Consider the following 288,358-nt stretch of genomic DNA (forward strand, 5'->3'; position numbering starts at 1 on the left):
CCACCTCTGAACCAATATTTACTCTTCTGAGAGATCAGGGATCTAGTCTCATCTCTGTATCCTTCATATGCCATACAGAGCCTGGCGCAGAACAGATGGCAGTGTTTGCTGAGTGAATGAATGCATATGTGTGACATCGCAATAAACCCGCATCATTTGGTGGAATCAATGTGTTGTGATCAGTGTACAGTGTCAGTTCCACTTATATCCACCTTCCTTTCACAGCCTTGGAAGAATTACCTCATGGTTTACACATCTACCCAGCAAACGAGCTAGAAAGCTGGGAGTCGTCTGCAGGCTTAGCGAAGCCATTATAGGACCAGTTGGAGTTGGGTTTTTTGTTGTTGTTTTTGTTTTTCGGAGGGAGAGGAGGCGGGAGGAGGCGAAGGGAGACGACAGTGTTCTGGCGACATGGAAGTGGAGGAACGCAAGAGGGCGAGAGCAAGGGAGGAAGTGAGTGGTGAAGGAAGGGAAGGGGATGCGGACAGTCTGTAGGAAGGCAGGAAAGCGAGCAGGTAGGCATGAAGGCGAAGAGCCAGAAGCCAGCTGGCACCAGCGCGAGGAGTGACAGCCGCCGCCGGCAGGGGGCGGGAGCCGGGAGGAGGGAGGCTCCGGCAATGCTGGCGGAACCATCCTCCCTCCGGGATCCTCACCACCCCTCCTCCAGGCCGCGCGGAGCACCCCGCCCTGCTGGTGGCCAGAGGCCGACACCCGGGGCTCGGCCCTCTCTGGGCCCCCTAGGTCTCCAGCCCAGGGCTTAGACTGGTTTTTCCAACAATTCTCTGGCCCCCAAAGCCCCTTCCGCGCCCGCCCAGGTCGAGTTAGCAAAGACTCGGAACAGAATAAACCGCTGTGAGGATGATGAGTCAGCTCGGGCGGGATGGCGGCTGCCAATGAAACCCCAGCCAGTGAGACTGGGCAACATCCAGAAGTAGGGGCCCCGCGAAACGAAGCTGCCCATTTCGGGTGCGAGGCTTTTGAGGCCGTATCAGTAATACGTCTTGACCGTGTGCCCACTGAAAGGGCGGCTGTGGCACCTGGATTGAGTAGTCTTCGTCTCTTAGCCTCAGGTTTTGAATACGAACACTCGCTTTCTCCGAGTGTATCATGTTCGGCATAAAAAGTGGTCAGTCAGTAGTAACTGTCGTGCTAGTGCTGTGCCCTCCACCCTAGGCCACTCACGCCTTGTGAGACTGTCCCAATGGCGGGGATATGGGGCACAGTGGGGAGACCCTCATCGGTCATCACAGGGAGCCCGAAGGTGGCTCAGGCCCTCAAAGAGTCTGGCAAGGGGGCTCGGCAGGAGACAAGTTCCTCCTTTATTTCTGCCACCCCCAGTTGGGGAAGAAAAGATGCCTGCTCTGGAACCAAGGATTGGGTGGCGATGTACAGGCTGCACCCACTCTAAGCAAGTCAACGGATTTAATATGCTTGTTATTCACCCATTCTTTATCTTTATTAGACAGGTTGCTAACTAAACGGAAGGATTCACACTAAGATTCCAATACGAGGCTGTCCTAGAGACGTGAGTGTGGGAAGACGAGACCCGGGGAGAGGAAGAAGGGCGGCAGGGGGCGCCGAGATGGACAAGTCTAGCTTCACGCGGCCACCCACTCGCCCCATCCTCGCTACCGGAGCGGTGCGCGGCATATGCGCATGCGCTCTCCGCCCCCGCCAGGCCGTCCGGCGGGGTCGAGCAGTCCTCTGTGGAGGTGCTGTCCGCGCATGCGTGTCACTCTCCCCTTATGTTCCCCGTGAGGCCGCGGGGTCCTCTGTGGACCTGGCCGTGCGATTGAGGGGAGAACCGTGGCCTGGCCCATAGAGGTGGCTGTTAGGAGTTGTGGACAAAGCGGCGTGTGACAGCGACAGATCACAGAGAGAGGAAGAGGATAAATGCGGACGCCCGGGGCGGTTTAGGCAGGGGCAGAGTCCTAGGAGGTAGACGGGCTTCCTTCTCCTGGATTGTGGTTTGCAGTCCCCTCGGGAGGCAGAAAACCAGAAGACAAAAGAGAGTGGGTGTGTTAGAATCGGAGGAAACCCCTCTGGATCCAGTCTTCACATCTTCATTCCCTAGAAGGGGCCCAATCTTAGGTCCCGTGGCCCCCAGCTTATCACCCCCGAAGAAAAGCTAAATTTGGACAGAAACCGCTCCGCACCCCACCCTCAGTCTTCCGGTCAGTTCCAGGGGCTCACCCCACACTCTGGGAGACTCTGAGTCAAAAAGAACGTCCCTGGGGACAGGATGGGGTTGAAAGAACTGCTGTGGATCGGTCTCCGGGGCTGGGAGAACCTCTGCTTCCTCATCAGCCATTGAGGTTGAGGAAGGCCCCCCCCCCAAGACGCGCTAGCCAGTGTCCAGGAGAGTGACTTCAGACCACCTATCAGGCAGTGAAAGAGGTGCAAAGCGGCCCAGTGGGAGACTGGGTTAATGACTCTGACCCCTGACCCCAGACCCCTGTAAGGAAAGGGAGGGAAACTGGCTGCTCCAGCTGTAGGTGTGAAGTCATAGAGGCTTCTTTGGCCTTAAAGCCTGATGAGGATCCCTAGGCCCAATCATATTATTTTACACTTATATGTGATATGTCAGGCTCTGGTGTGAGCGCACTTACTCTGTTACTTCTCACAACAACCCTGTGACGTGGAGATTACAATCATCCCCAGTTTACAGATAAAGAAAGGAAGTGCTAAGAAATTAAACCACTTTCCAAAGTCACATAACTAGTAAGGAACAAAGCGGTACTTCAAATTCAAGGCAGTTTGGCTCCAGGGTCTGCACTCTTAAGAGCATGAGCTATAGGCTCTGGGTAAGAGACCAGGTAAGAGAGACCCAGTAAAAGGTCAAGATTGGAACTCATTTCCTGAGCACTGTGTTTCTCTCACACTATTTCAGTCTTCCCAACAACCCTGTGAAGAAGGAATTGCTTGCTCACTGAGGAAACTGAGACAGAGACAGATTCTGTATCTTGCCCCAGGTTACACAGATAGCTGTTGGACCAAACTGATGAAGCAACTTGACTCATGTTAACAAGTTAACCAAGACAAATGATGAGACTGTAATTTAGTTCTATCTCCCAATCTTGGGGTCTTTTTACTATATGCATTTTAACAAATATTTATTTCTTCATTCAGCAAATGTTTGTTGTGCTGGTCATTCTTGGAGGCACTTAGGATTCAGTAGTGAACAAAACAGACGTAGTCCCTATCCTCTGAGCCTCAGAGGGAGGGTAAAGGTGGAGAGTGTCAAAGATCAACAAAGCTGCAGCACTATTTATAATAGCCAAGACATGGAAACAGCCTAAATGTCCATCAACAGATGACTGGATAAAGAAGATGTGGTATATTTATACGATGGAATACTATTCAGCCATAAAAACCGACAACATAACGCCATTTCCAGCAACATGGATGTTCCTGGAGAATGTCATTCTAAGTGAAGTAATCCAGAAAGAGAAAGAAAAATACCATATGAGATCACTCACATGTGGAATCTAAAAACAAAAATACAAAACAGAAACAGACTCAGACATAGAATACAAACTTGTGGTTGCCAAGGGGGAGAGAGGTGGGAATGGATAGACTGGGAGTTCAAAATTTGTAAATACTGACAGTCATATGTAGAATAGGTAAACAAGATTATACTGTATAGCACAGGGAAATATATACAAGATCTTGTGGTAGCTCAGAGCGAAAAAAATGTGACAAAGAATATATGTATGTTCATGTATAACTGAAAAATTGTGCTCTACACTGGAATTTGACACAACATTGTAAAATGACTATAACTCAATAAAAGTTAAAAAATGTTAAAAAAGGTGGCACTTTCTAGTTAAAAAAATAAATTCTGTTTTCTAATAAAAAAAATCAACAAAGCTGGACATTAGTTAGATCAATGAAAACAGACTTTGTTCAGTAACTCCTGACAGTTGGGAAAGAGCTGAGCTCTGTTCCAACTTGTGCAGAGGGCTTCTTAAAGGGACAGTGAGCGAGGAAGGATGAGGAGCAGGCAGGGGCTCAAGTAGAGTCAGGGAAGTGAAAAATTACAAAAAGCAGTAAGAGGATTGATCAGTGTAAAAGCAATTATGTTACCCCAAAACTGGGCTTGCCTCTTTGTGGGCCTTGAGCCAAAAGACACAAACAAGCCAAAGATCAGGAGAAGGAAGGATTTATTACTTGCAGCAAGTAAGGAAAACACTGAAGATCTTTCCCAAAACAGTGTCTCCCCAGAACCAAATTGGGGAAGTTTTAAACTAAGGGTATATGCATATTCACGAAGAGGCTTGGACAGTATATGCATATTCATGAAGGGCCTTGAGCAGAGGAGAATCCAACATAGAATTGGGGCAAAGCTCAAGAGTCCAAGCTTTAGTTGAAGTCATGAGGGTCAGAAAAGATCAACATCTTTATCCCTTAGGTTCCAGTTGATCTGGTTGAGTGCTCGAAGAGGCTTTAAATTCTGCCAAACGGCTCAAGAAAGCTCTTCAGGCTAATGTTTATTGCTGAAACAGAATTGGGAGTCTTTAAAACTGATTCATTATCTTTGCTATTATTACTTCTCTTGCCTGGTAACAGTCGTTTTGTTCTTTTTTTATGAATTATTTTTTAACGGAGGTACTGGGGATTAAATCAGGACCTCATGCATGCTAAGCATGTGCTCTGCCACTGAGCTATACCCTCCCTGAGTCATTTTATTCTTTTGTTCCCTTAAGATCATTATTACTGAGACCTGTTTAAGGGCAAGCATTGTGGCCAGGCTTAGATCATAAAAGTCCTTTTCCTCCAGGGACTCCCCCGCTACCCTATTAGCTTACAATTAGGCCAGCTGTATCTGGTAGCCAACAATTATCGAAGTTAGGATTATTCTGCCCTCTCACAGTTATTGGGATACCCAGGCCCTATCCTTCCAGATGATTACATGTCAAAGGAATAGCCCTTAGGTCCTTAAGAAAGACATTTCTGAGTCCTAGGAGATATATCTGTATCCGTATTTATCTATATCTCTCTCTATATACTTATTATGCACACACACACACACCTCAAAGGGACAGATGAATTCACAATTGTAAGCCCTTTTTAGTAAATGCTCTAAGAAAAGGAGGTCAGGGGCCTATCATCAGGTGTTGGCTAGAACAAATGGTAGATTCTTTTGACAGCCCTGAGGTTTTTCAGACAGGAATTCAGAAGGGGGCTGGGTCATCCCAGTCACCCAGCTTTAGGCTGTTAGAAGCCAGGCTACAGTTTGGTCAAGTCTCTTAGTGCAGGGGTGGAGCTGCTATTTGAAATAGAGTGTTCCCTATGGAGAGTTTTTGCAGTTCTTAAGGGAGGTGGAGTCAACAACAATCATGTAAATAAGACTTTCAGGGATAGTGATGATATTGAAGGCCTGGGAGACTAGGAGACTGACTATATTGACTATATACATTGTTGACTATATTAGTGAACTGAAAACCAAGATATACAAAGGTCTGGGAGTCTGGGAAGGAAAGCAGTTGGGGCAGTGGGTAAGGAGTGGAGAGCAAGTGAAAAGCCCTGAGACAGGGCTGGAATGAAGGCCAGTGTTCCTCAAGTGCAGATAAGACGCAGTCAAAGCAATGAATGAGAGCAGGGGAGGGGGGTACAATTGAAGTCTGAGGTCTTGGGGACAATCAGGGGCCAAATCACAAGTACTTATTATGTGCCAGAGGTACCGGCCCATAAAGTCGTGCAAGTTTTCACTGTGCAGGAGGACACGTTGTGCTGAGGTGGTGAGGATGGGAGTCTTAAAGCCAACCATTCCTCTGTTCACCCAGCTGTGCAGTGCATACTGCTGCAGAGCTGCGCTGGCCAGGAGCCAGGGGGACCTTTTCCTTTCTTCTTTATTTTTTAAATTTTTTGAAGTGTAGTTGATTTACAATGTTAGTTTCAGGTGTACAGCAAAGTGATTCAGTCATACATATACATACATATATATTTTTTCTTTTCAGATTCTTTTCTATTATGTTATTATAACAAACTGAATACAGTTCCCTGTGCCATACAGTAAGTCCTTGTTGTTTATTTTATCTATAGTAACATGTGTCTGTTAACCCCTAACCTCTAATTTATCCCTCCCCGCCCCTTCTCCTTTGGTAACCATAGTTTGTTTTCTATGTCCGTAAGTCTGTGTTTGGTTTATAAATAGAATTTATATCTTTTTTTTTTTAGATTCCACATATAAGTGACATCATATGATATTTCTCTTTCTCTGACTACTTCATTTAATGTGATCATTTCTAGGTCCATCCATGTTGCTGCAAATGGCATTATTTCATTCTTCCTTATGTCTGAATAGTATTCCATTGTATATATATACCACAACTTCTTTATCCAGTCATCTGTTGATGGACATTTAGGTTGTTTCCATATCCTGGCTATTGTAAATAGTACTGCTATGAACGTTGGGGTGCATATGTCTTTTCAAATTATAGTTTTCTCCAGATATATGCGATGGGGACCTTTTTCTAATAATTACAAGCTAGCCACCCTGTGAGCCACAGGGGCTGCCTCTGCCCAGAAGGGCACCTTTGTCTAAATTGAATGAAAGTGCTAGACAGGTGAGCTGTGGCTTGTGTGCCAGGCCCTGAGCTAGTGAGTTGCCAGAACACAGATCAGTCCTGAGGTTGTTGACAAAGCTGAGCAGCCATCTTTAAAAAGAACACCAGGGACAATGAATTTGTCATCTTATCATAGGGCCCATAGTGGCCACACAGTGGGTGTGCTCAACCCCTCCATGGAGAAACTACAGGGACAATGGAACAAGGGAGAGGACTATTCCCGGTACATACTGATGAACCAGACTTCGCCTAGGTGAATGAACCCCTCTTCCCCCTCCTCCTGCACCCCCTCCTCTCTCCACCATCAGGCTCTTCCTGGGTCTCTCTCTCATTCCTTTTGATTCCTTCAACAGAACACTTATTGGCATTCATTACTCAGTGCAGTCCATGCAAAAATGTCCTTGGTGACATTTCCAAAATCAGGTGGAGGAAACAGACAATTTTTTAAATGTATTGTTATGGATTTATACATCTCTATCTTACAAAAAGGACTTGAAGCAGCTGTCAATTCCAGGATTTATCATTTCCTGACACTATACAAGGGTGGACAATAGAACTAAGGCAAGATGATGATAAGAATCCTTTTTATTTATTTTGCTTTAAAATGTTTATATTATATCTTTCTGTTGTAGAGTTATTATCTTCTTTTTAAGTGTGAAGAAGAGTAGAGAAGGATATAAAACACCCCCAGTTTTATCAAACCTTCACATTTTGTTATAGTTACTTCAGATTTTTTTTTTAAAGAGAACGTTAACGATACAGTTGAATCCCCCATGGCAATTCCTCAGGTGCACCCCCTTCCTCCTGCAGTGACCACTGTCCTAAATTTGGAGTTTTTCATGCCCATGCATGTTTTGTTCTTCAACTTTATATGAATGTATCCAGAATTTCATATTACTTTGCAAACATGATACAGTCTCGTTTTGCATGAGTGGTATTGATACTGTATGGCCCCTGTGCTGGTATTGCTGCTCAAGATAGCCTCTCCAGCACCAAAAGGACTTTGGGGTCCATTATTTCCTGTGCTCCTCACACAAGCCTCTTAAGAAGGCAGAGCAAGTGTTATGATCCCCTATTTGACTCAAGAGGAAGCGAAGATCCAGAGAGTGAGGGTACAAGACCACAAAGGGGCAGAGGCCCAGGCTTACCCAGCTCAGTGTGGTTTCTACTTCTCAGTTGTCCTGTGAGTCATATCATCAAGACAGTAAGTGTGAATGACTGGAGACAGTGGGAGGGCGAGGAGAGGAGCGTGGAGATGAGGGTAGGAAGGAAGGGAAAAATGAAAGGGCAGAGCCAGCAGAGGGAATTGTATGGCTTGAATTTACCAGTGACTCTCAACCTTGACCGCTTTGGAGGATTGCCTGGGGTGCTTCGAGAAACACTGCTGCCTGGGACCCACCCCCAGAGATTCTAATGTAACCGGCTTGCTGGGGTGTCTTGAGCAGCAGGATGTGGAAAAGCTCCCCAGCTGATTTTAAATGTATAGCTTAGGTGAGGACCATTGACTAAGCAAAGCAATTTGTCAGGCAGTGAATTGGTTGAGGGGGTGGTACTCAAAGGCTGGCTTGTTAACATTAATAAGATCTTAGACTTCAAAGCCTGGCTTGATAATACAATGTAAATAAGGTATTGAGATCTTAGCCCTAGATTCTATAGACAGAAATGGGCTAAAATGAAAGAGGTGATAATCCAGTTTCCTCAGTGCTGTTCATGCTAGTCTTAGACTATTTTGTTCAGTTATCAAGGCTTTAACTTGAAGGGGAGACCAGCAATTTTCAGAATGAATACCAGTAGCCCCCCACAGAGTAATAGAACTCGTCATTCTCTAAGTACCTCCTTTGTGCAGGATCTGTGCTGGAGGAAAGTAAGATATGGAAAAATCACAATCTTTGCCCTCCAGAAGCTCAGAGTAACTGGCAACCCAGACAAATATACGACAATTAACACACTGTGCTGAGTGCTAGAAATAAGTCCAAAGTGCCAGGGAATGGAGAGCAGAGAACACCTAACTCTACCTCAGGGAGACTAGAGGAGGGGCTCAGAATGGGCTTCACAGGAGTGCTGCATGAGCTGGGTCTTGAAGGATGAGTAAGAGTTGATTAAGGGTATCGTTGGGCCTGGGGATTAGGAAGAAGGCTCAGGCATAAGTGTGGCTGCAGAAGGGCAAATACTTTGGTATAGTAGAAGCACAGGGCATAAATACATGGTTGGGGAGAACCAAGTGATGAGGCTGGAAAGGTAGGTGGCCTGTGTGCTATGTCCAGGGTTCCGTGATTTACCCTGTAGGCAGCAGGGAATCATCCAAGGGCGGAGTGTGCAGAGAACAGCGAGGTCCATATGGAGGAGAGGGTATCTAAGTTAGGTCTTGGAAGATGAGTAGAAATTCAAAAGGCAGGGATGTGGCATGGAGAAGGCTTCCCAAGCGGTGGGGGGTGGGGGGTGGGGGGTGGGAGGGGGAATACTGTGAGCAAAGGTGAGGAGGCAGGAATGAGCCTGACGTGTGTCACTTGCAGTGAGGGAACCAATAATCTGGTAGGAATGATCAAAATCATCTAGGGCGCTGTTTAAATATCTCAGTGCGTGGGCTACACTAACCCCCCTTCCCTAGAGATTAGATTTGAATGCTCTGGGGGGTGGGGCCCAGGCCTCAGTAGTTTTTAAAAAGTCTCCCAGGTGATCTTGATATGCAGCTGGGCTTGAAAGCTACAGATGTAGGGAAGCTGTGAAGAACATGGATGGAAAGGTAGGCTAGGGCCAGATAGTAGTGATGATAAATTAGCTAACATTTATTGAATGTTAACTATATGCCAGACACTCTGTTAACCCATTTTATCCTCACAACCCTATGAGGATAGGTACTATTATCCTGTGTTGCAGATGAGGAAACAGACATTTGACCAAAGTCTTATACCAAAGTAAGTGACAGGGAATCTGGCTTCAAAGTATATCCCAGAAGGACTTGTATTCCAGGCCAAAGAGCTTGGAGTTTCTTCTGTAACCATCTTTATTAGTTTAGTGTTTATCTGTCCAGAATATCTTTATGCATATGTAAGCAAGGATGAATACATAGTCCTCCCTTTCTTACACAAAAGGTAGCATACTAGATACACTGTTTTGCATCTTGCTTTATTAATGATACATCCTAGACTAGAGAGCTTCCTCATTCTTTTTTAACAGCTCCTAAGCATTTGTTTGTGTGTATGTACCATAATTTATTTATTCTTGGGTTGTCTTTAGTTTCTAACTATATCAAAGTGCTGTAATGAATACTCTTCCACATGCATTGTTTTGCATACTTCCAGAAATGGAACTTCTGGGTCAAAGGGTATATATGCATTTATAATTTCAGTGAATACTGCCCAGTTGTGCTCCATAGGTCTTGTACTATTTTGTATTCCTACCTGCAGTGTATGACAGTATGTAAGCACTTTTTTTTTTATGAAACAAGTTTTACTAACCATTTCAAAGATCAATAAAATTGAAAAATTCCTAGCAGGACTGATGAAGAGAAAAAAAAGTGAGAATTCCAACGACTAACATCAGGAATAAAAATTAGAATATCGTTACATATCCTACAGATAGATGAAGGGTAATAAGTAAACACAATAGACAACTTGAACAATTTGATCTCTTACATAAAATGGGCAAGTTCCCTGAAAATAAAGTTATATTAGAAGAAATAGGAACTCTTCATTGCTCCGCAACTGTTAAAGAAATTGTATTCAACAACATTCCCCCACAAAAAGCTCCAGGCGCAGATGGCTTCACCAGTGAGTACTATCTAACATCTAAAGAGGAGATAATATCAATTCTACATGCTTAATTAAAGAAAATAGAGGATGAGGGATATTTCTCACCTCAGTTTATGCCAGCTTACTGTCACCGAAACTTGATTGCCTATATCCTCTCGTGTTCATTTGGTGAGTTGTATTTTTCAAGGAATTGGCCCATTTTAATCTAAGTTGTGAAATTTATTTGCATAAAGTTGTTCATAACTTTGTTTTAATACTTGCAGTGTCTGTAAGATCTGTAGAGATGTCCTTTTTATTCCCGATATTCGTTGTTAGTATCTTGTCTCTTTACTCTTGATTAGTTTTTCTAGGTGTTTATCAATTTTTAAAATAAGTTTTGTAACAACCAACTCTTGGTTATTAATATTTTTATACATTTGTGTTCTTATGTTTGTTTTCTGTACTTTCTTTTTTCTATTTATAATTATTATAAAATATTAGCTATATTTCCTGTGCAATGCAATATATCCTTGTAGCTTATTTATTTTAGGAGTTTCTACCTTTTTTTCCAACTTTTTTATTGATTTATAATCATTTTACAATGTTGTGTCAAATTCCAGTGTAAAGCACAATTTTTCAGTTATACATGAACATATATATATATTCATTGTCACTTTTTTTTCTCTGTGAGCTACCATAAGATCTTGTGTATATTTCCCTGTGCTATACAGTATAATCTTGTTTACCTATTCTACAATTTTGAAATCCCATCTATCCCTTCCCACCCTCCGCCCCCTTGGCAACCACAAGTTTGTATTCTATGTCTATGAGTCTGTTTCTGTTTTGCATTTATGCTTTGTTTATTTGTTTTTGTTTTTGTTTTTGTTTTTTTAGATTCTACATATGACAGATCTCATATGGTATTTTTCTTTCTTTTTCTGGCTTACTTCACTTAGAATGACATTCTCCAGGAGCATCCATGTCGCTGCAAATGGCGTTATGTTGTCGGTTTTTATGGCTGAGTAGTATTCCATTGTATAAATATACCACTTCTTCTTTATCCAGTCATCCGTTGATGGACATTTAGGCTGTTTCCATGTCTTGGCTATTATAAATAGTGCTTCTATAAACATTGGTGTGCAGGTGTCATCCTGAAGTAGGGTTCCTTCTGGATATATGCCCAGGAGCGGGATTCCTGGGTCAAACGGTAAGTCTATTCCTAGTCTTTTGAGGAATCTCCATGCTGTTTTCCACAGTGGCTGCATCAAACTGCATTCCCACCAGCAGTGTAGGAGGGTTCCCTTTTCTCCACAGCCTCTCCAGCATATGTCATTTGTGGATTTTTGAATGATGACCATTCTGACTGGTGTGAGGTGATACCTCATTGTAGTTTTGATTTGCATTTCTCTGGTAATTAGTGATATTGAGCATTTTTCCATGTGCTTATTGATCATTTGTATGTCTTCCTTGGAGAATTGCTTGTTCAGGTCTTTTGCCCATCTTTGGGTTGTGTTGTTTGGTTGTTTCTTATTAAGTTGTGTGAGCTGCTTATATATTCTGGAGATCAAGCCTTTGTCGGTTTCATCTGCAAAAATTTTCTCCCATTCCGTAGGTTGTCTTTTTGTTTTATTTAGGGTTTCCTTTGCTGTGCAGAAGCTTGTAAGTTTCATTAGGTTCCATTTGTATATTCTTGCTTTAATTTCTATTGCTTGAGTAGACTGTTCTAGGAGAACATTTTTGAGATGTATGTCAGATAATGTTTTGCCTATATTTTCTTCTAGGAGTTTCTACCTCTTAATCCCCTACCTCTATCTTCCCCCTCTCCTCTTCCTTCTCCCCACTGGTTACCACTAGTTTGTTCTCTATATCTGTGAGTCCATTTCTTTGTTGTTATATTCATTAATTTGGTTTATTTTTTAGATTACACATACAAGTGATAACATACAGTGTCTATCTTTCTCTGTCTGACTTATTTCACTTAACATAATACCTTCCAAATTCATCCAAATTGTTCCAAATGGTAAAATTTCATTCTTTTTCATGGCCGAGTAGTATCCTATTGTATGTATATACCACATCTTCTTTATCTACTTATCTGTTGATGGACATTTAGGTTGCTTCCATGTCTTGGCAATCGTAAATAATGCTGCTATGAACATTGGGGTGCATATGTCTTTTTTAATTAGTGTTTTCTTTTTTTTCAAATTATATATTGTATAGTAGTTCTATTTTTAGTTTTTTTGAGAAGCCTCAATTCTGTTTTCCATAATGGTTGCACCAATTTACATTCCCACCAACAGTATATGAGGGTTCCCTTTTCTCCACATTCACACCAACATTTGTTATTTGTGGTCTTTTTGGTGATAGCCATTCTGACAGGTGTGAAGTGATATCTCATTGTGCTTTTAATTTGCTTTTCTCTGATGATTAATGATTTTGAGCATCTTTTCATCTGCCTGTTGGCCATCTATCTGTATGTCTTCTTTGGAAAAATGTCCACTCAAGTCTTCTGCCCATTTTTTAATTGGATTGTTCGTTTTTTAAGTTCTTCTTAAATAAACTTTAACTAATCCCTCTTTGTTTTTGGATGCACCCTTACAGCCAGAGGTACCTGGTACTGTTAATTTTGGAGTCTTTTGGGGATTCCACTTTCAGTAGTATGCTGATTTATACCCTCCCAACCACTAGCATATGATTTAGCTTTCTATGGTCTGCTATATCTATTATCACTCATTTATATGCTTCCCACATACCAAAATACATTCCAGAATTTTCCTCTCCAATTCTTTTTGTCCTTAGCGTTGATGTCTTTCTTTTGTCAGGATGTTTTAAAGAATTACTTAATTTTAGAATAGGTGATATGCATCTACTTCAAAAATGAAGATTAGAAGGTGTGCAGTGGAAAATCCCTGCCAATTACTGCCCATCTACCTGGTGTCCACCATCCCTCAACATGAATCATTATTACTCATTTATTAATAATCTTCTAATGTTTTCATTCTCTCCTCCCTCCCCCAACTCCCCCTTTCTCATAGGGATTTTAAAAATTTTATTAATGAAAATTTTCAAAGATACACAAAAATAAAGAATCATTTTGAAAGGGCAGGAACAGTCTGAGTCCTATAAACTATCAAAACAGCCACACTCAAAATACTGGGAATAGAATCCAATGTGAGGAGGAGGAACATAGAGTTAAAGAAAAAGAAGGTCCAGATAAAAGTGATGGAGAACAGAAACCCCAGTATCTTGGAGAGCAAGTTCCCACAGTTTTGAGCTCTTCACAAAAACAGAAGAGGGAGCTATAGAGCCATGAAGTTAGAAAAGTGATCCTGAACCATGCTTCCCTTCTAAACATTCAAGAAAATTGATTTCATATAAAAGAAGAGAGGTCAAATCCCATATAAAGTTATTATAAGAAAAAAGAAAGAGCGGGGAGGGTATATCTCAGTGATAGAGTGCATGCTTAGCATGCACAAAATCCTGGGTTCATTCCCCAGTACCTCCACTAAAAAAAAAAGAGGGTAAGAAGCAGAATAACATTCTTATGGACAATGAGAGAATGTCAGAAAGACATGCCTACGAACCCTCCATCCTAGTATTTCCAAATGAGCAAAGAGATTAAGAAATAAGGGCAGCTCAGTGGTAGAGTATGTGCTTAGCAATGCAGAAGTCCTGGGTTCAACCCAGTACCTCCAATAAAATAAATAAATAAATAAACCTAATTACCTTCCCCCCTCTCAAAAATAAAAAAGTAGTAATAATAAAAATTTTTAAAATACGGTATTTTATAAGAGAAAGAGATTAAGAAATGATACGAGATATGAAGAAACAGTGTAAATCAGAATGAGAAAAATTCAGAAATGAAGTAATAGAATTGAAGAATTAGAGAGAGAACAAAAAAATCATTTCAGCAATGAATACTAAACTGGAAGGAACATAAGAACAAATAAACACAACAGATAATGGGTTAAGAAAAATAGATGAAAAGGAGGAAAGCTTTTTTTTTCAACTGAAGTATAGTCAGTTACAATGTGTCAGTCTCTGGTGTGCAGCATAATGTCCCAGTCATTCATGCATATACATACATATATTCATTTTCTTTTCTTTTTTTCCTCCTTTTTCAGTTTTATTAGGTAGAAGTATTACAGTTTGACTGCACATACACATTATTGCATGTAAATACATGTATACAGTATACTGCACATTTTTTTAGTTTACATATATGTACTAATTATTGTTCCTAAGAACAGATTAGATCTTTAGCTTTTTAAACTTACATACTTATCAAAGGACATATATTTGTTTTCATATTCTTTTTTATTAAAGGTTATTACAAGATATTGAGTATAGTTTCTTGTGCTGTATAAAACAAATCTATTTTTTAATCTATTTTAATATATAGTAGTTAATGTTTGCAAATCTCAAACTCCCAAATTTATTCCTCCCCACTCCTTTCTCCTTTGGTAACCATAAATTTGTTTTCTATGTCTGTGAGTCTCTTTCAGTTTTGTAAAGAAGTTCATTTGTATCATTTTTTGATTCCACATATAAGTCATATCATATGATCTTTGTCTTTCTCTGATTTACTTCATTTGGTATGATAATCTCTAGGTCCACCCATGTTGCTGCAAATGGCATTATTTCATTCTTTTTATGGCCAAGTAGTATTCCATTGTATATATATGCCATAGCTTCTTTATCCAGTCCTCTGTCAATGGACATTGAGGTTGCTTCCATGTCTTGGCTATATACAGTGCTGCTATGAATATTGGGGTGCATGCATTTTTTTTAAAAAAAGGAGGAAAGGTTTTGAGATCCAAAACGAAAATGAAAATACATTTGGTTTCAACTGGGCCAGGTAAAGAACCGCAGAAAAGAAACTCCCATCCTTACAACAAGAAAGAAGTTGGCCAGAGAGCAAATTAACAACAGCATGAACTCATCAGATCACAAGACAGATGGCCATCCTGAAATCTGGACAGAAACTAGTGTCTGCAGGGAGACACAGGACCAGAGCATTTGCTCACCTGGGGCAGAAGCCACCAGATGCTATATGAGCTAAGAGGAACGTTAAACTAGAAATTTTGAGAGATTGTCAGAGGCTGGAGCGCAGGCTAGGGAAAGAATGTGAAGCTGCTGGGGGCTGCAGTGCAGACTTTGACTCTGGGAACCCCACCAAGCTCTCACAGGAAGGATAAGGGAGAATATGGAGAAGGTTCCTTCCCTGTCCCCATGGTGGAGGAGGGAGACAGCAGCCACAAGGCCAGACCACCTAGACTGTCTCCCTTATCTACAGGCGGCAGAGTAAGTCTTCTCAGCTGGCTGAGGGACCGTGTTCCCGGTGTGCGATCTCTCAGTTCTTTGGGGATCCATGTCCTAGGGTGTGGGGTCCAGGAACTGTTTGAGGCTCTGCTTCCCAGTATGTGAAGAGTTTGAGTACTTCCGTCTGTGCTTCCAGAGTATGAGCCCTCCAAATTATTTGGGGGTTACTGACCCATGGTCTGGGGTTCTGAGGTGTGTGGGAGTCTGTGTCATAGGATGAGGTCACTGAGATGTTTGTGTTCCTCTATCTCCAGCTGTAAATTCCTTGGGATATTTGGGGGTCTGCAAGTCAGAGTGTGAGGCCTCTAGGCTGTACCTCAGGCTGTGAAGCACCTGAACCCTTTGGCATTTTACTTCTCAACGTGTGACCTCTGAGCTGATTTATTTTTGACCATGGCGTGAGTTCTGTGAAGTCTTTGTGGGTCCATCTCCATGGTTGTGAGGTGGTTGATATTTTGAGGGTTGGTGTCCCTGACTATAAACATCTCTGAATTTTTGAGGTTCTTTGAATTTGAGGCCACATTGCTGTTCCAAGGCGTGTTTAGCCATGCACCAAGTTTCTGAGCTGATTTAGCAACTATGTCCAAAATGTGAGGTCAATGAGCTTTTTAGTGTCTCTTGACAGGATGTTAGATATATGAGTAATTTGGGGAGTCTGTCTTCCAAGTTGTGAAATCTCAAAGGCTGACGCGGGCATTTTATCATCAGGTGATACTAGCTGCTTGGGGGTTCTGTGTCCCAGGGTATGAGGTGTCTGAGCTGCGTGAGGGCCTTTGTCTACATCATGATATATTTATAGCTTAAGATGTGGAGTTTCTGTACCATGGTATGTGTTATCTGAGTTACTTGGGTCTTTGTTCCACGGAGTGAAATTGCTGAGCTCTTCTGTGGCCTGTGTCCCATGGTGTGAGGTCTCTGAGATTTTTGGTGACCTGTGTCCCAAGTATGAGGTCTCTAAGCTGTTGGATGCCCTGTTTTCTAGGTTGTGAATTCTTCAAGCTGATTTGTCTCCTTTCGGATACCTGGGTTTGAGGCCTCTGAGTGCTTTGTGCTTTTGCTGTCCAGGGTGTGGGGAACTCTCAACCTTTGTGGGACTCTCCCTGGTGGTAAGGTTTTGATATTTTGTGGGTCTGTGTCCCTGAGTATAGGGACTCTGGAATTTTAAGGTTTTCGTTTCTGGTTACTGTTTGGAGGTATGTTTCAGGCCTCTGAGCTGATTGAGTAACTACATCCAGAGCGTGAGGTCACTCAGCTGTCTGGTCTGTTCAAGAGGATAGCGCGCAAGCAGGCTATGGGTCTATATCCTTGTGTGGTATCTACAGTTGTTTGGGGGATTTTATCATAGAATGGGATGTCTCTCCTCTGTTTGGGATCTGTTTCCGCGATGTGCTGTCTCTGAACTCTTTGTAGCGCTGTGTCTCTGGGTATTAAGTTCTCTGTGATGCTTCTGTGGAGAGGGGCCAAGTAGTGAGGCTCTTTGAGCCGATTTAAGTTTTCTGTCCTGGGATCTGATGTTTGCATTCTTTCAAGGTTTCTGTGTAAGGTCTCAAATCTGCTTAGGATTCTGCATCCCTGGTATGAGAGGTGGAGGCCTTTGGAGGTCTGTGTCCACTATACAAGGCCTTTGAGCTTTTGGTGGAGCTGTGTTTCAGGGTGTGTATTGTATAAGATGTTTGGGATCTGCTGTGGGATACCCCTGAGCTCTTTGAAGATTTGTGTCTGATGTGTGAGGTGTTTGAGGTGACTGGGGTCTCTGAGGCTTGGGTGGGTTTGTATCAGTGTTGGAGGTCTCAGAACTTTTGGGGGGGTATGTGTCTAATGTATGAGGTACCTAAGTTGTTTGCAGGTGTGTTCCAGAGGGTGAGGTCTGTGCTATTGGAGGTCTGTGTCCCAGGTTATAAAATCCCTGTATTTTGGAGGGAGGGGTCTGTGTCCCAGGTTGTGAGGTCTCTGATCTTTTGGAGGATGTATGTCCAGTCTGTGAGGTGCCTGGGGGCTTGGAGGGTTATGAATTTGGGAGATTCTGTCCACGTGGTAAGTTTCTGAGATTTTCACAGATCTTTGTCAGGATTTGAAGTCAGAATTGAGGTGAATGTTTCCATGGTGAGTTGTCTCTGATATGCTGAAGTGTCTGTATCCATGGGTGCAAAGTCGTTAAGATGTTTCAGTGTCTGTTTTTCAGGGTGCGATGATTATTATAGTTGGGGTACTAGTGGGGATGAGCTGAAACAATAGGAAGAGGTTGTCTGAGAGTACGATGCATGAACTTCTATGGTACTTGTTCCAGTCTGGGTGACAATGTCAAGGTTATTACTGTGGGAGTGAGTGGCTGAGAAGATCACTGGAGGAGTGGAGGTCAAGGAAGTGAGAGACCAGATCTCTGCGTGGAGGTGTCAGGATCATTTAAGTGGAAATGAAATCACCAGGCAAGAGAGGGAGAGTCCTCTAGAAGCTAAAATTCGAGAGAAATGAGAATTGGGAGATGACTCCGACAAGTTGGGACTCTCATAACTTGAAAACCAATGGACTTCAGGGCAAAGGGAGGGAGAATTGTTTGAAAGTATTCTCTGTACAACAAGGGTTTTAAAAAATAACTCACATTGAAGAAGGAATGGCAGACTCTCATCACTTTGCAAACCCCTCATGAAACAGTGGATCCAGCCAATGGCTGTCCTAGGGCCACCAGGTCACAAGAGAGAGACCCACACATGCATGCCTCTTGATGAAAGAACTCACACCACCACCTATGAAGGGTTCTTGCCCCCAAACTGAACGTTTTGCAGATCAACCTCTAGATCCAACTACCGGTTTATAGATATCTAGGCGCCAGAGGAACATGTTGAACTAGACCAGTCCAGGGTTCCTTCAGGTCTCTGCAGGAATGTCACCTCCTTGGTTAAGTCTGCCCTGACCATCTCATATAAAATAGCCAGCCCTCCTGATCTCAACCACCTGCCACTCCCTCTCCTTTTGCTCTGATTTGCACTCAGTATCATCATCTGACTTTCTTATTTTTATTACTTGTTTATTATTGGTCTCTGTCCTGTGAGAAAGTGACATTCATGTAGGCAAGGGGCTTTGTCTGGTGGCTGTGTTGTGTGTTCCCAGCAGCTAGAACATGACTGGGTACAGGGTTAAGCAATGCACTAACATCTGTGGAGTAAATGCATGAATGCATGGATCTGGCAGAGCCTCAGAATGGTAGTCCCAGCCCAGCTCAGCCCTCATGATAATTCTTCCACCTTCTTTTTGTCCATCAGAAAGCCCTTCCTCTCAAACCCTCAGGACGTTAAGGCAGACATGGGACTCAATGGCTCTTCTTGAAAGGCTACTGTACTATTGTACCTTTTGTCACAAAACAGACTCCCTCAATCCTAAACACAATAAATATGACTTCTGCTTCTCCTTTCCCAGAGTGGGGCAGGGGAAATGGGGAATAAAATCCTATCAACATTCACTAGGTAAGTTCCTAGTAGACAGAGTTACTTGAGCCGCAATAAGTCTGTTTAGGAATTTCCTTTTTCTCTACTGGAGAACAGTGTATATCAGGTTGAGAAATTGAGACAAATTGATGGAAGCATATTAGCTAGAGCTGCAGTGCCTAATATGGTAGCCACTAGCTACATGTGTCTGTTGACATATGAACTGATTAAAATGAAAGTATCTGACACGTGCTACAACATGGATGAACCTTGGGGACATTATGCTAGGTGAAATAAGCCACTCACAAAAAAGAAAACACTGTAGGATTCCACTTATATGAAATGCCTAGAGTGGTCACATTCATAGAGACAGAAAGTGGAATGGTGGTTGCCAGGGGCTGGGGGAGCAGGTAACGAGGAGTGACTGTTTTAACCGGTACAGGGTTTTAGTTTTTCAAGAGGAAAGAAGTTCTGGAGATGGATGGTAGTGATGGCTGCACAACAGTGTGAATGTACTTAATACTATTGAACTGGATACTTGAAAATGGTAAATTTTATGTCCTTCTGTGTATTTTACCACAATACCAAATTGAAATTAAGTGAAAATTCAGTTCCTCAGTTACATTTGCCACATTTCAGTGCTCAATAGCTATATGTGGCTAGTGGCTACTGTATTGGACAGTGTAAAAATAGAACACTTCCATTATTCAGAATGTCTTATTGGACAGTGCTGGTCTAGTATAATGGCAGAAAGCACTGGAAGAACTAAAGTCCAAAAGAGGTTGAAGAGATAAAAATGGTTGTCTCTGGGGCTTTGATATGGGGTCAGCAGGGGCAGGCAGAAACCTTGCTTTGCACCAAAAGCTCTCAGGACTGTGGGACTTATTCCCATGCTCGTGAATTATGGTGATAAAAATGTCTGAAGGTCAAACAGTACAAACTTTCACTTATAAGATGACTAAGTTCTGGAGGTCTAATGTACAGCATGATGACTACAGTTAATGATACGGTATTTTACACTTGAAAGTTGCTATGGGAGGGGTAATAGCTCAGTGGTAGAGCTCATGCTTAGCATGCATGAGGTCCTGGATTCAATCACCAGTACTGCCATTAAAAATAAATAAATAAATCTAATTACCTCCCCACATGCCAAAAAAATTTTTTAAAAAAAGAAATTTGCTATGAGAGTAGAGTTTTTATGTTCTCCCCATAACAACAACAAAATGATAATCATGTGAGCTAAAGGAAGCATTAACTAACCTTACTGTGATGAGCATTTCACAATATGTAAGTGTATCAAATCATCATATTGTTCGCCTTAAATTTACACAGTGTTATATGCCAATTATAATCTCAGTAAAGCTGAGAAAAAATGTCTGAAGGAGAACCCCCTCTCCCAGACCCCTCTCCTACAAAGAGTTAGAGTCCCTTCTCCCTTCCTTTTTTCTTTTCTTTTTTTTTTATTGAGGTGAAATTCACATAGCGTAACATGAACTATTATAAAGTGAGCAATCCAGTGGCAATTAGTATATTCGCAATGTTGTGCAGCCACCACCTCTGTCTAGTTCCAAAAGGTTTTCATCACCCCCATAAGGAAACCTTATGAGGCTTCTCCCAGGGAAGGAGAGGAGGAAGGAAAGAAGGAAAGAAGGAGGAGAGGTAGTTCTCCCAAGGGTCCAGGAGTGCCCCACCCTTCCTATCCACACCACCCCCATTCCAATCCTGCTTTTCCCAGCCCTTAAGGCTTAACTGTATGCCGGCCCCACCCCCAGCGAAATCACCCAACTGCCAGAACCCCCACACCTGCCTCGTGTACCTACCGCTCTTCCCATCACCTGCACCTGCCACGCACAGGCGAGCTTCTCGCCTCCCACCTCTCCCCTTCCTCCTTCTCCCCTGTGCTACCAGATTGAGTCACAGTGGAGTGTGTGCCTGGAAAACCTGAGCCCCAAGCGTTTATGCCCTTACTAGCTCCTTGTCACTGGCCAAGCTTAGTGGGCTTTTATAGATCAGTACCTTTACACTGCCTCTGCTTGGAACACTCATCCCCCAGATCAATGCACAGCCAGCTCCTTCCGATCAATGTTCACATGTCACCGCAGAGAGGCCTCCCCTGATCACCACTGGTAAGTGACCCCCCATCTCACCTCCCTGCTTCACTTTTCTTCAGGGCATTTGTCAGCCCGACATAATGTACTGATTTATTTGTTTGCTGTCCCTGACAGAATGACAGCTTCCGGGGTGGGGGTGGAGGGCGGGGTGAAAGGAGTTTATGTCTGTTGTGTCCACCACAGTGTTCCTGGCGCCTAGGACCGTGTAGGTGCTCAAAAAGCTCTGTACTCAATGAGTTCTAGACTATCAGTCAAGTTAGCCCTGGACTAAAAGCTGTTCAGGTCCTGCCTAAAACAACAACAACAAAAAACTTAAAAGCAAACCTCAGTTGGGGGAGGGTATAGCTCAGTGGTAGAGTGCATGCCTAGCACGCATGAGGTCCTGGATTCATTTCCCAGTACTTCTGTTTAAAAAAAACAAACAAACCTAAATTACCTCCTCCATTAAACAAACAAACAAACAAAAAGCAAGCCTCAAAAGGACCAAATTGATGAACTGTGTCCTATAACAAAGCCCCCTCCCAGCCCCCAATTTTTCAAGTAACCAAAAAAAGCACTCAACGAGGTAAAAATTACTATGTCTGGCATCAAATGAAACAAAGAAACAGGAAAATCCAGCCCATAATGAGGAGGAAAATAATCCACAGAGAATGACCCGGATGATAGAAACAATAGACAAAGGACATTAAAACAGATATTACAAATAAAATCCATATGTTCCAGAAGGTGGAAGCAAGCATGAGCATGACTGAAATACTGCACTGAGGAAGCCCCTGCCCCCCCAGCCCCAAACGCAGAGCCAAGATCCAGTCCTTGTTGGAGAGAATATGGTTGTGGTTCATTGAATGATGAAACTTGCTAGAAATCTGCTTTCTGGAACTTGCCAGAAATCCACCCTCTAGGATGCCAAAGAAAGCTGTTCATGGGGGAGGTGTGCGTCAGAGACCCTCTGCTACAAAACTACCTGAGGGAGGCTGCCAGGGGAAGTTGCTGGCCACTAGGCACTGCTGGTTGCCAGGCATTGCACGAACTGGATCATGGATATGCTGTGTGACCGCTTCAGAAGCCAGAGACAAATTGCTACTAAGCTGTCTGATGGAGGATTCCAGGGAGAAGCTGCTGGCTACTGGGAGCTACTGGTCACCAGGCACAGCAGGGGCCAGGAACTGGAGAAGGCATGAGGGCTTCAGGACCCCGGTGCTGGAGAGAGCTGTGTATGCTGTAGGATCCTGCTGAGTGGGCACCCCAGAACTAGGAAGCAAAACCATTTTCCTCCTTGCAATGTCTCTCCAGTGCCCTCTACTGGCCAAGCTTCAGAGCCAGCTGGCAAAAGAAAAAATATTTAAATGAGCCAGATCCATTTGCACAAAGCCAAGCATAAAGAATTAATTTGCAAATATTAACTATTATATATAAAATAGATTAAAAACAAATTTCTTCTGTATGGCACAAGGAACTATATTCAGTATCTTGTAGTAACCTATAATGAAAATGAATATATGTATGTATATGTATGCCTGAAACATGCTGTACACCAGGAATTTACCCATTGTAACTGACTATACTTCAATTAAAAAAACAGAATGAATTTGAAATCAAGAGGCAAAAATCAGTAAGTGGTACAGTCCACCTCTTTGACTCCTCAGCATCCACGGGCCCCCTTCTACACACATTTGAATTCTTGTACAACAAAGCAATTTTATTTGGACCTAACAAGATAGAGCTACTCTTCTCATAAGAGAGGAAGTGGTCACTCTTTACCCCAAATGAGGACACGTGCAGTACCAAGAGTCATTGTATCCATTGCCATCTAGGTTAGTTAGTCCTCCAGTTTAGTCCCAGTCCCACTGATATTCTGTTATCTAAAGGCTAAATTGTAAAATGAACTTCCAACAACTATTTGTATGTAAAATAAAAATGATAGGGGTGGGGAAGGTATAGCTCAGTGGTAGAGCACTGCTTAGCATGCACGAGTTCCTGGGTTCAGCCCCCAGTACCTCTGTTAAAAATAAAATAAAATAGTTTCTCCAGATTTAAAATAAATTCATTTAAATGATATAAAATAAAAATGGGATGGAGAGAGAAGAAGAAAACAGCTGGCATACACAAATAAACACATAACTATAACAAGCAAAAAGAAAATAGGCCAAGCTACAACAACACTCATTTCTGTATTTGATCATGAGGCTGTAATTGCCATCTTTGTCTTCCTTCTTCCATTATCCATCCTGTATTTCCCCTGTCTTCCTCCAGAGCCTCAGATGTTTTTTCACCTGACAGAGTGACCCAAATTTTTACTCCTGAAGGGTCTGAGTCCTTCATCATCCTGCCAGTTTTTGGTTGCTGTAGTTATCTATTTTTTAATTTAATTTATTAAAAAAAATTTGGGGGGGGATTAGGTTTATTTATTTATATTTATTCTTTTTTAACGGAAGTACTGGGGATTGAACCCAGGACCTTGTGCATACTAAGCATGTGCTCTACCACCGAGGCATACTCTCCTCCTACCCATAGTTCTCTATTAACTTTTACTATTTGGCATAGAAATACTAAGAGGCACCCTAGATAATCCTCTGAGTTGCAGATATAGTCCTCCTTGCCTTCGTTGTACAGCAGCTACCCAATTTCCCCATGGAAATGTAGATAAATCATTCCAGCCAGTAAATTAACTCTACCTTCCCCCATTTTTTTTTTTTGGCCTGTAGCTTCATTGACATAGAGCCCAAAATGTCTCACCTTCCAATTCAGAGGAACCATTGTTGTGTCCCCTGGTAGAAGCCTCTCCCACTGGCAGAGAAGACTCATCAGAATTTAGGGCACAATGTCCCCAGTTTCATTAGGGTCTTCCCACATGTACCCATTCCATCTTACAGGATCCTGTTCCTTCCCTATCAGTGCCCTCAGTTTAATTGCAGACAATATGAAGGCTAGGAGTTCAACTTGCATTGTAATTCAGCCTGTTGCAGGATGATATTCTGGGTTTGATATTTCTGCCTGAGAAGACTGATGTCCCAGCTCAAAAATAGGTAGTGAGAGAGTGAGTTCTCCTTTTTATTGTATTCAAGACTTCTATGGATTGTCTGAGGCCCACTCACATCAGGGAGGGCAATCTGCTTTACTCAGTCTACCAATTCAAAAAAATTTTTAAATTGAAGCTTGGTGCAGCCATTATGGAAAACAGTATGGAGATTCCTCAAAAAACTAAAAATAGACTTACCATATGAACCAACAATCCCACTCCTGGGTATATATTCAGAGGGAACTCTAATTTGAAAAGACACCTGCACCCCAATGTTCATAGCAGCACAATATACAATAGCCAAGACATGGAAGCAACCTAAATGTCCATTGACAGATGACTGGATAAAGAAGTTTGGTATATTTACACAGTGGAATATTACTCAGCCATAAAAATAATACCGATTCCAATGTTAATCTCACCCAGAAACACTCTCAAAGGCACACTCAGAATATTATTTAACCAAATATCTGGGCACTCCATGGCCCAGTCAAGTTGACACGTAAGAATCAGAGGGACTTAGATTTCCAAACTAGCAGAGCTCCAAGTTAACAAGATGGGAAGCAAAAATTCTGTGAGTGGATTAGGTATAATAGTTAGAAGGGGGAGGGTATAGCTCAGTGGTAGAGTGCATGCTTAGCATGTATGAGGTCCTAGGTTCAACCCCCAGTACCTCCATTAAAAATACATTAATTAATGAACTTAATTATCACCCCCTCCAAAAAAAAAAAAGAAAAACCAGGAAGAGAGAGGTACTAGAGGAGCCACTCCTAGTTCTACTTGATTTCAGGACCCATTTATACTGGCTATGGAGGGGGAGACAGCACCATATCATGGTCTCTGATTCAAAGCATATAGTGAGTCCTATAAAAACAGAATCCCATCCTTTTAGGGTGTTGGTTCCCAACCAGCATCATAATTGAGTCTTCAAAGCCATTCCACCTCTCATTTAGGCCAGCTGCTTCCAGATGATGTGGCACGTGGTGAGCCTAGTTAATTCCATAGGCATGAACACATTGCTACACGTCCTTTGCTGTGAAATGAATTTCTGGATCAGATGCAGTGCTTTGTAGAAAAGTCCACAGATGGTGGTGCTGGCACAAACATTCTGGGCAGGGAAGGGAAGACCATATCCAGAAAATGTATTCCTGTGAAGATGAATCTCTGTCCCTCTCCATGATGAAAGAGGTCCAATATAATCAACCTGCCACCAGGTGGCTGACTGGTCCCCACAGGGAATAGTGCCACCTTGGGGATTCAGCTTTGGTCTCCATTGATGGCAGATCAGTCACTCAGCAGTAGCATTAACCACATCATCCTCAGTGACAGGAAGACCATGTTGTTGAGCCCGGACATAGTTTCCATCACTGCTGTTTTTTTCATGGGCTTCTATGGACTGAATTGCAACCCTCAAAATTCATATGTTGAAACCCTTACCCCCAGTGTGATGGTATTTGGAGATGGGGCCTTTGGAGGGAAATTAGGTCATGAGGGTGTAAACCTCATGGTGGGATTAGTGCCTTTATAAGAAGAAATATGAGACAGCCCTCTCTCTCCACATATGAAGACACAGCCAGAAGGTGGCTGCCTGCAAGTCAAGAAGAGGGATCTCTAAACAAACTTATGCCTACCAAGGGGGAAGGGGGTGGGAAGGGATAAATTAGTAGTTCAAGATTTGCAGATACTAATATATATAAGATAGATAAACAACAAGTTCATATTGTATAGCACAGGGAACTATATTCAATATCTTATAGTAACTTATGGTGTAAATAATATGAAAATGAATATATGTATGTTCATGTATGACTGAGGCATTGTGCTGTACACCAGAAACTGACACACAACATTGTAAACTGATTATACTTCAATAAAAAAATATACATATATACAAAAAAAGAAGAAGAGGGATCTCACCAGGAACCAAAATCAGTCTATACCCAGACAGTGAAACTGTCTAGCCTCCAGAACTGTGAGAAATACCTTTCCAATGTTTAAGCTACTCCGTCTGCAGTATTTTGTTATGGCAGTCTGAGCAGACTAATGCATGGACCCATTGCTTCTTTTACCAAACACTGCACTGGCTGGTGAAAGAGGCTGGTTGATGCCCACAGAGCACATCATTTTGTCCACCTGATTATTAGGAGTCTCATCTGCAGTGTGTGCCTTTTGGTGGGCATTCATATGGGACACAAATATCTTCCCTGTCTGTGCCCATTCAGAGGTCCATCCACCTCTCTCTTACCCAGACTTCCTTGTCACTAATATTCCAGTCCTGTTCATTCCAAATCCCTGACCACACATCAGCATAGAGCCATACGTTTGGCCATCTCCCACTCCAGACGCAGTGGACAATGAATATACTGCTCTGTGTTCTGCTCACTGGAGAGCATTTTCCTTCACTACTGTCATTCAGGGTCACCCCAAGTAGAGCTGTAATGTACATCGGTCCATTTTCAGATGGCACCAGCATATCAGGCAGACACATATCTAAGCCAGGCTTGAGACTTTTCATCCTCAGTCAACTGGTTATAAGGAACACCCCATGACACCATAGACATTGATGGAAGGGGACGGGTGCAATACTACAGGGGCTGATGTCAGAAGAGTCTGAGCCACTTGGTCATGAAACTTACTTGGACCTTCTGGACCTGCCCGACTTGGTCTCTTCTCTACCATTTTCATTTGATAATGGATTGCTTCTACTACATGGCTATGTAGGTCAGACAAGACACCCACATGGGAATCTCAGGCTGCATGGTTACCTGGTATCTCATGGTTAGGTGTTCAGTCCCTGCCAAGGCCCAGGAGTAAGCCAGCAGCTGTTTCTCAAAAGAAGAATGGTTATCTGCAAAGGAGGGCTCAAATTTGCTCTAAAATCCTGGAGGCTTACGCTGTGATTCTCTCATTGGTGATTGCCAGAAACTTCATACTGCTTTCTTTTTTGTCATAGACACTCCAAGTGTCATTGGATCTGCTGGATCATAAGGTCCAAGTTGAAGAGCAGCTTGGTCCTGCAGTCTGAGCTACAGAGCTTTAGCTCATTCTGATCCCATTCAAAACTAGAAACCTTGCAACCTGCTGCCTACCTCCTTTCAATTGAAGAATGATGGCTAATGGATCCTGAGTACTTACTTTCTCTTCCCCATGGCCAGATGTGGTAGTGATTGTACTCCCCATGTTATAGTTGAAGAAATGAGACTGTAAAGGTTAAATTACTTGTTTGAGTTATATGGCTAGGCAGTGGCAGCACCAGGATTGTAGTCCAGGTATCTGTGACTCACAGCCTTATTCTTAACCCCTGAGCATCACTCCATAGATCATCATAACCAGGCTTTCAGCTCAGCACTCAGCCAGGTCCTAAAAGCCCATCACCGTGAGGCACTTCTCCATGACTTTCCATTCTTCCAACACAGATGCTTTGCTTAAGCCAAATCCATATTCCTTCCAACTCCCATTCTTGTGAGTTTCTCAACAGTCTTGTTGTCTTTGTACGACAGAGCTGAGCCTGGCTCACAGTCAGTGTTAAATAAATGTTCGTTGAATAAAGTAATGACTTGTTTATACCCCCACCTCAGAAAAAAAAAAAACTGGAAACCTTGTGGGCAACTCTGTAGATGGGTTCAAAGTAGCCCACTCAAATGTGGCTTCCAAAACCCAAAGAAGCCGAAGAACCTGTCTTAGTCTGTTTGGGCTACTAGAACATAACACCACAGATTGGGTGGCTTAATAAACATTTATTTCTCGCAGTTCTGGAGGCTGGAAGTCTAAGATCACAGTGCTGGCAGATTCAGTGTCTAGTAATGGACCACTTCCTCAGGTCCTTCTGGGGAAAGCTTGGAGGAAGATTTACAGTATGTTCTTGAGGCAATGGCACAGGCTGCTTTCTCAAGGGGACCTGCTGCCACCTACCCCGGCACCTTTAATCAAGGGGCTCTGGTTCTGTGAATTGACTTCTGGAAACAGAGAGGCTGACTCTCCACTGTGGTGACTTGAATCAGATTTTTGGCTACTAGATCTAGGACTTTTCCTATCATGTAGATTGAGCAATATTCTAGTAAGCATTCCTCTATTTTATTCCTAGGGACATCACGATCAATTTGCCTGTACATCCATGCTACCCTTTATGGTAGATGTGCCCACCTTTTCTTTGGCAGTTAAGTCCTGCCACTTGGCCTCTGCTTCTCTGGGATTCCATTATTGCCATTGAAACCAAGGAGCCTGCCTTAGCCTGTTCAGGCTGCTATAAAAGAATATCATAGCCTGGGTGGCTTATGAACAACAGAAATTTACTTCTCATAGTTCTAGAGTCTGGGAAGTCCAAGATCAAGGCACTGGCAGATTCAGTGTTTGGGAAGGGCCTGCTTCCCGGTTCATAGATGGTTATCTTCTTCCTATGTCCTCACATGGTGGCAATGGCTAGAGATCTCTCTGGAACCTCTTTTAGAAGGGCACTAATCCCATTCATTTGGGCTCCACCCTCATGACCTAATCACCTCCTAAAGGCCTCATCTCCAGATACCATCACATTGGCAGTTAGGTTTCAACATATGAATTGGGGGCCCATTCAGTGTATAGCATTCTGCCCTGGCCCCCCCAAATTCATGTCCTTCTCATATGTGAAATATATTTGTTCCATCCCAACAGCCTACAAATTTTTAACTCATTCCATCATCAACTCTAAAGTCTAAAATCCAAAATCTTATCAAAATATCATCTAAATCGGATATGGGTGAGACTCAAGCTACAATTCATCCTGAGGCAAACTGCTCTCCAGCTGTGAACCCAGGTTATGTATTTCTAAAATACAGTGTTAGGACAGGCATAGCGTAGACATTCCCATTTCAAAAGGGAGAAATAGGAAAGAAGGAAGGAGTGACAAGTGCCTGAGCAAGTCCAAAACTCAAGGGACAAATTCCATTAGACCTTAGGGCTTGAGAATAGTCCTCTTTGGCCAGGTGCTCTTTTCTCCAGGCCCACTGGGGCAGATGTATTGCCTTTCAGATACACTGGAGTGAAACACACTGTGGTGGGTTTGCTGGGCAGGGGTTGGGCCCCCAGGTGGTTCTCTGGAGGGCTTCATGGCTCTTGCGTCTGGAGTCCTGAGCCTGCAGCTCTCCCAGGAGGTCCAGTCCTTTGAAATCTAGGTGGAAGCATATGTCCCCTTGGTTCTTTTGGATGCAGCCCCTACCACCCCGGGCTGCTGGAGCTACACCTGCAGCAGCTGGGGAGCCCAGTGCCAAGTGCAATAGTAGAACCTACCACCATGTGAGGTGGTGCCGGGCAGTGTGCCAGTGGCCCCTCCTTTGAAATTAGTCTGGCCCCAGGACCCTTGCACTCTGGGCCTGTGATCAGAGGAGCAGCCCTGATGATCCCTGGATTGACTCCAGGGTTATTCTTCCCCTACAGTCATTCCTGGCCTATGGAAGAGAGCAACCACCAAGCTTTCCAAGGATGCAGATGTTTTTCTCATTAACGGATTTCTCCACGTCTTGGTGAAGGTAGTGTCTTCTGAGCCTTTTCATGGAACAGAGTTGGGGGTCGTGTGCAAGTCACATGATAAATCCTATCCAACATTCCTGTCACCCTAAGCCTTTGGATTCCCTCCTTCATATCATGGCAGGGCACCTCTGGCATCTCAATCTCATTAACTGTAGGCCACAACTGAATCTCAGTTTCAGTCAACCAACCAACTAAACTCTTAGAGCCACCTCCAGCTTCTTGTGCTGCCAAATTACATCTAGAATCTCTCGTAAGTGTACCCATATCAATGAATTCTTTTTTTTTAAATGGAAGTACTGGGATTGAACTCAGGACCTTTTGCATGCTAAACACATGCTTTACCACTGAGCTATACTGTCCCTCCATATCAATGAATTCTGCTCAACCTAGTGTTATAGTCTGCCCTTCTTCATCTAATACCCTTAGAATCCTCTTCTGCATATATTCCCCAGGTTTCTGCCTATATATTAGCAAAGTCTTATGATTATTTTGGTACATCAGCTATTTCCTCCTTGATCATAGTGTGTACTTGTTCCCCTGGACTATGCTGAGAGTTGACCTTAGTTACAGGTCTATCAGCAGTAGGGGCTAGTTGTGGCGGGTCTTGAGGAGAATGAGCATCCCTTTTCAAGGCATCTGGACCAGGTGAGTTTATCACAGCGTTTTCAAGGCAAGAAAGGCTAGTCTCAGACACTGAAGGGCAAGCTACTGCCATTAGTAAGGAAGGCTCAGAGTGACTTGGTAGTTCAAGATTGTCAGTTTCGTCTGGGACCAAATAGATGTCCCCATTTCAAGTTTCAGGGTCCCATTCTTTACCAGTCAATACCATAACTTTCACATGAGAAACTCGTCAAGACTGTGAATTCAACCGTCATTGTAATTCAACAACTTAAACAATTAAATGTTGTGTTTGATGTTCAGCAAGATTAGCCCTGTCACTAGGCATCACGAAAGCTCTCTGATTCTTCAATTGTGACTTGAGCTGAGAAATTAATAGACCTAAGCTTGTTATTTTCTCTTCGTAAGTGTTCAGGTGCATTCTAAATAATCCATCGCACATCACAGCCTTCATAGTCATGATCATGGCCATAACAGTCAAGGGCAGTGGCCGTTTCGGCTTCCAAGGCATGTGCTTCAGCTGGCACTTCATTACAATCAGCCGTAGGTTGATTAATTGAATGCCATGGATTACTAGCATCCACCTCATTGGCAAGGAGTTCAGCACTATGCGTAAGCCCAGAGGCGTGAACTAACCAATTCCAAAGTCCCATCTCTGCAGATCTATTTCCTGGCACCACTCCTGGTAACAATTCTGTATCAGTCCAAGTCCTATCTGGAGAGAGGAATAACACAGTAATTTGAACAGAGAAAGTTAATATAAGGAATCACCAATAATAGGGGATTGGAATAATGAGGGATTGGCTAGTGAGATGACGGGAATTCTAAAGAATATAGGAATGGCAGATATAAGAAGTACTTACTATCTCTAGGCTGAAATAGAATGCCCCCAGGGCTGAGATCCAGATCTTATTGGAGAGGCACAACTGTAGTTCACTGAATGGCAGAGAAGTCATTGTGGTGCTGCATTGGTGGAAATTCTCAGAAATGTGCCTGCTGGTGGGGCAAGAGAAAGCTGTTCACTGAGTGCTTCTGGCCTCTGTGCACCACCGGAGCCAGGCGCTGGGGAAGCTGTGAGTGCTTCAGAGGTCCAGGGGCATGCTGCTTGCTGCCAAACTGCCTGATGGTGAGTGCTGGGGTGAGGGGAAAACTGCTGGCCACGGAGTACTGCTGGCCACCACGCACTGTAGAAATCAGGTCCTGGAAGAGTTGTGAGCCCTGCAGGAGTTTGATGCTAGAAAAAGCCATGCAGGAAGAGCCTGCCAAGCGAGCACACGGGAATCAGGAAGGAAACCTCTTTTTCTCCTGCAAGATCTCTCCAGCACCCTCTACTGAGAAAGTTTCAGTGCCAGCTGGCAAAGGAAAAATAGTTAAAATATGCTTCATTGTCACAGGCAGAAAGGGTGAATTTGGAGTAGAGAGGCAATAAGTTGATAACCAGCACATCATGGATCAAAGAAGAAAGCCTGAGAAAAATTAGAAAGTATTTTGAACAGAATTAAAAGGAAAATATAGTGTATCAAAATTTATGGAGTGCAGCGGAAGGCAGTGCTTAGAAAGAAATTTATAGCATTAAATGCTTAGAAAAGAAGAATAGTCTCAAGGGGAGGGTATAGCTCAGTGGTTGGGTGTATGCTTAGCATGCACGAAGTCCTGGGTTCGATCCTCAGCACCTCCGTTAAAATAAATAAATAAATAAATAAATAAATAAATAAATAAATACCTAATTACCCCCTTCTCCCCCCAAAAAAAACCAAAAAAAAGAGAATAGTTTCAAATCAATGACCTCAACTTATACCTTAAGAAATTATGATAAAAAGAGGAAATTAAACCCAAAGTAAGCAAAAGAAAGAAAATAATAAAGAGCAGAAATCACTGAAGTAGAAAACAGAAAAACAATAGAGAAAATCAAAGAAACCAAGAGCTGGCTCTTTGGGAAGATCAATAAAACTGATAAACCTCTAGCCAGACTGATGAGGGGAAAAGGAGAGAAGACCCAAATGACTAATATTAGGAATGAGATTTTGTATAACACTACAGGTCCTACAGAAACTAAGATAATAAAAGGATATTACAAAGAGTATTATACTCATAAATTTGACAATTTAGATAAAAGAGACATATTCCTTAAAAGACACAAGCTACTGAACTCACTCCAGAAAAAGACAATCTGAATAGGAATATGTATTTAAAGAAATTTATTTTGTAGTTTAAAACTTTTCTACAAAGAAAATCAAATGCCCAGATGGCTTCATTAGTGAATTTGACCAAACAGTTAAGGAAGAAATAATAGCAGTTTTATACAAACTCTTCCAGGAGATAGAAGAGGAGTGTATTAATTAAATGTATATTTTATGTATTAATTAAAGAAGACTGTATTAATTAAATGTATATAATTAAATAAATTAAATGTATAAATTAATGTAAAGTATTACAAAGGAGATAGAAGAGGGAATGTATTTTCTATTGCTGCATAACAAACTTAGTGCTTTAAATCGATATCCATTTATTATCTCAGTTTCTGTATGTCTGAAGTACAGTATAACATGACTCAATTCTTTGTTCAGGGTGTAACAAGACTGAAATCAAAGTGTTGGCCAGGCTAAGCTCTTGTCTGGAGGCTCTGGGGGAAAATATGCTTCCAAGCTCATTTTTGTTGTTGGCAAAATTCAGTGTTTGCAGTTGTGGGAATGAGGAGTCCATTTCCTTGCTGGTTATCAGCTGGGGCTGCTTTAATTTCCCAGAGTCTAACCACATTCTTTGCCATGTGGCCCCCATCTGTCTTCAGGCTAGCAACAGTGTGTCAACTGCTTCTTGTCCTTCTGATTTTGGACCTTAATTACATCTACAAGATCCCTTCACAGCAGTACCTAGATCCATGTTTAATTAAATAACGAAGAAAAAGTATGTATACACCAGGGTCTGGGGATCTTGGGGGCCATCTTAGAATTCTGCTTAGCACCAGGAGGGTACATTTCCTATGAGTTCAGTGTTACCCTGATCCTTATATTAAAACCAGAAAAAAGAAATCCCAGCAAGTTATTTTGTGGATATTGACAAACTAATTCTAAAATGTATAATGGAGAGGCAAAAGATCCAGAGTAGCCAAGACAATATTGAAGAAGAACAGAGTTGGAAGACTGATGCTACCCGATTTCAAGACTTACTATAAAACTACAGTACTTAAGACAATGTGATATTGGCAAAAGAATAGATAAATAGATCAGTGGAATAGAAGAGAGAGTTCAGAAATAGACCTACATAAATATAGTCAACTGATCTTTGACAAAGGAGTAAAAGTAATACAATGGAGCAAAGGTAGTCTTTTCAACAGACTGCTGAAACCTGTCAGGATGGCTATTATTAAAAAAAAGAAGAAGACAGCAAGTGTTGGCAAGGATAGGGAGAAATTAGAATCCTTGCACAGTGTTGGTGGGACTCCAAAATGGTGGACTACTATAGAAAGACAGTATGGCAGGTCCTCAAAAATTAAAAATACAACTATCATAGGAGCCAGCAATCCCACTTTCTAGTTATTTATCCAAAAGAATTGAAATCGGTATCTCAAAGAGGTATGAGCACTACATGTTCATTGCAGCATTATTCACAATGGCTGAGATGTGTATACAACCTAAATGTCCTTTGACAGATGAATGGATAAAGGATATACATACAATGGAATACTTTTCAGCCTTTAAAAGGAGGAAAATTCTGCAGTATGCAACAACATGGCTGAACTTTGAGAACATTATGCTAAGTGACATAAGCCAGTCACAGAAGGACAAATGCTGCATGAATCTACTCATATGAGGTATCTAAGGTAGTCAAATTCATAGAATCAAAGAATGGAATGGTGGTTATCAAGGGCTGGGGTGAGAGGGAAATGGCGAGTTACTAATCAATGGGCATAAAGTTTTAGTCAAATTAGACAAATAATGTCTAGAGAGCTGCTGTACAACATTTTACCTATATAGTTAACAATAATGATTTGTACACTTAAAAATATGTTAACAGGGTAGATCTCATGTTAAGAGTTCCTACCCACACACCTACAGTCAATCTTTGACAAAGGAGGCAAGAATATACAATGGAGAAAAGACAGCCCCTTTGGCAAGTGGTGTTGGGAAAGCTGGACAGCTGCATACCAATCAGTGAAATTCGAACTCTCCCTCTCACCATACACAAAAATAAACTTAAAATGGCTTAAAGACTTAAATATAAGACAAGACACTATTAACCTCCTAGAAGAGAACATGGGCAAACCATTCTCTGACAAATTGTAGCAATGTTTCCTTGGGTCAGTCTCCCAAGGTAATAGAAATAAAAGTGAAAATAAACAAGTAGGACCTCATCAAACTTAGAAGCTTTTACACAGCAAAGGAAACCACAGACAAAACAAAAGGACAACCTATAAACTGGGAGAAAATATTTGCAAAAGATGTGACTGACAAGGGCTTAATTTCCAAAATATACAAACAGTTCATACAACTCAATAACAAAACAACAAAAACCAACCCAATCGAAAAATGGGCAGAAGACTTAAATAGACATTTCTCCAAAGAAGACATACAGATGGCCAATAGGCACATTAAAAGATGCTTAACATTGCTTTTTATTAGAGAAATGCAAATCAAAACTACAATGAGGTATAACCTCACACCTGTTAGAATGGCCATCATTAAAAAGTCCATAAACAATAAATGCTGGAGAGGGTGTACAGAAAAGGGAACCTTCCTACACTGCTGGTAGGAATGTAAACTGGTGGGGGTCATTATGAAGGACAGTATGGAGGTTCCTTAAAAAACTGAAAATAGACTTACCAGATGATCCAGCAATCCCACTCTTGGGTATATATCTGGAGAAAACTCTAATTTGAAGAGATACATGCACCTAATGTTCATAGCAGCACTATTTACAATAGCCAAGACATGGAAGCAACCTAAGTGTCCATTGACAGATGACTAGATAAAGAAGATGTGGTGTATATATATATATATATGTATATATATATATACACACACACACACAATGGAATACTGCCCAGCCATAAAAAATGAAATAATGCCATTTGAAGTAACAATAGATAAACCTAGAGATGATCATACTGAGTGAAGTAAGTCAGACAGAGAGACAAATATCACATGATATCACTTATATGTGGAATCCAAAACATGATACAAATAAACTTATTTACAAAACAGAAACAGACTCACAGGCATAAAAACAAACCTATTGTTACCAAAGGGGAAATTTGGGGAGGAAGGATAAATTAGGATTTTGGGATTAGCAGATATAAACTACTACATGCAAAATAGATAAACAACAAGGTTGTATTATATAGCACAGGGAACTATATTCAATAGCTTGTAATAACCTGTATTGGAAAGGATATGAAAAAGAATATATATATATAAAACTGAATCACTTTGCTGCACACCAGAAACTTAACACAACATTGTAAATCAACTCTACTTGTATTTTAAAAATTTAAAAAAATTAAAAAGAACAATTCATAAACAGAAAAATGGATAAACTGAACTGAAATAAATAGATGAACTGGCTTAACACACACACACACACACACACACACACACACACAAAAGAGTTCTTATCACAATAAAATAAATGGTGCTAAACAACTGGACATCCACATGCCAAAAGAGAAATCTAGACTCAGATCTCACACCCTTTGCAAAAATTAACTCAGACTCAAGTGTAAAATGCAAAACTAAAACTCCTAGAAGACACCATAGGAGAAAAATCTAGATGACCTTGGGTTTGGCAATGACTTTTTAGATACAACACCAAATGCATGATCCATGTAATAAATAATTGATAAGTTGGACTTCATTAAAATTAAAAATTTCTGCTCTGTGAAAGACAGTCAGGAGACTGAAAAAACCAGTCACAAACTGGGAGAAAATATTTGAAAAAGACATTATCTGGTAAAGGACTATTATCCAAAGTATACAAAGAATTCATAAAACTCAACAGTAAGAAAATGAACAACCCAGTTTAAAAAATGGGCTGAGCTGCAGGCTACCAGAAATGAAGCTAGGATCTTCCATGTCCAGGCCACTGGATGCTGGAGGCAGTCAGGTCATGGACTGTATGCTCCTGGCTGCCTAGAGCTTCAGACTGCACGAGGCCAGGGGTCCTGAGGACTCTGAGACAGTGCAATCCGGAACCCTTGAGGAACCTGAGCCAGAGCTGGAAGCTGAGGCCTCTGAAGGGGCTGAGCTGGAGCTGGAGCCCCAGATGGATCCAGAACCAGCGCCAGAAGCAGAACCAGAGCCTGAACTGGAGCCAGAAGCCACCTTTGGGGTGGAGGATGAGTCTGAAGATTCCTGAAGGCCACAGCGCTGACAAGCCACTCCACGCCCTAGCAGGTTAGGATCTGGGATTCTTCCTTGGCGGAGTCAGATGCCACCAAGGCTCAGCATCACTGAAAGTGAATAAACTGTGGAGGGTCAAAAAAAACGGGCCAAAAACTTTAACAGACATCTCTACAAAGAAGATATACAGATGACAAACAAGCATATGAAAAGATGCTCCACATCTTATGGCATTAAGGAAATGCAAATGAAAACAATAATGAGATGCCACTACATACCTATCAGAATGGCCAAAATCCAGAATGCTGACAACACCAAATGCTGACAAGGATGTGGAGCAACAGGAACTGTCATTCATTGCTGGTGGGAATGCAAAATGGTACAAACACTTTGGAAGACAGTTTTGGCAGTTTTGTACAAAACTAAATATATTCTTACCATACCATTCAGCAATAGCACTCCTTAGTATTTACCCAAAGGAGTTGAAAACATATCCACACAAAAACCTGCACTTCGATGTCTACAGCAGCTTTGTTCATAATTGTCAAAACTTGGACACAGCCATGATTGTCCTTCAGTGGGTGAATGGATAAATAAAGTCTGGTACATCCAGACAATGGAATATTATTCAGTGCTAAATAAAAATGAGCTATCAAGCCATGAAAAGTCATGAAAGAAACTTAAATGCATATGACTAAGTGAAAGAAGCTGATCTCAAAAGGCTACATACTGTATGGTTCCAACTATATGACATTCTGGACAAGGCAATATTATGGAGAAAGTAAAAAGATCAGTGGTTGCAAGGGCTTAAGCGGAAGAAGAGAGGGATAAATAGACAGAGCACAGAGGATTTTCAGAGCAGTGAAAATACACTGTATGATACTGTAATGGATACCTGTCATTACACATTTGTACAACACCAAAAGTGAACCCTAATGTAAACTATGGACTTTGAGTGATTGTGATGTGCTAATGTAGGTTCATCAATTGTAACAAATGTACCACTCTGGTGCAAGATGTTGTTAATGCGGGAGGCTATGCATGAGTAGGGCCAGGGAGTGTATGGGAAATCTCTGAACCTTACACTCAATTTTGCTATGAATCTAAAACTGCTCTAAAAAATAAAGCCCACTACAAAAATAAAACTATTATAAGAAAACTACAGGTCAAATATCCCTCATAAACATAGATACACAAATGAATGGATAAAGAAGATGTGGGAGATATCTATCTATCTATCTGTCTGTCTATCTGTCTGTCTATCTATCTATCTATCTGTCTGTCTATACACATAAACAATGTAATACAACTCAGACTTAAGAAAAGAATGAAATCTTGCCATTTGTGACAACATGGATGAGGGTATTATGCTAAGTGAAATAAGTTGATGAGGGCATTATGCTAAGTGAAATACAGAAGTTGAATTATAATGTTGTGCACATGAACCTTACACAATGTTGTAAACCAAACCTCAAAAAAAAAGAGGAATAGGCAGTTGTGGGGATTCTTTCACAATGCATACAGATATCAAATCGTCATGTTGTACACTTTGGATATATTATAATTTTATTTGTCAACTATACCTCAATAAAGCTGAAAAAACCCCTATAAATACATGAATTTTTAACAAAATTTGAGCAAACCAAATCCAACACAACATATGAAAAGGATAATACATAACGACCAAGTGGGATTTAATCCCAGGAATACAAGGTTGATTTAACTCTTAAAAACCAATCAGTGTAATACATTGTATTAATGAACTAATAAAGGAAAACCATATGATCATCTCGATTAATGTCACTAAAGCATATGACAAAATCCAATATCCATTTCTGATAAAATTAAAAAGAAGCAAAAACAGGCTCTTAGAAATGTAGGAATTTGGGGGCTTCTTCAACCTGATAAAGTGTACCTACAAAAAAGTACAGCTAATTTCATTCTTAAAGGTAAAAGACATAGTGTTTTCACCCTAAGATCAGGAAAAAGGTAAGGATGCCTACTCCTACCATTTCTATTTAACATTCCGCTGGAGGGTCTAGCCAGGGTGATAAGGCAAGAAAAAGAAATAAAAATCAGACTGATTGGAAAAGAAGTAAAACTGTCTTTACTTGAACACAAAATGATTATCTATGTAGAAAATCCTATGGAATCTACAAAAGAGCTACCAGAACTAATAAGTAAGTTTAGCCAGATTGCAGGATACATGTTTAATAGAAAAGAAAATTGTATTTCTATACATTATCAATAGTCAGAAATTGAAATTAAAAATATAATATGATAAACAATCCAATCCAAAAATGGGCAGAAGACCTAAACAAGCAATTCTCCAATGAAGACATACAAATGGCCAATAGATACATGAAAAAATGCTCAATATCACTAATTTCAGAGAAATGCAAATGAAAACTACAGTGAGGTATCACCTCACACCAGTCAGAATGGCCATTATTAAAAAGTCCACAAACGATAAAATGCTGGATAGGGTGTGGAGGAAAGGGAACCTTCTTATACTGTTGGTGGGAATGTAGTTTGGCGCAGCCATTATGGACAACAGTATGGAGATTCCTTGGAAACTAAAAATAGACTTATCATATGAAACAGCAATCCCACTCCTGGGCATATATCTGGAGGGAACTCTAATTCCAAAAGACACATGCACCCCAATGTTCATAGCAGCCCTATTTACAATAGCCAAGACATAGAAACAACCCAAATGTCCATCAACAGATGACTGGATAAAAAAGATGTGGTACATATATACAATGGAACACTACTCAGCCATAAAAAAGAGTAAAATAATGCCATTTGCAGCAATATGGATGGACTTGGAGATCGTCCTTCTAAGTGAAGTGGGCCAGAAAGAGAAAGAAAAATGCCATATGACATCATTTATATGTGGAATCTATGATATGAAAATATGATACAAATAAACTTATTTACAAAATGGAAATAGACTCACAGACATAGAAAACAAACATGGTTATCAAGGAGGAAGGTTGTGGGAAGGGATAAATTGGGACTTCGAGCTCTACAGATACTAACTACTATATATAAAATAAACAAGTTTCTACTGTATAGTACAGAGGATATTTTCAATATCTTGTAGTAACCTGTAATGAAAAAGAATACAAAGAGGAATGTATGTATGTTTATGTATGACTGAAACATTATTCTGTACACCATAAATTGTCACACATTGTAAACCAACTATATACTTCAATAAAAAATGGAAAAAATATAGTATTATAGAAAGAAATTTAGGAAAATGCTTAGGGAAATTTTAGCAAAAGACTTGCAAATCCTTTCTACTGAAAAGCACTAAATATTTCTGAGAGAAATTCAGGAGCCCTACATATATGGAGAGATATACCATGTTTATGGATTGGAATATTGTTGCAATGTCAGTTCTCAAATTAATCTATAGATGCAATGAAATCCCAATCAAAATACCAGGAGGATTTTTTGGGGGGGGGGTGTATGAAAATTGACAAGATTATAAAATTCATATAGAATGCAAATGACTTACAATAGCCAAAGCAATATTATAAGAGAAGAACAAAGTTGGAGGGCCTAATGCTACCTGATTTCAAGGCTTATTATAAAGCTTCAGTAATCAAAATGGCATGATATTAGAATCAAGATAGACAAATACATCAATGGAACAGAACAGAGTCAAGAAAGGGTGACAAGTTACTAACCCCAAGAGGCTTAAAGGGCATAATTAAGATGGACTATAACAAATATAACTAGTCACCTATTGACTGAAATCATCTCCATCTGTTTCCTGCAATACATTTGTGCACATTTGCACATCAGCAAATATGTATCTAGCGTTAAAAGAGGTTGGTATGGGTCAGATCCTGAAGGTGGCAGGGGATGTGACTTTTTTTTTCATAACTGCATATGCAGTGTCTAGTGTTTGGTATCTGGTAGGTAACAAATTAATATTTCTTGAACTGATAAACCCCATGAGAGTCACACATAGGTGCATGATCTCTGAAATGCAGAATCACAGGTGCAGACTCTTGTAGATATAGCCACCTGTTAATACAGGCTGATGTTTACCCAGTGCTTCCTGTGGGCCAGGCACTGTCTTGAGCTTCAGACAAGCATTGCTTCATTTTATGCTCCACCAAGTAGAAATGATTTGTGTTCTGCAGATGAGGAAACCGAGGAACAGAGAGGGTCAGTACTTTGTTCAAGGTTACATGGCCAGTAAGTGGCAGAGCCAGGATTTGCACCCAGGCCAGTCTGAGCCCACTACCAAAAGACCCAGGACACACAGAGACACTTTTTGGCTACAAGAAACCCAGTTCCAAACACAGAAGCAATCCCATGTGGGCATGTGCTCACGCCTCTCTCTCTCTCTCTCTCTCTCTCACACACACACACACACCCTTGTCCCAGAACATAGACACCCTTAGTATTGGCCAGTTTTTCACATCAGGCATTGACTGACATTCACACAATCACCAAGCCCAAGGCACCAGATCTCGGCCAGCCATGGTCACAGTCACACTCCTACTCTGGAATCACAGACGCACAGTAACGCGCCCCTGCCCACACCCATTCGGTTACACACAGTCACGTACACAGTCATATCCAGTCATACAATCACACAAACTCCCCGACACAGAACTAATGCCCCATCCCCCAAGTTCTCCAGTCACACTAACACAGAATCACCGAGGCTGATTTTCCAGGAGAGGCGGTCCCAGGGAGGGACCTCGGAGCTGCCCCGGGAGAAGTCCCGCGCGGTTGCTGGGCAGAGCGCGCCTAGGCGCCACGTAGCGCTCTGCCAGTGGCTGGAGGTCCAGGCAGCCCCGCCTTCTCTGCCCCGGCGGAAGAGCCAGTGGGTCACCGAGGGCTCGCCCGGGACGTGGGATTTTCAGTACCAGAACTGGCGAAGTCCAGGGCACAGTTGGAGGAGTTGGACGGGTCCTCACTGCGGTAGGCGTGCTGGGCTGGGCAGGATGCTTCTAGTTTCCAAGGATTGCGTCTAGGAGGGGAGGGGGCAGGGCATGCCCACTGAAACTAGGCTATTAATTTTTAATTGCAGAAATACATGGCCACGGTGAAAAACAGACAACGAAAACACCACCACCACCACCACTACAGTAATACAGACAAAATCTCAAGCATCATTTTGAGGCTCTCGCTCACCTCAGGTCTCCAGTCCCCTATCCCCTTAACAATGCCTTGTGCCCACCGACCCATCCCCCCAGTTCCCTCATGCATGCATAAGCCTATTAAGGACTCTTTCCAGAGTCTTGGCAGGTAACTTGTGCCCTACCTGGAAGGAGGCAGCAGCAGCCTCTTGCAGGCTTTCCCGGCCCCTACTCTGGCCCTTCTCACCCACTCTCCCCGAGACAACTTGCCATCACTCACCTCCCTAGAGCCACACTGGTCTTCCTTCCAGATGCCATGTGTATCAGAGCCTTTACACTCCCTCAGCCTGGAACACTCTTCCTTTTTCTTTGTTATTGAATTATAATTGACATACAGTATTAGTTTCAGATGTACAACATAGTGATTTGATATTTTTATACATTACAAAATGATCACAATGATAAGTCTGTTACCACCTGTCACTATACAAAGTTATTACAGTATTATTGACTATAGTTCCTATGCTGTACATTATGTCCCTGTGACTTATTTTATAACCGGAAATTTGTAGCTCGTAATCCCCTTCACCTATTTCGCCTAACCCCTAGTCCCCTCCCCTCTGGCAACCACCAGTTTGCTCTCTGTATCTATAAGTCTGCTTCTGTTTCATTTTGTTTGTTCATTTGTTTTGTTTTTGAGATTCTACATATAAGTGATATCATATGGTATTTGTCTTTCTCTGTCTGATTTATTCCTCTTAGCATAATACCCTCTAGGTCCATCCACGTTGTTGCAAATGACCAAATTTCATTATTTTTAATGGCCAAGTAGTATTCCATTATGTATAAATACCACTCATCTGTTTATGGACACTTAGGTTGCTTTCATATTTTGGCAAATGTAAATAATGTTGCTATGAACACTGGGGTACATATCTTTTTAAAAAAAATTTTAGGGGGAGGTAATTTGGTTTATTTATTTATTTATAATGGAGGTACTAAGGATTGAACCCAGGACCTCATGCATGCTAAGCATGCACTCTACCACTGAGCCTCCCCCTCATATATCTTTTTGAATTAGTGTTTTCATTTTCTTTGGATAAATACCCAGAAGTGGAATTGCTGGATCATATGGTAGTTCTATTTTTAGTTTTTTGAGGAACCTCTGTACTGTTTGGAACACTCTTCCTTGAGCCCCTCCAATGGCTTATACCCTCACTTCTTCCAAGCAGGCCTTCCAAGCTCAAATGTCACCTCCTCGGAGAGGCCTTCCTCTGGCCACGATGGCTAAAATACACTCACCCTCAACTCTCTATCCTTTTACTTTGCTTTATTTTTCTTCAGAGAAGAAAATATATCATTCACTCTCTGACATATTTGTTTATTGTCTGCCTTCCCTGTTAGAATATCAGCTTCAAGATGGCAGGGATTTATATCTGACTGTTCACTGATGCATCCCCAGCTGGCACACAGTAGGTGTTCAATAAATGTTTGTTGAATGAATGAGTGAACAAAGCAGGGGGGTATAAGGAGTAGTGGTGACTGTGGGACCTGGAGGAGACATGTCCACCCCAAACCATTCATAGCAACCACACACACACATGCACACACCGTGTTGTGTCTACAAGTCAAAAAGTTTGGGCTGCCAGTTTCCACTGAACTTGTGAATATTAAAAAAAAAAACATTGACTGAAGTAGGAATCATATTATTGGCACTTTTCTATGTATGTTTTAAGATTCTTCATAGTGGCAGTACCCTTGCAGCCAAAGGCCAGGAGCGTGAACCCGCCCTGAGTCAATCATGTTGGCAGTGAGGGAGAACACACAGCGTGGGGGTCTGTGGGGCATCTCAGTACAGGAAAAGATATATCATAGGATTTGGGCTCGTGTTAGGTGATTTGGGGATGGTTTAAGGAAGTGACGTTTTGCTCTAGATTGAATATTATCCAGAATTGGGGGTAATTTTATGATTGGGTATGCCAATACATCTCTATAGAGAGGACAGACTAGAGAGAGACTTAAGCTGTAATTGGTTAAAAAAAAAACAGCAGCCACTCAGATTAATCAGGATAGGGGATGTTTGGTTTATTTTTGTGGTTTGAGGGACAATGTTTACGTATTGTCTGTGTTCAGATACGATTATGGAGTGGTTTCAATTTTGTCTTTATCACGGTCACAGAGTGGCCTTGTCTAATGTTAACATTCTGTGTTTATGTTCAACGGAACACCAAGGCCCAACTGTGAATGCCAGGCCAGCTCCCGGAAGTCGGGGGCTGCTTTCCTTTTTCTTGGTAGATTTCACAAAATTACGCATTAGAAAAGTAGTGCCAATTTCTCAGCAGCGTAGGACAGTGCCTGTTTCTTCACATTCTCTCCCACTTGTGTTAACACACACACAGACACATGCATGTGTATATAGTTCAATTTGAAAAGTGGTTTTTATTGGGCTTTTATTGGATCTTTGATTATTACAGAGGTAATAATAATTATCACAGAGGTAAGCAATTATGTATGCTTATTGCTCATTTGTATTTCTTCTTTTGTGAATTGCCTTTTAGTGTCCTTGGATGTTTTTCTGTTGGGGAGTTTGTCTCTTAGTGATTTGTAAATTAAAAAAATTATACATATAGGTAAATATGTATATTAAGGATTAACCCGTTGCCTGTTAGAGATGTACTTTTTTCCATAGATTGCCATTGCTTTTTAATTCTGCTCATGATGTTGCCGACGTTTTAGTAGTCAAATATATTGGTCTTTCCCATTATGATGTCTTTTGTAGTTTTTAGTTAACACTAATGATTTTCCGTATTCCAGATCAGTTGTTATCCACCCAAAAAAATAAGTTGATGTTTTTTATGCTTGAATCTTCCACTTGGATTTCATTTAGTGTGAAGTGTGGAGCAAACTTCAGATTTTTTTCCCCTTCTGATACTTAGGCAAGTTTCCCAAACTTAACAGTGACAAAGCTATTCCTCCCCTAACTGGCTCTTCATTTTGTCTACAGTAGACCACAGCACCCCGATATTCATGGCTGAGGCCATTCTGTCAACTCTGCCCATTTTAACTCCCACCTCGTTTAGCATGTCAGATTGTTCCCCAAAGTCTCAAGGTCAGCTATACTTGTATTTTTATGCAAATGAACAAAGTAAGTCTCTTCATTTATTTGCCTCTTTTTATGCTTCTTATAAATAAGAGTTTTGCAACTTTCTTCTTCACATGGCTCCCAAACACTGCTTCTTAAATTTATTCTTTGGTATTTTATGTTATTATTGTGAAAGGAATCTATTTCCTCTTATGTTTTCGAACTGATCATTGCTTGTATTTGAGGAAATGTTTAATGCTGCTACCCCTGCCTGTCAAGTCTCGTGTACCCATCGCCCCCTGTTCTTTCCCAACACCCACCTCCTTCCCTTCACTGAGTTTTTGGAAAACAGACTTTCTCTGTGTTGTCAGTACATGGTAAGTGCTCAATAGAAGTGTGATGGGTAATAATTGTTTCTCCAGCCGAGACATACATGTTTCATAAGTGTAGAGCCAAATATCTCAGTTTATCTGGGTTCATTTGCACCTGTGGCCCTTTTTACTCTTAAATTGGCCTGTTTGGATGACAAATTATATGATCATGCTAATTTTATGAGAAGGGGACTACTTTAATAAGGAGATAACCAGTGGTAATTGTAACACACAGATCGGTAGAGAGAATTATTAGGGGGCAAAAAGAGACATGTTTGGGGGGAAGGGTATAGCTCAAGTGGTAGAGTACATGCTTAGCATACAGGAGGTCCTGGGGATTGAACCAGGACCTCCTCTAAAAATAAATGAATAAACCTAATTACCTCCTTCCCCCAAAAACCTAAATAACTAACTCTTCAAAAAAAAAAAAAAGACATGTTTAATCATATCATGCAAGCAGCTGTTAATTAGCCTTCATGTGAAATTAGGTCTATTACTGATTCCCCTGATGCCTGCCTCAAATGCACTGTGAAATTTAATAAACCGTCCATCTCAAAGAATTATGAAATATCTCAGGTATATAAAAATTATTAAGTATTATATAGTACTATAAGGAACACTTATGTATCCAGCACCACTCCAGCTTAAATAAAACATTAATGTAGTTGATGCCCTCTGGGCAATGTACCTCTTGTCCCCCATAGCTTATCCTGAATATCATGCAGTACTTTGTCACACTCATGCAAGGGTTTTCAAACTTCCTACATGTGGATGTGGTTTTTCATGCTCTTGGTACCTATGTATATAGTACTGTTTTCCAATTTTTAAATAGGCAGTTCTCGTACTTTTTGTTTACCTTTGAGACTGTGCATGTTGATATATGCAATGGATACATTTTTACTGCTATATAGGATTTCATTATGACTTTATCAGACTATGCCTGTTGGGCAGTAACTGTTTACATGAATATTTTGTTCATTATAACCAGGCCTCTTGCTAGACTCACTTGTAAGTTATGATGACTTGATTCTCTTGGTTTAGCAAATAGTTTTCCAATGGCTGTACCTTGTTTCCTGCTTTATTGAAAGGGTTAGAACTGGCAGAACAGTGTTAATAATGGTAACTGACCATCCTGTGCTTGCAGTGTGATGTTAGCTGTTGGTCTGACGCTACCTTATAGGTAGTACCTTTACCTTTAAAAGTTGCCAGGAATAGTTACTGAGTGGTAGTAAATGCCTTACATCTATTGACAAAGTTTTTCTCTTTTGACATTGAGGTGGAGCGTCACACCATACGCATATCCCATACTGTCACATTTTTGATGGTATGCCATTAAATTAGTTTCATTTATTTCCTTCAGAAGGATTATTCCATCTGTACTTCCAACTTCCACATCCAGTTCCCTATGCTTGCATCCCTTTCAAATTTAAATGTCAGAGCTTTATTCTACTTAGACTTTTCAAAGAACCAGTTAAGCCTTTTTGATCAATTCTACTCTATTTCTGGTTATTTACTCATTTTAAAGCCCCACTGGACTCCCTACCTCACCTCAGGCCACCATCCTTTGCTTCAGCCATGCCCTATCGACTGGACTCCTGCTGCCTTGGCCTAGATTATCCTCCCCTACTTAATCTAAACTCCCATACAGCCTAATGATTCAGAATCACTGACAAAAGAAAGCCTTCCCTGATCTCCCAGGCTAGATTAGGTACTTCTGCTCTTGGCATCCAGAGACCCCCTTCCTACGTCTGGCTACAGAACTAACCAGTCCCCTCCCCTTGACTAGAAACTCAATAGCAGGGAAAGGGTTGTTCATTTGTCTTCTCAGTGGTCAGGAGGGCCAGGAGCAGACAAATGTGAACGTTGAAATAAAGCGTCTAGTAGCCATTTACATCAGGACCAAGGGATCAGCTTAAGGACACACACACCACAGCTTTCCTAGATCCACACTCTGGGAATTGGTCAAGGGGAAAGTCTTTTAAGTAGAGCCTCAGAGAATGAGAAAAACCATACAAAGCAAGTACCAATTGAGGTTATTTTTCTAACTGAATTTTTATTACTTTTTTCTTTTCCTCAAAGTCCTTAGAGATCAACTTCAAGTGCTGGATGGAGTAAGAACCACAAGAGACTGCTGGGTGACCTGTGAACAGACTGGTAGACAAACAGATGACAAAACAGAAACAATAAGGATGGGAAGACTGTTTTGGAGAGCTAGTCAAATTACTTGCTTACTAATATTTGTTTATTTCTAAAGTAAAACATTGATAAACGAAATGAAAATTTTAAACTGAGCTCCAGACTTGAGACTGTTGTAAAGGCTCACCAAATAGATCCTTCGGTTGGTTGGGTTGAGTCAATTCTCAGAATGTTTCTTACAACCTGTTTGTTTGTTCCCCTAGAGCAAGGTGATGCTTTGTCCTTGACTGTAATCTCTACACCACCACAACCCCCAAGTGCAGATCTCATTCTGAAAAAGATTCCCCTGGTTCCTGGTGGCTGCTGCTCTCTGGACTGTGGGGAAACCGACTCTGAAGGAGGAGGATGTACCAGTGTGGTGGCAGAGATGGTTTTCTGGAGAGCTATCTGGATCTTTTGTCCAGACACCTAGCATGTGCTCAAGAGTTATTTGTTTTTAAATTTGAAAAAAACTCCATTGTGAAAAGTGAGTTATGAAGAGTGCTCTTTATTTGAAACCTCCACAACACAGACGCCAATCTTGTCTCGCATTGAATCATTAGCTGTGCACATCAACACATTCCAAGCACAAATTAAGAAATGCAAACAGAACAAAAAAATATATATATATATAATTTTTCCCCTATCCAAAGGTTTCAAGTCTCAATGCAGCAAATCCTTCTGAACACAGAATCTGAGGAGCACACTGTTCAAACAGTTGGGACAAACAGGTCCCTGCAAAGGCTATTGCCTTTTTAACACATGGGGTAGGGATCATGGACGGCATGGAACGGGGAGAGGAGATGAGGAAAAGGGAGGGGGGAGAGAGAATGAGCACGAAAGGGGGAAAGGGTATGCGCTGGGGCAGCTGGGGCAGCTGGGGCAGCTGGGACACACACATGGTGAGTTGGTGGATTTCATTTATTGGTTTTTGACATTTTCTTTCTGGTTCTTTTTTGTTTTCATTTCCCCCCTTTCCAGGTCCAACAATGGTAGAAAAACCCCACAGTGGTGGGCGGGGCCTTATTAGGCCAGCCCAAAGCCTTCAGAGCACTCCTGGATGGCCAGTAGTAGCATGTGGCGGAGCTTCTCAAAGCTCTCATAGGCAGGCAAGTCCAGTTGATTAAAACTAGGGAAAGAAGAAAGATCAGTTTAGGACAGAAAACGATAAATCCCTGTGTCCCCATGGTGCCAACCTGACTTTTGCTTGCGAACTCCCAATCCTGTCCTAGCCCTGTCTGCCCTCCTCTAATCTGGCCCCAATACTGGCCACCAAGCACCTAAAACATAAACCTGACCCTGTAACTCCCTCCTTAAATACCACAGCCCAACATGAAAGCTCCAAACAGGCACTCAGGGTCACTGGTCACCTCTGCTGAGTTCTTCAGCATTCTGATCCCTGCAACTCCTCACTCTAGCCATGCTGAGCCCTTGGAATACACCTTGCTTGCACGTAGTAGTGCTCACCTGCAATGTCTCCCCAGCCTCACTGTGAATCTGGGCCAGCTTCTCATCTCAAATATCACCTTCTCCACAAAACCACCAAACTGTGAGCTACCCCAGGTCCAGGGTAGGTGGGGCCAGAAGTGACAAATATGCAAGTTCCATCCAAATGCTGAAAAGGAGAACAAACCCTTCCTCTTACCATGTGTGAGCTGAAGGCAGGCGGTCTGTGGACCTGTCATCTCGATGAATCTGAAACTTCTGAATGCCATTCATGCCTTCAAGGGCAGCAAAACCTTGCAGGGGCACCTTGGAAGTACCCGTGACAAACTGGAGGAACTTGGCACGGTCAGCTTGATCGAAAGAACGCAATGCTCTCCAGAACCACTGGATCTGCAGGAAAGGACATAAGAAGCCAGCATGAGGCAGAGAGCTCCTGGAAGGAAGGGGGATGGGATTTGCACTGTTAGGCAAGTCCCTTCTGTGAGACAGGTTTTAGTTCTTCCACTCATAAGATGAGCAAGAACATTACCTGAAAACAGTCCAGAAGAGTTAAGAGTTAGGTACAGATAAGCTGTTATTCAAATCACCCTTCTCCTAAGAGTACTGGTTTATTTGGTGTCATAGAAACTAGCACTGCTTACGGATTCAGGGAGGGATACCAGCAGCAGCTCACCTGAATAGAGTTGGACTGGTACTTGTGGTATTCAGTGTTGGATTTCAAATCATCAATGTCAATTGTGGGCAGTCCTGATATAAGCAGCTCTAACTCCTGCTCAGTGAAGATGGAAATGAGGCGCTTTGGAATGATCTCATAGAAGCCCTCTAAGAAAGCCGCCAGCTGTTTGCGGATGGCTCCTGGGGAGAGAAACAACAAGCCACGTGGCATCCAAACTTATGCAGCTGTTACAGGTCAGAGATCCCCAGTCTGGCTGGATGTGGACTGATCTGCTTACTTCACCTACCACTCTGTTCCTAGGCCCCTGTATGAGGGTAGATGAAGGGAAATATATGTTTGTCAGGTTTCTTAACTCCTTTTATGCAAGGCATTTGTGGCTGGCACAGTGGAAAAGAAGCAATGTCTGTGAAATGAGTGAAGCCTGACCTCTTTCCATATTGAGCAACTAGGGGGTCTACGGGACTATTTCCCCTACCTGTCATTCTCATCTGGCACACCAGGTGTACATACTCCTTCTTATTCTCCTCTGTTACCAAGATGTTGGCTCCATTGGGTTTGAGGTCACGAACTTCACAGACTCCAAACTCTTGGACCTAGAATATCCAAAATACCAATAACATGACTCAGATTTGGTCTAGGATGGGACTTACTTACATAAATACCTGGTAACACATCCTAAACTCTTTGCTGTGTCCTGGGCAGAGAAATGAAGCAAGGTCATAAAAAACAGTGACTTTTCTCATGAACTTATAACTCACTAATAGGGAAAGGGCAAGAGTTTGGCCCTAAAACACATAAAGGCCAAAAGGAAGGAAATTTGTCAGCGGTAAAAGCAAAAAGGGCATGGCTAAAATACATTAACAAAACAAAACATATTCTTTATGGGAAACAATCTGGGAGAAAAGTAACCTTAAAAAATTGCTTTTCTTTTATCTCTATTTGTACAATTTTTCTATAGTGAACTACCTTTGGGAATAAAGAATAATGTACTAGAGTACTTTTTTAATATAAGGGAAACTAGGGAAAAGCCTGGATTGTTTTACAAATTCTGCTTTTTTTTTGTTTGTGCTGTCTCATACAAATATCCACTGCTCTCTGTTGGATGGGGAATGGGGCATAAGACTTTAAGACATCAAGACGCTTCTTTAGAAGCATGAAAGGTTATCCAATGCCAGTTGGAGGACAAGCCCACATTGAGTTTCCTAGACTAGCAGGGGATGTGCTGTGGTCAGGATTTCCTGACCTACCTCAGTGCTGAAGGTGAGGTCATAGCCTAGCGTGGAGACATCATTTTCCAGCAGATAAACCAGGCCCTGATAGAAGTGGTAATCTTCGCTCTCCATATCCGTATACCTAGATAAACACAATTAGAATCATGAGCTGAGATGGAGGAGAGGCAGTCTAGGGGTGGGACACAAGAAAAGGACCAATTTTTCAGGACTGAGGACAGTCCCAGGACTGTCCCACATCCTCACCTGACAGACTTGCCCAAGATGTGTTTGTAGAAGGACCGAGTAAAGTAGCATTCCAGGAGGCGGTTGTCATATACAGCTTTGGCCACAATGCGTCCAACAAACTTGAAGTAGCTGAGGTGGTTGGGGTTGCAGTGGGAAGATGGATTGATGGTGTAGGTGACCCGATCACCGGGTGAGGTACGGAACAAGGCATACATGGGGTTAAACATCTCTCGAGAGATGATCATATACCACTCCCGCAGGAGCCCTCCAGCATCCTGCCCTTCTTCTCCTTCAAAGACTATATACCTGCATAAGAGAGCAGAAACAGAGATGTGTGGAAAGCCTAGGACAAATCCAGTTATTTGTGCAGCATGACCCAAGTGAGTGACTGAAGCAGTGGCTGAGGGGGGTGCAGGGTCAAAGAACAGTGGTAAATGCAGTGCCAGGAGAGCTCAGAGGAGAGGTGTGGATCTGGGACAAAAAAGGGTATCACTGATGGAAGAGCTGTTTTGAAATATCAGTTAAGGCTCACTGATATTCCAGAAAATGCTAACAGGAAAGGTATCCTACTAAGGCCTCCCTTAGGGAAAGGAGGGAGAGGAGTGATCAAATGGTATCAAAGAGAGCTGAGCTCAGAGTCTGATGTCTTTAAGGATTTGGTGGTGGGGGAGCAGGGCTCAGTTGGTTTTGGAAGACTCTCTGACTTCCTGTGTGATTATATGGATAGTAAGCCCATTCCACAAGGGAAGGGAGGAATCAAGTTTTTGAGTTCAGGAGCATCAAACTACTTCAATAGGTCTATAATCTTATAGGCTCCCATGACACTTGGTATTGCAAACTGCCAATCTCCTCTAGGTGGCATCAGAATCACCAATGAGCAGATTACCAATTTGGTGGGGAGCCACTCTTGCAAGTATGGTCTTCCCCAACGCAGGGTACCATTTGCTCAGCAGGCTTCCCGTCCCTAGTGTGGCAATGGAGAAAGCTCTCTTTGCAAAGCCATTAGGTGTACCTTTATAAATGCCAAAGACTCTCCTGTCTGTCTAGGAACTGTTGGGTAGCTCATCCCAAGGGCCAGCTGGCCAGCGGAAGACCAGTCTCATGAGACTGAGCAGAGAAGATGGGAGACAGCTCGGTGAGATTTTCTATGCTGGATTCCTATTAGGAATTCCTACTGAGGAGGGTAGCACCTCCCTAAGTTCCCCTACACATTTGGGCCCCGAGTAAGCCTTCACTACCACGTAGGAAGGGCCCCAACCCTCCCATCCTGTCTATTCTCTGCTCTGGGCTCTTACAATCGATTCTTCATTTCTTCAGGGGATTTCCGGTGCAGCTCACGATAGGAGTCTTCAAACACATGGTCACGGCGGACATGCACAGCCATGTCTTCTTTCCGGAGCCCCTCGTCCAAACGCTCCAGCTCTTGGCGGAAATATCTTGGGAGGGAGTAAAGGAAGGAAAATAAAGTTAGGAGTGGCAGAGCAAACTTCTCCCCACCTGTTCCCCTGGGGAAATGCCCAGGATTTGGGAGAGGTAGGTCATTTACTACCAACTCTTAAGTTTTTTTCCATCTCCATCAAGTAAGGGCCAACAGACATTGTGCCACAGAATTTCTGCAACAAGCACGTAAGCATGTGTAGGTGCACAGGAAGGAAGAGAAAAGTAAAAGCGACAAGAGTATTGTGGAACCCCTCCACTCCCCCAAGCCCTGCTGTAAGTATATATTGTGGCTACCTGGATATCCTTGTATTACCCCAAAGGCTGGATCGAGACTTTAGAAATCATAAGGTTAAACAAAGGCTCACATTCCTCTAATGAAGAATGGAGACTGGGGTTGAAGAAGGCCAGGGAGTATTTAGGTACGATGACTGTCAGTGGCACAGATGACTGTCTCCCCCAACCAAGTGCCATTCCAAGGGCTGCCACCAAGGGAAACTTCTTTCCCTGAAAACCCCACCGCAGGAAGAATTTTAGTTCCTTTCTGGGAGGGAAGATACCAATTAGAGAGTTCCCATCTCCACAATATCCAGGGCACATACTTGCGCTTGACATCAAAGTCGAGGACACGAATGTAGTCTACCAGGACAGCAAAAGGCCCATCAGCCAGGTGGGTGGTGGATTGCCGTAGGATCTGGTTTAACACAGTGCGATGAGTCTCTGAGGGAATAAAGGACAGCAGGAATCAGCACATCATGGGTCCCAGAAGAATGGATGATAGCCAACCAGCTAGCAACTCTCTCTTCTTTGTTTCAGGGAAAAAGTAGTATGGCACACAAGGACTTCCAGACCCAGTCCCTACCCCATTAGCCTCACTTTACAACTCTCTCTCTCTTGCTCTCTCTCCCTCTCCCACTACAAATCAGCTAAGGGTGAAATGTATGAAATGACCCTGTAAAAAAAAATGAAGCCTTGTACGTTTGGGGGCCTAAGAGTTCCCTGTACCTGCAAAACGAAGAAACTTCTGTGTGTCAGGGGGCAGGCTTGAGGAGATGTGCATAGACGAGGGCTCCCGGGAGAAGAATGGGTCAAGGGAAGAAGGAGTGGCTGGGGTTAAGGGGGCAGGAGAGAGTGGAGGAGGCTCGTCCTTGATGTGTGCCAGCTGGCTCTCACGGGTGTCTCGGACGGGAGGCTTGCTCTCCCGTTCTGTGGCATGGACCAAAAAGAAGGCCTCAACAGCAGGCTGTAGCACTGGGGGTAGGAATGACAGGAAAGTGACATTTTACTTTACAAACTTCAATATACAAACCTCTTTGTCTTCATACTCAAATTTCAAAAGTACCATATTAAAAAGTAATGAAAACTTGCAAGACAAATACAATGGTACCATAGAAAAATGAAACCATAGAGGAAGGCAGAACTTCCCAACCTCTTTGCCTTCATACTCAAATTTCAAAAGTACCATATTAAAAAGTAATGAAAACTTGCAAGACAAATACAATGGTACCATAGAAAAATGAAACCATACAGGAAGGCAGAACTTCCTTGAAGCCAAAGAAAACTGGGATAGGCAACCAGTTACAAAAATTCCCTTGGTCTAAAAAGTAAAAGCTACCAGCTACCAAAAGAGAAGGCAAATTTTTTTCTGACACTGAAGTCAGAGGGAAAAAACCTCTCCTTTGAACTCTCATTACAGAGACACTAAGGGAGAGGAGTAATCTGGACGGAAGAAAATTAAGCTGGCAAAAAGGGCCCCATAGCAGATCAGTGGGTCGGGACCTGGGTCCTTAAGCCACAACTCACCTAGCACCGCATGCTGGTCATGGGATTCCTCCAGCTCCTTTAAACACTCTCCCAGCATGTCCCATAGCTCGTCCAAGCTCAGCTGCTCACTGAGCAGGGGTAATTCAGGTGGCCTTTCCTCTTTCTCCTTCTCCCCTTGTGGAGTTCCATCTGAGCCTAGAGGCCACACAGAGGAGAGAGTCAGAGAGCCCTCAAAGCTTTTCCTTCATTTAGATTTTTCCCAGACCAAATGCAAAGGCCATTAGACAGATCAAGCAGGTTGGCCCACTGGCTACTGAGTAACTGAGTGATATCTGAAAGCAAGCTCTAGTCCTACAGTGGACAGCATTTAAACTGAATAAAATTAATGTAGGAAAAAACTTGGTTCCTCAGTTGCACTAAACACTTTTCAAGTGCTCAGTAGCTACATGTGGCTAGTGGCTACTGCAGGAAAATTCTACCAGACAGTGCTGGTCTACTCATTGTCTTATTAGCTCTCAGAGAACCTGTGAATTATTAAATTATTTAATATATTTTTAAAATGATGTCCTATGATAACACTATCTGTATCTACAGGAATGTGTTAAAAGGTTGCCAACAAGTATTCTATACAACATTAACCTTGGAAAATGCTGCTAATAATAGCATCCACTGTGTGCCAGGTACTGCTCTATGTGCCATACACACACTTGTTAACTCGTTCAGTACTAACCATGAACATCTCTACCTACCTACCTATTTATGGAAGTACTTGGAATTGAACTCAGGACCTCGTGCATGCTAAGCATGTGCTCTACCACTGAGCTATATGCCCTCCCCCCACCCCATCTCTATTTTAAACGAAGAAAATGAAAGAGGTTTGCCTCAGGTCCCAGAGATAGAAAACAAAGAGCCAAGACAAACACATGTTGTCTCCACACACACTATCATATTATAGTTTCTATACTACAGAAATCACAATGTGTGCTATGAATCTCCAATGAGGACCATATGGTGATGGTTAGTAATCTTAGTTGACTGTTAAGTGCTTATTAACATACAGAAACCACTGTTCACTTAAGCAAATTGGAAAACCCTGAGCTTATGTATGTTGAAAGCAGGGGATCCAGCAGATGTTCTATGAAGACTGGCTCTCCCTTTTGTTGGGCTAGAAATAGGAATAAGTACTGACCAATGGACTGAGTATCTTGAGCACTGGGAGATGGCTGGTCCACATCCATGGGTGATTCTTCCCTTCGGACAGATGCATCTGACTGGCTTGACTCCGACTGGATAAAAGGGAAACAAAGTCACATAAAGGGTGCAACTCTGCTTTCCTCAGGGACAGGACAGAGGCTGCCTACAACCTCTCACGTATCATAAGCTTGGAAAGAAGCCTCCCATATATTCTCATATGGACAGAAGTTTCATTATGTAGCTCTCCAAGACAAAAGAATGGCCTTCCTACTTCCTTTGCTGCCTTCCACCCTGAGCTAGAAGCTTTTCCAAAGAGCTCCCTGGATGCGTGCATGGGTGTGTGCGTGTGTGCGTGTGTGTGTGTAAAGCTCAGATGGGTGTGTGTGTGCAAATAAAGCTCAGATGGGCAGAAGATAAGTTTGCAGGGGAATTAGTGCAACCTTTGATGAGTGGGATTATTTGAAAAGCCAACATCTGTCCTATCAGGTGTGAAAAAGAGACTGCGCAGAAAAAATACTCCAGAATAATAGTTTCTCTGTTCTCCTTTCTACCCTGTTGGAGCCACGACCCTCAAATTTTAGGCTGTTTCCAGCATGCTCAATGAAATCACACTGCGTAATAGTAATTACATACAAAGGATAAACAGGCCTTGGGATACTTTTATTTCCTGCATCTGGAGTAGATGACTCGCATGTTGTGCAAGGACAGGAAAAGAACTGAGTGCCACAGCATACATGCATGATGCCAGGCTTTTCCTGCAACCACTCTGTGCTGAGATCCCAACAATGAACGGACTACCTAGGAACCTGAAAGGCTTCCTCCTCAAAGTGCCTGAGTGCCTGGGTACCAACGGAGCATGAAGAATAGAGGAAATGGCCAGGGTGGAGGGACCAGCCACAGCCGTAAGAGGCTGAATGGGATGTGTACCAAGCTTGGGGGATTTTCAAGGGCAGGATTCCTGAGATGTCTCTGATGTACTTGCATTGTTCCATGAGACTGAAAAAATCTTTATCCCACATCCCCTCAGAACCCAGACACTTAGCATTATGCAGTTTGCAAAGCGCCACTGTTGACTGGATAGCTGGGAGTGGGGTATGATAGCCAAGCTTTAAATCAAACCAAACCAACAAACCAAGGAACAAACAAAAAGAAAGCACCAAGATAAAATAACCCTGCTGTTCAGAAGCATTCATATAGCAAACTTGATGCAAAAGCATACAAGGTAAGGGCAATGAAACCCCACTGATGATGTGGTGGGGGAAGGAGGAGAGACAAATGAATGAGGGGCCACAGGCATCATGCTAACCGTTGCTGCTTGTTGCTGTCTCCGCGCCCTTTGACCCTCACGTACCATTTGTATAATGGCATCAGCCTCAGCCTCCAGCTGCCGAACAGCTGCCTGGATGCTGCTAGCTGAGCCTAAACCGGAGGAACCTGGGGAAAAGAAAAAAGAAGGTAAGATGTAAATTGTATAAAGAGGGAGTGCTCAATATTTTCTCTCTTGTCTTCTGGGCTGCCACAGGGCATCTTGCTGAGGTCTTTGAGCTTTAGCTCAGGCAGCCCCAGAATGCTCATCAGCAGGTACTAAGAGCTATTGTTGTAGATAAGGACAGGGGAAATGGAGCTGAGCAGACAGACAGTGGCAGGTGAGAGGGTTCTGTGGGACAGGAGGAAAGATGTAGGATTTGGCAGGCTGCAGCAACATGGCTGCAATGTTTTAGCCAGGATGATCAAGGAAGCAAAAAGGAGGAACATTCAGTGAGTTCAATCTTGTGCAGCAAAAGATCTGCCCCCAATTTCCTTGCCAGATTTCCACTCCCCTTGCCCTAATGAAATGTCTTATGTAGATAGCTTGAATGAGACACAAAATGCAGCCACCAACATTTCAAGAAAGGATCATCACTTCCTTTTGAAAAGGTCAAACAGGGAGGAGACACGACATTAAGTCCTGCCCTCCAGGGTCTCTTGTTTTTCTACCACCAACCCTGCCCTTCAACTGGACACCCCAGTTCCATACCTAGCCTGCCTGTCTGCTTGGCTTTCTTGTTAGCTCGGCGTGTGTCGTCCCGGAGCTGGATGATGACCTGCAGTACCCTCAAGAAGAACTTCTGGGTAGATGTCTTGGATGTCAACATGGACATAGAAGGCAGCTGGAGCTCCCGGCCACCCAGAGGTCGCTTCTGAGATGCCACGATTACCACATTCTCAGCCATGTCAAACCTGGATAGTGCAGAGGTGGCTCACGTATATTGAGCATCAAAGCATAAACACCCACAGCAAGCAGGGCTTTCTGGAGTCAACTAGAGGGGTAAGGAATCTCCGAAGGAAATATCACAAGCAGGAAAAAATAGGGTTAAGTGTATACAGGACAGAGAGAAAATCTGCCCAGAGAGGGGGGAATAAATAACCAGCAAACCAGCAAGAGCCACCTTTCAGAATGTCCTGAATTCCAGCCCCATAGCCAAATGAGTGGTTACCACTTACCTGCTCTGCATTTTGCCTTTCAGCTTGGTGGTCTGTGGCTGCTCCTCAGGTAGGCCATCAGGAGAGAGGGTCTCACACTGGGCTCGCCGCTGCTGTTCCAGGTTGTATTCCCGTAGCTCAGCCAGGAGGGTACCTGAGCAGGGAGAGGAGCCAGCAACTGTTTGGAGACTTCCCTAATGAAGCAATTAAAAGCCAAACCTTTCCAAGAAACCTTCCTAGGCCATCTTCTTTGCTGGAGTGAGCAAGAATTATGCTCCGTTCATTTTACTATGTGTGCTCATGGATCAACTGCCCAGAGACCACTGCTTTACCTGGCCTCAAGAATTTATTGAATCTGTACAAAATGCAGCTCAGTGCTAAGGGGAAAAAATATCCTTTGAGGCCTGTATACCTCTCGAACTTCTAAGGTTTTTGTGGTAATTTCAGGCAAACTGCTTAACCTCTCCCGCAATTTGCTTACCCATCTCAATAATGGGATTAATACTGCCTAATCTCACAAGGCTGCTTTGAGAATTAGGAGATAACTGTCTAGCAGAGTGTCTAGGACACTGCCTGGCCCATGGATGCTGAATAAATGGTATCAGTCAAGAAAGGTCAGAGGCCTGCCTCTTCTGGGAGAATCTTGTAATTCTCATGTAACAAAGAAGACCCTAGGTTATACAGTCTGGTTGACTTTCATATCACTTCAGCTCCAGGGACATTTGTGAGAAGGAGATAACTAAGCAGGTAGCTTAGATCTAGAGACCCATGATTGGGATGAGAGTGGGAGAGAGCAAAGAGAGTCTGTGCTGAAAGGAAACCCAGCTCCACTCCTTGATTCTATCACTTTATCAGCCTCCCACCCCTGATGACCCCACGTGGGTTCAGGGAAGGCTTCCACAAAGAGGTGACACCTAAGTGGAAGGTTTCAGAAAGACAGGATGCTTTACTTCTATTATTACCTATCTGTTTACAAAGAGTATAACCCAGATGGCGGGCTCCATTCAGTAGCAGCTTCAGAACAGTGTCCCGGGTACCAGAGTCCCCCCGAGAGAGCTGCAGTAACACGTTGGCTGCATCCTCTAGGCCTTCTTCAGAACATGAGTGGGATGTCAACACCTGGGGAAAAGAAGGCAGATGGGGTAAGCCCCAACTTGAGAACTAAAACATTATCCACCCCAGTCAACTCTTTCTTCTCCCCCTACCTTGTGAGGTCAGAAGAGCTTGGACTCACCTCCACAGAGAGCTGGAGCTGGTTTTCAGTGAGGCCAGAGGATACCATCTTAAAGTCCACAGTACTGCTGCCCATATCACCCAACTTTGCTGGAGATTTGCTGGCCTTAGTAGTAGTAGAAGCTTTGAGGAAATAGACAGAACACCGTAAGCCTCTGAAGTGCGCATGCCAGAGACTTAAGTGGCAGAGCCAAAGAATCACTGCACTGTACAGGACTTCAAAATGGAAAAGTAGTGAAAATGAAGATCCACCCACCACAGACAAATCCAAATGACTTGGGATGCAAGACTCTGACTGACTGTACCTTCTTAAGTGACCAAGAATCCCAGACATTTCTCTCAACTGTTCCCCTACCATCAGAGTGCCCTCTGAAAGCTGCCTCCTTCAAAATTTGTTTTTTCAAATGATTCTTACTATTCTGCTGCAGGGCTCACTCCCTTCACTCCCTAGGATGGCCTGCTACTTGACTCTACCCTGATTCACATTGTATCCTGCCTGCTCTTCAACTGTTTCCTCTGAGAACTAGCTTCCTGAACCAGGTTAGAAAGGTTGGGAGTTCTTTGAAGACAGGGGCTCTCTCTCTTCTCCTTTTGGTGCTTAGCCTAGGGGAAGCCACATTCAGTGAATGCCTGCTGGTCCTCACAGGAGTGTGAGAGTGTGTGTGTGTGTGTGTGTGTATAAGGGCGGGGGGCGGAAGGAAGAACAGGAGAGGAGGGGGGGAAGACAGAGAGAGAGAACTTGGACTGATGAAGGTGGGAATTAATACATCTGGTTCTCACAAACACAAACCAAGCTGACAGATATCATTAAGGGAGGAATACCTGGATGGGGAGGGTGGGGGGGGTGAGGTGGGTGTATGCACCCCACAGCTCCCAGCCTACATTCACACTTACTTGAAACAGTAGTGGTAGCAGTCGTGGGGGTAGTCACTGTGGTCGAAGCGGCTACGGCAATGGTGGATATAGCCGTGGCAGCAACCAGAGCTGGAGCAGAAGTGACAGGGGTGGTTGCAGCAGGGGGAGTGGGCGTGCTGGAGGTGGCAGTGGTAGTGGTGGTAGATGTGGTTGAGGTGGCAACAGTGGTGGAGGAAGCACCGCTGCCAGAATTAGCCTGTGCTTCCGATACTTTGTTCTCTGGGAGAGCAATTGAGATGAGAGAAAGAAGCCTGAGGAGTTTCTCAGTTAAGAGAGAGCTCCGTCGGATGACTGGGTGTGACAACATGTTCATGAGTTGCCCCAGTGGAGAGGCCTCGAGGCTGTATGGGGAGGTTTCTCCCTCACTACCAGCGCTCACTGGCACTGACTTCACGGAGTTCTTGCCTTTCCGGCTGACATTCATGTTGTCCAGTTTTACCAATAAGTCCCAGAAGTCTGTGCAAATGCCACTGCTTGAGGACTGTGAAGAGCATGGGCTGCAGGACTGCTTACTGCCCCTCTCCCGATCACTCTCACAGTTTGTTTCTTTGGTCCGCTGCTGTGTGAAGTGGCTGGGAAATACCTGCCGGGAAAAGAAGGATAGACTTGGTCTAGGAGGTCTACATAGAGAATACATCTTCCTGACAAGAAAAAACAAGTGGCTCCTAATTCCCTACTCCTTTGGACATCTTTGATAACATTGGAGAGATGTAATGTAGGGATTTTATCCAACTGACGATGAACCAGCCTAGAGAAATGAACAAAAGCTTTGTAGGGGACAAGCGATAGCAAACTTCTGAGCACTGATCTCTACATTAGTCTACATTGATCTATACTGTCTTGCAAAACTGTTGAGATTAGAGGAAATGTATTTTGCATGGTGCCCTGATATAAGGCAGGCCCTCAACAAGTGGCAGCAAAGCTTATTAAAAAGAAGACTGAACTAAGTTCTAGGTCTAGCCAGCTCCATCACTTACTAGCCAAATGACAAAGCCACTAAAAATTTCTGGGTCTCAGCTTCTTCATTCATAAAATGGGAACCATAAAGACTGCTGAGGGTTGCTTTCATGATTAAATGAGGTAATGCATAAAAATTGTAAAGAGTGAGGATAAAAAATCTACAACGTTACTTAACCGGACAATTACCCAGAAGCAATACAGCCTTCAGCACTAACGGTGAAGACCTGCTAACTCCCTCAGAGTTCAGATTTCACCTAGGCTGTGGCTGATGCTCCTCTTCCATCCCCAGGAGTTGGGGTCCTCAAACTCCTCACCTTGGCCAACTGAATGAGTGTGTCCAGAACGTGTCTGCAGACAACAGGAGCAGCCTGGGGGTGGATGTGGACAGTGGAGCCACTGCTTGCGTGCTTCTCAGTATGTTTGCGCCCCCCTGAACGCTGAATCTGGAATATATTAGTCCTGCAGCCTAGGGCTGCATCCATGGATACTGAGAGCCAGGAGAGCTGGTTGGAGCTCTTAGACTCCACCTTGTGTAGCAGGTCCAGGGGCCGGTTCTCATGGCTGCTTGATCCACAGCTCTTGCTTGATTTTTTGCCCTTTTCCTCACTTGAGGAGAGCTTGGGTGTTTCAATGCATAGCTCACTCTCACTGCTGCGCTGCAAGATGGAGAGTAGGCTGCGGATGACCCAGTGGCGGGTCTGGGCATGGTAGCAGAGATTTCTCAGTACTCGGTGTAGACGGCTAGTATTGAGCTTCGGCTCATCCACGAAAAGTAGGACCAGGAGACAAGACAAGGCTTCATGATCTAGGAGAAGCCGTCCTCGGAGGCGTAGTAGAGTGTCCACATTACTTCCAGAAGGCCTGGAACAGAGCATGGTTTCTGAGTAACACTTTGGCTAGAGCTCTGGGATCAGGCATAGACCTAAGAGAGGGGGGGTGACATACATAACCTCCCAGGAGGCTTGAGAAGGGAGGGTATCCAGTTCAAGGACTCTTAATAGTAACAAGAGCTGCCCTCTTGAATGCCTAGTAGGTACCAGGCACTCTATAACATCTTTGACAGGTTCCTCATGAAGCTGCTGTAAAGACTAGAGAACCACCCACTTTTGAGATGATGAGTAAGAAGCTCAGATAGGTTAAGTGACTTGCCTTACATCACACAACAACTGAGAAGCAAGCACAGATTCCAGCCCAGTCACTATCATCAACTGGTAAAACTGGACTGCCCCTAAAATCTTAGGAGACGGTGCTTATTTCTGCTTTCTCTGGACTACCAGGAGGTTGCCTGCTGTACAGGGACTAATCACTTCCTTCACATTTTGGCATGTTGGGTCCATTCTGCTTCGGCCTGAATAATAATGAACTCTTTTCTACTCTCACAGCCTAGATGCTATAACCTCAAGGGGATGTGGATCATTGTTTTCCTGTTTACATGGGAGGCCGGTGGCTTTCCTTTTAATCACACCTAGCACCTGCTGCCAGCCTGCCTTACTTTGTGAGTATGGTCTACAGTAGCTACAGTAGCCCAAAAATGTGGCTTTCTGAAGGCAGAGTCCAAGGATCTGGCTTCCCAACTCATTCAAGTGAACATCCTAGAGAGGTCATCCAGTCTCTCCACATACAGAGTTAGACTAGACCTGACAGGTGGTGTGGCAAGGTGAAGTAAAGACAGGCAAAGTTACCTGTTATGGCTGCTGCTACCCCCCATCTGGAAGGTGCCGCCTCTCTGCACAGCAAGGCGAGTGTATTGGACCCCACGGTTGCCACTCAGGCGACTGGTGAAAGCTGAAAAAAAGGAGGAAACTGAAATTACGGAGGGGTTGTGTGCTGAGCTGGGTCCAGGTAATACAAAGGGGAATGAGAGCCTCATGTGGGTAAAGCTAGGCATTCCAGAGCCCTCCCACTTGCCTCCCTCTGTACCCGGGCTTCGGAGAATGGCAGAGAGTGCAGAGGTGCTGCTGTGCCCAAAGAGCCGTTCGTGCATCAGCTGTCTCTGCCGGGCTTCCTGCTCTCGCCTCAGGGCTTGAGCCTCGGCTGCAATGTCAGGTGGCATCACAGCCAACACGCTATCCTCCATGTCCTCTAGGACACTACGGCGCAGGTCGGAGGGCAAAGTCTGGATGAAGGTCACAGGGTCCATTGGGGTGTCAGAGCTGGCATTCTGTGCCAGTTCTCGTCGCTGTTGCTCAGCTCTCTGCTGTGCCAGCACCTATGGAGCAGGGGGAGTCAATGGGGGCATACCCACGGCCACGCAGCCTAGCTCCACCAGCTCCCCGCTCACATACTTCCTCCTGGATGGCTGGAGGTAGGGCAGCCAGGAACTCAGGGCTCACTTCGGTCACACCAGGATTCCCCACCACTGCAGGAGCTGAGCTATTTGTTGAGGGGGCAGTCCGTGTTGGTGGACGGATGCCCAGTTGGTTCTGTAGGACTTCTCGGCGGATGTCATCAGGCAAAGCAGCCAGAAAAGAGGGGTCCACACCTTCAGGGAGACTGATACCTGAGGGAAGATGCAAGATGTGAAAGAACTCTCACTTCTACTGATGCATAAGATGTATTTGGATGGATGAAAGCAATGGACTTACTTGAGGGAAACCAGCTTTGTCCTCACTGCATACCAAAGACACACAGAGAAGGCCAACCCACTTTCCCTAGATTCAGAACAGCTCTTGTTATGAGCCAGATTCTACGTGTGTACTGTCCCTTAATCTTTATCAAGACCCCACTGTGTAGCTATTATCACCCTCTCAATATGAATGAAGATCAGGGAAGTTAAGTAATGGCTCTAGGTCCTGAAAGTAGGAGGTGGCAGAGAGGGGAATTTAAACTGAGATCAGTCTGACGCCAAAGGCTCATTCCATTGTGCAGTGTCAGCATCCCCTTACTTCAGGACCTCTTCCCGTGCATATGCTGCCCTCCGTCTGCACAGAATGGTTTGACTGGTGGGAACTTCCATACTAAGGGCTACTAGAAGCCTAAACAACCCCAGGATGGCCTGAGCACACATGGAGCTCACCTGCAAGAGGATCTTCTTCTTCACTGCTTGTTGAAGGCAGTGGTTCTTCTAGGATTCCCCGGGAATCTGCTCCAGAAATGGCCACAGCGGAATCTCTGGTGGAAGAACTCTCAGAGGATGCAGGGGGAGAGCTGAAGGAAATCATTTTCAGGTTGTTTTCTGTATTCTATTTTCCCACTTATAAAATACTCCTACATACCCTTTTTCTCACAGAAGTTGACTTCCCCGGTGTACAGAGCACGTGCATTAGTTAACAAGTATGAACGTAGCTTGAAATACCCAACACACCCTGCCCTCCTCTTGCTCACACAGTGCTTACCTGTCCTCAGGGGGCTGGGTAGGTTCCCCTGACCCATCACCCCTGCTTTGTACTTCTGTCACAACTGATGGGGCATCCCCAGGAGTAGAGCTGCCTGCTGTGGGCTGCTCAGAACTGCCAGCTGCTGAGGTGTCACCCACAGCCTCCTCCAGGGTACAGGAAGCAAGGCTGCTGGTGTCCATAGGAGAGCCTTCCAGTTGACTGCTGACAGCTGTCAGAGCATCAGAATCTTCAGCTCTCTCTGGGGAAAGAGAGGCTAGGAGGAAGTCACATGGAGAGGTTAGATCTCTGCCTCAAAGAGGGGGCTGAATTAAGAAGCAGCCAGATCAGACTTTTCACCTCTTCACCTTCACTTCATGCTGGTCTGATGTTTCCCCTTAATCTAATTGCTTAAAGGACTCAGCTCAAGCCCTTTCTATATCTGTTGAACATTTATAGTGTTCCAGGATGCCTGTGAAATATCTTCCCTAGGCACCCCAGGTAAGGGATCCAGTCACTTTCAGATTTCCTGCAGGCACCATTTGCATACACACTTTGGTTCTGTTTATCTAAATAAATAAGGTTCCTTGAAGGGAAAAAAAATCCTACAACTTAAGGTTTCTCCAGAGCATGTCACAGGCAGTATGGTATAGAGCAGGGATGGTAAACAGGTTTCAGTTTCAGTTCACCCTGTTGGAACACTGCTGAGAATTTTGAGGCCCCATTTCAAACCAGTGGGAAATAGTGCCATGAGATAAGATGGTGTTTGCCAGGATGGGAGAGCTGTTACGTGTGTGGCCATATGCTTAGCATTCCTGGAAATGTTGAAGGAGAGCAAGCTTTGGAGTTACACAGATCTGGATTTTAATCATAGCTCAACCACCTACTGAGTCATCTTGAGCTAATAATTTCACTTCTGAGTTTCAGTTTATTTGTGGAGAGAACACCGTCTACTTTGGAAGATTGTTTTTAAAGAAGTTAAATAATAATCCTGATAGCCAGGAACAGAGTAATTACCTCAAACTCTTGGCATTATTACTAGTATCATTAAGACACTCAGCTGAGAACACAAAGAAGAAACCTCAACCCTAGCTAAAAAGGTAATGTGCAAGCTGAAATCCTACTATGAAGACCTGAGCTTCTAAGTATTTCTCTACAGTAAGAGAATAAAGAGAAACTACAAAGATGCCCATTCTTCCCTATTGTTCAACCTCCACCCACAAACCTTGAAATTCTACTCACTTATAGTGGGAGCTGGGGATAGCTCCATTTGAGTTGTTTCTGCTTCTCCACTTGGCCTTGTGGGACCCAATTCCTCTGGTTCTACAGGCATCAATAACTGTGTAGAGCTACCCCCTTCTCCAGTTGGGGACTGTAGCTCTTGAGGAATCTCTCCCAAGGCTGGTGGGGGTGGGAGTGTTGGCTGCTGTTGTGAGGGCTGCAGAGTGACAAGGGTCTCCTTGGGTTCAGATGTAGCTGCATCAGTTGAAGATGGGGTTGTTGGGTAGCTGTCAGGCATAGGTGTCCCATCTTCCTCGGAAAGAACGACAATGGAGTTGTTAAAGGGCAATCAGCCAAGGACCCGGGGAGCCAATCAGCACATGTGGTATGACAAGTATCCCACTTAGTCAGTGATGCAGGATTCCCCCCTCCCCCAACCACCAACTGCTCCTAGGAACAGCTCGTGGCTGGTCTGATATACTCAGGATGAAGGCTAAGGTATAGTGCTATCTCAGTCCATCCCGAGAACTACAGATCTGACTCTTTGTAGATCCTAAGAATTAAAACTTTCCTGTGCCCCAGGTGGAAGGGGAAGAATTCAAGTCACTTTGTAGTATTTGCCTCACAAATATCACCTGCCCCCTTCCACGTCCCTTTTCTTGTAGTCCTGATTATCCAAGGAACACCTGCAACTCTGAGAGAGGCAACAGTGTCAAGACTAAATGTGAATATGCTACACACCAGGGAAAGTAGTAAGTTGTATAGTTATCTTCTAATTGGGGCCTAAAATCCCTACCCCACAACAATACAACTTACTACCTCACCCCGGCACGAGCAGAATCCTCTAACAAGGGCAGTAGGCAAAAGGCCATTTTACATGACAGACCCTAGATTAAGGGCATCAGGATATAGGACACCTACCCTCTTTCACTGCTTTAAAAAATATTTTGTAGGCTTTGGTACAATCATTTCCCAACTCAAGTGCCAAAGGAGACAGAAGAAAGTTCTGAGGAAATAGGGGTGGCGGAGACATATACCACATGAACCAGTTAACAGAATCACAAAATGGCTATTGACATTAAGATTAGAAGGAGGATTAGAAAGCATACAGTAATAATACCATTTAACCCACAGAGCTACCTTCACCCAAAACAGACTGCTCAAGACAACATTCCTAGACTTTTAAATTCCACATGAAATTTATATAAAAAGGAAAAAATAAAAAGAGACTAACATAAGGTCACCAATATTTAATTTAGCCAAATAAGAAAAAAAATCCTATTAAATATCATTTGGATCCAAAAAACTAGGAAGTACATAATCTCTATAATTTACAACAGTCCTTTAAATTGAGTAAATTTAGCTTTCTGAAAAACTCATTAAACCTCCCTTATTCTATTAACTTCCACTAAGGACTAGCATTTAGGGACCACTGTCATCAGGTATTCTCATGAAGCACCACACCATGGTGGTCACCAAAGGGGACAGGACACATGGCCTCACTACACATGCGAGAATGCAGCACAGCATGATCAGAATGAGAACCTAAACAGAGCATGTCGGATGGGAAGTGTACCACCGTGGGAAAGACAGTAGACTGTATAGTTATCTCCAAGATGGGGTATGACCCTAAAACTATACAATCTACTACCTCATCCCACAGAGCACCAGCGTTCATCTTCAGCCTACTTGGGCCAGCTACTTGGAAAGGTCAGAAGAAAGAACCAACCAATTAGCAAGAAGGGGAAAAGGGAGGGGGAGTTACCTGAGAGGTTCTGTTCAGTGGAGTCATTTGTCTTAGATGCTGTACACTGCAAAGAGAAGGGACAGACCACTGTGGGACTTTGCAAGCACATGGGATAGAAGTCAATTGTAATAGTCACCATCTCCCACATATGCCACAAATGACCTGGATGGAAAACCAGCACTTCAGTGTGCAAATATATCCCTAATTTCTCTAATACATACTCATGTTCAAGGGTGGCTTGGGGACAAAGGGAATACTCTCAGGGGGCTGAATAAACAATGAGAAGAAAGGATTAATAAAAACCATGTTAGAGCTGGGCTGGGCATAGGACATGACCTGAACACAATCGTTGAGACAGTAAGATTTTCAAGTTTCATCTCTATGTATTTCCCTTCCTTGGGCTCATTTTGTACACTCCTCTGTTTTTTAGATCACATGCCAGGCTTGCTTATTTTGTATCCCTTTTCATGTGCTTGAAACAACTATTACTATTAGTTAGGTAAAAGTTATATACAAAGGTATTTGTCAGATTAAGTTTGTTATCATAACTGAACATTTCAATATCCTTTAAAATCTATCTGATACCCAGACTGCTGAATGGGGTATAATAAAGTCTTTCATCAAGTCTTTTAATTTCTTTGTACTTCTATCAGCATTTACTTCATATATTTTAAAACTATACTGTGCAAAGTTCCAGAAGTTTCAGAAAAACTAAAATCATGTTACAGATTTCACAAATTGAACCCTAGAAAATGACATGTGGTGATTGGGTTCAGCAACATTTTCCCTGACCTGAAGCCCAAGCTGAACTTATTCAAATGATGGAATGGGATCATATTGGTAAGGTTTCCCTGACACTTGGTAAACCAATCCAGAGAGAAACAGAATTAAACCCACCAAAAGCAAAGGCCTGGTCAAAGCTATTCTTCCTGTCTAGTTGTAGTCTCTGAAAGTAGACTATACAGTGCAACTGGTAAGTCAGGAGCCACTCTGGTTTTGGCTCCAGTTTTCCCCAGTGAAACACTGAAGATAATTTTTGCTCTGGGTTTGAATTCTTCCCCCTAAGAACCATGTGAGTGTACAGTGAATTTAAAATGGATCATTTCTCAGGTTCAACATGAATACCTTAGACTCTATAGTGGTTCTTGGTGCCACGTGTATGCCAAAACCATGGGAAAGTTAAGGCAGACACGGCCAAAGATGAATCCTCCCAACTCTTGGGAATCACCTGTGCACTCTGATCCCTGTTCTCCTTATCTTCTTTGCCTTTGTCAGTTATCTTTGTTTCTTCCTCAGCCAGTTGTTTCCTGCGCTTCTCCCGCCTTTCTTCCAGCTCCTCATCCCTCAGGAATTCCAGGTGATTGACAATGGGCACTTTAACAACTGGACCAAAGAAGCAAAGATCAGAGGCTGCTCAGGGGAGGTGGGGGAGAAAGCCAAGAGGCAGAGCTTGTAGCCACGGAGAAACCAGGGAAACAACTTTCCATGCACTTGTCTCAGCCCTGGAAGACTCACTACTGCTCTGATAACCAAGCTGCCACACACCTGAAACACAGTCATGCATGCTCTCAGCATCAAGAACTTTGCATTCCTCTGTCCAGCGGGTCAGGGCTGTGGGGATGCTGGACAGGGTCCCTGTAGAGAAACAAAGGAGAGTGAGACCCTTGGCTCTGTCATACATCAACTGATCCAAAAATTGCAGTATTTCTCTAATAGGACCCAATAACTACCACAACGTTTGGCACATCACAGGTATCTAGATGTAATAGTTTTTATTGCCCTTGGCTAAATCATCCAGTGGTTCTGGATCCTATAAAATGGGGTTTCTCCAGGCAGGGCAGATACCGTTCTGCTTTCCCTCAGCAAGGAAAAAGAGGACAAACGTTACCCTCTCTTTCACCACATTAACTTGCCTGCTTGGCTGGTAGCTGTGCTCTGATCATGGAAGAAGTCATCCAGCAGTTCATCATCAGATCGGGCGATGATGTGGACGTCATCATTGCCCACTAGGAGTCGGGCCCGGCCCCGGCTTTGCAGGGGAAGGCTGCTGCTCAGCTGAAGGATGTCAGCAGCAGCAGAGGGACCAAGCAACCTGTAGGGTGATGGTGGGGTGCCATGGTCACTGTACATCAATAAGGCCCTCCAACCTGGTATTGTGAGATCCTTTTTGTATCCTCTAGGAAATGCACAACACTATTATGGAACCCGATTATACTGCATGTAAGTCTTAGTTACTTTTCTAACTACACCACCAGTTAGGGAACTTTTTTGGGCTGAGGCTGCGTATTTCTCCATAGTTTCTGGAACAGAGTGGCACAGATAATGCCAAGCACTGTGTTAGGGTATAATATCTCTTTTGTACACTCACTATAGTCTGTACATGGACCATTATGACACCTACATCCCTTTCGTTCACTTCTAAAATTGTTTATCCCTAGTGGGAGAAATCCTCAGCCCGAACGTAGGGAATCCTGTCGGGTCTGTATCTTAAGTGCTAAGTGCTTGGAATGTGAGATGCTTCATGACTGCTTAATGTATACACAGGACACTTAAGCAAAAGAACATGTTACACAATTTGGTATTCCGTCAAGGGTTGCACATATAATCCACAAAGAAACAGGACAAATACATTATCTGTGTGGGTGTGACAAGAGCATTATTCCTCCAGGTCAAGACACAATGTTGAAGCCCAGTGAGCCAAACAATCTTTCTTATGACTCACCTCTGAAGTATAAGAGGAGGATTGGGCTGGCGATTCCCAGGGTAGTGAACGTGAATGGTGTGGCCTGTATTGGCTGTCAGCTGCCTTAGGGTCCGCTGACTGCGCCCGATGCCCTGGGTGAGACGAGTTGTAGAGGAGCCACTGCCCAGTGTCAGGGAACTGTGGTCTGCATGGCGTACCATCAGTGGGTGAGTGGTAGGGATATTTCCTGGGGATGGGGGGATGTCTGCTGCAAGGACAATACGCAAAGGGGTCAATGCCAGAAAGAAATTTCTTCCATGGTTGTTCAAGCAGAACCATGTCTCCTGGGCCTTACTTCCTCACACGGAAACCTGAGCTTTGTCCTTTCTCCCTCATTCCCACACCTCATCTATGATCACTGGTACTACTATGGCTTATGACACCATCTCTATCTAGATACTGCAACAGCCTCCTAAATAATACCTTCTCCCAATCCATTTTCTAAACTAAGCCACAGTGATGCTTCTAGGCCCCTCAGAAACATGCTGCTCTCTCCACCTTGAAGACTCTCCTCCCTCTTTTTCACCTGCTCTTTTGTTCTTTGCCTAGATATCATTTCTTCTGATTCTACAGATTGGCTTAGTAATCCTTTACTTTGTGCTTTCTTACCATACTACAATGTAATGCTTGGTTACTCATAATTTCTAATAGATCATAAGCTCCTATGAGGGAAAAGGACTGTTTTCTTTTTTACTGCTGTATTTCTAGTACCTAGGACACTACTGTGGACACTCAACTTAATAAGGAAGATTGATAGAAATACAGAAATGTAAAGAAAAATCACAGAATAGGAAGTGTCTTATGTAATTAAACAACCCACTCCATTTTTTTCCTTTTCACATTTTTCATTTACAGGTGACAAACTGAGGCTCAAAGAGGTAAGACACTACTTGGCCAAGAGAACAGACCAGAACAGTTTAGTGTTTTCTGCTATACCATGCTTGTGATTTGGGGTTAAGACCTGCCTTCTCAAGACAGCATGATTTTAAGAACTTGATGCTAAAAGGGAACTTTGATGTTGATGGAGGAGGGAAGAGATTCACTCTCTCCTCTGAAAAGATGCATCCTTGATGAACAGGGTGAATGTGTTCAAATCTATTCCCCAATGCCAAGCTCAAAGGTGTCCATCCAAACTCTAAAGATCAGTGTTACAGACATAAGGATTAGTGGTTGCCCTACCACTGTAATGTGCAAGACATAAGGATAAATGGTTGCCCTACCACTGTAGTGTGCAAGACATAAGGATTAGTGGTTGCCCTATCACTGTAGTGTGCACATGGGTACCTGATGCAGTCAGCCTTGGTCTCATTTTTTTTAAAATTCAAGTTGGCCAGGCTCTAAAGTGGCTGCCTGTTTACTAAGGTGGAGAGAACAAAAGCAGCCTCTCACAATCCCTTCTTCTAGGTATACACTTATTGAGAGAGATGGATTCAGATATCCCTTGCCCTAGGAAGTCAGCATAGGAAAAGAAGTGCTTTCTGTATCAGACTGATAGCTACTCTGGTTCGGGTATAAGAATCAAGAGAGAAAACCCAGCTGAGCCCCTGTATCTTACTAGCACTGGAGAACATGTTGTCAAACTCAATGATGAGATCATCCTCCCGGTCAAAGCGCTCAAATCGGACCAAGGGAGAAGCGTTCATATCAGGATAATCCTCATCCAATTCCATTTCAGAGCCATCGTCGTCATCGTCTTCATCTCCCTCTTCACCTTCATCATCCTCCTTAAGGGGAAAATAGGAGATGGAGAATTGCTGGAGGTAAGGATTTTCTGAAGTCTGGTGTCATGGCCATATTTGGACATGAGGGAGGGAGGCGCTGAGCCTGGCAACCCAGACTGTTGGTTTTCTCCAGCTCTGTGTTCCCATGGAAGAGGTTGTCTGAACCAACCCAAACACAGTCCCCCCTCACCTGATCATCTTCCTCATCTTCCTCCTCCTCCTCCTCTTCATCCTGACTATCATCCTCATCCTCGTTACTGCCACTGCTGTCCTCTTCCTGAGTGTGCTCCTCCTCATCCTCAGGGTCCAGGATATTCATGGAATCTAAAACAAAGGGAGCACATTGGAGGACTATACTGAGTAGCTAGAAAACAGGCTACTGTGCAGGCCAGCAGATTGAGTGGGAAGGCGATGGGGTATTTGACTCTAAGAGAGGAAGAACCAGATCTTGGGTGATGTACAGACTTAGTGAGCCAGCCCCGATTTCCTGACAGTGCCAACCAATGCATCAACACGCTGAGCAGGGTGGCTGAATGTGGAGGCTGGCTATAGGGTGGTGCTTGAGGAGCCACGGTCTAGGACTTGGCCAAGTCTGCTGGTGCCCCCTTGCCTTTCCATCCCTACTCTGCTATTGACTGCATCCTGTTGTTAAGAGGGAATCTGGAGCGATGATAGCAGGTGGGTGAGAAGAAAGCGAACCAAGTAAGAAGTGACAAACTTTTGGGCAAGCAGTAGTAACATGTTATTTGAAAAACTGGCTGAGGATAAAGTGGATGGTGTATGTCAGCGCATGCAGACAGATGCTTCCTTATTCTGCACATGTGGGCAGCTGCCTCCAGGAAAACCCTAGTGTAGTGTCTGTCAGACGTGCAGGGCAAGAAGGGAGGCCTTTCTGGCCTCGGCACTCTCACCTTCTCGGTTGGCCTGCAAGGTGGAAGCTTGGCTGAGGTTGGAAGGAGCTTCATCCATCAGCACGTCCTCTTGTGATTCATCCTCTCCACTTCTGCTCACTGAAGGTTACAGAGCAGAGCCTTCACTGAACAACAGAGGACTTCCCCTTCTAGATTGGGTGCGCCTAAAGTAGCTATGTACACCCAGCAGATATCCACTTTTTTTTTTTGGATGAGGGATAAGACCTGGATTCTCTGCTGTCGACTAGCTAAGTGAGTTTGGCCAGTCAGTTTACCTGTCAGAGTCTCAGTTTCCTCATCTGTAAAATGGGATGATCATATCTGCCCTGCCAATCCCACTAATTGTGAAACCACAGAGGATAATGGGTGTGAAAAAACCTTGTCAAATTTAAGAACACATGTCTATTTTCATTTATCCTTTGATTTCCTTCATCAGTAAAATAAAAACAAGTAATATATACCCTTGGAGCCAGGTGACAGTAGGGTGGGTACCTTTGCATTTTCCCTGAGTTGTAAAAAAGGCTATCCTTAAGGAATGATCACTCTTTTTACACTACTGAGACTCAAGAGGCAGAAAGCCCCTGGATTTCACTGAAGAACTGAAAGGAAAGCACTTTCTCACCCTACAGCCGCTATAGCCACCTCGGCCTCCATGAATAAACACTCTTGATGTGCCTGATGTATTATCTATACTGATGGCCACCCTCTCCACCTCCCCCACACAGGCAACGCTTCAGACCAGCCACAGGTCTGTAGATGGCTTGTGAATTTCTCATCTGTAAGACTGTCAACATCAAGACAAGCAGCGATCTAGGCTGGCTATGAGCCCTTAGGCAGAGCTGAGCAAGCAGATGATGAGAAAAAGGGTCCTCCCAAGACAGACTGAGGCAAAGGAAGAGGCTGTACTCAGTTCTGGGGCTCTCACCTATAATTGTACTGTTCCCAGATCCGCCATCCCTCTCAAGCAACTCATCTATCAGGTCCTCCAGCTCATTCTCAACCTGGAGAGAAACAGAACATATATATGGATGCACACAAGTCTATCATTGTGCTAGCACTGAAACCCTAAAAAAAGCCAGCAAGGGAGCACATATTTCTAGGATAATATTTGACAGAGGATATTACATAAATACCACACACTTGGTGCGAAGAGCACAGAAACTACCACGTGCTGCCAATCCACACTCAGATTGTCCTTCAAATGGGTCCATCCCAGTTATCTGAGACCATATTAAGTCTTTATACTGTTCAGGAATACATGCAGATCTCCTTAGTACTAGCTCAGGACTGTAGGCCTCATTTCTTACCACTGCTACCAGCTCCAGAAATTACAATGCTTTCTTTAGGGTCTTTAGAAGACTGCCTTTTGAATGCCCCAATGAGAGCAGGTGCTATAGGTACAATAGTGATGTTACTGAGCTTCCATTAATGACCAGAGCCAAGTAAATCAAAGACCCCAGGCCCAAAGGGCTCAGGCCAGCTTTCTACATCAACATTTCACCCATTCCTAAGTTTTCTTGTTGGGATCTATTCCATTTCATAGTACATGGCATCCTGGCCCTGCACCCAACCCCTCATTTAATACAATTCAAACACATTGACTGAGCATCTACTATGCATATCATCTGTGTTCGTCTGCAAAATAGACAACATTTAGGCAAGGATCTAAAGTACTCACCCACCCACACCAACTGGGGGTTTGGTTCAGTGCCGCAATAGGGATAATGTTGGGTGATCTGCCTCCCTACCTGCATCTCTTGTGAACTGAGCACCTCAGGCTGCCCAGCAATCACCACTGAGTCGGTTTCAGCCTCCCCATCCATGATATCCCCATCTGCCACCTCTGTCTGAGTGACATCATGATCCTCCTCCTGCACTTCAGCTTCCCCAGGCTCGCCTGAAACAATCAACCAACCAGCAAAATAATCAAAGGGTGCCTATGTGCAGGGTACAACGAGGCAAGCATAAAGACAATAAGGTCCCTTCCCTGGGCAAATTTACAAGTTCTCAGAGAATAAATGAATGGGTGACAAAGGAAAAGACAAGGCTACGTGTGAGGATAGCCAAATAAGGCTGCAATTTAAAGGAATTCTTTGTGGGGCAGATTCCCACGCCACTATGACATATCTGTGGAAGGCCAGCAAGTTCCCAGGGAAACAATACCAAGCCAGAACAGCTGTGATGCCATGCCCATAAAATAACTATGCCCACCCAGCCAGCTCTCCAGTCCACTGACTTTTGATTCCCTACCTGGGTCCTGCTGGTTGCTATTAGAGTCCTGAGTAGCTCCTTGGGCATCCTGCTCAGATTTGCTCTTGCTAGAAGCACTCTTGCTGCCAAAAAGGCTACTGGGCTGGTTCACAATCCGGGAAAGTGTTTCCAAAGGCTTCAGAGCAGCATTGACTGTGTTGGCCATGTTGGGACTGAGATAAAGGAAGATACAGAGATGGACTGAGCACAGAAATCCATGCTAAAAGGAACCAAGGCTCATCAGAGTAACAACTGATCCCAGGAATGGAGCATGGAAGATACTAGCTGAACCTGGGATATCTTGTTTTACCAGAAGGCTTTCAAAAGCAAGAAGGCTTTAAAAAATAAACAGTCATTACCACAGGTCAAATTTCACAAACAGAAAGAATAATAACGGTAACACATTAAATAAAATCTGCAGCCACAGGGATACAAAAGCAGGCAGAAAGAGGTCTTCATTATATAAGAATGCCAGCTAATAATCAGGAATGAGAGGATCAGAAAATTATCACTTTGTAACCAGCAGTGTAAGTGATCTAGGCAAAGATCGCCACTGAATGTTGAAACTACTGAGTTTAAAACTTTCAGGACATAGGATAGTCACATGATCTTTATATGAACTAAAAGCATCACACCTCATAGATAACTTACTAAATACAAAGATAAAATCTGACTATTAACTATGTGATCAAACTTAGCACCACCAATAATGGGACAAACTGTCATTATGTGCCTCTTGATGTAACGCACTGAGAAAGGCAGACATCAACTATATAGTATTCCTGCCAAAGAAGTTTACCCTGAACCTAACCATAAGGAAGCAATTAGACAAATTCAGATTATGCGTTATTCTATAAGACATTTGACCTGGATTCTTCAAAACAGTCAAACATTATAAAAAATAAGAGACATGTGACAAATCAAATGCAATAAGTGGTGCTCATTAGATTCTGGATCAACATATTCTCCCCCAGGCTATAAAGATATTCTTAGAATAATTGGGGATAGATTATGATGACTATGAAGTATAGAGTGAGTACTATTATATTAATGGTACATTTCTTAGAGGTAAAGATGGTATTCTAGCCATGTATGAGAATGTTTGTTCTTAGGAGACACATGCTGAAGTATTCAGAAGTTAATTAAGCATCACGCCGTTTACAACAAATTGCAAATGATTTAGCTCCCAAAAAGGGGAGGGGAAGGGGGTCTAAAGCAAATAGGACAGAATGCTAACCACTGGCTAATCTAGGTGAAACAGTGCTCATTATAGTACAGTGATCTCAAAACTTTTAAATGTTTAAAAAAATTAATGAGGCTGTATCAAAAGGACAAAGAAGTCAGCTTGAGGAGGCTCCCACAAGGCCAAAGGTATAATGAAAAAGAGCATGAAGGATGAGCATGAAAAGAAGGATGACTGCAATGATCCAAACAGTTCAATCAGATTTTAAAAATCAATGAAAATTCATGAATCCATAAGACTACCTATAAAATAAGAGTTCACATTTGAGGTGTTTAACCTATCTTTGACTTTACTCTGAAAACTGGTGACTTCAGGGAAAAATATTAAGTTTTTATCCTGCCTTTTTTAAGTAGGAACTATATTTCAGGGTAACCAGACTTTCCCTCTTGAACTGGCACTGTATCACAGAAAAATGGCAGCTAATAATGTAGAAGGAATGACAGAAATTAGAAAGTTGTCACTGATAGCCCTCTAAGAAATTAAAAGATGCAGGCAAGGATTATTAACTGGTGTTAAGACCATTAAATAGGTTTACGGTTGACAGGGAAATAGATATTTACACTGTGCCAAAGTAATAAAACAGTTTATTTTCTAGTAAGAAAGGGGAAAATATAACAGTACAACAATTATCACTTTGCCCAGTGGTCAATCTTACCATGATTAATGGTACTTCAAAGATGCATTTTCCCATGATACAATATGAGATGTATATCATCTGTGATATACCCTAGCCAACGTTAAAATTGCTCCATTAAGCCTCTACCTCTAACTATAAATTTATGGCAAAGAGGAAGTAAAGGAACAAGTTAAACTATACTGCATGGAACCAAGCAGACCAAATCTAGAAGGAGAAACATTCTGCAGGAGAGTAGGTCTGGTCACTTCAACAATTTAGTGTCATGAACAACAGCAAATAAAGATTAAAAAAATTAAGGATCTGTCTTAGAGAGTCAGAGGACATGATCAGATATAATGCAAGGTCCTTAACTGGATTCTGGTTTGGACAAAATTTTTGAATGTGGGCATTAGATAGGATGAAAATTTACTTACACAGAAAGGTAGAGACTAGTAACTGTAACACAAAAAACCCCCCTAAAAGATCCCTCCAAACCAAAAACAAACCCACCCCCAAAACAAAATACACACACAACTTCCCCCCAAGCCCCTAACCCAACCCAGATTATACAACAGCACATACTATGTTATTTTAGTAAAATATACATTATATATGTAAAGAAAACCACTGAAAGATATACAGTAATGTAACAGTGGTATCTGGGTGATACAGGACTATGATGTCTATGTTTGCTCATCTATATTTCTTACTGATACACACATAATCTTACAATAAAAGGTTATTTTAAATTAAAGGCAGGGGAGAACTTGGAAAAAAATTACCAATACTGTCCAACTCTTGAATTTGCAGCAAATGAGAAAACTAAGGCCTAAAGAAAGGAAAGTGCCTTGCTTGAAAGTCACAATACTAAGAACTCAGGTTCCCACCTACCCCCAAACTTTACCTATTGCACTACTCACCTGGCAAAGATACACAAAATACTAGGCAAATGGAGAAGTCTGCAGCATGATTAAAGAGAGGGCAAAGGCCTGGGGCTGGAGCTTGGGAATCATTTTACCTGGACAGATCCAGGCTGTGAGGAACTCTGGCCAGGTCATTAACCAGTCCCTTCTTCAGGAAGAGTCGAATGATGTTGTTCATGCCATTGTGTTGGGTCTTGGCTGTGGCACTGCTGTAGAAGCTGGAGGTGGAGGGGCAGGACTCCATGATAGTACTGATGATACACATCACTGCCTGAAGCCTGGGAGAGAAGTTGGATATCTCTATCATGTGAATATAGCCCATTTTTAGGTCATGTCATCACCAGCTCATTGCAGATAACCCAGATAACCCTCCCTCATTGCAGATAACCCAGATAACCCTCCTGTGCCCTTTATGTTTTATCTAAACAGGTTAAGAACTCACTCCCTGAGTTGGAGGCATTCTTCATTGTCTTTAAACATAATTTAAAAATGTGAAGTTGAATAACATCTTCAACTTCTTGCTTAAAGGCCCTACAAATATAATGAAAAAATCCCTTTGTTTTCTCTAAGGTGCTTACCCACCTCCTCCAAGTGTAATCAGTGCTTTGGGTATTTTGTACCACTAGAACTATCTGAGAGAACCAGACAATGTTCAGTGCCAGTATGACAGAACTCTTGTTCAAGTGCAAGAAATCCCACAGGCCAAGAATGGAGTAAGGGGATGCTACTGGTTATCAGCACTAAGTTAGGTATGGATTTTACCTGGCATGTTTCTCTGTACTCTCAGCCATAGCCAGTGCCCGGCCAAGGGCTGCTTTTACTTCATTCACAAGGGCCACTTGAGCATCTGTGCCACTCCCTGCGGCAGCCAGGCTTGCGAGGAATAGGCGGGCTAGGGCAGGTGTGTCCTTGTCTTCTGCATTCTGGGTATGTGGGAGGAGGTGGTCCAGAACAAAAGCTAGCACACTGCAGTCCTGAAAAATCATTAATCATGACATTTACTCACAAGCACAATTATGCCATACCATTTGTACATCAAGGTCCACATACACAGAACTGATCCTTAAAGTTACCCAGTTAATGATTATTAGGCCTACTTTGTAGATGAGAAAATAAAGGCCTAAAAGTTAAGTGAGTAGCAAATCTAGAGTTTATGCCTCCAAATCCCGTTCATTTCTTACAAGTTTTCACATCTTCCTTAATTTGAGGCCCAAAGAAACATGGCTTGCTTGCATAAAGAACTTAGGTAAATGGTGATGATTCAAATCTTGATTCCTGAGTGCTGTAACCACTCTCATATCTAATTGAACTGTAATGTTTATCGACACCTACAATGCGTCCAGGACCCTGGGCTAGAAACCGGCAGGTGTTGAATGAGAAACACAGAGCATAGTCAAAGATATGGATATGCAGAAATTCTTAACGCAGGGTTACTTAAAATAGCAAAAAGGACCCAATAACAGGGAAGGAAATTAAGTCAGACTTTCCTTTTTCTTTAACAATGATTTCTGCCCTGATAATTCTTCATCTTAGAAAGAAACTTGGTTCTGTTGTCATTCAAGCAGATTTTGGATCAAAATGCACTGGCGATTTTGGAACTAGATAGAGATGATGATGGCTGCACAACACTGAATGTACTAAATGACACCCAACTGTATACCTGAAAGTGCTTAATTTATATAAATTTTACCTTAATTTAAAAAGTGCACTGAAGAATTCCAGGCTCTGGGAAATAATGTGATCTTGTTAAGACATAACTATTAGAAATAAAAATTTCCCAGTAGTGAATAAAATACAAAGTTAAATAGTTTTCTGAAATAAAAGAAAATATCCAAATGGCTAATAAAGACAGGGAAATTGTAATCATATAATGCAATACAAACCCACTAAAATGGCTAAAATGAAAAAAAAAACAGGAAAATTACCAAGCATTGGCAAGGAAGTGAAATAATCTGAACTCCCATATGCTGTGCTAGTGATTACATAAATTGATGCAACTTCTCTGGAAAATTTCTGACACCATTTGCTAAAGCTGAACAGACCAGCAATTTTACTCCTAGGCATAACCACTCAACAGAAATGTTTATATGTGGTCACCAAGACATGTGTTAAGAATGACTGTAGCTACTACTACTTTTAATACTTTCAAAAGGAAAACTACCCAATTGTCTATCAGCATTAGAATGTTAAGAAGATCGTGTTACATTCACACAATGCAATTCTACACAGCAATGAAAATAAACAATTACATATGAAGATGAATCATGCAAACATGTTAAGCAAAAGAAGCCAGACACAAAGCAGTGCAAACTGTAAGATTCCACTTACATAAAGTACAAGACCGATTTATGAACTCAAGATAATGGTGACCTTATGGAACTTTAAAGGGGAGGGGAGAAATGCACAAAGGGATGAGAAGGGTAGCTTTTGTAGTGTGTAATGTTTTATTTGGGTGGTGGTCATCCGAGAAAAATTAACTGACAAATCACTTACAAATTGTGTATTTTTAATGTATTTTAAAAACTTGGATTAAGATAAAAATAGCTTACAAAATGACAGTTGCTTTCATAGACTCTTTGCCGGCAACATTGCTCATATTCCATTCTCACATCCTTTACTGCTTACTAATCATAAAATTACTATGTGACCTCCAAAACAAGGTCCACTTTATGAAAAAACCTCCTTGGGCACTCCTTTTACATATATGTGAACATGATATGGTTTCTTACAGTGCCCTCTCATTTGAAAAATCTAATCTGAAGATAATTCTGCATTAGAACGTAAGAAATACGACTTCATTCTTTCCCAGAGCTCTACTGATGAACATTTAGGCTTTTCTTATATTCTGTTTGTTACCAATATTGCTACCACAGCTGATCTCTTTGCACAGGTGTGAGTACATCTGGAAGATAAATACCAATTTGGTTTATTTAGTTTATTCTCCTGTTCCCTAAGTACCTCTACTTAGGACACACAGATCCTCTCAAATTCCACATTTTCTCTTGGAATCATTTCCTCTTCTAATAAAAGGAATTAAAAAATAAAACAAGAAATATCTCCAAGTCCCTGATTTCACCTTCATCCTCTAAATCCAAATCTTGTTCATCTCTACTTTTAAAACATCTCTTCAACTCATTTTCCCAACTTCACCAAAATTCTGTATTACCTAGATTACTACATCAGAGTCCTAATTGGTCTCTGACTCCGATCTTGCCTTCTGTAGTCTCTATAAGGCAGATCAAGTGATTTTCTACAAAACAAATTAACAAATTGCACCAACTCACTTCCTGCAAATGAGCCTGATGGCTCCACATCATGGAAGAAAAGGCCTAGCTCTTTAATGTGTCTTAAGAGGCCTCTGCCTCTCTCATCATCGGGCTAGCATGCACAGGTTCCCAGTAAAGCATCCAACACATAGCAGGTATCCAAATGATGACAGCATAAAATCTTAAGCAGAAATTAGAATATTACCTCTTTTATCAGCTCAGACTGGCCCACAGTATAGCTGTAGTTGGCAATCAGTGTAGCAATACCAACATAGGATCTCACCAACTCTGCCAGAAGACGAAGAATAGTGGAGGTGGGCATTAAAGGTTTGCTGCCCTTGCCTTTCTGCTTGCCTTCCTCAGAGGCCCGGTCCCCTTCTTTATCTTTCTTCCCATCCCGAGACTCCTCTGGAGTTGAAGCTGTTGAGAAAGAGCCAAACATTGGCTTAATTACATACTGGAATACTGGTGAAATCAAACCTCAGGAGGAAAGAACATCATTTCTTCTCTACTTTAAGGCTACTAGTACAAATTGAATGCCCTCCTCCTACTGCAGTGGAAGAAGACAGCTAAGATGACTCAGGTCTCAGATATGGATATAGTACAACAGAGGGGGCTTTACCCAACTGTTCCCACATATTCCACTATTTCCCTCCTATTATACATTATATTTTCCAGAAATATTGTACTAATAGTTCTCCAAAAACATGCCTTCTATTATACTCTTTTACCTCTTCTTCCCACATGTCTTTGAGGCACATATTTACTTAATCTAGCTCAGCTCAAATGCTGATCTCTTCTATAAATGCTTTCCTGTCTCATCCAGGCATACTGAGATACAATTAAATCATGTGTCCATTATATCTTATTCCAGCATGCCTCCATTCCAGCAGTTATCTTGTAACTGTTGCGGGCTTCCCATACTAGACAAAATTCTTTAAGTGCAGGAACGAGTATGTTTCATTTTGGTGTCTACTATAGTCTGCCACTTAGTGGGTAAAGATGCTTCTCTTGAATGATGTTGCCATCATCCATACTATACACTACATATGAGCAATAAGTTCACCAAAATGAGTTAACAAATATTTTACTAATTATTAGCCTTTAAATTTATCTCCAGGGACTCGTCTGGTATTAAGTACAACATCTCTTAACTTAGATCTCAAAAGATCTTTCCTATTGAGGAGAAGCAGCTCTTGAAAGGTCTCATTAGAATTGCTTCCACATGATATATCTCTAATTCTTGGCAAGTAGTCAATGGGCTCTGTTGAAACTGCTGGAAGGTAAGAATGCACCATGCAAATCTTACAGCTAGAATAGTGTCACTGGCACCAAAGCTCTATAAGCCAGCATGGAAGCTACCAAAAGAAATATACGGGAAGGTTTAAAGAGTAGGAGTAAAGGATGTTACTATAGCTACCACTACTAGGTTAGTGAAGTTACAGTTCCATTAATTTTAGCCTATAGAAACTCTTTATTTACAAAATACTGAGCTCAACCCTGAGAAAGTTCACTTAGACAAGTAAACATGACAATTATGCCTGTATCCTTCTACCTCCTGCCCAGGACACCTAGTTTCTTCAAATTGTCCTCTCAAGAAATAAGAACAAAAGAGGGAGAAAAGTGAACCATTACCTTCTCCTTGGGATGTCCCAGATGTGGAAGTCTCAGTGGAGGCACCATCTGCAGCAAAGACCTGACTCTATGGAAGAAGAAAACTCCTGAGCCATTACTGATTTCAAAGATAGCTGTCCCCAAAAAGCAGGACTCCTTTCCAGGGTACTAGCTGCAAATGTTAACAGATTCTCTTTGGCCCACCTTTTAACCACCTTTCCCCTCTATATACTATAATCTGTGGAAGCCATCATTATGAACAGCGACTGGGAGACTTGGGGGGAAAGGGAATAGGGGAAGATGAGAATGAAAAATGAATTAAAGAAACATTTCCAATCCAAAGAGAAAAAAAATCCCACGGACAACTCAATCTTATCCTCATTGTTAGGCAACAGAAAATTTACAGATATATCAAAAGTAATGCCTTTGAAATTTCCTTGGCATAATCCTAAATACTAAGAACACACAGGTATTGAAAAGGGAGACAAGACAGAAGGCTGGAATTGACTTACATTAATGGAAAAACCTGACTGTGTATCAAAGTCACTGCTCTGACGAGTAAGTGACCGATACTGCTGGTATACATCATCACCCATGTCTTGCAGGAGCTGGCCAACCTCTTGAGTCATACCCCCTGGTTTAGGATCAGATTTGTCTGCTAGAAAAACAAAAACAAAACAAAACTCTTTAAATTGTGCAACGTTAACACCCATTTGGTAGCTTGGTCAATTTTGTTCCAAGTTGCTACAACTGTTAACGTAATAATATTGCTAGGCTTTTATTTAAGAATGAGAAATGTAGTATAAGCAAGAGAGCATGGTCGAAAGCCTCATTCTATCACTAGTTTTAACCACAGGCAATTTACTTAGTCTCCTCACTGTCCTTAGCTATCACTACTAAGCTTAAATGAACATATCTAATATTTTGCCTAGTACAGTGGGAAGTCAGTAAGTAGTTCCTATAGCTATATAACTAATTTTTTTTTTGTTGGAGGGGAGGGCTTATGAGATAGGGTAAAGGTTTTGTGTCTGTAGGAAAAGCAAGGAGCTCTATATGGATTAGAGTGCTGTATGGATAAAAAGTACCAAAGTAAAGACCCAAATTTTCTTGACTTATTAAATGCACTATTCAACAATTTTGGGCAATTCTATGCGACCTATCAACTAAGTATGTCCTGAATAAAATCCAGAAGGATTGGCCTGGATTCCAAGCAATTCTTCATGACTTTTCCAGTACTTAAAAGCAGCACCTTAACTAGGAACAAAGGATTGGGATGGTGGTCCCAAAGGTCAGGAAGCCTAGACACACCTTCTAATATTGTTCCCAGCTCTTTGGGCAACAAAGATGTCTTGTTTCCAAGAGTAAAAGCATTACAGAGACTTCTTGGTATTTTATTTTGAACCTACTTGTAAGATGCTATAATCGCCTTCTTAATCTTTTTTCATTCTGCCCTCTATATGGGATATACTCTCATACAACAGAACTCCAGAACTCTGGCAACCTCCTTATCCTTATCATTCAAGACTTATTTCAGAAATCACTTATTCTAAGAAACTTTCCTACAGGTCCCACCCCACCAGGTCAGGTGCCTTGCTCTAGGACTCACCACTACCTTGTCATCTGTCATACTGTATGACTATTAGTTTCTTCAGAGAAGTGGACTGTGTGTCTAATTCATTTTGATTCCCAGAGCATGGGCAAATAGTTGAGTTCTCACTAAGCCATGATTTGGTTGAAATGACCCAGTCAAAGTGTCCAGCCTTCTCAGGTGGGACAGTTACATACCTTCCTCTGGAGCATGGTATGCGGCCAAGGCATTTAGCATGTCATAGATTACTTCCTTTATAGTATCAGGAATGACAGGCAGAGGTGAGGGCTTCAAAGGAGTTGTCTTCACCAGCTGTACAGCATTAGGGCCTTTAATTCTAAGATTCTCAAATTCGTCATCTGAAGCTAAGCCAAAGTGAAATAGAAAAATCAATGAATAATGAACCAATACCTACATTTGGTTACTGATAAAGATTCAGAAGGGGAGCCACTTCCAAACAATGTTCAAGTAGTCTACTAGAAAATCTGGCTTTTACTTTCCCTAAATCCCACAGGATTTAATACTGGATGTTTATTTTACTAACCTTTGAACTTTTTTGTAGGGTTGTGAGATCTTTTTTTTAAAATAAAAAGTTGGGAGAGAGACTAATTACCTACCTCTAAATACATTTACCTGTACCTCCTAAGATCAAGGATATTTTTTTACATAACCAGAATATCATAGTACCCAAGGTATTTAATATAGATATAATTATATTATCTAGAGTCAGTATTCTAATTTCTTCAAATCACCTTTACCTAGATCCAGAATCCCATTAAGGTTGGTAGTTTTCTCTCAAGTCTCCTTTTACCTAGGAGATCCTTGCATTTTTTCCATTCATGAGATTAATATTTTTGGAAGAGTCTAGGCCAATTCTTTCATGGAATGTATCACAATTTGTATTTATCTAATTGTTTCCTCATAATTATAGGTCAAACATTTTTGGCAAGAATACACTAATGATACTGTGTGCTTCCTACTGCATCACATAAGTCACATGTCCATTTGGCCCTCAAGTATCACTCTTGCCACATCAAGATGAGTTCTTTGAAGGCAAGGACTAGACTGAAATGATTCCTTGGTATCTTTGGCAGGAATTACCACAGGGCAAGGACCAGGGAAGCTCCTGAACTACCTCTGAAGTGACCCACCTGATCGACCAGCCAATGTTCCAATGATTGCCTAAGGAGGTTTCCCAAGTTAAGAGGTCTCCTTACAGAAAATCTCTGGAGTTATACTGAGCCACTGACCTCAATGTCTCAAAGGTCAGGAGATGGTCAAACTCACCAGTTCCTGAGCCCCGAGGGGCTGGAAGGGCTATGCGGATACAGCAGTTGGCCACTTCTGTGAAAATGTCTGGATTGCGGCATGCGGCTGGCCCAAGGACACGAAGGATGTAGTTGATCTCCCGAGAGCCGAGGCTGCCAGATACAACACCAGAGGTAGTGCTACCAGCTCCACTTGTAGCTGCTGAGCGAACAACCTAGTAAAGAGAGGGAGAAGACTGCTGATTAAAGACCACTTTCTAAAACAGAACTGCACTCAAGGAAGAGTTACCAAGGATTAAAATACTAACCAAGCTCTGCCTTAAGACAGTGGATGACAGCCTTTGATCTCTGGGAGAAAGATATACTTGATCTTTTAAGTCCTATCCCTTTCCAATTCAAAAAATGTGGCTTATAAAAAAGTTACAGCATTCACTATACTGGCCCAAGTATTAATTATTAGACCAGATGGCATGTGACCTTTATAGAAATTGGGAGATGTATCTCAATCATTGATTATCCATCCAGATTATGGCTCCCAAATTTAAGTGCCAGTTCCTAGCCTTCCCAAATGCTGTCCCTATTTTAAGCCAGAATTGTTCAAACTTTAAAAACATGTAATTCTGACATTTACTTAATGTATAATAAAACTGAAGGTATGTTTCAAAGTCAATCATCAGTCTTGGATAATGATAGCCACAGGAGATATCAAACTATTTATGGATTGCTTGCTTTGATAAAAAAGGGCTTAGATATCTTCATGCTTTGGTTCTTCTCATAAAATGACTTGTTAATCATGGAAAATACAGGACAGTATAAAGGAAATAACTCCATTGTATTTTCCGCTATCTATTTCTTTGTGAACTACGTTCATAAAGATAAACATCTTTTGGAATCTTAATGTTTTTCTTACCAAATCAGTCATGCTCTTCAGTTTAGTATATTAATCACTATTATCTTGTCTGCCAGGCTGCAATCGTAAAATAACTCCCATTTTTTAAATACAGAAAAGTGTAATTCCACTATTAAAGAATGTGCCATAGTTTACATATTTAGTCATCTGCTGGACATTAGATGTCTAGTTCTTGATATTACAAGCAATTCTACAGTGAACATTCTTGTATATGTACCTTGGCATACGTGACTTTAGTTATCAGATAAATTCTTAGCCATAGAATTTCTAGGTCAAAGGATATCTTAAACTGACAGTACCAAATTGCCCTCCAATGTGGCTGCACCAATTTCCACTCCTACAAAAAGTAAGAGTATGCCTGGTTCTCCACACCCGTACCTGCAATGGATATTATCAAGCATTTACATTTTGCCACTTGATACGTGAAAACTGCCACTGATCTTCCTTTGTTCCCCACACCCCCAAATAAAATTTCCTTTAAGCTCAGAAAGTTTTCTGTCATCCAACAAGAACCTATATTTTTTCTAGCATTTTTTGAAGTTGTATAAGCTTTAACCATTTCAAATATTTTTGCTTTTAAGTCAGCATCCTGTCTGTATATGGTTGTTTCTTCTCTGTTGGGCTGTCTCCTGACCTTGGACAGTGTACATGCTGCCTCTAACAGCACCCCCCTCTTTTGACTTTGCTCATGTTAAGTCAAATCAAACAAGCTGGGTGAAGAACTTTTTGAAGAATGTGAGATGTAAGTTCACATACACATAAAGTGGTACCACCTTTCTGGCAAGCAAGGTAAAAAAATAATTTAAACCTTTTGATCTAATTTCTAAGAATCTATAAGAAAAACAGTCTTAAACATGACAAAGCTCTGCACAAAAACATAAACTGCAACACTACTTATAAATGTGGTAAATAATGTCCCAAGAGAGGAAACTGGAAGTCAAGTCCAGTAACATTCACACGATGAATTGCTGACGAAGAATTAGCAGAGAAAATAATTTGTAAAAGTACTGAGGAGAAAGCCTTACTAGAAAGATGTTAGCCCACAACCCTTCTGCTGATGTCTTAATGTTGATGTTATAAAGGTCTTTACTTTTCTAATTACTTTTATTATTTCTTTTACTGCTTTATATGCTTCCTAAAATGAACATAAAGCTTGTTTTCTCATGTGCACAATGGGTATTTGTAAAGAGCTTATCACAGTCATATACATTACAAAAACTTTACTATAGTTGACCCTTGAACAACGTGTGGGCTAGGGGTACCAATCCTCTATGCCACCAACAATCCACATATAACATAGTTGGCCCTCCATATCCGGAGACTGACCGCACGGATTCAACCGTGGATTGTGTAGTACTGTTGATTATTGGAAAAAAATCCGTGTATAAGTGCATCTGTGCAATTCAAAGCTGTGCTGTTCAAGGGTCAAGTCAACTATACTTTTACAACCCCAAACACAATGCTTGGAAAATAGGCTCTTGGGTGAACATATGACAAGTATTCTTATAAGGGAATAATCTTTAAGACATGAATTTGGTGGAAAGTATTCCAGTGCTTAATTAACAATGTTTGGTTCAAGAAACCTATATGGCTAGAGAGGGCTTTCTAGATAAGAGCTATCACTGTAGTAAATTTAAGGGTAGCAAATGTATTTTCTAGTACCTTTAAAATGTCACTCAATAGGATTATCTACCATACCTAAGCAAACACCTGAGCACACAGCTGGAAAATTTTGCTGGGCAGAGCATATCATCTGTAATACCTGGTTATATACCTGACGATGAACCAGAAGTCTATCTGTTCTGAGACCAAGGAGAACAAAGTATGATACAAAGCTAAACCAGCATTGGACACCAAAAAGACTCACCTTTTCCATGGTATGACGGAGGGTGCAGGGGTCCTCAATAATGTGTCTTAAGAGAAGGGTGACCAGGGGAGTAAACCCATTGAAGCCTGAACTCTGGGTCAAATTCAAGATCATGCGGGTACTCTTCAGCTCTGCAAACATCATGGCATATTTGTGGTCTCGGGTGAGCCTCAGGCAGAGGCGAAGGGTGGCATGCAAAGTGTCTGGGTCCACAGGGACTCCTAGCATGCTCACACAGGCCCGGATTAAAACAGTCACCATATCCTCTGTCAGCCCCTGGATCAGGATCTCCCCAATTTTTGTTTCTTCCAGGCTTGTCTCCTTTTCAGTATCTGTAATCTCTAGGGTCAAGGGGGTATCTACAAATGGGAAAGTAAGAGTTCAGACAGTTTAACCTGACATTTACTTCCATCCTCTCCCTCCTAAGTAACCAGTCAAGCACTTGTGTCTTATTAAGAGAAACATATCAAATACCAATTCTAAGATCAGATGAAAAGGTGTATAAAAAGGAAGACTGTATATCTTTCAGTTACCAAGTAATCTGATGGATAAGAAATCGCTCATGATGAAATTGTCCAGAATTTAAGCCCTAAGGTCACACTAACTTTATGTGAGACACTCCTTGAAAAATTCAAAACTAAAAGTCCATACCACTGGCTTTATTTTCTTTACGTTTGATATCCATTTCTTTGCTTTCTTCCAGTGTCTTCTCTAGTTCCTGTCCATTGCTGTTTTTAGAGTTTTTATTCAGCCGTGGTACCCTCAGGAGTGTCAGCATCACAGGACGCCGGTTCCCTGTTTCCTCATTAACCTAGGAATTCAAGCAGACAAAAACATGTCTACCAAAAAAATGACTATAAGGGGGTGGGGGTGGTGTTGGAACTCCCTGGAGAAATAGTGTAATAGGAAGGAACCCTGGCAATTTATCCCATCTCTATCACTCACAGAGAGAAAGCCTGAAGGTCCTCGTAAGGAAAATGGTATACACAAAGCCCCGTAACAAATTATAAACTTTCCAAAAAAGCAGACACCATCACCAACCACTCCCTAATCCTTGAATGAACACTTCAAATCACTTCTGGGTGGGACAGTATCAAATTGCTAGACTCACAGCCTAACTAATGACTTTAGAGGAAGACTCAGTTCTCTGAAAACTATACCCTACTTAGTGGTAATATTGTCCTTATAACACATCTCAGGACTGCTGGTTCAGGAAGAAGCATATGGAAAAGCATACCTAGCACTTTCCCCTCTTTTCAATCAAGTTTATAGCATCGAGTGAGCATGTACCTGAACCATTGTTGTGAACTGGACAGTGTATCTCCTTCGACCTGCAGTGAAACGCACACTTGTCTCTCCAGATTTCCATGCAGAATCAATAGTGCTGTTGTTGCTTGCACTATAACTACACCAACGCCCAGAGCGGTCATCAAACCAGCGCCAGTTGTTGTTGTTGGACTGTAGGTACTAAATATAAGAGCACAAAGTTTCTATTTCCTACAAGGTTGACTGTCAGAAGTAATAGTAACTTCATCAATGTTCACTGCTAAAGCTAATCTAAGAAAAAGAATATACTGGATATTTAACATATTTTGAAAACCAAGAGGAGTTTTCATATACGTTAATCCTCACATTCCTGAGCCTCTCTCCATAGGCACAAAACCCTCTATACACAAAATCCTTATTCTGTGATTCTCTGCTTTCCTTTTGTTTCCACTGTCTTCCACAAAAGGTAAATGTTATTTTAGATATTCTGGAACAAAATCTCTATTTCTGAGAAGGTACTGAGATGATGTAGTATTTATCATTTTTGTGTAAGGAGCACGTGAGTTTTGAGGAATTGTTGCACACTCAGTCCTTCACATAATAGAAGAGCCACTCCTCCTCTGGAGACAGCACACTTTTTTAACATTTACTTCTAGCCTAAGTTTTTGGGCCCTTTAGTAAGCAGCTCCATAAAAAAAAATTCTGATTCCCCATTCAGAAGAGAAATCTAGCCATCAAGATCCCTCAAGAAGATTTATGCCCTGATAAGAAAGCTTTATATTTTTTACGACTATCCTGCATTCTCTTCTGGTCTATTCTTGCCTCAAGAAACTAAGCAGTTCTGCCCACCATATACACCATAATATGTACCTTAGTCATTTGGGCTCTCCTTTTTGAGGAGATGGCTGTCTTTTCATAGAAATCAATCAAGAGCAACACTGGGGTGATCCACCTAAAAAAGGAGAAATGATTTACTCTGAGCAACCTCACAATTTTTAATTTACAAAAAATATCCAAGATTTGTCCCATATATTCCCCAGAAAAGTGCCTGATTCAAGCCTTAAGCCTGAGGGTCCAAGTCCCAGGGCAATAGAAATGAAACCAGGAGAGATACAGGGTCACTTACTTTGGTGTCTGGACCTCCTTTTGTTCCTTGGCGGCCTGTAGGCAGGGCTGAACCACTTCCAAGAGTTTGATTAGGACATTAAGGATGCCACTAGATTCAACCACCCAAGCACAAGGTAGCTTCAACTCCTGATTGATAAATCAAAGAAAAAAAAAGCAAATATCAACTTCTGCTCAGTATCAAGAATTAGCATGGTACAGAACATAAGAGTGAATGCTATCAGCAGTGGTTGAATTCAAATTCTACTTCCACCACTTAGCCAGCAGTGTGATCTGAGATGAGTTATTTAAATTCTCTAGGCCTTGGTTTCCTTATGGGTGAAAGGGAATAATAATTTCTACCTCCAGGGGAAGTGTGATATATAGTGCCCAACACCGTGCCTTGTACATTAGTATGTGCTTGATATGGGAACTGTTATCAGTAACATTAATGCCATTAAGAACTGTCATCTAGGCTAGTTGAAAAGCTTCTGATTTATAGAGAACTTTATTTAATCTTCCAAGGAAGATAGAATAATTAAACACAGCAACACAGTTAATGGTTCCCCTTGTAGAGGATATATAAAGTGTTATTTATTTAACAGAAAATCACTGGAAGTAATTTAAATGTCCAACAATAGGTAATTAAACTAGGAAATGTCCAAAAAATGGAGTAATATATATACGACATGGAGAAGTATTTATAATATGATACTGAGAGAAAATTTGAGCACAAAACTTTCTAAATAGTCTGATCCCAACTGGTTAAATGCATAGAAAAAAGACTAGAAGAAAGTGTAAGACTGTTGTTTGTGATAAAAAGGGGTGGAGCCTCATGAGTGATTTTCTCTTTATATTATATTGTTACTGGGGACCCTCAGCATTCGGTACTTTGCAACCTTTCCCACAAGTATCTATTCACAAGTGTTATAATAACAATTGGCATTTCCATTACAAAGGAAAGCCCCAAGACTGCAGACACATAAATTTGACACATATAATGGACTTAACTCTTGAGTTTCTATAAAGGGTTTATTCCATTAAATCCAGGTTTTATCATTAAACATGATAAGCTACAGACGAGTCACTTGTTCAAGGTCAAAAGCCTCCTAATTCCTATGTTGGCTGGAAAAAGAACATGTCCTGGCCAAACCACACTTCACCTCAAATAATCTGCTGACTGTCCAGGTAGGAAGAGTCAGATTCTACCTGATACCTATTATCTAATTTCCACATCTTACCCTACCTACCCTTTGGCTGCTAGTTAGGTTTCCTCAGAAAAGCCAAAAGTATTCCACAACTTAATTGTAATAGTCACTCTAAATACCTTCTTTTAATGACCACTCCCCAATTCTCTAAGAACCAATTCAATTAACTAACACTTGTTCTGAGAAGTCCTTCTTTCATCATCCAGAAGTGATGCACATTGCCCTCCCTGAATTTAGATAAAATTATTTATACCATTCATGTGGCATAGAATGCTGAATTTTGTACTTCATTATGTGTGTTACAACCTATCATGCCTTACATTTCTATCTTCTTCAGTGTCTCAAGTGGTAGGTATTTGATGATTCTCTGATGAATGAATCACAGGGACCAAAAAGTTTAAAGCTTACCTCAAAAAGCAGGGTTAAAAGCAAGATTCTAGTAGCCAAATTGGAGGCCTGGGGCAGGGTGGCCATCTGACTGATCCACTCTGACACAGTTTTTGTGTCGCTTGTTGTCAGGGGAAGAGCGGCTTTGATCAATACATCAGCAGCCTCCCATACCTAGAAAAGCAGAGAAGTGGCCAAGTCAAGTAACTATAGATAGAGTATGATGAAGTTTGTCAAAACATTCTCAACCTTGTAAAATACTTCCTCCACCTCCAACACATTTGCTGAAGGAGGGTGGGCAAATAGTAACATATTTACTATAGGGATTTAGTGTCTGTATTAAAAGATGATGTATGCTACTAAAGGAGCACCTCTAAAAATTATTTTCTTATGCTAGATTACAAGAAACCTAAATTCTAAGTTAAAGGAAATGAGTATCTAAAAAATTCCTGGTGCATATAAGTCAACTCCACAAAGGTTCTACCAACTTACAATGTTTCACTATACCCACCCCAGAATTATCATTAAAAACAAAAATCCAGAATGTCAGAAACATTGGTCTTGTGTTAGTACGCATGTTAAGAATTTCTTGTAATGAATTTTATATAATTGCTCTTTTCTATTAAGGTTTTCATTTTCTTAAAATCACTTCTATAAGCTTTTAATATAGATGAAAGATAACTAAACTTTAGTCATATCTTGTGAAAAAATGGTTTATCCAGTTTGCCTTTCACTTTTGTGGTATTTCCATACACTAGTTATATTTACATACATCACTTTTTGATTTTTTTCCTCTGTCTCTCAACTTGAATAAATATATAAAACAAGACTCCAATGAGTTAAATACATAAATCAAAAAAATAAAATAGTAAAGGAAACGCAACCAAAATGTTAACTGCCTGTTTGTGTGGGAATTTAAGGTAATTTTTTTTATTCTACTTCACCAATTGGCATACATTAATTTCATGAGGAAAAACACTGCTTAAAAAAAATGACAAACATCAGGTCACAACTACTCATCAGGATGGGGACTCATTTGTCTAAGCAGTTGTTACGTAGGAGAAGAGGGAAAAACATTTATTGTTAGTCCAGGGATCCTAATTTGGCTCAAGAGTGAGACACATTTTGGACATTTTAGATGAATCTAAGAAGAGATGCCTAGAAAAAGAGAGTTTTGATTTTTTCCTTTCGAAGACAGTTTCTTTGGAAAGTAGTTAATTCATGTTTTGTAGGAAACACTCAAGAAAGAGCTAGATTACTAGAGAATGAATAGAAAATTCTATGAGTTCCATAGAATTCAAAGAATATATCTATATCAGATAAAAATGCAAAAATACTGATTTTTTTTCTTTTTCTTTTTCTAGAAATCAAGCTTTGATAAATGGCAGGAAAACCACTTTACGTACTCTCCTCTTCTGGCCCCTGGAGAACTTACCTGATTGACTACTTGCTTCAGAATCATGTCTCGATAGTCTGCTCCATTACGTTTGATTGCTGTCATGATCAGATCACAGACCCGGTACACCGTGTCCGGCAGCTCATCAAGAAGGTGGAAGCAGCCTGGCAACATGGTATCTGTGAAAGTGTGGAGCTCATCTTGCTCCAATGGATCAGCATCTTGGAACTTCTCTAGACATTTAGCCTCTTCCTCTTCCTGCTTTTCCCGAGCTTTCCGTTCCTCCTCCTCCTTTCGGCAAGCAACTTCCTGGAGGCAGGGAAGGGAAGAGTGATAGCATATGGAAAAGTTGAAGAAAGAAAGTGAGAAGACTAAGAATGTATTCGCCCTACCATATGAATATTCTCTACCTTCTCAAGCAGGTGATACATTTATCAATGCATGGCAATGAGTATGAGGACAGCCACACAGGGAAAGCAAAAGGGAAGGTCACCTCCACTCCTCAAAGCATTGCCAATTTATCTGCAGCATCCTACATCACCTCCCACAAAATCATTTATGGACAATGTCCTGCATTCTCTGCAGTATGGTAAACTGAAGTAATTACTGTCTAGGACTATACAGCCAAATTTGGCCTAAAGGGTACTACCAAGTACATTTTGGGCCTTTACCTGACAATAAATACTAATGCTTTATCTGTCTCACTCATAGCTTCAGGCCAATACAATGTAGATTAGGGATTGGCAATGTTAGGATGAATGAGTACTCCCATGTCTTTTTTTAGACTTTTAAACTTCATCAGTTATTTTGTAGTAGTAGAATGTTCATAGAAATACTAAGATTAATGTGTGAAACCTTCTTGGATGCCCTGTTTCATACTTACCTCAGGTGACTCTGCCCTCTGATCCATTGGGATATCCTGTCCCAGAGACATGGCAATTGCTCTCATCATCTGGTCCTCTTCGGACATACTAAGATCCTACAGAGAAACAACAGAAAATCCAGCAACTGCACACACCCTAACTCATAAGGAATAAGACATCCTGTGCTCAAGCTTTAGAGAAGAGAAGGGGGTTCTAAAATGCTGCTCTCTGGAATCAAACTCAATTAGGCTTACCCAGTCACGAGAATAAAAGGGAAAAAACCTAATGAAATTCAGTATATGAAGGGAGCTTCAATGTGGCCATCTATTCTGCATCTCAGAAAAGAGAGCCTCTCCTATTACTTTCTGGCTATGGATAATTTAAAAGTTCTTCTGCAAAGTCCAGTAATTTGCATGGCTGGGAGACAGGAAGCTTCTGCTCCTTATATTCTAGAGCTATGAGAGTTAGCACATAAAGAAAATACTGGCGTGGAGAAGTAAAGCATATCAGCAGTTCTGAGGGGATTAGAGCTCTGAGACAACTCACCCGAACAACTCCTCCCATGATCGGGGGAGGGTGGGTTAGAAGGTACTCTGTGGCCTGCTCCATGGTGCTGGTGTTCAACAAGGCCTCCATGGCATGTTCCCTTGTGAAGCCCATGTCCATGAGCTATAAAAAGAACGCAGGATCTCAGAACCATGGTAAAAGAGAAATCCAAACACATTTAGAAAGAAAGGAATCCTTTTAAGATGGAAGCAAGTCTTCCTAACTTCACGTGAACTGAGAGCATTTGTAAAGCTAAGGCAGTTAGGTAACACAAATGATCCTTTCTGCTTGGGGCTTCCATATCATTCCAACAGAGCTACACATTGAGGCAGGGAGCCAAGGTGATTCTCAATTCTAACCTTTAAGAAAATTCAGCTAGATGGTGAGTATCATTAACAAGATTATTCTAATTCAAAGATAGGTTCACAAAGAGAAGAAAAAATTGGCCCCACTTTTCTGAGACAAGCTAGCAACAGAACAAGACCCTGAAAAACCAACCCAGGAAACTTACAACCAGGAAATAATCATTAGATACACAGAAAGATCTGTACAAAAAGAAACTATACATCACAGCTTTACGACATCAAATAAGATCAACATATCCAGCAGTAAAAGAATGACTAAGAAGTAAAAAAAGATCCATTTCTTAATGACAACAGTGTACATCTACATACTATATGATGTCAACTATGTAACAATTAGGCTTAGAACTAAGTGATGAAAAGAAGACACAATTATCTTGTGTGGTGACATTATGAATGTCTTTAAAACTATTTTGATGTATCTCTAAATTTTCTTAAAGTGAGCATTTTTAATTGTTATAATAAAAAACGTGGCATGTATATATAGAAGACACATTTGAACTGGACTCTAGATATAAAGAGAACACACATACATACACACAAATTCCCACATGAATATGCTAAATGCTGAGATTGAAATGTCAGTATCATAAGTGCTCCCCCCACCTCTAGCTTTCAATTTATTTTTATTAAAATGAAGAAAAAAGTTTTGTAGGTAAGGCTTCAGAAAGCTCTTGTTGGAAAACAAATCTGGGTCACAACAGACCTTTTCACAGATTAATCAGAAAGTAGATGAGGACAGTTTGCCTCCAAAGAACATGGCAGCTGCAGCCTACTGAGAATACTGTAAAAGAGTTCCAATACTAAATAACATGCTTGGGAGGACACAAATATTTTACCTATTAGGAGTATTGGGACTACATTCCAACTTTCTCAGAAGAAAAAAGAAACACTAAAAGAGGAAGCAAATTTGAACCTATCCCCTAACAGGACCAGGCACTTAGAAAACCCACAAGCATTGCACTCCATCAGGTGTGAAGTCTGGGCCCTGGAGTGTGAGGCCAGCACCCCACCTGTTGTAGTTGTTGCTGGTTGACTTGAGGTTCCCGGCGGGAGCCACCTTCCTCTTGCCCTGTATCCTCTTCTCCTCGAGAACCCTCCTTCTCTTTGCTCAGTCTCTCTCGAATCACAGGTTCTCCTCGGAGGATGTGGCACAGAATGGCCAGCATGGACTCAGCCATTCGCCCGCCATACACCTTCAAGGGTTTCCGGTTCCACAAGTTCTTGATGCAAGTAAAGGCTGCCTGCAAGTCATTTGAAAAGCTGTGTGAAGATCATTTTGTCTCAATTCAAAGCCCCAGGAAGAATAAGTCAAAGACCTATAAGATGGTCCTTCCACAATCAGCCAGTGCCAGTACTAAGAGGGCCCAAGGAAGCAAAAAGAAGGGGCATTTAACCCAATGTGAAGCACCAATCTGAAGCTTACAGTCCAAGTGTTTACAATACAGAAAATTATCAAGCGGCCTCTCTATCCTCTTCTGTAAGCCAGCCCTATCTGGGAGTAGGATCCAGTGGTTCTCCAACAATCAAGTTATTTCACTAAGGAGGACAAAACAGAGTAGAATCTACCTAGTTGGCATGAGAAATTCCTCTTGGTTTCAGAATGCTGAATACTCACTTTCTGAGTTACCACAAGGAAGCGGAGAGCACTGAATTGTGGAAAGTTCTGAACACCTCCAGGTAATTTGGCAGGCAGTGAATGTGGAGATTCAAGCACCGTGGTGGGATTCACCATCTTCTCCACCAGCATTAGCCAGGCATCTAAGAATTCTCCTGTGCCATCAGGTAAGTCTGAATGTTCTAATCCCTCAGCAACAGGAACTTTGCCTCCCATGGATAGGGCCCAATTGAAAGTTCTAAATTCAAATAAGAGAAAGTATCAAGACAGAATATTAGTATTTTAGACTAGGGAAGTGGTGAGAGAAAGGTTCCCAGTCCCTTAGAGCTACAGTTCCAATCTGTCCAACACTTACTGACATTATCTTTTATTTGGGTTTTTATTCCAGCTTTACTGATATATTATTGACATACAACATATGTAAGTTTAAAATGTACAAAGTGATAATTTGTTACACATATATGTGGCAAATTCCCACCTCTAGATTTACTTCTGAAAGTTAAAACAAAAAAAACCCAAAGTGAAACTTAGCTTAGAATCTTCTGACCAAAAGAAGCAGAAAAATTATCATATTTAGAGAAATAGTAGAAAAGGACAAGTCCATTAGGAAAATATGTACCAGGCAATGAAACCAAATGAGGAAAAGTAGAGACCCTTACAAACACCTCCAGGACAGGCTTAATCCCACCCTTCAAGGAAGATGGAGATAAATATGGTTAGTTCCCAGAACATGAAAGGGTACACTCAATGGCTGTCTCTATGTATCCCACCGTCATAGGATAAGTGACTTAGAAAATTGTGAGCTGCTAAGGCACAGAGAAAAGACCAAACTCCAAGCAACATGATCCTTACTCAAAAAGGGCATTGTGGCCTCCAGAGCAGAGAAATTTCTGCAGCATGAGGTGGTAGGGATACTTCCTCTCATCAAACAGCATTGGGGATGTAAAACCAACTGAACAGATGAAGAATGTCAGCCTGAAAGATGGAAAAAGCAAAATTTAAACTTCTCTGAGGCAGACACAGAAGCAATGGGAAATTCAAGTAGAAGCCACGAGGAAAATTTACAGTTGCACTGAAGTGACTGATTGGAATGCAGGTGGGTGACTAGTCTGTTTGGTTATTAAAATTTCTAAGGCAAAAAAGGTGACAATTTCCACTAAAACATTATAGGAATGCAATTTGATTACAAATGCTTTTAAAATCTGTTTTAGACTAGGTAGAACCAAAACAAGTATCTTAAACTGTATTTGGGGTATCCATCTAGAGTAAACAACGGACCTCCAAGTCTTCTAATTCAGTGGCTCACTTTCCATTTAAGCAGAGAAGGAACCATTAGATTCTGCATCTCAAGGAGCTCACCTGAAGCGAGGAGTAGGTGTATATGGTGGAGGCTGCCAAGATAAGCCCTTTGTGAGGAGTTTAGTGAGGGCTGAGGCTGTTGATCGAGCAGCAGGTGTTGGTGCTGTGGTGGTACTAGCAGCATGATGGCTCCTTCTCTGGCGGACAGGAGACCCCACACAGAGTTTAACAAGTAGTCCAAATAGCTCAGCAAGTGCTCGGCCTAATCTGGAGGAAGCTGGAACACAAAAGTCAGAACAAGGTTGTACAGTATTTTCAGAATGGTTTCATTATAACAGACACATTACCATTAATACATGTTTATGACTGACTACTCCCTCTTACATAACACCTATGAAACACCTTGTTTCTACATATGATAATCTAAAAAGGAAGTTCTACAGGAAATAAATGCCTCTTTTGAAAGCAGGAGACAGGGAATTATGTTGGCACTCAATATATAACAAATGTGAAAGACAAACAAAGTAAGCACTCATAATGTTAGAGGAGGTATAAATGGAAACCACCTTTGTAGAAAGCAATACATAATATAAACTAGTTAGTAAATGATACACCTATGTGTTCAATTATGAAGTCACTTAAAATGCTTACAAAGAACTTTAAAAATGGCAAAAACGTTAACAACTTAGATCAGAAAAAGAAAATCATATATATATACTTATATCTGATTGCAACATTAAATGTATGGTCTCCAAAGGAAAAAAGATTGCTAGGAAAAGCATAAAAATTTAAAAAGTGTCCTTCTTATAAAAATCTTATATGGTGTTAGGTATATTATAAGCATTTCAAATTTTCACCTTTGTAGAATGCTTTTTGGTATATATACTGCTGAACCAAAAAAGGAGAATCCAAATACAAACATGTAAAAGGAAATGTATAGAAAAAGGGAAAGAAAATATGTTTAAACATACTGTATTTGGGAGTTGCCTTGTTTTTCTTAAAAAATCTCTACTTTTTCTACAATAAATATTTATTACTCTTTAAATCACAAATGAAAATGCTGCCACAGCATTTCTGGGTATACAGATTTTTAAAAAAACTTTTGGGGGGAGGTAATTAGGTTTTTATTTATTTATTTTTAATGGAGGTACTGGGGATTGAACCCAGGACTTTGCACACGTTATGAACGTACCCTACCACTGAGCTATACCCTCCCCTCACTGCCACAGCATTTCTGAAATAAACATTATTTCATCATGATCCAGAGATAAGAAAAACTAGTTCTGAATCAAAATACATCTCTTAATTACATATACGTACATATGAACCCACTAAGAAAAAACAGGCTCTACTTGAGCTGGCACCATATATCATACCCTCAAAACTCAGGAAGCTCTGAGGCATACAGCATAAGAAGAAGAGAACAGGCCTTTCTTCTTCCTAATCCATCCAAATTAGGATCTTCCAATCTCAGTGAAGGAAGGAACAGGCTACAGATTCTTGCACTGCCCAGCTGGAGGCTGGTTGTGCCCAGATTCTGAAAGCCTAATGCAGTTAAACATTAATTTTGCACTTTTAAACAACCGCTTTCAGGTGAACAGACAGCAAAGAGGCTCAAAGGTAGTCAGCAAGGATAAGAGAGAAAGACAAAAGGCCAGTCACCACAGAGAAATAGACATCAAAAGTATGACCCAGGTCCACACAGAAACCTCAGAATGTTCCAAGGTCACAGAAGTCTAACAAAGAAAAAGGAGGTAAATATTAGCATCTTGGATAGTCAATTTTACTTCCAGAAAAGAGCAGAAAGAAGAGACTCACTCACCTGACAATAAAGGCTTGATTTGCTTGATTCTAGCAGCCATGGCGGGTGTGATTTTAGATTTGCCTTTAGAGTCTGAAGCAGTAGGTTCATCTGTCTCCATAGGAGCCAGCGTGTCACCATCAAGCCCAATGCCTTCCAACAAGCCCTGGGTAGAAGCATCCATACTACCAGCAGTTCCATCCTGTTCTCCATCTGTAGACATAAGGGGGAGCAATAAGATCATGTTGAGCCAGCACTTACCTGATTCCTTGTTCTGAAGAATCCCAAGAGTTAATTAAAGTGCTTATTACTCTTGAAATGTCCATGACTTCCTATATCTGAAAAGAAAACAGAAAAACCTACAAAATTGTACCCATATGCTTCTCTCCCTGGAGCCCTTCTAAGTAGCTAATACTAACATCTTCTAATGAGAGCATATGAGAAGCCTTAACCCAGGGCTACCTTGGAAGACTGCGTAGACAAAAATGTGCATGGTGCCCCAATACTGTCAAGTTGCATGACCCACTAGAATTTTATAGCTTGTTAATAAACTCAAATTAGACATCATAGATTAGCACTGGAGAAATACATTTCCTAGCATTTAAGATTTTTATACATGATTTTCTTTGGTGTGTGCTCTTTGATCTAAGAATCAGCATTAGGCAAACTTTATAAAACACATCAAGTTTTCTTTGTAATGTTCTGGAAAAACTATGTGGAAATAGAGTTATCGTCGTCAAATGTGTAAAAGAAATTGCTGGGGGAAAATATATCTGAATTGTTATGCAAGGCAATTCTTTTGATAGTGAGTTTAATTTTGTTTTCGGTTCTCAGTAAATTATTTTACTCTTTCCTTGAGTTAAAGTTGGTATACTCTGACAAAATTTAAGATTCTAACTTTTGGTTTGGTCCATTTTCTCCAAAATTAATCTTGCCAGAGGTTTGTATATATTTTATTAATTCCGTCCCCTCCTCTCACAGTACAATAGCTGTCATATAAGTCCTTATTTGTTGTTTCATAAATTATGTCTGCTTTCTTTATTAGTTCCTTATCTAATTTTCCCTATCTTCAGTAACTTCAGTACAACTTTTAAGCATATCTGTTAGGTTTTTATACATAGAATTACCTTCACTGGTTTCTTAATAGTTTATCAAGTTTATTTCCTCCCTGAAGCAGAGTATAGGTGAAAAAAAAAACTTTCTGGAAAAGCTGCTTTTATTAATTTTAGGTCTGTTATATTAGGGTCAGAATACTGTGCATAATTTCTGCTTATGGCAATTTGGAACTTCTATTATAATACAACACAAAAAGCTATTTTCTAAAATAGAATTGTCCAACAGAAATATAACATGAGCCACATATGCAATTAAAAAATTTCTAGTAACCACTTCAAAAAGGAAAAAGAAACATCTATAATTTTAAATAATACAGTTTCACCCAATATAATCAAAATTGTTTCAACATATAATCAAATATAAAAATTGAGATTTTATATTTTATACTACGTATTTTTTAAAAGATAACTATTTTATAGCACTTAAATTCAGACATTAAATTTTCATTAATTGATCTAATTTATATTTCATATAATTTACTGAAAAAAAAATTCACATACCCAAGCTGTTCCAGACATACTTAAAAGTCTTCCAATCACTGAACAGAGTAACAGTTGTTACATTTAAATTAATAAAAATTAAAAATTCAGTTTCTCCATCCAACCTCTGCCTGTATCTTTTCTGTTCTGTTTGGACTTCATCTTAACTACATCTACAACCTTATTTCCAAATAAGGTCACATTCTGAGGTGCTAGGGGGTTAGTGCTTCAACATTTAATTTTCTTGGGGGGAAGAGGGGTGGAGGACCACACAATTCAACCCATAGCGCCATCCCCTGAACAAGAGGAGAGCGAGAGACAGTGAGTGTGCAAGGAAAGGAGGAAGGAAGGAAGGAAGGAGGGAGCAAAGGAGAAAGAAAAGGAAATTCAGTTTTTTAATATTGAGTGAAAAGAGACCTATGACATACTATACCTAAGATAATCAATTATGTCAATAAAACAAATCTTCAGGGAAAAAGATTAGGCAGACACTTCCAAAATATTGTTTTTCATGGTACAGATATAGGTGATTCTTCTTTTTACTACATTTAAAAATTTTTATCACTGTGTGTATATATATTTTTACAGAGAAAGTAACTGAAAATAGTTTAATTTTAAAATAAATATGAAAGGAAAAAAATGGAACACTACAGATGATAGAGCTAACTAAAATTTCATAACATACCTATAAAGGACACAGAGACAGGACTTTAAAGAATTAACGGCTAGGATTTTAGTTTCTTGGAGTTACCTGATCTTTTTCCGCCCTGGGTCGTACCTGCCTTCTCATCCTTTGGAACCAGTTTCTGCATGTCCGCCTGACCAAATTCACACCCAGATGGTAGGCTGCAAGAAGAGAAATAGTGAGCAAAAAAATCCTGATAGCTCATCTTTTTATGTTGTATTTGGTCTCTAACCTACTTGGCTGACCACTATCCCTCCTATAGGTAAGTTAGGATAACCTAATAAAGCATCTGCAATGATGGAATTCCTGAGGCAACACTCAACAAGGTTTCCAACTCAACTCTTTAGATCTGGCTAACAACAGGATCAAATTTTAAACACCCACCAATACTGACACAACATAACAGATATTATGTCCAAGATGCACAAGATGACACATCTGTAAGCAAGTCCTTCAGCTAGTAAGTGGGAAGGACAATGCTATGGACCAAATGCTTATGTCCCCTAAAAATTCAAATGTTGAAATCCGAATGCCTGATGAGATGGTATTAGTAGGTAAGGCCTTTGGTTGGTGCTTAAGTCTTAAGGGTAGAACTCTCATGAATGGGACTAGTGCTGTATAAAAGAGGCTCCAGTGAACTTCCTAGTCTCTTCCACCATGTGAGGATACAATGAGAAGTCTGCAGTGTGGAAGAGAGCCCTCACCCAACCATATAGACTCCCAGCCTCCAGAACCCTGAGCAATAAATTTCCATTGTTTCTAAGGACCCAGTCTGGAGATTTTGTTATAGCAGCCTGAATGGATTAAGACAGACAAGAAAGCCTCTGAACTCATTACCTTTCTATTCTTGACCAAAGCAATCCTCCAGGCTCACTAAGCTTAGTCTCTGTTAGGAATGACAACAGAGATATTAAGAGACCATTTCCTTACCTGTTTGGGGTACACAGGGAGAGGAGAACAGTGCTTTCCCACACCAGGGAACAGTATAACTGGCTCAGCTTGCTCAGAACACTCAGACCCAACTGAGAGCCCCACTGGTTTACGGAGATGGAACGAATTTCACTCTGCAACCAAAGTAAGGATGGTGATCTTTGGGATGCCCTCTGAACAGTTATATTCAAAACCAACTTTTAGTTGTTCAAGAAGGGTAAGAGATTCTTTTTCATCCCTTATTATTCTCAGAGTTATCTACTTCATCAAAATTTCTACATTTACAGGCAACTTTTTCTAAATCAAAAAAAGTCTTGCAGATTCACTGACAGCTTTCTAATTTTTTTAGGTGGTGAGGAGCTTGTTAATTCCCTCTTATTTCTTTACTCCAATAAATAAATAAATCCCTAAAGCTCTGTTATATAATTTAATTATTTTCTAAATAGTTTATAACTGTGTTCTTCATTTAATTTCATCCAAAGAATACACTTCTGCTCAACAGCATATAAAATAGGGCTACTAAAAATATTATACCATTAACCTTTAGACTTGCTTACTTGTCAACTAAAGGTAGTAAAACTGTGAGTACTTAGAAACAAAATAACAATAAAGAACCCCCCATGGGTTGCAGGCATAGGGTCTGATATTTAGGAAATCTTTAGTATTCTGTTAATTACCATTGACTTACATGTTCTGTGGTTAAATTTCCTTCTTGCTATCTCATTAACAAGCCTACATGCCTTTATAGAAAGATTAGGAAGTAATAAGGCCAGATGAGCACCAATTGAGGCTTGCCTGCTAAAAGGGCTGATTATTCATCCCTAAATGCCTGTTATTATCTCAACTTCTTTCATTCTCAAGAAGGTCCAGTTCTCAAAACAAATTATATGGTCACCCAACTTCTAATGAAAAAAATATTGAGAAAGTAAAACTAGACAGCAACTTGAAGCATAAACTTAAGTTACCACCAAACAAAACAAAACCAAAAAACCAATTTACCCTAAAACTGTTCTTTTAGCAGCTAGTGTAGGAAGAACTGCTTCAAAGCCCAGTAAGATGCCAGATATATGTCCTAGGTATTTCACTGGCTTTCAACCAACATGTTCACCCTTAAGATAATTCTTACCTGTCCAACTCTGCAAGTGTGAACAAACATCATGATGTAGGCATGGGCAGCAGTGAGCGCATGCAGTAGAGGTGTGGCCTGAGCTGAAAGGGTAGCATCAGCAACATTGCCAGCACAAGCCAGTTCTCGCAACAACACTGAGCCCCCAGGGGACTCAATTGGGCGGTGTAAGGGCTCCAAGGAGGAGAGAATGGAGTCCAACTGAAGGAGACCCTCCTGAAGGACTTTGGGTTCATGTGACAGTGTCTGAAAAAAGAAGAGTAATTAAAGCATTAATGTACAATGAGCTTCATATGCATATGTCTTTAGCAGTCACAACAAAAGAAGTGTAAGACAAGTCTCACAAATTTCAGACCTGGCCCTGTCTCTCACCTGGTAAATATGGTGGAGCCAAAATATGAATGCAGGTATGACATACCTAAATGTCTCCTTCTAGAGCAACACATTACTTCTCATAAATGAGAGGTTTTCAAAACATGGTAAGCCAATCATATTTAAAAGATTGTGATGCCCAAACTGGAATATTGTTTGTTACAGCAAGGACTCCACGCTATAGGATTAATTTCAAATTCTGCTCAACAAGGGGCAAAGTTAGGCAAGGTTCCAAAGCATGGGAATGAACCACTATTACAAATGTTCTTCTCTTCCCACATTAAGAGAGACAACTCTAGGACAGGCACCAGCTAGGTATTTTCTTTTTCTGGAGACAACTCAAGGGTTATAGGGCCCTTGTAATTTCTTTTTGAGTCTGCAGAAAAAATCTGACAATAAACACTATCACTTGCCATTCAAAGATAGGAGAACTCATTTGCCTTTCCTATGGCTTTAAATAAATCTATCCACTCTCTCACAGTATCTTAGAGGTAGGACAGATGGAGTAGCCCTTTCCCCGTCTCTTATAAATAGCACTTAATATTTGTAAAAAGTAAAGCAAAGTAAATTATTAAATGCAGATATGTCACAACTATGGATCTTTCCAAGTCCTCAAGAAACTCGATTTCTGATTTTTAGCAGAAATTACTTATCATTGCACAACCCAGCTAATATAGAAGCTTCACCGATTTAGTGCAACCCCTATAAAAATCCCAATGGTGTTTCTTTTGCTTTGTTTTTTTTGCAGAAACAGAAAAATCTCTCTTAAAATTCATATAGATTCTCAAGGAAACCCAAATAGATATAACTATCTTAAAAAAGAACAAAGAGGTCTTATACCTCCAGATTTGCAAACTTACCACAAAGCTACAGTAATCAAAAGTGCAGTACTGACATAAAGACAGACATCAAGACCAATGGAATGGAATAGAGAGCCCCCAAATAAATTCTTGCATATACGGTCAAATGATTTTTGGCAGTTGCCAGGACAAGGGTACAATAGGGAAACGACAGTCTTTTCAATAAATAGTATTGGGAAAATTGGATGTCCACATACAAAAGAATGAATTTGGACCTTACCTTACAACCATATAAAAAATTAACTCAAAATAGATCAAAGAGCTGAAACTACAAAACACCTAGAAAAAGCCATAGGATAAAAGCTGCATGACATTGGATTTGGCAATGATTTCTCAGATATGACACTAAAAGCACAGGCAATGAAAGTAAAACAACAATAAAACTAGTCTTTGTCAAAATTAAAACCTTTTTTTGCATCAAAGAACACTAACTATCAAAGGAGTGAAGGTAACCCATGGAATGGGAGAAGATAATCTGCAAATCACTTATCTGATAAAGGATTAATAACCAGAATATATTAAGAACTCTCACAACTCAACAACAAAAAACGAACAACCCTATTAAAAATGGGCAAAGGATCTGAACAGACATTTTTCCAAAGACAAAAAGATACATGAAAAGATGCTCAACATTGCTAATCAACAGAGAAATGAAAATCAAAACCATGAGATCTCACTTCACATCCATTAGACTGGCAAATATAAAAAAACCCCCAGAAAATAACAAGTGTTGGTGAGGATGTGGAGGAACTGAACTCATGTGCATTGCTAGTTGGAATGTAATATGGTGGAGCTGCTGTGGAAAATATAGTATGGCAGTTCCTCAAAAAATTAAAAATAGAACTAACATCTCATCAAGCAATCTTACTTGTGGGTAGATAATCAAAATAATTGAAGGCAGAGTCTCAAATATGATCTCACTTTAAAGTCAAACTCAGAATCAGAGTAGAATGGTGGTTGCCAGGGGCTGGGGGGAACCGTGGACATGTTGGTCAAAGGGTACAAACTTTCATCTATAAGATGATTAAGTTCTGGAGATCTAATATACAGTGTGGTGACTACAGTTAATAATACTGTTATCATACACTTGAAATTTGCTAAGGGAGTAGATCATTAAGTGTTTCTACCACACACACAGAAGCAGAGTCTTGAAGAAATACTTGCATACCCATGTTTGTATCAGTACTATTCATAAAAGGTGAAGCAACTGAAATGTCTACTGATGAACAAATAGCTAACAAAATGCAGTTTATACAAACACTAGACTATTACTATTATTCAGCCTTAAAAAAAGGAAATTCTGACACATGCTACAACATGGACGAATCTTGAGGACATTATGCTAAACAAAATAAGCCAGCCACAGAAAGACAAATGTTATGAATTGCACTTATATGACGTACCTAGAACAGTCAAAATTGAGAGACAGAAAGTAGAATGGTGGTTACCAGGGGCTGGTAGGGAGAGGGAAGTTGAAAGTTGTTGTTTAATGGGTACAGAATTTTAGTTTTGCAAAATGAATAGAGTTCTGGAGATGGGATGAACAACAATATGATGGTACCACTAGTAAACTATACACTAAAATATGGTTAAAGTGATATCATGTTATGTCTATTTTACCACTGTTTAAAATAAATAAAGACATTTCATTTTATGGAAAAATTTGAGCAATGAACTACAGGTCAATCATGCTTAAAATACATGACTATAAAGCCTAAGAAAGGAAAAAAAACTTACACAACTGAACAGTATCATATTGTGTTAAAACCAAGGTCCAAAGTGTTCTTGGATATATACCTTCAATAAACTCATGTTAGAATTATATACCAAACCCAGGAACAAAGAACAAACACTTTGACTTTTCAATGAGAAATAACATGACACACTATTTATTAATCACAAAATTCACTTGTAGTACATAACCACAAATTTCTTCATTATTTTTTTAGTTGAAAGGGAGACCACAGTAAAAACACGTATATAGAACTGATTTCTAAAAGAAATGAAAATATTTGGCCAGATGCTTCTTACCAATATGGATTTGCAGACACCTGCAACAGCCTGACAGGCTGCAGATGTAGGAAAGTCAATGGGCAGATTGGGAAGACCCAAAATGGTAACCAAAGGCAAGAGTCCTTTCTGATTCACAAATTCCTGGCAGTGGTCATCAGTTGTATTGTTGCTCAGAATAGATTCCACAAATTTCATCTAGGTAATGAAAATTAAAAAAAAAAGTTAGTGTCTAACACTTCGAACTAAAATGCCAGCTTGGATTAAGGACAGGGATAACCTTGTAGTCATGAAATTAGTATTTTTTAGAATACCAAAAGCTCGGGTAAACAGGGATAGGTATATGATATGGCCCCTAAACATCCATAAAATAAGGAATAATTACAACTTTTTCCCAATCTACCTTTTCATCCACACCTAAAGTCATATAATTTGAGAACACAGAACAAACTAAATGACTTGCTCAGGGCCATACCATGAATTAGTGGCAGAATCAGATCTAATCTTTTAATTTGCTCATTCAATGCTTCTTGCATGATAATGTGTTACCTCTCCCCTGGAAGCAAACATCATGGATACTTTCCTTCAAATGTACTTACAACAAAAATGAAACCTAAAACTGTGGAAGAGTGATTCAGACCAAATAAAGCATTTTGTAAGGGTAAGAAAGTAAAATGTGGGCAACAAACACATAAGCAAAAGAGAAACCATCTCTGGAAGTCTGGAAGTGCTTACTGGGCTAGAACAAATGCTAAGTGGGCTTCCCCTTACAGGTAAATAATTCTGGGAAAATTCAAACTTCACTTTTTCCTGTGAGACACACAGAAAGTTAAAAGAAAACATCACACTAATTTTTACTTTTATTTTTTGGTAGAAGAGAAGTTAGTGGGAAAAAATGGCAAATAACGGGGGGGGGGGAAATATATGTTGGACACATTCAAAGAACGTAATACTGGATTGGCCTAACAAAGCGCACTCTCCTCCTGTTTGGATTCCAAAGGGGAATGAACAAAAAATTGGGAATACTGGCTAATTTTTGGAAAACCAGTCTCACAGAACAAGATCTGCATATCTTTCCTCACTGCTCCATACTTTAAGGGCCCCAGCGAAAATAAACACAAACCATCAGACTATTTGGTAACCCTACATTTTCCGGAAAAGCACACACCTTTACTCAGTCTGCCCTATCGTTAATCTTACCACATTAAGGATGTAATCCATGAGGGGAATAGGAATACGTTCCTCTGTACCAACAACCCTGTTAAGGGAGAAAACATTGAGTTACACAGAAATTCATAATACCAGTGCAAGAGAACAAAGTGAGGAAAAGGAAACAGCATGAAATACTAGGCCTTTTTCTAAGTTAGACTTATAGCCCTTAGTATGTAGCACAGAAACAAACAAAAAAAAAGAGTTGAAATAATTCTGAGGTTAGCTTTCCCAGCCTGAGTAGGTTGAGAGCACAAAAGGAAAAAGACCAAGCTTTTACAAACTCAGCATTTGTACATATCTCAAAAGAAATGATTCTATCTTAGGTATCTATAGAAGGAATTCATCAATATGCCAATATTAAGAATAAACAAGTTCAATTAAAAGACCATTTAAATATTTGAAGAAAGGAGTTATGCAACAAAACAAATACATAAACATCTTACCATAATACTGCATCAGATTTAAAGTTATAGAGAACAGGAAACAGAATTTAATTTTGTATAAATTTCATGCTTAAGATTGACAAGACATTCAGAACAAAGTTGGTCAAAGGTGAAGTCAACACCCAAGGCCTCTTTCTCTAACAATCTGTTTCCAAACTATCTCAAAATTGTGATCAGGTCTTTTGCTTCAGATGCTTCAGTGCTGTGCTTAAGATAAGAAGGCTGCAATAATGCCACAGTTGCAGAAAATGCAGTCTTTAGCCCAGTGGCTACATCTTTGCTTTTCTAAGAAATACAGAGAGAGGAAAAAAAATACCACAAAGTATACTGAAATGAAACAAAATCTACCTAAAAGATAAGCTCTAGGAAAGGACAAAACTTGAGTCAAGTAAGGAGCATTTTACATATAGGCCCTTGGAAGAAATCTGAAAGCGCAGAGATGGAAAAAAGGAGAGGCTGGGGGTGGGGAGAAGGCAGGAAATTGCCAAGAAACTAATAATTTTCATCTCTGAGCAAGATAAAATGTGAACAAAGATTTGCCAGGCATTAGGACATTGGCAGCAAAATGGAGGCTAGGCAACAGGCAAAGAGAATGGAGAGAAATGTTGAATGGCTTCAGAGATATCCAGAGCTAGGGCTTGGATAGGATGTTGTGTATAACATGCTCAATGAAGAATCTGGAGAAGAACTTTGCACAAAGGGAGGACCTAAAAGCCAGAAGTGAAATGATTCCATGGGAAGACTGTAAACCTTCCCCTGACTGTAAAGTTCCCTCTCAGAACCACTGCAGCACTCTCAGATACTTACAGCAATTATCTACCCCAGCACAACTGTGCCTCCTTGGGAAGAACCCAGAGATCCACCTCTACTGCTAAGGAATATGGGTGTGGCAGAAGCCCAAGAAGACACCTTCCCCTTTGCAGAAGTCAAATACAATGGTAAAGAACCAAAGCACTATCATGAACGGGGACCCAGGTACTTCCTTCATTTGCTAGATAGAAGTAGAGGAGAACAAGAGAGAAAACAAACCAACGGTGGTTCTTAATCGAACTGCAGGAACAAACTTGTTTAGTAACCACTTTTCTTCCTACCCTCATCTTTTTGGCTTCCAAACTCAAGATACCACACAGGAACAGTAAAAATGATCAATTCTCTCCAGTAGAAATCCCCCTACCAACTGGCTTTAAGAGAAGTCATTCTAATAATCCTAACCTCAAATGGAACTTTGACCTTCAGCATCTTTTCAACAATGAAAGACTGCATATTCCCATGACAAATTAAACAATTTATCTTAAGTATCAAATTAAAAACTTCTGCCTCACTCCCTTTTTCAAAACATACACACATTCCTAAACTTAATATTACTCTGGTCAGTTTTACATGTATATTTACGGTGCTGGAGCCCTTAACCAGACTTAGAGGAGGATTCCAAGTGAATGCCATAGTACATGGATATAGGACAACAGATCTCATGGGTTTTTTTGGCAGGGGGTGGAGGGGTGAGTGTGAAAATCAGGTCTTTCTTCCTGTTCTTGAGGAGACATAGTTGCCCTTGAGCAGAGGAGCCCTCCCAGTGGGCCACAATTCAGGGAACAACTACTTCTCTGCATTTGCTACCTTTAAAGCCCAGACAGTTGCTACTCAAGTTCCAAAGACCACATAAATTTATATAAATCATTTCTTCCAAGTTGTTCAGGATAGGCCATTAGGTTAAGCAAAGTAAATGGAATCAACCACAAAAATAAACCATGGTGCCCCAACTAAAAACCTTGGTTACTTACTGGCAAATATATACATCTCCAGCAGTATCAGTTTTCCTTATATCTAACAATTTAGGAGGTCAAAAAAAAAGAGGCCAAAATACAAGTATTTACAGAACTGCTTGTGGTGAATGTCTTCAAACGTGGAACAGAATTCCATGTATTTGGGGTAGACTCAGTGCCTAAGTTTCCTTATTCCAGCTCTCTAGCACAAAGCCATGTGTCTCAAGATCAAATACAAAAAATTTTTTTTTCAAATGCTAGCTGCTGATTTTTGGGGGCAGGGGGAATCAAGGGAGAAGAACACTATCTTTTAGCCTGGAAAAAACTGGGAACTCAAAAGTTCATCAACAGGAGAATGGATAAACACTGTAGTATATTCATACGATAGAATAACATGGATGAACCTCAAGAACAAGCTATGCAACAGAAACCATATATAAGAAAGTACATACATTAGGTATGATACACATATAATACTCCATTAATTTTATTTACATGATGTTCCAAAATAGGCAAAGTTATCCTATGAATGACAGAAATAAGATATATAGCTGTCTCACTTTAGGGTAGGGAAACAGGAAACTTAGAATCTGTAGTTTACTGTACAGAAATTATACTCCAATAGAAATATTGGAAAAAACTTACACTCATGTGTATTTAAGGCACTGGAAAACAGATGAGGGCATCGGAGACAAGAATTTGTTTGGGCATCCCATTGAAGAATTTTGCCTTGGGTGGGGAAGGGATAAAATTAAAGAGTTTTGGGGAGAGGGGTGGCACATAACTGCAATTTTTCCTAACCTATTTTCCATGTTGGCCAAAAGTACATAGTAACTTCCACCATAACAACTACCTGGGATAAGGAGATAAGAGAACTTTACCTTAAATAGACTGTGGCTTTCAAATGCAGGTGGAGTTTAGCTGCTTTCCTTTCCAGCCCTAATAATCCATGTAATGACCCAAATGAAGCTTGTGAAGGTAGCTGAAGTGGAACACTATAATGTGTCAACATTGGTAAGACTCATTTAGATATGTTATGTGAATGAGGTGGTGATGAACACCCAGACCATGTAGACTACAGAAAAACATCGATACCATGGAACAGCAACTACTACAGTCCTTTGCAGCTTAGAAGCTACATATGACTAATACTATGACAGAGTATTAATGCTGTGGGTCTAGATTTTTACTATTTCTTCATTTTTGTTTGTGCTTCATTAGGTCCAGCCCCCTTGGCATTTAAGATTTAGGAAATCCTTAATGTAATGCTGTTGATTAACTCCATCAACCCACTAAATAAACATTTATTGACTGATTACCTACTATATACAAAATGACTGGGATATTCTGTTGAATGAGATATTGTCTCTGCCTTAGAGGAGCATAGAGACTAGGGGGGAAGCCATCAGAATATATGAAAAATTTTAACAAAACTGTTAGAGGAGAACACAAAAGATCAACTTCCCATCTGGAGGTAAAAGGAAAGGTTCCTTTAAGCATAAGACATTGGAGCTGGACTTGCAAGAATTTGGTAGATGGAAAAGAGCAAGATAATTTGGGGATCGGGATAAATATGGATAGAATAGTGACATAAGATATCCCAAGAAAAGCATGGAGAGTTAAGACATACGAGGGCTTTAGAAAATGTCAATTCATCACGACAGCTTAAAATCTGGGCATGTTAGACAAAAGGTATAAGATGTCCAGGTAGAAAAGTTATATACAGATGAATGTACACAGCTTGACTCAAAACCACCACCACTATTCACATTTAAGAAATTCTTCCCTTGTTTGTAGCCAGGAAAGGGAACCCTAGCCCAGCAGGTTGGCTGACAATCAAGGGTGTGGCAATGAAGTACTAGGATCTGACTCCTTTGCAAATGAACTCTTGCTTTCTTTCAGAGTATCTTCCTTCTCCAGAAAGAGAACATTTAATTCAAAACAGAAGATGCTGCTAGACGAAGGCAGGTTTGCCTTCTCAGACAAGGGTAATACATCTGCCTAAGAAAGCAGTATTACTTAGTAGTTAATGCCTTCCCTTCAAAAAAACCCTCATAGCAACAGACTCATTATTTTCTAGAGTTCCAGAAGGGCATACCTGTTTTGGTGTCTAGATCTCTGCTTCTGCTGTCTACTCCACCATAATCTTCTCAAGTTCCAAACCACCCTTTGAGATCAGCTCAAACCCATTTATATTCACCCCTAAAATGTTCGTGCTTTTCTCAAAACTACTTATCTATACACCAAAAACACTTATTAAATGAGTGAATGTGACCGTCCAGAGGGATCACACCCACTTCTAGCATGAAAGTGATTAAGAGTTACAACTAAATAATTGCACTTCATCCCTTGCACGCAAACACAGTAAGCTCAAAGAACCCAGTGGACTACCTACCAGTAATCTTTAAGCTCACTCCATCCCTATCTCACCATCCAGGTAATCAATTTTAATGTAGAACAAACCTCAAATAAATGGAAATTAGAAGGAAAATTTACTGAGCCTGGTTATAATCATACAGGAGTACATTCCAAAGCCTTCTGATTTATCTGGAATGAACCGGTATTAATCAAATGACAAAAACAAAGACCAACCAACAACAAATCCCAGTATCTCTTAAGAACTTCTTAGGAGACAGCTTCAAAAGTGCCATGTGTTTCATATGTGCTTCCTTATGCAAAACAATCAAGCAGTTGATGACGTGGAATACCAAATCAACAAAGGGAAAATAAATCCTCTGAGGAAGGCCCTTGAACTTAATATACTGAATTCTGATTCAATTTCATGAACAGTTTTAAGAAAGATAGTTTGCTAAGGCAACCAAAACAATTAGAAACACCAAAGCACAAATGACACACAAAGGTCAAAGAAAGAAAAACTACACACATGTAGGGCTGGAAGAACCTTACAACTGGATCTAATCCAATTCCCTCATTTTTATAGACGAAAACGACATGCTCAATACCACAAGGCTAGAGAACCAGTCTTGTGAACACTTACTGCTGATTAGGCTCAGTTTCATTCTGCTGGGCAGAATTAAAGCTCTGCATGGCCTGTACTTCCTCTTCCTCCTCATCCTCACTAGAGGCCTCTTCTGCAGCATGATTAGACCTTGGGGGAGGAGCAGTGGCAGTGCCATCTGCCTTCTGGATTGATGGCTTCTGACAGATGTATTTAGGGTCTCTTCCAAGGTTACAGATTTCCTCAAGTAGCTGAAAGGCACAGGAAGTAAGATTATTTATCAGTAATTAAGGAATAGGGGGATGACTAACATTTTTGGAGCACTTTCTATGTGCTATACACAGAAATGTCAAAACATTTTATGTACATGTTATATACACCATTCCTGGTGTGTAGTCATTAATTTCACTTTACAAAACAAGGAAACTGAAGTCTTGTGAAGTTAAATAACATCTTCAGGGTCACATGGCTGTTAAGTGATTGACTGATCTGATTCCATGTTCTGATTCACCAAGCACCAGTAACTCATATACTAGTTTCAACAATCTTAAGAGGCAAGACAGGGCTAGTACATGTGGAAAAAAAAAACAACTCCAAACCAAAACCCAAAAAACCAAGCAACAAAGATCAGAAATGGCAATATGCTTTTACAAACAGAAGCTAAGCCTTGGCAACTTCCTAATATTCTATATAAGACAGCAATACTTAAGTGACTTTTGGGGAGGGTGAAGGGGGGAAGACTAACCCAAGGACTTGGATAAAATGAGGCAGACATAATCCTCTTATAGGCATAGTCCAAGAATCTAAATGACCTCCAGTAGGCCAAACCTTCTCCTAAAAACTTCCACTTCACTGCTCTCTCATGCCCATGGTCAAAGCCATATCACTTCCCACCTTAATGATCGCAGTCGTTGCATCTGTTTTGAGGGTGGGCTGATGTCTCATGAGCTCATCAACAGCACTCCCCAGGTTGGATGCAGTATCCCCTTTAAAGCAAAAAATGGAACTGTCAGAAAGACTGAAGAAGACAGAGCTTGGGCTATTTTCTGTGCCAATGTAAGAAGGAAAGAAGAAATTGAGCTGGTTGTTATGATTTTCTAATGTCATGCTTTCTTGAACGAAATCACACCAATCTCTGCAACCAAACCACTGGGAAGGAAGAAGGAAACTTATCAGTCTAGTAAACATATTTTAAGTGTATACTACATTCCATTCTAATCTTTACTGTCAGGGTCTGAACTAGCACTGTTAGGTGAGAAAAGAAGCATAAGCCATTAATCCTCTGATTGCCCCAGTAACGAATGATAGTGGCTAGAATGCTACAGTGCTAGCTGAAAGCACAAAGCACATTCTTGAAAACTCGATTTTTTCTGGAGTCCTACCTTCTTGCTATGCTTCAATGATCTGCTTTCAAAACACTGAGAAGGAAATCTATTCATTTGTGACTGACTATCTTAGGGACTTGGATATTAGAACACAGGACTGTGAGGATCATCATCTTATGACTGTTGATCTGTATGTGTGACTCCATATCTCCTATTGCTGTAAATGGTGGACCTGAAAGTCTCCTGCTGGTACTCTAATACCTATTTCTCACCAGCACCATGAAAGTACATTTAATAGTGAATTGTTGAGAAGCAAGGAAATATATTATGAATTACCTGTAATAGAATGTACAGTGATAAATGCCATTAAGCTTAGCACACCTAGCCAGAGAAATGAAGTGAAATCAAGGAGGGGTTTCCTTGCCAGTAGGTGGCTTGATAATCACCTAAACCTTGGCACAACAGCAAACCAATTATTTATAATAAGATAAATCCCTGGTGATTTACCAAGAGGATCAGAACTCCTCCTCCTCCGCATTGCTGGGAGGTAATCTGGAGACAGAAGAACTTTGAAGAGACGTTCAAAAGGCTGACATTGTACAAATGACTGAAGACCTCGGGCATTCAAGCAGAGTGCACTGAATACATTTGGGAGAGAGCCAAGGACTTCACGGGTAGCAGGAACCTAGGGAGAAGATAAAGTGAGCTTGAAGACATCTGAAAGAGTCCACGTGTAGACATTAGGAAACTGGCCAGGGGTACTGCACAGAGATAAAAAGGATCCTGATAACCAGGTCTCAATTAGTTTCAATACTACACAAAGAAGATAAGAGAGGATTTTCATGCCATAAGACTGCTTTTCAAGTCTATGTGTATGTATGTTTCTGTATTTTGTTTTCACAAACAAAATAAGGGGTATGCATGGAGCATTTTTTACAGAGCAGCAGAAAGAACTCACATCTTTGATGAGCAGTGCATGCAGCATGACATCAGTCAATCCATTGTCCTGGAGTGAGGAAAGCAGTGATGGTTCTTGAAATACAAACACAGTCACCACTTCAGTAGCTAAAAAAAAAAAAGATGATAAATAGAAGAAACTTAGGGAAAAACTCCAAAGGCTCAAACAAAACAAAAAAGAGAACTTAATGTACAAGAATTTAATGCACATGCTTACTATGAAATAAAAGTTCTTAATAATGCTTATCAGAGATTGATCACTATTAGGAATTTAGTGACTTATCCTTTAAGATTTGTATGGGGCAATGTACAGGCATGAAAATTATAGTCAATAATACTGGACTGAGTAGTAGAAATAGCTAAAAGAGTAGATTTCAGGTGCTCTCATCACATTAAAAAAGGTTAACTATGTGAGGAGCTAATACGTTAGTTTGTTATCTTATTAGCTTGACTATAGAAATCATTTCACTATGTATATCAGATCATGTTGTACACCTTAAACATATACAATTAAAATATATATAAAGAAAACCTTCCAAATTTAAGATTTTTATGAGCACATTTATGAGTGAGGTTAACTGTTTTTTCAATTGTAATATGTACCATATAACCTCCTTTATCTTTCCTTTGTCACTGCAACTCATTCAATTTGAATGGCTGCATACTGTTCCACTAAACACATATACCACCATATATATAAACCAGTCCTTAATGGTGAGAATTGATAAACCTAAATATGTATCTTTTTTTGTCTGCTTAAGCAGGAAAAAAACACAAGATGGGTATGTATGGGTATGCTGGGTTAAAGTGAATGTAAACCTACTGATGAAATGGACAAAATGTCTTCTAAAAAGCCCTTTCAGCAACTTTAAAATACCATCAGCAATGTGAAGAGTCCTTGGGTATTAATCTGACCAATTTTTGACAACATTTAGAAATGCACCATAAAACTACTATCAATGCTTCTAGAACATGGCAAAAACTCTACTCAGAGGGAACAATACAGCATTAATGCATTAATTAAAAAGTAACCAAAATCGAAGCTAGAAGAAATTAACAGAAAAAGCAGAATTTAGTGAAACTATAAGCAAAAAGCACAAATAAGTAAAACCAACAAGCAGTCCTCTGAAAAGACTGAAAAAGTTTACAAACTTATGGGAAATCAAATAAAGAGAATAATACACATTAGCAATGAAAACAGGATTCAACTGGATACAGAACAAAAAATTATTTTATAAACTATGTTAACAATGAAATGCAATGCTTTTTAAAGAAAATGTCGTAAAAACTGACCCTCAAGAAATGATAGCAGGGGGAGGGTATAGCTCAGTGCCTAGCATGCACAAGGTCCTGGGTTCAACCCCCAGCACCTCCACGGAAAAAAAAAGGAAGTAAGTAAACCTAACTACCTCCTCTTGCCAAAAACAAAACAAAACAAAAAACCCAACAACAACAAAACAAAAAACTGGATTTTCTGGTCAAGATGGAGTGGTAGGACCACAAGCTCGCCTCTCCTCATGACTATAACGAAACCACAACTGACTGGTAGACAACCATTGAAAAGAACACTGGAACCTAGCAAAGAAGATCATCTTCAAATGCAAACATAAAGAAGGAACCACAGCAGACAGTACAGTAGGAGGGGGTGTGCTTGATATATAATTGGGCCCCATTACCCCCCAGGTAGGTGACCCACAGACTGAAAAATAATTAAGTTGCAGAGGCCCTCCCACAGGAGTGAGAGTTCTTAGCCCCACGTTAGGCTCCCCAGCCCTAGGTTCTCATACTGGGAGGAAGAGGAGATCCCAGGACATCTGGTTTTGAAGGCCAGTGGGGCTTAAGTCCAGGAGCCCCTGGGACTGGGGGAAACAGAGACTTCACTTTCTTGGGAAGCGTACACAGAATCTCGCGTGCACCAGGTCCAAAGGCAGAGGCAGTGATTTCATAGGAACCTGGACCAGACCTGCCTGCTGGTTTTAGAGTCTCCTGGGGATGTGGGAGACGGCTGCAGCTCACCCAGGGGACATACAAGCTGGTGGTGGACATTCCGGGAGTGTTGATCTACATGAGCTCTCCTGGAGGCTGACATCTTGATTGGATCATTAGCACCAAGACCTAGCCCCACCCAACAGCCTGTATGAAAGCCTCAAGCCAAACAACATACAGGTGGGTACACAGCCACACCCATCAGCACACTTCCTAAGCCACATAGGCCTCTAGACAAGTCCCTATCCATTGGAGGTCCAGGACTAAGCTTCACCCAGCAGTGGGCAGGCACCAGCTCATCCTGCCAGGAAACCTGCATAAGCCTCTAGTCCAGTCTCATCCACCAGGGGCAGATACCAGAAATAAGAAAACAACAATCCCAAAGCCTGTGGAAGGAATCCACAAACACAGGCCAGACTCTACACTGGGACCAGCTGGACCCTGGCCCTTGGGTGAAGAGAGAGGAGTGTACTGCTGCGATGCACAGGACATCTCCCACAGAGGGTCACCTCTCCAAGGTTGAGAAAAGTAACTAACCTACCTAAAAATACAAACAGAAAGATAAATATGAGGTGACAAACGAGTATCTCCCAGGCCGAGGCACAAGAAAAAATCCCAGAAGAAGAAATATGTGATGAGGAGATAGGCAATTTACCTGAGAGTTTAAAATAATGATGGCGAAAATGTTCAGAGAACTCGAGAAGTACAGATGCACAGAGTGAAGTTTTTAGCAAAGAGTCAGAAAATATAAAGAATACTCAAACAGAGTTGAAGAATAAAATCACTGAAATGAGTAACACACTAGAAGGAACCAAGAATAGACTAAATGAGGCAAAAGAACAGATCGATGAGCTAGAAGACAGATTAGTGGAAATCACTACTGCAGAACAGAAAAAAGAATGAAAAGAAATAAGGACAGTTTAAGAGAACTCTGGGACAACATGAAGCATACTAATATTCACATTACAAGGGTCTCAGAAAGAGAAGAGAGAGAGAAAGGACCTGAGAATATTTTTGAAGAGATAATAACTGAAAACTTTCCCAACTTGGGAAAGGAAACAGTCAACCAAATCCAGGAAGTACAAAGTTCCACAGAGGATCAACCCAAAGAGGAACACACCAAGGCACATAGTCATCAAATTGACAAAAATTAAGGATAAGGAGAAAATATTAAAATTAGGAGAAGAAAAGCAACAAATAAAATACAAGGGAACTCCCATAAGGTGATCAGCTAATTTTTCAGCAGAAACTCCACAGGCCATAAGGGAGTGGTGCAATATATTTACTAAAGTGATAAAAGGGGAAAACTTACAACCAAGAATACTCGATCCAGCAAGGTTCTCATTCAGATTTGATGGAGAAATCAAAAGCTTCACAGATAAACAAAAGCTAAAAGAAGTCAGCACCAGCAAACCAGCTTTACAACAAATGTTAAAGGAACTTCTCTAGTCATCAAACCACAAGAAAAGAGAACAAAAAGGAGAGAGAGGAAAAAAAAAGACCTAGAAAAGATTGTTTTGGCAGTTCGGGATCTTTTATGGTTCTACACAAATTTTGGGACTGTATGTTCTAGTTCTGTGAAAAATGTGAGGACTTTGACAGAGATTGCACTGAATCTGTAGATTGCTTTGGGCAGTACAGCCATTTTGATAATGTGGACTCTTCCAAGAGCACAAGATATCTTTCCATTTCTTTGTATCACCTTCAATTTCCTTCATCAATGTTTTACAGTTTTTAGAGTATAGGTAACCCCCTTGGTTAAGTTTATTTCTAGGTATTTTGTTCTTTTTGATGCAATAGAAATGTTTATGCCAGTTATAAAATTCTGGTTTTTGAAGCAGAAAAAAGAAGTGAATGAAGGTCTGCAAATGCAAAATATCCTTCTTATGGGTGAGCTGTATTCCACTACATATATAGACTGCATCTTCTTTATCCATTCATCTATTGATGTGCACTTACGATGCTTCCATATATTAGCAATTATAAATAATGTTGCTGTTCACAGCAGGGTGTATGTATCTTTGTGAATTAATTCTTATTTTGTGGTTGGCTTTATTCCTTTGATAACTATGTAAGTTTAAAAAAAAAGGTAAAGCTCTAAACATTCTTAGAAACAATGAACAGTACATATATGTAAATTTAAAAATTTGTGCAGTATATTATGTATATTTATTTGCATGCAATACACTGTATATGCACAAACTGTAACAATCCTACCTAATAAAACTGAAAAATTAACAAACAAACAAAAACCAAAACAAAACAAAAAACTACCAAGTAACAGAAAGGAACCAAGCCAAACAGTTTTAAATGTGTTATTAAACCTTCTAGGAGCAATTAAACAAGACTTCTTAACTCATTTAATGAGATTTTTAAAACTCTTGATTTTAGGCCACTCCTCTCGCTCCCTTCTCTTTGGAGACAGCCCCCACTCTGTCTATGGAGTGTGTATCTACTTTTATTCTAACCTGAGCACCCAACCTCCACACCTCGTGGCCTTTCTCTCATCTTCTGAAACAGCCTAAACTCTATGTACTATGTATCTCTCTAAATTAATCTACCTTTGGTCAAAAAACAGAAGAAAACAAACAAACAAACAAAACCTTTGATTTTAAAACCTGACAAAGGTGCATGCACATACAATATCCATAGACCATGTATAAAAAAACTTGTAATACAGATACCTGAGATCTAAAAGAAATCAGGATTTTCAGTTCAAGACTGAAACAGAGCACCTCTCATCTATTCCAAATGCCATTGAAATTGCAGATATATGACAATTAGTGGGACCGACAGTTGTTAATGGTTTTTGTGATTTATGATAGCTATAAACTTATGGAAAATTTAAGTCCTTTTCCGGGTTTCTACTGGTATTTGACAGACCCCTCCATAGATTTTCATCTGTACAAATGTCTAAATTCAAAGGAGCTACTAAAATTGAGTATTCATAAACTGAAATTAGTGTTTATTAGAGATTACTAAGACATTCAATCTGTTATTTTAAGGAGGTCTAACTATAATGCTATGTCATAATGCTACTGTGCAACAGGGATAGTTTAAACCCTCTTTTAGAATTAACAGATGATTAAGAATTAGAATTCTAAAAAGGATACACAAAAACTAATTAGCTCCAGATGGGACTAAGCAACTAATTCCTAAAAGAGCTACAATAACTCTCAAAAATTTATGATTAAAATCAAATTCTAGAATCCACCAACTCCATAAAATAGCAATAATCTGTTAAGACATACAGTCTCTTAAAAATAAGGAAATAGCTGGCAATTAAAAACATTTGTAAAAAAATAAAAAATTTGATAATGCAATAGGCATCTTGAAAGATTATACAGAGAAATTCTCTCAGAAAATGACATGAGAGCAATATGGCAGTCTTATTAGCCACACAGTAGGGTTTCCAGAAGAGAATATGCAAGTTAAAAGGAATTTTCCTGAAGCAGGAAAAAATATTCAGTTTTAAAAGGGCCTAACCAAGTGCTATGAGGGAACACTGAAAAGAAATAGAACTAAATACATCCTGGTAAAATTTGTCAGCTTCAAGGGTAAAGAGAAAATTAAGTTACCTACAAAGGAACAAGAACCAGTTTAACATGACGGTTATCTATAATACGTAACATAAAAGGACAATGGAGAAACACCCACAAAATTCTGAAAGAAAAGGAAGTATCACCCTAAAAATTACCTAAAGATGTAGTCCAACAAAATTTAAAAATGAATCAAAGAGAAGGAAAAATCAAGGATTACTAAAAAAGAGAAAACAAAGAGAATGCTGAAAAAGAAGTGAAGGCAGGCTAAAGGTCTTATTTTGTCCAGTTTAGCAGAAGATAGGATAAGAAATTTTAAGTTTAGATGCTGATAAAATATAAGGATAATCGTTACAAAAAAGGCATTAAGAAAATTAATGTAAGATTCAGAATATGAAAAAAAGCATTAACATAAAACACAAGACTTCAGAAAAAAGAAAAACAAACACACTAGAGATCACAAAAATTATGTCTCCTATAATGAACGGGCACCTCCAGCATGCCAAGGCCTGTAGACCACAGGTCTGAAAATATCATGGAACGTTCTGGCTCTCATTGGCCTGGCAATGCCCCATTTGCTTGGCCTGCATCTGGGATTCTACCACTCCAGCTCAATTCCAAACTCCCTGGGCTCTTTTTTGCCCATGCTGTCACCTCACTTGTTTGGGGTATTCAATCAGCTCAGTTTTCTTGTAAGAAATTATACTCACAACTCCTGTTGGAGACAATGGAATATTAATTTTCAGTCACTTTTGTAATTATTTCTCAAATGCATAAAACTGTCCATCGAAGTCTTGGCGCTAAGCCAGGACTCCCATCAATCGAGCATCCTAGATGATTTCAACATACTTGATAATGCCACCCTCGATGCTGATACCCACAAATGTTTTAACTGTCCCTAAACTGCTGCCACATCACTCATAACAACTCCACGGCCCCATGAGCTAAAATTTCCCCTCATACACTTGGCACCAATCACCATCTTTGGTGTAATAGGCACAAGTTCAACTATTTTCAGTTCTGTAACAGGCTCATCTCATAGAGGCTGCCCAGACAACGGCATAACTCCTAGCCAACCACATAACCAAACAACTCAAGACTTAGAATCCCTCATTGAGGGATGAAGCCATGTGGTTGCTATGATAATTGGTAACAGATTAGCATTAAACTACCTACTGTGCATTTCAAGGTGGAGCTTGTGCCTTAAAGGGGACCTCCTGCTGCATGTGGGTTAATATAGGAAAGGTATCCAGAATAGTTTAACAAATAAAACAACAAACCAAAACAGTCAATTATATTACTCCAAGAGATTCTCAGATCCCCATTAATCTCTTTCCCTTGTCTTCTTCTGCCTGGGGTGAAAGGCTCTACACTATCATTTATGGAGCTAAATCAGTAATTGCTGGACCGATTATTTTGGGTTGGCTTTCTAAATTTGGTCCCTCTGAAGTATAAGTTTATTTACAGGAAACCTGGGAGGTTGTTATGATAAGTCAAATGCCAGGGATGAATTAAAACTTTACAGAAGGAATTTTGACCTCCATTGATGTTTGCTTTTGTGCTCTAAGTCCTGCTTCCTGCATCATCCTGAGAGGGGTCACCTGCTCCTCACCCCTACCCTAACAAGCACATATATCCTCTTGCTGCCTCTTTTAAACTTTTCCTTCATAAAAAAAGGCCTGTGCACTTGCAGTTTCTCTGTTCTGGGCTTTCTTCCAGAGACAGACAGAGATAGAGAGAGAGAGGGCCATCTTTCCCTGCCCCTTGACTTGGGACTTCTCCAACTGTGTAACAAATCTTTCTTTGACCATACCAAAAGACTACTGTCATGAGTTTTTCCACCTGAAAACTAACCTTGAAAGAGAGTTTCTCCATGTCAAGATGGAGCTGCTATAACACAAGGAACATTTCCTCAACCTGATCAAGAGGAACAAATATTCAACACAAAATCTTCTGCTAACCTCAAACTTAGTGGTGAAATACTGAATGCTTTTCCCTCTGTCAGGAACAAAGCAAAGAAGCCCATTCTCACCACTTCTATTTAGCAGTGAACTGCAAATTTTTGCCAGTGTAGTAAGACAAAAATTTTTTAAAAATTAAAACAAAAAATAGAAAGCATAAAGATTATAAAAAAGTAGAACTATGTGTAGATAAGACTATGTAGAGCATCTTAATCAACAAATCAATTATGAACTACTAATTTAGCAAGGTCACAGGATACAAAGCTAATATACAAAAACCCTATATTGCTTCAACAAGGGAGTTAAGTATCTAAGTTTGAATAGCTCAAATGACTCCCTCCAGACACCCCAAAATATTAAAAAAAATGCACGCTGATACAAAGAGGCTTTCTTTATTTTTATACCTCCCACTAAATTCTTTACAGTTTTAAGGATAATTCTAGAAATCTACATATCTTATGTATTATCTTGTTTATGTATGGCACTCAGTAAGTGCCAGTTAATAAAAACAAGATTTTAATAGCAGCAATACTCAACATAGTGATAATGTCAAAATGCAAGGATATCTACAAATAACTGTAAAGTACCCACAGATTCCAAAAACTGCATTTTTCTACAGTGAGAAACAATTTTCTATACTACAGCTTACAGGTCTGACATTCAAATCTAAGAATGGAAACCATTCTGACTGGATTTTCTAGACCAAGGTTAGCGACAACCATTGAATAAAGACATGTTTCTTATCACACTTGCAGCCTAAGTATAGTACAAAAAGCCAACTGTACAATAACAATACCTATTACAAATGATTCACAATATACTACAAATAGATGTCTACTTCAAACTGAATTCTGATCTTTATTTCATCACCAACTAGAAAGATACATAATCACACAGTGGACAAATGTGGATAGTAAAATCCTGCAAGGATATTAAAACACAAAGAACTCTGCCAGGCCATTCCAGCTTGGTATAAACAAATATCAACTCCACTTACCTAGGAGAAAGAGTGATGGGCCATAGTATTCTGCATTGCTGATGATGTGTTTCAGGGAGGTAGGCAGAGAACCATCCATCACTAAGAGAAAAGGAAATATCAAGGAGAATATGATCAGACTGGGAGTATTTTGATGTGTGGGGATGATGGAGCATTGTATTACACATACCACACTGTGGTTAAAAAAAAAGTCTATGTTGATTCCAATCTAATGGCCCCTACTTGTCTCCTCCTTATATTCTATTTATTCCTTGTCCATGCAATAACCTTTTAACAACAGTAAGTCAAAGAAAAAAGACACAGAGAGACAGAGTCGGGTAGCAGGCTGGAAGTGAACACAAATTCAAAAGCTAGAAAAGGAAAAAAAATGGATCATTATGAAAATAGTTGAACAATCCTTGTATCTAGGAAAAGTGATACTAAAGGACTAACTAAAAGCTATTCAAAATGGCATGGCCTTTTCCTAAAAAGTATGAAAAGGACAAATCTCTGAGAGAGTCAAATACCCTTCCAGAAAGTATCTAGAATCAAATACCATGTCGTATGCCATCTGAGAAAGCAGGGTCTTGAATAGCCTTCTTGAGGAAATTCAACATGGATTTGAGAAGTGCTGCTCGTTGTGGAATACACTGGACTCCTGGCAAGGGAGAAAGAGGATTATACTGGGTTCACTGTTAGAATACAATGAGCAGTTACATAAAACCAATTTTTAAGAGACCCATGTACCTACAGTAACACTAGCAGACATTTTAAGTGAGATCTCTGGGTGTTGGGAAGAATACTTACCTAAGCTTTGAAACTGGAAAAAAATAAATCACCAACGACTACACAAAACTAATACTAAAACTAAAAGCCTAAAGTAAAAAAGAAAAATTATAAAGTAAAAAGATTAAAACTCTCTGAACCTCAGTTCTGTTTTGAATATTATCTGCCCTCAATCATGGCTGCTTTGAAAAAATAATCAATGTATGAATAGTTAGAAAACTATAAAATGGTGAGATAAATGTTAATATGAATAAATGAACACCAGAGTGGCAAAATAATACACAGTTTTAAGAAGCAAACCTTCAAATGTACCACGTAAAGCTCCCCACAAAGCACCCTTTTTCACTAGTTTAGTAATTCACTCAGTGTGACAGGCTATCTATGTGTCTACGCACCAGGACGAGGGCCGGGGCCAGAGGAGCTACTAGTGCTGCTGGAGCTTGATGCCCGTAACTCAACATCCAGCCGGTGTTCCATAGAGATGGAAGAACCAGGACTACTTTCCATAGTCACATCTGCAACTGAAGGAAAAGTTATGATAAATTAGATAGAAAAAAAGGCACCAACAAAAGGAATATTGCTTGAGACAATTTTTTCCATAAAGTGAGATGAATGATATCAAAATGGAGAAGGATTAGAATATTGAAACCCAAAATGAAAATACAGTTAACTACTGAACAATTTAAAAGTTAGGGGTGCCAACCCTCCATATAGTTGAAAATCTGCATGTAACTTTACAGTCAGCCCTACACATCTGAGGGTCCACATCAGTGGATTCAACCAAATGTGGATTGTGTAGTACTGTAGTACATATTCACTGAAAAAAATCCACTTATAAGTGGACCTGTGCAGCTCAAACCTGTGTTGTTTGAAGGTCAACTGTACAACCTTTCCACAAATAGAAAGGTATTTAATACAATTAGTTATTCAAGACATGCAAATTTAAAACAATCCTACAAAAAGAAGTTCTTCAGTATTTCTTATCTACCAAATTTGGGTGGAAAAAAGGTGGTAAGTAAAATATGCGATTTCATATACTACTGGTGGGTAGAGCTTTCTTGGAGAGTAACTTAATAATAAATATTAAAGGCATTATGATAATAATACTGAACATATGATACGGAAAAGTGTCTATGATACATTGAATGAACAACGCTAAACTGAACAGTATGTTAATGACCTCATCTTCCTATTTTAAAAAGTGATATACTTATGTCAACATGTATTTGAACATGCATATAAAAAAAAAGACCGAAAAGAACTATACCAAAATAGCAGCTATGGTGGGTGGGAAGTGAGTATCCCTTTTACTTTACATACTTGGATATAATTTGAATTAATCGACAAGGTTCACAAGTACTTATTAAAATTTATAAAATACAATAAAGCTCCATTAGTAATAAACTACTATTTACTTTTGAAATATTTTCTTCCAATCTTTTATATACATATACAAACATTCATACACGTACCTACTTATACACGGGAAACACAAGCTTATGGTTTTATAACCTGCTTTTCATTGAATATAAAATTTTCTCTACCAGTACATCATAATCACCTGGATTAGCTGTAAAAACGCAGATTTCCTGATCTTCACTTACAAATTTACTAAATCTAATAAGCACTGTAGACAGGGTCTAAATCTTTAGCAAGCACTTTATTCTTATGCTTACTAAAGTTTGACAACCACTGATTTATAGTGAACAGTGAGTGAGTCTTTAAATTGTCTTCTACACTACACCATTTAGGAGATGTCACATTTTAATCAACACTTGGCTCTGCACCATTAACTCAAATGCCAAGTTGCCCGCTGTAGACTAGAGATAGAAATTGGGTAATTTCTAGGGACAACAACATACATAGATAACTATGTTCACACACACACACACAAAAAGAGAGAAAAAAAGAATGACAACCTATGGATATTTAGTGTCAAGAATGAAAGCGTTATAAATCCTAGTACCTTTATCATTAGCATAACAGATACATGTAATGACATCTTAGGTCATCAAGATAAGAACAATTTAAATTCTAAGAAAGCTATTTTGTGCAACAGTTCTTAATTTTTGGTACTATTATTAAGAACTATGCACAGTGGGGGAGAGGGGCAGGGAGGTTTTTAAAAAGGACATACATGATGCACCTGAAGAATATTTGGTCTTCTATCTTTCCGATTTTATGTTTTAAAAGTTGTCCTCTATCCAACTTTTTCACCTCTCCCTTCCCTTCTCAAAATAGCCAGATAGTTTCAGAGTGTCCCATTTTAGAATCTACACTCTCTGTGTCTTTCCCTAACACATATTTCAACACCTACGATGTATCAGGCACTGCTGGAGATTATAGCAGTGAACAAAACAGAATCCTGATTTCATGGAGTTCACATTTTAGTGGGAATAAGAAGATAATGAACCGATAATTAAGAAAACAGCTAGTATGTTTTGAAATAAAACCGATTAACACCATGGAGTGACTGTAGGGCTCTACTGCAGCTCTACCATCTGCTTCACTTTCCATCTCTACTCCCAACAATTGTTTTGTTGCTGAAAATATATTCTCAAGTCAGTTGTGCACTTTAAAATTTATAAGGAAGAATGAAAATTGAGGTTGGATGACAGGAAAATGTCAAGCACAAAAATATTGACTTAGTAACTATTAATTACCATCCATATCAGTTTCCATTTCTTCTCCTTCTTGTGTAGTACTGGGTCTCTGGATCTTTGGCTTGATCACAAATGGACATTCTTTTCGGCACAAATCTACTTCATGCTACAATCAAGGGGAAAACAATAAGGTAATCTTACATGTATATACCAGGGATTAAAAAGAATTACAACGAAAGAATGTCACAGGCAGCTTACAGAATTGGTTTCTAAAAACAAAAGGAATAAGATCGCTCTTTAGGGTTATTAGGATAGTTCCCAGGCTCAGATCTCACCATGCATAATAATACCTCAAGTCTATAAATGAAGATAGAAAGTCCACTATGAGATTGAAAAGCTGCCATGTCCAGGTTGGTGATGAGGTCAACTACTCTGACGGCTCTGGTGACAAATGTTATCTGGTCCTGTTCATCGCCTAGAAACTTTATGACCTATCAGGGAGAGAAAAAGAGATAAAACCAATCAAATGAAAAGACACGAAACTGTAAAAAACGTGCTCCTTTGGAAACAATGCAGTCTAAGGTCTCAGGGAGTCAGTACAGTACAGGAGAAACATGTGTTTGATTCTTGGTGCTTGCCAAATGACAGTTCTATCACTTCTGGCAATTAATCTTCTGAGGTATTAGGGACATGAACTACTTTTCAGGATTAAGCTGGTGCCCAGTATCCAGCACATAGGAAAACATATCCCCACTAAGGTCATGATAAGACGTGGCAATGTCTTAATTAGTACCCAGGGGCTCCTATCATACCACGCTGGACCATGATCAATTCTTAATAATGGAAATAGCTGCTCTTAAAAGTTGTTAATGAGATAACCGGAAGGCCAAACTTGAGAAATTAAGTGTAACATTTTCTGGGTAAGTGTTCTTATGCTAACTGCTCTCACTGCGAACCATTCCAAACTTGCAACTCTACACTCTCTTTTAGTTGACTTCCCACAAACATATTTTTTAAAGTAGAGTACCTTCAATAAAGCTTCCATCATTCCACAGGAGACCAAGGCTTCGCCACCAGCATCATAGCTAGCCAGATGGTATAAAAAAGAGAAGAGAGCAGTGGCAAACTGGTGAGGGTATGGATCCATGGAAGGATCTAAAAGGGAGATTGGGAGAGGAGAGAAAGAGTAAGATCAGAATTTGCTGTTAAGTTGGCAGGATATTAAACAAAAGCAGACAAGATGAAGGGTAGGGTTCCTCCTGGTGCCTAGGATAATAACCATCAAAACTTACCAATCATGGCCTGGATACAGTTCCGCACAAGTACAGGCAAAAATCCATGGTAAGAGGCAGTTCCAGTACAATCAATAATACTGCTGAGTTTGGGAGTTCTCTCCAAGTGGACAATTGATGTTAATGTTCGTAAAGAAGCAGCTTTAATCTCCTGTGAAAACAGAAGGTAAACGTGGGATGTGTTAAATAAGAAATATATGACCAATCCAAGTTGCTAATACCCCAAACTCTAAAACTTAAGTCATTTTACTGGTAATTGCTTGGAGTAGATGGAGGTTTGTTGAGAATAACACTGAAAACCCTGCATTTGTTAACTCTGCAGCTAAATATTCAAAGAGGAAGAAGTAAAAGGGCCAAGCTTCCTTCCCTCCTGGGGTTCATTCAAAACCTCTGGGAAAAACCAAAAGGAAAATACATGTAAGTCTGATATACACAGGAGAATACTAATAAATACTTACCATAAGCTGCTTATCTGTTATTTGAAGGACATCTACCAACTCCTCTATCAATCCATTATACAAGATACTGTTTGCTGACTCCTGCAAGGCATTGGAATACACTGCAAAAGGAGAAATAAACACTTTGAGCAAGAAGGCAGTGGTCAAGCCACTGCCTAATGACAAAACCTTTTGGCACCTACTGGTTCTGGGGAAGGACTCCCTTCCCATCAGCACTGGAGGGCAGAATCACTGAATTCTAGAGGACTGGATCAAATATAATAAGCTCCAAATACCCACCAAACTGACCAATTCTCCTATTAATGGTATCGACTGTCTTGAGCAAGGATTTTCAAGAATAAAAGTATGAAAAGATAATAAACAGTTAATTTTTTATAACATTATTACTTCAAAACTATTATGCCTTGGACTCCATTTTAGTCTCTCCATGTGTTTCTATTTTTTTACAGGAAACACACAAGCTATAAAGAACAGAATTTATGGACTATTGTAGATTAAGTCAGAAATTTGTATGACACTGAAGTAAAACTTGAGAATACAGGTAATCCACTTCCAATGAATCCTACACGGAGGTAATATTGAACATAGTCTCCTGAAGTACTAAGTAATGGGGTTTGAGTACATTTGTTAAAAACTGAATGTGCTAAACCACTAACACACCGGAAGTTATGCTAGTTATGAGTAAAAACAGATTAACAGGAATTTCAAGGACCTACTATATAGTATAGGGAATTATATTCAGTATCTTTTAATAACCTATAATGGAAAAGAATCTGAAAAAGAAAAAAAAATCTATGTATGTATAACTGACTCCTTTGTTGTATACCTGAAACTAACACAACATTGTAAATCAACTATATTTTAATTAAAAAAATTAGAAACTTCACTTTAAGGAACTCATAGTTTAAAAGAACAGAAAAACAAGTAATAACATAATAAAGAATAGTAACATTAATAGCAGCTACCATTTTATACCTTTTATGTGCCAGGCCTGTACTTTAGGGGTTTTCATTTAATCCTCAGATCAGCCTATAAAATACATACTATCCCAATATTAAATGAAGAAACTAAGGCCAAAAGGATAAACATATGCTTAATAATCTGCAGAATCAGGGTGAAAGCCTAAGACTGATTCCAAAATTAGTGTGTTTTCCACTCTATCACTCTACAGGAAAAAGTAAAATGCATAGTATCGACTATTTAATGAATACTTTCTGATTTATTTCAAAATTATACTCCTATAGAAGAGGAAGATGAAATGGGAAGAGGGAAAACAGGGCCCACTGGGAGATGGCTACCTGAACACTCATTTAAAACAAAAGACCAAAATAAAAATTAAATCTATATATGTCAATAAGCATCATTCTTTCTGATCCAACATTAAGGAGTCTGAGAATGATGAATATGGTGAACACTAGGAATGCTGGCAATTGTACAATTTCACTTGTCACCTAGGTAACTTTAATAAGTCTCATAGCAACAGACAGTTGAAGTTCAAAGGAAATCAAGTCTAAACTGCCTAACCAGGGCCTGTTAATTATACCTTGTTGTTCTCTTACCTAATATAGATATTGCATGCAGCCTGGCCTGAACAGCCTGTAATCGCTTCCTGTGATTAGAAAAGCCATGGGCCAGCCGTATGTGTGTAAATAACAGCATCTGTAAAGACATTAAGACCTAAATTAGGACACCAATGGAAAAGGTGAGTATACTTTCTGGGGGCTAAACCTTACCCACTGGGCTACTTGGTTAAAATGGTTTATTTTTGCTATTTGTGATCAAAAAGAACAGTTCCATTTTGAGGTCAGATGACAAAATGGGAGGGACAAAGGCTAACAGAATCCTAATATCCTAACATAAGCCAAGAACTATACTGGAAGGTGACAAACTGGAGACACTTTGGCAAGAGTTCTGATTATCATTAATCAAATTAAATATTTGATCACCACTACAATGAGCAGAAAAAAATAATACAACTAAATGTTTTCTCCTTTGGTATCCAAAGTGTTGAGCTGCCACCACTTCTTAGATACTCATGGTGAATAAGGCAGCTTACATTTTCTTCAAACTCTCTTAAGGACTGAGGAAGTCAGTTAATTGTTGACCTTACTAAAGGTGAGAAAGGTGAGGAAATTAAGGCCCACAGAGGCTAATCTGCCCATGGTCTGACTCCATTCTTTTTGCTATGCTATCTCCTAGCCCCCGCACATATAATTGATCCATATGGCTAACAACCACATGTTTTAGATATTTTTAAGACATATCATACCTGCTTATCCTTAGGAATGCTGTACATTTTGGTAAGAGATTCCATGATTTCAGAAGGGCTTTCTGAAATCTACATTAGAAAAAAAAACATTTAAGAACAAAAAGTGAACCAAATGTTAAGAAATCAGCCAATAGTCAAAGATTCCCCCTTACCTTGTCAAGTTGCTCTATGTGAATATAGTGTAGTGTGTTACTAGTTGTCTGAAATTAAAAAGATAGGAGAGTTGTTAGGAGTCACTGTCTGTCTATCTTAGCTTCCCCTTGCCATAGGACTCTAAGAGCTATCTGAAAAACAAGATATCACCCTAGGTGGAAGCCTCAACTGAATGCTCTTAAAATCAAAGTATCTTTAGAGGCTCCCCAAATACCCATTTTATACAGAATATTCTCAGGAAAGCTTCTTTGAAACCAGTAGTATCAAAATATAATGCCCACAGCCAGATACATTTCATATTCTTCCTTATCCGTTTTTAACCTTCATTGACTTAATATTCACAGCAAAGAATGAATCCATGAAAATGGTTTCCTTCTAAAAGTGCATTAGAACTATTTTCAAGGCACCATTAATCTAAAAAGATTATTTATTATTATATATTCTAGGTAGAAAGAAAAAAAGGTATTTTTATATACATATTTATTATTATATATTGTAGGTAGAAAGGAGAAAAAAGATCTTATTCACCAGGCTACTTCTAAACCAAAGTGAATTTTGGTATCTCTTCAAAGAATATGGAACGACCAGATAATTGAAGCAGGAGCCTGCAAGCAATATATAGACTTCCTGCAGGCTGGTTTAAGTAAAGAAAATTGAGCCATCACTATCCAGGTTATTATACATATAGCATGGTAGAATTCTCAACTGAGACTGAGGAAAATACACAAGTCATAACAGTGCCCCATAAATGGAGTCCTGTCTTTTGGCAGTTCCAATGTAAGTAAGATTCAAACCTATTAGAACTGGGCATACAATGAACACTTATTCCTCAGAAGCTGCTCAGTATATTTAGCTTGGGAGAGTAGCACTGTAGCTCAACATCATTCCCTCATTTTCCTAAGGAGTCCTAGGAAGTCAACCTCAGTTACAGATCAGACTCTATTAGAATAAATCTGAATGAGACTCACCCTTTTCTCGATTTTGACCTCGGCCCCAGGGTCTGCATAGAATTCAAAGTGTAGTGTAGTTGCACTCGGTGGGTATTTCTGTGTATAAAAGCATACAAAGGAATCAGATACCATCTTCTCCCTAATCTTCCCTCAAAGTCCTAGCCAGTTATCCAACTCACTGTGGCAGCAGAATGAGCAGTGTAGTCAGCAGCTACAGTGCCTTCGCTCCTTGTTTTAGCAGAGCTCTAAAAGCCTTCATATTCCTTACTTGAAAGTTATCAGTTGCTCTTTCTTTCAAGAAATCATTTTGACTGCAGCTATTCTCAAGAGGGAAAAGAGGGGCAAGTCTGCACCCAGTAATAAGAATCCAAGGATGGAAGACAAAAACAAGGGTGTAGGTATCAGCTTGAGAATGGAAAAAAAATATTTTAATGGAAGCCTTAAGAGTATACTGTGACCTTTTGATAATCTTTATTCAAGCTATGCCTCATGGACATACACTCATAATTCTTCAAATACTCCTTTCCTTACTATTCTATACCATTTCTCATGATATCCAACTGCTTTTCTGCATAGGCAGATAGCAAGTCAATATAAACCAGACCCTGACAACAAATCCTCTTTAACTCTAGAAAAGCAACATGAAAAACAAAGTAAGACTGCAACAACATGCCCATTAAAGCATATCTTTGAAAGAAATCAGTAGCAGTGGCTGGGGATGGAGATTGTTGTATACCTCTTTATACTCTTTAAGAATCTTTTAACATGTATATATGTGTATTGCTTCCTTTCAAAGTACACAAAGTTTTCAAAGTCCCATGACATGCCAATAGATAAAAAGGATTTCTTAACACAGGCTGAGATCAAGATGGGCAATGGAAATCGTATAAGCCCAGTAAAGAGTATCATAGTGTTCTCTCCAAGTGGCCAAGAACAACCTTAATATACATAAGAAATCTCAGAAGTAACCAACTAAGCTTTAAGGTGAAAAATTATTTTCTCAGCATTGGAACTCTAAACTGAATATCCTTTAAGATTTCTATAGCTTTGATTATTAAGAGAAAACACTCACCTCCCAAATTACCCAACGTCCATTCATATAATGCACACTAAAGAAAGTATACCAGCAAAGGTGGGAAAGTAATTTGTTCTTATTTGTAGTTTTTTTGTGACCAGAAAAAGAACCATTTTCACAGGGGGAATAAGGCTTGCTAAGAAAAATATACCACATTTCATTGCAGTCATCTGTCCTATACATGACAAATCGACAGAAGCAGTGTATCTGCTGGAAAATATAGTTGCTTCTTGGCACAGGACTGTTACAATAATCCAATTGTGCTTCGTGGTTCTACAGCAATGTATCAAAGCAGAAGGGAGGATGGCCTGAGCTTATAATCTAAATGTGAGTGAAAGATAAGAGCAGGACAGGGCATGAGGGGTAAACACGGAAAGCACACAGAACATTGTAAGTTCTCAATAACCAAAATGGCAGAACTGTTCTCCAGGCAACTGTTCTTAAATCATGCCAGACTGCCCAGAGTTCTGATAGTTCCAATGAGAGAAAGCAAGGAAATGCACTTTCTGGGATTTTTCAGCACTTTCAAATGGATTCACCAAATGCAGTTTCCTACTCAAGAGCTGGATATGATAATATACTGTGTTTCTGAGATTCCTCATCTACCTACCACCAGCACATTGAGGACCCAAGTTTTTCTAGAAAAGGTATGCTATATCTCAGCTGAACTCGGGTTCCACAAAGGTCCTGATTTAAAGTAGCAACGTTAAATACCATATATTCATTGTAAAGTAAGGCTCAGGAAGAGACCACACACAGCTCTGCAAAGAGACACTCACATCCCAAAGACTTACTTACCATCATATGCAAGTCTCTGCAACATTCTGCAAGTCCAAAGCCATTCTCCTTTCCACCCCAGCTCTTAGAAAAGGAAAACAACAGCGTTAAAACAGTGCTTAAGGTAGACGTATGTATAAAATATTAAAGAGTATATGTCTGCTTGGAACAGTGTTGTGAAGACACCCAACATTAAAGTCAAACCAAAAAGAGGGAGCAAACAGAAGCAAAGACTTAAGACTAAAGGCAAGATGGTCTGCCTAAAGGTGATTTCTCCAATGAGGTCAATTTCACTGTTCTGTAAGGATGTTACTGGGAAGAACATGAGCAGCTATTGTAAGCAAATGCATTTTACATGCCGGCAGTCATGCTTGCTGAAAGGTGAGTCTTAATCCATCAGGTCTCCAGCACTGTATTATGCTTTCCATCCTCAGCTTGTTTACCTCTCTCACTAGAGTAGAATCACATACTCTGGTTCCTCACTTTTTGACATAAGCCAAAGTGCAAAGTAGAAGATTCTGCACTGCTTATTACTACTGTACTGTGCTACCACAAAGTCTTAAAACTCATCAATAAGTACTAGCCCCTAAGGGAATGGGGGAGAATGGCTCAACTGTATACTATTATTAACTTCCAAATCTAAAACCCCAGCCATACAATCTTGCTTAAAAACTAGCCTGTATTTTCAATAGCATTTGAAATATCAGTCATTTTGCCTAATTCAAAACCCTCCCAGTAGAGTGGGTATCTATTGAAAACATTCAAGAGCAAATGCATTAGTTCCTGCTTCCTGGGACAAGGCATACAGCTGGGGTAAACAACTGACAAACTTGGTGAATAAGGGCTTCGAAAAGTTCCACACACTCCTGGGAATCTTCAAGGCCACATGTATGCCCAAGCTTGGGTACATTCTCAGAAAAGACCTGAGAAAGCCCTAAGTCTAGCTGACCACTAAGCTAATAGAGACTTCAATGATCACATGAAACAAAGAATTATGAAAACAGTTCAGAAAAGTCTAAACAAACAACAACAAAGAATAACAACAAACCCTGGGGAGGGGTGATAATCTGATTTCCAAGAGTTGCTACACTGTAATATTCAAAATGTTCACCATTCAACAACAAAAAAGTGAGGCATGCAAAGAAACAAGACACTGTAAAACACATGCAGGGAAAAAACAAAACATTATAGCAACATGAGGAGTGATATCAGCAAGATGGCCAAATAAGATGTCTCTCGCTTCCCATTCCCTCCATCCATGGACAGAAGTGCCTTTATGGGAGTTGTGGAATCCAGCTTCATATGCAAAGGGATCTGGGAGGAGTCCTGCCCACCCGTTCGTTGGCTAAGACATACAGAACTCAGTCCGAGTTGTAGACCCTTGCAGTGGCCTGTGAACTGGCTGTAGCCACTCTCAGCAGCTGTTTGAAAAGCTCTAGCAGAACACTATCTCAAACAGTCACCCATGAATGATAAAGGTTAAAGGACAAAAGTCTTTATTAAAAATAAGATCTAAAATACTTTGTTTATGAATATACAATATAAAAAGAGGTAAACTGTGACATCAAAAATGTAAAATGGGACAGGAGTAAAAGGGTTTTTGTATGCAATCAAAGTTAAGTTGTTATCAGCTTAAAGTTGACTATTATATGATGTTTTATGCAAGGCTTATGGTAATTATAAAGCAAAAACCTAGATTAGATACATGAAAGATGAACAGAAGGGAACCAAAGCAAACTACATGAAAAATCATCAATTCTCAAAGAAAGGCAGCAAGAGAACAAGGGAAATATAAAACAATTAGAAAATAATTAATAAGATGGCGTTACTAAATCCATGCCTATTAATGATTACTCCAAATGTAGATGGATTATCGATTTTTCAATTAGAAGGCACAGAATGACTGGATGGGAAAAAAAAGAGACCCAACTACATGCTACCTACAAGAGACTTGCTTCAGCTTTAAGGACACATGTAGGCTCAAAGTGAAGGGATGGAGAAAGATATTCTATGCAAATGGAAACCAGAAGAGGAACAGAGGTAGTTACACTCATATCAGACAAAACAGGATTTGACTCAAAACCTGTAACAGGATGCAAAGACGGTCATTATATAATGATAAAGGGGTAAATTCAAAGAGGATATAACAATTGTGAACTATATGCACACAATATTGGAGCATCTAAATATATTAAGCAAATACGAACAGATATGAAGGGAGAAACAGACAACAATACAATAATAATAGGGGATGTCAATATTCCACTTTCAACAATAGATAGATTGTACCAAGAGAAAAATCAAAACGGAAACAGTGGACTAGGAAACACTGGACTCAAACTAAACTTTAAACCAATGGATCTACTAAGCATATACATAACATTTTATCCAACAGCAGAATACACACTCTTCTCAAACCCACGTGGATCATTCTCTCAGATTATATGACAAGGTCACAAGACAAATCTTAGCAAATTTAAGACTGAAATCATACCAAGTATCCTTCTGGACTCCAGTAGTATGAACTGGAAATCAATAACATGAAGGAAACTGGAAAAGTTCACAAGGATGTGGAAATTAAACAATACACTTGTAAACAATCAATGGATCAAAATAAGAAACCAAAACGGAAACTAAAAACATCTTGAGACAAATGAAAATGGAAATACAACTTACCAAAACTAATGGGATGGTGGGGACTACCAAGATGGTGGAATAGAAGGATGCATCATAGCTCATCCTCTCCCACAAATACACCAAAACTAATGGGATGCACCAAAAGCGGTTCTAAGAGGGAAGTATACAGGGATAAATACCTACAAGAAGAAACAAGAAGTTCTTAAATAAACAACCTACCTTTATACCTAAAGGAACTTGAAAAAGAAGAACAAACTAAACCCAAAGTTAGTAGAAGGAAGGAAATAACAAAGTTCAGAATAGAAATAAATGAAACAGAGACTAGAAAAACTATAGAAAAGATCAATGTAAATAAGAGCCAGTTTTAAAAACTACCCAACAAAGTAGACAAAACTGGCTAGATTGAGGGAAAAAAAAGTGAAGAGTCAAATAAAATCAGAAATGAAAGAGAAGACATTACAACTGATACCACAGAGCTATAAAGAGTCATTAAGAGACTACTATGAACAAATTGTCAAGAAACCGGACAACCTAGAAGAATTGGATAAATTCCTAGAAATATATAGCCTACAGAGACTGAATCACAAATAGAAAATATGAATAGACCGGTAACAAGCAAGCAGAACGAATCAATAATCAAAAAACATCCCAAAAAGAAAATCCCAGGACCAAATGGTTTCCCTGGTGAATTCAAACATTTAAAGAATAATTAGCACCAATCCTTCTCAAATCCAAAATTGAAGAGGGAACACTTCCAAAACTGTTTTACAATGCTAGAATTACCCTGATAACAAAGCCAGATAAAGATACTACAAGAACAGAAAACCAAAGGCCAATATCCATGATGAACAAAGATGCAGAACTCCTCAGCAAAATACCAGCAAACCAAATTCAACAGCACACTGAAAGGAACATACAGCACAATTAAGTGGGATTTATCACCGAGATGCAAAGATATTTCAACACATGCAAATCAATAAATGTGATACCACATTAACAGAATGAAAGACAAAAACCACATGGTCATCTCAACAGCTGCATGAAAAGAAATAACAAAATTCTGCATCCTTTCATAATAAAAACTAAAAAAAAGGGGTATAGAAGGAACATATCTCAACATAATAAAGGTCACATGACAAGCCCACAGCTAACATCATACTCAAAGATGAAAGGCTAAAAGCTTTCCCTCCAAGATCAGGAACAAGACAAGGGTGCTCACTCTAACCCCTCCTATTCAACAGAGTACTGGGAGTCCTAGCCAGAAAAATTAGACAAGAAAAAGAAATACAAGGTATCCAATTCAAAAAGGAAGAAGTAGAACATCTCCATTTGCAAATGATATAAACTTATATATAGAAAGCCCTCAAAGCTCCACCAAGAAACTATTAGAATTAATAAATTCAGTAAAGTTGCAAGATACAAAATGCAGAAATTAGTCATACTCTAACAACTATCTGAAAAAAACATAAAGAAAACAATTCCATTTACAATAGCATTAAAAAAACAGTAAAACACTTAGAAGTAAGTTTAACCAAGGAGGTGGAAGATCTGTACACTGAAAACTATAAAAACTTGATGAAAAGTATTAAAGACACAAACAAATGGAAAGATATCCTATGTTCATGAACTAGAAGAATTAATATTGTTAAAATGTCCATACTACCGAAAACAATCTACAGATTGCAATTACCATCAAAATTACAATGACATTTTCCCTAGAAATAGGAAAAACAATCCTCAAATTTAAATGGAACCACTAAAGACCCCAAATAGCTAAAGAAATCCTGCAAAAGAACAACAAAGCTAAGAGTATCATATTTCCTGATTTCAAACATCATTACAAAGCTATAGTAATCAAAACAGTGTGGTTATCAGCATAAGAACACACACAGACCAATGAAAAATAATCAAGATCCCAGAAATAAACCCTCATTTATATAGTCAACTAATAAAAGGGAGCAAAGAACAATCAATGGGGAAAGTATAGTCCCAATGGTGCTGGGAAAACTAGATAACCAGTTTTCTGATAACATAGAGAAAAATGAAACTGGACCCCTACCTTACACCACTAAAAAAATGAACTTGCAATGAATCAATGACTTCAATTTAAGACCTGAAACCATAAAACTCCTATAAGAAAACATAGGGTAAAAGCACCCTGATATTGGTTTTGATTGGATATGACACCAAAAGCAAAAAGGGCAAAAATAAAGGAGACTGTATCAGCAAAAGAAATAATCAACAAAATGAAAAGACAAGCTGAAGAATAGAAGAAAACACTTGCAAACCATTGTGTCTGATAAGAAATTACTATCCAAGATATAAGAACTCATACAACTCATTAACAAAAAACAACAATCTGATTTCAAAATGGCAGAGGAACTGAACATTTTCCCAAAGACAAGATACAAATGGCCAAGAATTACAAGAAATAGTGCTTAATATCACTAGTCATCAGAGAAATGCAAAATGTAACCACAATGAGATATCACCTCACACCTGTTAGAATAGCTATTTCCAAAAAGATGAGGTAACAAATATTGGTGAGTATTTGGAGAAAGGGGGACCCTTGTGCACTGCTGGTGGGAATGTAAATTGGTACAGTCACTACAGAAAACAGTATAGAGGTTCCTCAAAAAATTAAAAATAGAACTACTATATGATCCAAAAATCCCAGTTCTGGCTATATATCCAAAGGAAAGGAAATCAGGACAAAGAGATACCTATGCTCCTATACTCACTGTAAAATTATTCACACTAGCTGTGGTATGGAAACAACCTAAGTGTCTGTCTATGGATGAATGGATAAAGATGTGTTATGAATGAATGGATAAAGAAGATGTGCTATGTATATATGACAAAATACTATTCAGCCATGAGAAAGAAGGAAATTTCGCCTTTTGCAACAACATGGATGGAACCTGAGGGCATTTTAGTAAGTGAAATAAGTCAGAGAAAGACAATTACTGTCTAGTATCACTTATACATGGAATCTAAAAAAGCTGAATGCACAGAAACAGAGAATACAATGGTGGTTGCCAGGGGCTTGGGGTTGGGGAAAATGGGGACATGCTGGTCAAAGGGTACAAACTTCGAGCTATATGAAAAGGATCATGGGGTCTAGTGTATAGTATAGTGATTACAGTTAAGAATACTGTATTATATACTTCGAAGTTGCTAAGAGAGTATATCTTAAATGTTCTCACCATAAAAAGGAAATAATAACTGTGTGAAGTGATAGTGTTGAGATTAATCCTACTGTGGTAATCACTTCACAATATATAAGTTTATCAAATCATCAGTACATACCTTAAGGTTACACAATGTTTTCTTTCAACTATATCTTCATAAAGCTGGAAAAATTAATAGAAACTCATAAAGCTGGAAAAATTAATAGAAACTGTCCCTGAGGAAGTCTAGACATTGGATTTAGTAGGCAAACACTTTAAATCAACTATTTAAAATATGTTTAAAGAGCTAAAGGAAATCATATATAAAGAACTAAAGGAAATCATGAGAATGGTATCTCATCAAATAAAAAATGTCAATAAAGAGTTAGAGGTTATAAAAAAAGGAAGCAAACAGAAATTCTGGAGCAGAAAAAGCATAGTAACAGAAATGAAAAACTCACTAGAGTGGTTCAACAGCAGATGCAAGCAGGAAAAAATGAAGTAAAGTATGATAGGGAATATAGAAGGTCTTCCAACTTTAAAACAGGATGGTAGGGAAGACTTCACTGAGATGCTGGCTCTTAAGACTTAAAGAAGATGAGGGACTAAGCTATAGACACAACTGGGGATGTAGCTGCATAGAGGCCCTGCAGCAAGAGTGTGCCTGGCACTGTAAAGGAAAGCAAGGATGTCAGGTACCTGAAATGGACTGAGCCTAAGGGAAAGAAATGTGAGCTGAGGTCAGATGCTTGATTTTACATATGTATTATAATTGAAGTATCTATTGAAATTGGGTAAGATCACCTAAGCAGAATTTAGCCAGATGAGAGACAGAGCCTGGGGGTGGATCCCTGAGCCACTCTAATACTCAGAGGCTGAGCAGAGGAGGACATATCACTCAAGCAGATATAGAAAGGCGGGAATGGAGAACTACAAGAACCAGGAGGGTGGTTTGGAAGCCAAGACTATTGTTCAATCTTTAAAAATGATTATTTTGGAAGAATATTAATGCTGTGGGAAAATACTCACCATAGGTTATATGGGGGGAAAAGCAGCATATGAAACATGTTATTTTTTCCACATGGTGGTGGGTTGAGGATTGTTATTTTCTTCTTTAGAATTTTCTGTATTTTCTTAATTTTCAACACTGAACATGTATTACTTTTGTACAAATTTTAAGACAAAGGTATTTGAGAATAAATATTGGAAGGTGAAAAACAGAACCAATGAACCTAAAGATAGAACAATCCAGATTATTCAGTCTGAAGGGCAGATAGAAAAAAAACATAAACAGTCTAAGAGATCTGTAGGACTTCATCAAGTGTACAAAGATATACATAATGGAAGTCCAAAGAGAGAGAAAAAGGGGCAGAGAGAGCATTTAAAAAATGGCCAAAATGTCAAGTTTGACAAAAGACATGAATCTAAAAATCCAAGAACCTCAATGAATTCCAACAGGATAAAACTACAGAAATACATAGGAAGACATATTATAATCAAGCTGTCAAAGGCCAAGACAGAGAATAATCTTGAAAGCAGCCAGAGAAATGTGACTTGTTCTGTACAAGGAATCCTCAGTGAGATCAACAGCTGATTTCTCATCAGAAACCACGGAGGCCAGAATGCAGTGGGAAGCCAGATTCAAAGTGCTAAAAGAAAATAACTACCAATCAGAATTCTATAGCTGGCACAATTATCCTTTCAAAATCTAGGAAAAATCAATACTTTCTCAGATAAAAGCTGAGAGAGCTTGCTGCTAGCAGACCTGCTTACAAGAAATGCTAAAAGGGAGTCCTTTAGGCTGAAATGAAAGGACATGTGACAGTAACCTGACTCCATATGAAGAAACTAAGAACACCAGTAAGGTAATTACACAGGTAAATAAAAAAGGTAGTATTCATGTATTCTTGGCTTTTAACTCCTTTTTCTGTGTTTAAAGGACAACTACATAGAACAGTAATTACATACGTATGTTGATGGGCACACGATGTATAAAGATATAATTTATGGCAACAATATGAAGTGGAATAACAGAGCTATATAGGCACAAAAGTTTTGTCTAATCTTAAAACTAAGTATTAATCTGAACTAATTTTTCATTAATGAAGATGTTAGCTATAATCTACAGGGAAAACATTAATAACTAAAACAAAACATAAAACAAGAAAATAGAAGACAAACATTAAATCAACTAGACTTAAGAGACATATATATATATATATATACACACACACAATATGTAACAATCCACCCAACAGGAGAATACACATTCTTCTGAAGTACATAGTCTCTCTGTGTAGACCATATGGCTGTCCACAAACTTCAAGAAACTTAAAAAGAATAAAATACAAAGTATCATATCCAACAATAATGGAAAGAAATCAGAAATCCGTAACAGAAGGAAATCTGGACAATTCACAAACACGTGGAAATTAAACAATATACTCATAACCAATGGATAAAAGAAGAAATCACAAGGGAATTAGAGAATCAGCTAAAACAGACGAACTTTTAGATACACCAAACAAGAAAAAATTCATGTTGCTTTCTCATGCTCATTCTTTTAAAATATACAAATATAGATAGAAGGAATCAGTGAAAAGGGAAAGATCTATGACAGCTATTATGTTCATCTTCAACAACACTCAGAACAAGTTAACTTGATTTCTCTGATCCTTATCTCTAAATTGAGCTTATGCACAAGCATACCTCATTTTACCGAGCTTTGCATTATGCTTTGCTTTATTACACTTCACAGCTACTGTGTTCTTTTACAAATTGAAGGTTTGTGGCAACCCTGCATTGAGCAAGTCTTGGTTTTTTTCATTTTTCCAACAGCATTTGTTCATTTCACATCTCTGTATCACATTTTGATAATTCTTGCAATACTTCAGACTTTTTCATCATTATTATATTTGTTACGATGATCTGTGATTAGTGATTGTTGATGTTATATTGTCATTGTTTTGAGGTGCCACAGACCATGCCCATGTAAGATGGCAAACTTAATGGGAAAAAAATGTGTGTTCTGACTGCTCCATTGACCAGCTGCTCCCCCATCTCTCTCCCTCTCCTTGGGCCTCTCTGTTCCCCGAGACACAACAATATTGAAATTACTTTAATTAATTAACTTACAATGGCCTCTAAGTATTCAAGTGAAAGGAATAGTCGCATGTCCCTCACTTTAAATCAAAAGCTAGATTAAGCGTAGTGATTCCTACACACTGGATCTATTTCTGGAAACTTTCCACTGTTATTACCACACTATTTTAATTCCTTATAGTTTTATAAAAAGGTAAATACTCAACAGTAAAAGTACTTAATCATTCCATTTTCAGTATTTTCTTGGCTATTCAAAGACTTCCAGTGAAGAAACATAGAATTTGCTGAAAACCATTAGGATAAGGGATTTAAGTATTTGATGCTACATAGGAGCGACAGGTTAAGTTAAATCCAGGATCTGAATTTGCAAGACAGTAAGCTTGAAAGGTTATACATCTTCACAATTACTTTCATTTCTTCTGTTGCCACAAATAATTGTTTTAGAATACTTCTACTACTACTGTCACCACTAAATCTTTCTATCTTCGTGATCTAATAAAAATTAAGCACCTATGATTAGAAAGTTGTGGTGTGCTGGGATCCTTAAAAGACCATGTCAAGCCAAATTTGATTCATGAAAGTCTGTGATGTGGTACTTCTGAGATATTACCATTATTAAATACAAAGAAACATTTCTTACAAAATTATGTAAAGTTAACATGGGAAAACACTGATGCTCGTATGTTAAGTAGGGTATAAAATTACATATACTGTATGTGCTCAGCTATGTAAAGAAATATGCTTACAGACTAAGAAAATGTACCAAAATGCTAAGAGCAGACACATAATTATGATAAATTTTCTTCTGTACATTTCTAAAATTTTAAAATATTGAGCACATGTTTTTATTATGATGTTTGTTTGCAGCCAACAAGATAAATCTATGAAATGTTTAAGATTCCAGGTTACTTATTAGTACTACTCCGACCAGCTAGTTCTTGGTCCTTTTAATTATGCACGTATATCACTTTCTCAACTTCTATGTGAGCTTTTTAAAGAAAAGAACATATTTTATACTATATCCAGCACAGGGTTAGTCATATACTTCTTGAATGTTACCAAGTGGAGGGCTTGAAAAAAAAAACTGTGCTCAATCAACTCCAAATGTCTAAGACAGGAACAGCAGACACCATATTTCACACTTTAACAGGGACTGAAAGTCCAAAGGCGTTTCCTAAAAGTAATGTAACTTATGAATCTCACTGTCCTTACCTACCTCCTGGTTACTGTATGACCCTGGCAATTAAGTTATCAACCATGGCATATTTGACACTACCTCACTAGATGGGATTTGCTAAAGAATGGGTATGTATTCAGACATCAGGAAAAAGGTCTTGATGCTCTTTGAGATGGAACTATGAGATTTGGAAAGATTTTGTAACTTAGCTCAATAGGATAGCCTAGACCAGTGGTTCTCTAAGTGTGGTCCCTGGACCAGCAGGCTTATTTGGTATCACCTGTAAACTTGTTAGCAATGCACATTACTTGGCTCTGTCATAGGTCTATTGAATCAGAAACTGAAGGCAGGCTGGAGAGTGGAACTGAGGTCAAGGGGTGTGAGCAGGGAAGGGAGATCAATCTATTCTTTTAATAAATCAGTTCTTTCTCATGCATGCTCAAGTTTGAGAACCAGCGCCCAAGACCTATGCAAAGCCAACCAACTGGCTTTTAACTGATTCAATAAGTCTTCCTGGAGAACTGATGCTACATGTGCAGTTCACTAATATCTGTGAATATTACAACTGGCTCACATTACTGGGTAACTGAGTAACTAAAAAACTACCATCAGAAAACAGTTAAAAATAATCTCACTTTAATGTACATTTCCTCTGATTATTTCTAGTGTAATCTTTTCATATTTTATTGGCCAATTTTAAAGAAATATTCCATACTCCTCTGTGAACTATCTGTTCATAAGCTTACACATTTTTTAAAAACTAGGTTACTTACATTTTTATTGATTTGTAGGAGCTCTTTATATACTTATTATTCTTTTGTTATATATTGCAAATATTTTTTCCAGTTTAAGAAGTCACCTGTCTCATCATACAGAAGTTTTAATATTTTCATATAATGAAGTTCGTCAATTTTTTAAATGGCTTCTAGGCTTCTTGACTTTAAGAAATCCTTCCTCATGAAAGATGTCAAAAGTTGCCTGTATTTACCTCCATGTTTCTAGGATTTATATGAATAGTGTGACACATTTTCCCTCAAACAGCCAACTGTACCGTTGTTTTGATCATAAGTAACATGAGGCTTACGATTTCATCCTGCAGACAAATTTGTCTATTCTTGTGGCCATTAAAAAACAAAATTACTATGCTTACGTTACTTCGTTCTCTGCAATAGTTACCTCTCTACCAGTATTTTCTCAGATATATTTGTGCACTTCCATTTTTCAGATGATGCTCTTAACAGGCCTCCACTTAACCAATTTGACAGATTAACTGTATTCTTCATGCTTTCTGTAAAACATACTGACTGACGCAGCCTGCTGCAGGCACTCTTTTGCTCCCACCAGTTAACTGTATATGTACCAAGTAAGGTATGTTTGCCCCCAAACTCATTTATGTCATCTGCATGTACTATAATTATGTAATTTTAAATACTATGTTTAATGACAACAAACTAAAAAGGAAATTATCAAACTAAGTTGAATATTTTGCAAAGACGAAAAGGCAAGATGCTAAAATAAAAACAGTGTCAAATTAGGGAAAAGAGATTCAGGGTAGATCTTAAAAATTTACAATTCTGTATTTTGGCTCCTTTGTAAACTAAAGCCTTTATACTGCTGCTCCACTTTAAAGAAATCACAGATTATAGTCCATGTAAGCAAGATAACAGACTGTTTCTTACTCAAAGTCAAGTTGTTGGCCCTACATTAGAAAGACAGGCAAGGTAACTGACATTTGTTTCAGTTTTTAAAAAACTGATATGTTCTAATCACCTACCAACTACTGGACCCTAACTGCATCAAAGAGGGCTTCTACTATATTGAGTCTTGTTATGCAAAAAATGGTGTCTGTCTCTGGTTAACAAATGTAGACCATCTTTTAAATCTGTAAGTGAAGGGCTTAGTTTTGTCCTAACAGATCTTAAATACTGCTGGTTAGGTTTTATTTTCTTTTTACTTGTTTATATAAGCCATCTGTCCAATTATTGCCCATTCACATTCCTTTCTCCTCACCAAAGGCAGTATTTCTGATATTTATCCTTTAATTTTTATCTTCTAAAACTCTATTTTGCTTTGTGTATACATTCTTAAGTTTCAGAAATGGTACTCAGCAATAAACATCTTTAAAAATGTTTTCCCCCTACTCGGCATTATCTTTAAAAGCTATCAATATTGCTATGTGTATTATTTGGTCCACTACTTCTAACTGCTACATATTCCATAGTTATGCACACACATTATCCAATCTACTAATAATGGACACCTGGGTGGCCTCCAACTTCTCACTACCACAATGATGCAATATTCTCACGGATGTCACTTTATGGAATAAAGTAATACCATCTTTGGGCTATATACCCAGGAGCACCAGTCTACACTCCTGTGAGCAATACAAAAGGGTTCCTATAGCCTCACATGCCTCCTAGCACTTACCACTACAGTTTTCTAATTTCTGCTAATCTGATACATTTTATAAAGCTCTATCTTATTTTATTGGTATTTCTTTAATTACTAATGAGTCTGAGCATCTACTCACATGCTGGATTTCCTGATCTACGAATTATCTATCCATATCCTTTGTCTGTTTATCCTTGTTGGTTTGGAGGAGTTCCTTGGATATTCTACACTGACAACCCCTCTTCAATTTTAAAACATTGCTACACTTCTTATCTGTATTATCAGTATTCTTAACAGTATTATCAGTCTGTTAATGTTTGTCTTTAGCAGTGCTGCTTAATGATGTCCACAGAACAGCTGTTATTAATTCTACCAATTGCTTGAATGTGTTATTGGTTCGTGACAAAACAAGTTTGCACCAGAATGTTATTCAACCACATCAGTAACGACATTGTTTAGTTCAAAAGACATTTTTCTTTATGAAGAAAATAATGTGCTGATTTACATTCCAGTGTAAGTGACTTCCTTAGGAGTAGCACCGAGCTATGATGTTTTTTGTTGAAAATGAAATCTTAATTTTGTAGTATAAAACTCAAAGTTTTACCCTATGATTTATGCTCTGGAGTTAAGAATTCCTTCCCCACCAATAGGTCACAATATAACCCTCTACATGATATTCTCTTATTCATTTTTCTTGCCATATTGGTTAGATTTCGTACTACAATAAACATCTTTAAGTGGCCAAAGTATAGGCGGCATTTTGAATTCAATGGATATGTGTCAGTTTTCCCATTATGACTTCTGGTATCTAATTTATAACTTCAAAGTTTCTTTTCCTGGCTTCCTAAGAGTTAGTATTAGTTTTTATTAATGTGTTGAATTTTATTCAAATGTTTCTTCTTTCTCTTTTTAAATGTTACTTGGGGATTCAATGTTCAACTATCTTCCATTCTCTTAATAATATAAGAAATTATTTACAATATGTTAAGAAAACAGGTTGCATGCCTGTATATACATATTTGTAAATCCAGGAAGAAAATATGCTCAAATTTTAAAGGAGGCTCCATCTGGATGAGTATCAGGTGATTAATATTTTCTTTATACTTTCCTGTATGTACTAGAATTTTCACAATATATGTTACATTTATAATCATACAAAAATGATTAAGTAATCACGTACCTAAAAATAGCCTAAACTTTGAGTTTTATTTTTGTGAGGTAAGCATTTTTCAGCTTTTAAAAGCCTACCAATTTTCTTCCAAGAAAGCTTTCTAGCAATGGCTACCTCTCTGAAACCCAAGTATGTATTATCAACTTGCTTCTAGGAACACTGGATGATAGTTTGCTGTACTGAATTTTAACGAGTGCTTTTGTCTTCAATTAACAATTCATCACCACAAACCAATTACTGAGTGCAGCACTAAGTACCCTATATTTTATTTTATTCTGAAACTGTTACGGTAAATATAACTAAATTCCCAGATGAGAAAATTGATGTCAGAGCTAAAAAACTGGGCCAGGATTCAAAATCCAGATCTTTTATTGCACTCAGTAGTTCCCTCCAAGTAGAATCTGATTCTAAACTTTCTTTCCAGAAGTGAAATTACCGTTTTTGAACAAAGAGAGATTCTCCTTTGTGAGAAGACATTCATAAAATCCCTCAAAATTACTTCATAACAATTGAGAATATTTTCTAGGATTTGGGGGGAACTTAGCTAAACAAGCCCCAATAGTTATACTCAATTAGGCCAGTAAAGTTAACTTAGGGACTCCTATCCATTTTGACACTGCAAGAAACACTTGTGAAAAGTAACAATATGGAATTTTTGTGCCCTTTCAACTCTTCACCCATGACTCACCTCTGCCAAATGCTGCAGCCGGGTTAGCAGTGGGGTTCTCTTATCAGATCCAAGGCGTGTGATGTAGTTTGATCTTTTGCTAAATACGTACAGAAGGTTAAGGACTGCCAGCACCACTTGCATATCAGAGGAAGCCAATAAAGTTGTCAAATGCTGCAGGGTATTAAAAAAAAGGGGGGGGCAAGTTCATGGTATCAGGCATACAAGGCTTTGAAAACCTTAAAATGCCAATGGATGATAGATTTATCAACATTTACAAGGCTATCAAGAAGTTTAACAATACAAAAAAACATTTATAAATATCCCAGCACCTACAACATACAACTTTATCCCCAAGCATCTTACAATCTGGCAGCAAGCCAGAAAAGCCCAATTAAGGTAAAAAAGAGAAAGTGAATAGTAGTTCAAAATTGCATAGGTTATCTCCATAGGAAGAAACAGATTACAAAAGAGACAAATGTGGTATTTTAATACATAACAATTCAAGAAAATTGTCTCCAACTAGACTAAAAGTATAAACTCAGATAATTTTATGCTTCTGTATCCTTTACAACAAATACAAAATTGGAATTAGTTAAACACAGGGTCCTCACATAGAAGCTAAAAATAACAATAGCTGGTGGCATTTATGACTGTTATGATAAAGTATACATAACAATAACCTGAGAGTGACTATCTTGGCTTTTTGATACAATCAAACTCCACCAATACATTGAAACATTTGGTCAATGTTAAAATCAATATGTAATTTAGCTGGAAATGAACCAAAGTATTTTTGGTTGCTGATTATCCAGAAGACCTTGAATTTCTTTTTGCAGCTTATCTATTTTAATTTCAACGGACTGCTTATTCATTGCCCACTTAAAACTGCGGGTGCTAGATTTGTAGTTATTTCACTTCTTAAGCCATTTACTTTCTACCTGTTTATTCTGATTCTGTTTCTTGAATAAAGACAGGGAAACTAACACATAACAGGGCACTAAAGCAATAGTGATAAGAAGTCTAAAGTTAGGCTAAAGGAAGATCATTTCTTCTTATAGTGATTTCTGACCAATTCAAAAGTTCACTGATTCCTGTGCCCACTTTACTCAAAGAATACATAGCATGCTATTATACATTTTGGGGAGTGAGGAGAACAGACTGAAAAGCAGCACATTAAAATTTAGAGGAGCAATGAGTACAGTAATGGGTCAAGGAAATCAAACTATGTATAATAATTTAGGTCTGCTCTGATAACCTGGAACAAAGATCAATTCCTATAGATTCCCAAGAATAGTTCAATACATGTATTACATTCTCATTAATTTCTTGAATCTTCTAAGGCAGGGTGACAGTAAAGAACCTTCTGATTAACCCTGTGAAGGGTATCTTTAGTCAAGAAACATCCTATCATTGTCTTTGACACTCAAAACCCCAGAACTCCATAATGAAAAGGAGAAGAAATCATCATCAGAAATAAATAGCAATTTCCTTATTTTTGGACACGAACAATTCTAGTTAAGAACAGATCACATAGGCTTGAACCTCTCCTACCTCTATGGAACTATACAGATGCCGGGAAAAGCTGTACTCGATGAGCAAGGCTGTAAAGTTCAACACAGCCAAGAGAAGCATTTTCAGTTGTTCTCTTTCTGGCCTATCACACACAAGCATCCATGACATATTCTCCACTGTCTGTCCAGCATCTGCCAGAATTCCATCAAAGCGGTCCAACAGATCCACCCAGTGATATAACTCGCACTGGAGAGGGGAAGAGAAAGAGAAAGATACAATAAGGTAAAAGTACTATGTGGGTGCTTTGTAGCCGAGCTTCACTGCAATAGATTGCTGAGCATGACACCTAGATAAGTTCACTTCCCAATTTTGCTTCTCTTCAATCTTCCACCAATACAGTACTTATATGAGAAAGATCATACTCTAAGTCACATGGACCTGAGTTTATGGTTATATTCATCAAAATATGTATGTGCTAATACCAGCAGACACCACAAAACCCCTAACTAGGTCTTCAGAGGGAGAATTCTGGCTACACTCTGAGGTCTACAAATACAAGGACTTTCTTTGCTAGGACCCATTTTATCAGAAGTGTTCATTTTTAGAATTATCTAAAGAAGAGTCTTTTAAAATAAAAATAAAAATCCTGAGACTAACTCAAATGCATACAGTCAAACTAAAGGAATTTTGTGGTTGAGATTATTTATCATCACCTGTGTAAATATTCCTCATCCTTAGCCAGCAAAATTTTCTTTTTACATTTCTTACAAAATTTCCTTGGCAACCATTCACAGGCTAAAAGCTACCAGTCTAGCACTATGCCAGCATATACTAGGTGTTTATTAAGTAACTGCTAAAAGAGGCTACCCTACTATGGTTTCCCATTGCATATGAGAGCATATAAAATGATGTACTAGACCAGAGAGCCCTATCTTTTGGAAACATGGGTTCACATACCTTTCCGATGTTCCATGTTTTGATCTGCTGCAGTTCCAAGAGGAGTTGCTCATCATTACAAACTTTGAGTTTGTCTATTAAGGCTCTGCAGTCTGCAGGCTGAGAAAAACAAATAGGTATTCACAAAAGGGTGTTTTGGAGTATGAGGGAAACACAAAAAGGAAGAACAAGAAAAAAACTCTTACACCAATACACTTAACAATTTAACTTTTGACAGAATGCACTGCTTAAGAAAAGTGGAAACCTGCCAGACAATCACTTGAGATTAATATGGAAATCTTATCATGAAACAATCCATCTGTATATTTTAGCCTGGATAAACTTGTAGATGTAGATAAACTATTTGGAAGAGTACAGACAACAGAAATAAAGGAAAAACTAAAATCAATGAAAACAAAATGAAGGCATCTGTATCATGGTCTGAAAGCAAACCAGAATACCTGATGATAAATGCTGAATCAGAGGAACACTACGAAGCCCTAGTGAATTCACAAAGGTGAAGATCAGCACTGGCTATATTTTCCTGCAATATTAAACTGTCCAATTATAGGAGGCAAAGAGCTTCTGAACTGTGTAAAACGAGGACTCCATCCTTACTTGGGGTTCCTATTTCCATATATTTCTGTTCTCTTTTACTGATGAAAGGGGCTGTTTCTCACGTAACAAGGTGTGGATTGAGAGGTCATAGTAAAGTTTCTGAAAGGGGTGGGAAGAGATAGGGACTGGGAGACAGGCGCTTCTATTAATGTATGGCAGCTGGAAACAATTACACTTGCTCTAACTTTGCAAAGCAGTACAGTATCCTGGCAGTGGGCCTAGATTTGGAATCAAACAAACCTGGGTTCAGCTTTTAGCTTGACGCTAAGTTGTTTGAGCATGAGCAAGTCCAACTTCTCAGCCAGTTTTCTTACCAAGAAAACAGACCTAAGAAGTACCTCAGAATTGTGAAGCTCAAATATTTGCACATACATAAAGCACTTATCTCATATAATAGGAGCTTAAATATGGAAAGACAGAATACTATTACAAAGAGCATGGGCTTTAGAACTAAGACAGTTGGTAAGCAACCTCTTCGAATCTTAAGTATTCTCTTCTGCAAAATGAACTAACACAACCTATTTATCCAGCAATGTTGAGATTTGAACTAGGGGTATTTTTCACACCCAAAACAGAACATGGGTGGAACAACAGGGGCTTAAGGGCAAATGATTTTTCTTTAAGCTAAGTCTGAAAACTTTTCTCTCACTAAAGCAAGCATTATTAAGCACTACCTCAAATTTCTGTGGTAATTAAGGTAATTAATTTCTTCCTCTCCTTGAAGTCATACAGGTTGAGGTGGTGAAGCAGTAGAAACAGGTAACATGGGAGTCTGAATCATCTGCTTATGCAGTTCATTTGTGCCCTTTGGACCTACTCAGGCCTCCTATCAAATATACCACTTCGATTTCTAATGGAATGCAACCATGCAGATCCAATTATATGATTCTGTGGGTTAGATAACACCCAGTTCATGATGAAGATTTGGGTCCTGTAATCATTTGGTATCTCAAAATCAGGCATTCAGTCTTTATTAAGGTCCAGTAATTAGCCAAAAGCTGCTTTTCTGCATGTTAGAATAGCTGTTGGCAGAGAACAGCATGGCCAAAACTCTTGGAGGGGGGCGTCTTAGCTGTGATTGTCCTTTGGGGGCTTGCCAGAGGCATCACATGGTATCAGCTGACATTTAAGTCACACAGGTGGATCTACTAGGTCATAATGCCCATGGAGAAAGGCAGCTTACATCACAGCCTGAACCTTTTGCAGACTCTTTTCTAGATCCAAACCTCACTATCACTTGAGAAGTTATCCAGTAAGTGAATCAAAACAGTATGCCTAAATGTGATATATGCTGGCTCCAAAATTCAAAAAGATACCACATATACTGCTCCTCTTTCTTCATGGCGTGTGGTATAAGGTACAGAAACTCACCTGTCACTTCAGAAGGGAAATCTTGATATTTCCCAGACCTTTGGACCCCTAATAACTTTAATTTCCTGATGTGGTAAGCTCTCAACCTTCAAAGGGTACTCTCCGGCACACATTAATGTCTAAGGCATCTAAGGTGCTTGTGTTTTCTGCTCACAAGACCCAGTTAGCATAATGGCATCAATTTAACATACCAGCACAATGTTCTGTCTGATGAGGAATATTGAGATCCCTCTGGACCTTGCAGTTTGTAGAATGCACCAGGGACAAAAGTGTATCTTTACCATCTTGTCCTTGCTACATGAATGCAAACTGAATGTGATTTTCCTTACTCATTGTAGTGCAAAAGGAAGCACCTGCCAGTTCAATGCTGCATACCAACTGCCATGGTTTATGATTTGCTCCAATAAAGATATCAAATCTAGGGAAAAAAAATCCTTGGTATAGCTGCTGATACACAAAGTGATCAATAAATGTCTTCTTTTGTACAGCCATTAAGGAAAACAGTATGGAGGTTACTCAAAAACTTAAAAATAGAACTAGTATATGATCCAGCAATTCCACTTCTGGGTATTCATCTAAAGAAAATGTGACACTAATTTCAAAGGATATGTGCACCCCTATGTTCATGGCAGCATTACTTATAACAGCCAAGCTATGAAAACACCCTAAGTGTCCACTGATGGATGAATGGATAAAGAAGATGTGGTATGTGTTTATGTGTATATAAAATGGAATACTATTCAGCCATAAAAAAGAATGAAATCTTGCCATTTGTGACAACATGAATGGAACTTGAGAGCATTACTCTAGTGAAATAAGTCAGATAAAGAGAAAATACCATATGGTCTTACTTACATATGGAGTTTAAAAAACAGAAAGCAAACAACAAGAACCCCAAGCTCATAAAGAGAACGGACTGATGGTTGCCAGAAGTTGGCGGTAGAGGGGAGATGAGTGAAGGGGATCTAAAGGCAAATAAACAAATTAACTAAATGTCTTTCTTAAAAATAATACCTAGTATTAACCACAGTATGGGAAACTGGATGTGCTGCTTGAGGAAAATAGGCATCTTCAAGCCTTAAAAACATACATAATCAATGATCTAAAAATTCCATTTCCAGGAGTTTATCCTAAGTAATTTTCTAGTCACTATCAAATGTTGTGAGCCAGGAATTTGTATGTGTGACTCCAAGAACAAACCCATTATCAACAATCTACTAGGTAAAAGAAAAAAATTTTGAATTTCTCTGATTATCTACAAAGTCGAATTATTCTGGAAGTTTAATGACTTAAGGCAAGTTTCCTTTTTGGTCTTCAGTTTCCAAAAAATTTGAGCATATATAACTGTCAAAAATTCTAGATGCCAAAACACATCAAAAAACAAAATGAAAAGGAAATGAAAGTATCTGCGACAGGTATGTAAAATGAATATACTCAATATATGACATTCAATAAGAAACTGATGTTTCAATGTCAAATAAAAAATAAATAGTGCAAGTAGGCAACCATCATAAGGCCAATAAATTTGAAAATATATGTATCGAAGCATGCAAATTAGAACAGTATAATATTCCCCACCCCCCCACCAGTAACAAAAATTTAAGAGATAATCTGCAATGTTGAAGAGGATGTGGGAAGACAGCACTTCTCATACTTGTTAGTATAATGCTGAATGAAAAGGGCAGGAGAACTGCCCATGCAATAATCTTTTAAAGAGAAATATAGCAGAATGTTAACAGTGGCACCTGTGGGTGATACTTGCCAGGTAGCTATAGTTTTTATTTTAAAAATCAACTAATTGATTATACACCAGATACTTTCTAAGCAACTGCCCCACATCAAGGAGGGAGGAATAATCAACTCTGTTTATAGCTGTGCAAACCAAGCAAGTTAGTGAACTCTCAGACACAAAAATCTTGTAAGATTCAAATCCATGTGTACTTCCAAAACCTGTGCTCCTTGAACACATGGAGTCTACAGGAGTATCATAACAATGCAATACTTTCTTAACCTCATAATGCAATTTAAGCTAGAATATTGGACAGAAACTGGGATTTCTACTGCTGACATAGGATCAACTGACACAGTCACCTAATACATAGGTTAATACAGGTTAAGCTGAAGTGTATAATCAAGAATCAGTAATAAAGAAAGCTAAAACACTATCTTCACAAGAAATCTAGTAAGAAAGGTATTACCACTTTAATTGTCTAGAAAACAAAATTGAGAAAGATCTTGCAAGTTGACAGAATTTGAATCCACACACCTGCTCTTTCCATTATACCATACTGCCTTTAATGTACAGGAACAGCAGCCAGACAGCCTACTTTAGATATACACAGCTACAAATTGTTTAGTGCTCACTCTCCATTGGTCACTAGTTTATTCACCTTTTTAACCAAGGGAAGTTCAAAAGAAAATTTGGCTGTTTCAAGACAAGTTGTTGTTTTACTGCACTGTGTATATATAAGTGATGATATATCTGGAAGATCAGTATGAGTGAACTGACAGCCAAAGATTTTTTTCTGAAATGAAAAAACAGGCAAACTTTTGGATACTTACAGCCTCAGTAGGAGTCTTTTTCAGTTTAGTCCTGTCCACTTTCATGTTTTCGATTTTATGGTTTATGATCTGAAAAGAAAATCCCCCCCAAAAGTGAGAACTTCAAGTTGCAATCTTGAACTCTACATACCTGGACATAAGACAATATGGAATGAAGAGGATGCAAAATGCTCTAAGTAAAACTGTGGAGTTATGATGCAGGCCAGCTTGGAGGCACAGTTATGAGGCAGGGAGGAGTAAAGAATCCCTCCAAATGAAACTGGCCCACATCCATATATTACATAAGCTGTAACCAATTTAAGCCAAAATTAAAATGCACCCTCATTTTTACAAACCTCTCAAACTCATACCTGAAAGTAAGAGTAAAATGTTTTTAACACACCTCAGGATGAAAAATTCCACCAAATCCTGCAGTTTTCTGGAAAATTTAGCAATACCACTTCTGGAAATTTATCCAAAGAAAACCGTAAGAATGTATACAAATATTCAATCACAAGAATCCATATTGCATGACCATGTATAATAGTGAAAAATTGAAGAGGTTCAAATATCCCAAATAACATTGGTTTAAATCAGAATATTACACAACTGTTAAAAATACTGCACACAATTATATAACAGCAACGATGTTCATGGTGAAATAAAAAGGTTACAGAATTAAATGAATAGCATAAACCTATGTCTAAAGAAAACAGCTTAGAAGGGATATACATAAAATGTTAACTTAACACTAACCAAAAGGAATACATATGATTGTTCTTACCTGTGCTTTTTTGTATCTTTTACACAATCTTTTACAAAGGCCATGTAATTTGGAAGGCTCAAAAGTGGGCAAGTCTGATGAGACCCATACTATATGCCTAGGTCATCTTTGATGGCAGACAGGTCTTTTAAGCTGCCTGGCCAAGGCACAGGAAGAAATAAAGGTTTCCCTCATTAGCAACTAGGACATATGCAGAGGTAGAAGTGAACTGCAGGCTCTTTACTTCTACTAATAATGTATTTGCTACATAGCAGTCACTGGAGATCAATGTCCTGCCTCTAAGAAGGCTGGCATAATATATAAAGCTGACCAAGCACAAGTATAAACTTTAGGCAGCTTTTGGCCTAAATTTAGTCCAACATACTCAGTACTTTGGAAATAACACATATTTGCCTATATGGCTGGCATCCATTCAACCAGAGCTGGTGAAAAATCCGGAGTATATTCTAAAACATTTCTGAAGAAAAAAGATGTTTCCCCTCTAAGATTCACATTTAGGGTACGTGATTCCAGATTACTTTTTAAAAAATGACCCCAGCATCTAGCAGAAAATAAACAAAATGCCTGCTGCCAACAACTTCCAAATATCTAAAACGAGGCCAACAGGATTCTGGCAATAGTCTGATCCAAGTAGTGGAAACTGTAAGTAAGCTATTCGTACACTTACTCTCAGGTTTGCTTTTTCTCATAAAACTTCACACCCATGATTTAGAGCAAGTGGCTGTCACACCATTGTGGCTGTAATCACTTGAGGGAGGCTATTAAACTGCCTCTGCTATAGGAAGTAGCAGTCAGCCCCAACACCATACAACCCAAATGTTCTCCCTCCAAAATTAGGAACAAAGTAAGGACGTCTGTTCTTACTACTTTTATTATCTAAGTAGAAAATCCCAAGGAATCTACAAAAAACCTCCCAGATCTAATAAATGATCTCAGCAAAGTTATAGGATACAAGATAAACATATACAAATCAATCATATTTCTGTATACTGGCAATGGACATATGGACTCCAAACTTAAAAGTACACTACCACTCACAACTGCTCAAAAAAAATGAAATACTTAGGTATAGATCTAACAAAGCATGTACAGGACTTGTATGCAGAGAACAACAAAATGTTGATTTAGAAAATCAAAGACTTAAATATATGAAGAGATATTACTATATTCACGGAATCAACACAGTAAAGGCAAAGAACTACAACAGCTAAAACAATTTCGAAAAAAGACAGAAGAATCACTGTATCTAATTTTAAGACACACACACATTTCCTTTATCTATATGTATTTAAAAATATATAAAATGGAGTATTATTAGGTCACTAAAAAAGGGAAATCTTGGCATCTGCAATAACATTAATGGACCTTGAGGGCATTACGCTAAGTGAAATAAGCCAAACAGAGAAAAGACAAATTCTGTATGATCTCACTTATATGTAGAATATCAACCCCCACTACAAAACAAAAATAGAACTTATATACACAGGAAACAAACTGGTGTTTGTCAGAGGCAGGGGTTGAGGGGTAGGTGAAATGCAAGAAGATAGTCAAAAGGCTCAAACTTCCTGTTATAAAACAAAGAAATCATGTGAACGTAACATCAATCATGATGACTACAGTTAATAATACTGTATTGTATAATTGAAAGTTGCTAAGAGTAGATCATAAAAGTTCTTTTTTTTTTAATGGAGGTACCAGGGATTGAACCCAGGACCTTATGCACACTAAGCATGCACTCTGCCACTGAGCTATACTTATTCCCCTCCTTAAAAGTTCTTATCATAGGAAAAAAAATTTTAACTATGTGTGGTAGTGGATGTTAACTAGATTTACTGTGATTATTCCACAACATATACAAATATGTAATTATCTTGTTATACACCTGAAACTAATATAATGTTTTATGTCAACTATATCTCAAAAAAAATCATAGACCTAAATGCAAAATTACAAAACCTATTGGGAGGGGGGTATAGCTCAGTGATAAGAGTGTGTGCTTAGCATGCCTGAAGTCCTGGATTCAATCCCCAGTACCTCCATTAAAAATAAATAAATAAATAAATAGAATAAGTAAAAATTAAAATTAAAAAACCCACTGGGAGAAAATACTTACAAACCATATATACTATCTAGAATATATTTAAAAAAAATTCTCAAAACCCAACAGTGAAAACAATCAAACAATCCTCCAAAACAAGAACACTAACTTGTGCAAATAACTCACAACTATTTTACTGATTAAAAAAAAATGTAGATGAACACTGGAATTTGACACAACATTGTAAAATGACTGTAACTCAATTAAAAATGTTAAAAAAATGCAGATGAGGTCACTGGCAAATCTTCACACAAGTATGTATCACTTTAACTAAAACAATTTAGACTTATGATTCTGTACCAGTCAAGGGGCTAGGTTGAAAACAGTAGACTCTGGCTATAACTAATGCAGAAAAGTGATTTACTGGAAGGATAACTGATAGCTCACACAATCAACAGGAAGGCTTAGAAATCCACATTCAGAAAACAAGAGGAACCAAGGAAGATAGGTAGCCTGGAACTATAGCCAAGGACCTCCCACAAACATAGCTTAGTTGGGGGTGCCTCTGTTGCCAACACCAGACTCTGGATGCCTAGGAGCCACTGCTGGTGGCAGTATGATTTCTAAATGGTCTCAAGTTACTTGCATCAGTGGCTCTAAATACAAAGTCCCAAGTGTGAGCATTTAATTGGTCAGGTTTAGGTCCCATGCCTATGCTCTAGCTGTCAAGGTTTGGGAGAACAAGTACATTTGGCTTTTTTAGTTTCCATATTGTTCAGGTTCCAAACTCTTCATAAACATATTCAGATAAGCATCCAATTAAAAAACGAAACCAAAACAAACGAATAAACATGCACATGTCCTCATAACAAGTGCAATGTTAACCTAGTTTCTATAATTCTGTTGCAAGACATCTATAGTTTAAAAAAGAAAGATCACTGTCCATGAGAGATCAATTTTAAAAAGTTCAAAAGTTCTTTTGTTTCTAGTATTCTATTTCTAAGCTGGTTTCACAGTGGGAAGGGAGAATATTTTTTTACTGCCCACTACAAGCCACACAATAGTTAGGCTGGTGTTTCCCAAAGCATTTTAGAGCATCTAACTCCACGAAGACTAGGTTCCAGTAACTTGGGGAACGTTCCAAATGTAATTTTCTTCCTTTAGGACAGTCCCACGGCTGACTGACATTACTAACGGCTCCAAGAAATCCTGGGTAAAAGAAACTTATTAGAGCATAGAACCATTTTTTTTTCAGGTGGCATCTACTGAAAATCCACCAATTTAAGTATCCCAAAGAATATACTTTGAGACATGCTGCCCAGGGGCTTCATGTAATAGTCTTTCATACAGTCCTCATCATTCAAGCCAAGTTTTGTCCCCATTTACAGATAGAAAACTGAGGTGCAGAGAAATTAAGTATCTTGCCTGGTTAGTGAATGTTGGCCCCAAGAACTAAATCCAGGACTTTCTGACTCCCAAGTCCATGCTTCAGTAACATGCTGTTCACTTTTTTATTTACTACTTTTATTACTATAATAAATACTTGCAGATAAAAATATAAATTGTGATAGATTCCTCTACACTGCTGGATCCCATTGTTCAAAAAATTATTGCGAGAGGAAGCTGAGGCACAAAGTGAAAAGCTGAAATACTGTCAAACTCACTAATGATGAAACACTAGGGAATGAGTTCCACCTAATGCTTAGAAGTTAAACAAGTGAAAATTCCATTACACAAAAAAGCCTCTAACAAAAATAAGTTATTTCTAAAGAAATCCCTGGAAACGGTTTACTGCCTTTTGTTGGGTCAGACCAGAACTCTGTGCACCAAGCAATCCCTATGCATAATATTTCTTCCTAAACTTAGGTTAGAAAGATCAACTTTCAGAAAACTAATTAAGTATTATGAACCACCATCCATAGCTACACTTAAATAAACTTAATTATTTCTAATTAATTAACCATTTCTTTGTTTTTACTTCCTCATTCCCCTCAACTTCACTCATCTCTGCGGTTTGAATCTTGGTTTTGTAGGGTTTACATCAAGACAAGTGTGTACAATTAAAATATACTGAGGGAAGTCACTCTTTGGGTTAACTCACTCGGTAGTAATCATCTCCAGTTGATTAAATTTAAAATGACTTAAGGACAGAGGACACCTGTAGTACCCAAATTTGGGTCAACAGCAGTTAAGCATAGTGGTAGACTGGCCTTACTATTCAAAGTATGGTGGAAGGATCAGCAGCACTGACATCATCTGGGAGTTATTAAAAATGCAAAATCTCAGGCCCCACCCAGACCTGAAGAATCAATCTGTATTTTAACATCTTCAGGTGATTTATATTAAAGTTTGAGACAAACCAGAACATAATACAAGTTCCAAATCAGGAAACCCAGGTTAGAATCCCTGCTATATCACTTAATGTGTGAGCATGGACAAATCAGCCTTATGTGCACTTCTGTTTCCTCAACTGTTGAAATATGGATAGCCAATCTCCCCACTTCCACATCCACTTTCGTCCAATTCACTCTCCAGGGAGCAGTAAAAGTAATCTTCTCAAAACATAAATCAGCTCATGTTACTTCCTTGCTTAAAACATTTCAACAGTTTCCCTAGAATTATTTCCTAACTCTAACCATGACCCACAGGGCCCTGACATCATCTGGCTCCTGGAACTCTCTCCGATCTCTCTGCACAACCACACTAATCTTTCTGTTTAGTTTCTGGAACACTCTAAATTCCTTCTGGCCTCTAGACTGTTACAGGTGCTATTCTTACTGGAATGCCTCTGCTCCAAACTCCCATTCTTCCCACAGCTAGTTTCATTTCAGAAATTGACTTTAAGACCCAAAATGGCTCCCCAAGGCAACTCACCTAATGCTGGTCTAATTGTTATTTTTCTATTATAGTACCCTGCTTGCTTCTCTCATATCAAATATCAATTAGTAAAACTGGTTTGATTTTCTATAGTGTTTAAGCTCTCAGCATCTAGCACAGCATCTTCCACATGATAGGTATGCAAGCATTTGTAGAACTGAGTTCAGAAAAGAAGTATGCACTGAGAATAAAATCTGTGATTGTCAGCATACAGACAATACCTGAAGCCATGGGTCTGGAGATGTCACTTACAAAGAAGAAAGGAAAGAGGCCCAGAACTGAGTTCTTATTTGATCTAACACTTAAAAGTAAGGCAAAGGAGGGGAATCCAGCAAAGGAGTAGCCAATGAGATAGAAGCAAAACTAGTTCATCATGTTATAATGAAAAACACAAGATGGCAAGACTGATCAACTGCGTCAAATGTCAAAGAGATGTGTCCAGAAAAATGTCCGTTGAAACTGGGAATAGAGATAACTTGACAAGCATTAGTTTCAGTGGGGTGGTTGGAAGGAAAGCCAGACTGTAGTGAATTAGGCAATCTACAGGAAGTGAGACAATACAGATGGCACGCATAGACCATTCTTTTTAAAAGGTTGGCTACAAATGCAAGCAGAGAATTCTGGAGGTCTCATTGAAAGGCAGAGGGTAAGGGAGGGGAAGAGGAGATAATGGAAAGAAAATCCCTAAGAAAGCTGAGGATAGTGGACTATTTAGCCTCTCACTATTTCACCTTCATATAATGAACATTAGGTTTTGAACTGCAGAAACAGTACTAACCAGAGTAAGGACAATCCTCTCCCTAATCTCTTAAAACTTGACTGAGTGTCCCTCCCTGAGTACTCACATTGTACCCTGTATCTATCACTTTCTCCATATTAATGAGAAAACGTCTGCCACAGGGTGAGGAAGTGTAAAACAAGCAAACAAAAACCTAACCTGGGAGGAGAATATAAAAGATTATCAACGGTTGCCTCTAGGTGGCAGAATAACACATAGTTTTATTTACACTTCATGCTTTTCAGAACCTTCCAAATTTTCTATAATTGTTCATCCATTTAAATGAGAATTTTTCTTCTGTACAATTTTTTAAGGTAGAAAACAATGGCTTCTGATCCAAAGGGCATGCATCAAATTAAGAACAATATCATCTAAACAAACGCCTTGGATTGGTTGCTGCCTTTTCTTGGAGCTTCTTTCCCATATCTCCTGTTTAATTCTGAAGTATGGCACACAGCAAGCACTCAATATTTATTGACTTGGTTCATTATCGATAGGTGTACAAATGCTGTACACATGTATGAGAGCGTGGGTCAATTTAAATCAGCCTAAAATTCCCACTGAAATCATGGAAAAACATGGTGGTTTTTAAGCAAGGCTTACAGAGAGCACTAAACTCCATAAAGCAAAACACTATTTCCCCTTTGCTTCCCTGCAGTCTCTGAAAATAAATTCAGGTGAGAAATGCCCAGACCACCCACCATGTCAGGAAACAAGCTGAATCTTGAAACCCAGCCTGCTATTGACCATTTCATTAGACACAGAGACATCACATTCACTGATTTGTTAAAGGGACACCACTTGATTATTAGGCATTTTCATCCACTCTAGTTTCTGATTATGTACATTAATACCCACCCAATATATATTCTGAAAATCCACTTATCATTATAATAACAGATAACATTTACTGACCACCTATTATGAATTATCTCTAATCCTTATAACTATTGAGAGATCATTCCTGGTTTACTGAGGTCAAGAGTAGCCACATACCTAATAAGTGGTAGAGTCCAGATTCAAACCAAATTAGCTCCACAACTCTATGGTACGTAAAATGTCTATATGCACAGTCCACCCTGCTACCCACCTACTACTGACACCAATATTCCTATCCTTGGCCACATAAAACATGACCCTGAGGACTACTGACCCAGATATTATTGGACACTGATAGTAAAATGTAATAATAAAGCAACTGAGGAACAGCCTTTACTCACTCAAGACAAATTTGGAAATTATCTGTAGAAATACCTTGAGAGTCCTTCCCTCAAAATCTGAAAACACTATACCTCAGGTAAGTATATATGCTTGCTCTTGGTGGTTTTCTGCACTGCAGTATACTCAGAATAAGGGCAAGGATACCAAGGAAGAGGAATTTGAGACCTCTAACACTGACTTAAGAGGTGAGAATGGTGTCTAAGAAAGCACTTCTTAGGCATCCTCTACCATACAGTCCTGGGAAGCTGCAGATCCAGGAGCTATCCTTCTGGTCATTACTCCAAATTATTTAGAGAGAGAAACTGGCATCACAAGAATTAGGCAACAAAACAGGGCTCACCAAAGTTGTAAAGCAGTTTTGCCAGTAGAAAGGAAACGGCAGCACACCAAGGAGCCCTTCCTGGCATTCCCAAGAAAAAAATAAAAACAGCAACTTCCGCGTGAAAGTTATGCTCATTAAAGAAGAGAAGAAGAGGTTCCTTGTCTACACATTTTACATTGGTGCTCTGGAATAATCTCAGTCTACCCTTTAAGAATAATCTTGTCTCCCATCATCCCCTTCCTTATTTGTTGCTAGATTTGGTGCAAAAGATCATTTATAACAGACTGGTTATTCCCTATCTCATCATATCCAATTTCAAAGACAAGTGTTTTTTCAGTCTTGTCCCACCTCTAATAGAAAGTTAAGACATCAGCCTTTAAACTAATATCCTTTATTGAACTGTCAACAACTTAACCACACAAAAGCCTGCCATTATCTAATAGGTGAACTTCATCCAGAAGAACCACAGAAGCATTCAGAGAGTTCACGAAAATACATTCACATCAGAAGTCAAAACTAATTTTAAAATATCTTTAAAAAAACTTACTTAAAAATTAAATCTAGCGTTCGCAACCCTGGCTATGCAAAATCACCTGAGACTTATTTGGAAAACTAAAACTGTCTGGCCATACAAATATCTGTCTTGGTAGATATGAGGTGGAAACTTTTTTTTCAAGCTATATAGGTGATTTGGCTGCACCGCCAGACTTGAGAACTGCTTTGTTAGATATTAATTATGCTTTGCCAATCTGTGACTCATTTAAGAATTTGCTTTAAAATAATGGGGGAGGGAGTGGGATATAAATAACAGCCATGTGCTGACAACTGTTGAAGCTGGTAACAGGTACACGGGGATTCATTATACTATTTTCTAACTTTAGTGTATGTTTGAAAAATTTCATAAATTAAAAATATTTTAAATTAAAACTCATCCTGCTAGATCTCTCTACTCCAATCTCTACATTGCTGCCAGAGCAAATCTCCCCCAAACTCAAAATCTACCTACATCATCAAGTATAAACTCCTTACCTAACCAGCATCCAAGACCTCTAGGACCCAATCCCTACTTGCCTCTTACTAGGGCCATGACATTACACACACAACAGTCCCCTTGACCCCCCCCCCCATGCTTTAACCATGTCAATTTTTCTTTTTTTAGTTTCCATACCATTCAAGACCTTTGATACCTTGACTCAGATTGTTCTTTCTGCTAAAATAGCTGCTCCCTGCATATCTCCTAGACCTCAGCGTAAATGTCACCTCCTCTATCACGCCTTTTCAGATATTCTCTCTCCTAGAGGAAAATTGATCACTCCCCTCCTTTGTGTCCTTACTGTATCCTGCATACACCCTCAATCAACACACCTCTCTTTATTTACATGTCAGTCTCCCCACTAGAGTGAGTTCTGCATGAGTGGGGCTGTGTTTATCTTTGCATTCCTGTTGCCAGCATAGGAACTGTCACTTAGTAGATCAGTAAATGAATGAATGACTATCCAGTAAATGTTTAATGAAGTTAAAAAATTCAAGTCACATTAAACTCTTTTGGTGACAATTTCAACTGAGAAAATCAATTTATACAATTCATGCAATCTCCATCTTTCATTCAACAAATAGTTATAAACATACTATATGCAGGGCATTGCGATGGGTGCTATGAATGGCCAGGTATAAATCAGAGGAAAAGATTAGAAGCAATGGTAATATAAAAGCAACAGAAGCCAGTACACAAAAACACAGTCAAATTACAACTTCCTGGTGGGCAAAGCAAAGCTGGAAACACAATTAATTACAAGATCAACACAATACATAAGGTAAATACTTATATAACACCAACCATAATCCTCTTTTTTTAAAAAATTTGGCTTTTGAGATTAAAGTTACATAAAGCAGAGTACACCTTTAGCAAAAGAGAAACAATTAGCCCAGCTTTCACCTTTGGGTATAGGGCTTTGGCAGAAAAATATATGCTAGGAAATAAAAAAACAAACAACCCAGAAATTTGGACATCCTCTTAATGACATGTGGAAAAATCTTTAGATTTCTTTGTGTCCTATAATGAGGGATCATTACAAAATCCTGAAATTCTATGGAAAATTTTCGCATATGTGGGTATTTTTCTGAGAAGATAGTCGATAGCTTTCATTGCCTTCTTAAAGAGATCTTTGACCTGAAAAACATTAGGAACTATCACCCCACAGAAGTATCTCCAAGACACTGTCTGCTTAGCCACTACAATGTTTCCACTTTCATTTATGAAACATAGACATATGGTATTTCCCCTCAAGCCATAAGACAGGCCACTGTCAAATACAATAAAGACAGTACAAGAAACCAAAGAAACAGAATTCCAACGCTTTTGTATTATTCAGCTCCAATTCACTCATATCCCTAGGTTTATAAAGAAATATGCAGCATCTCTAAAATTAAACCTCCTCTATGTAAGGGGGAATTCTGTAGTCCTGGGTAAAATCCTCTATTTCTGTATCCTGAAGAAAGGTAGAGAAGGCACACACCTTCTATAAAGGCTAGGTTAAGTATATTTCTAAATAAAAGCTAGGTTTTAATGCCTTAAAACACTCTGATAAAAGATACATCTATATTAGAGGAGAAGAAAACTTAGTATTTATTTGCTACCATACATGTGGATTAATTAATTTTTTTTCAACTTTAAAGGCAGAAACTGAGGACTACTACTGGAAGAAAGAAAAAATGAAGTAGAGGAGAATGGAAAGGCCTGAAAGTGAGGCCAACTGGGCTTAAATTCCATTTAGTAGCTGAATAATTTCAGACAAGTTACTATACCTTTCTGAGTCAGTAACCTCTGTAAAATAAACAAACACCAGTCTATCTCACAGGACTGTGCCTGGCAAAGAGTAGGCCATATTATTGTTTTCTTTCTTTTAGCTCCAAGTTAATCTAAGGGCAGCAATCTTAATGCTGGATCTCTCTCTCTCTCTCTCACTCACTCACACACACACACACAATCAAAAGCAAAAAAACTGTTTTTTCCCCAGTCTTTCTACATGCTATCTGAATATGATGAACATAAACTACACATTAATCTCCAAACTAGTAGCCTTAAGTACTGACTAAACTCAACTTTGATGATGAGATTAGGAAGCTCCACGTCTTATTCTCAAATTAGCTATAGTTCTCCAAAGGTTAAATAGTTTACTAAACAATATTCAGGCCATGCCACTTAAGAATCAGAAATGTTAAGTGTATCTCAGCTATTCTGAGCTACTTCAAATGAATTTGGAAGGAACAGAGAACAAGATTCTTCTATATGGTTAAAAGAACAAGTTATTTATAGCAATTATCAGCATGGTAGCAAACTCAGTATGATGAAAACAGTTTCAACTTTACAGGTTTGGTATGAGGATCAAATTAGTTCACTGATATGAAAGCTTTAAAACAGAGCCTTTAGAGAAAAGATTATGTCCCAACATATAGACAAAACTGGCTCTGTTTGAGTAAATTTACCATCACCACATACTGCTTGGCATGCAGTCATCTCCAATGTTCTTTAAATAAACCAAACAATGTGAACAATCTGCTGCCTTAAAACATTTATAACATGAAAGGTGTTGGCTGAAAATTAAAGAATAGCATGCAAAGGTACTCTAGTTCCCTGTCACAAACTGACTTTGTGACTTTAGGACAATCTGGGCCTCAAACATATATAAAATGTAAATATAATAATCAAGATCCCTTAAAGCACTGTCTATAATACTGTGCCTTCAGTTCAAGACAAATGTTAAGTATTAAACATGAACAACCTGAATTAGTCTCAAAAACTAAAGGAAAGAAAAGAATTTGACTACAAAAAAATTCCAAACCATAAACAGAAAATATCTGCAACAGGATAAAAAAAAGGGTTAATATTTCTTTCTTTTTGGGGGGGAAGTTATTAGGTTTATTTATTTACTTTATTTAATGGAGGTACTAGGAACTGAACCCAGGACCCACTAGCATGCTAAACACACACTCTACCACTGAGCTATATCCGCCCCCACAAAACTTCTAATATACAAAGAACTCCCAAAACTCACTAAAACAATCCGATTGAAAACCAAGTAAAAAGGAACTTGCAATTTGCAGAGGATATAAACATTTGCTCATCCTTACTAGTAATTACAAAAACACTAATCAAAACAAGGAGATGCTATTTTTCACTCATCAGACTGGTTAAAAGGAAAAACAGCAGCTTGTTTTGGCAGATGTAGGTGGAGAAAAGGGCACTCACAAACACCTTGGTGGAAATGGCGATTCAATATAGCCTTTCTGGAGGTCATTTTGTCAGTATCTTATCAGAAATTTAAATGGATACCATTTTTTGACCCAAAATGAATTCTACTTCCAAGGTACAACAACAAGGAATGATTAAATTACAGCCGATCCAAGCTTTGGGATGCAATGCAACCATTAAAAACAATGGAGTTACGTCCTAACATATGCATAGTACATAAATGGATAAGCACAGTATGTGAACACTAAAAGGCATAAAAGAATACATACAAACTGTTAACAGATATAAATGGAGACTGTCATTTGTGGGGGAAAGAAAATAGATAGGCTTATACATCACTTTAGTTTCAAAGTCTTACAATCAGGAAATTCAGCCCCATCTATACATTTATGGCATCCATAAATATGCATGAAAACCCAGCCAAATCGAATTGTCTCATTAAAGAGCTCCAAATTGACCTTATGTTGAAAAAGTAATAATCATGTCAAAAGGGCAAAGAAACTGAGCTTTCTTTGGACTTGTGACTTATTTACCCTTCTACTCCCTTAAATATTCCCCATTTTTTGGTTAACTTTCTTATAGGAAGAGGGTTACTTATTTTGCACTTCTAAGGATGACACCTGCTGGCACATTTAGAAATAGAGATAAATTCAGTTTTAAGGAAAGATATAGCATAGAAATATACTGGACTAGGTAACCTGGGTTCAATGGCCAACTCCACCACTAACCACCCATGCTACCGTGGACAAGTCATTTCTTCTAATTGGTAACTATAAAATAAGGAGTTTGATATGGATAATATCAAATATGAGGGTCTTATCCAGTTCTTCTGTTGAACATTGAGAAGACCACAATTTTTAAAGCCACTGCTAATCAGTTTTGCTGGAGATAAATGTTTGAATTCTTCCATGCAGGCAGTCTGCCTTTACTTTTAAAAAGTAAAAATCTAAAATGCTCTATGTAAAAGATTATATTCAAGTGACAGCTGTACCTCTCCAGACTATACTTTTAAGGCTGGCCTCACCAAGAGTTAAGGAAATTTGAGGGGTAGGAAACTGGAGCCCCAGATTAGGTCAACAGACTGCAAGGTACTAGGTACTCTGAACTGGAGAAGTCAAGCTACTCCCTGCAAAATATGGCAGCAGACAGAGGTTATAAGGAGAGCAGGCTCTGAAGCAATGATACTGGATATATCCAGGTATATGCTCTTCACTCACACTAATATTATCAAGGAGTACCCTGAAGTGCTGTCATATTTCATATCAACATAGATCACATGCTAAACATACCAGTCAATAAGGCAGGATAGTCTTTCTAAGGGGCAATTTGGCAACAAGTATCGAAAGCCTCACATTTTTTTGTATTCTAGTTCTAGAAATGTGTTAAGAAAATAAACATGGATGTCACAAAGATTTCTCTATTAGGCAGGTTCTCTTACATCGACCGCTTAAGAGTCGCGCTGTAAGAAGCAACAACCTCTCCTCCTCCTCTCCGCCATCTCCTCGGCAGCCACAAAACAGCAACTTTGCGTGAGTGCATCTCCATCCATGTTGGCCAGGCTGGTGTCCAGAAAGGCAATGCCTGCTGGGAGCTCTACTGCCTGGAACATGGCACCCAGCCCAATGGCTAGATGCCAAGTGACAAGACCATTAGGGGAGGAGACAACTCCTTCAACACCTTCTTCAGTGAGACAGGCGCTGGCAAGCATGTGCCCAGGGCAGTGTTCGTAGACCTGGAACCCACAGTCATTGATGAAGTTCGCACTGGCACCTACCGCCAGATCTTCCATCCTGAGCAGCTCATCACAGGCAAAGAAGATGCTGTCAATAACTATGCCTGCAGTCACTACACCATTGGCAAGGAGATCATTGACCTCATCTTGGACCGACTTCGGAAACTGGCTGACCAGTGCACAGGTCTTCAGGACTTCTTGGTTTTCTACAGCTTTAGTGGGGGAACTGGTTCTGGGTTCACCTCCCTGCTGATGGAACGTCTCTCTGTCGATTACGGCAAGAAGTCCAAGCTGGAGTTCTCCATTTACCCAGCCCCCCAGGTTTCCACAGCTGTAGCTGAGCCCTGCAACTCCATCCTCACCACACACACCACCCTGGAGCACTCTGATTGTGCCTTCATGGTAGACGAGGCCATCTATGACATCTGTCGTAGAAACCTCAATATTGAACCCCTAACCTACACAAACCTGAATAGATTGATAGTTCAAATTGTATCCTCCATCACTGCTTCCCTGAGGTTTGATGGAGCCCTGAATGTCGATTTGACAGAATTCCAAAACAACCTGGTACCCTATCCTCACATCCACTTTTCTCTGGCCACATATGCCCCTGTCATCTCTGCTGAGAAAGCCTACCATGAACAGCTTTCTGTAGCAGAGATCACCAATGCTTGCTTTGAGCCAGCCAACCAGATGGTGAAATGTGACCCTCACCATGGTAAATACATGGCTTGCTGCCTGCTGTACCGTGGTGACGTGGTCCCCAAAGATGCCAATGCTACCATTGCCACCATCAAGACCAAGCATACCATTCAGTTTGTGGATTGGTGCCCCATTGACTTCAAAGTTGGCATCAATTACCAGCCTCCCACAGTGGTACACAGTGGAGACCTGGCCAAAGTACAGTAAGCTGTGTGCATGCTGAGCAACACCACAGCCATTGTTGAGGCCTGGGCTCACCTGGACCACAAATTTGACCTGATGTATGCCAAGAGTGCCTTTGTTCACTGGTATGGGGGTGAGGGCATGGAGGAAGGAGAGTTTTCTGAGGCCCGTGAGGACATGTCTGCCCTTGAGAAGGATTATGAGGTTGGTGTAGATTCTGTTGGAGGGAGAGGAAGGAGAGGAATACTCAAGTTAAAACGTCACAAAGGTGCTGCTTTTACAGGGAAGCTTATTCTGTTTTAAACACTGAAAAGTTGTGGTCTGATCAGTTAATTTGTATGTAGCAGTGTATACTCTCATATACAATTACTGACCTATGCTTTAAAACAACGCTTTGTTACAGGCCCAAGCTATCCATTACTCTGATGGATTTGAATAAAGTATTCCCTGTCTTAAATGAAAAAAAATTTCGCTGTTAGGATATCCCTATGCCTCTTTCCTTCATTCAACACTTAATTTACTGAACACCTATTGTGTGCTAGGAAGCATTGTTTAACATCACGAAAAACAAGGATTTAAAGGTCTGAACATAGGGAATTGGTTACGAAATTATAAATCATGCACACAACAGAATATAATGCAGCCATTGAAAACATTATAGAAGTATACAGTATGACAGGGAACAGGGGTCCATATATTAGGTGGTAACAGCGAATCTAAAAATACAATTTCTATATTGGTTTGGAGAAAAAGCTTAAAAAGAGACAATTTGAGAAAAAACTGAGGAAATTTGAATATGGACTGGATACTAGATAATATTAAGAAAAAAGAACAAATTCCCTACATGTGATAATGGTAATGTGGTTTTGTAGGTACTTACTTGTAAGACATGCATGCTGAAGGATTTAAGGATGAAGTGTCATTCTTTCTATGCTTCAGAAAAATTAAACATGCATATGTCCATATAAATCAAATATGGTGAATTCTTAACAATTGTTGAATTTAGCTGGTGATACACAGGTGCTCATTGTGTTCTTTCAGCATTTTTATGTTTGAAAATTTTAATAAAAGGTTGGAAGGAAGGTAATTTTTTAAAGAGTATTTTTGAAAAAAATGTATCTTTATGCTACACAGGCATAAAGAAAAGACCTGAAGAATACACTGTGCACCAACATGTTAACAATATTTGTCTCTGAATGGAAGGATTTCAGGAAAGTTCTATGTTTATTAGTACTTTTTAACAATAAAGCCATGTATACTTCAATAATCATGAAGAACAGTACTTAAAAATGAAGTTAGGAAAGCATTTTCAAACAAGAGTTTGAAATAAATGAGCAAATGACAACTAAAGTTCCATTCCCAAAGCATTATTAAATGGTTTTGCAAACTCTAAAGCAACATGCAAATTTAATATTATACAAGTAATAACAGATTGTTGTCTGGACACCACAAAGTTTTTAAATTTCTACTTACATGAGTAATTTATACCATTCTCACAGTATAAAAATTCAAGCAATTCATGGTAAAGACTGCGGGGGGGGGAGGGACTACTGGGTTAAAGTATTATTAAAATTACCAACATCCTCAAAAGACTTGATGCAAAAATGTTAAAAAGGATCAATCTGGGATAGGGTAGAAAAAGTTTTGCTGCATTATTCTCAGTACACTTCAGTATATTTAAAATTTCTTATAACAGAAATGCAAAATTACAAAAAAAAGCTTAAGTTCCTTGACCACTCCTCCCAAATAAACTCATCAGTTTACCCTAGTTTTTAAAAAATATATAAACAGCATCACACAGTATATACTATCTTGCAACTTGCCACAATTATCTCCAAAACAGCTGTATTAATTTATATTACTTGTGGGTAGTATTACAAGACCAGACTCTTCCCTATATTTTTGCCATTACTTGGTATCACCAAATTATTTTTTGCCAATCTAATGGTTAAAAAGATCTCACTTTAATTTGCATTTCTGATGTTTAGTTTATCTTTTCTGGTTACTGGACATTTTTCGTTCCTATTCTGAGAAAAGCCTGTCCCTAATTTTCTATTGGATTTTTAAGATGTTACTCTTATCATTAAGCTGAGAACAATCCAACAAAAATGTTAATGGTGACTGAGTATCATTGTGGGAGTAGGCATCTTTTCCCAAAGTAAGAACACATTTTCTAGTTTTTCCTAAATTAATTCAGTAATAGAAACTAGAAAATGATGATAAAGTGGGTGAAAAAAACTCTTCTGGATGAAAGTACTACTTTCAGGGTACTCAAATACAGGAGTACATAACACCCTTAAAGAGCTCATAAAATCTAGCTCAAAGAAATAAACATACCTAAAGTACAAGTCTAATGAGGTAAAGAAATAATGGTTGAAGCTATTAATTCATTTGGAATATATTTCACTAGCTTTGTTTGCATAGCATTTTTGAGTTGATGATATACTTTTCATGTATCTTGTTTAACTCTAACAAAATTGTGTCACATTCTCTGATGCCCTCCTATAAACTGCTATAGCACTTTTTTTGTTTACTCATATTATTATACTCATTCCTTTGAGTATGATTTACAAGTCTTCCTGCCCTGGTAGACCACACTGTCCTCCATTCTCCAGTTGTTCATATTTGTATTTCCAGCATCTGGCACTACTGAGTACATTCTCAAATACTTGTTGAGTGAATGAGATATCATCATTCTCATGTAAAGGATGAGAAAACTGGCTCAGTGATGAAGTAATTTGCCCCAAGTAACATAGCAATTAGGTATTTATTTTACATAAACTACAATGGCCTTATCTTTGTAGGGTACTCTATAATTTAAACATTTTAAAATACATCATCTCACTTTAATGCTCACAGCAACCTACGAAGCAGGCTTTTTGATTATCATTTTGTAAGAATGAAAATTTAGTGATAAACCCTAGGCCCACTCAAATCCTAGCTTATATGAAGTATAGCTGTTTCTTTACATACTGTGTATAGGAGCCTCAATGTTTATGTAGCAAACATCTTGGAGGGGGTGGAGAGGGAAAGAAGAAGGTGAAAGATAGTTAAAGCAACAGGACAGAGGCTGGAGACCAGGTGTAGGTCCACCTAAAGACCATAAACTTGTGATATCGCACTGTCAACTGCATGTGCCACTTTGAAATCCAATCTTGGCCCAAAGGTTTTTCTTGACATTACCCTGTATTCACAGAAGATAATTGCAGGCTTTCTCACCTATAAGCAGTCACAAAAGCTGGGAAGGGATACAGAGCTAAGGAGGGCTTTGATACAGACAGGTTGTATCATGCATAGACAAAGCAGGGGAAGAAAATGGTAACACAAAGGAAAAGGCCAAGGAACTTTAAATATGATCTCACATACAGTCCTAAACTGGACTGTGAGTTTCTCAAGGGCAGAGACTAACTCTCATTCATTTAACGTCCCTAGCTCCTCGTACTTAGAAACACTTAGTGAATGCTTGTTGAACTGAAAAGAGGTAAGATGTGAGGGGTAAAAAGAAGATATAATATTAACATCAGTAACAACAGCGACACCAACAATGGTTTCCAATTTATTGAGCACTTACTATGTGCCATGTGCTGTATTTTATGTAATATATGAAATGTTAAAAGTGCTACTCAAGTATGTTAACAGTGGTGATACTGATGACTATTGGGAAGACTCATCATAGGTTACTAAGATTACGGCAGAACCTTGAACAGAACAAACTAAAACAGCACGGGGCTGTGTAGCTGGAGGAAGGGAAATCAAGGAAACCAAAGTATTGCACATCACCACAGAGCTGGATAAGATCATTCTGAGGGTATGAGTGTCACTCCTAAGGTTTGGCAAAGTGAAAAACTACTCTGGTGGAACATTCAGTTATCATTGGCCAGAGACTCAGACTCAAAATGAACAAAGAACAAATACCATTCCTTTCTACCACAGACCTGAAGGGCCCAGAAAGGCTTTGCTAACTGATCATCAATCACTTTACTGTGACTGCCTATCCTTGAGCTATTAGAGGGGTTAAGTAAAATAATACATTAAAGAAATTACCGTCTCTTGACGACCTACAGTTTACTAACTATCTTATATTTTCTCATTTAATCCCAATAACCCTACACAAATAAGGTATTTTTCCAGAAGAGACAACTGATAGGTCCAGGAACAGAACTAGTTAAGTGGCCAGCAAAAAATTTTAAAATTGAGCATTTATTTATTCTGCCTTTCTTATATAAATATCACTTGCCAATATATGAAAACAAAATGATAGAACATCACCATTTTGCAACTCCCAATGAATTAAATGGGCCTAAGCTTTTAGGCAGCAGTGGCTGTTAACATCAAAAAAAGAAAAAGAAAAAAAAAAGAGAAACTCAAGACACTACTACAACTTAACAAATGTGAATGAACACATCACCACCGATATCCTCGCCAAAGGGAATGAACCTGAATTTATAAAGCCTCTTGATCTAGCTGTCAATTTTCAGGAAATACAGAGGACAGAACATGTTGAACTGTACTGAGCATGCAATCAGCAAAATTCAGCCTGTGGAAAACTCTACAGGTCAAATGGCTTGAGTTCTTCAATAGATAAAAAGTATAAAGAAAAGGGAAAAAAGAAAGCTACAGATACTTAAAACAGAATACGAAAAAGTTACTACAAAGTCAGAATAGTAGATACTTTCCAGAGGGAGGAAGGATGCTGTGATGGGGATAGGCACATGGGAAAACATCTAGGGTGAGAAGAAAAGTTCTATTTCTTCACTTGGGTGGTGGTTACAAAAGTGCCTTAAAATAATTTATTAAACTGTGAATTTGTTTTGAGGTGGTTTTACATATCTGTATTCTATATTTTTTTTTACAATAAAAGGAAAACATTTAAATCACATTAAAGCTGCTTACATAAAGTATGATTCCATTTGTATGAAATGCCCAGAATAGGCAAATCTATAGAGATATAAAGTAGATTAGTGGTTGCCAAGCACTGGGGTGGTTGGGAGAAAGAAGAAGGGGAGTGACTAATAACAGACACCAGGTTTCCTTTAAGGGTGATGAAAATGTTCTAAAATTGATGTAGTAATGGTTGTACAACTGTGAACATACTAAATAAAAACTGTTTAAATGGGTGAATTATATGGTATCTGAATTCTACCTCAATAAAGCTGTTTTTAAAATAAGTGTAAGACACCCCAGTTAAACCAAGACACACTTTTAAAATAAAACTAGGGTGGAGCCTGAGAACCTGCATTTCTCAAAAGTTCCCAAGTGATGCTGCTGATCTAGGGACCACATTTTGAGAACCACTGCAACAAAAGATTTCAAAACTGCTTCAAGCTGAAGGCAGTACTAACCAACACTGAAGAGTCAAGTGTTTGTCAGGACTGGCAAAGTAGTCCTGAAAAAAAGTTAACACTGTGCCAAACACTGTTCTATTCCATTGGTTCCCTGATCATCAACACCAGCATCTCCTTGGGAACTTGTTGGAAATGCAAGTTCTTGGGTCCCATCCAGACCTACAGAATCAGAAACTCTGGGTTGAGGCCCAGCAATCTGTGTTTCAGCAAGTCCTCTAGTTGGTTCTGATGTTCCCTAAACTTTCAGAACCACTGTTCTAAGCACTTTATATGCATCAATTCAGCTAAATATCTCTAAAACCCTATGAGGTAGCTAACACTATTATTAGTATTTTACAGATTAAAAATTGTGGCACTGAGGTTAAATAACCTGCACAAGATGACACAACTGGTAAGAAATGGAGTCAGAACTTGAACCCAGAAAACCTGGGTTCTTAATCACTGCTGGAAGATCTCTCTGCTTATAAAAACTCAATCAGCAGAATGCAATAACTAGTAGTAGAACTTCAAAAATAAAAAACAAAGACCAGGAGAAATATGCCTCACTATAAAGACAGGCAAATAAAATAATTGCAGCAAATAATATAATCATTAAAGCAATCCTCCAAATGTGTTCCGAAATATAAGCAGCCAGCAAATACAATATACCTAAATATTTCCAGAGCAATTATCTCTGGTCCCTAATTATTAGGACTTAAAACCTGGGTTATGCTAAAGATGGTACATAAATTCATGACAGTATGTTACACTTACTAATTATTAAAATCTAAATTATTATACTAAAAAGTCATTCCAGAATAATTTAGATCTCCCTACTTCTAGAAGTCACTTTTAGTCACTAAAGATTATAGAAAAGGAAAAACTGCTTTCTTTCAACATCTAAGATTATACAATCAGAATCTCAGAGTTGAAAAATAATTTTCACATTCACCTAGTCCAATCAGCAACCCAGACTGAATCAATCTGTAATACTGATCTCCATTTAATGATACATTCGTAAGAAGCTAAAAGAAATCCCAACTTTCTATAAAATCACATTTTGGAACCAATCCATGTCACCACTGTAATTTTTAAAGTCAAATGATTAAACCTTTTTAAGGGAACTAAAAGTCAAAAATGTTCAGGTTAACATCCCAAACAAAACCTACAGCTGTTTTACTAACAGAGAACCACTCCTTCACTATCTGAAAGTGTTTCTATAACAAAGCTGGTCAACAAGTACTTCAAGTTTTAACAACTCAACCCCTATGACACATTAAATGAGAAGGCTCCCAAAGAATCTTCTGAGCTGAATTATTCCTGACATTAACATGTAAACATCTGGTAACCAGTTATTGAGGAAACGAGTCAGAGAACAATACAGCAAAACACCCAATTGCTTGTGACTTGAATCAACCCTACAGATTAGTGAGATCACTGTAAAGCAGCCAAAACTGGTTACAGCTACACATCAGATTTTAATAACTTAATCCAACTGCAAGAGAGGTAACATGGAATGTGAAGGGCAAATATTTTCAAAGCAACCAATTTTGGCATTTCAGTAATACTTCGAATCCATGGTTGAAAACACACAATGAAAGGGAAAAAAACCAACAGAATTTCCATTGTAAACTTGTAACTCTGGAAAGCTCTGTCCCCAAAATCTATATTTATGCTAGTTTCACAAACTCAGGATTAGAAGGTTTAAGTGATCTTGTTCAAATTCCTAACTACAGAAAACTCAGGACAAGGGTAAATATCTAATCACTCTACAATGAGTGCTCAAATTGTTTTGTTGAATGGATTTTAGTGTAATTCCCAAGAAATCACTTCTTTAATACTTAAGTCAATTTACAACTAGGGATCCGATTTCTTCATTAATGATCAAAGAAGCAGAAGGCCTGAACTCATGATCCATAGCACTGGTGATTCACAATCATATTTCATCTAAATACTTCAGAAACTTTCATTCACGACCTCTAGCCCTCTCTGCCCCTTCAATTTGAAATCACTTTCATTTTAAAGGTAGGCACAAGTGGCCTTGCTCTGCCCTCATGTGTGCTTAAGTCAAAGGCTGGCTGTGCAACTTCCATCCCCAGGTTTTGACCATGGAAAGGACACACAGACCCTATGACGGCCAATGCTGCACAAGGAAAGAAATGAACAGTTTATATGACTCTATACTGGGAGGACATTTCCTGAAGAAATTAGAAAAAAAAAACAAGAATAGGAAAACCACAGTTGAGTATAATAGCTGAAAATCAGGATGTAAGTCAAAGCTCTCAAAAACTATTCAGTACTGCCATTTCAAAAATTGTATTCGAGCCAGAGGAACTCATCACTAAGTCTTAACAACTTAGAAGTTATACGCCAGAGCAGGTGAGATACCAAAATCAAAAGAATAAAAAGCAGCATTATAAAATAGCATAAAAATAACTAAACCACCTAAGGAAATTGAAACCATGATGAAAAATCCCAAAGGCACAATCAGGTCATTATCTAGGAAACATTAGCTTCTTCCACAAGGAGGCCTACTTTTCATGCAGAGCAGTAAGCAGGGCCAAGACACGGAACTGAAGTCAGGTATCAATTAAATCAGACTATCACAGAAAAAGGACTCCATGATTAGTTATTTTGGGATAGTGCCTAGGCCAGCATTATCAACTCCAACTGGGATACAGGAGATTACTGTCATTGTTCCACTATAATGGGGTCCTCCAGGGTCTTTAACTTAGGAAGAATGGGTTAGATACCACTTTTGGGATGTAACAACCAAACATGGGGGGAACCCTATAGGACAATTTCTTCAACAAATCTGAAGGGAGAAAAAAGGGAGGCAATGTGCAGATTAAAATAAATTTAAGACATGTATCAACCCTCCTTTGTGCTAAATGGACTTTCTTTGGATCCTGATTCAAACAAACTAAAATTTGAACACTAGCTTCATATTTGGTATTTTAAAAAGTCAGTTAATTTTTTGAGTTGTGGTAATGGTTTTGAAGTTATGTTTAAAAGAGCCCTTTGTCTTTTAGAGATACAAATATTCTGCAAATAGAAAGAAAACAACAGCAGAGGTTTATTTCAAAAATAACCCAGGGGGTAGGGAGTGAAGGGCTGCACTAGGTAGAAGTATAGATGAAATAGAATGGCTATAAGTTGGTAACAGGTGATGGGTACACAGGGGGATCATTATATTATCCAATTATTTTCTGTTTGAAAAACTTCAAAGCATTAAAAAAGGATTGGTTAAACATAGAATCTTGCAATTTTATCTTTTAAATACTTAAGTTGGTTGAAAAAAATCAAGTATAGACAATTCATTTAAATTTTAATTTAGTAATGAGCTCTACCTCAGCACAAGAAATAGCCAGTGCCACATCAAATCCAGACAATAGAAGAACCAAAGGGGCTCAATTACAGAATGGAAATACATACACTCCCACAATCTCCATTCCAAGAAATAAAATACAAACACTATCCACAAAGATCCACAAAAACTAACCTAAAATCACAGCCAATCATACTCATCCTGGTGGGAAATTCCAATACTGCTCCAATAGCTTCCTGAACCTTCCTGACCAGTTGGTCTTCTGGTTCCTCTGGAGCTCTAACTCACTCAGGTCAGACTACTGGAGGACCTACAAAAAAAAGGAGGGGGGAGAGACACACAACACGTTTATTAGGGTGTGGGGGAGCTAACCATTATATAAATGTTCAAACATAATCACAGTTATTATTTCTTAAGCAATAGCCCTCACATATCAATCTGCATTTTCTAGAACCTGCTTTGAGCAATAACAAGAATTCACAACCAAAACTAAAACAATTCTTTTAATCTGACATTTAGACAAAATCTCTGCAAACTCAACTCAGTTCTCAATCCAAATGAAATTATAGGGAGTCATTATTTTATACACAATTTTATATCCTCACTGTGAACTGATACTAAGGCAATGTTAAATTCATTACTTTTTTTGTGAAAAAAATTGCATACATAAATTATTTTTCACCCTCATACATGCTTTTTGGCCATACTGGGAGACAAATGATAAAACACATTGGAAACTCAGGTTGAACTTTGCTACTGAACCTTAGACAAAGTTTTTAACTGGTATTGCCACTCCTTCCTCTCTTCTCAAAGATCAACCTAGAATAAATTAAACTTTTTAGATCATACCTAGATTATCATTCCCAGATTTATTCTAGTTCTGAATGACACAAGTCAAATTGAGGTTTAATTTCTGATCACTGCTTGACCGACTATGAAGAACACCAAGGCAAAACAGAAAGCAATCTCTCCTATCCTACAATGGAAAAGGGGGAAAATTCTATTACTTTCAAAGCACTTCAAACTGGAATAAAGCAAACCCTAAATCTCAAAACCAGTGAGTGTCTGCACATAGTTAATTACCGTATGGTTACCCACGGTAAATTTTTAATCCTACATAAATTTTTATCATTATATTCCTATTTCAAACCCCATCATCCATCCTAGGTAATCAGAAAAAAGCATTCACTTTAATATTGGTCTAATTAAAATACTAACAGTAAGGAAACCTACATCCAAATTGATTATACTCACTTCCATTTAGTAAGAATGTTGGAAAATATAAAATGGCAAAAACACAACCAGAAGTAGTGTATTAAAGAAATGTCAGTAATTCACGTTGGAAAAGAAGCTTGGTATCCCAAATAACCTTTCTAAACCCTCTCAAATAGGAATTATCCTGCTCAGGTAAGGCCAAATAACAGATCCCCATAGATTTGAAGGACTAAAGAAACAAGGTAGCGGAAAAGCAGGATGAACACTTAAAAACTAGCCAGCATAAGTTCTCTATATTACTGTGAAAAGTATGGCACCAAATTTCATTACTTTTGTAGGGTGAATGACAGGACCAACTGCCTTTGAAGGAGTGGAAGGAGGGAGTAGGCAAGGGATGAAACACTCCTAAAAGGCAGGACACCTGGGTGTGGTTCTTGACAGGAACATTATCGTGGGTCATTCCAGGATGGTGATTTTGCACTAAAATTCTTAGGCTATAAGGTTAACCCAGGTGGGAATCACATTCAAACATAATGAACCATTGGAGATAAAGAGCTTGGCCTATGAGGAGGAAAAAAATACAAAAATGATAGGATTGACCTAGAAATACACTAAAAATTTATAGTTAAAGGAATAAAAATCTTGTTCTCCTCAGGTCATAAAACTACCATATGACACAGATGCATCTGCTAAGGAATTCTTACACTAAGAAAAAGTAATCACAATTTATTGTGTGCCCACCATAAGCCAGGCACTTCATAACTTGTTTAATTCTACCAACTATTAAGCGCTATATTCCCATTACACAAATGAAAAACTGAGAATCCGAAAAGGCCACAAAGTGATTGTGAACCCAAAGCACACAGTATTTCTACCATACCAGGCTGCCTCCCTTGAATGAGGAATGTTGGTGCCTCCTCAATCTACGAAACACTGGGGCTAAGAGAAAACAATGCTGAACATGTAATCTAAAACGGAAACAAATGATAGGGAATTAATGTCTATAGTAATGGTGGAATGGGGGGGTAGAAAATGGCAATGACTGAGGGGCAGGAGATAATCTATCAAAGCTATTTTATTTTCTAGCACAAGGAGGGGGATAAATTTAGTGGAGCCTAACATGAGACTATCTCCTCTCTAGGGGATTCAGCTCCCATAAAAAGAGAAGGGGGCGGGGACTAGAAGGATCAAGAAATGAGAAAGATGTAAGAGGTGATTAGCAGCAAAAAGAGACCAAGAGGCCACAGGAACTCAGAGCAAGGCTGGGAAAAGGGGAGGTTCACGAGCTTGCAAGAGGGATGGCGGGGGAAGAACAAAAAGTTGGTTTACTGGAGGGTTATCCACTACAGCTTTTTTTGTTTCTTTTTTGGGGGGTGGGTGTTAGTTAAAAGGAAGGGAAGGCTAACAGCCCGGAGAAGGAAGAGATCACAAAGACAGCAATCATCCAACCACCAACCCATTCATTGTTCCACGTAACAGTGGCTGAGCAGCAGAGTTGTGGAGAAATCCTGTGCTCCGATCAGGGTCATACAAGTGTGAAGGCTACTATGACTCCATACACGAAGATGGAATAAATGCAGAGAACAGGAAAGAGTATTCAACGCCGTGTCAAGGAAACCAATGGAAGAGGGGAACGGGACGGGTTAGGGGACTTGTGCTAAGCTCTTCCTTAGCAGGACCGGGGAAGGGATGACAGGGAAAAGCTTTGACTCTTTCTCTTAAATACGAGCCTCAAACATCCATGCAGATGAGGAAGATTCAATCAGACGATGGAATTAGGGGGAAAGTGGGCGAGAAATATCTCAAAGGCACCAAAGCTTAACCCCTATACCTTACTTCAAAGACCATGGAAGCTGGGGAAGTAGAGCCCACTTCAACTCAAGAAAAACTAGGGGATTCATTTGAGCCGCCGAAAGAGCGGAGAACCAAGGCGGGCCCGCGAAAGGTAGGGTGGAGGGAACCAGTCGTCGTAGGTTGATCCCCTCTCCCCCACGGCCCAACTAACCCCCGACCGCACTCCCCAATGAACTCCAGGACTCGCGCCCCCCACCATTCCCAACCCGCCCACTGCGGCGGCGACAACGGAGGCGTTGACCGATTGGTGAGGTAAAGGCGGGCCCACACGCGGCTGAGGCCCGGGAAATGGTGTCTCCTCAACCAACTAGAGACGGGGTGGTCTTTACCTCAGGTTCGGTATTGGCACCTCAGTTTTTCGCCAATCGACACCTCCTTAATGTCGGGTACCTGAGAGGCGTCACCAACGCGGACAGCCAACACCTCAGTCCCGGGTCCTAGCCGGACAGACATCAGCTTCCGCCGCCATCTTAACAGCAGGCGGACCGACCCTAGTCACTGCCCCCCCCAACCCCCGAGCTACCTCAGCCACCGCCAACGGATCCCACGAGGACGTAACCCCGCTACCGCGAGAACTCACCGGCTAAGAACAGCCCAAGCCAAAGACGTTGCCGCCGCCTCCGCGGCTACTGCAGTCTGCAGCCGAACCACGGCCACCTCCGCGCGATCCCGCGAGAACCTCTACCCGACGGGAACAGCCTGAGCCCAACCCTTCCCAGACCCCTCCTCCCACCAAAGCCGAAGTCGCTACGACTCCGCTCTCACCCTACGCGAAGCGAAAAGCAAATGACGCACCACCTCACGAAGCACCGAGGGGCGGAACCAATCTGCCGCCGCCGGCTCTCGCAAGTGCCGTGAGAACTATCGCGATAATACGTTTTGGTATCTGCGAGACCTTCGAATTCACCGCAGGATGCCGCCCGCGCCTCGCCTTTAGGAAACACGAGATCTCGCGAGACCTGGGGCACGCTCCTAAAAAGGAGAGAGGTGGGGCCTCATGAAAATGACTGGGAGTTTTCGGGGGAAGGGAGGAACCTCCCGTCCTGCAGGGATCTCGCCTACCACGAGGTTTCCGACCCACTGCGGAGCTGGCTGCCAAACCTCGCGATGACACAGCTCAGCGCCAAATCTCGGCCATGTCCTGAAAACTGCCTCCGCCCCCGATCTAAGGTGTCTAGAGCCTAGTGCTTGAGGAAAATTTAAAAAGTCAACCTGTTTATTCTCACGCTTCCGGGCAGAGCTGTACCAATTAGCCAAACTCCATTCTGGAAGAGGAGCAATGGGTCTCCCATTGTTAACCTGCCTCCAGGAATCACATATTATCCTGGACTAACACATAAAAGACGTTCAGTCTCACAATAACCACGCAAATGCAAATGCAAACAATGACATAACACTTTTTTGTCCATCAGATCGGAAAAAAAATTAAGACCGATAATATCCAGACTACTTCCCTCGCCGCACTGCAGGCTACTGAATCCATCTTAATCTAACTAAAGACTCATATCGTTCGTTCTTAGCTCCAAAGCCACTAATTTTAACTCCTGAGGCTTTACCTTGGCATAACCAAAAGATCCAATAAAGTGGTTTTCTCCAAACAAAGGAGTCTGCCCTCAAAGGAAAATTCAAGCTTCCAAAGGAGGAGGGGGGGGGGGGAGTGCATGCTTGAAGCCTTTAATATGGCAGTTTTTCCACGTCTGGCCAACAATGTTTCTCCAATAAATCCTGGGATCCAATCTGGTTCGATACGTGGGCTTTCCTATTCTAATGCATTGTTTTGTCTATTCTAATTTATATATTGTTCTTTTGGAGTACATTTTAATAGCTGGTAGTACAAATACCCCCATCTTTACTTATCTTTTAAAAATATTTTGTCGGTTATTCTTAGCCATCTTTTTTCCGGATGAACTTTAGAATCGTATTAAGTTCCAAACACTTGATGTATTTATTGAAATTGCATGAATTGTATAAATCAACATAGGAAAAATGGACATCACTACAAATTTGAGACTTCTTATTCAGAAGCATGGTATCCCTTCTCCCTGTATGCAAACGTTCTTTTATTATATTACTCAGTAAAGTTTTGTAGTTTACTTCTAGGTATTTTTATTCGTTTTTCTTGCTATTGGGAATGGGGATTTTTTTAAGCATTAAATTTTCGAGATGTTTATTGCTTACAGATAGAAAGACTATTGATATTTGCCTATTTACTTTTGTAATTGGAAAAACAAAAAATATGTTCAACTTCACTAGTAATCAGGGAAATGCAAATTAAAACAATGACATACCATTTTTTGCCCTTTAAGTTGTCCAAAATTACAAAGATTGATAATAATTCATGTTGGCACAACTGTGGAAAAATGGACACTCGCACAACACTGAAGAGTAAATTAGTACAGCCTTTTGGGAAGGCAATTTGGACAAATCAATCAAAAACCAAAACGCATATACACTTTGACCCAGCAATTACTCTTCTAAGAATATCTCCTACAGAAATACTCATACACGTGCACGAAATATATATTTTTGTGTATATAAAAATATATATATATATATATACGCACACAAGCCCATTCATTATAGCATTGCTTGTAACGGCCCCCTCCCTCCCCCAAAAGGGAAACAAGCCAATGTACATCAATCGGGAAATGGTTAAATAAACTGTAGTACAATCATACAATGCAGCTGTTTATAAATGAGATAAATTTAGATCCCTGATATAGGAAGATCTACAAGATATATTAAGTTTTTAAAAAGCAATTAGCCGAAATGAATGTGTGTGCGTGTGCGTGTGTGTAGTACCTTTAGATACCAAAACATACGTATACAACACCTAGTAGTTCCCCGCGAAGCCTGCCTGCTAGCCCCTCATCTTCCCCCTCCTGCGAGGCCGCCTTCCTCGAACCCCTAAGAGAAACGCCGAAGGCCCGGCCTTTACTCCCTCTCTAGGGCCACTTGGCCACGACAAATGCCGGTACCTCGCATCCCCACTGTCGGCCGCTCTCTCGCCGCGCTGCCGGCCGCTGCCGGGCTGCCCCCAAAGATGCGGCGAGCTCACCACTGGCGCCGGCCGAGGCCTGGGGGAGGGGAGAGAAGGCGGAGTTGAGGGAGGGCTGAGGCAGGCCTTCGGGCCCCTTCACCAGCCTCTCCCGCAGGCTCCCCAAGGCCGCCACCTCCGCGCAGGGTCCCGTGGGAACAACCCCCCCGAGAAGAGCCGAGGACGGCCGCGAGAGGAAAGCCCGCCCCCCAGACCAGGGGAAGACGCTCACCTTCGCGGCGGTAGCTCCGCGGGGCCCGCAGGACCGTTCCGGGTCCGCGGCCCTGCTTCAGACCTGCTCCCCTCGCTCGCCCTCCGTCGAAAACCTCCCCCTCCGGCTCTCCTCACACTCGATCTGAGGCTCCGCCCCCCGTGCGAGAAGCCCCGCCCCTGCCCCTTGGGAGGACGCTCCCTCCGCGGTGAAGCCAGGTCCCCTGCAGGGTACCGCGCCTGGGCTACTCCAGGCCCACCAAACCCAACCATAGAGGATAGTAGGGTCGCTAAGGAATTGGGACTTGATTCGAGGCACGATGGAAACCGCTGAAGGGTGACGTGATTTGATTTGACTTTGTTTAAAAATTAGTCTCTCCAGCTGCCTAGCGAAGAATGGGGGGCAAGAGGGCAAGCGGGGACACACTGTGGAGGGCGGGAGACGACGGGAGCGCCTATCACAGTGAGTTCACACGGCAAACCCTTAGAGCACTTACTTCAGTCACATAGTAAGCCCTCAATAAACATTCTCTTTTTCTCCTTGGTATTATTTGGGGTGACGGTGCGATTGGCAAAGAGCTTATAGAGGATCTACATCTGTGAATGCATAGGAATAAAAAGGATCCGGTGGGGGTTAGCACTATTTATTAACAGTACTTCATTTGCGGTGCAGAATGCGATTGGAGGGTGAGAAGAGCAGGGAGCTTTGACTCGCAACTAGATAATTCGCTAAGATTTGAATTTTTAACAAAAAACATCTATTAACTCAGTATTTTAAAGTACAGAGACAAAAGCACTATCCGAAGTACTCTTGAGACAGAGAAAATAAAAACTGTAGTTATAACCTCCAGTCCTAATTCCAACCGTCCAGAGCAGTGGTTCATGCCCCGAATTGAGAATATGATCAATGGATTCACTGCCCGCCAAATATATATTTACATAAGAAATTTTCGGTATAATCTTAGCTTTATGGAGGCCCCTTTGAGACACATTGACCCATTAAATATTCTTACAACACTGTTTATAATGGGTAAACGTTATTCCCATTGTAATGCTAATTATTTATTTAACCAAGACTGGGTTTTAGGTCTTTCTTAAATTATAAGAAATACAGAGATGAAGTTTGATGTAACTAAATATTTGTATATTTCTGAGAATTTTCTCAAGGAGAAATTTGTAGAAATGGAGTAGCTAGAGTCAAAAGGTCACTACTCCCCAAAACACAGACAAGGCTCTCTAGAACAGTTAACAATATACAGTCCCACCAGAAATATATGAGAATTCCAGTTTATTTAAATATTCCCATACTGTCATCAATACTGCTATTATAGTTTTCAAAAAAACTCTTTAATTTAATAAGGACTTTGATTCTAATTCCAGTCTCTCACAGCATCTGCATTAATTCTTATAATCCACTCCTAATTCTAACCCTTAAATTTCTACTGTCAATTCCTAGGCCCCATAAAGTCTAGTTCTCCAACTCCTAATTCTAAAATCCCACATACCCCACAACCCTAGTTTTATTTTATTTTTTTCCCACAACCCTAGTTTTAAATTCAACCTGCAGTAACCTTAAGTTCTCTTGCCAACTCCACTTTTACAGTCCTAATTTCAACCAACATCCCCCTACACACACACACACAAACACGCACATGTTGTTTCTATTTTTAATTGTTGACTATTTAGAAAATATATGAAAGCATAAAGAAAATACCAAAAGATAAAAAACTTGTAATCCTATCACCTAGAGAGGATCACTATAAATGTTTTGGTTTTATGTCCTCCCAGCTTTTTTCTATGCATTATATATGTGTTTCTTGTTCTAGACAAAAATATCATCATAATATGTTATTATTTAATAACCTAGTGAATATTTGTCATGTCATTAAATATTTGTCTATAACATAATTTTAATGGCAACATGAAGCATCCTTTTCTTTAACATGTAATTAGCTTTGTTTTTGTTCTTTTTTTCAGTTAAAAATGTTTGCCTAATTACACATGAATGAATGCATTATTGCAAAACACTAAAAACAGATAAACGTAAAGTTACTCATACATTTCTATATACATATAGAAATAAATAGCTTTGTTTTGTGGTTTTTACTTTTTAAAAATATAAATGGCATCCTATTTTATGTATTGTTCTAATTGCTTTATTCACTTACTATGTCTTTCTATGTCAAAATATTTTCATATGTTTGTTGGCTATTTGCTTGTGTTGTGACTTTGCCTGTTTATGTCTTTTATCTGTTTTCCAACTGGATTGTTTGACTTCTTATTATTAAATTATGTAGTCTGGATATAAATCTTTATTACATGTGTGGGAAATTTTTTTGCAGATTTTTCCTTATTTTTAACCTTTATTTATGGGATCTTTTTGGATATAGATGTTTTAAATGTTGATGTATTCATATATTTGTCAATCATTTCTTTTATGGCTTTTGCATTTGAATCTTGCATTGGAATACCTTTCTACTCCAAGATTAGGAACATTGTTGTATATTTACGTGTAATATTTTAGAATTTTTTATATTTAGCTCTTTAATTGTCTGGATTTTTTTGGTAAACATTTTTCTAAGTCATTAAATATTCTAACAATAGTGTGTTTAATAGGTGAATATTACTCCATTGTAATATGAATTATTTATTAGTATTTTCATAGGGCCCTAAACATTAATTGAACAGATTATTCTTTCCTTTTATCAAAAAACAAATTCCTAAGTATATATATGGGTTTGAATGTAAATCGTCAGATCAATAGTCCTAAAATTCACCAGCATCAATGCCAAACTTTTTTAAGCACTTGAGGTTTAATTATTATTATTTCATATCTGCTAGAACAGGCTCCTCTGTCTTTTTTTTTCACAGAAATTTCTTGACAATTCTGGTGCATTTTCTTTTCCAGATGAATTTTTAAATTAGCTTGTAAAGGTCTATAAGAATTCCTGTTGGGCTTTAGATTGCATACATTAATTTCATCAAACGGGCATAGGATAGTATATTTGACAAACCAGTCTTCTATTGCCATACATTCATGTTGTATCTAATTGTCCACTTTATAATCAATTCTGTATAGGACATTTAGAAAAATCTTTCCTTACCACTATAATTATTGAACTGCAATAAATTTCAAAAAGGCAAAGCATAGCCACATTTTGGGGGTGGTTGATAGGCATTGCCCAATGTACTTTGAGAAAGATTTTACCAATTTACATTTCCATGGGGTGTATGGGGTGTCATCTCCCTATCCTGTTGCATGACTGGGTCATTAACAGATTTTGAACTTTTGAATTCGATAGGCTACCCATCATTGTTTTGCTGATGTAACATATTTTGTATTTGTTTTCCATTGTCGAATAACAAATTACCACAAATTTAGCAGTTTAAAACAACATCTTATTGTCTCACTTCCGTAGGTTGGAAGTCCTGGTGGGCTTGGCTGAATTTTCTGTTTAGGATCATACAATGCCAAAATCAAGGTGTCCCTAGACTTGGCTTTTATCTGGAGTTCTCTGGAGATGAATCCACTTCAAGCTCATTCAGGTTGTCAGGATTTAGTTCCTTACTGTTGTAGGACTGAGATCCCTGAGCTTCTAGAGGCTACTCAGATTTTTCCTTATGTGTCCCCTTCCATCTTCAAGCCAGCAGTGGCACACTGAATTCTTCTTTTCCCTGGAATCTTTCTGACTTTCTCTCCTGCCACTAACCTGAGAAAACTCTCTGCTTTTAAAAGGTTTATGTGATTAGATTAAGGCCGTTGGGATAATATAGAATAATCTCCCTATTTTAAGGGGAACCTTAATTATAACTGTAAAATCCCTTTTGCCAGGTAATGTAACATAATCACAGGTATGATATCGCGTCATATTCAAAGTCTGGAAATTAGGGTGGGAAATCGGGAGGAGGGGCATTCTAGGATTCTGACTACTAAATATTTATTTTCCTTTTTTTCAAACAAGTACATGAATCATTCTGGTTGTAAAAGATTCAGACATCACAGAAGTACTGTATTCGGAGTAAAACATGAAGGACATGTTTCACCACCTTTCCTCTCATACTACCTCTGTTTAGAAGTAGCCCTCTATATTTTTTGTGCATGACGGGACATCTTTTTGTAACTGGCTACCCTATTTACCTTCCTTATCAGTTCTAATATTTTTCCTATTCATTTTCTTTGGTTTTCCAGGTGGATAATGGTATCATATGCACTAATGATTTCCCTTCTCTATCATATTTATAATTCCTATATGCATTTAGTTGACATATTTTGTTTTATTGAATTTCTAGAAAAAAAGGTTAAATAGAAGCAACAGTGGACCTCTTTGTCTTTCTCCCAGTTTTAAGGGAACTTCTAGTGCAGTGTTTCCCAAACTCATATTCTGGGTGATAATAGGTTTTTATCTATTTAATTATGCACATTTCAAACATACAGCAAAGTTGAAGGAGATTTACAGTGAACACTTGCATACCCACAACGTAAATTTTATCATTAATGTTTTGCTATGCTTGCTTTATCACATAGCTATCATCTGTCTATCCATCAATCAAACCGTGTTATTATTTTTTTGATGCATTTCTCTCTCTCTTTTTACTAAATTATAGAGGTTTCTCTGTTGATATTTTCAAAGGATTATTTCTCAGATTCATTTTCCTATTCTACCTTTTTCCCTATCCTATTCTCTACTTAACAAATTATTTTTCACTTTTATGTTTATTAATATCTTCCTCTAGTTCTCTCTTAAGTTTGTTTTGCTGTTTTCTTTGAAATGGCTTACATTAAATGTATGGCTTATTCATTTTCAATCTTTCTTATTTATTTCTAAAATCATTTAAAGTTATAAATTTTCTTGTGTTTGACCTTAATATGTAGTGCTTTCATGTTCATTTATTTCTAGTCTATAATTTTGGTTTTGATTTCTTGTTTGGCCATGAGTTATTTAGAAGTGTTATTGGATTTTTAAAGTGACAACTTTTGGAGGTGGGGGTGTTTTTTATGGTTAGAAGTTAGTTGTATTGCACTGTGGTCCAATAATGTGGCTTTTATGTTGCCTACTATTGGAAATGTATTATGCTTTCATTTGTGACTTATAGTACATGATCAGTTTTCACAAGGGTTGCATAGGTTTCTTTTTAAAAAACTTTATAGGATATAACTTATCTGCTTTCCTGTTTTCTTTATATATTTTAATGGAATATCATTTGGAATATATGTTTATGATGGAAGATATTCTTGGTAGCTAGTATCTTTTATATCTCCCTTTATCTTTTTAAAACTCTTTGCCATGAATATTAATATTTCTAACATTCATGCTGTTGCTCTTTTTATATATATATATATACATGTTTTTATTATTTTTTCTGATTACAGAATGTCAGACAGACATAAATTATTCAAATAGAGTTAACAACTGTTAGTATGGTATACATTCTTCCAGATCTTTTTCTATCTATACATGATATATATATTCTTATAAAACAGATTTTTTAAACCATAAAAAGGGAAGGAATCATGCTATATATGTTTTACAGCTTGCTTTATTGACTTAATATATTCTTGACATTCTTTCTATGTCAGTGTATATATATCTACTTTATTCTTTTTAAACTAATCTCTGGAGTGGGCATTTATACAAAGTGCCTGGCCCATCATTATCTTTTTAAAATTCAACCGTCACTTCTCTGATCCCTCTAAAACAAGGCACCCTGTGATACGCTTTCATGATACTCTGCTGTTTTACTTTATAGACATCCAAGACAGTTGTACAGTTGTGTAATTAATGTCTTTTCCCCTCTACTACACACAGACATACAAACACCCTACACACACACCCTACAGTGGACGGTGAGCTCCTCGAAAGCAAGGACTATGTCTGTTTTATTTATATTTATATCCCAGCACCTAGCACAGTGCCTGACAATTGTATCTGTTCAATAAATATCTTTTGAAGGAATGAATGAATAAACAACCCTATGAGGCAAGTATTATGATTATGCCCATTTTACGGATTACAGAGATATACTAATTTAAGTAATAGTCACCCTATAAAAAAATCTCCTGAGGATCTTCAAAAATAAGTAGATAAGGTAACAATAGATTATGGGTTTCTTAATATGTCAATACTTAAAGATTTACCTTATTTTTGAATTAGTTGCATAGGGTGGTTTTCATTATTATAGAGTGCTAAATGAACATCCTTGTAAATAGCTTTGCATATGTATGTGCTTCCATAAGACAAACACCTGGAAATGGAACTGCTGCAATGGGTATGCACATTTTACAACTGGATAGCTATTACCAACCTGCCCTCTAAAAGAGATCATACAAATTTATATTCGTGATACCAGAGTGTGAGAATGTTTTTCCCCCATCCCCTTGCTAAAGCTGTGCATTTTCGCTCACTTTTTTCTTTCCTAGATGGACACAAAGTGATACGACATTGCTTTCATTTTCATATTTTTGATTTTCAGTAAAGTTGAGCACTTTTAATTTGTTTCTTAGCCATTTGTATTCTTTGTTTTTCAAATGTGTAGCCTGTTTATGTTGCTTGCCCATGTTTTTATTGAATTTAGTATTTTCTTGCTGATTAGGAATAGCTGTCTTTAAAATTTTTGTTTAAAAATTCTTATTGAGGTAACATTGGTTTACATTATGTTTCACGCATACATTGTATTTCTACTTCTGTATGCACTACAATGTGCTCACCACCAAAAACTTATTTTCTATCCATCACCATACAGTTAACCCCTTTGCCAATTTCACCCACACCCCTGCCTCTTCTGCTCTGGTAGCCACTGCTCTGTTCTGTATATATGTGTTCATTTTGGTTTGGTTTGGTTTATTCATTTATTTTGTTTTGTTTGTTTTTTATATTCCACATATGAGTGAAATCATTTAGTATTTGTCTTTGTCTGAATTATTTCACTGAGCATAATACCCTCAAGATTCATCTGTTTTGTCGCAAATGGTAAGATTTCATCTTTTTTTATGGCTGAGTAGTGTTCTGTTGTATATATACACCACATCTTCTTTATCCATTCATTTGTTGATGGGCACTTTGCTTGTTTCCATATCTTGACTATTGTAAATAATGCTGTGATGAACATAGGGGTGCATATATATTTTCAAATTAATATTTTTGTACTCTTCGGATAAATACCCAGAAGTAGAATGGCTGATCATATGGCAGTTCTATTCTTAATTTTTTGAGGAATCTCCATACTATTTTCCATAGTGGCACAAATAAATGGAAAGATATTTCATGCTCATGGACTAGAAGAATTAACATTGTTAAAATGTCCATATTACCCAAAACAATCTACAGATTCAATGCAATCCCTATTAAAATCCCAAGGAGAATTTTCACAGAAACAGAACAAAATTTCTAAAATTTATATGGAACCACAAAAGACCCCAAATAGCCAAAGCAATCCTGAGAAAAAAGAACAAAGCTGGAAGTATCACACGTCCTGATTTCAAACTATATTACAAAGCTATAGTAATCAATCATGGTATTGGCAGAAAAACAGATCCATAGATCAATGGAAGAGAACCCAGAAAATAACCCACCCATATATGGACAATTAATTTACAACAAAGGGGCAAAGAACATACAACGGAGAAAGGATTGTCTCTTTAACAAATAATGTGAAAACTGAACTTGTGGGGAAAAAAAGTGAAACTAGACCACTATCTCATACCATCACAAAAATCAACTCAAAATGGATTAAAGAATTAAATATATGGCCTGAAACCATAAAACTCCTAGAAGAAAACAGAGGCAGTATGCTCTTTGATATAGGTTTAGCAATATCTTTCTGGATGTGTCTCCTCAGGCAAGGGAAACAAAAGCAAAGATAAACAAATGGGACTACATCAAACTAAAAAAGCCTCTGCACAGCAAAGGAAACCATCTTCAAAACAAAAAGACAATCTACCAAATGGGAGAAGATACTTGCAAATAATATATCCAATAAAGGGTAAGTATCCAAACTATATAAAGAACTCAAACAACTCAACAACAATAACAACAAAAACCCAAACAACCTGATGAAAAAATGGAATAGCTCTTTTCATATTGTGGATTATAACCCTTTGTCTTCCTGTCAGAAATATTTTCCTCGGTTTGTTGTTTGTCTTTTAATCTTGTAAATTTGTTTCTTAGAATATACAAATTTAAAATATTTTGTATTATCAAATTATTGATCATTTCATTTATAATAGCTGGCATATATGAAAAGCTTTGAAAAGCTTCCCCTACCTCAGATATTTTGAAGTCCATTTCTAGAATCTTATGTTCCACTGTGTAATAGTTAAGAGTGCAAGCTCTGGAGCCAGACTACCTGGGTTTGTACCCAGCTCCGCCATTTACAGTTTTTGCATTTGTAAAATGGGGATAATAATACCCACATCATAAGACTGTGATTACAAGTTCATTTATGTACAATTATTAGAACAGTGTCTGCCACTGAGTACTGGTATTTTTGTAATATTTATTATTAAAGATTTTTATTATAGTTTTATCATTTTTCATAGTACATGATATCATCTACATATGATGATATTTATATTACCTTATTACAGAATGACTTCTAAGCAATTTGAGTAATTGGCACATGACCTATAATAACTACTTATCCTCCAATCTTATATTTCATACACATTAGGCATCTTAACATTGGGCAGTTAGTGAAGGAGAGGAGAGGAAAGAAGGGGGAGGGATAAAACTGTCCCTATTCGCAAATGACATGATTGTCTACACAGTCACAAATAATATATAGAGACACACACACACACAACTAGAACTAATAAATGAATTTAGTAAGGTTGCAGAATACAAAATCAACATACAGAAAACAATCACATTTCTATGTACTAGCAATGAACAATACTGTTTATAATAGCTACAAAAAATGAAATAGGTAAAAATCTAACAAAAGGTGTTCTGGGTATTTATGCTGAAAACTGCAAAATTCTGATGAAAGAAATTTCCAAGGCCTAAATAATTGGAGAAACATACCATTTTTATGAACTGAAACTCTCAACCTATTAAATACGTCAGTTCTCCCTAAATTTATCTGTAGATTTAGTGCAGCTCCTATCAAAATCCCAGTAAGATTTTTTGTATATTAGATGAGTTCACTCTAAAATTTATTTGGAAAAGCAAAGGAAGTAGAAGTAGAATAGCCAAAATGATATTGAAAATATTGCTAAAGTTGCAGGAATCACACCACCTGATTTTAAGACTTACTGCTCAATATTGCTAATTATCAGAGAAATGCAAATCAAAACTACAATGAGATATCACCTCACACCAGTCAGAATGGCCATCATTAAAATGTCCACAAACGATAGATACAGGAGAGGCTGTGGAGAAGAGGGAATCCTCCTACACTGCTGGTGGGAATATCGTTTGGTGCAGCCATTACAGAAAACAGTATGGAGATTCCTCAAAAAACTAAAAATAGACTTACTACATGATCTAGCAATCCCACTGCTGGGCTTATATCCAGAGGGAACACAATGGAATACTACTCAGCCATAAAAAGAAATGAAATAGTTCCATTTGCAGCAACATGGATAAACCTGGAGATCGTCATTCTAAGTGACGTAAGCCAGAAAGAGAAAGAAAAATACCACATGATATCGCTCATATGTGGAATCTAAAAAAAAAAAGGAAAGAAAAGAAAAGAAAGAAAAAAAAGGACACTAATGAACTCATCTACAAAACAGAAACAGACTTGGAGACATAGTAAACAATCTTATAGTTACCAGGGAAAGGGGGTGGGAAGGGATAAATTTGGGAGTTTGAGATTTGCAAATGTCAACCACTATATATAAAAATAGATAAAAAACAAATTTTTTTCTGTATAACACAGGGAACTATATTGAATATTTTGCAATAACCTTTAATGAGAAAAAATATGAAAACAAATATATATGTATATATATATGCATTACTGGGACATGCTCTGCACTAGAAATTGGCACATTGTAACTGACTAAACTTCAATTCTAAAAAAGACTTATTATATAGCTACAATAATTAAGACAGCATGGTATTAGAGAAGCAATAGACATATAGACAAATGCAACAGAATAGAGAATGCAGAAATAGACCCACACAAATACAGTCAACTGATTTTTGACAAAGGTTCAAAGGATTCAATGGAGAAATGGCAGTCTTCTCAACAAATGATATTGGAACAATTGGACATCCATATATAAAACAAATCCTTGACCTAAACCTCACACCTCATACAAAAATTAACTCAAAATGGATGATAGATCTGAATGTAAATCATAAAGCTATATTATTTTTAGAAGAAAACACAGAGAAATGTTTGGTACTCTCTTATATTGCTATGTTGCTCTTATATACAAAGTGGTACAGCCACCCTGGAAAAGAATTAAGTAATGTCTTATAAATATACACTTACCATATGACCCAGTAATCCTAATCCTAGTTATTTACCCAGGAGAAATAAAAACTTACTTTCACACAAACTTGTGTTCTATTCATAATCACCAAAATCTGAAAACAACTTAAATATCCTTTAAGAGATGAATGGGTAAACAAACTTTGGTACATCCATCCAATGGAATACTACTCAACAATAAAAAAGGAATGAGCATACAACAACTTGAGTCAACCTCAAAGGCATTGTGCTGAGTGAAAGAAGGTGATCACAAAACATTCCATACTGTATACTTCCATTTATATGACATTTTTGAAGGAGAAATTATAGAGATGGAGAACAGATCAGTGGTTTGGAGTAGGGGAGGGTGTGACTTCAAAGCAATAGCATGATGGAATTTATGGGGCGATGAAAGTGTTCTGTATTCTGATTACGGTAGTGGTTACACATATCTATGCATGCATTAAAATTCATGGAACTATTCACAAAAAATCAAATTTACTATATGTTAATTAAAAATAAAGTACATAAAATGATGCTAAAATTAGAATGACACATGCTATGTTTGGTAGGTCAGTATACAATTGCAGCTTTGTTTCACCATTTTTTATTTGTATAATTTCTTCTGAGAATTCTAAGTGCGCTATGAAATATCCTAAGTACAGTTAGACCTCTACACTCAAACTAGTTAACTGTGTCATGTTCTGCAAGGTGCATCAATTAGAATTCTTGCACTTGAAAGTAACAGCAAGGCCAACACAAAGTGGATCAACCAATAAAGCCATTTTATTATCTCTCAGACATGGAAGGATTCAGGAGTAAGTTATTCAGCAGTTCAGCAACATCATTAAGTACCCACTTTTACTCCATCCTGTTCCATTAGCCTCAGCCTATTTGTCTTTCACCTTATGATCCCGAGATGGCCGTAGCTACTCAGTCATCACATGGTCACACAGTAAAATCAAGAGGCTGGAAGGAAAAACATAACTGTCGTGTGTCCCTTATTAAGTCCAGGAGCCCCCAGTAGATATTCCCTCTTATCTCAATGGTCAGAAGTTATGTCTCATGCCCTAGCTGAGCCCAATCATCTGGCAAGGGAAATAGAACTACTATGATCAGTTGCCTCAGACCAGTGCCACTCTCAGTGTGACCCCTGGACTGATTCTAGTCTGCAAACTGTTGGTTACCAACCAGGTGCAAAAATTGAAATTATATGTTTAGAAACTTTTGTAACAAGTTGACTGAGTAGTTGTTATGTCTTTTGAATATAATAAAAATTAGGGGCTGGCATTTTGTAGGTAAGTCTTCATTTGAGAATCCCAGCTCCCATGATACACAAGGTCACCCTAAATAGTCACAAAAATAGGGGCTGTATTAGAGCGGAAGAAAGTGAAAGATGGCCATTGGGTAGGGTACCAACAGTGTGGGCCATACCAAAAATGATGGGAATGGTGTTGCTCCTAGAAACCCTGGAAAATTTTGGACAAGAACAGATTTTGGGTCCAACACTGCAGAGCAGGCTCTCCTTTTGGTTTCATTTGCATACTCACCTGTGGTGCTACCACTCCCAGGGGGAGAGTCTGGAGCAGCCAGGTGGAGTTGTGTCTCTCCTGAGAAGCCACACCCCGAAACCTGTTTCCCAGCTGGCCCAATGTTACCTGTGTTTTTTTTTTTCCTGCTACCAGAGAGTCTGCCTTAGAAGGCTATAATCGGCCTGCATCTGCCATTATTGCTCACAACAGCAAAAACAAAAACAAAAGAGAAAAAAAAAAGAAAAGAAAAAATCCACTGGACATGCCAAATTCAGCACATCCAGTCAGCTGGCCACAGTGACTCACTCTTTAGCCTGTGACAGGGACTCTCAAATTTTTTTAAGCTCAATTCACACAGTAAGAAACATATTTGACATCACAACTCAGTACACGCGCACCTGTGCACACAGGCACAGACACAGATCTGAAGCCAGCATTTCACAAAATGGTATTTACTGTGTGTAAAGCACTGTGTTGTTTTTTTTAAGTTGCACTCATTTTTTTTCATTAAAAATCATGATCTCGTCCCACTAAACCAATTTCACAGCCCAGCAATTTGTTACAACCTGTAGTTTGGAAAAAGGTGCCCTTAAGAGGGGAGATGCAATGATTCTCAATTTCAGAGGCCTTTAGAGCAGCCACCAGCAGCTGTGTGTGGGATGTTGTGGTTCCCTTCGTATGTACTATTGAGACTTGAGCCCTAAACCAGGACAATGCTTCTGCAACCTTATCTTTTTCCTCATAAGCTTCCCTGACCTCAGAGCTCCGGCTTCCTAAATCAGCTGCCTTAGCAGCGAGAAGGCCAGAGGCCCTCCAGGCTGTTCATGGAGCCTGAGTTGCCCTAGCAACACTTGGCTGTAATTGACTCCCGCTGTCACCTGCTCCAGCCTAGCCTGCTTCACCACACTGCGGGCTGTGGCCCTCTTTTCTCCTGCCTTTCATAGCAATTTCTCCATCCTCGTAACATAGACAGATGTCTTCTTATCCCTCCCCCTCCTGATGGATGGTCAGATTCTTGGCACACGCCTCCCTGGCATTCTCCATATTGCCAAATACTCGCTCTGACATGATTAAACACTCACAGAGATGGATGATTTGCATGTCTTTCAGATCACACACAGTCTCTAATGCTGGTCAGTTTAAATCAGAGATCTCAAACTCAAATGTAGGCAAGGGCTAGGCAGGTCACACAAAAGCCTACACAGAGACACTGCCTTGTCCTAAAAGAAGCAGTGGCTACTCCGTCCAGCTGATTTTGCCATATAGAAATGCACATCCACAAGGCCAGAATCTTCCACCTTTTCTGAAGAAGCCATAAAATCTGAGTTCTTATTATATGCTGACAAGTAATTTTAAAATATTTTTAAAAATTCTTATGGGCCAGATCAAATATATCTATGGACTGAAACTGTTCAGCAAGTTATCAGTTTGCAACCTCTGTTTTTTAAAAACATTTTTTATTGAGTTATAGTCATTTTACAATGTTGTGTCAAATTCCAGTGCAGAGCACAATTTTTCAGTTATACATGAACATACATATATTCATTGTCACATTTTTTTTGCTGTAGCTACCACAAGATCTTGTATATATTTCCCTGTGCTATACAATATAATCTTGTTTATCTATTCTATATTTTTAAATCCCAGTCTATCCCTTCCCACCCCCTGCCCCCTTGGCAACCACAAGTTTGTATTCTATGTCTATGAGTCTGTTTCTGTTTTGTATTTATGGTTTTTTTTTTTAGATTCCACATATGAGCAATCTCATATGGTATTTTTCTTTCTCTTTCTGGCTTACTGCACTTAGAATGACATTCTCCAGGAGCAACCATGTTGCTGCAAATGGCGTTATGTTGTCGTTTTTCATGGCCGAATAGTATTCCATTGCATTAATATACCACCGCTTCTTTATCCAGTCATCTGTTGATGGACACTTAGGCTGTTTCCATGTCTTGGCTATTGTAAATAGTACTGCTATGAACATTGGGGTTCAGGTGTCTTTTTGAAGTAGGGTTCCTTCTGGATATATGCCCAGGAGTGGGATTCCTGGGTCTTACGGTAAGTCTATTCCTAGTCTTTTAAGGAATCTCCATACTGTTTTCTACAGTGGCTGCACCAAACTGCATTCCCACCAGAAGTGTAGGAGGGTTCCCTTTTCTCCACAGCCTCTTCAGCATTTGTCACTTGTGGACTTTTGAATGATGGCCATTCTGACTGGTGTGAGGTGATACCTCATTTGCAAGCTCTGTTTTAAGTTATCTTATCCTCTGTCTTGCATTTGGGCTTGATATCTTCTGCCATTTGGGGCAAAAAAAACAACCTACCAATAACTAGGCTTAAATTAGCTTTAAGGTTCTCTCTCTCCTCCAGATGGCCACAGTAATCAGGCAAGATCCTTAAGAGGTGTTCATGCGGTGAAACTAGTAGGTTCCACTATTTCTACTGGGCACTGGAGCACTCATTTCCACACATTACTGTGTTCTAGTTTGTTCAAGTCATGCAGTGAGGATGGAAGGCTGGCCACTGGGGAAAGTCCTGGCCTCTTGTGGAGGGATCCCTTTTCTTGGTTCTTCTCCTTTGACCATATTTATTAATTGTATGATATTTCCCTTCCTAGTATTCCCATCTGTACTGAATTAGAAACTTTTGCCCTCTTGGGAGTATTGGGAAAGAGAGCTTCCCAGAATCCCCTGCACTACCTCTGTCTTCACTCACCTCCTCCCCACAGTGACTGATGGGTAAGATTCCAAAATGTCATCAAAAGCGTATTGCTCAGCTCCTGCTGAGCATCTTGCTCTCTATTTTTCAGAGCTCCCTTGTTCATTGCATGCCTGTGTCCTCCTCTCTGCCCCTCCATGTCAGCCCCATTAGGGTGAGCTCAGCAGGATGAGGATCTGCTGTACAGACCCATCTATTCTCTTAGGAAGGTCTAGGCTTGGGATGAAAAAGTTGAAAACCTGACTCAGGCTGCAGGCCACAGACCCATTCTCCAAACTAATCTTGTCAATAGGAAATCTCAATATTCTGATCCCTCTTTGATTCCTATATATATATTTCTTAATTAGTTTGGAATTCAGGGGAAAAGTTAGGGTGATTATAGGACCTTTAGAGAGACCTCATGGGTCGAGAAACTTTAAGAAATGGATACAATGACTGGCATTTGAGATCTGGAGTAACATTTGAAGAAGGCATTTTCCCTTGTGGGCGTACAGTGGACGGTATGCACAGGTTTTACAACTGCTATTTTTTTCTTTCATAAGGGCAGGCCTTAGAAAGCACTGGCCATGCACATCATTGACTTGGGAGTTTGCAGAAGTTTATATTATGATTGATGTCTGCAGGCACGCAACTGCTTCTAATAGACAACAGCTTTAGAAAGCACAGGCCTCACAGGTTTTCGAACTTAGAACTGTGGCTGGTGTCTGGAAGTAGGTGGACCCAAGTGGACCCTAGTAAGAACAGACTGTGCATGCTTTTGTGGCAGAGGCAGGGATTAAAGTATCAAGAAAAGAATATTTTGGTACCAGTTAAGTTTCACTTCAAGACAGCTTCAGAACAGCATCAGAGGGCTGAAAATTTTTTGCTCCCTTTTCCCTATTTCTCAGCCAGGACTATAGGCTGGGGTTTTTAATTGCAAAATAACTAAATTCCAGGTGAATTGCAAAGTACTAAGAAGTAAGATTATATCTTTACATTCAGTAGGTGGCATTCCATCAGTGCTGTTTCTCTATCTTGACTTGAATTGCATTCTCTTCTCGAGGCAAGGAAAAAACTATGGAGAAACTGCTGTCTTGAATTTTTATGGCACATCCACAGACTTCTAGACTCACCCTACCACACACACACCACCCCCACATGGTGTCAGGTTGACTCTGGATTTATTAATTACATGAGCCATGACCATGACTTTGGATTTTAAAGACCCAGACTATAGGCTTAAGGCGGGTGATTTTTTTACTAAGATACAGATTGGGAAATGGGAGCCCTTACCATGTACAGCATCTTCTTGTATTTAGTTGGAGAAACATGTCTTAAGGTTATTAAAATTCCGAAGCCCAAACAAAAGACTTTAAAAACCACCTTCTCTAGGAATATGGTTTGTTCACAAAATCAAAGAAGTACTGGATTTCTTTAAAAATAATGGTTCATACCAGTTTATTTGTGAGTGATAGGATATGATGTTTCATATTTGCTTAATATTCCAGAAAAATATATGAATAGATGAATTAAAATTAGCAAAATGTTGATAATTGTTGAATCTGAGTAATTCATTATGCTACTTATAGTAGTTCATTATAATATTCTAATTTTGTGTATGTTTGAAATTTCCCATAATAAAACATTAGAAAAATAAAAATAAGCTTTGGTCCTACTGTCAGAACAAGATCAGCGATAGAGTAAAAGAAAAAAGATCCAAGAAGATATGCTATTTAAGCTGGGGAAAGCGGGATTTTCTTAGGAAAATGCAATCTTGGGGAACAAGCTAACCAGAGATGAAAGGGGAAAAGAAGATACACTCAGATCTAAAGATTCTTAAAGATGTATCTAGAAAATAGAGATATTTCAATTGTTAAGAGGTCAGAGAGGTTGTTTGGGTCCCAAAGAAACCAAGAGAGATAGGGAGAGAAGAAAAGAATGCACCGAAATTACTCTAAGAGCCAGAGTCCAGATCTACAATGCTATAAGCAGGTAGGTGTTCCCATATAAAGGTGTTCTCCAAAAGCTGACCTTAGAGAGTTTGTATATAGAGTGGTTGGAGAAAAACCACATAATATAGGCAAAATGTGCCTCCCCACAAAGATTCACACTTGAATCCCTAGAACCTGTGACTATGATATATTACATGACAAAAGGGACTTTGCAGATGTAATTAAGACTTTAAGATAGGGAGATCATACTGGATTTTCTAGGTAGGCCCAATCTAATAGCAGGAGCCCTTATACTGAATTTTCTGGATAGGCCCAGTCTAATATCAGGAGCCCTTATGAGCAGAGAATCTCCCCTGGCTGGCAGCAAAAGAGATAGGGCAGGAGAAGTCAGAGGAATTCCAAGAGTAAGATGTAGGGGTCCATGTGTAAGGACTAGAAAGAAGCCTTAAGGAGCTAAGGGCTGCTGTCAAGTGATAGCCAACAAGGAAGCATGGTCCTCAGGTCTATCAGAGTGTAGAACTAGATTTTAACTACAATCTGAATGAGTTTGGAGGCAGATTCTTTTCAGCACCTCTGACAAAGAGCCCAGCTAGCCAATACCTTGATTATGGCCTTGTAAAACCAAGAGTGGAGAAACCAGTTGAGGCAATCCAGACTGCTGAACAGTGAGATAGACCATTTGTATTGTTAAGCCCTGAAGTTTGTGATAATTTGCTACAACAGCAATAGAAGATTACTATATACCATAATATTAAGTGAGTACAAAAAAATTGGACAAATTTATGAAAAAGAGACTAAGAAGATCATTATAAAATACTTCAAGCATTTTAGATGAATTTCAAGGCAACACAGTTACGGATGGGGAAGCAGGTATGACACCTCCTTGTGGGCACAAGCTCAGAACATGTGTCGGGTTAGGATACCAAGAGAAAGAAACAGGGAAGATGAGACATATAACAGGGGAATGAGGTAAGACGATAACAGATTGAGTTAAGCCTGGAATAAATACTGATTTCTATGGGAGAATATCTCCTGGTAGAATTACAGTTCTGGGAGGCGAAGGCAGACAGGAATTGTTGGACCATGGTTGCTTTTCCAGATCCAGAATTTCCTTCTTTTTTCCTTCAGTTTTATTGAGGCATAATTGACATAGAACATCACATCTTGTAAGGACAATTACAAAACCTTTATCAGACCTAAGGAAATGAAAAATGATAGTCTCACAACAAAATTTTAATATCATCTAATAATATCATCCAAGCCATATTAAGATTTCCCTAGTTGTCCCCCAAGTGTCTTTTCATAGTATTTTTTAAAACCAGGATCAATTGCATTGCATTTTGTTGTGTCTCTTTAGTTTGTTTGAATGTGAAACAGTTGTTCCACATTTTTATAAAATATTTTTAAACTTAAAAAATGGACAGCTGAGCTTGAAAACTAACAACAACAACAAAAAAGGAGCTCTCCAGGGTCAGCAACAGGGAGAGAGTCCAGTCTAATTACAATCACGTGAGTCTTTAAAAGTGGAAGAAGAGTGGGTCAGAGAGATGCGATGTGAGAAGGACTTGACCCACTTTGCTGACTTTGAAGGTGGAGGAGGGGGCCACAAACCAAGGAATGTAGTTACCTTCAGTTTATAGCCAGCAAGAAAATGAGGACCTCAGTCCAATCACTGCAAAGAACTTAATTCTGCCAACACCAAACAGATTATCCCCTGCAGCCTCCAGACAAGAAGAATCCTGGTGACACTTGATAATCAGCCAGTGAGAATTGTGGAGGTTATCTGACCTCCAGACCTGTAAGAGAGCACATGTGTGTTTTAAGCTGCTATGTTTGTGACAATTTGTTCCGGCAGCAATAGGAAACTCCTGTGGCAAGATTCTGAACCAGGCTCAGAGCCATGCTTCCTTCAGAAGGAAGTGGCTGCTCACAAGAGTGTGGCGGCTACGTCACTCCACCAAGCCCGTCCTCAGGGCAATGCCAGGATGCCAGGAGCATGGGGTTCAAAACTGGGATCCAAGTGGTTTCAAATAGGAATGAGGATGACCTGAGGACTAGGGGTGCCACCCCAGAAAACCTCTTAACTTTTCAAGAAGATGGGATTGTCTCAAATGCCACTCTCCAAGAGAGGAAACAGTAAACATACGTGGAACTCCACCCTGCCCCATATGGTAAATCAAGTGATGGTATTATGTACTAGTTTCTAGCAACATAATTTTGCTTGGGATAACTGCTTCAGGGGCTGAGTTTTGTTTGTGGCTAAGAATTTTTCTTTTAAATAATTTTGTATTACTACAGAAACAGTGTCGATGCATTGTGGAAAACTAGACCATATACATAAGCAGAAATATAATACATGATTAAATAAGTAAAATTTCCACTACTCATAAATCACTGCTGTAAGACCCTAGTGCATAACCCACAGGCCCTCTCTCTCTCTCTTTGTGTGTGTTCATACACTCTTTTATTTTATTACCAAACTGAGATCTTACTATACATATCATTCTGTAGCCTGCTTTTTTCAGTCATGAACCTCTGTTTTGCTATTTTAGTAAATTTTCAACTCATCTAACACCCAGATCATATTCATATTTCCCCAAATGACCTAAAAATGTCCCTTACAATTTCTTCATCTGGAGCAGTACCCAATCCAGACCACATGTTGCATCTGATCCTCATGTCCCTTAAGTCTCTTTTTATCTAGGACAGACACCATTTTTTAACGATACCAATTTGCTGAAGATACCAGGCCAATGGTTCTGCAGGATGTTCCATTTACTGGGACTATCTGGTTGCTTCTTTGCATTATTTTCTTCTAAAATTTGTACATGTGGCATTGGTGTAGGGAAAATCTTTATGTGCCCAACTAACTTTTCGAACTCTTAGACAGTGGGACGTATGAGAATCTTGGAGTTAGAGTAATTCTTTTTTGGAAGTCCTGCATGAACTTCAGCTATTCAGCTATTCAGCTATGACAGCCCAGGTTGCAGTTGCCATAGGAACCTCCACTCTCCTCACACCTTAGAGTGAGACCCTTTAAGCTGAAGGTGAGCAGAAACAGAAATTGAGGAGGAAATGATTATGGACTTAAATTTCTTTGTACTTTTGGAGTTTATTTTCTTCCCAAGAATTTCAGAAGAGCAGAGATTTCACATTGTTCAAATCTAGGACATTTATACATTATTTGGGACTTTTATGCTATCATTTGGGCTGAATGTGTAACTTCTGGTAAACTATATTAGAACAATGTGGCAGGGCATCATTTAGAATGGGAAAATTCAATAGGGATAGAACTTACAGTCTAGGAGGCAGCAGGGAACTTGGAGTTAATTTGGTTAATGTCCTATTCTGATCCACTTCAGAGCCTTCTGGAGACAAAACAGAGGTGCCCAACATTGGTCCTGAGAGAACAGTGGTTGGGATTGGGAGAATGGTCTGGTGAAGGTAGAACCTGGACTGTCCTGTTGAACTCTAGCCTCCTACGCCTGATGCAGGCAGCCACACTCCCAAAGAATCATCAGTTTGGCTATTAAACCCCAGAGGTTAAGATAACAAAGACGTTGAGGAGTGTTAGAGGAACCTCTCCTTTGTTATGGGCTGAATTGTGCCCCCTTCACCCTATTGATATGTTGAAGCCCTAAACCCCAATACCTCAGAATGTGACTGTATTTGGAGACAGGGCCTTTAAAGAGGAAATTAAATTTAAATGAGGCTGTTAGGCTGTTAATCTAATCCAACTAGTGTCCTTATAAATAGAGGAGATTAGGGTACACAAAGAGACACTAGAGGCGAATGAGCATAGGTGGATGACCCTCTGAAGAGGCAGCAAGAAGACATTCACGTGCATGTCAAGGAGAGAGGTCTCAGGAGAAACCAATCCTGCTGACACCTTAATCTTGAACTTCTAGCCTCCAGAACTGTGAGAAATAAATTTCTATTGTTTAAGCCACATAATCTGTGGTCTTTTGTTATGGCAGCCTAAGCAGACTAATACATTCTTTTTCCTGTGTTCCTGCCAGTCTATGATATAGAAACTTGCCCTCTTTCAGAAGTATAGAGATCACCTGAGGTGTTGAAAAAAATACTGACGTTTGGGTTCCACACCCTAGAGATTTCTATTTAATTAGTCTGGGTGGTCTCCTGGGCATCAAGTAATTCTAAACTGTTGAGAGTCTGAGAACTGTTAAATAGGGGGTCAATCAGAAGTTGTATGGCACGGCAAGCAGAGATGGTTGAAACCAGGGCTTCACCAGCAAAGCATGAGAATGGTAGGAATCCAGCCATCCATAAAACTTTTAGGGAAAATTGGTGCTATTACTGGGAATTGGGCCCTATAGACTGTTCAGTGCAAATTGTTTTCTCAGCATTCAGTGATTCTTCTAAGCCTTTCATTACGCATATAGATGTCAGTTTTTAGGGTCTAGGAATAAATAGGACTATATCAAGACAAAAGGGGAACAGATTCAGCCTTCAGCAGGAGCCTGAAAGAAAGCCATGCCCCTCCTTCCAAACTTGGATTCCTGGCCCCAAAATGGGCAGTCACTCACAAGTTTTCAAATTTCATATTTGAGGTGGCTATTGAAGTATGAACGGACAGCCGCATAGTAATTTCAGATTAGCTGGAGACACTGTCCTCCCTTGTGGTCATGTGCCTACTTGCTGCGCCACTGCACAGCCATAGTTCACACGTGGAAGATGGATATTATAGCACTCACACTCTTGAAAGTTTTTAAAATTTATTTTTAATTCACATACAATAAAATTTACTCTTATTAGGGTATGGTTCTATGAATTTAGACAGAGCCTAGAGTCATATAACCACCACCACAATCAAGATATAGAACAATTCCTTCACCCCTCAAATTCTCCTACCAGCACATGTATACTTGGTATGAAGATACCCTTCATCCATCCCCCTAAGCCCCAGATGCTTAGAGCCTCTGTGGACGGTTTTGGCGCAACACCAAATGAAGGCCACTTTGACCCTCCTGAAGTGGGCACAGCAGGTGGAGATAAATGGTAAAGGTGAGTCCTGAGAGTAACCTGGAGAGGGGATGGCCCCATGGCCTTCCCAGACAGTCCCACATGACTGGAATTTGAAGTTTTAGCAAGAGGTAACTGTATTTTGGTCAAGTTTCAGGCCAATATTAGTGCCTTATCATTTAAGGCTAGATTCTGTACCAGATCATTGAGAGAGAACCAATCGCTTACCAGATTTCAAATGTATCAAGATAAACTTTGAAAGCCTTCCTGCCAGCACACACTGGAGCAGCAGACTCAATACCAGGCAGTTATTGCATCATCTCAAAAAGAAACATTCTTATAATCAATTAAACTCATTACATTTGAATATTTAGCTCCTGCCAAAGCATATTTTAAATTCCCATTTCAAAATAATGGATTCACAGAGATCAGGTCTACTATATGAAGGGTGTCATGAAACTTGTTATTTCAAAAAGCATTATAAAGTGTTTTTTTGCTGGGGCAAAATATCTTTAAAAGGGGCTTTCCAACATTGCTCAGAACATCCGTGCTCACTGATACTAAACTAGATACTGTGGGACAATGGTGGGTAGCCTTACTGTTTCTAATTTTAGCATTCATGACAGAATGGACATCTACCAAGAATCCCCTTCAGCTCTCCCCGGGGACCCAAAAAGCCCTTTGGGACTTCTCAGAAGTAGGACAAATACCTGAAGGAGATATAGCTGTGTATCAGTCCAGATCTTTGATTGCAAGCAACAGAATTGAACTCTGGATGATTTAGGCAGGAAAAGAATTCATTAAGAGGATATTGGCAGCTCCCAGAATTAGCAGGTGGGCTGGAGAAGCAGGTTTGCAGTCAGGAACAAACACTCAAACCACGCTGCAGAACTGGTCTGGTGAGGAGCCCACTGCAGCACCACTGAGCACTCCAGTCTGCAGCTTTCACCACTGTTGCCCTACAAGGAGCTCTACGTTTCTGTGAATGCTAGTGCAGCTGGAGAGAGAGACTCTGCCTGGGATTCCTTTTTCTCTAATTCCTAGAACAAGGTCTAGGGTAATTGGTCTAGGTTATGTGCCAACACCCTAGCTGCGAAGAAGAGTAAATGTGGCATTCTTAAATCTGTAGGGGGAGGCAGGCTCTGCCTCCTTCCAAGAATCATAAGATGGGGAAGTCCCTAACCAGAGGAAGTGGGTTCAAATGCACACCCAAAAAGAGTAGCAAAAGACCCAGCACAGGCTGACGGTTGGTGACTGCTTGGTGTCACGTGGCACCAAGTTAGTCATTGCTACCTCATTTGGGGGCAGAGTAGAGAAAGACAGAATGGGCTGACCCTGAGCTGAGGAAAGCGATCCAAGAAAGAAAGAAGGATGTCTATTTCCCTCAAGGTCTTAATATTTTCCTGCAAGTTTGGAGGGGATGAGAACTACCTAAATGGTTGTAGGTGGGAGCTGTACTGGGAGCTTCTGTGCCCTGTACAAGGCAGAGAAAGCAACTGGTGTTGTCCTCAAAATATAACTTCCTTTTCTAGAGGCCATGGCGTGGTGATTTGGGTGATTTGGGAGCAAGTGGGTGGTGGTGGTGGGTGTTGGGGAGAATTTAGAGTACTTTTCTCAGCAAACCATTGCCTTTGATCTCCCCCTTTTTTTAAAAAAATGGAAAGACATCACATCTTTTTTCATTGGGAAAAATATTATTAAGATGTCAATATTACTGAAGGAGATCTACAGGTTCAACACAATCCTTATTAAAATCACAATAGCATTTTTTTAAGAAACAGAAAAATTCATCCTAAAATTCATATGGAATCTGCCTTTGATCCCTTGATGAGATACACCTGAGCATACCTGGGGATTAAAATCAGGCACCACATTTTCTGATTGCAGCCATTTGGTTCCAAAGCTAGGAGGTCTATGTATAACAACATTAGGAATTTTCTGCTCTAAAATTCTCAGCATATGAACTCTCCCCTAGATTTACATTCGCTGACAATGTTACTTCAATTAACTAGGGTGCAGAGATTCAGGAATGAGCCCCACTGTCCCTGAAGAGATCCACAACCATAGGGGTTTAACTAACTTTTGTTAAATATATTTGAGATGCTGAGGCTGGATCAGAAAATGCAGTGTAACCAATATGAGGCATTCTTGGCACATATCTGAAACATCACCAGGATGAATTAATGCCATCAGGATGAATTGATGTCATAGGTTTTGCTGATACTTTTTGGTGTTTGGAAAATACACCTGGCCACTCACTTATCTCTGATTTGGAATGGGTGAGGGAGGCAAAACTACAGGGAACTTCACTCATTGTTCAGTTACCCTTAGTATCCCTAGTAATGGCTGGTAAACTAGCCGCTACTGCCTCTTACAATGAACAAGTGGAAAAAGCAAGGGAAACAACAGGATAAGGAATCTGGGTGCTGCTGTGAAATGTGGGGCTGCCCTGTGAGCCGTCGCTAGACAGCAACTTCGTAGCATGAGGTAAGGAAACCTGGGTCCTTCTACTGCGTATATAGTCAGAGAGTGGGGCAAGGCAAGTCCAGATAAAGTAATCTACTAAAATAACTTATTGCTCATAAAGGAATTGTTTAGGAAAACTGCCACCACATACCCCAGTGTAGACAAGGAACAATCCACACCCAGAACAGAAGGCAAGAACAAATTCTTTGAGGGATTCAGCTTTGTACGAAATTGAAGGAAACAGCACCTTAACCATCAGAGAGTGAGGGAATTGGATAGTGAATTCAAGTGGGGATGTGGAGCCAGCCACCTATCAAGCTGCCTATCCCCCTACAGCCCTGGGGAATCCTGTGTAGTACCCTGAACCAAACGGTATGTGGGAAATCTGGAGGTAGGTGGGTAAAACAGACAATGCCGGTTGTTTGCCGACATCTGTTTCTCCCTCTTCATTGCTGGCATGGTCCTGAAATGGGCATGTGCTTAGGAATGGGTTGTACCCCAGCCCCGTGTTGGGGTGGTGATAGGATCTTGAATAATCAATGACAATCAGTGATGGTCCCATTCTGTTGCCAGCAGTTTAAGTATGGGAATGTTACCCAGTCCTAGGACCTGAGGGGAAGTCTACTGGGGGATTTTGGGAATGGTTTTCCTCAGTAATTAAAGGAGATGTATAGTGGGAAACTCCCCTCTTTTTTAACAGGATGTTTCTGTGTCTGCATGCAGTACTAGAACTGTTATAGCCATTGCAACCAGGGGAAAAAATGTGCTGTCAGTAGAGGAAGGCAGAAAAAAAAAAAAGCATGGAAGCCCCTGTGCCTTTGATGACATCATTTGATTACTGATTCAATCAACCCTGAAACTACCATGCAGGAATTTTTGAACCAGTTCTAGAAAATAACCCATTCCTTTTTCTCTTGGAGAGGGATGTGGGATGAGGAGTGAGTTTTCCTTGTGGAGGCACAAAGAGTTTCACTGGGAGCATAGTGTAGTAGGTTATGAGAGCTCCAATGTGACACATATTGTGGCAAGAAGTCCTTCTTGGGGTTAGGTTGAGATCTTGAAAAAAATGAAAACATTTACCTATCCTTCAAGGTAATGGAGACCAGCCACTGGGTGTAGTTACATAGCTGGTCTGTGGCCTGAGATGGGATGGGGCATTAGACCAGGGGTATTGCCGTGATAAACACTGATTTGGACCAGAAAACCAAACCTAGATCCATGGCCAGGGGCTAAGTCTCAAGTGTATCAATCCCATCAATGGAAACATTACCTTGTGCTTTGACATCTTGCCACCTAAACATCTGCGTAAGTGAACAACTGCCCTGCCTGTACCCCCCAAATCTCATCTTCTCACCGCCTTCTTGTCACATGAACGGAAACAAGATCCTGTCTGTGTTTCAAGACCTTGTACCACAATCATCTAGGCAATGTGTGGGGACTCTTAGCCATGGCACTTGACGGGGTGCTTTCTGGTCACATTGGACATCTACAGGTGCAGAGAGGAGCTTCTATATCTACACTTTGAGACAAGGACTGGGGCATGCTAGTACACCACTAGCTAGGTACAGAGGGGCATAGACACTGTTATACACCTGACAACCGAAATAATACGCTTTAGTATCAACCTTAGTACAAAAAGCAGTGATAACATGGGTACTAAAATTATATGGCTGGACTTGACTACAAGGCAGTCATCTAAATCTAGAATCATAATTGTATTTAATTATCATCAAAAGAAAAATACAAAATCAAAATATTTTATGAAGAATTTATGGACAACTGAGAATACAATTTTGCCCTTTCTCCCTCCCCCACCATAGGCCACGGACCCTAGTTTGAGAATCATTAGGTTAGGACAGTCTCAGAAGGGTTTATCAATATGGAAAGAAACAGTATTAGAAAGAAACCTAAATTGGACTCTTTTTTTTTTTGTATAACATAAGTGTGACAATTCAAGGCTTAATCCAATGTTTCTTAAGTGCAATATACCTAAGAATCACCTAGAATGCTTAGTGAAATGTAGATTCCTAGGTCCCCAGCAATTTTGATTCTATAGTTTAGGGGTGAGGCCCGGGAGCCTGCATTTTAAACAGGTAATTCTGATTCAAATGCATCAGGGGTCATGCTTTCAGAAACATTGAATCCTCCAACAAGAAGTGGACCACTAAAGTGATACAGCCCCAAGGAGAGAAATTCTCCACAATAACCATCTTCTAGGGGGCCAAGGGGAATAACAGGCCAGAGAAATTTTCCCAAGACAGACACAGAGGTGGGAGCAGACACACTGATTGATCAAGGGATGCATTCTACTATCAGGGGAAGGGAATCTTTGCTAACCAAGGAGAGTCTGAATTTTGGACTGGTAGCGATTGCTATATGCTGTTTCCTTTTCTCTTTTCCAAATGCTAGTTTCAATTTCAGTTATCTGGTTTTCCTTCTACCATCGTGCAACTGGGTATATTGGAGGTTGGTTAAATGTACCATTTAGACATAGTTTGCCTAACAATGATGATTATATCAGTTAAAAATTTAGTTAAAATGATATAAAAGCCATCTAAACTTGTATAAACAGATATTTTATTTTAAGATTTTTATTGAGATTTGATATATAATAGGTTGCACATATTTGGAGTACACAATAAGTTTTGACATGCATGTGTGCATATATATCAAACCATCAACACAATCAACATAATGAATATACCCATCACCACACCAAATTTCCTTATGCCCCTTTGTAATCCTTCTCACCTACCCTTGCTCCCTTACCCGACTCCCAGGGAACCATTGCTCTGCTTTTTGTCATAATACGTTAGTTTGTAATTTCTAGACCTTTATATAAATGGAGCCATGAAGTATGTAGTCTTTGTCTGGTTTCTTTTACTCAGTGTATTTTAGTTTGAGATTCATCTGTGCTGTTGCATCGTAGTTCATTAAGTTCTATTGCTGAATAGAATTCCATTGTGTGGATGTACCACAATTTGTTTATCCAATTCACCTGTTGATGGATCTTTGCACTGTTCCCGGTTGAAGATTATTAAAGTGGCTATAAACATTCTTGTCCAAGTCTTTGTGAAAATATACTTTCATTTCTCTTGGATAAATTCCTACGGGAAGAATGGTTGAATTATATGGTAGATGTGTATTTAACTTTTTAAGAAACTGCCAAACTCTTTTCCAAAGTGGCTGGATCATTTTATATTCCACTTGTAGTGTATGAGAGTTCCAGTTTCTCCACATACTCCAACAATCAGGTTGGTTAGTTTTTTAAATTTTAGCCATTCTGTAAGGTAGTAGTAGTATCTCATTGTGATTTTAATTTTTATTTATCTAATGACTAATGATGTTTAGTATATTTTTATGTACTTATTGCCATCCCTATATTCTTCTCTGGTAAAGACTCTGGTCAAATACTTCTCCTGTTTTTAATTTTAATTTTTTTTTTTATTATTGAGTTTTGAGAGCTCATTATAGATTCTGGATTCAAGTCCTTTATATGGTATATGATTGCTCCCATTCTGTGGCTGTTTTTTCATTTTCTTAACAATGTCTTTCAATGAATAGAATTCTTTATTTCGATGAAGTAAAAAGAATTTTTGACTCATTGTTTTAATTAGAATACCTAACAGAAAATGTAACTCAGTATGAAAATAATAATTAAATATAAGAAAATTATATTAACTCATATAATAAGTTCTGAGGTAAGATGGCTCCACTGTTTGTTAATTTAGCTATTCAACAATGTCATCAAGAACTCAGATTCTTTTCATCTTTCTGCTCTGCCATCCCCAGCCTCCTGGCTTTATCCTCAGGCTAGTCTCCTCATAGTTGCCAGGTGCTGCTGAAGTTCTGTGTATCACATGCAAACATGCAGCATCAAAAGGAATAATCTGGACTGTCTCTTCTATGTGTCTCTCAGAGTGAGGAAACCTTTCTCAGCAGACCCTCAGCAGACCTTTCCCCATATCACATGACCATCCATAAACAAGCATAAACCCCTCAGATCAGGGGTTGGCAAACTACCACCAGTGGGTCAAATACAGCCTGCTGCCTGCTTTTATAAGGTCTAAGAACTAATAATGGTTTTTACATTTTTAAAGGGATGAAAAAGTCAAAAGAAGAATAATATTTTGTGATGTGTGTAAATTATATGAAATTCAAATTTCAGTGTCCAAAAGACTTCCAGTTTCTACTTGGAGATGTAGAGAGCTAGAAAGATGTCACTGCTCCCCTAATAAGAAAAAAGCTGGACAGACTGCAAATTAATGGCTCTTCATGAATCCCTTAGAGAACTGAGGCCACAAGCCAAATGACCTGTAGAGACATGAGTGCCTGCAAGGAGACACAGGACCCAAACACTTGCTTCCACGGGGCAGATACTGCTTGATGCCATGTAAGCCAGTAAGAATATTAAACTAGAAATTTTGATGAATTGCTGGAAGCAATTGCTGAAGTGTGAGCTAGTGTGGCAGTATGGATCTCCTGGGAGCTGTAGTGACAGGGGCATTCTCAACTTCTGGCTGCATTTTCCTCCAGGAATCCCCCACTCCGGGTTCTCACAACAGAATGGGAAGAATCAGAAGCTCCCCTCCTCCTCTCTCTTTACTTCTGCGATGCTGGGAGGGTGTGGAACAGCAGCCTCTGTGAAACCCACGATCCACCCAGTGTCTTGGTCTTATCTCCTTTATGGAACAAACAACTCAGTCTGTAACGGGTGTGGAGCCCGTGGAAGACTCTTTAAGGGTTTGAAATATATCTGTGCCCCTTCCCTTAAGCAGTCACCACCTTTTGAGTAACACATTTTGGTTTGCTCTGGTGGAGACTGAATGCCTTGACCCTAGGCATACAACATCCTTAGGCATACAACCCAAGCTGCCTGTCATTAATTTTTTTTTCTGATCTACCAAGCAGTAGCATATGGTGTTCCCACCAGTATTCCATAATGAAAGGGAAGTAAATACAAGATTATACTCAAGCGGATCCTGGAGGCACAAGTAAGTTGCATGAACAGGTGGTTCACATTCCCTGGATCTCACACCTGTGGGATCATGAAGAATTACCTATGGACAGATTATAGAGGAATAAAAAAAACTATTTGGCCTAGTTTACAGATTGTTCCATGTTATGTTTGCTGTTACCAGTTGGAAGTAGACTGCTATAGTGTTGCATTTCCACTCAAGGATGGCCTTGAAGGACAGTGGTGAAGGGACATCTTATCAGTGAGCAGAACATCAAGCAATGAAACTGGTTGTTCACTTGCCAGGAAGGAGAGATAGTCAGAGGCGTGGGATCTACATTAAATCACAAACAATTTCAAATGGCTTAGTCGGAGGGCTGGGAACTGGAAAGGAACAAGATTAGAGGTAAAATGGCATAGAGATCTGGGAAAGAAGCATGCACACAGAAATCTCAAAATGGTCCCAGAGTTTGGGACTGTTTTCATAACTTGATAATACTCACCAAAGCCCCCAGCTACAAAAGAGGCTCTCAATAATCAGGTGGACAAGATGATCCATGCTATGAACATCAATCAACTTCCCTTCCCAACTACCCCAGTGCTTGCTCAATGGACTCATGAAGGAAGGGTCAACTTCACCTTTCATAAAGCTGAATTGATCTTTGCTTAGTGACCATTTTGTTAGCCCTAATTGCTTGTCATGAGCTTCCAGTGAGGGATTATGTCTCGTGAGGACAAACCAGCTACAAAGTGGCATGTTGATTATACTAGACCCCTTCCCTCATGGAGCAGGCAGTGATTTGTTGTCTCTGCAATGTCTAATTATTCTGGAAGTGGATTTACCTTCCTTACCCACCATGCTTCTGCAAATTTCACTATCCACGGACTTACTGAATACTTCATTCACCATTATGACATTACGTAGAACATCGTTCTGACCAAGGAACTCATTTTACAGCAGAAAAAGTCAGGCAATGAACTGATGTTCATTGGTGTTACCACATATCCCATCACCCAAAAGTAACTGACCTTATAAAATGGGAAGGGAAGTTGTGGCACTAGTTGGGAGGTAGCACCTTGCTGGGTTGGGGTACCATTCTATAGTAATTGGTAAATATATGCTGCATTTATCTCATAGCCAGAACACATAGATCCAGGAGTCAAGGAATGAAAAAAAGGAGGGGTCCCACTCACTATTACACTTAATAAATCATTTGTAAAACTTTTGCTTCCTGTCTCTGACCCGGAATGCTCCTAGTTTAGCAGTTTTAATACTGAAGAGAGGAATGCTTCCTCTGAGGTATATTTGACAAAAGCCACCTTGTCCTTTCAAACTTCTCATGCCACTGGAAAAGCAGGCCAGAAAAAAGAAAGGGAGTTACTCGTTAGGTTGGAATGATTGACTCTACCAAGGGGAAATAGGGTTGCTACTGCCCATTGGGGCAAGGGTGAGTATGGATGGTACCTGGAGGGGTTCTTCTGGGAGCACTACCTGCTACCACCATGTCCAGAAGTAAAAGCTAGTGGAAAACTAAAACAACTCCATATAGGCAGAACCAACGAAGGCTCAGAATTTAGAATGGGCAGTTGAGAAGGGAAGTCATAAATACTAGCCATATGCTCCTGGCCAGGTGTAGAAATGAATATTTCCAGTTGAATATCTTTACTTTATGTGTTACACATATGTATGTACAGATTTACACATGTTTAAAACTTATTTTTCTTTCACTCTCTTCCACTGCTGTATGTAGGAGTGATGGATAGGAGGGTGAACGTCATCATTTAGTCCATAGCTTACAGATTGTAAGGATCAGGATGGAACTGGAGAAGGAAAGACATCATATAGAGATACTGGACTTGGATCTGAAATGTAGTAACTGATGAAACTTTTGCTGACTTTCTATGGGGAAAGTAGTGAGTGTGCTTTCAGTTGTACATGGAATAGTTGCATCATGTAAGGGGTTGCATTATGCAATTTTTGAAATTGCAGGTTTAGGAAGGTGGCTATTGGGCAGACAAGGAGAGGCCTGTGGTGGACAGCTATTGTTTTTGCCTGTGCAGCATCCTCCTTTTAGTAAAAACTCCTACTTTTTTCCTGTGGGGAACTATCCCACCCCAATAATGACACACACTCTTGATGAAACTGCCATTTAAGTCCTTTTATTTCCCATGGTGAAAGGGTGAGCATGGAATCTAGTTTAGGCCAGTAAGACTCTCTCAGGCACTTGAAACTTTGTGTAGTAATACAAATATAGGAAAAATATCATTGGAGTAGATCCATCTCAACAATGGAATCCTGTTCATTAGAACTGACTACCTAGATCCTGGGAGTTGTCCTGGCTCTTGTCCTTTCTGAAATTCACTTGTTTATTTTTTTCCCTTTAATTCTGTGAGTTACCTCATTCTTTCCCAGTAAATTCCCTTGGTTATTTTGTCAGAATAAATCAGGTTTGGTTGCTTGAAATCAAGGAACTCTAACTAACACTCCAATCTATATTGCTGAATGAAAAGGGCAAGCCATAAAGTAGAATGGAGGAGAGTAAGGAGATCAAGATGGAGGACTAAGCACATGCTCCAGCATCCTGCTCCTACTCTAAATATTTGGAAATAACAAAAATGATATATTTTTAAAAGAAAGAAATGTAATGTTTGAAAACTGGAACAGATATTCCCAGTACACCCACAATTATGAGGAATCTGTGAAAGAAGGAAGGCAAATGTGATTGGAAAGACAAAGGAAACTAAACTCTCTTATCACAAAAACAGGCAAAAATTACTACAAAATGTGGAGGCATCTTGGAGGAGGAGGTGTTCCAAGCTTAGATATAAAAGAAACTTGTAGCAAAAGAGAGCCAAGGCTGATTGCTTGAAGGATGAAACAAAAGCAGTTGTGTGAGGAGAAGCACTTCAGCTGCAGAGAGAAGGTAACCAGGCAGCTGATGCCCGCTGGAAGGCAAGGAATTCTACCCTCTGAAGACTATCTAGGAGTGTACTCTGTCCAGCAGCACCCTGACCCCATCCCCCAACACTGAGTGCAGGCTCTGGTTAACGCAGCGTAGCACTCAAGGTTCAGAGAAAATTTCAAACCAGCATGTAGTATGCTTCCATCTATTTGATCTTTGTGAAAAAGAAAAAAAAAACTCACCAAACCTATTTATGGAGAGTATATATTTTTTCTCCATAATGTATATATATATACAGTTTATATGCATAACAAAGGGTCTGGAAGAATATACCACAACCTATTAACAATGGTTACTCATTAGAGGTGATCAGGAAACTACTTCTACTTTTTACTTTATAGAGTTCCTTATTGTTTAGATTTTTTAAGAAAGAATAAGCATGTATTTTTTTAAAGGTCTCTTATTTTTTCTCATACAGTTATTTTATTGAATTGCTATCCACATACCAAAAAAATCACCCAATTAAAGTGTCCAATTCAATGATTTTTGGTGTATTCACGAGGTTGTGTAATCATCACCAATATCTAATTCTAGGTATTGAATGTTCTAGAATATTTTCATGCCCCTTAGCAGTAACTCCCCATTCCTCCTTCTCCCAGCCCCTGGCAACCATTTCTATTCTCTCTACATTTGCCTCTTCTGAACTTCTCATGTAAATGAAATCACACAATACGGGGCTTTTATGTTGGCTTCTTTTACTTAGCATGCTTTCAAGATTTTTCCATGTTGTAGCATGGAAATTACCATGCAGTATTATCCCTTTATTCTTTTTTATGGTTGAATAATATTAACTTATATGAATATACCACGTTTTGTGTATCTATTCATCAACTGATGGACATTTGCATTGTTTCCACTTTGGAGCTATTATGAATAATGCTGCTATGAATATTTTTGTACAAGCATTCGTGTGGACATATGTTTTCAATTCTTTTGAGTATATACCTATGATTGGAATTTCTGGATCATATGGTAACTCTATGTTTCACTATTTAAGGAACTGCCAAATGATTTTCCAAAGCAGTTGCACCATTTACTTTTCCACCAGCAGTGAATGAGGGTTCTGATTTTTCTACATCCTTGCCAACATTTGTTATTGTCCAATGTATTTATTTTTGCTATTAAAATAATCTACAGCTGGCACTTCTTCTTAGAAGGACTTTGGGAACCACCCTGGATACACAGATGTGGGCTTCCAGGCACCAAATTTGCAAACATGACCCTGCTCTTTGGCCACAAATAATTGGACTAGGAGTGGGCATCTTGTTCAAACAGAATAAACTCTTTCCATGGGGCTCTTGGAATTGAGACTAAGAGATTCCAGTCTCAGTTTGATAGCTCTCTTAAATGATGGAGGACATGGAAACTCTTGAACTGTTAACAATCATTTCCCACCCTGTGGACCAGGAAGCAGTGAGAATCAATTGGCAGTAAGAGAGAGAAGAATGAAGCAAATATGTATTGAGAAGTGGAGAATAGAGATGGAAAGAGAGGACTTCTGAGTGTTTGAGACTTTGACTCCTTCCTCAGGCCCGGTTTCTTTCTGTTTTTGGATTTCTCTAGCCACTCTTGTGTCTTTATGAAGCATTCCCTTATCCAATTTTGTTTCTGTTTCTTGCAAACAAAAGAACATTAACTACTACAGAAATAAAACATGAAAATGACAAAAGGGGTTTTATAAAACAAAAACAACAGTCAGCCTCTTTAGATAACCAAGGACAGGAAGATAAGTCATTGTCTCTCTTTCCTTTCTCTTTCTGGATCCAATCCATTCTCCTTCTTTCTGCAAATCAGATTCTTCCTCTCTCCCAGAGTTTCACTCCTCCACCATAATTTCAGCTTGCAGGTCTACAGTGCTAGTGTCTCCCATCCTGACTCTAAATGACCTTTCGATTCAAACGCCCAGCGTTATCTTCCTGTCCAATACCTCAGGGTTCCATTTGCAACTCTCAGAATAACTGATTGGCTTAGTTTGGGGCATGTGTTCAGCACTGGTACAGAGAGCTGTGGCCAGGTTTTTGGGGCCACCTTCCACGGTCTGTGCACAGGGAATTTTCTCTACAAAGTCAGATTGATCATAGAGGAAATAAACGCATATACCTTCTGAGTCCCTGCATATCTGGGAACATCTCTTTTTCTGCCCTCATATGTAAGGGGTAGCTTGGTGGGATATAGAATTTTTATGTCACAACCTTGGTTTCCCCTAAAACTCCATTGATAATGTTTAGTCGTCCTCTCACCTTTTGTGGTGTGGAAGGAAGGTGACCTGATTTTTTTCCCCTTTGTGGTTAACCTGTTTTTTTCTTTCTGGATTCTTATAGGATTTCTTTCCTTACTTACGAAATTCTTTCATTTTGCTTTCTTTTTACCTATTATCATAATCTTTTTATTTTTTAGATCACAGAAGAATTTCTCTAGTCTTTATTCTCAATAACTGACTTGATTTGCAGCAGGATCCAATGTACTGTTCACTATCTCCTTTGTGTTTTTAAATTTGGTAATTAAGTTTTCTGTCTGAAAGTAAGCTTGAATTCTTCCTTCTTCAGATTTGAAATGTCTTCTTAAATCTCACTGAGAATACTAATCTGCAATTTTCTAAATCTGTCACCTGTTTGTTTCCTATTATCAAAGGTAAACATTTCTTCAGAATGGTCTTTCTTAAATTGTTGAATCTTTTTGCAAGCTCATTACTTGTCTCTGACTGCTCATTCTGAGAAGGTGGCCTGTATTTGTCTATTACTGACATTAGAGATAAATTCTCTTTGTCTAGGATAGATGCTATTCTAGACCAAGGGGAAAAGATAAAGTTTATATTTTCTGTAGTTTTATTTTGCCATATTGGGGGAATTCAACTGGGACATAAAGAGCATGGAATGAGCTAGCAAAAGGTGATCAGATGTCACGGAGGTTAACTGTTTTGTAAAGTGATCAGTTTTTTTCCCCCAACCATTCTATGTGCCAGCACATGTCTTTCATGACTCAAAGTTTCTCCCTAGAGTGACCTTTCATTCCACTCTCACCTCAGGCTCCCGCTGTCTGAAATTTGGAACTCCTGTGTTGGGCCATAAATCTAATTGCCCATGGAAAATACGGAGATACACAGAACAACAAGGAATGCTCCTGATGTGCCAATGCTTATTCGTGATAGCCTGAAGCTCAACGTGGCACAACGGCCATTCTCTAACTGGTTCAGCTACCTTTTTAAGAATCTCTCTATGGTGATGCCTCCCATTTTGCTTGCCATCTGCAGCAAAGGAAGGCTGGAGTCAGACTTCAGCCAGTTGGTTCACACGTGGGATGCTGGAACAGTTACCCAGTCCTTTGGTTTTCTCCCTGGCATCTGTCTTATGGCCTGCCTCTGTTCCCAGACCCTGCTGCTGACTTTGGATATGTCTAAAGCTCTTCTGGGGAATAGCTCTCTTACTTCATAGATGGAACTTCTATTTTGAGTGGAATTATAGGTTACTCACTGCTTTTATCTAACTGTCTTGTAGATGTTTTAAAAGTTTTCTGATCTATTAATTGCTAATTCATAAATACTTTCCCCTATTTTTATAGTTTTTGTGTTGTTTCAATGGGATTATGAAAAGAAGAGATAAACATATGTGTTGAAATCATTATCTTTTATGCATACTGAAGTCCTTAGGGATAAAGTGTATTGATGCCTCTAACTTATTTTGAAATGTATCAAAAAGTAGTAACTTTTGCCTTCTCAAGAACTTCTCTCCTTGATGTGACAATGAGTGTGCATATGTCCATGAATGACTGAAAAATTGTGCTGAACACTGGAATTTGACACAACATTGTAAAATGATTATAAATCAATAAAATAAATAAATAAATACGAAAAAAAAAGAATTTCTCTCCTTGGATTATCCCCTTTCTTGCAGAATAGTATTTCCTTTTCAAGTAGATTATTGACACACTTTAGTTTATTAAACCTTAAAAACCCTCCTTTGGGTCCTTACATAGATACTTTTCCACATTAGGGCATGTACCATCCTCTCTTGTTCACAGATGTATTCCCAGATCCTACAAAAATGCCTACCCTATATTTAGTCATTCAGTAACTTTTTGCAGAATGAATGAATGAATAACTCCGTTCTCTTCACAGCCACACTTCTCAGGTTCTGTGACACCAGTCACAGAAGACTTGTAGCCCCTATATTACTGGCTTCCTTTTCTCACAGTTCTTTTATGACTTATCTTCCTCTATGTATTAGAGTTCCTCAGGATGTGGTCTCGGCCCTTTTCTCTCTCTACATGTCATCCCTAAGTGATTTTGTCTAGTCTCATGGCTTTAATCTGAAGATTCCCAATATAAACTCTCTAGCCCAGACCACTCCTCTAGGCTCTAAATTTATACATCTAACTGCCTACATGACATCTCTGCTAGGAAATTGCACAGATATTTCAAATTTAACATGTCCAAAATGAAAATGTTGTTTTCCTCGCCCATCCCCTTGAAATTCATCTCTGTCCCGGTCTTCTCTATCTCAGAAGATGCCAGATATTGAATGGTTTTTGTTTTATTTCTTTCTTTTCCTCATTCACCATGCCCAATCCAATAGCAAGTCCATTTAATTCTGTTTTCAATATATATCTCAGATCTGTCTGTATTTGATTCCACTGCCATTACTTTAGTCCAAGCTACCATCTCTGTCCTGGAACAGTGCAACCATCCCCTAACAAGTGTACATGCTCTATCTTTGCCTCCATATAAGCCAGACTCTTACAGAGCAGCCAGAAGAAACATTTAAAATTAATTTCTGGACTTTCAATTCTTTCCAAGATAGAATAATCCCATTCCTCCCAAGGACTATAACTAATAAACTCTGTCATAGCACGATAAATTAACATAGGAAGACTCTGAAAAGTGGAAAAAAGATAGACTGTCTGGGGATGATGGGACTTGAGGAACAATAGAGCAGTGAGTTCCCTGGGTTTCCTTGGTGCCTCCCATATATCCCCATTGGACAGGGGACTGCAGAAGCCTCCAACTTGAATTGCTAACAGGCACAAAAAGCTCCAAGAAAAGCCTGTTCCCCTAGCTAAAGGACTAGGAAAATAGCCTACAACAGAAAGCCTTTTGGCTTTTGTTTCATAACAGTCTACTCAAGAGGCTGCCATAGCTTCAGACGTCAAACTCCCATACAACCACATGAAAAAATAGAAAAGAAAAAGGTTTTCTTTGCATTTTTATCAGGGAGAGAAATCTTTCCAAGAAGCCTCACAGCTGACTTCTTAGGTCCCGTTGGCTGGGATTGGGTCACATTACTGTCCCTTAGTTGCTAGGGAGATTGGGAAAGTGAGTGTTTAGCTCTCTCAGCCTGTGGTAAGAAGGGGGTCTCTGTCAACAAATAAAGGGGCTGGGAATGATTTGGAGCGGGCAACCAATAGTACTCGTCACATCTTCTAAATAGGTTCTCCCATATTATTCTGAATCATGACATTCTATTTGTTTCCTTTATGGAATCTATCTCAGTTTTGAAGTATTTCCTCATTTGTTTCTTTGCTTATTTATTCTAAACCTACCTCAACCTCACAGTACTTTAGGGGGACTTCATGAGGTCAGGAAACATATCTTTATTTTCACTGTTTTAACTCCAACTCCTAGCACATTGCCTGGTACAGAATAGGAGCTCAAACTATCTTGAGAATAAATGAATGAAGTTGAACACATATTTATATTTCCTTCATATATGAAAGACACCTTGGCTAAATATAAAATTCTTGGGTCACAAGCATTTCCATTAAATACTACAGACATAGATCCCATTGTCTTTAGGCATTTTGTGTTACAAGGAAGGTCAGCTTGATTTGTGTAAGCAACCTGTTTTGTTTGTTAAAGGAACTCTTTATTTTGAACTTAGTATAGGTTCACAGGAAGTTAAAAAGATAGTACAAACAAGTCAAGTGTACCCTTCACCCAGTTTCTCTAATGAGCATTAGTATAAAGTACATAGATATGTGTAACCACCACTGTAATCAACATACTGTTGATCAGTATGATCAACCATAACCACGGTGATCCTCTGATGCCTTTATAGTTACATCCATCCCTTTCCCACCTCCTGTCATCTCTAATCTGCCCTCCATCTCTATAGTTTTATCATTTGACAAATGTGATATAAAAGGAATTATGCAGTGTGTGACATTTAGGGATTGGCTTTTTTTCCATTCAGTATAATGCTCTTGAGGTCCATCCAATTTTTTGTATGTATCAATACTTTATTCCTTTTTTATTGTTATTATCCCCTCAAATAAATGTATCAGAGTTTGCTTACCATTCACTCATTGAAAGATGTTTGGGTTGTGGCCAATAGTTTTGCTATTAGGAATGAGAAGCTTATTAACATTTGTGTACAGGTCTTTGGGAGAACATAAATTTTTATTCTTCTTGGATTAATGTCCAATAATGCAATTCCTGGGTCATATGGTAATTATAAGTTTAGTTTTATAAGAAATTGTCAAACTATTATTTTTTAATATTTTTATTGATTTATAATCATTTTACAATGTTGTGTCAAATTCCAGTGTTCACCACAATTTTTCAGTTATACATGAACATATATATATTCATTGTCACATTTTTTTCTCTGTGAGCTACCATGAGATCTTGTGTATATTTCCCTGTGCTATACAGTACAATCCTGTTTATCTATTCTACAATTTTGAAATCCCGTCTATCCCTTCCCACCCTCTGCCCCCTTGGCAACCACAAGTTTGTATTCTATGTCTATGAGTCTATTTCTGTTTTGTATTTACACTTTGTTTATTTTTGTTGGTGTTGTTTTTGTTTTTGTTTTTTAGATTCCACATATGAGCGATCTCATATGGTATTTTTCTTTCTCTTTCTGACTCACTTCACTTAGAATGACATTCTCCAGGAGCATCCATGTTGCTGCAAATGGCATTATGTTGTCATATTTTATGGCTGAGTAGTATTCCATTGTATAAATATACCACCACTTCTTTATCCAGTCACCTGTTGATGGACATTTAGGCTGTTTCCATGTTTTGGCTATTGTAAATAGTGCTGCTATGAACACTGGGGTGCAGGTGTCATCCTGAAGTAGGGTTCTTTCTGGATACAAGCCCAGGAGTGGGATTCCTGGGTCAAATGGTAAGTTTATTCCTAGTCTTTTGAGGAATCTGCACACTGTTTTCCATAGTGGCTGCACCAAACTGCATTCCCACCAGAAGTGTAGGAGGGTTCCCTTTTCTCCACAGCCTCTCCAGCATTTGTCATTTGTGGATTTTTTAATTATGGCCATTCTGCTTGGTGTGAGTTGATAACTCATTGTCGTTTTGATTTGCATTTCTCTGATAATCAGTGATATTGAGCATGTTTTCATATGCCTATTGATCATTTGTGTGTCTTCCTTGGAGAATTGCTTGTTTAGGTCTTCTGCCCATTTTTGGATTGGGTTGTTTATTTTTTCCTTATTGAGTCATATGAGCTGCTTATATTTCTGGAGATCAAGCCTTTGTCAGTTTCATTTGCAAAAATTTTCTCCCATTCCATAGGTTGTCTTTTTGTTTTACTTCTGGTTTCCTTTGCTGTGAAGAAGCTTGTAAGATTCATTAGGTCCCATTTTATTCTTGCTTTTATTTCTTCTAGGAGAAAATTTTTGAGATGTTTGTCAGATAATGTTTTGCCTATGTTTTCCTCTAGGAGGTTTATTGCATCTTGTCTTATGTTTAATTCTTTGATCCATTTTGAGTTGATTTTTGTATATGGTGTAAGAGAGTGTTCTAGCTTCACTGTTTTACATGCTGCTGTCCAGTTTTCCCAACACCATTTGCTGAAGAGACTGTCTTTATTCCATTGTATATTCTTGCCTCCTTTGTTGAAGATGAGTTGACCAAAAGTTTGTGGGTTCATTTCTGGGCTCTCTATTCCGTTCCATTGGTATATATATCTGTTTTTGTACCAATACCATGCTGTCTTGATGACTGTAGCTCTATAGTATTGTGTGAAGTCTGGGAGAGTTATTCCTCCAGCCTCTTTCTTTCTCTTCAGTAATGCTTTGGCAATTCTAGGTCTTTGATGGTTCCATATAAGTTTTATTATGATTTGTTCTAGTTCTGTGAAATGTGTCCTGGGTAATTGGATAGGGATTGCATTAAATTTGTAGATTGCCTTGGGCAGTGTGACCATTTTAACCATATTGATTCTTCCACTCCAAGAGCATGGGATATCTTTCCATTTTTTAAAGTCTTCTTTTATTTCCTTCATCAATAGTTTATAGTTTTCTGTGTATAATTCTTTCACCTCCTTGGTTAGATTTATTCCCAGATATTTTATTACTTTGGGTACTATTTCAAAGGGGATTGTTTCTTTATTTTCTTCTTCTGTTGATTCATCGTTAGTGTAAAGAAATGCCACTGATTTTTGAACGTTAATCTTGTAACCTGCTACCTTGCTGAATTCTTCAATCAGCTCTAGTAGCTTTTGTGTGGACCTTTTAGGGTTTTCTATATATAGTATCATGTCGTCGGCATATAGTGACACTTTTACCTCTTCTTTTCCAATTTGGATCCCTTTGATTTCTCTCTCTTGCCTGATTGCTGTGGCTAGGACTTCCAGGACTCTGTTGAATAGGAGTGGTGATAATGGGCATCCTTGTCTTGTCCCAGATTTTAGTGGGAAGCTTTTGAGTTTTTCACCGTTGAGTACTATGCTGGCTGTACGTTTGTCACATATAGCTTTTATTATGTTGAGATATGTTCCCTCTATACCCACTTTGGCGAGAGTTTTTATCATAAATGGGTGTTGAATTTTATCAAATGCTTTTTCTGCATCGATTGAGATGATCATGTGGTTTTTGTCCTTTCTCTTGTTGATGTGATGTATTACATTGATTGATTTGAGTATGTTGAAACACCCTTGTGTCCCTGGGATGAACCCCACTTGGTCATGATGTATAATCTTTTTTATGTGTTGTTGGATTCTATTTGCTAATATTTTGGTGAGGATTTTGGCATTTATGTTCATCAGTGATATTGGCCTATAATTCTCTTTTTTGGTAGTGTCTTTGCCTGGTTTTGGTATGAGGGTGATGGTGGCTTCATAGAATGAGTTTGGGAGAGTATTCCCTCCTTTTCAATCTTCTGGAAGAGTTTGAGAAGGACTGGTATGAGTTCTTTGTATGTTTGGTAGAATTCCCTGGTGAAGCCGTCTGGTCCTAGACTTTTATTTGTAGGGAGGTTTTTTTTATTGCTATTTCGATTTCATTTCTAGTGATCGGTTTGTTCAAGTGGTCAGTTTCTTCTTGATTCAGTCTTGGTGGACAGTATGTTTCCAGAAACTTGTCCATCTCCTCTAGGTTATCCATTTTGGTTCCCTATAGTTTTTCATAGTATTCTCGTAGGATATTCTGTATTTTTATTTTATTTGTTGTAATTTCTCCATTACCCTTTCTTATGTTGCTAATTTGTACTCTCTCTTTTTTCTTCTTTGTGAGTTTGGCCAGAGGTTTGTCGACTTTATTTATTTTTTCAAAAAACCAGCTTTTGGTTTGATTGATTTTTTTCTATGGACTTTTTAACCTGTATTTTATTTATTTCCTCCCTAATCTTTATAATTTTCTTCCTCCTGCTGCCTTTTGGGGTTTTTTCGTTCTTCTTTTTCTAGTTCATTCAGCTGGTGGGTTAAATTGTTTATTTGAGATTGTTCTTTTTTGAGGAAGGCCTGTATCGCTATAAACTTCCCTCTGAGCACTGCCTTTGCTGTGTCCCATAAATTTTGTGTGGTTGTGCTTTCAGTTTCATTTGTATCAAGGTATTTTTTAATTTCAGCTTTGATTTCCTCATTGACCCATTGGTTTTTTAATAACATATTGTTTGGTCTCCATGCTTTCCTTTTGTTCTCCTTTGTTTCTCTGTTGTTGATTTCTAGCTTCATGGCATTGTGGTCAGTAAAGATGCTTGAGATAATTTCTATCTTCTTAAAATTGCTGAGGTTTCTTTTGTGCCCAGGTACATGATCAATCCTGGAAAATGTTCCACGTGCACTTGAAAAGAATGTATATCCTATTTTTGGGGGGTGTAATGCTCTGAAAATATACACCAAATCTAATTTTTCTATTGTATTATTTAATTTCTCTGTTGCTTTATTTCTTTTCTGTCTGGAAGATCTGTCTAGTTATGTTAATGTGGTGTTAAAATCGCCAACTATGATTGCACTCCCATCAATATCCCCCTTTATCTGTGTTAGTAATTGTTTTATGTACTTAGGTGCTCCTATATTGGGTGCATATATATTAACGAGTGTTAATATCCTCATCTTGTATCACTCCTTTAATCATTATAAAATGTCCTTCTTTATCTTTCTTTATGGCCTTTGTTTTAAAGTCTATTTTGTGTGAAATCAGTACTGCTACACCTGCTTTTTTAACTTTTCCATTTGCATGGAATATCCTTTTCCATCCTTTCACTCTCAATCTATATGTGTCCTTCTCCCTAAAGTGGGTCTCTTATATGCAGCATATTGAAGGTTCTTGCTTTATTATCCAGTATGCCACTCTGTGTCTTTTGACTGGAGCATTTAGTCCATTAACATTTACAGTAATTAATGATAGGTGGGTGTTTATTGCCATTTTGAACTTATCTTTGCAGTTGATTTTTATTTCCTCTTTGTTCCTTTCTTCTTCCTTTTGTGGTTTGGTAATTTTCCTTTGTATTATCATGGATTTTATTTAGTTTTTGTGACTCCCTTGTAAATTTTTGGCTTGTGGTTACCCTTTTTTGTAAGTCTATTAACCCATTACTATAACTGTTTCTATTAAACTGATAGTAACATGATCTCAAACCCATCCTACCGAGAACAAAAAATTTAAAAAAGAAAGAAAAAAATTCTATATTTCCCTGCCTCCCTCTCCCACTGTCAGTGATTTGTATGTCTTCTTTTATAATTTCGTGTTTATTTTATTTGTAATTCATGATTTATCACCTTTCCACTTGTGAGTTTCTCATTTCTGTAGCATCCTGATGCTTTTCTATTTAGAGTAGACTTTTCAGTATTTCTTTTAGCATGGGTTTAGTGTTGCTAAACTCTTAGTTTTTTCTTGTCTGTGAAATTCTTTATGTCTCCTTCTATCATAAAGGATAGCCTTGTTGGATAAAGTATCCTAGACTGCATCTTTTTTTCATTCAGGACTTTGACTATATCTTGCCATTTCCTTCTGGCCTGTGGTGTTTGTGTAGAGAAATCAGCTGAGATCCTTATGGGGGTTCCCTTGTAACTCACTCTTTGCTTTTCTCTTGCTGCCTTTAGGATCATTTCTTTATCCTTGACTCTGGCCATCTTGATTATGATATATCTTGGTGTGGGTATATTTGGGTTCTTTCTGTTTGGGACCCTCTGAGCTTCCTGTACTTGGATATCTGATTCCTTCTTTAGGTTTGGGAAGTTTTCAGTCATGATTTCTTCAAATACCTTTTCAATCCCCTTTGATCTTTCTTCCCCTTCTGGGACCCCTATTATGCGAAGATTGGCACGCTTTATATTATCCCACAGGTCCCTTATGCTGTTTTCATTTGTTTATCTTGTAGCTGTTCTGATTGGGTGCTTTCTGTTGTCCTGTCTTCTAGGTCACTAATTCGTTCCTCTACAGTATCTAGCCTGCTTTGCACAGCCTTTAGATCATTTCTCATCTCAGCCAATGAGTTTACCAATTCTACATGGCTCTTCTTTATAGCTTCAATTTCATTTTTGACATATTTTATATCTCTAAACACTACCTATTTTAGTTCCTTCAATACTTTGATCACTCCTTTTTTGAAATCTTGATCTAGTAGGCTATCGATATCTATTTCATTGATCATTCTTTCAGGGGATTTCTCTTGTTCTTTTAATTGGGAATGGTTTCTCTGCTTCTTCATCTTGCTCATACCTCTCTGGCACTGTGGTTTATGGAGTATCAGTTACCTATTTTGGTCCTTATGAAGTTTATTTATTTATGTATCTAATGCCTATGTAGGAATAACACAGATTTTTGGCGTCTCTGTCTTTTGAAGAGGATGATGTTCTGTCAGAGTTCCGCGGGTGCTCTGGTCTGAGTGGGTCTGTGGATGTGAGTCTTGGTGTATTTGTGGGAGAGGGTGAGCTACAAGTGTCCTTCTATGCCACCATCTTGACCTCCTCTATCTGACCATATGGCTTTTGTCTTTTATTCTATTACTGTGGTATATTACATTACTTGATTTTTGAATATTAAACCAATCTTGCATTCCTGGATTAAATCCCACTTGGTCATTGTGTATAATCTTTTTATATGCCGCTAACTTCAGCTTGCTAATATTTTGTTGATGATCTTTGCATCTATATCCATAAAGCATATTAATCTATACAGTTTTCTTTCCTGGTGATGTCATTGATTTTGGCCTCATATAAGAAGTGTTACCTCCTATTGTATATTGCAGAAGAGTTTGTAAAGGATTGCTGTTAATTCTTCTGTAAACGTTTGATAGAATTTACCAGTGAAGCCATTTGGTCCTGGGATTCTCTATGTGGGAAGTTTTTTGATCACTGATTCAATCGCTTTACTTGTTATAGATATATTCATATTTTCTCTCTCTTCTGAAGTCAGTTTCAGTAGTTTATGTTTTTCTACACAGTTGTCCATATTATATAGATTATTAAATTTGTTGGCATTTTTCCATAGTATTCATCTATAATCCTTGTTTCTTTAAGCTTGCTAGTTATGTCATTTTTCATTCCTGATTTTAGTAATTTGAATCTTTCTTTTTTATCAGTCTAGTTAAAGATTTGTCAATATTGTGGACCTTTTCAAAGAATCAATGATTGATTTTATTGATATTCTTTATTATTTTTCTAGTCCATATTTCATTCATTTCCTCTCCAGTCTTTCTTATATTCTTCCTTCTGCTTGCTTTGGGCTTAGTTTGCTCTTCTTTGCTTGGTTTGTTAAGGTGGAAGGCTAGGTTATTGATTTGAAGTCTCTCTGCTTTTTAAAATGTAGGCATTTATACTTCAATTAAAAAATTGTAGGCACTTATGGCTATACATTTTCCTATGAGAACTACTTTAGCTGCATTCTATGAGTTTTGGTATGTTGTGTTTTCATTTTCATTCATCTCAAAGTATTTTCTAATTTCCCTTATGGTTACTTCTCTGAACCATTAGCTATGTAAGAGTGTATTGTTTAGTTTTCATATATTTGTGAATTTCTCAAACTTCTTCTGTTACTAATTTCTAGTTTCATTCCATTACGGTCAGAGAACATACTTTGTATGATTTCAGCATTTTAAATTTATTGAGGCCCATTTTATAGCCTAGAATGTGGTCTATTTTGGAAAATGTTCCATGCATACCTGAGATGAATGTGTATTTTATTGTTGTCAGTGTTCTATAGATGTCTCTTATGTCTAGTATTTGTATATAGTTGTTCAAGTCTTCTGTTTCCTTGTTGATCTTCTTCTTAGTTGTCTTATTTATTCTTGAAAATAAGGTATTGAAGTCACCAAATAGTATAATTGAATTGTCTGTTTCTCTGTTTAATTTTGTCAATTTTTGCTTCATGTATTTTGGGGCACTGTTTTTAGGTGTATGTATGTTTGAAATTGTTGTATAGTCTTGATGGGTTGACACTTTTATCAATAAAAATGCTCTTTCTTGACTCTAGTAACAATTTTTATCTTCAAGTCTATTTTGCTTGCTGTTAGTATAGCCATTATAGCTCTCTTTTGAGTACAGTTTCCATGGTGTATCTTTTTCTATCCTTATACTTTCAATCGAAATGTGTCTTTGAATTAATGTTTGTCTCTCATAAGTAGCATATATATATATATATATATAACTCAATATATATATTGAGTTATATTTTTTTCACCCATGTTGCCAACCTCTGATTTTTTTTAATTGGGGGATTCAATCCACTTACATTTAATGGAATTTTTGATAAGATAGGATTTTATTATTTGTTTTCTGTGTCTTTTGTGTTCTTCCATTCCTGTAATGTTGCCTTCTTTTGTGGTAAATAGACATTTTCTAGTATACTATTTTCATTCTCTCATTGTTTCTTTTACTATATTTTGAGGTATTTTCTTAATGATTGCTCTGGTGATTACAATTCACATCTTTACTTTAAACACTTGAGTTGGGATTAATTCTAGCCTAATTTAAATAATATACAAAAAGTTTGCTCCAATATATCCCTGTTTTCCCCTCTCATTTGCATCATTATTTTTGTACAAATTACATCTGTACCGGATATAAAACCAAGAATTGTAGACCCCACCTGAAATTACTTTTATTACACCCCATGTACGTTTTAATATATTTAAACTATTTTTTTCTTCTCCTTTTTTGCCATTATTTTATGTGGGGGATGTTGGTAGTGAGGGTAAACTTTACAATTTACACCATAGTTGCAGAATATTGAGATAGTATTGCATCAGAACTAGAGGAAGGATGAACATTACCCAGAGATCCTAGAACTGGAGCCAGATGCAGTAACTGATGAGACTTTGAGATGTCCTTCATTTTAAGGAGAGGATGAACCTGTTGTCAGTTGTAAGAACTTTAGCTGCATTATGTTAGGTCAGAGCAGTCTGGGACACAAAGTGTAAACATGGAAATAAGGGTATATGCAGACTTTGAGCAAAATGGGACACTTCAGTGGGCATTTATCATCATAGGTACTATCTAACATCAAAACACCCTTTCTTTGGGAGGATCATCTCCCACTGTGAGTCTTGGTAAGTGATAGGACCTTGGGTTTTTCCCATAAGATGCTTTCATCACAATGTTGAATCTTAAGAGAGTGATGCAGAGTCACGGACAATGTTGAGAAATTATTTACAGAAGTTACAGCAGCATCAAGATTCCATTGACAGTGGTGGCATACTTACCAAACTTTCAATGGAGTGATCTTGGACAAACAGTCAATTCTCATTATTCATGGATCCTGTATTTGTGAATTCACTTACTCTTTAAATTTATTTGTAACCCTAAAATCAATACTCACAGTACTCTTACAGCCATTTGCAGACATGCACATGAACAGAGTGGCAAATAATTTGAGTTGCCTAAAGTGCATGTTTCCAGTTGAGGTCAAACAAGATGACATTTTGCCTTCTTGTTTCAATCAACATGCTGTAAACAAGTATCCTTTCTGTGGGATATTTAGTGCCATGCTTTTCACATTTTGTGACTTTTATTGGTGATTCCACTGTTTAAAATGGCTCCCAAGAAAAATGCTGAAGTGCTATCTAGTTTTCTAAGCACAGGAAGGCTATTGTGTGCATTATAGAGAAATTATGCATATTAGGTAAGCTTCATTTAGGCATGAATTATAGTGCTGTTGGCTATGAGTTCAATGTTAATGAATCAATAATATATATTAAATAAGGTGTCATTAAACAGAAATTCACATGAAGAAATTTCACTGAGGACTGGCACATGAACATATAAAAAATTCTACATCATTAACCACTCTTAAAACTCTGAAAGGATTCTTTCTCAGATTGCTTCATAATCCATTTTAAGTCCATGCTCCACTTTGAAGAAACCAAAACTATAGCTCATAGATAATGCACTGTATTATTTATGTAGGGAAAATGAGACAAAAGGCCAATTAGTAGGAGTGTACACGAATAAAAAGCCTTGATCTTAAATAAAGATTGGTGAATGAATATATATTTATAAGTTTTAATTTAAAATAAAAATTTTACTATATTAATATGTCATGTCTATGATTTCCTGCTTTACTAACTTTTTCCATTAGCTGATTGTCTACAATTGTAATTGCATCAGGTAAGGGGGCTTCTATTCTACCAAATCACTCTGCAGAAACCTTGTTTTAATGCAAGATTTTCAACAGTTTTGTACCTTTATATTTTATCTTCCTGTAAATTTGATATTTTATACAGTTGCTGCTTAGAACCTCAGAGTTTTGTCCTGATTGAACATAGGAATATTAATGGTGTGTTAGTCATCTCATCATATCATTTTGAGCTTTGGGAGGACTGATATGATTTACAAATAGACAAGAATATTTGAGTAGCGTGTCCATGGGAACAGTGTGGTGATTATGCACATCATCTCCTTTTCCTTTTGTTCTCTTTACACTTTTGGTTGTTGCTCAGCACAAACATCTTGGAATTGGCTCCTTAACGCTGCCCTCTCTGTCAGCATCATTTGGGAAGAGCCTCCAATTTTGCCTTTTGTGGCATATTTTATTTTATAATTTAAAAAATACAGAAAAATACGAAGAATAACACCCCCACACGCAGGATTCTCCATTGTTAACACTTTATCACATCTGCTTCAAATCTGTGTTTTTAAAAGTGATAATTCCAATTAGGCAGTTAAGTCGAAATACCCTTTGTCCACCTCCTCAATCCTGTTCCTCTCTTTCCATCCACATGCAAACACTATAGTGAATTTGTTGTTCGTGTTCTAATACTATTCACAAACATTTGTATCTCCATAAGCAACAAAATATTGCATTGTGCACTTAAAAATTTTACAGAAATAATTTCATACTATACATATTGTATAATATATATTTTTGCATAGTATATGTTTATAATATATATTATTTTGCAACTTACTTTTTTCACTCAAATTTTGTTAATAAATAAATTCAGTTCATTTCTTTTAGCTGATGTGTAATAGTATTTGATTGTAGAACTATACCACATTTTATTTATCCATTCACTTACTAAAGGACAGTACACATTTTCCAATTTTATACTATTACAATGCTGTAATGAACACCTTAGTACATTCTCCTTGTGCACATGTTGGTGAATTTCTATAAGGAAAATAATTGGAAGTGAAATTACTGGGCAATATGGTAAATATGCCTTTTGTATTATTAAATAGCATCAAAATTCTCTCTGAAGTGATTGTTTCAATTTACACTTCCACCAGCAGTACGTGAGGGTTTCTGTTGTTCCACATATTCTATGTCAGAAGACTTAAATTTTTGCCAATATGACAGATATGAATAGTTTCATTGTTTTAATTTGTATTTTCTTGATTTAGTGAGGTTGAATATCTTTTCATTTGACTTACCTTTTCTGTAATTGCCTTTTCATATACTTTCCTTCTTCCTCTGTTGAGTTTTGTTTGGCTTTTTCTTATTGTGCTGTGGGAATTCTTCATACCAGTTTTTCTGGTTTGTTTTTGTGTTGCAAATATCTTTTCTTAGACTAGCCCTTGTCTTATAAATTTGTTAATGGTACTTTTAAAAAATAGATGTTTTAATTTTAATAAAGTCAAACTAATTCTTTTCCTTTATGGTTTGGGCTTTTTGTAACTTGGCTAAGAAAATTTTTTTTACTCCAAGGTCATATTATATTTTCATGTATTTTCTTCCAATAGGTTTAAAATTTTGCTTGTCATATTTAGAGTTTTAGTCCATCTAGCATTGTTTTCAGTGTCAGATACAAGGTAGTGATCTAATTTTTTCCATGTAAAAATTTGTTATTCCACTGCTATTTATTGCTGTTGAATATTTATTGAATATTCTTTCCTTTCCCCAGTGGTTGAAATGCCACTTCTGTAATATTCTAAATTCCACAGACTCTTTTGTGGGATCTTCTATTGTCTTTCAGTGGTCTGTTTGTCTATTCCTGAGACAGACTCGCATTGTTCTAATGACTATAGCTTTAAAATAAATCTTGATGTCTGATAAAACAAGTCACATCTCCCTTCATTCTTTTTCAGAATTGCATTCATTATTCTTGAACAAATCTATTTCATATAAATTTTAGAATCAGCTTGACAAATTCCATGAAAAACCCTGTTGAGTTTGGGAATTAATTTAATTTAGAGATTAACTGGGGAGCATTAATAGCTTTGTGATACTGAGCCTTACCATACAGTAACTTGTCATAGCTCTCTATTTATTCAGGGAAGTTCTTTTTGGTTGCCAATAATGTTTCATATTTTTTTCTCAAAAATATGTTGCACGTTTTTGTTATATTTATTGAGTAGGCAGAATTCTAAGATGACCCCCAAGATTTCCACTGTCTGATATGCATGCCCTGTATAATCATCTTCCCTTTAGTGTAGATATGACTATGATGGGATAGTTGCTCCCTTGATTAGATTACATTATATGGCAAAGGTGATGAGATAGTCACCCCATGATTGCCTTACATTATGTAAGACTCCATCACAGCAGACTAGGGTGAGATTTTCTTACTGGCTTTGAAGAAGTCAACTGCTATGCTGTGAGAAGTCCTTGTAGCTGGGACCTGAGGATGGCTCTTAGGAGCTGAGAACAAGCACTTGGCTGACAGTCAGCAAGTAAACAGGGCCTTCAGTACTACAACAGCAGGGAACTGATTTCTACCAAGAGTGATGTAAGCTTAGAAAAGGATCCTGAGTCTAAAATGAGACCACAACCCCTGCCAACACCTTGATTACAGTCTGGCGAGACCCTGAGCAGAGGATCCAAAGTTGTGCCGAGACTCCTGACCCACAGAAACTACGAGATAATAAATGCTTGTTGGTTTTAGCCTCTAGTTGATGATAATTTATTATGCAGCAATACAAAACTAATACAGCAGATATTTCATTTTCTCCGCCCTTATACTGTGAATGAGTTTGTTTCCTTCTTTCTGTGAATGGGTTCTTTTTTAGATTTTATTTTCAAATGGTTATTATTGCTTATAGGAATGCTATTTTTAAAATGCTGATCTTTACCCAGCAACCCTGGTGAACTCTCTTAACCTCTTATTAGGTTGAATAATTTGTAGATTTTCTTGGATTTTCTATGTAAACAGTCACATTGACTAATAATGATGACAATCTTGTCTTTTATGTTCTAATTCCTATTCCCTTTCTTTATTACTTTTTTTCCCAATTTTGCATAAGTCAAGCCCTTTAGTACAATATTGTGATAGAAAATATAAGAACTCTTGTCCTGTTCTTGACTTAAATGAAATGATTCCATTAATTCCCCACTAAGTATGATGTTCGCTGTAGGTTTTTGTAGACACTCTTTATCAAGTTAAGGACTTTGTTTTTTGTTTTCTTTTTTCTGATTGTTTGTTTTATCCAGTATAAGACTCTGTATATCCTATCTGTACCATTCAATTTACCTTTGAAATGGCTACTGATATACTGGAGTTTAAATCTTCTATCTTATTTGAGCATTCTCTTCAGACACCCATTCTGTTTCTTTTTCTCTCCTTTCTTGCCTTTTATTCCTTGTGTATTGAATATTTTTATTCCATTTTTTCTCTCTACTAGTTTGGAAGTTATATCCTTAGTTTCTACTTCACTGGTTACCCTGCATTTGATCAAAGTCTAAAGCTCATCAAACCTCATCCCATATATCTCCCTTTATTCCCTCCCAACCTACATGTTATTGTCTGGTACTTTATTTAATGCTTCTAGACCTTATTATTACTATTTAATATAGTCAGTGTTTACTTACATATTCTCACATATTTACCACTTCCTTTGCTCTTTATTCCTTCTTGCACCTCAGATCTTCCAGAAGTACATCCTATGGGATCCTTTCTAGTGAGAGATTGATGATGATGAACTCCCTAAGTTTGTTGATTCTCAGAAAATGTCTTCATTTGCCCTTGTTCTTGAATGAGAAGGAGCTGGGTATATAATAATATACAGGCTAATATGGCTTCCTCTGTATCCCCTAGAGTTAAAGAAAGGAGATTAGTTTTGGTTTGCCCTTGCCCTGACAGTGCAGATCTTTGGAGTCCTCAGTTAATGTAGGGAGGCTCTCCTCTATCTTCCCCACCTAGAAAGAGCAGCTAAGCCTTCATTTCCAGCCCCTTCACCATTGAACAGAAGCCAAGTGTGATTGTGGACAAATATCCTCAGGGCAAAAGCTTCTAATATTCTCTTTACCTCTCTGGATTTGGGCTTTGCTTCACCTTCATGAATTCCCCCCAAATATAGCCTGGCAGTTTACCAATTGTCTTTTCAGCTCATCAGTGTTCCAAGGTTCTTATATGCACACACATATACATACATGCACATTTTATATATATATATATATATATATATATATATATATATATATATATATATATATATTATACATATATATATGGTGTGTGTGTGTGTGTGTGTGAGTGATGTATATCCTATAATTTTTAGTTTTATGTGGGACAATTGATCCAAATAACCTAGTCTGGCATCACTGAGATCAGGAAATTCTTGCCATTTTTTTTTTTAATATTGTATCTCCTTCAGTGTCTCTCCATTTTTTTCTTCGGAGACTCCAAAAATTTGTTAGATCCTCTCATTCTGTTCTCCATGACTCTCAATCTCTTTTTAATGCTTTAAATCTCTGAATCTCTCTATGCTGGTTTTGGAATAAACTCTTCCCATATATCATTCCATTCGCTAATTATCTTTTCAACTATTGCTGATCTGATGTTTAACACATGCACTGAGTTTTTTATTTCAACAATTATATTTTTCATTGCTCAAAGTTCAGTTCATTTTCTTCAAGTATACTCATTTCTTAGTAATTTTTATTGTATGCTTATCTTTGTAAATTTATCCTTTATTTCTTTAAACATTACATACATAACTATTACATATGGGATTGTTTCAACATCTATCATCTTGAGGATTTACATGTGTTTTTATTTTGTCTTATTTCTACTGATTCTCACTAATGGATGAGATTTGGCGCTTGGTAATCTTTGTTTCTGAGATCATGCTCCATTTAGTTTTTTTTTTGCTCTGTTTAATCTTGTAAGATTTATGGGACTAATTTGGGGAAAACTTCCTTCCCAAAAGAAAGGGCCACTTCAGGCTCTCCAAGATTTGGCTCTGACAAAATAGACTTAGGACAAAGGCCATAAAGAAAGATAAAGAAGGACACTATAAAATGATAAAAGGAGCAATACAAGAAGAGGCTATTACACTCACTAACAGACATGCACCTAATATAGGAGCACCTAAATACATAAAACAAATACTAACAGACATAAAGGGAGAAACTGATGGGAATACAATAATAGTAGGAGACTTTAACACCCCACTAACATCATTGGACACATCTTCCAGACAGAAAATCAATAAGGCAACAAAGATACTAAATGACAAAATTGAACAGTTAGACTTAATTGATATTTTAAAGACATTATATCCAAAAACAGAATACCCAGAATATACATTCTTTTCAAGTGCACATAGAACATTCTCTAAGACTGACTACATACTTGGACACAAAATAAGCCTCAACAAATTAAAAAAGATAGAAATTATTTCAAGCATCTTCTCTGACCACAATGGCATGAAACTAGAAATCAACCACAGAAAGAAAATGACTGCATGGGGACTAAACAACATGCTACTAAAAAACCAACGGGTTGATGATGAAATAAAAGTGGAAATTTAAAAAGACCTTGAGACAAATGACAATGAAAACACAACAACACAAAATCTACAGGATGCAGCAAAAGCAGTCCTAAGAGGGAAGTTCATAGTGATACAGGCCTTCCTTAAAAAACAAATATCTCAAACAAAGAACCTAACTTACCACCTAAAAGAATTAGAAAAAAAGGAACAAACAAAACCTAAAGTTAGCAGAAGGAAAGAAATAGTAAAATCATAGAGGAAATAAGTAAAATAAAGGTTTTTAAAAATAATAGAAAGAAATCAATCAAACCAAGAGCTGACTTTTTGAAAGTAAACAAAATTGGCAAACCTCTGGCAAGGCTCACCAAGAAGAAAAGAGAGAGGACACAAATAAACAAAATAAGAAATGAAAGAAGAGAAATTACTACAACCAACACCATAGGAATACAAAAAACATAAGAGATTACTCTGAACAACTATATGGCAACAAATTGGACAACCTAGAAGAAATGAACAAGTTTCTAGAAACATACAGCCCACCAAAACTGAATCAAGAAGAAATGGATCATATGAAGAGAGCAATCACTAGAAATGAAATAGAATCAGCAATAAAAAACCTCCCTGCAAAGAAAAGTCCAGGGCCAGATAGCTTCACTAGGGAATTCTACCAAACATACAAAGAAAAACTCATACCAATCTTTCTCAAAATCTTCCAAAAGATTGAAGAGGAGCGAATACTCCCAAACTCATTATGATGCCATCATCACCCTGATACCAAAACCAGACAAAGACACTACCAAAAAAGAAAATTACAGGCCAATATCACTGATGAATATATATGTAAAAATCCTCAAAATATATTAGCAAACAGAATTCAACAACACATAAAAAAGATCATACATCATGATCAAGTTGGATTCATCTCAGGGATACAAGAATGATTCAGCATATGCAAATCAATCAATGTGATAGACCACATCAACAAGAGAGAGGACAGATATCACATGATCATCTCAATAGATGCAGAAAAGCATTTGATAAAATTCAACACCCATTTATGATAAAAAAAACCTCTTACCAAAAGTGTGTATAGAGGGAACATATCTCAATATAAGGAAAGCTATTTATGATAAACCCACAGCCAACATTATACTCTGGTGAAAAACTCAAAAACTTCCCACTAAAATCTGGAACAAGACAATGATGCCTACTCTCACCACTTCTCTTCAATGTTGTATTCGAAGTCCAAGCCCTAGAAATCAGGCAAGAAAAAAAAAAAAAGGATCCAAATTGGAAGAGGTAAAATTGTCACCATATGCAAATTGTCACTATATCTTAACCCTAAAGGCTCCACACAAAAACCACGAGAGCTGATAAAAGAATTTGGAAAAGTAGCAGGATACAAGATTAACATACAAAAATCAGCTGCATTTCTTTACACTAACAATTAAATGCCAGAAAAAGAAAGTAAAGAAACAATCCCTTTTAAAATAGCATAAAAAATACTTAGGAATAAATCTGACCAAGGAGGTGAAAGACTTATACTCAGAGAACTACAAAACATTGATTAAGGAAATTAAAGATGATTTTAAAAAATGGAAAGCTATCCCATGCTTTTGGATTAGAATAATTAATATTGTTAAAATAGCCATACTACCCAAAGCAATTTGCAGATTTAATGCAGTCCCTACCAAATTACCCAGGACATTTTTCATAGAACTAGAACAAATAATCCTAAAATTTACATGGAATCATAAAAGACCAAGAATTGCCAAAGCAATATTGAAGAAAAAGAATGAAGCTGGAGGAATTACCTTCCCAGACTTCAGATAATACTACAGAGATACAGAAATCACAACATCATGGTATTAGCACAAAAACAGACATGTGGATCAATGGAACAGAATAGAGAGCCCAGAAACAAACCAACAGACTTACCATCAGTCTTTGACAAATGAGACAAGGATATACAATGGAGAAAAGACAGTCTCTTCAGCAAGTCGTGTTGGGAAGAGTGGACAGCCACATGTAAATCAATGAAGTTAGAACACTCCCACATACCGTACACAAAAATAAACTAAAAATGGCTTAAAGACTTAAATATAAGACAAGACACTATAAACCTCTTGGAAGAAAACATAGGCAAAAGATTTTCTGACATAAATCTCAGCAATGTTCTCCTAGGGCAGTCTACCCAGGCAATAGAAATAAAAACAAAAATAACCCACTCCTGGGCATATAATCCAGAGGAAACTCTAATGTGAAAAGATACATGCACCCCAATGTTCATAGCAACACTATATACAATAACTAAGACATGAAAACAAACTAGATGACCTAAATGTCCATCAACAGATGACTGGACAAAGAAGTTGTAGTATATTTATACAATGGAATACTACTCAACCATATAGAAGGAAAGAAGTAATGCCATTTATAGCAACATGGATGGATCTGGAGGTAAGTCATTCTAAGTGAGGTAAACCAGAAAAAGAAAGAAAAATACCACGTGATACCACTCATATGTGGAATCTAAAAAAAGAAAAAAGAAGACAGTAATGAACTTATCTATAAAACAGAAACAGACTCAGAGACATAGTAAACAAACTTATGGTTACTGGGGGGAAAAGGGGTGGGAAGGGATAAATTGGGAGTTTTAGATTTTCAAATATTAACTGCTATATATAAAATAGATGAACAGCAAGTTTCTTCTGTATAGTGCAGGGAACTTTATTCAATATCTTGTATTAACCTATAATAAAAAGATTATGAAAATGAATATATATATATGTATATGTATGACTGAAACATTATGCTGTACACCAGAAGTTGACACTTTGTAAACTGACTAAAAAAGACATATTTTAATAAAACTGTCTAAAATCAAAGAAAAGAGAGAATTTTAAAATAAGCCAGAGAAAAAATTCCTCACATGCAAGAGAACCTCCAAAAGTCATTCAGTGGATTTCTCAGGAGAAAACTTGCAGGCCAGGAGAGTGAGATGATATATTTGAAGTGCTTAAGGAAGGAAAACTGCCAAGAATACTTTCCCTGGCAAAGCTGTCCTCCAGGAATGAGAGAGAGAGAAATACTTTCCTAGATAAACAAAAGCTGAGAGAGTTCATCACTACTAGATCGGCCTTATAAGAATTACTGAAAGGGGTTCTTCAAGATGAAATGAAAGGATACTAATTAGTAACATGAAAACATGTGAAATATCAAACACATTGGTGAAAGATAAGTACCCAGTCAAATTCAGAATATTTGAATATTGAAATATGATGATGTCATAATGATTTTGCTTAAGTAAAAAGATTAAAGGACAAAAACATTAAAAATAACTATAGTTACAATAATTTGTTAATGGATATACAATATAAAGTCAGGTGAATTGTGGTGTCAAAAATATAAAACGAGGGAGGGAAGGGTAAATGGGTAGTGTTTTTATGTATGGTTGAAGTTAAGTTATTAGCTAAAAGTCAACTGTCATAACTATAAGGTGTTTTATGTAAGGTTTATGGTAATCACAAAGGAAAACCCCACAATAGATACACAAATGATAAAAGGGAATCAAAGCATACCACTATGGAAATTATCATTTCACAAAGGAAGACAGTAAGAGAAGAAGAAAGAAACAAGGGGACTACATAACAGCCAGATGGCATTTGTAAATTTTACCTATCAAAAATTTATTTAAATGTAAGTGGATTAAATTCTCCAATCAAGGCACTATAACTGAATAGATTTAAAAAACAAGACCAAACACTATGCTCCCTATAGGAGACACACTTCCGTTTTAAGGATACATATAGACTTAATGTGACAGATGGAAAAAGGTATTCCATGTAAATAGAAACCAAAAGAGCGTGACATAGTTATACTTATATCAAACAAAATAAACTTTAACTCAAAAGCTGCATCAAGAGACAAGGAACATCATTATATAATGATAAAGAAGTCAATTCATCAAGAGCAAATACTAATAGATCTAAAGGGAGAAACAGACAACAATACAGTAATAGTAGTGGATTTGAATATACCACATTCAGCAATGGGTAGATCATCCAGACAGACTATCAATAAGGAGACATTGGACTTGAACTATAATTTAGAACAAATGAGCCTAAAAACATATACAAAACATTCCACCCAACAGTTGCAGAATATAAATTCTTCTCAAGTGCAGAGAACATTCTCCTGGATAGGTTATTGTTTTGTGCTGGTCTCAGCCTATTTATAATCAATGATGTAGTTGGACCAGCCTTTGTGATTCTTATGATTGTAAGACACCCTTCAGCAATGACCATCAGGAAACATTGAAAAATAGCAATTTATCATTTATAAGACCTGGAAATTACATAGCACACCTGGGGCAACACAGTGAGGTCACAGGTAGGGAGAGAGTGAGCGCATGGGCCTGAGGTTCTGCTTTTATTGAGGCCAAGGGTGGGGGCCCAGGGTTTTGCAGGCTCATTTTTATTGGTGAATTTAAAACATAAGAGCAGGAATTTAAAATGTGGGAAGAGAAAAAGCAAGTAGCCCAAATGGTCAGTTATTGAAGTCAAACAAGAATTCTAAAACAAGGGAGCCTCAGCTAGGGGAGGCAGCCTGACTCTTTATCTAATCACATGGCTGGCAATTGTGTTTATCTGAGATAGACATCTTTGAAGTGGATGCTTCTTTGAAGTGTATGCCTTTGCAATTAAAGCTTAAGTCAGGCACTTGCATTACAAAAAAAGTGGAAAAATAATCCAACAACTGTCAGGGCCCACACTACAATATATATTAATTCACAAAACAAGCTATAACAAATTTAAGAGGACTGAAATCATACAAGCTGTCTTTTCTGACCACGATGGTATAAAACTAAAAACCAATAACTGGAGGAAAATTGGAAAATTCACAAATATGTGGAAATTAAATACATCCTTGAACACACAGTGGATCCAAGAAAATCAAAAGGGAAATTTAAAAATATATTGGAACAAATGATAGTGGAAACATACAAACCCATGGAATGCAGCAAAAGCAGTTTGAAGAAGAACATGCATAGTGATAAATATCTACATTAAGAAAAAAGAAAGAGCTCAAAAAAAAAAAAACCCAACCTAACTTTATACCTCAAGGAACTAGAAAAGGAACAACAAAACTAAGCCCAAAGTTAGTAGAAGAAAGGAAATAAAGATCAAAGCAAAAATAAAAGCTCTAGAGTACAGAAAAACAATAGAAAAGATTGGCAAAACTGCAAGCAGTTTTTTGAAAACAAAATAGAAAAAAACAAAATTGGCAAACTTTAAGCTAGACTAAGAAAAAAAGAGACATGACTCAAATAAACAAGATCAGATATGAAAGAAGAGCCAGTACAACCAACACCACAGAAATACATAACATCATAAGAGACCATTATGAACAGTTACATGCCAACAAATTGGATAACCTAGAAGTAATGGGTATGTTCCTAGATATATAGAACTTACCAAGACTGAATCATGAAGAAATAGAAAATCTGAACAGACCAGTAATGAGTAGAGATTGAATCAGTAATCAAACGACTCCCAACACAGAAAAGCCCTGGACCAGATGGTTTCACTGGTGAAACCTACTAAATATTCAAAAAATTAATGCCAATCCTTCTCAAGCTCTTCCAAAAAAAATTAGAGGGGAGAACACTCCCAAACTCAATTTAGGAGGTCAGCATTACCCTGATACCAAATCCAGATAAGAACACTGAGAGCAAAGAAAACCACAAACACAGGCCAATATCCCTGATAAACATAGATGCAAATATCCTCAACAAAATATCAGCAAACTGAATTGAACAGCAGTTTAAAAGGATCATACACCATGATCAAGTGGAACTTATTCATGCAAATCAATAAATGTGATACACCACTTAATAGAATGAAAGATAAAATCATATGATTATCTCAGTAAATGAAGTAAAAGCATTTGACAGAATACAGCATCCTTTCATGATGAAAACTCTCAACAGTTTGGGTATGGAAGGAGCATACTACAACATAATAAAGACCGTATATGAGAAGCTCACAGCTTACATCATAGTCAATGTTGAAAGGCTGAACACTTTTCCTCTAAGGTCAGAAACAAGACAGGGTGCCCACTCTCACCATGCCTATTCAACATAGTACTGGAAGTTCTAAAAGAGCAATTGGCAAGAAGAAATAAAAGGCATCCAAATTAGAAAGGAAGAAATAAAATAGTCTCTGCTTCAGATGATATGTTTTAAAAGCAGAAAACACTGAAGACTGCACCAAAAACCTGCTAGAACTACTAAATGAATTCAGTAAAGTTTCAGGATACAAAATCAACATACAATAATCAATTGCATTTCTATACAGAAGAAGCAAAATATCTGAAAAACAAACAAATAATTCCATTTACAATAACATCAGAAACAAAGTACTTAGGACTAAATTTAACCAAGGAGATAAAAGAGTTGTACACTAAAAATTATAAGACATTGATGAAAGGAATTGATAGAAAGATACTCCATGTTCATGGATTGGAAGAATTAATATTGCTGAAATGTCCATACTACCTAAAGCAATCTACAGATACAATGCAATCCCTATCAAATTCCAATGGCATTTTTCACAGAAATAGAAAAAACAGCTCAAAAATGTGTGTGGAATCACAAAAGCCCTCAAATATCGAAGGCAATCTTGAGGAAGAACAAATCTGAAGGCATCAAGACTTCCTGATGTCAAACTATATTAAAAGCTGTAGTAGTGAAAATAGTATGGTACTGGCATATAGACAGGCACATAAGCCAATGGAACAAAATAAAGATCCCCGAGAAATATACAACATAACACAGTCAAATAATCTTTGATGAGAGTGCCAGGAATACACAATAAGGAAACACTTCAATAAATGGTGTTGTGGAAGCTGGATATTCACATTCAAAAGACTATTGGACCTCTTATTTTACACCACTCAAAAATTAACTTGAAATGGATTAAAGACTTAAATATAAGACCTGAAACCACAAAACTCCTAGAAGAAAACATTGGGGAAAAGCTTCTTGACATTGTTCTTGGCAATGATTAATGATTTTTTGATATGTCACCAGTAGCACATTCAACAAAGGCAAAATGAACAAGTGGGACTATATCAAAGCATCTACCCAGCAAAGGAAGCCATCAATAAAATGAAAAGACAACCTACCAAGTAGGAGAAAAAAATTTCAAACTACCTATCAGATAAGAAGTTAATATCCAAAATATATAGGAAACTCATACAACTCATTATCATAAAAGTTAATCTTATTTTAAAAATGGGCAGAGGGTCAGAATAGACATTTTTCCAAAGAAGACATACAAATGACCGACAGGCATATGAAAACTTGCTACACATCACTAATCATCAGAGAAACATAAATCAAAATTACAATGAGATATCAAAAAGATAAGAGATGACAAGTGTTGGTGAAGATATGGAGAAAAGGGAACACTTGTGCACTGTTGTTGGAAGTGTAAGTTGGTACAGCCACTATGGGAAACAGGAGGGAGGTTCCTCAAAAAATTTTAAATTGAACTATCATATGATCCAGCAATCCCACTTCTAGTTATGTATCTAAAGGAAATGAAATCACTGTCTCTAAGAGGTATCTGTACTCCACCATGTTCATTATTCTTAATAGCTAAGATGTGGAACAACCTCAGTGTCCATTAAGATAAATGGATCAAGAAAATGTTTCATATATATAAATAAGTAATATGTGTATATAATTAACTGTTATTTAGCCATAAAAAGGAAATAAATCCTGTCATTTCTGACAACATGATGGACCTCAAGGACATTATGCCTAGTGAAAATAGAGAAAGACAAATAGGGTGTATCTCTTTTGTGTGGAATCTAAAAAAATCTGAATTCACAGAAACAGAGAGTAGAATGGTGATTGCTAGGGAGGATGTGGGGGAAATGGGAAGATGTTGGTCAAAGGACACAAACTTACAGTTAAAGATGAATAAGTTCTTGGGATTTAATGCACAACATGATGACTGTAGCTAATACTACTGCATTATATACTTGAAAGTTGGTAAGAAAGTAGATCTTATCAATAGACACATGAAAAAACGCTCAATATCACTAATTATCAGAGAAATGCAATCACCTCACACCAGTCAGAATGGCCATCATTCAAAAGTCCACAAATGACAAATGCTGGAGAGGCTGTGGAGAAAAGAGAACCCTCCTACACTGCTGGTGGGAATGCAGTTTGGTGCAGCCACTGTGGGAAACAGTATGGAGGTTCCTCAAAAGACTAGGAATAGACTTACTGTATGAGCCAGTAATCCCACTCCTGGACATATATCCAGAAGGAACCCTACTTCAAAAAGACACTTGCACCCCAATGTTCATAGCAGCACTATTTACAATAGCCAAGACATGGAAACAGCCTAAATGTCCATCAACAGATGACTGGATAAAGACATAGAATACAAACTTGTGGTTGCCAGGGGGTGGGGGGTGGGAAGGGACAGACTGGGATTTCAAAATTTGTAGATACTGACAGGTATATGCAGAACAGATAAACAAGATTATACTGTATAGCACAAGGAAATATATACAAGATCTTGTGGTAGCTCACAGGGAAAAAAATGTGACGATGAATATATGTATGTTCATGTATAACTGAAAAATTGTGCTCTACACTGGAATTTGACACAACATTGTAAAATGACTATAACTTAATAAAAATGAAAAAAAATGAGAAAGTAGATCTTAAATGTTATCACCATACCAAAATAATGGTAATTATGTGAGGCAGTGGATGTATTAACCAACCATATTTTAATAATCACTTTGCTATAAATGCATTTATCAAATCTTCACATTGTACACTTAAACTTACATAATGTTATATGCCAATTATATCTCATTAAACTGGGAAAAAAGAATTAAAACCAGTCCTTTACAAACTCTTCCAAAATATAAGAGATGGGAGCTCTTCACAACTCATTCAATGAAGCCAGTATTACAATGATACCAAAACTATACAAAGACATTGCAAGAAAAGAAAACTACAGACCAATACCCCATTTGAATATAGATGCAAAAATCTTCAACAAAATACTAGCAAAATGAATTTGGCAGTGCATAAACTGTATTATATAGCATGATCAAGTAGGGTTTACCTGAGGAGTGCATAGTTTAACTTCCAGAGATCAATAGAATAAAGGACAGAACCCACATGGTTATCTCAATAGATAAAGAAAAAGCATTTGACGAAGTCCAATATCCATTCATGGTAAAAATAAAATACTCAACAAACTATAAATAGAAAACTTCCTCAATCTAATGAAGGCCATTTACAAAAAGGCCACAGCTAACATCATACTTAATGGTTAAAGATGAAATACTTTCTTTTTAAATAAGGAAGAAGATAAAATGCCCTCCATTGCCACTTCTGTTTAACATTGTGCTGGTGGTTCTACCCAGGGCAATTAAGCAAACAAAAATAATAAAAAAAAACCCAACTGAAAATAAATAAATGGATTTATTTATGAAAGATAAGGTCTGACATATAGAAAATCCTAAGGAATAAGTAAAAAATTATAGATAATAAATTTCAGCATGGTTGCAGATACAAGATCAATATACAAAAATCAATTGTATTTCTTAATCAGTAATAATGAACAATTCAAAAAAAGAAATTAAGAAAAATTCTATTTACAATAGACCAAGAAAAATAAAATACTTAGGTACAAAGTTAACAAAAAAGTACAAAACTTGCACAATGAAATCTATAAAACATTGTTGAGAGAAATTAATAAGACCTAATAAGTGGAAAGACATCCCATGTTTGTAGATTGGAAGATTTAAGTTTGTTAAAATGGCAATACTCCCCAAATTCATCTCCAGATTCAATGTAACCCTTATCAAAATCCCAGATGCCTTTTTTGAAAAAAGGACAAAATTATTATAAAGCTCTTATGGGAATATAGGACACATAACAACCAAAGTCTTTGCAAAAGAATAACAAATTTGGAGGACTTACACTCCAGTATGTTAGGAGAATTACATTCTCCTAATGATGAATGATGTTGAACATCTATCTTTTTATGGGCTTGTTGGCCATTTGTATATCTTCTTTGGAGAAATGCCTATTGAAATCTTTTGCCCATTTAAAAAAATGTGGTAAAATATAGTATATAACTTAAACCTTATCATTTAAACCATTTTAAAGTGTATAATTCAGTGACATCAAGTACGTTCACTCTGTTTTGCAAACATCATATCCAACTCCAGAACTTTTTCATCACCCCAAACCAAAATTTTGTAACCATTAAACAACAACTCCCCATTTACTCCTCCCACTCAGCCCCTGATACCCACCTTTCTACTTTCTGTTTTGTGTAGTTGACTGCTCTAGGTATCTCATATAAGTGGAATCATACAATATCTGTCCTTTTGTGTCTGGCTTATTTGACTTAGCATGTTGTAGTATGTATCAGAATCTCATTCCTTTTGAAGGCTGAATAACATTCTATTGTATGTATAAACCACATTTTGTTTATCCATTCATCTGTTGATGGACATTTAGGTAGTTTACATCTTTTGGCTATTTTGAATACTACTGCTGTGAATATTGGCTACCAATGTCTGTTCAAGTCCCTGACTCAGTTATTTTGGGTATATACCTAAAAGTGTAATTGATGAATTATGTCATAATTCTGCTTCAACTTTTGAGAAAATACTACACTGTTTTCTATAGCAGGTACACCATTTTGTATTTCCACCAGTAATGCACAAGTGTCCAGTTTCTCCACATCCTTTCAAACGTTTGTTATTTTCTTGAAAATAGTCATCCTCTTGGATGTGAGGTAGTATCTCATGTTGGTTTTGATTTACATTTCCCTAGCCATTGGTGATGTTAAACATCTGATTATTCTTTGGAGAAATATCTATTAAGGCCTTCGCCAATTTTTGAATCAGGGTGCTTGGTTTTGTTGTTGTTGAGTTATAGGCATTTAAAAATATATATATTCTGGGCATTAATCCCTGCATTAATCTACCAGAGCTGTGTAACAAAAGTACCAAAGACTGGGTGGCTTAAACAATTGATACGAATTTTCTTGTGATTCTGGAATCTATAAGTTCAAGATCAAGGTGTCAGCAGGGTTAGTTTCATTCTGAGGCCTCTCTTTCCTTGGCTTGTAGATGGCCATTTCTCCTTTTCTTGTTACATGGTCTTCCGTCTGCATTTTGCTATGTCCTAATTTCCTCTTCTTATAAGGACACCAATCATATTGATTTTATAGCCCATCTTAATGACCTCATTTAACCTAATTACCTCTTTTAAGATCCTATCTTCAAATATAGTTACATTCTGAGGTACTGGGGTTTAGGCCTTCAACATATAAAAACTGGGAGGAGGGGACACAATTCAGCCTGTAACGATCCCTCAGCAAATATATGATTTACAAATATTTTCTCCCATTCTCCCGTGGGCTGTTTATCTACCCTCTTGATAGTGTTTTTCTGATGCACAAAAGTTTTAAATGTTGATTAAGTCCTATTTATTTATTTTGTTGCTTGTGTTTTTGGTGTCATATTCAAGAAGTCATTGCCAAATCCAACATCATTAAACCTTCCTGCTATGCTTTCTTCTAAGAGTTTTATAGTTTTAGCTCTTACATGTAGATCTTTGGTCCATTTTGAGTTAATTTTTGTATATGATGTAAGATATGAGTCCAACTTCATTCTTTTGCATGTGAATTCCCAGTTTTCCCAGCACCATTTGTTGAAAAGACTGTCCTTTCCCCATTGAATGAAAATAATTCAGCCACATGTGTGAGGGTTTATTTCTGAGCTCTCTATTCTATTCCTTTGGTCTGTATATTTGTCTTTACACAAATACCATACTACTTTGATTACTGTAGCTTTGTGGTAATTTTTGAAATCAAGAAGTGTGAGCTCTTTGTTCTTTTTCAAGATAGTTTTGGCTTTTTGAGGTCTCCTAAGAGTCAGGTGAATGTTGGGGTGGATTTTTCTATTTCTTCATAAAATGCCACCGGGGAAAATTTCTGTCAATTAATTTTGTCCATTTGAATGAACCATGCTTTTCTGTTTTTGTATTCCTTATGATTTTGTTGTTGCTGTTGAAAATTGGGCATTTGATTATTATAATGTCAAAACTCTGGATATCAGATTCGTTCCCTTCCCCAGGGTTTGCTGGCTTTTTTCTTTATTATTGAAAGCTATAGTAGTCTGTTTTTAGACCTTACCAAACTAATTTTACAAAGACTATTCCTTGTTGTGTGTGCTCAGTGATGTCTCTGTTCCTTTACCTTTTGTTCAGCTAATTTTTGGACAGGGATTTTCTTGAATTTCAGGAATAGAAACAGTCAAACAAACAAACAAACAAAAAAGAGCAATTAACCACTTCTCCCAATCTTTGCAGACTGGCTGTCCGCTGAGGTAGTCCTTACAGATGAGATAGGCTTGCTCTGAGCTTAGGTATCACCTGACATGAAAATTTAAGATTTTCTCAGGTCATTTGTGAGCATGCCTATGCATGTATGTGCCTTTCTAAATTCCTCATGTATGTGGCTGCTTTTATTTTTTAAATTTTTATTTATTTATTTTTAATAGAAGTACTGTCAGTTACAATGTGTCAGTTTCTGGTATACAGCACAATGTCCCAGTCATGCATATACATACATATAATTGTTTTCATATTATGTGAATGCTTTTACATGTCCCCTTCCTTTATTTCCTCAAGCAAGGTGTCCTTTAGTTATGTAAATACGTTTATTTACTTAGTTATTTAAACATTTATTTATTTAGTTAGCTACTTATACATATTTATAATGGCTGCTTTGAAGCCCTGTTGTGTTAAACCTGATATGTGGCAGTTTTTATTGTCTGATTTTTCAACCTTTGTATGATCACATTTTTTTGTATATCTCACTATTTTTTTGTTGAAAATTGGACTGGATGTTTTAGTAATATATTGTAGCAAGTCTGGATACTGATTCCCCTCTGCTCTCCCTAGTGCTTGTTTTTGTTGTTGTTTACTTTTTTACTTATTTTTAGCGGCTTGGCTATAATACTTTAGTGAAGGCTATTTCCCCATTGTTTGAAACTCTGGTGTTGCTTCTCAGGATTCCCAGACTTGGGCATGTGTACAGTCACCATGAGATGGCAGTGCTTCTAGCAGGGTTCATTTTGACTATATCTTTCCCTGATCTCTCTGTTACTATCTCTCTCATTTGATATTACACACAACTGTCAGTCTCCACTAATTATTGGCTGATTGCTCTATTATTTTTGCAATGTCCAGGGCATAATTTGCACCACAGTCTGATCCAGTCACTTTTATGTAAGGGTATTTTCTGAGGTCAGACTTTGAGGTTCATTATGATCCCAGCAAGACTCTAAGGTATATATTCCCCTGGTTCTGTTTGGTGAACTAGCTGGCCTATGATTTAGTTTGTTGCTCTTATTTAAGAGAAGCTATTATTTTCAACAGTGTTGTTAGGCTTGAAATTCCCCACACTCTGTTTCAAATAAAGTCAGTTCTGTTGGGGTGAGCTCTGGAGCTCTTGTCTTATGGACAGCCTCTCTCCCTTGGAAAAATATCTGAGCTGCTATTCTGAGTGCTAATCGTGACAGTAATCCTTTGTCTTCTCAACTTGCCTCTCTTAGTGTTGAAAATATGCCCTGTGAGTGAGCTTGGGTAAGAGTGATTGGGCCACCTGTATTCCTGGCCTGTAATGCCTTGGGTAGAGCCTCTGCCCTATGAGTAGGGAGATAGGTGGAGGGAGCCCCCAGCCTCTTGACTGCACTCACCAGGAATTTAGCCCGTTCAACTCAGAGTTGGAAGGAGTGAGAAATGCTGGTGGCCTTCTGCTCAAAGTGACATATGGTAATTGTTGGATGGATGCTAAGGAGAATGAGAGCATCATCTTTTTGTCCACACCCACCCACAGTGGAGTTTCTTTCAAGTTGAGTAGGGGAAGAGGGAAGGAGGGAGTGGGTTATGGCTTGAAAGCCACAAACTCTCATTGTTCTTACCAAGTTTTAATATGTTTTTTTGAATAAATGCTTTATTTGGTATATGCCCTTCAGACAACTTCCAGAGATTTTAAATTGTTTTCTAAAAATTATTTTCACAAGGTTTTGCTTGTAGGCTGGGAAGTGGGTCCATGGAGCTCTGCCATTTTGGAAGTGGACTCTATGTCTTGGCAATGCTTTTTTTTTAAGATGTAATAAACTCAAACATGTTTAAAGTGTGAGTCAGGAGAGAAATTGGAGACTGAAGGTACATGAAGGAGAGATGTAACTGATTCATCAAGGTTCCTGATGAAGTAGCAGGAAATAGGACACAGAACACTGGTTGAAGGATTGGTCAGTAGGAAAAAGGGCAATCCTTCCACTGTGACAGAGGGGAAGGAGTGAGGAGAGCACAGGTGGGGATGCTCATGTGTTTGAAGATAGTTTATGGCCAGGAACTGAGGACATTGTTCTCTGGTATCTTCTGTTTTCAATGCAGTAGGAGGGGAGGCAAAAATTAGGTGGAGGTGTGAGAGGGCTGAGGATAATGGGGGTTTGGCAAAACTGCTGTGGAGACTTGGGACAAATTTTCACATATCCCTCTGCCTTCAGAGGGAGATGCTCAGACTCGTGTGTATAAATAAAGCTCTTAATGTCTCATGAAATCACAGATGAATTTATGGTCCTGGATATTTGCTGAGCTGGCCAGAAGATCTAGCCCTCTGGAATTTTAGTCTAATACAAATGTCCATTTAGACATGTCTATGTGCTGCCTTTCATCCAGAAAATTGAAACTTGGGAATTCTGCTACCCTACCTCTTCCTGCTACAGCTCTTAGGAAGTTTAGGGGTAAACTCAGCTCCCATATTCTCTGAGGCGCTTGCTGAAATACATTCCCTTGGCTTCCTTCCTTTCACAGGTCTTTTCCTCTGTGGGGGGATTAAACAGGATTGGCTCTACCCTCTGTTTTAATCTTTAGGGAGAAGGGGGGAGGGAGCTGCCACTTATAACTTAGGGTTTAGGAGTGCAGGCTCCAAGGACTCAGATGCTGTCTGTGGGCCCCTGGACAAGTTACTCACACTCTCTAAGCCTCGGTTTCCTCATCTGTAGCATGGGAAAGATAATAGCAACTAATTCATAGACAAAATTTGTGGGCATTAAATGAAATCATTTATGTAAAGCATTTGGAACCATACTTGGTTCCTAGTAAGTGCTCAATCATGCTAATGATTTCAGTGATCATCTTGTCTTCATTACTATGTACCAGTGATTTGCAGGGAGGAATTTTCTCAAATTCTTGCAATGGGCCATAGATTGCATGGTCCCATTGTAAGATGGGAAAAGTGAAGCCGAGCCAGTGAGTGATTTGCCCGCTGCCCCAGCTTAGGATTTGAACCCAGGTCTGTGTCTGTGTCTCTCTTCTGGCTACTCCACTCTGTCTCTCTGGGTCAGGAGGGTCAAATTGGGTAGGTCCTCAAAAGCCAGTTTGGTGAGACTGGCCGCATGATATGGGTGATGTCTGCTCATCTCTCAGAAGAGGCATGTAGGCCAAATCCGTGGTTTTCCAATCTGGCTGGACATGAAGTTCTCCTGCAAGTTGGTTCAAAACACATTCCTGGGCCCCCTCCCCACCCCACTGAAGCAGACTCTGGGAGGGTGGTGTCCAGGAATCTGTATTCTGACAGCTCATATAGTGATTCTGATGTAGTCAGTGTGGCCTTCAAACATCTGGAGGTGGCGTTTGAAGCAAGGCTGGCAGCCAGGACAGCTGCCTGGCCTGCAGGGCCTGAGACAACATCCTCTAGGGCAGGCTGCACCTCCCAGTGTCCTTCCACTGCCCGTCCACTCTCAGTGGTGACTCCTGAGGAAAGCCACGTGGCTTCTGCATCCCATAGGGGAACAAATAGGAAAGGGTTCCTGATCAGCTCATTCAGTCACTCACTCATTCACACTTAGTTACTGATTCTTTCACGCATTTACTCACATTACATTCACCCACTCTTTCCTTTACTCACACGTTCACTCCTTCCCCTTTTCACTCACATTCTCTCTCTTTGTCACTCAGAATGCTGTCAAAAAACAGATGGCACACTCAGTGGGTAAACTGAAGATATATTAGTGAAGAGAATTTTCAGAGGTGTGGGCAGGGTTAAGGGAACCCACAAGGGATGTTCAGATACCCAAGGACTGCATCAGCTGAAAGCCATTCCCACCCCAAGAACTGAAGGGCCAAGAGGAGGGAGCACTTGTAAAAAAGTGACAAGACTTATAACCACATGGAAGAGGGGCTGCCCACAGGAGCTTATGGCTGTGGTTAGGAGAATTTAGGCAAAGCCAAAGCACAATCCAGTGGGTAGGAAGATGTGGGAATAAATAATCACAAACTCTCCCTCTGACCACCCTCGATCTTGGGCCAGTACCTTTTGCTGGTAGAACAAGGGACCCCAGAGATGCAGTGAGCTAAGTCAGTCTCCTGAGCACACAGTGGGATGGACATGGGTGGAGAGTGAGTCTAGGGGAGCAAATGGGGAACAGCAAAAAGAGCCCCCCTCCATCAGCCCGTGAGCTGCCCTTGCTCCTGCTTGGGCCAGCCCAGGCCACTGCCTACATCAAGATCTTCGACATGGGCACACACTACATTGGTAACCAACTGCAGGACCACATCCAGAGCTGCACAGTCTACTATCTCATGAACATCCACGTTACACCGCACTCTGTCTACATATGCTGGCACAGTGAGAGTGAACTCAACCTCAGAGGTGACTCTGGCCTCTCAGCTCGGGGCAAGCAGGTAGGGAGGGCCCTGTGCACCCAGAGGCATTGGCTGAGCTGGTCCAGGTGGGCCGTGGGTGGGTGGGGTGGCCATTGTCCGGGTCCTAAGGTTGGGGAGACACAATGAGAGGGTAAAAGCAGGTTCTGGTCACTCCTGCTCTTTCACACCATCAGCCACTCAGTCTTGACCCATCCTTGAATGGCTCCCATGTGCCGACAGCATCCGCAATTCTGAGAGACTGGTCCTGACACTCAGGCCTTCCCAGATCTGACTGCCCCTCCAGCCCCACTGCGATGAGCACCCTCGCCCCTGCCTGACTGGTCCCTTCATCTTTTCACAACTCTGTGCCATAACTTGCACAGTTTCCCCCACCGAGGCTGCCCTCTGTCCCCTCTGTCAGCTGGTGACTATCACTGGCACAGACATCTGCCCTGAAGTGCCTCACCCTTGAATCCATCTTCTTCTCCTTACTCAGGGCTGATGCTTCACTCCCAAACCCCTGCTGCAGGTCATCACAGGGTCAGCACTTGTCCCCCATCACTTACCACTTCTTTCCTGCCCTCCCTCCCCCACCCCTTTCAGGGCCCATCTCCTCCTACACAGTCTGGTCCAGGAAGCCCTCCCCTGACCCCTCCTGCCCTCCCAGGCAGGTCACCATGCCCTGGGCTCCATCTCTCCCAGTTCTGGCCCGTGTCTGACCCTCACAGCGTGAGTCTCTTCTTTCCAGCCGAGAATGGTGACCTGCACATTATGGGTGCTGGCTAAATAGACACATTTTCCCCAGTGTTTGGCCCTGTGCCTGGGCCTGTTAGCACAGGTATTGGTCTTGCTGGGAGGATGGCTTGGGGTGGGACAAGTGGGAAATGAAGTGCAGTGGGGAGGGAGGGCTCTCTTTTATTGGACACCTCTGCACAGTCACGGCCCCATCTGCTTCGACGTTTGTGACCTTGCTTAATCTTCACGACAGCTCTGTGGGGTGGGCCTTACCATCACTGATTTATGGAAGAGGAAGCTGAGGCCCAGACAGGAACAGAGGGGCCCCAGGTCACATGTTTAGTAAACAGAGCCAGGACTGAAAGCCAGACCTTCCTGCTTGCCCCTCAGCCTCCCCCACTGCAGAGGTGGCAGCATCCCAGGCATCGCACCAGAAGGCCCGGTGCTCCTGGCTCCCTTTCTGTTACTCTCAGACTGACAGTCTCCCCTCAAGGTGGACCCTGACCTCTGATTCTTGCTTCTCTTACTCCTCAGAGCAGAGTCAGAGGCCACTGGAGGAGCCACCCTAGCCCGTGGCAACACCTGCAGCCAGAGGTCTCTTGGTTGGGGCTGGTTCATGTAACTTCACACGCCTGGCTCCAACCTTCACGCTCATGGGCACTGTGCACCATGCATGGTTTACAGAGCACTTTCCCTCCAGCTGTCACCCAGTGAAGCACAGTAGCTCTCACCTACTGTATGCCAGGGAGTTCTCCTCGTCCATGTTCTAATGTGACACTCACAGGGACCAGGCTGGGCGAGTTAACTCTGCTCGCCTGTTACAGGCAGGAGATATGAGGCCAGAGAGGGCCAGGAACATGTCCTGGGACACACAGGGACCCTGTAAGGGATCTGGGGCCATCTAACGCCCATCACCTGTCTCCCAGTCAAGGGTTCCTTCCACCAGAGCACACTGACTGCTGACTCACAATCCATAATTAGAGTGTGTGGACACAATGCCTATATTTGTACATAAAGATGTGTGTCTGTATCTGTGCATTTGTGCAGATGTTCCTCACACACCATCTATGATTAATAACATGTCTATACACAGAAGAGGGAATCACTTGCTCATCTGGGCTCCCACAGCCCTTAGTGGTGCCTCTTGGTGCTGTCACGGTGTTCCTCACTGGACTGGCCGTGTCTTGAGAACAGGTCACCCCAGTACCTAGTACAGGGCCATGAACACCGTAGTCACTACTAGATGTTTGTTGAGTGAACAAGTAAATGTCTGAGTGAGTTGAGTGAGTTGGCTGAGCATCTGTGACAGATTGAGATGCTGTTTGGAGCTTCCAACAAGCTCCAACTGGAGAATTAAAGCACAGGTCTCTGGAGTTTTGGAGCATAAGCCATGCTCTTTGTCAAATAATTACCCTCCTTTTGAGAAACAGCTCTTGTCACCTGATGATTAATTTAACAATGTTAAATAACTAGCCCTGGTAGAGTTTGAACACCTAACTATGGACCCCAAGTGACCATGCAAACTGAGCTGCCCATTCTGGGCTCGGTGCATCTGATCTGCCAAGGCATTAAGTTGGGCAGTAACAGCGGTCCATCCCCAAACAGCAGTGGTATAAACAAAGTCAGTCTGGAGCAGGTCCTGAAAGCACAAACGAGTCACAGGAGGCGCCATTCCCATGGTCCCTACTCCTGCCACACTGCTTGCTGTCCCTCAGCTCATACCTAGGTCCTTGTGGCGAGTTCCCAATAACCAGCTAACTGAAGAAGAAAAAACCCAGGAGCATGGTTTGCAGTTGACACTGCATGATAACTAGGAACTAACTGGGAGTTAACAGCCCCACTGAGGTGTGACCCTGATGGGAATTAAGGAAGGGAAATCTTCCTACGAGGCAAAACTCAGAGACGTGCTCCTGGTTGATCCCTTCATCCAGAAAGTGACCTGGCCGGGGCACTGATCAACGCTAACAGTCTGGTCAGATGGTCAGAGACTGGGAAGGAACTGGATTGGAGAACTGATAGCAGTAACAATAATGCAGCAAAATACTTAGAGAGCAGTCTAAATGCTTTGCTACATATATATGAGGAGTAAGTGAACGGATCTCTCAGAATGGGCTGAGTGTGAGAATATTTGTGTCTCATGTGAATGCTTACAAAAAGGAGCATGATGATTCAGTCTGTGAAAATCTGTCAACCTCTTTCTCCAAACATCTCAGTGCTTGTTTGATGAGTCAATGAACAAAACTGCAGTAGTAGAAGGGATGGATGTTCTGCAGGAGTTCAACATGGATTTTACCTTTCTTGTAGGTTGATTTCACTGTCAACACTGTAAAGTCCCCAATTTCTCAACAGCAGAAATCTTAATATATCACCATTTCCTGGGGAGACTGACAAGTCCTTGAATGACAGAGGGGTTACATTGGACCTCTTCCATCAGGGAGCAGGTATCAATTTATCCTTACTGGAATAATCATATATAATGGAATGGAATTGCCTTCCCTGGTTCTTTCATCAGCACCATCATCTTTGGATATTCTAATTACTTTATGCACTTTGCACATCATTAAAAAATTCCAAACAATATATTTTTTTCCTGGTCAAAGAACACATTTCACAGTGAGAGTTAAGCCAAGTCAAACAATGAGGGGCTTCCCTGTTCTCATCACATACACCATCTCCCATAAGCAACAGTCCTTGTAGAGGATGGGATGGTTTATGGAAGATTTAGTTATGATGACAAGAAACAACATTTTGTGAGGTCTGAAGGCCATCCTACAAAATTCAGTGTTTCTTTGAATCAACAACCAATATGTGATGTTCCTTCTCCCATAAACAGAACACATGGATCTAGGAATCAAAGGGTGAAAATGAGTGACACCTCTCATCAGTTCACTTAGTGAAACTCTTGCAAAAATTTGACTCACAGGAAGTTGGGACTTCCACCTGACCATTTGGAGCACCTCATGACATTGAGCCAATAGGCAAAAAGGGTGTTTACTATGTGGTTGGGATGAATCATCCTAACTATCAAGTGGAAATAGGGAGTCTGCTATACAGTGGGGGCAGGGAAGAGCATGTCTGGAACCCTGGAGATTCACTGCATGACTCTAGCATTGCCGTGTCCAGTGGCAAAAGTTTGATGCAGATTACAGCAAGCCAATTCAGGTTGGGCCTCCAAGAGCTCAAATTCCAGACAATCACTGTGGAGGCAACCTCTAGGGTCTCTTAGGAACATAATGCACAACTTAGTCCTACGAGGCATGCTCAGGATTGCTGGACCCAATGGAGCAGAGAATACTCTACCTTCTGTATATATGAGTCCCAGGAAATCCCCGTAGTACTTTAATCCACATTATATCCAGTGATCAGTTTTATCCAAAAATACCGTAGCCATACACATACAGGACCACCAAGGGTCTCACACTACCAAGCAAATAACCATAAACAGCTAAGGCGCTTGTTAAAGACAAGGGGTGCACATGGATTCAAAAGAGAGAAAGGGCAGTCAGAACCCCAGCCATGGCCTCTGGACTACTAGTTTCAATCACAAGGACTATAGCCATTTTCCTATTTCCTCCCTTCCTACATCTGGTAGGGTAGAGCTTTAGTGTGTGTGTGTGTGTGTGTGTGATTTATTTCCATCCTCTTTCTTCATCTTCACCCCACTGTAGAATATTGTGTATGAATGGTGTTCAATGTACAATCTAGTTCATAGCCTGCAGCATATCTAGAAGGGATTGCAACATAGTTGGGAGAGGAAAGGCTACCACCCCAAATTTCCTATACTTGGAACTGAAGGTAGTAGCTGATAAGATTTGGTGTGATCTCCTTTTGGAGAAGGGGTGAATGGCTATTATATATGAATTAGCAGTATTATGTTGAACCAAGGCATTTTTGTAAGTTTAAGATTGAGGAAATGTTTATCTATTTTGTTCTCACAAATGGCTGGTCATAGTAGATAACTCTTGTTCTCCCTGTGCCCCTTACCCCTCTCTGTCTCTGTCTCTCTCTCTTTCCTGGTACTCAGCCTTCATTTTACCTAGCTTTATTCAGCCCAAGTGAAATATTAGTGTACGGCTTGCATTCTCAATGTTGGATTGGGGGTGGGGACAGATGGGGTGGTGAGTAATCACCCCTGAGACGGTGAAAATTGGTATTTGTGGGGCAAAAATCAGCTATCATGATAGTTTGTGGCCCTCCAAGGCTCAACTCTACACAACAAAATCTTATTCCTTAGTTTTTAATTTCTCTTACTGGGTTTTCTTGGGTATCACATAAGTAACAATGACGCTGAAGTCATTGAAGATACGCAAAATGTATGCAAGATCAGTGCTATAAAGTCATGGTGAGTTGGCTGTGATTCATGTGATTCATTGGCTGTGAACATGGCTATGATTAGAAGACGTTCATTCCATCGCTCATTCTTGCTGATATATAGCAAAAAGTGGCCTGCTTGTGCCTATTGGCTGCCATTGATTGCCTTTATATTTGATCCTCAGTGCCTTTGTGTGTTATTTGGGCTTTAAGAGTTATAAAAGACTTCTGTTTTATTGTACAAAATTTATATAATCCATCATTAGTATGTCAAGCACTGAAAAGAAAAAATGTTGACATTAACTGAATGAATATCAAGCAGCTAGTTTAAAGATATTTTCTCATATCAAGCAAAACAAAAGTTAAGTCCTCTAAATTTAATTTTTAAGAAATTAATTTAAGTTTTCAATTGTTTACTTTTGATGTTTTGAATAATTTTTTTAAAATTTAATTACATTGTTAATATCATCACATAGTTATATAAATTGATCATTTTCATATGTAATTTAATACATTACAATGAAATAAATTACATTTAAAGTTGCTCAGCAAAGAGTTATAAAGTTAAATACTAGTAGAGTTTTTCTTTTTTTAAATTGTGATGTAATTAACATATAACATTATCTTAGTTTCAGATGTACAACATAATGATTTGATATTTGTGTATATTGTGCAATGATCAACCCAAGTCTAGTTAATATTCATCACCACACACGATTATAATTTTTTTCTTGTGATTAAAACTTTTAAGGTCTACTCTCTTAGCCTTGTACATAACCTTATTGAATGCCAACATTTTAAAAAAAAGGGCAGAGGAAGAAGGCCCACAAAAAGGTCCAAGATGTGCTGGCCCAAGATTAAAGGGTAGAACCAGGAGACTATGATGTCACAGAAACCAGACACAAATCATCTTCCAAATGGAAGGAGTGGTCACCATGCCAAATATTACACAAAACACAGTCTGAAAACCATCCACTAGATTTAGCAACAAGATCACTGGTAGCCTTTCAGAGAACACGGAGTGGTGGGGGTGGATGGCAAATTATGATGGGTTAAGAAGGAGGTCATGGAAGGCAAAACGCAAGGATTAAGAGATGACCAGAGGGAAAAAAGATAAAAAAAAGAAGATAGTGAACAGGAAATATGGACAGGTGTGCAAGCCACGTTCTCAAGCTGTTTCCCTGTGACAGAGAGCAGAGATAATAGGGCAGAAGCTAGAGAGTGATGAGTGGTTGGGTGAATGTTTTTGTTTTTAAACATCTTTATTGAGGTATAATTATACAGAATAAAATTCACCTGCTTTAAGCTTACAATTCAATGAATTTTAGCTTGTTTATGAAGTTGTACACACATCACTACAATCCACTTTTAGAACATTTCCATCACCCCAGAAAGATCCTTTGTGTCCATTTGCAGTCTCTCCCTACCCAACTCCCAGCCCCAAAAAAACGCTATTTTCTGTCCTTCTAGATTTGCCTTTTTTGGGGAGTAATTTCTATAAATGGCATCATACAATATGTGTTCTTTTGCTTTTGGCTTCTTTCACTGAGCATAACATTTTTAAAAACATTTTTTATTGAGTTATAGTCATTTTACAATGTTGTGTCAAATTCCAGTGTAGAGCACAATTTTTCAGTTATACATGAACATACATATATTCATTGTCACAGTTTTTTTCACTGTGAGCTATCACAAGATCTTGTATATATTTCCCTGTGCTGTACAGAATAATCTTGTTTATCTATTCTGCATATACCTGTCAGTATCTACAAATTTTGAAATCCCAGTCTGTCCCTTCCCAACCCCCACCCCCTTGGCAACCACAAGTTTGTATTCTATGTCTATGAGTCTGTTTCTGTTTTGTATTTATGTTCATTTTTTGTAGATTCCACATATGAGCGATCTCATATGGTATTTTTCTTTCTCTTTTTGGCTTACTTCACTTAGAATGACATTCTCCAGGGACATACATGTTGCTGCAAATGGCATTATGTTGTCATTTTTCATGGCCGAGTAGTATTTCATTGTATAAATATACCACTTTTTCTTTATCCAGTCATCTGTTGATGGACATTTAGGCTGTTTCCATGTCTTGGCTATTGTAAATAGTGCTGCTATGAACATTAGGGTGCAGGTGTCATTTTGAAGTTGGGTTCCTTCTGGACATATGCCCAGGAGCAGGATTACTGGGTCATATGGTAAATCTATATTATCTCACATACATCTCAAAAATGTTCTCCTAGGGCAGTCTACCCAAGCAATAGACATAAAAGCAAGAATAAACAAATGGGACCTAATTAAACTTACAAGCTTCTGCACAGCAAAGGAAATCATAAGTAAAACAAAACAACAACCTATGGAATGGGAGAAAATTTTTGCAAATGATGAAACCGACAAAGGCTTGATCTCCAGAATATATAAGCAGCTCATATGACATAATAAGAAAAAAAACAACCCAATTCAAAAATGGGCATAAGACCTAAACAAGTAATTCTCCAAGGAAGAAATACAAAAGATCAATAGGCACATGAAAAACTGCTCAATATCACTAATTATCAGAGAAATGCAAATCAAAACGACAATGAGGTATCACCTCACACCAGTCAGAATGGCCATCATTTAAAAGTCCACAAATGACAAATGCTGGAGAGGCTGTGGAGAAAAGGGAACCCTCCTACACTGCTGGTGGGAATGCAGTTTGGTACAGACACTGTGGGAAACAGTATGGAGATTCCTCAAAAGACCAGGAGCATAATATTTTTGAGATTTGTTCATGGTGTAGCACGTATCAGTATCTTGTTGCTTTTTATTATTGAATTGTAGTCCATTGAATTTATATACTACATTTTGTTAAAATTCATTCCCCAGTTGAATGACATTTGGGTTGTTTCCAGCTTTTGGTATTCTGAATAATATTGCTTTGAACATCGAAGAACAAGGTTTTGTGTGAACATGTTTCCATTTCTTTTGGGTAGATAGATACTTAGGAGAAATGGGTCACATGGTGAATTTAATATTGACCTTATAAGAAACAGAATTTTTTTCACATTCAAGAAAATTGAATATATTTAAAGGCCAAGTCAAAAAAGGAAAAGGCTGAAGATACAGAAGGGTTCAAGTTTCCTGATAAGGTAGAAGGCAATGGGGCATAGAACTCCAATGGAAAGATTAGTCAACAAGAAAAAGGGCATCTCTTCCACTGTGACAGGAGGGAAAGATCAGAGGTAGGTCAGGTGAGAATGTTCATGAGTTTGCAGGTAGTTTGTGGCAAGGAGTTGAGAATCTTGCCGTTTGGGGTTTTCTACTTTAAATGCAGAAAGACGTGAACTAAGGGGCAAGGAGAGGCGGAAATGTAGGAGGGCTGAGGAAATGGGGATTTGGCAAAGCTGCCATGGATTCTTGGAGAATCTAGCAGGGAAACAGAGTTGCCAGACGACATAGAGGACCTAGTAGAAGTTGGGTCCATGACTTTTTAGTGACTTGCATCTGAGTAATTATATGAGACTAGCATTTACGTAGAGAAAGTGGGTCATTGTATTCATCCAGGGTTGGGGCTGTGATGGAAAGACCACAAGTCATATGATTGAGGACGTTTTGGTTAGAGAATGGCAGGCTGAGCAGATTTCCACTTATTCAGGGGTGAGACAAGTTTCAGTGAAATCAAGGAGATGAAAGACCAGTCAGTAATAATATTAAGGGACAAAAGGGTTAAGCTTTAGTGGGTAAGTGTTAGTTGACAATGAGAGCCACAGCATCATCCTATCAGACCATTCATGCAGCAAAATCTTTGCTGTGTCGTGTCATGTTTCCCTTGGTTCCTGACCCTACCTGGTTCTCCTGGCCTCTCCTGGATCCTGCTGATTACCTGATGCCCCATTTTGCTAGGCATCACGATAGAGTGGCTTATGCTTTGATAATAAATAAACCCCAAATCTCAATGACTTAATACATACACGTTTATTTCTTGCTCATGCAAATCCACTGCAAGTCCAGTGGATTTACAAGACAGCTCCCTTCCAAGAGGTAACTCAGGGATACAGGCTGACATCTTGTGGCTGTCTCATCGAGCACATGAGGCCCCCCCTGGTTGCCATAGCAGAAGAGAGAGCAAGAGGATTGAGCACCGGTTCTTAAATGCCCATTGGCCAGAACTAGTCACATGGCCCCATCTAACTCTAAGAGGACTTGAAACATGAGGGAGCTCAGAGATATTCAGCAAACAGTAAATGGCTGTCACACCTTCCAGTAATTTCATTTCTTGCTGTGCAGTTAGCCAAACTCATTGCTGATACAATACACTGTTTGCAGTCATGACTAGTAAAGAATGCAGGTGGCTAGAACATTAAAAAATAAATATATATTCATTTTTCTGATTATTAAAGTGATATATACATGTTTTAGAAGTTTGAACATTACATAAACATTTAATGTAGAAAGTGAAAAGTCCCTCACAATCTCACACCCTTGAGATAACTAGTATTAATAATTTGTTATATAGCCTTTCTCTATGTATTTTTCTATGCCAATAGTAATGTTTTATCAAAATAGGATCATACTATAGTTACTATTTGCAAATGCCTCCTTCACTTAACACTATATATTTGACATTGTTTCAAGTTACACAGATCTATACTTTTCTTGTTCTTTCCTCTGTTTTATTTTTAGTAATTTTTAATTACACAAGTAACACAGGAATAGGTTATCCTTTAAATTTTTTAAAGCTTTAAGGTGAAGCTAAAGCTCTATTTATTTGACCATCACCTAATTCCAATTTCTTCCCTACTTTTACGTATGTTTTGATGATTGCTTGATATTCCATTATATGAATGCAATGTAATTTGAGCAATTCCCTTTCAGGGGACAATCAGCTTTATCTTTTCATTGTGGGATACATGCAAATATTTCCCCAGGTTTTTCCTTTGACTTTATTCATAATGTCATTCATGAAAGTTTACATTTTTCTACAGTTAAATTTATGTATCTTAACAGTGTTACTTGGAAAAAATTGAAAGGCAAAAAGTACATATGGTACATTACTGTTTGTGTAAGAAAAGAGGGAATAAAAATAAATACTATCATTTGCTCATACTGGCACAAAGAAACATTGATTGAATGAATGAACAAGAAGTTAATAAAAATGGTTACCTGCAGGGTTCAAGGGAGAACATGTGGAAGGGGACAGGGTGCAAGCAATGCATATCAGTGTACATCTTATATGTACAGTTTTGATTTTTTAACTATATGCATTTGACTTCCTATGGCTTCTGTAATAAGTCACCACAAATTGAGTGGTTTAAAACAACACAAGTGTAACAACAGCCAAGACATGGAAACAGCCTAAATGTCCATCAGCAGATGACTGGATAAAGAAGATGTGATATATTTATACAATGGAATACTATTCAGCCATAAAAACTGACAACATAACGCCAATTGCAGCAAAATGGATGTTCCTGGAGAATGTCATTCTAAGTGAAGTAAGCCAGAAACAGAAAGAAAAATACCATATGAGATCACTCATATGTGAAATCTAAAAAAAAAAAAAGAATATATATACAAAACAGAAACAGACTCATAGAAATAAAATACAAACTTGTGGTTGCCAAGGGGGCAGGGGGTGGGAAGGGACAGACTGGGAGTTCAAAATTTGTAGATACTGACAGGCATACGCAGAATAGATAAACTAGATTATACTGTATAGCACAAGGAACTATATACAAGATCTTCTGGTAGCTCACAGTGAAAAAAACTGTGACAATGAATATATGTATGTTCATGTATAACTGAAAAATTGTGCTCTATACTGGAATTTGACACAACATTGTAAAATGACTAACTCAATAAAAAACGTAAAAAACAAACCCCACAAATGTATTATTTTACAGTTCTGGTGGTCAGAAGTCTGAATGAGTTTTACAAGGCTAAAATCAAAGACTGTGTTCCATCTGGAGGCTCTGGAGGAGAATCTATTTCCTTGCCTTTTCCAGTTTTTAAAGCCACCTGCATTAATTGGCTCATGGACCTTCTCCATCTTAAAAGCGAGCACTGTAAGTGAGGAAGATTATATATATAGCTCAGTGGTTGAGCGCATGTACAAGGTCCTGGGTTCAAACCCCAGTACCTCCATTAAAAATAAATAAATAAATAAACAAACCTTATTGCCTCCCTCCCCCCAAAAAAGGTGAGCACTGTAACATTTTCAAATCTCTCTCTCTCTCTCCCTCTGTCTCTCCCCCTGATCTCTGCATCTGTTGTCACATCTCCTTCCCTGACAATGACTCTCCTTCCCCTCTTGTGATTTCATTGATCCCACCCAAACAATCCAGGAAAATCTCTCCATGCCAAGGGTTTTTTTTTTCAGTTCATTCCCCTTTTTTAGTGCTGAGTGATATTTCATTCTATGGCTGTACCACATTTTGTTTATCCATTCACCTCTTGATGGGCATTTGGGTTGTTTCCAGTTTTTTGTGTGTGTGATTATGAATAAAGTCTTGGTGGTTTTTGAACACACATTTTTTGTGCATTTGGAACTTATTTTGGTGTGAGGAATGAGATAGAGATTCAACTTTATTTTTGCCAAACCACAAGCTGATTATCTCAACACCATTTACTGCATAATCCGTCTTTTCACCAATGAATTAAAACATCATTTTTCAATATATTAAATTCTCCTTAGACTACTTTTTTCTGAACTTCCTATTGGATTCCATGGATCTTGTTGTCAGTTGTGAACCAGTACCAGTGTATTTTCATTCCTACACCCTTTCAATTTATCTCAATAATTGGTAAAACTGGTTGGTACTCATTTTTCTCTCACAATTTCCCTGGTTATTTCTTTTTTTTAACATTTTTTATTGATTTATAATCATTTTACAATGTTGTGTCAAATTCCAGTGTTCAGCACAATTTTTCAGTCATTCATGGACATATACACACTCATTGTCACATTTTTTCCTCTGTGATTTATCATAACATTTTGTGTATATCTCTGGTTATTTCTAAACATTTATTTTGCTAAAGAGATACACTTTATTTTTTTATTGAAGTATAGTCAGTTTACAATGTTGTGTCAATTTCTGGTGTACAGCATAATATTTCAGTCACATATATACACACATATGTTTGTTTTCATATTCTTTTTCATTATAGGTTGCTACAAGATATTGAATATAGTTCTATGTGCAACACAGAAGAAACTTGTTGCTTATTTTTATATATAGTAGTTAGTATCTGCAAATCTTGAACTCCCAATTTATCCCTTCCCATCTCCTTTCTCCCCTGGTAACCATGTTTGTTTTCTGTGTCTGCGAAGAGATACACTTTAGAACTTTAAGGTCAATTAAAATCATTTGGATTGCATTAAGTTTATAAATTAATTTGGGGAGAAGTAAGATGATTATAAATAGTGCCTGTCCATCCAGGTACCAGGTATTTCTTTTTGTTCAAATGTTTTATATCCTATAGGGGAGCTCGTTAACTATAGAGTGAGGTTCCCAGAGGGTAAATAGAAAGGTTTTGGAGGAAGAAAGGCAGTTCAAGTTTGGCTTGAAGAAGGGAAAGCACAGAACTGTATGAAATAGGTAGGGGAAATCTGCTTTTGGAGCCATTATTTAATTTTATTCTCCTAACAACCTTATGAAGTAGTCAGGCAATGAAACTAAGTTTCAGAGAGGCTACAATGGCCACCTAGGATCTCATAATCAATGAGTGGCAGAGCTGAGACTAGAGCCCCTGTCTTCAAAGTCCTACCTATTACATCAGAGTACCTTCTCCCCAAACACAAAGATACGCAGTTTTTCCTCTTCCATGGGCTCTCCTACCATCTTCCTCCCTCTCTGGGTTCTTATTGTGGCTAAGGCATTACCAGCCAGTCAGTGAAACTTGCTGCACCTTCCAGAATTACTGTAGGGATAAGAGATAATGTTTGGAAAGCTTCCAGCCCACTGTCTGGCACACAGTAAGTTCTCACTAAATGGAAGTTATTAGCTGCTATTATTCTTTCAATTCTTCCAGACCAGCCTCATTGCTACTCATCTTCAATTCTCCTCCTTCCCGTGAATCTCTGTGGTACCACATTCTAAGGTGCAACATGCTTTCAAAAGACACCAATAAGTGGTGACTTTTACAGGCAGTCATTGCCCATCTACCAACACTTCCAACAAAGTGTATTTGGTGGTCAGTGGTGTGGTTTCAGCTTTCTTTTCCCCTAAATAAAAAAGCAAACTCTTAAAATATAGCTATAACACCTATGGCCAAATCTTGGTTCCTAAATGCTGTTCTCAACCCAAATGAACCAGGACTCCTTGGAAAAAGTGGCTGGTTCCAGGGCTGGGGCAGGGAAAGTAAAGCAAGGCCTGGAGCATCTTATGGTGTCAGAAAACAAGGAAGTGCTCAAGGAAAGATGGAGACCTGCCAAAAGGACCCAGGAGTCATCTTCCTGCTGGCTAAATATGGGGCATTTTGAACAGCAAGATAATGATATTAATGTATTATAACCCAGTGAATATGACAGGCAACCATGTGTCCATGAGGATACAAATATATAAATGCAGGATAAGGGAAAGCTCTCCCTTACACTGAAAAGCCAACTAACACAAGTCAAAAGAATGCTGGTATTAGACAGTCACCACTTGGCAACCTTACGAATCATCAGGTAATACTGAAATTGGTGGGTGAAAATTTGAGAACAGGATATATACATAATCTCGATGTATGTCTCCACAAAATACTCATTAATTACAAAAGGAAAAATAGTAACTTTACAGTGAAGAAACACATAGTCATGATGTGCCTCCTGACATGATGCACTGTAAAGGACACAGCATCATTTCTGTGCTATTCCTACCAAAAGGCATAACATGAAATCTAATCATGAGGGAACATCAGAAAAACCCAAATAGAGAGACAGCCTAAAAATAACTAGCCTGCACTCTTCAAAAATGACAGTGTCAGAACACACAAAGAAAGACTGAAGAACCCTTTCCGCAACATGGATGGACCTAGAGATTATCCTACTGAGTGAAGTAAGTCAGACAAAGAAAGACAAATATCATATGTTGTCTCTTATGTGTGGAATTTTTGAAAAATGAGACAAATGAACTTCTTTACGAAACAGAAACAGACTTACAGACAGAGAAAACAAACCTAAGTCTACCAAAGGGGAGAGAGGGGAAAGGATAAATTAGGAGTCTGAGATTAGCAGATAGAAACTACTATATGCAAAATAGATTAAACTACAAGGTCCTACTGTATAGTACAGGGAACTATATTCAATAGCTTGTAATAACCTATAATTAAAAAGAACATGAAAAGAAATATATATATATATATATTTTAATTTATTTATATATGACTGAATCACTTCGCTGTATGCCAGAAACTAATACAACATTGTAAATCAACTATACCTCAATAATAAATAAATATTAAAGGGGACTAAAGAGCTATGCCAACTGAATGCACATGATTTAGAGTTCTTTTGCTACAAAGGACTCTGCTGAGGAAAGTGGCGAGTTCTGAGTAAGTTTTGTAGATTATTATATTGTATTGTATCAATGTGAGTTTCCTGATTTTGATCATTCCTCTGAGTTTATGGAAGATAATTCCTTGTTTTATGAAATATGCACTGAAGTTTTGAGGCGTAAAAGTGCATCATGTTTGCAGCTATGAACTATATACATGAGACAGAGGGAGAAATAGAGAAGGATAAACACATGGAATCTGAGTGAAGCTTATACAGCAGTTGTTTGTACTATTCTTGAAACTTTTCTGTAAGTCTGAAATTGTCTAAATAAAAATTTGAAAGAAAAAATACTAACTAAAAACATAGTTGAAGAACATTTACAAAAACTGTACAATTATTATCATGCTTAATGGTGAGTAACTAGGTTCTTTCCCACTAAGATCAGGAACAAGGCAAAGATGTCTGCTCTCCATTACTCCTTTTCAACATCATACTGGAAGTTCTTGTTAATACAATAGGCAAAAAAGAAATAATAGGTACGCAGACTGGGAAAGAAGAAATAAAACTGTTCACAGATTACATAACTGTCCACATAGAAACTTACAAAGAATCAACAAAAAGATGTCTGGAACTAATAAACAATTAGAGCAAGGTTGTAGGATATAAAGTTAATATACAAAAGTCAATCACTTTCTTATATATCAGCAATGGACAATTGGAATTTTAAATTAAAGAAACACAATACCACTTGTATTAGCACCAAAAATTTGAAATACTGAGGTATAAATCTACCAAAATATGTAAAAAGTCTGTATAAGGCAAACAATAAAACTCTTAAAAATCAAAGAAGATACATGGAGACATTCCATGTACACATATAGAAAGACTCAATACTGTCAAGATGTCAGTCCATCCCAACTTCATCGATAGATTCAATGCAATCCCACTAGAAATCCCACCAACTTATTTTGTGGATATTGACATAAAGTTTATCTGTAAGTGCGAAAGACCCAGAATAGCCAACACAATATTGAGGGAGGAAAACAAAGTCTGAGGACTGACACTGCTTGACTTGGAGACATTATAAAGCGACAGTAATCCAGACAATGTGGCATTGATGAAAGAATAGAAAAATAGATGAATGGTACAGAATAGAGAGCCCAGAAATAGATCCACACAAATATATCCAACTAATCTTTGACAAAGGAGAAAAGGCAATTCAATGGAGAAAGGATAGTCTTCTCAACAAATGGTGCTAAAATCACTGGGCATCCACATGCAAAAACATTAGTCTAGACAAAGACCTTACACTTTTTGCAAAAAAATAATTCAAAATCAATCATAGGCCAATGTGTAATATCCAAAACTATAAAATTCCTAGAAGATAACATAGGATAAAAACTATGTGACCTTGAGATAGTCAATGATTAAAAACAGCACTAAAAGCACAACCTATGAAAGAAAAAATTGGTAAGTTGAGTTTCATTATCAGGGAAGACGTTGTTGCGAATGAAAAGACGAGCCAGGGAATGGGTGAAAATATTTGCAAAACATATGTCTGGCTGGTATCCAGAGTATACAAAGAACTCTTAAAACTCAAAAATAAGAAGACAAACAATTCCATTTAAAAATGGGCAAAAAAATCTCAATGGACACCTCACCAAAGAAGATAACCAGATGGCAAATAAGCACATGAAAAGATGCTCAACATCGATGTCATTTAGGGAAATGCAATTAAAACAACAAGATACCATCACACATCTATGAGAATGGCTAAAATCCAATATCAGTATCACCGACAATATCAAATGCTAGCAAGGAAGTGGAGCAAAAGTACTTTCATTCTTTCCTGGTGGGAATGCAAAATGGTACAACCACTTTAGAAGACAGTTTGGCAGTTTCTAACAATACTAAACATACTCTTACTGTACTGTCCAGTAATCATGTGCCTTAGTATTTACCAAAAGGAGTTGAAAACTTACTTTCCAAAGCTTGGAATAACCAAAATGTCCTTCAGTATGTGAGTGAGTAAACAAACTGTGGTATATCCACGCAATGAAATGATTCAGCAATAAAATGACATGAGCTATCAAGCCATGAAAAGATGCAGAGGAAACTTAAATGCATATTACTAAATGAAAGAAACCAATGTGAAAAGACCACACGTTGTATGATTCTAACTATATGACACTCTGGAAAAGGCAAAAGGATGGCGACAGTAAAGAGATCAGTGGTTGCCAGGGGTTCGGGGAGAAGAAAGAAGAGGTGAATGGGTGAAAACAAGGGATTTTTAGGGCAGTGAAAGTACTCTGTATGATACTGCAATGTTGGATACGTGTCATTATACATTTGTCAAAACATATAGAATATACAACACAAAAAGTGAACCCTAATGTAAACTATGGACTTTAGTTAGTCATAATACATCGATCATATCCCAATAAAGCTAGAAAAAAAAGGAAAACTAATAATGTATTATTATTGGTTCATCAATTGTAACAAATATACCACACTAATGAAAGACGTTAATAATAGGGGAGACTGGATTGGGTGAAGAGGTATATGAAAGCTCTTTGCACATTTCACCTAATTTTTAAAACTGTTAAAAGAATTAAGTCTATACATATAAAAAATAATGAAGTATTGATACATACTACAACATGGATGAACCTTGAAAACATAATGCTAATTGAAAAACGTTAGTTGTAGAAGATCACTTACTGTATGAGTCCAATTATATGAAACATTCAGAATAGGTAAATCTATAGAGACGAAAAGTAGATTATTAATTTCTTAGGGACTGGGAGATGGCTTTGGGGTGACAGCAACTGAGTAGAGGGTTTTTTGGAGGGTAATAAAAATATTCTAAAATTGTGGTGATGGTTGCACAACTCTGGACATACTAAAAACCATTAATTTAGGCACTCTAAATGGGTGAATTGTCTAGTATGTAAATTATATCTCAATAAAGCTGTTAAAAAATAAAATACATACACATTTGTGTAGGCTTAGAATATGCACACAAAGGACACACAGGAAAGTGCTAACAATGGAGATCCCCAGTGGAAAACTGGGAAACTGACGGTGGGGTGAGAAAGAGACATTTCTCACTGTATACCTTCATGTATCATTTGAAGGTTTTATCCTGTGCATGTTAAACATACTCCAAAGTTCCCCTCAAATCCTGCTTCCAACAAGCCTACTCTGCTTTTCTGAACTTCACTCAAACATCCTCTCTTTATGCTACCTCTCAAAATAATACAGAGAAAATCAAACCTAAAACCTGGCCAACCAGTTCTAAAGAAAGAATGAAAGTAATAAAAGGAATGTCAAAACCCATGCAGAAAACAATTCCATAAGTATATCCATTCAGTGGAATATGGTGCAGCCATTTAAATGATGTTTATAAAGAATTTTAGCTGGGGAAATGTTTATGTAAAAATGGCGACATATAATTGAGTATACAGCATGATCTCAAATACATTTTTAATTCTTTTTTTTTACTGAAGTGTAGTCGATTTGCAATGTTAGTTTCAAGTGTACACCAAAGCTATTCAGTTATACATATACATACATACATATATATGTTTTTCAGATTCTTTTCCATTACAGCTCATTACAAGAAGTTGAATATAGTTCCTTGTGCTATACAGCAGGGCCTTTTAATCTACTTTATATATAGTAAAGTGTATCTGTTAATCCCGAACTCCTAATCTATCCCTCCCCATGCTCCATATAGGTTATTTTACAGCCTGGAGTACAGCCTAAATGCACTGAGATGCTAAGATTGGTTTTGTTTGGGCAGTAGCATGTGTTTTTTTCCCCCAAATTTTCATCAATGAACATGTATTACTGTTGGAGGGAAGGGTGTTTATTTTATTGCTTGGGGACTTCTGAGCAGAGGGTGAGAGAGAGAGAATACGTATGTGTGTGTGTGTCTGTGTGTGTATGTATATATGTATATATATATATATATATGAGAGTATATATATTATATGATACATATTAATATATAAAAATATATTTATTTTTTAATAGAAAGTGCCCAGTCTGGGCCCAGCATTCTATTCTGGGCCCTTCAGGGCCAAACTTCCCCCTTCCTTTCAAAGCACCGCCCTCCTATCGGTCAGGCCCCTCTCAACACCGCCACTCTCCTCCCAGCCCCTTGCTGAAGCCACAACCCACTTGACTTCTGAACTTTGCCCATCCCCTGTCTCCTTCCCGTGCGGAGCCTGACACGCCTACGCCAGGCCTGCCCTTGCTGCTTATCAGGTGCCTAAGCTTACGTAAGTCACTTCTTCTCTAGGAGCCTCTAGTTCTTCCGAGATGAACCGGGATATTAATAATTTCCACATAAAGGGGCTGCTTTGAGTGGTAAGAATTTGTGTATGGAGAGACCCGAGCAAGTAATAGAAGCTCAATAAATGTTCACGCTCCACCCCCCGCCCCACCCCCAGTATGCCTTGGTGTCATCACAGCACAAGGTCACAGTAGGTGCTCAAGATGTGATTTCTTCCCTCTCTTCTGCTCTGACAATTGTTTCTCTAAGACCCAGATTCGAGGCAAGACTACCATTAACTCCCGCAAACCTGTTTCCCAGTGACAATGTTGGGGACAATGTGGAAAGTGACTTGGAGTTGATCAGAGTTGGGGTGCCACCACTGCTGTACTGAGCTGTGTGGCTTTGGCAAGTCCCCTAAGTCTCCCCGTGCCTCACTTTCCTCACCTATAAGGGGAGAGGGAAGAATAGCACCTACCTCCATGGGCACCCTCACTTTCCATCCACAGTGCACCCCTTCTCTCCCACCACGCCTCACCTCCCTGCTCACTTGGCTGGTTTGGCCTCACCCCGCTTCAGTGGATGAACCAAGCCAGGCTTCCTCCCACAGCAACCACGCCCAGGAGCTGAGAGGAACCTACCAGGAATCGAGTGATGTCAGGCAAGCTCTTTTAGACAGGAGTGCACAACCGCAGAGCTGAACCCAAATTTCCTTTGTCATTCAACCATTCATGCACCTGAAAGCATGTGATGACTGTGTGCTGACCCTTCTTCTAGGACCAGCCAGGTTCTGGGCTCTGCAGACACAGAGTCAGCTGCCCTCAGGGAGCTTCCAGTTTGTAGGAGAGAGAACCCCAGATGTCAATTCCATACAGGTCAGGGCAGAGGGGACCTCTGGGGGCTGTGGGAGCCCAGAGGACAGGATTCAATCCTGTTTGGGAATCCAGGTAGGCTGCTTGGATATAGTGACCATTGAGGTGAGTTCATTAGGTTCGGGGAGTCAGTGTGAAGGGCCTTTCATGCAGAAGACTTTGCAAAGACACCTAGAGGAGAGCCTGGTACTTTGTAGGAACCGCTTGTAGTTAGTTTCATGGTCAGAGCACAGTGTGAGGCCAGCGTGTCAAGGGATGAGGCTGGAGAGGTTTGGCAGGGGCCAGAACTGGGGATGGCCTCAGTGCCAAACAAGGAGCTAGAACTTTATCCTTGTGGGGGGATGGGGTGTCACAGAAGGAAGCGATATGTTGACTTCCATGCCAATGCTGCCTATGCAATGCACTGCTGGTGTGCAGAAGAACAGGTTAAAGACGGTCAGTCTGGAAGCAGGGAGCCCGGGAGGAGACTTGAGGTTGTCCATGTGAGAGATGTTGAGGCTGGAGCAGGGCAGTGGCAGAGGATGAGGAAAGAAGTTGGAGTAATCGGGAGACAGAAAGGAAAATCAGCTGGACTTGGTGAGGGATTGGCTGTGAGGAGAGGAGGAGTTTGGACTGCCCGTAAATGAGAGAACACAGAGGAAACATATTGCATAAGCGTTAATGGTTGGGGGAGGAATAGTTAAGGCAAAGATAATGGTGGGAGGAACTCTGAGGGCCGAGAATTCAGTGTGGGTTAGCAGGGGCAGAAACACCTTTCTGGAGGAGGTGGGATTCAGGCTAAGACTCACTGTGTGACCTAGGGCCTGCCACTTTATCTTCCTCTGGTCTGTTAGGTTTCTGCTTGCTAAATTGAGAGACAGAGAATGATAATGAGAAGTGAATGACATGAGAGAATGTCCAGGAGGTGCCTAGCACCATGGGTGATTTGGAGGGGGAGACGTGGGGCAGGTGTCTTTGGTCCAGGTGGGGTGGGGCTGGGCTGCGATTTGTGCAACAGCAATGCCTGTGGTGGTGGGAAACACATACTTTCAGAGGAAGGAGGTGTGTGGGGATGGGATAGGTGACCTGAACACATGCATGTTGGATTTGAGGGCATCAAAGGTCAAGGCAGTCAAACCAGTCTTAGCCTGGGAGGCTGTATCTTGGCAGTCAGCAGTGGGGGCTTCTCTGAACAAATGGCTACTTCCTTAGGAAATGCCTAGTCCTGGGAGGCCTGAGGCCTCTGGGTTCTGATCTCAAGCCATCACCCGAGTTGCTGTGTGACCCTGAGTCAGTTCTAACCCACTTTGGGTCCTAGGTTTCCCATTTGAACAACAACAACAATAAAAAGCATATGTTTGTTGGTGGAGAAGTGGATGAAATGTTTTCAGAGGTCGTCTCCAGGTTTGTTACACTTCAGTTCTATGACCCTGAGTCCTTTTTGAAAAAGTCTAGTCCTGTCTCCCTCCCTGACTTACTGTGTGGCCTGGAGCCAGCTACTGCACCTCTCTGGGCCTATTTTCACGTCTGGAATATAAGGAGATGGGGCAGGAAAGTCTCCAACATCCAACGATTCTCCCTGGAGGACGCTCACCCTCTTCTCCAGCTGATCGCCTCAGACAAATCAGAGGAAAGCGAGGTGCTGGTCACAGACGACCCCCCCTTCCAAATCTTCCGTCTTCTCCCACTGCCCTCCCCTCCCTACTGTCAGGAGCTTGCAGCATTGGCTCGCTTGCCAAACTTGTTGCTATGACAACGGTTACAAATAACTCAGATGCAGACAAAGATTTTAACCCAAGAGCTGCTGGGCCAAAGGCTTCTTCCTCCCTCCCCACATCAGACCGAGGGAACAATCAGACAAATTCTTTGAGATCAAACTACTCCCTGGCTCACATGCCAGCTAGGGCTCCTCAGTGCCATAGGATTAAGTCCTGGTGTTGAGGCCCTCCTAAAACCTGATTCAAATCTTTTCAGTCACGTTTCTCACTTGCTCCTATTAAAAAGTGGTCACTCCTATTTTTTGAGCACCTACTGTCTGCCAAGCCCTGTGTTGGGTGCTTTACATTCTGTAGCTAAGAAAATTTTCCCAGAACTCTGTCATATAAACCTTGTTATTCCCATTTTAAAGAGGAGAAGATTGAGGCTTATGGACATGACTTAAGTAAAGAGGTCAGAGGGTCAGAATTCAAACTCAAATCCACCAAATTTCCATACCTGGGCTTTTCCCATTGCTAATGGTTGTCAAATGTTGGCCTACAAACTTGGTGCCTATCCAGATGATCTGGGGCAGTTGAAAATTCATATCCTAACTTCCATTCAAGAAGGTGGAACACATCTGTCTCCTCTAACTCCTGAGACCTCATAAAATAAGAGTAAAGGAATCAAGTGTATAAACCCACATCTCCATAGAAAACTGGAGGAAGTTCCATCGATCAGGGAGAGATTTTAGCAACTTTCTGGCAAGGAGAAAGGGGCTGGAGGGGTGGTGGGTGAGAAAGCAGGGCAGGGAAAGGTAGAGGTACAGTCCACATGGGGGAGAGGATCCTCAAGGAGAGCGCTGGTCTATCCTGCAAAATTCCAGCAAAGCTCTGGTGCAGAAAAGGTATCTTGTCAGTGGGAGTGAAATATAGAGCCCCCAACAAGGGGAGAATTGAAAGTCTCTATTGACTCTCCCACCCTCCCTCTAACCTTCCTTGTGCTCGTGGGTAGAAATCACAAGAGCTAAACATCTACACTCAAGCAGAATGCAGAGAGTTCCCCAAGGAAATCAGAGTCCCAGAGCAAATCCTCCACTTTCTGGATGTAAAGTCCTCCAGCAGATTGTGCCAGTCCCCACCCAGTCCCCTCAAGATGAAGTCTAGTACTGGACTTGGCAAACCCCTGCCCCTTCCACAGGCTCCCAACCGATCAATTTTTTTATTGGTTTCATCTTTAATCAATGGGCTGAACATCTGTGGGGAGATATGCTAATAGCTTTATGAACAAACTGATGAAGGAAATGGTAAAACTAAGGCTGGCCATGTTTCAAGTGAAAAAAAAAAAGAAGTACATTAAATTCAGGAACACAAACAAAGGCCAAAAAATCCATGTAATTAAATGTCCATTGACAGATGACTGGATAAAGAAGTGATGGTATATTTATACAATGGAATACTACTCAGACATAAAAAAGAATAAAATAATGCCATTTGCAGTAACATGGATGGACCTGGAGATTGTCATTCTGAGTGAAGTAAGCCAGAAAGAGAAAGAAAAATACCATAAAATATCACTCATATGTGGAATCTTAAAAAAATAAGGATACTATGAACTCACCTACAAAACAGATACAGACTCACAGACATAGTAATCTTATGATTACCGGGGAAAGGAGGTGGGAAGGGATAAATTTGGGAGTTTGAGGTTTACAAATGTTAGCCACTATATGTCAAAATAGATAAAAATGTTTCTTCTGTATAACACAGGAAACTATGCTCAATATCTTGTAGTAACTTTTAATGAAAATAATATGAAATGAATAAATGTATGTATATGCATAGCTGGGGCATTGTGCTGTACACCAGAAATTGACACACTGTAACTGACTGTACTTCAATAAAAAAATCCAGGTAATTATAGTACACTTCTTGGTTCTGTAGCAACTACTGATTTAGTATGAATTAGGATATAATCATACTGGAAGAGTGAAGTGAGGGAGGGTAGGAATGTGTATATGGAGGTGGATAAAATCATCTTCTACTACAACAAGATGTCAAGAGATAATGCCTCAAAATGCTAAGTTAAGAAAGAGTAGTGTAAGCATATTATATAGAACCATGGTGGTCCTTCAGTTAAAAATCTTTTCAGCTACAAGTACCAAGAAAACCCAACTGACAGTGGATTAAACACATATGAATTTTATTTATTTATTTGTTTACTTACTTACTTACTTATTTAGTATCTTTCAGGAAGTTAATTTATTATTAACAGAAGTGTGGCATGGGTTCAGCTGTTCAATGATGCCATGAAGGATCTATGCTATTTCTAACTTTTTTGTCTGTAATATGTAGAGTCTTCATTCTCATGGTCATCCCCTCATGGTCACAAAAGCATTGTCACAACTCCAATCAGTATGACTATATTCAAGGCAGAAAGAAAAAGGAAGGGAGAATTGTGAGCTACGTGTGCCTAAGGAAAGCAAAAGCCTTTCAAAAGGTCCCCGGAAAACATCTCATGGCCATAACTGGGACACATAGCTATCCCTAGCTCCAAGGGAAGCTAAGAAAGTTTCTGGCTCTTCAGCTTCTGAATGGGAGATGGCAAGGGAGAAGGGAATTTTGGAGTGGTGTCAGAAGAAATAGTCAAAAACTGGTAAAACAGTTTAAAGTAGTTGGCTCTAGGGAGCAGACTTGCAGTGGGAAGGAGTAGGGCAGGATATTGCTGGGGTTTATTATGAGCTCTTTGGCACTATTTTATTTTTTAACTATGTGCAAGTATTACTTCGATGAAAGGTAAAAATGTAGAAATAAAGTGTTATGATTTCTACGAAGGAAAAGCCTTTTTAAAATAAAAGCTGATAGCAGTTTTCTGTCTTCAGAGAAAAGGACGTCAATTTACCTTAGAAGCAAAGTGGCCAGAATAGGCTCTTTACTTGGACTAATGTATGTTGGGTGTCCACCCCCTGATCTTAGAGAAAATTGTGCCATCACTATTAACCTGAACGTGGCTGCTGGAAACCAGTACAGCGCTGTGTAGCAGTTACATAGGTTGACTGTGCTTAGACAGTCTTGGTGCAATTTCCTGTCTGCCATTTATTAGCTCTGTGACCCTGGGCAAATGACACCTAGGAGCCTCACTCTCCATCGTTATGAAATGATGGTAATTCAAGTGCCTGGTTCAGAGTAAGCACTTAGCAAATGTTACCAACTGTGATTCAAATGTTAAATGTTCTGAGTAGTGACATAATTTGGGTGTACTTTAACAGTATTATGCTTTCACTGAGTTCATTTTTTTAATCCTATACACGGGCTTGGACTGGACTATCCCCGAAAATTACTATTTGCACTTGAGAGACGTGCACGCATATTTTTGCTGAGACCTTTGCTCACAGAAGATACTCCATTTGGATCATCAGGAAGTGTGTAGGCTTAGATTGCTGTTGACTTTTGTCAGAGGAAAGACTGTAAAAGGACTGGATTACTGTTTCCACTCGATATACTGTTATTTCACATCAAAAACAATCCACCCAGTGAAATGTGCTGCTCACTATTGTGATTGCCTTGCGTGGGCCATGGGGACCAGGTCTGAACTGTGGGAAGCAGGTGTGAGAATACCTCAGGAAGAAAATGGATACGGGGAGTGTTATGCTGGAGCAGGAAACACAGTTGGCCTGGGAGTGGGGAACAGAGCAATGACCTCCTCTCTCTGATGTCAAGGTGAAAGCTGGAGACCTGGACTCCAGGTGGGGAACACATGGCCCCAAACCATCCAGTTGGTGGATAATAAGCATTCCCACACATGATAGCAGGCCAGGAGGCTGAAAAGAGGGACAGCCAGTTAGCAACCCCCCACCAGGGGGGCCTGGGTGACATTCTCCTGGAGAGGTAATATCTGGTATTCATTTACAATTTTCCTTTCTGGCCTGATAATTATCATCTGTTATCCTCAAGACTCCAGTAAAGTTCTGTTAAGCACACATACAGAGGAGAAAAGGATGCAATGGAAAAGGTAACTTTAGAGAATAAAGAAGAGCACTTAGAAATTTAAAATAATATCTAAAAATAAAAACTTAATCAATGATAAAGTCAAGAAAATGTCTCAGAATGCAGAATGAAAAAGACATGGGATACTTTCAGTTTCTGGTCTGGCATGTAAGGAGCTTAGAAGTCATCACTTCATACATACAGCGAGAAAAAGGCTTAACAGACTGAAAATCAACAACTCTTTTTAGATCCCTAAGAGAACTGTGATCATAGTGAACACTTCTGTCCTTAAATTGAAGGGATAGCCCAAGAAGTAAGCAGAATCAGAAGTTATTGGAGCAGAATGCCAGGAGCAAAAAACTCTGTAGGAAACAGTATCAAGGTGGGAAAACCTAAACAGTAATTGATGAATTACTGGAGGCTGAATGTGGAAAACTTTGAAAGTTATAAACTCCAAGGAAGCTAAGTGTTACTGGTCTCTGACATTTTCTTGAGTTTTACTTCCAGGCACCCTACCAGGTTCTCATAGTAGACTGGGGGAAAATCTTCTCCTGCTTCTGGTAGGGGGAGAGGGCTCATGGCCATTGAAAATATCCTCAAAACGTGTGTTCTCCTAAACAAGGTCTGCTCTTTTTTTAAAATATTTTTTATTGAGTTATAGTCATTTTACAATGTTGTGTTAAATTCCAGTGTAGAGCAGAATTTTTCATTTATACATGAACATACATATACTCATTGTTACATTTTGTTTTTCACTGTGAGCTACCACAAGATCTTGTATATATTTCCCTGTGCTATACAGTATAATCTTCAAGGTCTGCTCTTAAGGTGAACAATTATTACCACAGTCTGACTAAGGTTTTACCAGACACTAACTGAACTGGGGGAATGAAAATACCCAACTCCAGGCCTTTCTAACCCTCCTGTCTAACCTAATAGGGGAAGAAAATTAAGAAGCACATTTGAAGTTCACAGTCTAGGTTGACAAATACATGAAGATCTCATCATAGGTCTATAGAACAATTTCTCTCATTTGACATCTTAGCCCAATAGGGCTCCTATATAATAATAGAGAAATACAACTGAAGGAACTGTGCATCTCAGTCTTTATTGAAGAAGAGACCTCATGCAATCGACAAGGGATTAATTTCCAAAATATACAAACAGGTCATATAGCTCAATACAAAAAAAAAACAAACAAACTCATCAAAAAATGGGCAGAAGACCTAAATAAACATTTGTCCAAAGAAGTCATGTAGATGACTATCATGTACATGAAAAGATGCACAATATTCCTAGTTATCAGGGAAATGCAAATCAAAATAACAATGAGAGTCATTTCATACCAGTCAGAATGGCCATTAAAAGGTCCACAAACCATAAATGCTGGAGAGGGTGTGGACAAAAGGGAACCCTCTTACACTATTGGTGGGAATGTAGTTTGTTACAGCCATTATAGAGACTTCTTAAAGAGCTAAAACTAGACTTACCACATGATCCAGCAATCCCACTCTTGGGAATATATCCAGACGGAACTCTAACTTGAGAAGATACATGCACCCCAGTGTTCATAGCAGCACTATTTACAACAGCCAAGACATGGAAGTAACCTAAATGTCTGACAGATGACTAGATAAAGAAGATGTAGCATATATATACAATGGAATACTACTCAGTCAAAAAAGTGGAATGAAATAATGCCATTTGCAGCAACATGGATGGACCTGAAGATTATCATACTAAGTGGAGTAAATCAGACAGAGAAAGTCAAATATCACATAATATCACTTATATGTTGAATCTTAAAAAAATGATACAAATGAACTTATTTACAAATCAGGAACAGATTCACAGACATAGAAAACAAACTGATCCAAAGGGGAAAGGGGGTAAGGAGGGATAAATTAGAAGTTTGGGATTAGAAGATACAAACTACTATACATAAAATAGATTTAAAAACAAAGTCTTACTGTATAGCACAGGGAACTACATTCAATATCTTGTAATTACCTATAAAGGAAAAGAATCTGAAAAAGAGTATATATACATATAACTGAATCACTTTGCTGTATACTTGAAACATTGTAAATTAGCTATACTTCAATAAAAAAAAACTAAAAAATGATGAGATCTCAAAGGAAACCCAAAGACAACAGGGGAGACAAAAACAAGGACACCAGATGAAATTTTAGCCTTTGACACCTAGAGTTACAGGCAATCCTGTAAGCATAGGTTAATTCCTAGGCAGATAAACATAATACCTCACCCCAAAGGCCTGTTTACCTCAGTTAATGTTACCCAGTACATTATGTCTGGCTTTCACCAAAAAAAATTACGAAAAGACAAAAACAGACTTTGAAGAGGCAGAGGGATAAATTAGGAGTACAGAATTAACAGACAGAAATTACTATATATAAAATAGATAAACAACAGAATTTACTGTATGGTACAGCAAACTATATTCAATATCTTGTAATAACCTATAATGGAAAATAACCTGAAATATATATATCACTTTGCTATACACCTGAAACTGACATAATACTGTAAATCAATTATACTTCAATTTTAAAATATGGGTGAAGAGAGTGACACCAGCAAAATGCTGAAATAAAATGCTCCAGGCCCTCAATCCCCATAAAGACACTGAATATAGAACAATATATGGACCTAAATAGCTTTGTGAGTACTTTAGCAACCAGCTTAAAAGCTGCATCAACCAGGTAAATGTTTATGCAAGAAAAAAACTGAATTCAAAGTGATAGAAAATATCAGATCATTTTGCCCACCCTGACCCCACCTCATCCTCAGTGCAATACAGTGTGGTCAGAGGGGTCACTCATTTCTAGCTACTCCCTCAAAGCAGAAAAGGAATATAAGTTTGCTTGCAATGTTCGGTTTATTTGAGGGTTGTCCAAGGGACTGGTTTTTGTCTTGCCTTACTTAGAGCACTGATGGGAATGACTACATAGCATGGATTGGAAGCCACTGAAAGCAGTGGCAAGGGCCATGGTGTGTTAGAGCTGCAGGGGATCTGCAGACCTGTAGGCATTTGGGGTCCAGAGATTATAAGCAGAAGAATAGAAATCCAAGGTTACTTAAAAAAAGCAGAGGTGAGACTCTTAGGGAAACTAAGACATTTAAAATCCCCCACATATACCACAAACTGGAATAAAAACATACACAGAGGCCCAGGGAAGATGCATTTCCAGAAGAAGTTTGAAAGGACACAAAGCCTTACACCTTGCTGATTAGTGAAGGACTTCCCCTGATGAAGCCAGTCTGCAAAGACTGAGAGAGGTGGCTGTTTTTTCCAATGCCCAAATTTCAACAATAGTTCACAAGGTGTACAGAGAAACAGGGTAATATAACCCATTCAAAGGGGGAAAAAAATCCAGAAATTGACCTTAAAGAAATGCAGGCCTCTGTTTTACTTGACTAAGAATTTGAAATGTGGGTCCCAAAGATGCTAAATGAGCTAAAAAAAGAACATGGACAGACAACTAAATGAAATCAAGAAAATGATGTATGAACAAAATGAGAATACCAAACAAAATTTTTTTTAAAAAAGGACCAAACACAAATTTTAGATCTGAAAGATTCTGTGGTGATTAATTTTATGTGTCAACTTGACTGAGTCATAAAGTGTCAGGTATTTGGTTAAACGTTATTTCTGGTTGCATCTCTGAGGGTGTTTCTGGGAAATTAGCATTTGAATTGGTAGACTGAATAAAGCAGATTGCCCTTTTCAATGTGAGTGGGCATTATCCAATCCACTGAACATCTGAATAAAACAAAAAGACAGAGGATAGGAGAATTGTCTCTCTGTACCTGATTGTTGACGTGAGACATTGGTCTTCTCTCAAATCGGAACTTAAAGACCTTTGGTGCTCCTGGTTCTCAGGCCTTCAGACTGAGATTGGAAATACACTACTTGATTTCCTGGGTCTCCAGCTTGCAGATGGCAGGTTGTGGAACTTCTCAGCCTCCATAATTACATGAGTCAATTCGTTATTTTATAAATATATAAGTTTATACATATATAAATTTATAAATGTATAAAAAAAGATTGAAGAAAAGTGAACAGATCCTAATGGACTTATGGGAGACCATAAGCAAACGCATATATGCACTATGGGAGTGTCAGAAGAACAAGAGAGGGAGAAAGGGGCAGAGATCTTATTTGGAGAAACGACTGAAAATTTCCTAAATCTGAAGAAAGAAATGCATATGCCCATATAAGAAACTCAACCAACTCCAAGTAGGATAAATCCAAAAGACCCACAGTGACACACATTACAGTCAAACTGTGGTAGGCCAGAGAAAAAGGGAAAACCATAAAAATAGCAAGAGAAAAGTGATTTGTTATATACAAGAGAGCTCCCATAAGATTATAAGCAGGTTTCTCAGTATAAACCTTGCAGTGCTGAAAGAAAAAAAGCCATCATGCAGGAATACTGTCTATAAACTGTTCTCATTTTTTGGGTTAGTTTTTCTTTTTGCTGTTCTAATTCAGTTATTTCTATCATTCTAGCTCTACATCACTGAGGCATTCTTATATATCACCTAGTCTGCTGCTAATTTCTTCTGGTGTGTTTTTCATTTCAGTTACTGTATTCTTCAGTTCTGACTGGTTCTTTTTTTATGTTTTCTAGTTTCTTGTTAAAATTCTCACTGTGTTCATCTATTCTTTTCCCTAGTTCAGTTAGTATTCTTATTACTAGTGCTTTGAACACTTTACCTGGTAAGTTATTTATCTCTGTTTTGTAAGTTGTTTTTCCAGGTACTTTTTCTTGGTTTTTCATTTGAAACAAATTCTTGTCTTCTTCCAATTTTCCTTAACTTAATCTGTCCATGAAACTAGGTGAAACTGGTACTTATCCTGGTCTTGAAGGGTGTCCTTGTGTTGAGTGTCCATATATGGTCTGCATGTGTCCAGTGGCTTTGGTGGGATAGCTGGATCTGATGTGAGCACAAGTCATGTCTTCTCCCAGCGTGTGCGGGCAGCTATCACCTTGGTAGGAGGTGGGGCTGTAGATGGAGGGGCTACAGCCAGAGCCAGATGTGAGCCAGAGCTTCTCCTCTACTCCCTATTCAGGGTGGGAGCAGGTTCCAAGTTGCTGTAGCAGAACCTCTGAGGGTAGTCTGAGCCAGCTCCATCCTCTACAACTGCACACTCTCCTCAGCCACAGCACTCATCTCCCAGTTTGGACCTGCTTTGTGGGGAAAGAGGGACCAGAACAGGCACTCAGTGTGAGCCAGGGCATGTACTGGGGCAGTCCCAGCACCAGTCAGAGCTCCCAGCTGCTCCCAATCTGTCGCCCCTGTGAATACTAGTAATGGCTGCCCTCACCCTGTTCGATTGCCATGCTGGCTCCGAGCCAGCTCCATCCCATAGAACTGGGCATTCTCCTTGGTTGCAGCAGCCTTTACCCTAGTGTGAAGCTGTGCTGTGGCGGCAGCACTCAGTTCAGGCAGGAGTTTTGCTGAGGTGGTCACAGGAAACTGACCAGTGTCCTGGGCAGTTTCAATCTGCTTCCACTACCTTGTTTCAGGAGTAAGCAAGCATGTACCTACTCTGCACAAATGGAATCTAGGTTTCTTATAGCTCGCTGTCATTCCCACTGGTTTTCAAACCAGCTGAGGGGAATTGTCCTCCCAGTGTTGCACTCCATGGCCAGAGTGCCCAATATGTGGTTCTAACTGCTCACTCTCCAGAAAGAATTTATAAGCTTATGTAGTTCCCCTCCTCTTCTGTATCGTCACCTAGGGGCACGGGTCTGACCTGGTCATTTCTCTTCCCTTCCTACCCAACTCTGTGCAGATCTTTCTTACAGCATTGGTTTTATAAATCTCTCCTCCCATCTCCAGTTCTCCAGTTCATTTTCAGTGAGAACTGCTCCACATGTAGACATATTTTTAATATGTTCATGGAGGGAGGTGAGCTCCACAACCTCTTCATCATCTTGATTTCCTCTTCAGAAATTACATGTTTTCAGTGAAGGGTCCAGATAAAGAGTCAGATTCCTCCCCAGTGTGTGGGAGAGAAACTGGAGGTCTCTGAGTAGGATGAGATGTATGTCCCATAGATTTTTGGACCATTCATTGGTGTGGTCCTCTTTGGGTTGATACTGTTTGGGAATCCCTGTGCTTCCTGTACCTAGATGTCTATTTCCCTTCCTAGGTTAGGGAAGTTTTCAGCTATTATGTCTCCTAATATGTTCTCTGCCCCCGTCTTTCTTCTCCTTCAATGACTCCTATACTGCAAATGCTAGTACACGTGATGTTGTCCCAGAGGTCTCAAACTGTCCTCATTTCTTTTATTCTTTTGTCTTTTTTTCTGTTCAGCATCAGTGATTTCCACTACTCTGTCTTCCATCTCTCTGGTGTCTTCTCTGTATCTTCTAATCTATTGTTGATTCCCTCTAGTGTATTTTTACTTCAGTTATTACTTCAGTAAATGTATTTATTCAGTTATTAATCTCTCGTTGTTCTTTACATTTTCTAACTCTCCATTTAAAAATTTTAACTTCTAGGGATTTCAAGATGGCAGAATAGAAGGACATGGAGCTCACTTCCTCCCACAAATACATCAAAATACATCTACATGTGGAATAGTTCTCACAGAATACCTACTGGGCTACCACAGAAGATCTCATACAATCAAAGCTACAAGAAGCATCTCCACATAAATGGGTAGAACAACAACAACAAAAAGAATTGGGATGGGACCTGCACCCTTGGGAGGGAGTTGTGAAAGAGGAAATGTTCTCACACCCTG

At 39.1% G+C, this 288,358-nt stretch overlaps 1 protein-coding gene, 1 long non-coding RNA gene and 1 pseudogene across 4 annotated transcripts; 2 read left to right on the forward strand and 1 right to left on the reverse strand.

Moving 5' to 3' along the window:
- The first annotated feature begins 41,473 nt into the window (after positions 1-41,473).
- On the forward strand, positions 41,474-47,866 carry LOC140692031 (uncharacterized). The gene is made up of 3 exons (XR_012067619.1): positions 41,474-41,582; positions 47,273-47,304; positions 47,593-47,866. It is a non-coding gene; the product is annotated as an uncharacterized lncRNA (long non-coding RNA).
- On the reverse strand, positions 47,861-186,322 carry HUWE1 (HECT, UBA and WWE domain containing E3 ubiquitin protein ligase 1). Of its 3 annotated transcripts, none has more exons than XM_031671118.2 (85): positions 186,206-186,322; positions 185,915-186,013; positions 180,042-180,177; positions 156,348-156,416; positions 151,818-151,916; positions 150,900-151,106; positions 149,367-149,519; positions 135,049-135,111; positions 133,194-133,271; positions 132,225-132,272; positions 132,073-132,141; positions 131,363-131,462; positions 129,804-129,925; positions 129,346-129,496; positions 129,081-129,208; positions 128,404-128,544; positions 128,114-128,219; positions 125,846-125,971; positions 125,221-125,322; positions 124,686-124,766; positions 116,204-116,310; positions 115,753-115,930; positions 114,815-114,906; positions 113,960-114,171; positions 108,744-108,801; positions 107,565-107,741; positions 104,302-104,547; positions 103,176-103,309; positions 102,312-102,406; positions 99,987-100,178; positions 98,225-98,441; positions 97,718-97,840; positions 96,866-97,103; positions 96,261-96,491; positions 94,886-95,008; positions 94,360-94,455; positions 93,516-93,785; positions 92,102-92,254; positions 90,508-90,635; positions 90,252-90,333; positions 89,406-89,582; positions 88,767-88,926; positions 88,116-88,474; positions 85,358-85,553; positions 84,268-84,435; positions 82,995-83,140; positions 82,504-82,570; positions 81,074-81,288; positions 78,365-78,576; positions 77,698-77,880; positions 74,821-74,993; positions 74,319-74,467; positions 73,496-73,571; positions 72,571-72,669; positions 71,850-71,983; positions 71,494-71,662; positions 69,918-70,146; positions 69,109-69,287; positions 68,741-68,830; positions 68,424-68,578; positions 67,214-67,259; positions 65,470-65,757; positions 64,249-64,504; positions 63,930-64,060; positions 63,199-63,413; positions 62,834-63,122; positions 62,596-62,698; positions 61,228-61,774; positions 59,933-60,536; positions 59,040-59,161; positions 58,768-58,924; positions 57,827-57,959; positions 57,360-57,562; positions 56,694-56,776; positions 55,338-55,434; positions 54,188-54,343; positions 53,390-53,635; positions 52,987-53,104; positions 52,243-52,383; positions 50,966-51,253; positions 50,738-50,843; positions 49,966-50,083; positions 49,488-49,669; positions 49,014-49,204; positions 47,861-48,497 (listed from the first exon to the last, which is right to left on the reverse strand). In XM_031671118.2, exons 4-85 carry the CDS (start codon positions 156,390-156,392, stop codon positions 48,395-48,397), a joined length of 13,230 nt encoding a protein of 4,409 aa, XP_031526978.1. In that variant the 5' UTR covers positions 156,393-156,416; positions 180,042-180,177; positions 185,915-186,013; positions 186,206-186,322; the 3' UTR covers positions 47,861-48,394. The 3 variants fall into 3 exon arrangements, with proteins under 3 accessions (XP_031526978.1, XP_031526971.1, XP_072812811.1); XM_031671111.2 differs by having other exon boundaries at positions 56,649-56,776; XM_072956710.1 differs by lacking the exons at positions 185,915-186,013; positions 186,206-186,322 and adding an exon at positions 183,517-183,879 and having other exon boundaries at positions 56,649-56,776; positions 129,804-129,904.
- LOC102532432 (tubulin alpha-1C chain pseudogene) lies at positions 170,029-171,030 on the forward strand (annotated as a pseudogene).
- Positions 186,323-288,358: the final 102,036 nt, after the last annotated feature.

This window comes from Vicugna pacos, chromosome X (assembly GCF_048564905.1).
Source record: "Vicugna pacos chromosome X, VicPac4, whole genome shotgun sequence".
NCBI classification, from domain to species: Eukaryota; Metazoa; Chordata; class Mammalia; order Artiodactyla; family Camelidae; genus Vicugna; species Vicugna pacos.

Bases quoted from the DNA above. Each gene is read 5' to 3' on its own strand.
- HUWE1 (XM_031671111.2), bottom strand. From the start codon at position 156,392: ATGAAAGTGGACAGGACTAAACTGAAAAAGACTCCTACTGAGGCT. The intron at 65,758-67,213 runs GTAACTCCCCCT...TTTCCGAGGAAG, and splicing joins CACTGAACAGAACCTCTCAG to ATGGGACACCTATGCCTGAC. The intron at 52,384-52,986 runs GTATGTGCCCTG...CTCCCTCCCAAG, and splicing joins GACTTTGATGTCAAGCGCAA to ATATTTCCGCCAAGAGCTGG.